The following is a 240,232-nucleotide window of genomic DNA, read 5'->3' as shown; positions in this document are numbered from 1 at the left end:
AATATATATATATATATATATATATATGACATGTTTGTGATGGTAAAATTTCTCGAGCAACTTTATTAAATGCATTGCCGCTTTCAAGTAATCAAACGATTATTAATCTCAATTACTAGTCATAGTTATCTTTTTATTATGCACTACGCCGTTCAAGTTTCCAGTCACTATTTATTTTATTTATATATTATCACTTGGCATGAGCACATCATCTTCGGTGCCCGTTGCGCGGATTAAGTAACATCAAGATAAAGCAATAACTCAACCCTCGCCGTCCGACTTGTCGACTAGTTTAATACAAATATTGAAGTGTTTACTACAAACTTCATAAATCATTTTTCGATCCATAAAAAGCCCATGTATTGTTTTTTTTGTTAACGAATATTATATTAACGCGTTGCGAAGTCGGCATAAACAATTCTGAGGGTTAACAAAAAAACATGGCCAGGGATCGGTTCGCGCTAATGGGCGACGTTTCAATATCAATATAGCGGTGATAATTACCATAATTAGTGCTTTAATATTACATTATCCAGTCGATGCTGCCGCGGTGTATGATATGTGTACATTATAATAACATATTATATGATTGCGCTCAGGGTTTTAGTCCGGACTCTGTGATCGACGGCGACCGGCTAATGCATTATTTACGATGGCGATTAATGATGTCACACTATACACATAATAATAACACCCTATACAATATGCAAGTGCCAGCTCGTTTGATCGTGTCGCATACTTCGAATAATCCACAACTCCTCCTCTGTACCCCTTCCCCCCAAAAATTTGAAATGACACGGGAATAACAATCGGGTACTACACGTTGGATCTCGTATAAATTATGTTTTATCAAATACACACTGACCGGAATGTAACACACGGTTAAGTTTAAAAAATACGGTATTGTATTGTAATACGAAATCGCGTTTCTCCCGGGAAACTTAACATAATAATTGCAGTTGCATTCCAAAACAAATGCAAATTCAGTGAGTAATACTGATCATTATTATGTACACCAGATCTACTTTAGTCTAATTTTAAAACTTTAAATCAAACTTTATATCTAAACATTTTTTTTTTTCATATTTGTAGTAGGTATAAGGTGTAAGATGCCCAACTCTGTTTTTTCCGTTACTATTTCTAGTTCTTAAAAGCTTAAAATGTACCAGAATAATTCTAAAAAAAAAAATGTTTTAATTTGATAATTTTTTTTTTTTAGGTAATTTTGAGATGTTCATATATCACGACGAAGTAGAAATAGAAGATTTGATCCGTGTCCGTGTGGAGATCGGTTTGAAATAACTAAGGTATTTTTTACATAATTATTTCGGAACAAAATTACAACAACCTAAATTTTATAATAAGGGAAAGTGATCAAGTAGTTAGCGATGAGCCATAATTACCTACCCGATGATGACCCATCCCGAGACACAAACCTAACCTTCCGAGTCACTTGTCTTTTGGAGTATTGATAAGACGCCACACACGTATTTATTTAGCAAAAATAATGTGTTTATGTTCCAAATGCTACAAAGTCTTCAATAAATATAGACACAAAAGTAACATACTGTTAGAAAGGTGTTAAGTTCAATTGCGTTTCTGTTCTCTCAAAACTTCATAGTGTTTGATCTACAATAAATGGTTTGATGAAAAAAAATTAAATTTTTGTTATAGAATAACCATTAAAGAATCTTTATTACTGTATTAACAAGTATATACTATAGTTGAAGCTCTAAATTAATATTTTGCAAAACATCTCTAATCATATCGTGGCCTTAATAAAACTATCCATCCTTCTAAACTATACTTCTTAAATTGCATAAAAAAAAATGTAAAACCACATTCCTAAATCCTAATAATTATAGAAATAATATACATATGATTTAAGATTAAAAACATAATTTATTTTTGTTCACTAATTAAGGCGTTGCACCAGTGTAATGTCAAAAAAAGTAACAATGATATATCATATTATTTAAAAATATTTCCAAAACATTTTCATTAATATGTAATTAATTTAGTTTTACATCTTTCATTTGATCAAGTTTATTTTGATCAAGATTATTTTTATAATAAATGACTGTTTGAATAAAAAGCATGTGCATACTGGACTAGCTACTATATACACCGTTCTATCAACCACAATAATTACTCTGTCAATTAATTCAATCTATGCTATTAGTAATGTAAAGCAAATTTTGTGTTCAAAGAGATCCTTTATTATGTATAATATAGGATCTCCTTGAACACACAATTTGCACACCTTTGCTGACTCTATGTGAGTTTTTAACTGCTGAAAACAATTCGTTTCTATGTTATTTTCTGCTTGTTGTTTGAATAACAAGACGTAGCAATTGTATATTTATAGTATATTAAAAGTCAATACTTAGATTTTAATATTTTCAGCGATCAATATGCATTGTGTCGAAACGTTCTGCAGATATATTTTACGTTAAAACAATTACTTTTTCGAGCGACTTACTGTCATGTTCTACCATACGTTTGGACGTTACTTCAAGCTATTTCAAAAAAAAAATTCGAAGGTGACCAAAAACTTAAAAGGGATTTGGCCTGGAGACTTGATGGTAGGTTTTTCGAACACATACAGTTATTATATTATGTAACATAATACAGCAATATTGTTCTTCTCTCTCATTGTTATTTATAATAACTGTTTAAAAAAAAAAAGAAAACTTTTATAAGAACACTTGGAATTTTAAAAGTTGGTGAATTAATTTAAGCATTTGAGAGTTTAACAGGGCGATTTTACATTTGGGCTTCAGAGTAGGTAATACAAAAACCCAGCACGCTGTGTAGAAATCTCTTGATATATAATAATTTAGATACCAAATCTAAAGTCCAAATCCAATTATTACTAAGTAATATTTACTAATATTATGTTAAATTTTTTTTTTAGATTCAAGTGCAATTATTTACACGTGGCGGTCGATCATAAATTTCTTAATAAGTATAAATAATACGAAGTAACCCGTAAGAAAAACATGTAGTAATTTATTTTAAATATTAATAATAATTTAATTGTATTCAGCTGTAAGGGTCCGGAATTAACTACAGACGAAATAATTGTACTTAAGTTTCCCTGCTCAGTAAAATTCTTACACATTAAATCCAAAATAAAATAATTGAAAAACATTTTTTTTTATATGACTGGTTTTGTTAATTCTAGACCTTTTTCTAGTGCTTGATTTAGTATAAGTAATGTATTCCTTAGACGAATTTATAAAAAGGGAGTGTAATTATTGGAAATATTTTTTTCAACTAAATCAATATATTTCTGAGTAATATATTCTGGTCTCACTTGGAAGTAAAATAAAGATACCTAGTAGGTACCTACGCTAAAATATCTAAACAATAGAGTTACCTCCCCTCCCCTCTACTAAGTCTAGTACTGTGTGGATTAGGTCTGTGTACGATGATGCCATTTTACTCTCAATTCTCCTTTTATAAATTATTTTGGACAACCGCACAATTATAATTGATTTATTTAAGTAAATTTAATACACATTTTAGCACTATTGTCATTTCAGATAATTGAACTCAACTACTTTAACAATTTTTTCGTTTGTAACTTCTCACTTTCGCGTTGTGGTCGTTCTTGTTATAGTTCATAAACCTATCACATTTTCTGCTCAGTAAAAATAAATTACTTACTTTAAAATTTGCGTCCAGTTAATCAAGTCACAAAATTTCGTACACCAACAAGATTTTTTTGTAAATCAAATTACTAATATCTATCCCGTGATCCTACTGGATAACCTCCTTCGTACTCTCTTATACGCAAAGTCTGTCGATACCGGGATATTTTAGTCATTAAGTTAGTCTTAAGTTATGCCCGGATCGGCTTCGATGCGTAAGTCCACCATTGTCTGTTGCGTGGCCGCCCAGTCTGTCGATACCGGGATAATTTAGTCATTAAGTTAGTCTTAAGTTATGCCCGGATCGACATCTATGCGTAAGTTCACAATTGCTTGAAACGCCCCTACCACACATTTCTGGTGGTTGTATAATAAATACAATTTGAGCATCATCGTAGATGGAGATACCACATTAAAAAAAACGAGCCAAATACTCTACCTCATAGGTGGTTTGGAAACGAGTATACAATCTCTAATACGAAGTAACCGGTAAGCAAAACATGTAATAATTTATTTTAAATTAACTACAGACGAAATAATTGTATTAAGTTTCACTGCTCAGTAAAATTCTTACTATTTAAATTCAAAATAAAATTATTGAAAAAACATTTTCAATAATTAGCATAAGCCTAAGCAGGCGATAACGATAATATCACGAATTTATCATTATTTAATTCTATTTTAGGCTTTAAAGTTAAAAGAAAACTTACATGAAAATATTTTTCTTTTTTTTACATCATTTTCAGGAATACTTAAAAAAAATGGAACAAAAAAATTAAAGGAAAGATAATACAAATATTTGTCGATGAAATTTCGGGGAGGGGGGGGGTTGAACCCGGACCCCCCCCCCTGAATATGGCCATGCTGATCGGTACAGTGATTTTGAAAAATATGTTTCTACATATTCACTCACATCAGTGATTTTAAATGTAAAAACTAGCCGCAACTTACAAACCGTTTTATTTTTGCAAGATTCATATTCAAGTCAAACATTAAGATTGATGTTTTAACATGTTGAAAAGTTTAGGCAACAGTATTGTTGACTACTGATTGGTTAACAATGACCCAGTTAATGTCTTAAAAGATATTAGACTTTTTTAAATTATACCTTTTACAGTTTTAGTTAGCCCAAATTTGATTTACCTATTCTTAAACAATATAACCTTATGTATGTATTTATCTATGTATGTATCTATCAAATTTCAGATTCTTAAATGGTAACGTATGCATTATTTTAGATGCCACTGTTCTTAATATTAAATTGGTTAACTATTCAATCAGGTTGTCAAAAAAATGGTTGTATAATATTGTTGTCTGGGTGTCATTAAAAATTGGAAATTCTACATAATATTTGACCGTTGCATACAAGATGGGTTATTAAGAATTGTTGCAATGTTGATCAAGTATAGTTAGTATGTATCGTATAAATATTATATGTTTTTTTTTTTTAATTAAACTCAAATCTACGACTTGTTTGAGTATGCGTTATTGGATTTAAAATTAAACTATGTAAAAACAAATCAATAATTCACCTAGCCTTGATTTCTAATGTCCATTAATATTATACTAGTAAAGCAGTTGTCATCCTATTAACTTGAAAGTAAACATGCAGAAGATAACATGGTGTTTCTGTCAACTATAGTGTACGGTGATGACGATGAGCCGACAATATAATATATAATAATATATAGTCGTTTCTAGAAGCTGCACGACATAATTTAATAAATCATTAATTTTGTACACGGTTGTCAAATTATCAAATCAAATAAATAGTACAAATTGTTTAAATAGCTCGAAATCAAATTACTATGATAATTTGACAGAGATAATACATTACGCGTTGCTATATTGGACTCGCAGAGATAACAATATATGGAATTGAGTTATGTACAATATTTGTTTGTACCTTGCAACTGATTTATATAGTAAACGGGACACATAATGTTTTGTGTAACAGCTATGTATATAATATTTTATATTAATTTAATGAACACTATTTAACGCATATTATTACCACGCTCGTGTTAGAACCGTAAATTCCACAGCTGTCTGTGTTGTTTACAAAAATGTTAAAGCGCGATATTATTATTAATATGAATAAATTAAAAAAATATACATTTCCTGGCTAATGGGAGATTGGAATCGCATAAATCACATTGAAAACCGTACAACAAAAACGCAGTCTCCGGGTTTCGTAACTTTTTTTTTTTTATATAATAATAAATTATGTTGTCAAGCGTGCAAGAAAAAACGGACAGAACAATATAATATATTATAATATTTTATTATAAAAGTAATTAGCACGTTTGGGTTATGGTAATGCTGCCTTCGAACGTGACGAAATCGAGTGGTCGAGCAAAAAGCAGTATTCTCTGTAAGTTGTTTTTTGAACGGTGATATTTTCAAAACGATAATAGTCAATAAGAGTAAAAGACACACAATATTATTACGAGTATATTATGTTTTATGTCATGCAATTTGTTTTTTAGTACAAATTTATAATAATAATATTTATTATACCGCAAAGGTTATACCACGACTTGCATTTGTCATGATAATCATCTATTCCTTTCTCGTTAACGCACACACAATATGTATGTATATTTATCATAGTATATATATAGGTACATATAATATCTTCTATATCAAACCTAGTCACGATCGGCGATTAACATTTTGTGGGCAAATGAAGATATGTGAGCGAGCATTGTCGTTTTCGCTTTACGATTTGCCCCGAAGGCCCAAGTATAATATAAATTTTGATTACTTCATCGTAACTTCCGACGGTATAGCGTTTATAAGGTGTACGAGAACATTTTTTTTTATACAAACATCAATTACACAGTGTTGCATTTGTCTGTCATTGTACACATTAGCCGACAGGATGCGTGTTAAGGTGGCTTTACGTGACAGTTTTATTTTTCTACAACTAAATAGGTGCAACGCGCTACTTTGTTGTGCATTGGCCGAACACAACGTTATGATCGAGAAACGATTTGTATTTTTAAATGGAATTTTGTCGCTCTACAAATTGATTTGGGTCGATTTTTGAAAACATTAAAACTATATTGTGAATTTTTTTTACAATTTATGTTATCCGTGTGAGCCAAAAAACAACAAATGTTTGTATATTATACATTATTATCATTCTACTCTATATCTGTAGGCGGTAAACATATATAATCATGATATTTGAATTTGACTAATATGCAGTCTAGTACAATTATCCGAATTACAAAAAATAAAAATATATACCTCGTTAACAGTTTTTTTTTTAATTATCTGAATTAAAAATACACACCAGCGAACCTAGATGATTTCATTATTATTGTTACCATGACGTTCTGTTTTACGGGGCTTCTGCGTATTAAGTACATTTTTTGTTCGCCAATTAATGGGACACGTTTACTGATGTTGTACTTATGTTTTTTTTTTCTTTCTCTTTCCATTACTGTCGACTAACACACGATAATATGCTCATTTGTTTTACTTTGTACTTAACACCTCAAACAGTTAACACAACGTGTATTATTCCGCTAAAGCTCTACACGGATTCGATTGGTCACTATTTCCCAGGGAAAATATCGCGAAAAATAATTATAATAATACAGCTAACTTCCAAGTCTTTTGCCAATTAATCACAGCCTTATTATAATTACTGTGACCGACTGATTCATATTTTCTTTCACAGTCTTTGAAGATTTTAGTAACGTGATTTGACTTCCGAAATGCCAAACGTACGCCGAGAGGCCATTAATCCTTGATCGTCCCACGTTCCAAACGGTGGAAACATAGTTATATATTTTTCAACACAAAAAAAAACCATATCCTATATTGAACTTAATAATAATTTATACCACTGGCGTGGAGTCGCCAGTGGCTAATAATAAATTAAAATACTCGAGGATAGTATTATGTTCAAAATTAATAACGTTCCAAGAGAAAATACCGTTTTTCTTTTCATCTACATAAAAATGGAAACGGACAATATATTAAAATTGCATCGCTGTAGCTTTTTTTTACTGTTTGAACGATGACAATGAAGAATAAACAACGTCGAGCAGCCACTCATAATAGTACATTTTAAATTAACATTTTTGTCACTCTCTTTCAATGGGTCGCGTTTTATAAGACGGTAGCGGTCTGTTACAATATGTATTAAACGTATCACATTGTCCAAAATAATCGATAATTTCTTTAACTGAAAAACAAAACGGCCGTTTGTCGCTTGGCCTGTCGGCGGCAACAGGTTTGTTGTAAACAACATAAACTATGTTGACTTTTGGTGTTTTTTAATTTTTATCTTTTTAAAGACAGTTTCAAATAACAAACAATATATGCACACCTCTTCCGCGCTGTATGTTCACCACACCGTTTGCTGTACGCCTACCGCGAACATTGTAATTACTATACAGTACATACATGAGCATTATCAAACATAAGTCATACCATATGATAAGATCCCGGTGTGGTGTGTGTTGGCTCAGCATCTATTTTTTTTTTTTTTTTTAATAACAGACACTTCACGGCGATCCGGTGAATCACGTCTTATGATCCCGGATCTAACTAAGGAACCGTGACTCACTTGCAGCAAGCCACTGCTGGTGCACCAGCACGAGAATACATTGATATTGCGAATGTGCAGACCGAGGTGGGAAATTTTGCAGAAACATCCAGTGGAATCATCAGAGATGTACGGTTTAACGACACATTACATGTTATGATAATGACCATTGTGTATGATATTGGTCGGTTGTGGCCAGTCTATGAGTATGTGTGTTTTTTTTTTAAATCGTGTTTGGCCGAAGCCCAAGATTAATATACATAATTTTTGTTTTTTTTGTTTTTGGTGAATCATTTTTGCAGACTCGACGGCGACAACGTGTGCCGGCATATCAGCATAATAATATGATATTGTACTATATTTTATTAATAGAGTCTTCTGTTAAAATTTTCTCTCCTTTTATCTCTCTCTCTCGATTCCTTAGCTTTGGTTCAAAAACATCTCTGCCATAGTTTTTTTTTTTTTAATTTTTCGCATTTTTCATTACAACAATCGTATACGGTATATGATAATATTATAATATATTATGGTCTTTCCGGCGGTAAATCAACACAAACGTCCCCGTCAGCAGCAGCAGTAGCAAAAGCAACAATAAAACAAAAAGGGCAACAGTTAGAATTTCAAAAATGTTTCACAAAATAATATTATAGTAAATACTCGAAAAACAATACCGTCGTACGCGTCGTTTGCCATCAGCTATACTTATGCCAGCACGAATACGATTTATATTATTCTAGTCAGTATTATAATAATAATAATGTAGTCCGATTCGTGACTTATAGCGCTGTTGTTTCCACCGAACATTCGTCAAAGCACAAAGACACGAGACGTGAGTTTAAGAGTTCCACAAACAAACGGGGGGAAAAAAATAGTTTGTAATTAATTTTATTCACTTGTCTCTATCTAACACACGATGTATGTTTTATTGCATAATATATATATAAATATAATAATAATATCTATATGTGTAACGACTCGACTAGTCTGAAAAGTACAGGTTGGAGATGTCTAACGGTGACCAATATAATATTGACGTTTGTGCGTTGAATTTGTGCTTGTTTTTCAACAGTTCGTGTTAACAATATTCTCATACGGTCCAGACAGTGGCTAACATGTACCTGCGTACAACGATATGCAACTGCATACTATAAATCAGCTATAATTATATGATCGAATAAATATTATAATATTCCAATCGTCTTATGGCCGTCGCATTACAGCTAATGCAATAACCGTGTTCGTCTTTTTCCCCTCCTTTAAACGGATCCGACCGACCGACTTTGACGAACGCGCGTTGTGCCGTCACTCTTTAATTTGTACCACATTTGCCGGTATACCATTTATATGTGGATAGGTAATTGATTAGAGCGAGAACCGATGAAACGGGCAAACGACCGGACACATAAATCTAAAGCTGAGCACGCACGATAATATAGTCCAGCGAAGACTTTATGAATTCTTAAGTGGCGATGGAGCCCGTCCAAGAGTCCCGACCATAGCGCAACAGAGCGCAGTTAAACATGTCATACTGTACGGTTGGATGATACACTAGACACTAACTATTTAAAAACCATATAATTATATTCAAACTGTCGACAAGTGAGACCATTATGGCGACGATGATTATTACTCATTAGATACCATATAGTATTATTATTATTATTTTTACTATTATAACGCCTAACGATATTTCTGAGATAAATTATCATGATTGGTCAGTCGTCGAAGAATAAATACTGTAATTTTTGTAACTCCGGTATGCCGTGTCTCAGCCTTGTCGGCTTCTTAATGCAGGCGTTTTACATTTTTTTTTTTTTGGTAATTTTCTATAACAACCATTTCAAATTGTATGTGTTGTTAATTTCATTTGAACCGTCAAAAACGTTTATGAGTTCCTGCTGGTATCCTAGTACCTGTTAATATTTCATTAACGGCTCCAAATCGGTTTGTCCGTATTGTCTAAACCGGACGGCGCATCTTGATCCGGATGAGCAGAACGCCATACTATTATTATTATTATGTTGTCCGACGACCTCGAAGTGACGTTAATTTAATCTTGGTTTAGCAGGTAAATTTATTAGTTTGTGTGTGTGAGTGTGTAATTATACGTGAAATGTTTAGATTATCTATTCCGTTTGACGGTTTATTTTATTATTTTTTTTTTTTTGCGTATAAACACAATGTATATACACGGGATTGTTCGTCCTCGAGCATACACACAGAAACGAGAAATATCGGAGACGCCATGTAAATCGAACCGCATAATATATTCACCTACTTGTATTATGATAACTGCGCCATAAATATATTTATATATAAATATATAAATATAAATTGTAATTATACAATATGAAAAAATGCAATCTTTATGTTACCCAGTAAATGGATGTTTAATGGGTACTGTACACCTTTAGAATCAGATACAATACAAATGTATGGTTAATGTTGATTGATCTATTAATATATGTGAAACCGATCGACGGAGAGAGAGTATTTATAGGGAAAAACTAGTGTTATTATAAAGGACAATGTTTTAAGTAAATACACGAAATTTTATTTTATAAAAATCCCCAGTACGTTAAGGTATGAGTGCACAAGTACACTTTGTTGAGAATTTGTTTGGCAATATATGCGTAAGAGCTTTTTGTACACACGTGTACAAATATTGCAAAGTAAAATGTTCAAATGTTTACTGCAAGACGGTATGTCAAGTGCATTGTAATTATCATATGCAATAAAAAGATACACAATATTGTACGTTTTCAAAAGTCGTTTCTGTAATTTTGTTTTTTAAAGCTCTTCTCCTCTCTTGCGCTGTACCAATTACCATCTGAGTAGTGATTTGTCGGATTTTTTCTTGTACTCTTATACACTCTTCGCGGATAATCGTTTTTGGATCGTCGACAGAGTTACGACCGTTGATTGTAAACAATGTTGTTCGATAAATTCTAGTAAGATAACACAATTAGCCGGCATTGGAAGCAAGACAAACGGTCATGGAACACAATCTCTGATGCCTATCCTACTCGCTGGTGTTTAATATCTGTCACGCGCGCACATTTCTGGCGTGCCAGCTCCTTTATATAAGTCCTTAGCGTTAGACACATGTCACAGCTCTTCCTTGCCATTCGTATCCAAATCGTTTATAGTCGTTCGGCGTGAATAATTTATAAATTTTCACCGATAAAATATTATGTCGACCTGATTCCTACAATTAAAAAAGGCGTATAATGATTGTTTTAGCGCTTTTTAACAATGCTATTATTTTCTCAAAGGTACTTTACAGGATAGACCCGATACGATATTGTCCGGTATCCACACATACTACACAGCTTTCCACTATTAATGTAATACAATTTCAGAATACATATGACCCAAAACGATTATCTTTGTACGATTCGACAAATTACAACCGAAAAGGTATACTCGAAAAGTGGCTATCGCACGGTTGTCCTTTTTTTATTTTTTATTATTTAACAAACGTCGGGCGTTCACCCACGTCCCTTGCAAACCGGTCGACCCCGTTCGCTTTACGATAGTAAAATTAATAAAAAAAAATTAACGATTTATTTTTTACAGACACGATCAGTTTATTTTTTGTTATATGTATCCGTTTTAAAAATGATTAATATTTGTGTAAAGAAAAAGTAAAAACTTCACGTTAACCGCTGATCTCTTGTACGTTATCAAGTTTTATGGACTTGTTTTAATATAATTGCCGTGTATGACCAGAGACATAAGTGTTTTGTTGGTAAATACTAGATTCGGCATTTCGCCATTGTCAGGTTACGTCAAATTTACATTTACAACATTATTAAAAATTAACATACACAAAATAAATGTTTAATAAATTTAAATAATTTAAATTAATTCCAGTTTTGTTTATGTTCTTATTTGTTTACTGGTAAATTGCTTTTGCTTTTTTAAATGATTCAATATGCAACTCTCGCCCGGGTACATTAATTCAGTAAAAAGTATTTCGGACTTCAATTAATCATATTTTAAGTGTTAAGTTCAATACAAACGGTTTGTTGAACGATTTTAAAATAAACAGGATATTATTAAAATATCAATGTTTTTTGGTATTTTTAAACATTTTTCTTCAGACAAATCTGATTGATATACCAACATAATATAAAGCTTTGTATTTCATCAATTGGCTAATAGTTTATGGATTTATTATAGTAGAGATCTGTTACAATATATTTTCAATAATTCTGAAGAAGAAAAATAGAAATTAACCGTATTGGGGCTGCTAGTAGTAGATACAAATATATTATATAGTAATAGCTTTATGGGGATATGATTGGAAAATGGGCGCTCGCGGTACTAAGTGCTTAAAGCTCTTGAAAACAAACCAGCCATATAAAAGTACATACTTGGGGACTACAAGGTCGTGGGAATCGTTAACATGTTTTGTTATTGTTAGACATTTTCTGATTTGTATTGTATAATATTATCGATTATACCATCTTGTGTGTGAATTTGTTATTGTTTACCATAAAAACGGTAGGTACTATATATTATATTATAAGCGGTGGCGTTTTTAGGTATTGTACTTGGATGGTTCTTTAATTTGTCGAAGAGGTCACGGGGGCTGTCAAATGTGAAAAAAAAATGTATAATCATGATAATTATAACGCAGCTATTTAACATATATTTTTATCGAATGCGACCGATAAAAAAAAAAAACATTATTATTATAATATATTATTATTATGGTCGGTTCTAATCGTAGTCGCCGACCTAAACGGCATATTATTACCGGCGGTAATACAGTAGTCGTGCGGTAACAATAATAATAATTATAATGATGTTTCGATTATAATACTTAATAGTAATTCGAGTTTACGGTCTACACGAGGCTGGGTGGGCATCGCTGTTGGAAATGTCACGTTGTTGGAACGTTTCCATAATATTATGAATAAAACCAGGCGATGCTTTTTTAATGGCTCTGTTAGCGAAACGTCACGGATTGTGTTCTATTTAAACAAATAAAAAAAAAGGATTTTTTTTGTTTTCCTTAAACCTATGTTGCTTACGGGTTTTTGTTTTTTTCGGAGATGACATATTTCATCCCTAATGCGTCGCGGCCGTTATCGAATTTATAAATACAACGTCGTCTGCTCGTATTTCGTTTTTTTTTTGTTTATATTTTTATTCTAAAATCTACCGAGTCGATAGCTCTAGTTTGAATTTTTTTATTTTCATCAACAAAAAAAATAAAACTATGTACTTACTAATGTTTTTTGTTTCTACTTGCCTTTCTAAAGGATGTACAATTATTTTGTTTGTTTTTTTTTTGTTTACTAACTGTGTAGACTTATTTTTGCATAATAGGTGTATCATACAAAACATATCACCCTAATTTATACGTCTCGCTGTACAGATAAAAAAAAAATTGGCAACTATAACGCGATTAAATAGTTATTTATTTTTGGCGAACGCCGAAGGAAAAGTTGTATGTCCTTATGTTTTTTCAATCCAATACGAAATAAAATGAATCCATGCGGTTTGCCAACGGCCATATAGGTTAAATATAGGTATAATATATTTAAAAAAAAAATTCACGAGCACGATATTAAAATATTAATTAATAATGGATCCGATTTAACGACTTGCCGGAAGTAATAAGTTATATAGTTTTCATTAAATGTGTATAAAATATCAATTTTTTTTTATATATTATATATTTTAATGACCCAGCAAAGTTTAAGGACTTGTGTTGTATTTACAAATTGTCACTTGCCATACCAGATCAAACGTCGGGTAAGATAAGATAACGGCAGCGGCGTCCGGTGAAAAATTACCTAAAAACACTATCAGAGTAGACTATTAGTTGTTAAATATTTGGAAAAAATATGTCTAAAACTTCCTAAGTTGTATTACTTTTTCAGATGCGCCTAACGTGAGTTGTTTGATTTTCACAGAAATACATATTTGAAAAGTTGAAACACTCGAAACGCACATAAATTGGTTTTTGTTCATTAGCGATGATTGCTCGGCATAAAAAACATCTAATAAAATCACAACCCACCTTTCATTTCTTATATGGAAGCAGTTAAATTATTGCAACATGATTTTAGAAGAAATGAGGACTGTAATTTAATTTGGTATGCATGTACAATTACAACCTGAAAAAAAACAGCACAGAATAAGCCATATTGAAGCCATTAAATCTGCATTATGTAAACATAATCAACACCTTCCACTTGGCCTATCTCAGCCGTAAGTTATCATTATGGTTTTGATTTTCTAATTTGGTAATACTGGTTAGACGTCGAGAGATGTATTAGGTCCCCTGCTTTTATACTTAAGACGGGATTTGCAAAATCTTTAATAGAAATTTAGTAACAAAAATAATTAGTTTTTTTCGACGGTCTGAAATATAAAAATAAATGTATGACATTAAAATAGGGGGACTGTTTTGGGTGGAGATTAATATGTCCACCAATGCTTATTTATGGATACACATTAATGCAGAGCCTATTTAAGCACAGATAATATAATATATGTATTACTCGGTGGTTTTTGTTTTGTCGAAAAAATGTCATAATAAATACTATTATTTTTTTTTATCTACGCGTAGATTGAACAGCAGACCACGTCCATTGTATAAAGCTCATGAAATAATAATTTACTCCAAGCACAATATTTGATGAGGATTTTTTTTTAAAGTTGAATGATAGATTAGTTTGACACGAATGTCGTCGAAAATCAATTAAACTGTTATCAAAATCTGTGTAAGCAAAACAATAAACCGGTTTTTATCGTTGGCGGTTCTGCTGATATCAATATGGTGTGTCTATGGTAAAAATATATTTTAAAAGCTCATACCTAAAGCGTAGGTATGTGATTTTTATTTTATGTCTGGGGTACTGCTGGTGTATAATATTACTATGTTTGCCGAGGAAAATTCTAAATTTGATTTACTCTTTGGCGGACGAGACGGCCGTTCGAGTGGCAACGGGCGACCTCAAACGGTGTGAAATATAGCCGTTATTAATGACCGGTTATTATTATTATTATTATTATTATTCTTTCTAAATACTGTACGCCGATCATAATAATGAGCTAAACTCGCTGAGATATGTAGGACTTAAGTACGAGTGCTATGGGATACAATATAAATACATAGGTACCGTATTAATATTATACATCTATAACGTTTGTATATATTATCTATAATATACCTGCGTATGTGTATGTGTGTGTACAATTTATTTTAGAAACCGCAATCTTGAACGGAATATTAATCGTGACCCCGGGAGGTCATGGGAGGTGTGTTGTGTGTAGTATACCAGCTATAGGTGTATAATAATAATAATAATATGATGTACCTGTCTGGGGTGTGGTGTCGTTTTCTTACTATATCGGATTGGAACGGCGTGGAAAAACATAATAGTATTTTGTTTGACTGCCCGTGGGCGTGAGGAGGGGGGGGGGCAGAGGTGTCGATCAAGGGAGGATACCCAAGGCATAGGAGAGCCACTGATTTTCGATTTAGGCAATTCCATAAATCATCGGATCACGCCTTGTTTTCCTTGTTTTTTTTTTTTTAATAACACATTATATTATTATCTTATGTATGTTTACACAGAATTTTCCACCACATAAAATATCCGATCCGAACGGCTGTTGATATTTATTAATTTCCGTACCGAGTTTATATCAGTGTTAACACTTTCACAGAGCGCATAGTATTATTATTACGGCGAAGGACTTGGCGGATGTGTTTGGTTTTTTTTCTCGGCTAAATGAATAATCGACGTTCTACAGGTGCCGCCGATTCATTATACCTGTTGACGGGCGACCACCAGCTGTAGGTCACAACGAACACAACCGTCGATCAAAGACGGTCCTTCCCGAGCGATCCTACGTTGACCGAGGACGGCACGGCCCATGTCTATTATAAGGAGTAAAGATAGGCAAACAACAGCTTTTGATAAAACTTCATACCGAGTATACTAAAGTGGTTAAAAATGGTTTTGCTTGAAAACGGGGTTAGAGGTACATTGAATTTTACAATTTTTCAAATGTGCTTACATTGGCAACTTTGCTCGAAAATTGTTCATCGCCCGTATCTAAGTCGAATAGATTTGTTGTTTCACTAAAACTACTCGAATCCTCAGAAAATTGCATCTATTGGCAACAGCTTCAAGTACATTGTTGATACTTTGTCGATTTTATTTTAATGAAAAACTGCATAATATTTTACTCTTAACGCGCACGCTTATCTGTTTATTATTACTAAAAATATTTAATAACTCTTTGTATCCACTGGTACGATAGCGCTAGTTCATGGTCTAAAGCGGAAAAATAATAATTATTGCTCAATGATAGCAGCCAAGTCCCACGAGTTGATCATTATTGATTACACTGATATTTTAATCACCCCCTCCACTGTTTTTAGCAAGCCAGGATCGAACCAATAGGCGTTATTATTCTCATATTTTTTTCACTTTCTCAGCCAATCATTTAGCCAATGGGAAGCGAAAGATGCCATGGACAATATATATAATAACAATATATACATATGGGTAAGTCTGTATCATTGAACATATCCTATACATACGCGTTGTGTAGCGCAATAAATTATACAGAACTGAGAGGTAACTTAAAACCAATTTAATGGTAGCTAATAAAACGTTTTACATAATCCACTAAATTTAAAATGCATAAATGTTGTAAAAATTCAATAGAATATTATTCTATCCCATAAATAATATTAAATGTGTCAAACGATGTTAAGTGATGTTACGGTATTACAAAATTACCGGCAAGCATATTTTTTTCAAACGTCTGGTGTTTTACAAATCTAAAAAACTCTTCTCATTTCTTGCCTATGATGACACTTAACCACTTACCGAAAACAGTAATTTCCCATAAATAATGTGTAGGTATGCAATCAACCTCTGGTTCAATCGTGATTCTCCTCTAACGCGGTGTGTCCAATATGAATCGATTTGACACTGAAACCAACGCAGCCCACTCATGACTTGCCTATACCTATTACCCTGATCTAAAATTTATGAATCAAAACGTTTTAATATTGCCTATTGACCGTAGAAAAACAACAATTATTTACTGCAAACGACAGAGATAACGCAAGGACGGCAAAAAGCATTTGCCGTTAAAATATTAAACAATTGTTCAAAGTTGTAACAAATAGTAATGTTTTGTCATAATATAATAATAATCCAGCCAAGCGTCAAGCAATATGCAATAGAGCTAAGGGTGAACTTATTTGACTATAAAGGAATAATTCATTTAAACTTATAATTTATGTAAAATTTAAATTCAACTTTAACGGTGTTCATAAATTTGTCTTGAGCTCGTTCGTAAACCTATTTCATTGTAAGTGTTTATTCCAAGAAAATATAAACTTCTATATAAACTTGGTGAACCATAAACTAGTCTATAACATGTAGTTTATTCCAGAGGAAACTCAAAACTCGGTAGACGGGAAATACTATGTTTAAGTAACTGTACTCAAATGCAATTATACTATTTACTATTTTTTATTTAAATTTTATATTTAGCTATGTATTATATTAACTAGTTTACTATGAAAATCGTAACGTTATCCACAATAATAACGAAGGCGCGGTTTCGTTTAAATAAATAAGGTTTCATAAATTAACTTGGGACTGTCACTTGTATGGTAAAAGGGCTAAGGCGGAGAAGAAGTAGACGATATTTTTGGATTTTTATTATCAACCGAATTCTAAACATTTCATTAGACGTAATTGTTTTCTCCCCATTAAATAATATAGTCCAAGATGCGACTTATAGTAGAAAAAAAACAACAAATTTTATCGGTCATTTTTCACGTTCATTTAACGACAGTCGGGTCACCGCTTCTGGGGGATCGTTAATGGACATTAAAATAGCAGTGGGTCCGCTGCCCGTTTGTCCGATTTGGATTAATAATAATTATATTATTACCGTTTTGTCATACTCACGGTGTGAACAATGTATTTTTGATGGTCTTGGTCAAGTAATTATGTTTGTCTAGACTATATTATAGCAATATATTTTAGCAGTGATCGCACACGATGTTCTTTTTTTTTTTTTAATACAAAGTAAATAAGTGTAATATAAAATTTTTAAACACCGTTTTAATGGTTTGTGACGGTTACGTATGATAATACATTATAATATTATTATAGAGTTCCAAATTTAGATAACTGCGTATAATAATAATAATAATAATAAAAAAAAACGTCACATAGTAAAGCCGACCGAGCAAATATATGTATACCCTGCGTCGGCTACTGCGGTAAGTACCTACCTAAGCCCGAGCATAATTTATGTCGGATAGAGCTTTAGTCGATGTCTGAGCAGATGAATTTGCCTGAAGGTAACCGGAAGACGGGTCCTTCTCAGATTCCATATATTATTTTAATAAGCTTGCGGTTCGGGGAAAAAAAAAGTTATAACATGCTCCCAAGCAAACAAACTATGGTAAAACCATTTCAATATGCGCACAACCGCTAACCGATACTGTGTATTTTATATAATATTAAAATAATTACTTAAAAGTAGTTAAGTCGCGTTATCCGCCCATCGACCCAGGTTCGCAACAGTACCACTCCCCCACCGGATGGTCTTGAAGGAATTATCAACAGTTTCGTGCCATTATATAAACATCATTACACACACAACTGCATGTTATCAAGATGACCGCGACCACCGGCAAGGGTTAAAAAATATTATACGTTGATAGCTGTTTTGATAATAATATTATGATGAATTATTATTATTATTTCGCGAACGGGCGATAAAAACTATATATTTAAAAAAATCATAGTACACAACGGACCACCCCGGTGTATATAATAATATTATAGAGATTCTGTATGGCAGCCAAATTACTGTAAGGATCGCCCTTGTACCTATATTATATTTTTGTGCGTTTTTAATGACCCCCCTTTATCCGGTAATTCACAGTTTTGGCTCACGGTCAAAGCGTTGTACTCTCTCCGGATAATTCCTAACGGCCGAGACATCTGAAACGCGTGAAATTAAAATTATTTTCTGGCTATTTTTTTTTCTAATACTGATTTCCTTCCGCTGGCAAGCTGGGGGGAATTGGCCAACGATGTGGCTTCAACAACAAATTAAATTTTAAAAAAACCACCGCACCACAATGCGTAAACGACTGACAATGTTAACAATATTAAAGTAGGTATTATGTGTCGATCATATAAAGTTTCCATATTATTTAAAACAGTCATAATATTAAAAGACAAAAATGTGAAGCCCATAGGGTTTATTTAACCGTCGTAAGACTTTATAATTAGATACCGAAACAACTTGTGTTTATATTGTCTTGATCAATAAAATTTACACTTGTGCTGTTTTCATTTCAAGAGCTTTGTAAAATTACATAAATTGTCTTTGTTCATTAGATAGATCATTCTGTGTGTTGAATGTTGATCGTGAGAATGTCTAATATAGAAGAGTCTAGATAGTATAATAATTCGTCTTAAAGACATTATATTCGCGGTTTTCTATGATATTCATTACACTTTGCTGAGTATTTATATTATTACCTTTGGTGCAAAATACAAACAATACACAAATAGTGTAATTCATTAATTAAATTCGTTTTTTTTTAAATATAAATTTTAATGTAGTTATTATTTTTTCTTAAGCCAAGATAAAATGAGTAAATAATTATTAACAGCTGTACTTATAGATTTACATTAAACGTTTGGCTGGCTCACTTAGCAATAGCCTCAGGGACGTGCGAAACATTATTAGATGTAACAGTAAATGTAATTATTTGTTATAAAACTAGTTCAGTGTAGCAATTATGTATTTTAAAGGAATTTTCATTTGATCGGAAAATACCTTTAGGAACAAGTACGCAATTGAAATAGAATACTATTAATTCAATTCTTCTATGTTGAAGAAACACCGTTTATTGTTAATAACGATTTGTTGATTCCATATGAACATGCATGCAATGTACGCATGAACAATTCAATTATGGACGAACGGACCTCATTTAGATATAAATGTAAATAATTATTGCTTTTGTATTTGAAGGAAACAAAAAAATGTAATAATTGTTGGTTAAATACTAGCAATTAAGTATAATATGTTGATTTGAAAATAAATTCGAATTTTTTATACTAAAAATTGTAGGAATTTGTCTTAGGAAATAGCCGACATAAGCAAATTTTTGAGTTGCGTTTTCATTTATTTTTTTTAATTTTTTATAATAATAATTAAAAACAAGGTCGTTGAAAGTGAATTCAAGCTCGATTTTACAAATTATTCGTCCTTGGCGGCATTAGATAGATTATAGGTGTCTGCGCTATTGGAACAAAGATTGATGGTTCGTGACATACTAATTTTGTATTAATTAAGCGAAACCGTACAGAGGCGAACAACTCCAATGTAAAAAAATAAAAAATAAAAATAGTGTGTTCTTTGCAAGCGGGTCCGTTCATGACTTTTTTTTTCAAACAACTGTAATTATTATTAATAAGTCTGGACGACTGGAAATTGTGTGCATGTGGGGCGGGGGGACTTAAACCCTGCCGAGTACACTGTAAAGCCTATTAAGTATAATATACTTAATAGTTGTAGTGAGCGATTGTACATATTATTATTATGTACCATAATACATAGTTTTCGGAAGCTTGCATTGTGACCGCCTCCGGAACGGTTAAGTCGTTTTTGACAGTTCGAGTCAAATAAAATGACCTCAGACGGTCTTTTAAGTATTTTCTTTTTTGTCTCTACGACTCGGATACATATTATCAATTTATAAAATATGATAACGTTACAACGAGGGAGCCTGTGACAATCGGTCGGGGAGTATAGCAATATCGTTGACCGGCCGGTGGTTGACACGGATACACTATATAATGAAGGTATTTACGATTCTAGTAATAATATTATAATAATTGACCGTTCTGGGCTGTCGATTATTCAGCCTGGCTCAGATACCTCGTCCTTAATACCGTAGGATTCCGCACCAAGGCCTAATAGCGCTTCGCACGACAATTTATTTATAAAAAAACTCAACGTTATTATCATGGCGTGTTCGGCATAGCTGTTATCGTTCGAAAAGAAATCAATTAATCGTTTCTCAAGCCTCGAACTAACCGACACCAGTGTTATCGCGACCAACACAAACGGTCAGTGATCATCCCTGCAATTATTTTGTTTAAAATTGTATAGTTCTTATAAACGGCGATGCTGATTTTTTTCAAGTTTGCTTGTTTCAATTTTTATTAAGTCACGCAAAAAAATACATTCATTTCATGTTTTCATGAAAACTCGAATTTTAAAAATTAACCGGATTAGTTCCAATATGCCTCTACTTATTTTGATCCACTTCGACCTCTGAATGACACCTGCATTAGGTATAAAAATAAAAAGGCCTCGTCTCGGAAGACCACACCGGTTGCTTAGGTTGTTTATTGGCGGCTCTGTTGTTTTTAAGTTTCACATTAATTACTGGCACGTGACCGACCGGGCAAAAGGCGTTTCGGTTTTCGGCAGACGTTTAGGAGGACCCCGAGGTCACGATACGTGGGTCCATTGATCATCTATTATCGTTGTTGTCGCTATGGAAATATTACTGTACAACACAAGGCTACTACACATGTAGTACGGTGGGAGAGTTAACAGTGCGGCACCGTCGATTTCCAAAACACAAAATCATACTCAAGTCCTATTACAAGCCGTATATATTTTAATGAGATACTTATCGGCACTGTTATGTACACACATGTTCAAAATTTGAAAAATTGACGAATAAATAAAACCAATCTTATCGTGATTATGATTAAGCTTACTTGGGATTAGACTCTAATGTCTAATCATTAGACAAATACAAATTTGGCAAATATAAATACACATTTTTTTCGTCCATATAATTAAAAAAAAATTTTCAACTTTGTAACGCATTAACATCGAAAAAACGATCAATTAAAATAATTAACCTACGCACGTGGGTTTTGTTTTTTGACTACCATTCAGACAATATAAAATGTAATTATTTTAATAGCCTTATATATTTTGAGCTTTGTTTGTATGAGTTTATTGGACACTTATTTGTATTATATGTATAATGAATTTCGAACATAACCTATTGTGTATCGGCCAGCGGTCATTTATTTTATTAGAAATAGATACCTAACTAATTGCATTATACCGTGTCGGCGAGTTAAGTTATAAAAGTAACAACAATTTGATTAATTAATATTTAAAAAAAGTAATTTATACCTAATTTAATTCTTGAGCTTTCATATAGGTGCATAGTTTTTAGTATAATACCTACAATTTTTGCTATCATATTTTTAAAAACAAAACATACATACACCCATTAATTTTTCAGCTACCTAATTGTTCCTAATCTAATGAGGAATATATTAACAAATTGTTGATTCTGAAAACATAATAACAAAAGAATTATGTAAATGGTTTTGTACATTGAATTACACTATTATTAAAAAACTTTGCTCTTTTTTAACTTCTTTATAGACATTTGAAATTTTCTTATTTTGAGTTATTAAGTGTAATTTTGTTTTTGTTAATAATTGAGCACGTGCAGTGTAAGGACACGTGCTGTACTATAATTTAATAGTAATTATTTTTTTTTTTTCTTTTCGTTTTTGTATGTTATAATTAAATCAATTAGTTGCTTTTGTGAATGCAGTGTATGATTGTACATGTATGTTATGTATGCAGTAGCTACAATAAAATATGTGATAGGAAATAAGGAATTACACTAGATATACGATTTCGAGGAAGCGAAGAAACCACTGCTGTGCTATGACAGCTCCCACCCGCTGGGCATAGTGTTGATCCAGTAATCAGCGTCACTTAAAAGCCCATCCAACACTCTCAGGCATATTATCGTTCATTATAGATTTTTTATTGAGATTGTTTATTAAAAATAACTCAACAACATAACCATTATGGAATATTAAATAAAACCATTAAAAAAGCGAGGCTTCCTTTCAGATTTACACAGTTGATGGTCTACTAAATCATTGGAACAGCCGTTTTGGTATTAAGCTTACTGCTTAGACCAAAGCTACAAGAATCAACGAGTTAATAAAAAATAAATTATCAATAACAAATAAAAAACTACAAAACATTTGTACAGTTAATAATTATTAGTAATTACTAGGTGGCGGTGTTTATGGTCATCCTTCAATATGGTGTAATCATACTGGAAAAAGTTATCTAGTTAAATAATTGTTATTTTTCTTATGAAATTATTTTTTTTCTATTAGCTGTTATAACTTGTTGAAGGCCTCGGTGATAGTTAAAATTAAGGACCTAGAATTAAATAAATGTATAATATGTCTATCTATTTTACACGCTCAAACTTAATTGGATCCTTTTTAAGTTTTGATACTCTAATGCATAATACTATTAACATGACTGTCTTCTCTCCATAAACGCATTACCACTGATGACCTTTAAATTACACTCAAGACAGTTTTCCTTATATTTCACTTTTGCATCTGCTGTCTTCATATTTTCATGGTCGAGTGTATTAAACCATCCTTTTTTTTGGCCTTTTCTACAACATCATTTTTTCAGTATACACTACTAGAATATTGCCCATTACTCTTACTTACTACTGCTTATTTTCTCTCATCATAACACCCGAAATTACCATTTCAGTATATCCTATCTCTTTTATATTTTATGATTATTGCCAAGCCACTTTCAAGCTATCCTTTTTGTGTTTATCTCGCATTGTTCCATCTTTCTTCTTAACCGTCTCACATCGTTCTTATTTCCGCTTCACTTATTTTGTAGTCTGTGCACTCTCTAATCCCGGCGTTCTGATCTATACGACAGCTGTTCTTATCTATCGACCGACTTTAAGGACTTCTGCTTTAATCCGGCCTGTCTTCCTTTAGTTTTATTTAAAAAAAAAATACGATTCTTTTCATTAAGGTATTCATTTAAATTTTACTCGACTCTTCTTCTGAGACTTGTTTTCTTATTTCCTTGTGTTTTTATGTGTTTATAACAGTAGCTATTAAATGCTTAATTTAAATTGATAATTCTAATTCTTTGTTTACCACACTTAATTCGAGCGTTATTCTTATCTCGTTTTGATAATTCCATTTACGGTGTCCGCCAAAATCGCTTTAAGTTTAAAACACATTTCAAATTGACGACTTACGGAATGAACTTGAAAACTGTTCGAGTAACTACAAATGGTTTTATGTCGATTGGGCGAAATGAAAACTAACAATAGGTAGTTATTTACACCAATTAGTTTTCAATTAGAACAAAATATGATTTCGGTGTCCTTCTGTAAGTAATAATTATGTGACTCAGGTCTTGCTCAGGACAACCGAAGGTTTTGGACGAACCGTTGTCGGCCACTCTATGTCCAGCTTTGGAGTTTAATGCGTCACCTCAACATAAGCGTTATCCTTAATATGACGTTTGGCAGCACCGCACAATTATAATATTAATATATCTTATAAAGAAGTTTCTTGGCAACGAAGCACTTTTCGTTTTCGAGTCGACTCGTTATCGAGTCCACTAACTTAATGGTTTCGAAAAATTCACCAATAACCTCACAACGGCCATTAATGTCGTTATAGAATGATATTATGAGCTTGAGAAACGGTATTTTCCGAGAATGCTAACCTGACGCTTGTTAGTAATATTCAAAGCAAAGCAACTGACGCTTATCACAAGAAAATGTGTCATGTTTCACTATTTTGCAAGTAGTTAGTAGTCTAATGTCGTATTAGATCTTTGAGTTAGTAGATGGTATACAGCTATCATTTTTGTGAAAATGAAGATGCCACCACGTTTTTTTGTTATATTTCATAAGGATTATTAAAAACGAACCGTGTAAATAGCGAAATCAACCAAAGTGATCTTCGAGAGTGAAAAAATTACACTGTTTAGGCCAGGTTCGACTTTGAGTCACTTTATCCAAAATAATCGCATCCATATTGAACAGTGTAAACCCGGCTTTACATTAGAAGTGTTCCTTTGCCATTATTTAATAGCAAAAAAAAAAAATAAAGTTTCCTCATATTAACAATTTGAATCGGAATATTATTGTAATGAAGACATACATACATTAACATATTATTGTTCTTAGTGTTTGATATGTTATAAATGATAGCTGTCAAACAACAGTGGGCGGTAAAACACTTCCAGTACGGTTGGCTCCTGTTTTTTATCTGATCACAACGAACGAATTTTTCCTTCTACGATAGCAAAATAATATTATTATCGTCGAATACATTAAAGAAAATATTATTTATTACAGTTGACATTTGTTCCGTCTTCAAGTAACAGTAGTAATAATTTCGATTATGACTAAACAATATATACTGCGCACAATTCAATCAAAATAACACCTTCACCTTTTTGACTTTTAAACACAATGTTTATAGTTCATACCTCTAGTGTATGCGTTTTTTAACAATATAATAAATTTTTATTTATAGGCATTCAACAATTTTTTAAGATTAAAAGTTAACTATTATAAAGGCCAGCCAATAACTCAATACAAAATATGTAACATCAGATAAAATATATATAAATACTGTTAGGTATAATTAATACTTGGCTAGACCAAATTAAAAAGGGGGGGAGGAGGGAGGTAAGAACTTAGTTTAAATTTAATTGTAAAAGGAAATTTGACACAGAACTAAATGTCTTCATGTCTCAAGACGAATTCTTCTTGAATCTACAGACATATAATTTAAATTATATGATATACCTTAAATAGTTAATAAAGTGCTATTAAAGTGTTGTAAAACCCACATGACTGGACGATACCGTGTCAATATAGTTTTTTTTTAATTTGAAATAACAATCAAATTATCTCTACAGTTCTTAGACGGATCGTTAGTGTAATATTTTTCTATCTTCACAAAGTCCATTTTTGATTTTATAAAAAGGAAAGTGTTGTAAGTTTATTGGACAGTGTTCAGCGTTGAAAATGTACATACATATATAATCTGGCCGTTAAAATGGTTGCCGCCTGTAACTATCTGTCGGATCACTCTTATATACTACGGGCTTTTGTTCAAAGTTCAATCACTGACTGTTCATATGTGATGTATAGCTGTTGCTTGGAGATTATTTCGGAGGTTTGTCGAATCATACCAACTCCCATGGGCTGTTTTTCAGATTGATTTCGATTCGACCAAAAGATTACTGTTTATTTATTCAGTTATACTCTTTTCTTTTCTATTTTTTTACTACATTTCTCGAGGCGTTTTCTTTTGTTCGCTTTTCTGCACATACGTGGTCCGTTTTTGCAATCTCATCCAGGCGTTCGCGTGGCTCCTCTAAAAATATACCCATAAACAATGAATAATGGCTGGACGTTCATTAAGGCCGCGAAAAACAAAAGTCGAATCACGCCCATCCCATTAGAACGGTATCACTAGAGAATATACAAGGAATTATAAATTTAAAAAATGGCTTTTTTTATTTTATCGAGATTTGCCTATTTTTTATATATAGTATGAGTATTCAAACAAGTCCATAGTGGATTACACAATATGCGCATTACTTTTCCTGTCTGAACACATTGAACGACTTTAGTTCAAAATTGTGTTCAAAATTCATAATCAACTACTCGCATATCGATTTTTATCAACCGGATCACCCAATTCTTTACACGGAAATTATACATATAAAGTTGGGGTTTTCACATAGTTGCCAAATACCACTCTTAAATAATTGTTCTAGTTCAGAGTATAGTGAAATACCTTTCGTGGTTTCAATCAAAACATTGTTAATAATAAAATTGTTTATGCAATTAGTTGTCAGTATTTAATTTTCATTAACTATTTAATTTGATGAATTGTCGTTATGTCTAATGGTTATTGTTGATAGTGCTGACTTATAGAAATTTAAAAAAAATCATAAAAATACACATCTTTTGTAAAACTTCTTCAAGATCATTACGGTACTAAAGCTCGAAAGCCATTAATTAATTAATTCTAAGTAATACACTTTACATTCATTGTATATAAAGTGGCTATATATAAACTGTATTCGCTCTAACTTTTATTTGCACTCTAATAGGGTTGATGATGATTTATGAGTGCAGAAACTTTTGGTATTCGGATGCTCTAACTGACGTTTATTTTTGACATTTGCTTTTATGTAGTTAACACAACTCTAGCAGGATTCGCCGTGGGTGACTTTTATCTTGTTAGCATTTTCAAGATATTACAGGTGTCTTCTAGGGTGACCGCTATTAGTCGTCTATATACTTTAGTTTTGTCCGTCCATTAATAATATTGCTTTTTCGCCAACTCAACACACGTCCCGAAAAAGTTTTTAACATTCTTCCGTGTAAAATATTGTATACAGGTGCAGTGTATCATCTCAAGATGGCAGCGTTGGGCCTTAAAACAGTGTACAACAGATAGTGCACCGTACTGCGTTGATCAAACAGAAACATGCAAGACAACACATTAGGTATACTTACCGCGGTAACAACTTTTAAAACATACACACAAAAGTATAGTCATTGTTTTCATTAAACCTAATTGGGATTAGGTAAACCGTATATTTTTGGCATTTTTATTACTTAAATGATATACCGGTATTCCCTGGGCCGTATTGATGTACCGTTGGCTAGGAAGCCGCAAGTAGTAAATTAAGCGGAATGTTTTTGAACCCTTTACACGATACGTTTAAAGCTGTTTTTCTCTTGTGCACAACTGCACCTGACTAAAGAAATATTGCGCTATAGCTGTAATAAAGCACAACCCGGAAATGCCGTTAATATTAAATATTCAGTAACAATAAACTGACTGTGGGTAGCTTAACACTTTGCTGACACGATACCATATTTTATAAAATATTATTATGTTGTTTGTACGTTATTAAATGGATTTTCATACTGCGATTGTTCCGTTCTCTGTGACAGGTTATTATTTTTCGAATTCGAATAAGTCATTTATACAGGTAAAACATATTACTCTATTATTATAGACCACATAAAAATATCGAATGTACAGCGTGATCCGAAGGCTAATGGCGTGTTTCGTTGGCGTCATTCCGTCCTGGTGATTCGTACACTATGTATAGGTCCTGGTTAAGTTATTAGAGTTAAAAAAAAAAAAAATACTTGAATCGGACGAAACACTCACCTAGAACAGTAGCTATCGGTATTGCCTTTATATTATTATTATGCTCGTGCATAGGTGCATTATTATTACTAGGTAACGCGCGCACATACAATAAATAATATATGTACAAATATTTATTATAATATATGTACATGACGCTTGTATCGAACACACGATAAGGTGTTTTACGCGCACACATTTCTTTGGCCATTACTTTACAACAATAATAATAATAATAATAATAATATGTGTGCCTACTGTATGTAATCGAACGCACGTAATCGGTCGGCTGCAAAAAATACATTTTTATCCCATTCGGGATTCGGGATTTTCATGTTTTATCCCGACTTGATCATCAGCTCTTGTTCGTGTATTGGAAACATTATGTCCCTATATATTACATTGTTATATACTATGATAATAATATGCACACGGCTAAAACATATAATCGTTTATAAACGCCCACGACGATTGGCATTGATATGCCGTTTCCTCTTTTTCTTTTTTTTTCTACAAAGATAATAATAAAGCGTACACATACACTGTACCTGTGCCCGTGCCTTACGTTATGGGTACACCGCACGTCATCCGTGCGGGAGTTGCTGTAGATTGTAATCGTACCGTGTGAGTATATAATAATAATATTATGTGTGTTAGGTATATGAAACAAATGCTCGGGCACGTGTAGACCTTGTACGGGCGACTGGCGATCGCATAGGTCGGAAGACAAAACGGCATCCGATCTTGGTTAGTATATATGTATATTGTATAATATGGTATAACTTATGATATAGTAACACAGTCGCGGTACCCGTGTGATATTTTATGAATGGTCGGTAAAAAAAAAACCATTATCGACTTATAACGCGCGACGGGAGATAGTAATGAGCAATAGCAATTAAAAAAAATTAATAATCATTATTGCATTTGAGGAAATACTTTACAGCCTTCGTCCCGTACATATGTATACGATCATGGGCCAAGCAAACTTCCCTGGAGGGCGCACCGAGCTCTCCTCGATCCTTGGGGTTAATTTATGGCGTTTAATATAGACATCCGATGGAAATTTAAATAAATTACTCGAGAAAGTCGTTAAAACAGTTGTGGCTGTTAAAAAAATACTAAAAATTCATATTAATACTATTATTGCTATACAAGGTGATTCACCGACTATGAACTGAATTATTATTTTGCATAAATTCACAGTGGTTAATCAGCACAAATTTTAATCTATTTTTCAACTATAGAACCCCATCCCGCATGTGTTAAAACCCTATATATACACTTAAATGTATTAAACGCTATAATTTAGAACTGGAAGAAGAGTGCGGTTGAGTAACGCGTGCAGATAAAAAATAATACTACAACCCACTATTCCTCATTTTAAACTTTAAAAGTAAATATCCAAAACTAAAAATGTTCAGCAAATTATTCATAATTTAAACATTTCATAAAACATGTACGTTACTATTAAAAAGTTTAAGTTTATAAGGTTTTAACACATAAGGGATGGGGTAATATTTTTGAAAATTAAATTAAAACCGTGCGAGCTACTATAAAAGTATACAAAGGAATAATTTTAATAAATCAGATATCTTTCGATTACCTTGTATGTAGGTACACCTCGAAGATGCACCGTCGATAATGTTATTACAATATAATATAATAATGCAAAATATTATATTGTGAATAATTTGTATACGTTAATATCGATTCAAATATTATAGCTCGTTCCGGGTAATGGCGATGCTTATATATTGGTACAATTTTTAATTTTTTTTATCGTTTCTCCGTAATACTCTGTGCGTTTGTATTACGTTCAATGTTAAATAACAGTCATAATAATAATAATAATTGCTGAATGACAATGAAAAACTGTCATAATACTTACAGACGTTTCATTTATCAGTTGCAAATCATGCGAACTTTTCTATGAATGAATACAAACCATAAGGCCGACTGTATTAATGGCAGGGCATACCATAGCCGGTCATTGCCGGATGAGCCAAACGGCATTTTAGGGGCTGCGTTAATTTCATTTTTCAGCTCAGTCGTCTTAGGCTATGCTGGGGTCCAGAAAACCAAAAAAACATATGTAAATTGAAATATTCGGGGCCCTGGGCTCGTGGCCCACGTACCCCCTTGGGGTAAAGAGGGAACTGCTCAAAAAGGTAGTTTCAGTAACAATTAGTAAATGTCATCTAACAAAAGAGGTCATTCATATAATACATATTTAATGACTTAAACAAATCCTATCCGACCACAATATAATACATACATGGTTTACCGTAACTGCTTTTTTTTCTCAATTTCAATATTTGTTATAGATAACGTAATTCCGGTTGTCTAAATATATAATTCCAAAAAACCTATACCTACAAACGCACTAATACGGTCAATTATTGTTATGTTAAACAACAAATTGCGTTTGTCATACTTTATTATAACGCATGAACACATGATATAATATGTTTACCGTGTGTGTGTTTGTAAAAAAAAAAAAAAAATATGGAACTTCGAGTTATATTATTTTTTTTTTCACGGTTTACTATAATAAATAAATTGTATTAAGACACGTTGACGACTGTGATGATCAATGTGTTTGGTGTGTAAAAAATGAGGCCACGCGCAAACCGACCTATAAAGACAAAAAATAAATAAATAAAAGTTAATCAAATGTTTTTCATGAATCAGTTTGTAACGTCTTTTAATAGAACTATCTACGATTTCGATAGAACATCCCAGCATTGTATAAGACCAAGGAATAGATTTTTTTTTGTCTCATTAATCAAACACACTATATAGCAAATAGACAAATTTCAACGTTCAACAGATAGATGTTTATGAAAATTTAAAATAATACTCGCGTCATTATTGTGTACTTAAGTATATATTCCAAGAAGTTATTTAATTTATCATGAAACAAAATTAATATTATAATTTCTCGATATGCACACTGCAGTTCATAACCCAAACGCTCAACGAAGTGTCGACAAGATAGTAGGTATTAGGTATTAGGTAAAGTTTAAATATATAGAACTTGGACTTTTAGAACATGATGTTATAATTAATAACTGTAGTCACGGCTCACGGGTCATATATTGATAACTCCAACAATATTAGACATTTTTTTTATAATAATTGGTTAACAATACTGACATTTTTGGAGTTATTTCATTACAATGTCTATGACCTGAGGCCATAGGTTTCAATTACAATTAAATAGGTTTCATGATTTGCAAATTAACTCAATAAATTCATGTTGCTCATCTTGGCAAGATTTTTATGCAAAAATGATAAACAAAAAATATTATCAAATCCTACAGTATCGATGAAAGAATAATTTACACATTGAAAGCGCCTAAATTAGTATAACGTACAACGTACCTACTGACAATGTTTATACCTCTGACACAGCCGTGATTAATGATATATACACATGTATGTGTTCGAGTGAACGCACATCACATCTTCTATAGAAACTTCAAGTCACCGTTCCAAAATATGATTTAATAACGTATTATACCGTAATTAATTCATTCTCGATACTTCAAATTGTCAACAAGGACTGATCAAAATTAATTGTAAAATGTTTATTATTTATTTTATGAGAGTACAAGCGAGTACCTGTACATGAAAACTGTATAATATAAATTATCAGTAAAGTCGATAGTATTTCTATACATGAAAAGCTATAACGCGATAAAATCAATATTGAGATCGGTTTTAAACCTAGGGTTAAATGGGGTAATTGTAAACAGGGAAGATATAAGGGAGAGCTATGGGGATTAAAACCCACACCCCTTATGTACCTCAATAATATCATGTATTATATGATAACAGTAGAAAAAATTATTTGAATTATATGAAATTATTCTCAGGAACTTAACCGCATAATGAATATTCTCCGTAAAGTGCCTTTGGCACATTTAGCTTTTACCTGCTTCAATCTATAAAATGGAATTTCGATGATATAAACAATATTTTGTTATTCGCTTTCTATTGTATCTCTAAAATCTCGATGTATTATTGTATGTATACAGGAATTTCTGATTGATGTTGTTTGAAAGCCATTACATAGAAATTCCTGTGCCCCGTTTACTGTAAGTAGACGGTCTGTTTTAATCAAAAGACCCCTCTCTCTCCTCCCGGGATCTCTCTAGTGAATCTTTCGGTTATCAAAAAGCTACACTTCAAAGTACATTGTAACAAATATGTGAGTGCTTATTTTCAGACATTAGACCGCAGATCAGCTAATGAAATATTCGGTAATACATTTTTTCTAAAGTTAATTTAGAATCGCCGAAAAATACCAACAAACTACCGACTAAACTTAAAAAAAAAATACAATAACGAAATATGTTGCACATAGTTTTTGCGGATTCATCTTTGTTGGTAGGTATTGCTTTCAGTTTTTGTGTTTTTTTTTTTAGCAAATGATTACTTACGAATTAATACTTGGACATATTTTTTGTCGAAAAAACTAACACATATAGTCTATTTTTTATCGAGAATCAATAAGTATAAAATAAAAACATGGTCTTTGTAAAAATAAATTGAAATGTAGTTCAGATTAAACGCCAAATTATTTATAACTATGATATTGACGCGTAAGAAAAATTAAAAAAATTAAAAAAACCAATAATAACAACAACAATTTATAAAATGATTGATTTTCTGCCAATTTTGGAAATGTAAATATCGAATAAAAATTTGTAAAAAAATCACTAGGCTATTTTGATATATATTTTTTTTAAACCACTTTATTAGTGCGTTTATTGTGAATAGACAGTATATTATATTAAATTGTATCCATTCTCGTTGCTGTTATCGACATTCCAACATTCAGCATATAAATATCATTTAAAAGAAAATGTGTTTTTTTTTAATTCTGGATATAACTGGTCATTATTTGTTTTCCGGACAATCAATAATAGTTGTCTGTTTGTATATTTCATAATATGTAATTGGCCTTAGCATAGCGAACCGGACTCGGTGAAGTCAAGTTGGGTGTATGTAGCTGATATTCTATATTGGCTAATGAATTTAATCATTTATATAATATACATATATATATATATATATATATATATATTATGTGTGTGTATAAGGCGTTGTTTGTGCGGATAACATACTTGCTAAATCATCATGCCACCCGTAGAAAGCAATATTAATAGTAATCATGCATAATATTTATATATTATATATATATGTGTGATGTGTGTGTTAACTTTCATGAACAGTCGCCGTCCGTCCGGTTTACAGTAAAACAGTGCGGGTTTGTGTTAAACGGCAATTTTTTTTCTTAATACTAGTTCATCCCAGACATATCAAAATTCTCGAATGTCACAACCGATAGAATAAGTTTAAGATTCAAATTCCAAAATGGGATAAATATCAAAATAGACGGCGGCGGGTCAACCGCAGTGTTGGTTTTACACAACATTATTAACTAAAATGTGTACCTCGAGCAACTCAAGTACTACATATATATATATATATATTTTCGGAAGCACTATTATGGCTGTATACAAATAATACAAAAACGTTTTGCCTTCAGGGATAGTGTGGGGAACAAATGGCCGTTGTACCGGCAAACAATTAGTGCAGTACTTAAAAATGTGCTCTCTAAACGAATTTATTATAAATTAGAGCTGTTTCACTCAATACCGTTTGAACAACAACAAAAAAAAACGGGTTTTACAACAACCTGAGACGTGCTCCGAACTACGTCATCAAGCAGCTCAACGGTGTGGAACCGTCTTGTGCATTGTAAAACCTTCATTAACAACATGGAGGTAATAACTGATTTTTTAAGAAAACAACAAAAAGGTCATTGATCATTATTATATATACATAAGTACACTGAGTGCACTGTTTGGGCACGTTGACTATATCAGTTTGCAGAATTAGAATTAAACTAAAATGCAGAATTTGCCAAATTATTCTACTCTCGGTTAAATATATTCTAATATCAGTTGGTTCTACAAGAAAACATCTATGAAATAATTTTATTTGATAAATACAATTATGTACACATTTTATATCATATTATTATAATAATATCATGTGATAAAGCTGTGTAATTCGACTTTTCCCTATAGTTCGTCCGCCAAGTAATAATAATAATAATAATATTTACATTTTTTAACGAGGTATGCATTTATTTTATGATAATTCGTTTATAATGATGCCCAAACACGCTTGTCTCGTTTGACGCTCTGGGTCACATTACAACAAGTAAACAAATTGTCATCTTGGTATGTAGTTTTGATAGTATTAATAATAATGTCGATTTTGTTATTAGCTGGTATGGTAATTATTTAATACAATATTTTTCGGCACTATCGACATAATTGTGAGCAATTATTATTAGGTATTATTTGTATTAATTATACAAGAAATTCGCGAATTTTCTTGAGAATAACAACGCCTTCGATTTAATTTTTAAACGGCGACTTGAAATATTGGAAAATAAAATATTATAAAACTAAGTAAGTATAGAGAATTTTTTTTATTGGCATTTAGTATAACCGAATCGCTTGGAATACCAGTATTGTAATAATTAAAAATAGTTTAATATTATTGTTTATCTTTTTTTTTTAAATTTCAGCTAACAAAAATATAAATATACTGTTTTTAATATGTTATAAATAAAATCAACACAAAATTGTTAGTCGGATAAAAAACAAATAATAAAAAGCTGCAGAATTACTCAATTTGGTCGAACGATAACGTGTCTATAACAATGGGGCTAACGAACAGTGAACTGACGAACGGCGATTATTCATGTTGTTCATATTACAGATACAAACTGATAATAATTAAGCAATTCGTACAAGAGTTCATTTCGAAATGGATAAAGAAATAACGAAATGCGAAATATTAATATAATAATTAAACGTTATTGTTTGCACATCATGTTTTATGAAAAGTAATAATTTGTACAACACTAATTATATTACATAATTACTCGTTTTTTTTACGTTTTCGAGCAAATTACATCTTTATAATTTACTGGACAGTCGCATAATTGAAGGAATTGTAAAAGCCAATCAAGAACTTACTATACATATTATCATGTTGGCTAATGCGTTCTGTCATTTAATGTACTTGTCATTAAATATTGTACCGTTTGAAAAACTCAAAACTCATATATTGTGTTATTTCCAAAAACTTGTTTTTCGCAAAAAAAAAAAATGTATAAAATATTCACATCATTTGTTGTTGTTTTTTTTGTATTAAAAAAAATATCGTACACCGCATCTAACGGATTTCCAGTACTGCAAGGCAAGCTAATCGCAATAAGCGTTTTGCTGGATAAGTAATCATAATCGCAGTAATAATAATAATAAAAGTATCGACAAAAAAAAACTGTCAATCGGATGGGCTATGATCGATTTGTCTAAAAAAAAATATAATACCGCGAACGAACGCCAACAAAAATAAATAAAAAATAATAAATAAAAAAACTAATAGAAAATTCTAAGAAAACCAAAAATCGCAGGCGCTCGAGCTGGAGACCTAACAGCTACAGTAAACAAAAAATAATATCATGCTCGCGCCTACTTAACTTGCATCGTCAGATTCGTTGGTCTGTATACAGACGTCGGTTACTAACGATGACATCAATCAATCAATTTTCAAACATAAATCATAACATTAAACAGAAAATTTCACCGTTACGGTGATTTCCAAAAAGGATTTACATAATGCATGTATTTACCTACATACTATGCGCATATTCGAATCTAGTTTCGTAGTGAGGGAGAATTATTTGACTTTTCAACGTAGTTGGTCTACCGAACAACATATACGTATACCGCCTATTGTGTATTTTCACACCTATCATGTCATTTTCTAATATTGAGATAAATACATAATCGCATAACCGCATGACCATGTCCCGACCAATTTCTTTTAGAATTTTACGAATTTTAACATTTTCCCCCATATCTCTCTCTATATTATCTCTTAGTATTTGTCTAGAGCTTATCAACTTTTGAAACTTAAACAGTAACTTGGGTAAAAGGCGGGGCAACGGAAAGAGCGATATTTCAATGTATTTAAATGGGGAAATCGCTCGTTTAATTGCCCCACAGATTTTGTATAAATAGTTTAGAATAGTTCACTGAACATTTTGAACCAATTTTGGACAATCACTTTTAAAGTTATTGAAGTTTAAAACTTTGAACGGAAGGGAGGGGGTATGTATAGTATTATTTTTATCTGCTACTCAACCGTGCTCTCCGCATACTTAACTAAATTTTAAACTTGACCAACCTTTTTTAAACATAGACCGGTGACTTACTCACCGACCCCCCAACAGATCCGGGAAAGCCTTAGCCTGTACTTGAACAGCTACAATTTTCTTTACCCATCTTATAATGTTTTTTTTGTTTTCACGTCTGGTCCAGCTACACGATTTTAGTAAAAATAGTCAAAATCGAGATAAACGCTTTAAGGATTTAAACTTTCCGAAAAAAAAGTCCGAGTTAACCCATAAACTTAAACAGCATCAACCCTTTCTCTAGCAGAAAAGCTGGGCACTTTTTTTTTAGTCGGATAATTATTAAACAATTAGGGTCTGAAAGTCAGATACACGTACACCTCTATACCTGTTATTATTAGTATTATAATATATATATTTTTTATAGCAATTGTATTTAACAGGTTTGCGCTGTTGTGACGACGATAATTGCCAGGCTATTAATCTAATCAAACATTTTATAATATATACTCAGGTATAGCATGGACGTGTATATATTATATTTATATATGTATAATATTATATATTTTTTGATTATGTTTGCGTCGACGGCCGCCGGGCTTGGAGGCATACGCACGTGACAAGCGGCGGTGGCCAAAATCGAATTTGCCCGCCAAACCCCGACGACGGGCGCCGACCAATGACGGCGCCGGAGCGGACGGTCCGTCGGCCAATGGGAACGCGCACATTTGACGTCACTACTAAATTTAGACGCCGTCGGGATTGCGCGCGTGTCGGCCGGCGTCTGGCGGCCAGTGCAGTTCCGCAATGGTCCGCAGACGGCGTGCGTTGTGTGTGTGTCCCGCCGACTGATCCATGCGTGTGTTGCCCGACCCACCGTCGCGATTCCCGCCACAGTTTTCACAGAAGGTGAGTGTTTCCGCGTAGGCATGTACACAATATAATATTAATTATTTAAAAAAAATGATATTTAAATAATTTACCTACCCTTGACATTGATTTTGTACACGCGAAACGTGCCCCCCCCGGCTCCCTCCTATCAATGGCGCGTAACTGTCTTCTAGGGGATGATATGCAAAAATAAATATTGCACCCTATTCCCCTTGTATGAGTGTTGCCCTTATGGTCTGACCCCCCATAAGAGTTAATTGTTATATTGTACACGGTTTGTTTGTTTCAATTCTCAACGAGACAAAATGCATTTCAAGTAGGTACATTTTTGAAATGTTATCAAAACATGTTTAGTTAGATATAATTACAATAGATTGATAATTTAATAAAATGTTAGGTTTTTTGTGACATTTCGTTTGTACATCTATATGATTATAATATTTTTGTATTAAATAAATACATTTTTAATAGGTAATTATTTATTTAGAAAAAAACTGGGGGGATTGATAAGCACAGCTTGACCACCCCTTGTAAATACGCCACTGCCAAATAGTGTATATATAGATTATGTTTCGTTTGGGTTATTTCCTTCATAGAGGGCAGTGGCATATTTACTGGGGGTGATCAGGGTGTGTATAAATATATACATAAATGTCTAAATGGTACCGAGCAAAAGGCATAAAGGAAGATTGGTATTTTGATAAAAAAAAACAAACAAAATGAATCATCAAATTGTCCGTTTATTCGTACACTGAAATGTGTACACGTCTTGACCTATGATGGGAATCGTATCAATCCAAAGTCCAATAACGAATGCAATATTATCTTAAAAACTATTTTATATACTACGGCAACTTTTTGGATTTACTTTTTTTTTTTAATACATCTTTGTAATTAAAAAACCCAAAAAATAAGAAAATGAGTTGCCAACAATACCATGTAGGATTTTTGACGCTGGTTCCGAATGTGTTATTAGTTTGTTTCAAAACCGGTCTAGATTAAGCCTTGAAAGTTGTGATTAGTACGAAAACAAATATACATTTTAATTGGTTTTTGCGTTTTCTAAAAAATGTGGTTTTTGGATCATGTGATTTTTGATTCTAATCTACTGCCTACTCGCTTAGTTTCACCATCGATTCTAAAACAATGGATTGACAACAATGAATTAAAGAAAATAAGATAGATCACCCATGGGAACGCATTGAATGATCGGTATCAATTAAATATTTTGCTGTTCAGCAATATTAAAAAATACTTAGCCTTATTATTTAATTCGTGACAGTTCATTCAAAGCTAAAGTTGTCGGGGGAAAAAACTCATTATGTTGATAAATCACAAATAACTAAGTATTTGTATTTTAAAACTGACATCACAAAACATCAGTTTTTCAAATAATGGTCACAATTAGGCTCTCTTACATTGATACAATATGCGTATTCAAGTTGTAACTGGATAAAATAAATAGCTTCTGCTTGAAAAAAAAAAACAATAGCAAACCTTTTCAACATCGCTGAACTGGATATCAATTTTAGTCGACTTTCTGATTTTAATTTTAAGTTATTATTTATAATTTTTTTTTTTTAATTCATAAAAATTAAAACTACTCGGTATGTCCGTAGGTCACGCGGAAAACCATTATCTAAACGCGTGAGTTATAATCGATTTTAGTTTTTTATACATATATTATATAGAATTGTACAATAATTAGTCACCGCAGCATCATTATCTAATATTTTCGGACCAAAAAAAAAAAAAAATTATCAATAATAATAATAACAGTCGTATCGTCGAGAAAAAAAAATACCATAATCACTTCAGGTCCTCAAAGGTGACACCTTTCGTTAGAACTCGACAGGGCAATGAGACGATATGATATGTCTTATCTTACATACACTTATTATATATGCCCGTACCCGAAAAGAGTATAAACAATAACAAACGTTATGCAATGCAAGGCGAGTAGTATTTCTTATTCGTACCTAGTGTTTTAATTTTTTTTCCTAAACATTAAAAGTTTGTGATGTTTGGCGGGGGGGGGGGACAAAGCCCACAGACGCACATAGAGCGCCCCCCACATTTAAATTTGATCTGTTAAACACCGTCTTTTATTGGTCGCACATAAAATTGCACCTTGTGTTTACAATATAACGCCCACGCACGGTGTAAACGAGACTTGGCGCTGTTATCGCTCCACCACAATAATAATGTTATCCTGTTGTTGTTTGGTCAACACTACAAACTCCGGCCCCATCTTCTTGCACGAGTCACTTATATCTACATATAATATAAGAGCCGAGGAGATAACCGTGTTTGTATTTCGATTGGAACCTATAATAATATAATATAGTTCCGGAGTGTATTGGAGAAATTTTGAGGTTTTACATAGAAAATTAAACAAACCACAACGATAGATTTTTAGAAACGGTATTTACAACACGCTCTATAATATTGTGTCGCATCCAAGTACACTTAACGAGTAAAACAACCTTAAATGTTTTTATTGGATAAAATTTCATAAGCGCCACGTCCCGAGCACCTACATAGTAGTAATACATAACTGTATATAGCTTCATTTTATCAGGTATGTATGTAACGTTATCATTTTTTTCTTTCTGATCTAATTGCATGAGCGTTTGAATATCAATAATTGTAATTTGTAACCGATAACGGCTGTAAAAGTGACTACACCGGAAATTTACCCACAAACAAATCGGTATCAAACAGATAACCCGCAGTTTAAAGATTACAAATTGTAAGAGTTTGAAAGGCATCAACCCTTTGACTGTCGCGTCTATCGGGCTTCTTCTTGTCTGTATTTTTTAGCTATTGGCCCGCGCCATTGATTGCTGTACGATTGTGACTTAAATTTACTTAGGTCAGCGAATAAAATTAATTAATTTTTTAAAGGTATTAAGTATATATATTTTATCAAAAAAGAACAATGATGAACCTACCCTTACGCTGTCATTTTGTGAATTGACAATATAATAAAGTGGGCATGTGCAATATTTAAGCCATGAGTACCATTTAAAAAAAAAACTTGATTAATAATAGTTCTACGGTGGACCGTCCACTATCGTGACTTATCATACAAAATGAACCGCTTAAAATGGATAATTGCCACACTCGAAAACGTACTTAAGTAGAAAAACCAAAATTCCGTTTGTGTTTTGTGCACAGCAATTATTATTTTATAGGCGTATACGCAATAATTATTGACTACTAGGACCTTAACTGATCCTTGACGTGTCAGATTTCTATAATACCTATCTGGAGAAAAGAGCTTTTAACCGTTCGGTTTAATTGTTGGTTTCATAAATTGAGCTGCACAATACTGTAGATCATCCACCTGCATTATGCAGCTCAATTTAGAAGGTTATTCTTTGTTTTTATTATGCTGTAGACTATTTCTGATTTTCTTACAGTCGGTCATTGAAAAACCATGTTACACATTACTGCTTACCTCCTAATTATCAGCCTCACCGTTCAAATCTCATTACCCACAGCTATATTATTGTCTTACTACGTTAGACTGTAGACATTACACTGACATGAATCCGATTAGATAATAATAATAAGGTATTCGTTGACTATAATATAATATCATAAATTCGTGTAAATTCAATAACCGCTTTTTCTGCTGATACATTGCTATGAAATCGCCTATTGCGCGTGTTGAGGCGTTATCTCTATAATTTTCAAAAATAATACTTACCTATGTGAGTACAAAATACACAAAAACCGTTCCCAAGGATGTTTCCCGACCCGTTTTGAACAATAAACTCTGTTTAGACTAGATAAGATAAAAGTAATTAATTGTACTTTAAACAAATATATTATGTACGATTAAACTGTATTCAAAATGATATAAAATATATATTATGCTTAACTGTTTGTTTGTTCGTTTAATGAAAAGTAAATTACTTTTGAAAAACATGATACTAATATACAAATTTTATCAGTTTTTTTAGTAGGTATCTTGATAAGTAAGTTCTATACTTATACTTCGCTTGTAACGTTATCACGAAAACGCTTAGATCAATGTACATATGATTTTTACATAATAATATGAACTATTTATTATTATATAAATAATATATTTATACCTTCATGCCATTTTTTTAACCTAATGCATAACTGAAATATTATAAGTAGGCATTAATTATGAAATATATTATTTATGAATAATTAGCTGAGAAGGTGTATTGGTTTTACAATGGTATGTGTACGTCAGTAATTAGGTAATAACCATTCACCTCCTCCCTCGCTGATTTCACAACTGATGTAGGTATGTAGTTGTTTAATCGTTAAACATTTAGTGACTGCGGAGATGCTTACAGAGTTATTGATATTTAGAGGGACTTTGGCAAATAAGTTACCACCACTAATTATTGCAAATTAATATAAAACAAAACCAAATTGAAGTAGTATAAGTCTAGGAATGTTTTTTCCGTACATTATTTAATCTTTACGTTTATCGGTGGGTATGTTTAATATAAATGTGCATACACCTTAATTCGCTCTAAACTAACTATTGACTCCTCGTGAATATAATAATATTATAATTTTTTCCAAAGCGTCATAAAAATATACATCATCAATCGATTGCCAACAGTTTTTACGACCTTATGAATTCGGGTGCAGTTTGATTTTTTATTGTCCAACAAAATATATTAATGGTTTTATATTTTTCACCAAACACAGCATACACACACACACACAAAGATCCTAAACGCAAACAAGGTTTAAATAATCACCGGATCGGTTTACTCCGGGTATCGATTGCGACCCGTTGGTCGTAAATTCCTATTGGAATTATTTTTTATTAATTTTTTATCACCCATAAAAACGCGTATGTAAATCTAGCGCTTTCGGGATTAACGTCCATCGAGGGTGCGGGACCACACATGAGTATAATATTATTATCTAGGTACACATGTCGTACCTATAACGTTTGTTGCTACTAAAATACCGTATTTTATGATCGCCCGGAGTGAGTAAAACCAACGTTATCAGAGGAGCAACAGCTATGTTTAAGGACAATAATTATTGTCCTTTTCAAGGCGGTAGCCTGCTCTCCTATATCCTATAATCGTTATTATTATTGCTTTTTTTTTGTAAATGTTGTCTATTGGATTATTTACCGGGGAAATTTGTATTTTTGTTGTGATGAATCTAAGAAAAAAATACACAGGTACTCGAGGTTTTTCTCTCTCTCTCTCTCTCTCTCTCTCTCTCTCTGTGGCGATGAGTGAAACTGAATAATAATATTACTACCGTGTGGCATCTTCGAAACAAAGCTATATCCCAAGAGTTAAACAGCCTACAGTGCCGTAGTCCCTCCCTCCCCACACCCCACACACTGTTTGTATAATCATTTACTTTGTAACAACGTCTAACGATAATAATAATTATTAATGTAACGACGGCGGTCGTAAATAAACGAGGCCATTAAGTAGAATATTCACAAACGCTGTTCCAAACACAAACGGATTCAGCCGGTAGCAGCTTCGCGTGATTAGACTTGAAATAATAATATAACCTAAAGTGTCATAAACGTACATCATACCTACACATTATTTGTATTATGAATTATATTATTATCATATTTGTACAGCACCGCCGTATCATAATAGCAATCGACTTACATAATTTTAAGTTCTGACTGTAAGTTGTACACAAAGATATTATATATCTACTAATCAGCCTTTCTGTACAAAAAAAATATAAATTAATTGATAACAAAAAAAAAGATATATATTAATATTGCATAATAAACACAAACGGTCGGGTGGGGTACCCGGCCTTGGGTAAACATATGAGATAAGTACAATTATTGCTTGATTTGTTTTTTTATGAATAACGAAAATTTGTGTTTTTTTATTGAACGTCTCCTGTAACACCTTGACATCACGCGATCCAAATGGTGGGAAGTGTTCAATTGAAGTTGACAATTATTGTGTTCTATAAAATAATTAGGTTAGGTAGTTTTCCACCCGAGCCGAAAATTGAAATTAAAACTCGAAACATGATGTCAATATGAATGGTGTCCAAATAAAAATTAGGCGTTACAATCATTAAGTATATGTTACACAAAATGTTTTTCAATATTCCGTATCATGTAATTTACTAATTACTCAATTTTCTGTTAGGCTTTATCTAAAAAAAATCATTGGCTCAACAAACATTGACTGCACGATGCGGTGCTAAAAATGTATGGAAAAAACAACTAAATTATACTCATAGATTGCAGCGAGCCATCTCTTTTCAGTAGCTGTTATGTTTTGTCAAAACTGAAAAAAACACTGGATTTTTGGCACAAAGCGTTTTGCTTTAATTCATTTGTTGCGTAGTGATTATAAAAATAAAACTTAATCTAATAACGACCAACACCTGTTTTTATAAAGTTTAAATATAAAGAAAAACACAAATATTATTATATTTTCAAATTTTTTATACTTTTGCTTTTTTTATTAAATTATATATTTAAACTAATAATGCTTGACGTGACAATAAAAATATCCTTTCATATATGTCTAGGCAAGTACAGCATTTTTGAATGCTTAAGTGGTTATTTCATTCAACTATTACATTATAGTTTCTTACTGGTGTTTTAAAAATAAAATATATTTTCTTCTGTATCTGTTTGGTAAGTTAATATGCACTTGTGTTCGTAATCATTTATTTTGTTTATGTTTTCGTAAGAAACTGGCATTTTCAAAACTTTGAAGGAAATTCCATAAAAAGTGGAATTGTATACTATGATGTTTAGCTCGTTTCGTTGGACATAATAAATTTGTCATTGATTAAATAAAAAGTCGTACGGGTCGATAAAAACATGTTTAGTTTTATAAAAAGAAAATAATAATATCATTAACGCGACTTGATGTGACGTCTTTGAATGTTAAGATGTTTTCCTTATTTCCTGTTACACAACGGGTTATTAAAGGATAAAATGTCATTTCGTGTATATTATCAGTCAACGTCATAGGAAGTAATATCACTGGATTGTACGGGATCTTGTTTAATATGTAGAACTAGATTTTTGTTTTTGCCATAACGGTTTGTATATTGTAGTCGCTGGCTACAAGCAAAGGCGTTGACCGTCTTCGCATACTTTAGTTTCTATTCTTTATCTCTCTCTCTTAGTCCCGTTGATTGTCATATTATTTCACTATTATTATGTGTCAACTGTCTACTTGATCAAAAACGTCAACGATTTTAGTTTTTACTTAGTAGAAACATATATATATATTTTTTTAATTTGTGTTGTATAATGTAAACCACACGGAGAGTGATATTTTTAATAAACCACGTTTGGCTTGGATTCAAATGGCGAATGATAACGTTTCTAAATCGAGTATTGACAGACCTTTCACATGTTATTATGTAGACTCGAATTGCGCGTTTGTCTATTAAACAATAACGGCAGGTTAATGTAAAGATACCTGTGCTACACAACTGGAGCGTGCACAAGATAAACTACATAATATTCTATGCGTATTGCTATATCGAAGTTCTGACTATTTGACTACAATAATATATCATTACGTTGTGTTTCTTGTGTACATAATATTATATAATTAATTACAAAGCGAGTGCGCATAGTGTACACCGCGTATTACTGCACACGGACCAGCTGTACACCCAACGCCAAGCAGTCTGGCTCTGAACATTTTTTTTCGGGTCTCCTTAAAGACAACGCTCTATATTGTATCTTCATTCCACAACATTTTGGCTGCACTCACACATTTTTCTGTTGGTTTTAGGACGCGTGGGAAATAGTGTGTTACACGCAAACAAGTTTTATTATGTGTTGTTTTACAGCGCTTGTTCGATTATACAGGATGCGCGGTCCATACCCATAACGTGTCCGCTTTTTAGCCATTTTATACGTCCAAATAACATAGTATTATAATGTCTTAAAAAAATAACTTGTCCAAACCAAGAGGTTGCTCAAAATCCAATCGCCCTGTGCCGCCTATAGTACACTCAAACCTAAGTGTATACATTGTGTAGTAATGGTAATAGGACAAAAAAAGTACTCCTCATTAAAAAAGGTGCTTTTTTTTAAAAATATTTATCACAGTACTAATGGTTTCTTCGACGTTACATTATATTCAGTTCTTCACCTTTTGACGCTTGTCTCGAATAGACTGACAAAACTAAACATGTATTTTTCTTAGGTTCGTTGAAGTCAATACCACAATAACAGCTAATCGTATGGTACGATACATTGTTAAAAACAACTATACGAATTAATTAACAGTAAAAATTAACTACAAATAAACATTTTCAATCACTCAAATTACAAAGTTTTTCCAGTAAGTTGGTAAGTGGACTTTTCAGTGTGATTATTCAGAGGTTTAAATATTTTTAAAAAAATACTCGATAAGTATTTTTGTCTTGTTGCTAAAAATGTCTTCCTTGTACACTTCTTCGGGTCCCTTGTGGAATAGATGTGTTTTGAAAACCTTAAGGAATTGACGATAACTTTTGACCGTGTCCACCGTTTAAGAATAAATTAATATTAAATTTCTACGCTATTCGTTTACCTGTAACGCTATTTTCATAACAATATTATACACAACGAGTATGAACAACGTTGTCTTTTAGTACCTATGTATAACTGTAAAGTGTAGGTGGCTTTTTCAATATGCAACGGTCCTAATTGCCGGTGTTATAAGTATGGCCGAAAACTAATATAGAAAACTTCAAGGCCGCAATGTTATTTCAAATTTCATGTTTTACCTACTCGTTAAGAAAAAAATCGTATCGTGTGTGTGTGTGTGTGTTCAAATCGGCCGCCGCCATCGTCTAGATAATATCATTTGAGTATATGTTACAATACCTATATATTGTTATGTATACTCAACGATAATATTCTGTTATCATCGGCGGCCGACGACATCCACAGCAGTGTTGTTTCCGGCTAATGGTCGGTCGTCCTGTTAAGCTCAGGAATTTCAGCCAAGTCGCCCCCAAAATGTGTCTCGAAGCATCCGGTGTGAATTTTTTTTTTTTCAACCGTCGTTTGGCCAATGCGTTTAGCGCACATGCCCACTAAAACACCTAAATGCCTATATTAACAATATTATATAGCACAACATAGCTGTTGTCGCCTGTATAGTGAGTATACCTACGCGGTGTACAATAGTACTGTGTTATGAACTGTAGAGATATTGTTTTATAGTGAAATACGTGTCGTATCGATTCGATAACCGCGATTGTTTTAGAGTAAAAAAAAAAAAACCGACGACTTCCCGGTAACGCGTTGGAGGATAACAGAAAAAGAAACCGAGAAAAAATATCAAGATAATTATTATTGTATTTGAAAAACGCACACAAGGAACCGGACGCCTTTGTAATAATGACCGTGTGTACGCGGGCAATTAGCACGAACTGCACGCGACAACGATGTGCATACAAAATACATTGTGGGGCACCCACGTTTTTTGTAAACAAAAAATCTTTTTAAAAAATAAAACGGATTACTATAGTAAACGGTACTCTGTTTTCAAAGTGTTCCAGAAATATATATTTTCATAGCTGCACAATTTTTAGTAATAAAAAAAAAACCACAATTGTCCTTCTCGATTTCAAAATAATAAATTATATCGGCCCGAGATTTGACACACAAGATTTACATTAAGATAGATTATATTTTAGACAAGACCAGTGCAGTAGAGTCGAGTTTCCTCCTTTTTTTAAGGGGGGGGGGGTCTATAATAATAATAAAGTTTGACTACTGATTTTAGGGAAAATAGTTATGTTATGGTTCCATTGGTTTAATTTTCAGACCTAAATCCGTGAAATTTTGCATGAAAAATTGAAATAAAGAAAAACATTTCTATTCTAATGGCTTATGATATTTTTTTGGTTTGGCTAAAAACACAATGAATTCGTCGGGCGCGTTAGAAAAGTTTAGAATTTGAGTAATTTTTTTTTATTATTATTTGTTAAATACTATTAAAATCGGTTTAACAATTATTTCGGTACACACAAGCGACTGTTGCCTATAATTTTCGATAAACTGGCATGCAATTAGCATCATCTTTAAAACGTCTTGACGCGTGGCGCTCAAAATGGGTTGTTGTAAGTGTGTAAATACACCTCCTGCCTACAATTACATCACTTGTAATGGATTTTTGGCGCCGCCATTTTCACCGAATACATATTATACATAATGACTTATCCATGTTTTGCATACAACAAAACAGCTGTGTCCACGACAGACATCCCGTATACCGGTTACAGTGCATTATATTGGTGGTACTTTGGCAATAATGATTGTTGTTGGTGTTATGTATGTTTTCTCTTTAGTTTTTTTTTATTGTCGTTTGGTCGCAGCCCGTGATTAGGAACGATGACACCGTTTGAGGATTTTATTGTCTGTGTCGTTATTACAGGTTAAAGGCGAGGTCTTAATGGGTCGTCGTCGTCGTCGATGTAAGCGTTTGACGTACATAGCTCTGCCTCGACGATTGGCGAATCGTGCCGACCATTAGCGGCTAATCGTTTTAAAGCTTCTACAAAACAGAATCGAATAAAAACTGTTCCAGTTGAAGCACATATTATTTCTGAGACTTTTTAACAATTCTATTACAACCGCTGTGGTGTGTTTAAATAAAAGTCCCACGACTAATATTATTCTCTCCCTTCTCATATGTTTTAACACAATATTTAAGCATTAGTTTTTGTGTAATTTTTAAAACCGTTCTCAAAAGAACACTTGTTCGTGTAACTTTTTCAAAAAAATGTCCACAACTATTGTCGAACCCTGGATTTATCAATATCGCACTACTGGTGTATATTAAGTTGCATATTAAGGAAAACCGTTTGTGCTTTTTTTTCTTATTTATCTTTACTGTCGGATCGTGACGCGATAGTAACAGTGCCTACGAGGACATTTGCAACGGATAACGCAGTGCACCTGTTGTACATACCTAATAGTTTGTACTAGGACGTTTGGTTGTCCGGTAAAAAATACCCAAAAACATTTTCTAGAATAATAGTTGTTGTTGTTGTTCAATACGGTTTCCCATAGGATTTTTTTGGGTTTAAAACCCAACTTCTCAGAGACAGGCAAAGGCGGTCCTCTGACAAGATGTTCAGCTGTGACCGTATTACCGAGTCGACGTTGCTTTGGTGTTTTTTTGGACGGATTCCAAGTGCTGCACCGTCGGTATAACATAATTATTATTATTCAGTCGGTCTATACGTTTATTATTATTTAATATATATATTTATATGAAAAATTTGTATCATCATTGGACTTTAAATCGGAGCATGTGTGAACCATACATTTCGGCTTTCGGAACGATTGCTATCTGGTGAAATTTCAATACTATTACACTGCACAAACGACCGTGAGAATCCGACAGCGTTGATCCCGAAATATTGTCTTAGTATTTTTTATTTTTTTTAAATTTTTTTTTTACTATAACGTTGACTTATCGAGTGGGTTACCAACCCGACGCGTCGTTCTGCGAATGCAAATCGACCGATTATAATACAATATATTATGATATAATACGTTTCAATATTATGTGCAATACATATAAACAATAGCAGCTGCTGTTGGTCGTTACAACGGCTACGGATGTATGGTGGTCTCTCTATCGTTGCACCAGCCCATATATAGATCCGTATTGTTCGACGTGTAGGTAACACTTGGCACCGTAGTGCCAAAAAAGGTCCGCAAATTTCGACTGTACTTCTTGTAATAAAAATAATAGTGAAAACTATAAACGTGTGATTGTGTCAGTTGTGGTGTAATTGGGGCGTAGAACAAAACGTGCGCTTAGGTTTATAATAATATAATAACTCCTCTAACATAGGCCACAAAAAATAATACAATTAATTAGGTTCAAAATTGCACGTCTCATCTTGTAATTTGTACAAAAACAGTTAAAATCAGTAACCTCATATTAGTCAAATCTATTGATATCCTATGTAGACCAAACGGATACATTTATGGGCTAGCTAATTTTAGCAAAACGGCAACCAGTTCGGTAAAATTATATGTGTTACGTTACAAAGTATTTGATACGTGAAGGCGGTTTAGAGGTGAAGAGAGTATAGAGTTATTTTTACACGATGGGCGCTCTAAATCCACATGTTGCACGACCATTAAAACATATATTCGCATCAAACTACAACAACAGTAATTATTTTCAAACTGGTTGTCTACCAAAGTCACCGGAGGAGGTTCCAAAGTCGTCTTATAGACCATATTCTCGTTTCAAACAGCGGGTTCTCGTTTAACTTACACAAGAAGTCTCCCTTCCAGTGACGAGACGTCCTTTACTTCTTTCATAACCAACATTTTCTTAAAACATTTGTATTCAAAACATTTTTAACACAAAATCATTATGACTCGAGACGAGCACGCCATGCAGGTGAATCATCTTGCTGTATTTACACAGACAACGTGCCAGCTTAAATTTTATAACTAAATTTATTAGAAATTATAAGGAAAAATCAGGCGCTAGGCGAACGACCATTAACATGTATCGGATAATCGCAAATTATTATAATAATATATTATATTTATTTTTTTTTTGTTGCCATAACGTAATGCATACTATTAAAATATCGTTAATGCAATTATTTTGGTAATCAATAAACTTCCTACGCGGAGATAAGGTGCCTAATGGAAAACTAACAAAGAGAATGCAAATTTATCTTTAATTGCAGATAACGTTGTACCTATACTATTTTAATAATTAATTATTATGCGTTTATAGAGTAGGTACAACAACCTTTGTCTAGAATATTCAATTAGGTTAGTATCAATCATAGCTGTTGTGTATAAACAATAATAATTTCCATTTAGACAGTTTTGACTTGAATATAAAACGCGCGCTATTCCGCTAAGTCGACTTTTTCGCACATTATCTTTTGAAGAAGAAAAAAATTGTTTTAAATTTGGCACAACACAGAGCACACATTGACCCAGATTATCCCGCGGTGGTAATGTTATTATAATCATTCTAATTAATATTATAAATGTGCTTTTGTATTCTTCTTTTATGCCGCAGTTCAGAAAAAATAAAACCATAAAATCATAAAAAATTCCAGTTTTTATCGCCGACCTCCAAGGTTTTCCATTTACTATAAAGACAGGTATATTAAAAAAAAACTTGTTTTTTATTTTATTTTATCAATGGCTAATAAAATATGTACCTACTATGCGTTCTTATGTGTAAGATGTTTATCGATTTGGTCTCAAAAAAAAAAAACTACAGTATAGCAATGATACTTAAACTTGAAGAAAAAAAACAATCAACAAATATCACAAAATCCTTAAGGAATTGAGCAACATTTTCCAATACAGTGTATGATATGCGATAAAGACGATTTCTGGACAATTTTTCTAACATATTGTGCAGCTTGTTTTGACGGATTTATAATAGTAATATTTTTACGAATTCGTTAATTTTATTTTATCACTAGCCTGGCGAGAATATCCAACCTTCGCCCGCCGTAATAACATTAACGTTGTGTTTGGGCAAACAGTAAAAAAAACCACTTGGGAAATAATCACAAAATTACACAGTGTAACGGTCGGCGGTTTTGCGAACCGTTTCCTTGTGCGTAAGTATACTAAAGTTTGCCAAAATCGTCATTGCCGTGAACGTTGTTTTTTTTTCTTCAAATCTTTAAACTCAAACTCCTCCTCAGAGAGAGAGAGGGAGATCCATTAGGACAATACAATGGTCTTCGTTCTTTTTGTGCCACTATCGGTCAACCTAAAAAAAAAAAACCTGTCTCGTTGTTATCGCACAGTCGTTAAGTGCGCACGGTAGTGTTTCCCTTAAAAACCCCCAAAAAAATATCTTGTCGTCTAATCGCTGGTCGGGGTGAGTTTATTTATTTTTTTTTAAGACTAATGGAACCGAAATTATCCAACGCCTCTCCGTCCCGACTACGCGGCGGCACCACAAAAAACACATACATATTGTTATTATTACACGGTGGTGGTCTCTTGTATGTGGCTTGTCCTTAGAGCTTTTTCAGACTCCTGTTGTTCGTGAGCACCGATTTGGCCGCTTGGAAATTAATAGGCAATACGGTCGGTAATGAACATTTTTTTCGCAATAAACCGTCGTCTCTGGCGTGTTGCGGTTGGTCGCTTTATTATGAAGGTCCAAGGACAACACGGCATCTCGTGACTATTCACACACACACGACTTGTGTTCAGAAGAAGAAGGAATAATATGAACACAAACGATATTTATGTATGTTAGTAGTACCTAAGTGTTTTTTATTTATTTTTTTGTGCGATATTCGGGTCACACGGCTGCAGTTGTATTGTCCGTGCGAGATGCGTGGGAGCATCACGGTACGGCTTTGACACGTTTAAAATAATAATAATAATAAAAAAATACAAATAAAAAACAGTTTATTACTATTGTGATTACAATATTGTTTCTCCAGTCGCGCGATAAGATCAAAAGACTCGTGTAGGTAATAAGAATTATTATTATTAATATTCGATGGTCTAAATAATATTATTGTTATAATAACATAGTTGACGTTAAGGTCGGCGGTAAAACGCGAAAAACGCATCCATCTTGTGTTTTTTATGATACCTACTCGAGTCTCGACACTCGAAGCACATAAACACAACCGTATGAGTTGAGCACTACGAATCCCTCGTGTCGACCTTTGTATCCGTTTTGGAGTACATTTATATTTACATATTTTACAAAACAGTATTGACTATTCGGTTTGTACATAAAATTGATACGATCGTTACGATCTGGTTTTATATTATTGTGTAGGTTAAAGATGTGATGTTATATTGTCGTCGGAATTAGAAAGGGCACTTCGTGTGATGTACTTAAACCGTTGTTTGAGAATACATTCAAATACATTTCGAGCAAGCTTTTGTTTGTGTGCCGCTTGTAGTTTATTTCTTTGTCGAGTGTCGAGTGTTGATAAGAATTTTGGTTACCTAACATATTTTAGTTGGACAGCTGATAAGGCGGATGGGAACTCATAGCGACGAGTACCATATATAATATTAGACGTATATACATGTATTATATAAGTGTACCTAAATACTACAAATAATAGGTTTCAACATCAAAGTTATTAGCCTGTATAATAACGGGTTATAAATGATTGCGTTATTTTGTAGTTGATATATTTTGTTCATTGAAAATTGGATGTATTTTTCATTTTTCACATACTCGGCGGTGTTGATCAAACTTAACAAGTCGTTCACCAAACGATAGGTTCAAGTTGGTTCCGCAGATTATCCAGTGCTTATGGTCCACAAAGGTCGTATTAATTTAAACAAATAATAAAACAATAGTTTATGTCTTAGGAACATGGTTTGTAATAAAGTACACTAAACGACAGCTGTTTTTGCCAATATTTTAGTATTTTTATTATGGTGTCGATACATTAACACACTTGAGTTTTTATTTTTTTTTTAATTTGAATAGGTACATTATTGAGAAACAATGTTTTTTATTTTCCTCCATGGATTTTCGATTCAATGAAACTTTATTAATACCTACTTATGTTGGTATTTCGCAATTTATGAAACGAGTCCAGGTATTTTTATTACATGTTCATGAAGACAATTTTTTTTTAAAGTTTGTAGAAGCTGTTGTTATTCGAAAAACTGATAACTGTGATAGAACTAAAGTGTATTTACAATAATTGACAATATTACTAACCATAGACACGCAAAGGTTCACATCTGTACGGTTTTCTCTTTAATGAACCCTTCGGCTTTCGTTGCATAGTTCTATCAATAACTTTTAACAATATTAATCATAGCCCGCATTAGCCCGACTATACATTAAGTATGTTCTTCTTACCCTACTGTATTATGTACAAAATTCGAATTATTTGTCGTTTAAAGTGATTTGCGTTAAATTTGTAATTTGTTTTTAAATTTTTATCATCCGTTTTAGTAGTACTACTTAAGGTAAATATTTTTTAAGACAAAAATGATAAATTACAACTGAATGTTAATGAGAAAAAAATCACCACACCGGTTAAAAGTATGTATTTCCAGCAGACATGTAATTGTGTTGGATCAATTATTAATTTATTTTGTTATCTGTAATTTACCGGTAAAGTGCATGTTGTAACCTGTACGTCCTACTCTCCACAATCGGCCTTCGAAATACTAAATCATTATACCATAGTGATAATTATAATTAACAGTGCATGCATGTTATATACATATGAGCTACAATGGGCATTGTTGCAAGTTTAAAGTTCAACGCTATAATTCAAACATACATTACGTCTCGTTTGTCATACTATAGTTAACTTGCACGATTACCTGGTAAGTGGTATCTACCTACCATGTTATTATGAAAACATAAAATGACATCGAAAAATGTATTCACACGACATTAAGGCGCAGTAGCCAGTCGAGGTCCTGCATTGGGAAATATAGGTATAATATATGCCGTTTTCGATAAAATAAATTAGTTAATAATGACCGGCATAAAGCTTATGTATGCACATTTGTAATTTTTCTTATGGAAATTAGAGAATTGTTTCTCAAGACCACCTATACGTTATAGACATCATTACAGACAATTTGTGTACATTTCTTTTTTAAAACTGTTATTTTTGGTCAATGCCAGTGTTTTAAATGTTTTTAGTTTAGACCACAGAGCTTGTATCTGTATCAGCGTTTACTCCAAGACAAGTAGACTGTTTTTTTTCGATTATTAAACACTCGTTGATTATTGACATTACAAGTGTACGGCCGTGTATTAGTAGCGCTAGGTTTTGAAAGGCGCCATAACTATTCGTGGGAGATAACATAGCTGATAGACACTAATTAGCCATAACGTCTACTACATGCGGCTTCCTTCATAAAAAAAAATAATACAATATCAGAGTCTGGGTGTGGGTGTGGTATTTCTTATATGGGTTTCACGCTATATCTAAGACTATAATAATAATAATAGGTGAACATATAAGTCGTAACCAATTTGAATAGAGGTATTGATCCGAACGGGTTTGCGTTGCGAAATACATATTTAAAACCAAATCCAAAACGTCTCAAGGCAAAAATAATATATCCCTCGCCGAAATTAATACAAACGGTCGTTCGCGGTTTCGGATGAGCGAGGAGGTATAATATGTTTCTTATAAAGTGCACGTGTGCAATTGTCGCCGTCGTAAAACCGGCGGCACTTTGTCACATAATAAGTGTCAAGAGATAAATAAATAATAGTTAAAAAAAAAACACACAAACACACTCATACGGTCACACGGCCTCCTATATGTGGTTTTTTATCCCATTCGTTCCAGGAATAAAAAAGCGAATTAAACAGGCGCCCGGGCGCTTGTCGAGCAAACCGCAGCATATGGTGGTGATGGTATATATCCCTTCGTCTACTTTAGCTGCGTTGTAGGACATACGGACAGCTGCCTACAGCTCTGTATAATATACATGCATATCAAACTGCGTGTAATTATTAACGGTTTAATGGCGTCTACTGTACATGCATAGTAATAATAATAATATGATGTAGCTGACCGGAAACCGAGAGGCTGCCGGGGAATAGGAAAAAAAACACACACACATTGGCACATAATATACATATACATATATTAATTTTTAAACTTAAACGCGCGAGTTAATTTGCTAGTTACTTTTTTCTCTCAGAATCAGAAATCTGACGTTTATCACCGATATTGAACACTTGATATTCGTCGAGTTAATGGCAAGCCTTCATAATGTGTGCGATTTTGTGCACTCCTGGAAGAAGTCCATTTGGAGATTGGACACTGCCAAACGCGCCGCAATATAAGACCCTGCCGGTGTATAATATCCGGCAAGATTACCCGTTGCAGGTTATATATACACCTATGTCAAAGACAAAACGTCATCGGGGTTCGAAGACACTAGACGAAGGATTATAATATAATATACTATTAAAATAATAATAATAATAATTGTTCGTCTACTCCACGGAACGCTTACTATACTAGGTATAATTTATTATGATTATAGTACAGTGATATGTGATATTTAACAAACATAATATGCACTTTTCTATTATCTGATAAACGCATATTGTGCCAGAGCAATAATTCAAACGAATTGCATTGTCGGGAAATCATTGTAAACACCTCGTCGAGAGCAGATGCCTCTCTAATCTCTGTTTACACCGTCTTGCGCGTTATCAATTCGAGTGGTCTTCAAAATAAACAAACTCGCTGCTATTTTATAATAACACACGGTCGGTCGGCCGTCAGAAGTATAATACTATGTTTGTATCGTGTACACCGTGGCCGCAACGCATTTTCCCATACCAGTTACCGGACTTCCGGCCTTCGGTCGCACGCAGTCTAATGCGCCGCAGGTATACATTCATTTTTATTTTAAGATTTTCAAAAAAAAAAAATAATAGTAATAAAACCGCTTGTGGACAAGCCAGACAAACCGTCTGGACCGTAGTATATTATGTATGACATAACATTATGCTTTAGTCGTTTCCTGATATTATCGTTTTAATTTTATTTTCAACATCACAGTTAATGAAACGTGTAATTAATAATTATATATTCATATCAAATATTAACACAAGTGATATTCACAATACCGGTTATATTAGTGCGTTATATATACCGTGGCGGTAATTAATGAATGAAACCGCGGTGTTGATTTATTTAAATATATATTAATCAGACATGATTACTGGTAACGAGGCCGTGACTTACATTCTTCCTGGACGTCTTATCGCCATCGCGTATAGACAACCGAACCCTTCGAGAGAGAGAGAGTGAGAGACCTAACCGAGTGATTAATTATCGCTATTAAACAATCGGACGTCTTTCAAATAAATTAACGGTTATCCCGAAAATGAAAAATGATTAACCTCTACAAAGCTCCACGTTATTCTCCTATGTACTACAATTTGTTTTACATGTTTAATCATTATCATTACAACGTTTACCATTGGATATATTTATTTTTTTTCCATTTTACTCTCACCCCTCCACACATTAAGCATATAATATTAACTGAAAACTTATTACCCTACACTTGGGCGTCACATGTTCACTTGTTCGATGAAAATTATAATCATTATATTTATAATCGCTCCGTTCGCGTTTACAACACAACATCACCCCACTTTATCCTATGATGATTTATTAGCACTACTGGTGATCGATACGCAGCTATCTCAGTGAAATATCATAATATCATTGTTAATATGCGCATAACACCTTATAGGATAACAATAAATCTAAAACTACAAACTACGCAACAACATTTTTTACAACATTATGTGCCTATCCTTTTTGGATAGCGAACCCTTTTTTAAATAATACTTTCCTTGAAATTCGATATCCCCCAGGCCGACCATATTATATACCAATGGCGAGTGATTTATACGTTTCAATTGCACGCCGTTTTTGGCTTTCCTCCCGAAACACAATAAATTCACATTTGTGTCGTTACAGCGCGTATAGATGATATTATGCACGTATATTACTACACACATTCGACCGGCGATGGCCTTAGACACTGGCCTAATGGAAGTAGAATAATATAATACCTACGACCGACGACGTTACAGTATTATTATACCTATTTCAATGATATCACGAATATTGTTTTGTGTTTGGTAAACACAAACCAGGTGACAAAAGTTAAGTACACACACACACATAAACGGTTTGATTGATGAGCACCGTCGTTGGTTAAGTTTGTCATGCGAATAGTCGTAGGCGTGGCCATTAGGGAGCGGTAGGTAAGTCTGTTTTATATTTTTATTTCGTATTTTCATAATATATAATATAATATTACAATACAATGTGTCGCTCACTCTGTTCACAACTGTTATGCGCATATTGTTCGCACTCGCTCTCGAAACGCATTAGATTTATTATTATTATTTTTTTTTTAAACCACTCATATTTCCCGGACAATCTCAGGTGAGGTATTATGGGGTTCTGGTAATGATCAATGGTTTTAACGGTTCAACTTTATATACCGTATATAGTGTCGTTTCAGATTTATGAACGCGCACAGTATATTATAATTGTTTGTAATTCACATGTCATAGACTTGTAAATTATATATACTAAGTATAAGTATAGTGTATAAGTGTACAGCGATAATCTTAACCTCGACGTAAACTCCAAACGAGCAGTATTCTTCGAAATACTTGTGTATTCACAATTTTAAATGATTGAATGGGTGTTTTTTTGTAGAAGAGCCGATGCCCAAATGTAATGAATAATAAGTGACGGTACAAAAATACATTCACCGTACTGTAGGTACCTACCGAGAAACACACAAACTCAAGGCGCGCAAAGATTGCTAATAATATTGCCGTCTTGTTTTTGATGACATTTAAAACGCATTATGTATTCAGAATATCCCTTGTGTGGTTTATAAAATGGGAGGGGAAAACCAGCATAACACAGCGAGCTGACTGATAGGAGTGTTCGAGTACGGCGTATTACCCGAGGAGAAAAAAAAATTCAATAAATAACTAACAATTTTCTTGAAAAAACATAATCTCTTATTTTGTATGATGCGACATGGCCACCGCCCGTTTCCGCATCGTTCTATAATAGTGTACTAATCACATATTGTACCTAAACTAATGGTGGCGTTCGTTTCTCCTCTAAACACCAAACTGCGGTGGTGTACTTTAAATCCAATACAACAATAATTAACAGTTATCGTATAATATGTTCTTTTTTTTTATGTCAGACTAATGGTTTTTAATGGATTTGGTTTTTCTCGTTGTGGTTTCAGGACCGTTGTGTGTGTGTGTGATAACACGTATACTTACATTTTACCTCGACCACATTTCTACCGACGACGCATTTACCAGATCTCAGTTTTGAATACCGTTGTGCCGACATGATGTATTCGACTACCAGCAGTCAGCAGCAGTCGGCGGTCAGCACCGTGGCCGGTTGTACTACTCAGGTGCCCAACACCCCGGACGTGATCAACTCCATCATATCCATGATGAACCCCTTCGACAGGTACGCCGGTTCGCCGGCCTCCGAGGACTCTTCCGGTTCGTGTTCGCCGGCGTCTCCGCCCCGGATGCAAAGCATTTGTTCGAGTCTTCTCATCAAGGAAGAACTCAAGTTGGCCATCCGGTCGAAGCAGAGGAACGCCATCGACCAGACCGCGGCCACGTCGCCGGCCAGCACCGTGTCGGCCGGCAGTTCGACCAAGAAGCGCCGGCAATGCGAGGAATCTCACGGGGACGACGACGACGACGAGGGCGTATCCTCGCACGGCGAAGGGGTGAGTTACCCCCGCAGTACATCCCCTAATACCCTTGTTTCAACTATTACAAGCCAATCCTATACGAAATCGAAATCAATCCCATTCAATCAACCTTTTTTTACGGGATGGGGGGGGGGGGGTAGGCCATGCAAGAGAATAGTGTCATAACCTAACCTAATAGGAAAAATGTCATATTCAGATTGAAAGGGAAATCGTACAAAACGGCCAAACGGTGATGTATGAAAGTGATTGTTGGCATTGAGAAAGAGACATAATTTGCAAGAAAAACGAAAATACCTAAACGACAATGTCGAAATTGATGTGTGTGGGGGTTAAAAAGGTCTTGTATCCAAAATGGATAGCTCGATAAATGATTTGACCAAACCTTTATTTTGTACAGAACAAAAATCATTATAATATCATGTATAAGATTATATTATATTTGTTATAATATCTTTTACCCGAGTACTACGATTTTGTTTTTGTTTTGACGGGCTTATTTAAAATAAATAATTTTAACTTTGATCATCCAGATCTAACCCTATTCGTGCACCGCAAGCTCTATCTCCAGCCATTCAACAGCTCAGCTTTTTTGCAATAAAAGAATATATAAAACTCTTCCATTAGAAAATTGGAGTTTTTTTAAATTAAATTAAATTTTTTTATGAACCGATCTTGCCTAATAAAATGTGTATAAATGAAAAATTATAGGATGAGCTTTTTTCCAGAAATCAAAGTCAAGTCACCCTAACAGGGAGTTTATCCAAATTGAAGTTTGAAGATTACATTTTCTCGCTTCGGGTTTTTTTGCTTCGTCAAAAACGGTTTCATTTAAACCACAAAATGAATACAAATTTATTAAATACCCTTTTTTTCTTCTATATTGCCTATATAAATCCCGTCAGCTTTCAATCCCCTTGATAACCCAGTTAAAACTCCTTATTGCATTAATATTATAATAACTGTTGCCAATGCAATCGTTCACAGTATTGTCAAATACCAACGCGATAAGTATTAGGTGCATAGTGTATAGTGTAACCGGATTCCGTGGTAGTGTGTTATTAATGTGAACTTGTGTGTTTTTATTGTAGCTCACTGCGGAAGACGAGGAACGGAGAAGGCGGCGGAGAGAAAGGAACAAGATAGCCGCCACAAAGTGTCGGCTGAAGAAACGAGAAAAAACCGTCAACCTGGTACAAGTGAGTTCGCGCGGCCATTGTCTTATTATTATTATTATTATTATTATTACACTATAAACCGTGTATTTATTACACTATTCTTATGAAAACCCTTGGCCGGTTGCCAACCCTATACTACTGCCACGTGCTCGTGCACATTATCCATGTGACATTCTGGATTTATGCAAACCGAACGACCGACTCCTACGCGGCGGACCCACAAAATAGAAATAGAATGCGTGATAGGCGTTTGTACGTCGGCCGTTTATCACGGGGCAGATCGAAAGCCGCGATCCAATGGGTATAATAATGTGCAGTCATATATTCTTGTCTTCCTATAATATATATATGTATATACATATGCGATACAATCGACAACGTTAGCGCAATCTGAGTAGGGAACAAAAGAAAATCTATTCTCCAGAGGCATATTATGATAAAGCTCGTGTTGGTCCAAACGTCCACCGGATAAATTTTTAAGAAAATAAAATTGCATATTTTTTTTAACGTATGATACACTATTGTTACAATCGCGTGCACTAGAAAGAATAGAACAACTATTTTTCAAACTTTGGGTACACAATGAAAATGCATTTAATGTCATCACTTTACTTAACATTCAATTTGAAAATAAAAATAAATGGAATCATTAAACAGTGACTAAATGAGTGTATAAGTGTGAACAGTTATAAATGTGATAAATGCACCGTTTTATTTAAACCTTCGATGCCGAATGTTATTCATTTTTTTTTATATAAATTAAATTATCAGGCATTTGGGAAAAGTAAGTAAAACCTGTGCCCAAAAAGCAATGTCTCGAGTAACTAAGAGGCGCCGCCTAAATTAAACACATTTTTTTGTAACCCCATCAAATTATGTAATAACCTAACTAGACCTAACCTAACCTAACCACATAAACATAAAAAAAAACGGGAGAATTCAAGACATGCCAGGACGGAAATCTTGAAACTCCAGCGTTAATCGGTAGTAGGTTAATAGTAAACGTTTATTTCTATTGGTAAGGCGAAGAAGAAGAATCAATTGAACATAAACGGCCAAACTCTCTTCGTCGGTTGAGCATTTTTTTATTCGACCAGCGTACCGTTCAAAATGTCTACCGTAGTCCGCGAAGGTGCTAGTGTAATGCAAAGTGAATTTTTTTCGAAAATTGGCACTGAACATATTAATCGCCAATGTGTACTTGAGCAGTGAAACGTGTGTGGAGTTTAGTTAGCAACTATATAGATACTGACGTTGTCGGCAAACAAGATAGAATAATAATACAACTATATGTATATTCGTACAGTATTATTCGCTAATGCCGCTTCCTAGTAATTACTAATTACAACGTTGTTGTTAAAACGGAAAATAAAAAAAAAACCTATACAATAATTATTTAATGATAAGATGCGAATATATTTTCACGACAACCGCCTATTGTCGTTTGTACAATTTTATAATATATGCCAACTTCCCGTTGTATCCGCGTCGGACACCGTCATTAATGAACGGGTGTTTTTTTTTTTATAGTTTGACATTAAAAGTCATAAACGCCGCAAGTAGACGGCGTGTAAAAAATTACACAGACTCACATTCATCACACACTCGGCGGGCAGTAAAAAATTGTGTTGTGTGACAAAAAAAATAACGTTAAAGCCCGGCATTCCACGGACGGATACGCGTTCTTAACATAATAATATTATTTGAGAAGTACATTAGACAGAACTTTGACCAACTACGACGTATCAATGATAATAATATATTATATTGTGTGTGTGTGTTCAGTGCACACTTGTAAGTTGTCAGTTAAGACCTTGCGATGTTCTTTAACGTTTAGAACGTTTTGCATTGATCTTGCATATAATTAAATCGGTAATTAAACGATGCAGCATATGAGTGTCTTTTAAAAAAAAAAAGGCTTTGTGTTTTTTTTATTTAATATTACTGGCGTGTGTAAATAGCAATTTCCCGTTGTAAAACTTAATGCGCGCCGATAAGTCCAAGGACTCGATGTGAAGAAGAAGATAGCGTTTTTCTCGGAACCACATAGGCGGCAAAGCGGTTGGAATAATAATAGTTGGAGTTTGTTCAACTATAGTCGAAACTCGATTGTTTTTTTAAGTATAGAAAGTACACAAGCACGCGATAGTGTTTTTGCGACAAACGATTGCCGGTTTTTTTTTAGTTTTGGGCCCACTTCAGAAAAACTAAACACTACCAAACTATTGTGTCATTTCGCCAAATAATTATTTTGTTAACGTACAAAACGTGATAAAACCCTTAAGATGGTCTGACTCTAAAAAACTCTTTATAGACTTTATAGAAAAATTTACACTAAAAAAAACAATCTAAATAAATTATTAGATATGTAATTATGATTTAACTTAAGAAAAACGTGACTTTAATTGAATGCCCACCATAATATGCAAGGACAGTATTAATAATAATATTGTATACTACTTTGAATTGATCGACAACGGCACGCTTAGTTTCTTTTTGTTATACCAACAATAATATTATTATTAAATACATATTATTAGCTCTTATCTGACCAGCGCCAGATCGTCTTCCTCCCTCTTTGCGCTTAACACCGAGCACCCTTTATGTGCATAAGTCAGTCAAACCCGCCTGTATACTATTATGACTGCGCAAGTTTACAACGCTAGTTTTTATTTTATTTGTCTAAAAAATAATCTCGAGTGCAATTTGTTAATCGCCTTAATGTCTTAGTGTCTTCCACGAGCCTTCAACATGACTTTTCTCGGTTTTAAATAATTAACAGTTATGAGTAAAAATAGTTTTACACATATTAGTATAGCTATATAATGGTTTCAAAAATCAGTATAATATGTCCATTTCCATTTAGTCATGTGGGTACTGCTGGAAACAAGCGAACCGACCACCTTGTATTTCCCGCTAAATTCTACTATTATTTTTGTCCTTTAAAAAAATCCTTCCTTCTGATCTCCTCCCTCCGACCAAACTCGTGGCATAGGCATATAACTCCCATTATCTCTTTCCAACCATGGTTCAGAGGTCTTGACATTGCCAGACGTCTCGTTGTTGCTTTTTCCCGTCTTCAATTGGTATCCTTCCTGATTTTTCCTTATTCATCTGACATCTATATTTACAAGTGATAACTATAACACCTATAAACTATTGTAATTGTTGAACCATTATTTTTTTCAATAAAAGTCAATAAAAAAAAAAATAAGTACTTCCTAACCTATGTCACCGATATAAAAAAAAAACTTTTCTAGCACTTATTGTTTAATAAACACTTCACTGTGGCTAAAAAGTGGTTTTTTAATATATTATAAGTCGAAAATGGAACTATAATTTTCACTACTATATAGAAAGAACACTTCAGAGCAACAGCTTTTGTTTTTAAGGGAACGTTCAAAGTTCGACCCTTTATTAAGCTAGCTATATATTGGGTGATTCTTATAACGCCCTACACCAGTTTTCTCTTAAAATAAATGATATTTCGTAGTTTTTCTACAAGAGGAATGGTGGAGAGTAGAGTTATTTTTATCTGCGCGCATTTCTCAACTGCACTCCACAGCCCGTCCTAAATTTTAAACTTAAATAACTTTAAAAATAAAATTATTCAAAACTGATTATCGAGCAGTCAATTTTTTCAGTAAATTGTTCTTAATTTAAAAATTCAATTAAATCTATATGTTACCATTTAAGTTTCAAACGTTTATAAAGCTCTAGCTAATGCTAAATAAGATAACATTTTTGTATACCGTCTAATATTGTACTATAACATAAATAAAAATATTTTCAACAACAAAAAAATTGTAATCATTTTAAGACTAAACTTGTGTAGGGCGTTAAAAGAATCACTCGGTATTATGTTGTCCTGTGCCCACCTATGAGCCAATATATATATACATATAACACTGGTTCTTTTTGTCGTGCCCGCAGGAGTCCGAAGTGCTGGAGACCAAGAACTACGACCTGAAGACCCAGATCCAAGAGCTGGAGACGCAGCGCAACCAGCTGATGAAAATGCTGACGGTGCATCCGTGCGCCAAGAGACATCAACAACAACGACAACAACAACAACAACAACAACAGGAGTACGCCAACCCGGCAACGGTGTCGTCTCCGGACTTGGGACACCAAGTAGTGGGGGCATACGGAGCCACCGACCCTTACGGCCATCAACCCCAACCCCAACACCAACCACAACAACCACAACTCCAAGTCCCACCCCAACCACAACTACAACAACAACAACCGCAACTACCACCGCAACCGCAACTCCAAGCCCAACCCCAACAACAGCCGCACATCCCCCATCTCCAACATCAGTCCGTCACGGTGACCGAGTCGCTGATCCTCAAGGACGCCATGTTCAACGGCGCCGAAGGCGATCAACACGACATTTATTCGCCGGGCCAACCGCCTTACCGGACAGACTTGTCGCAGTACACCGGGGCGACCGGATACGGTTGTGTGGACGACGTGTACTCGACGTTCAAAGACGGTCTCCACGACATGGCTCAGTACTACGACCAGGGTATATGTTAACCAAAGACTAAGATTTAATAAAGAAGAAAATTTGTGTTTTTCCATTATATATATATATATATATATATATGTAGGTATATATATACTTTTGTATACTATTGTTAGGATTTATAATTTTATTATGTTTTTCTTTTAAAATTAAATTTTTAAAAAACGCCTGTGACGGAGCAGCTCTGAATTCGGTCGGTGTAAACGTTAAATATACTAAAGTTTGTTTTAATATAATATTAATAATGTTTTTTTACTATAATTATTACTATATAGTTACCTAGACAAATGTGATTACGGTTGAAACGCGCAAAAAATAATTATTACATTCTTAATATTAAAATTTGTCATAGAGTGTATTTGTTTACATTATATACGGACCAGTAATATGTGTAATAATTTGTATATGTTTTACTCCGTATTTGTTTTTCATATTATTAAAGATTGAAATAATTTAATGTTTCACAGCAATATGTAATGTTCTACGACACCAATAATTATAACAATATTATATTCATTTAAAATATAATATAATTTTTTTTTACATATTATTACCCAGTAACAATAGTTATTATTTGTTTATTACCGGATTGTTTTGTATTATTAATTATTTATTTACTATTATTACGTTTATATTTTATTTATTTGTTATTCAAGTTAAATAATTACAAAAAGTAATTTTTATGGACAAACCACTTGTATGTTTTCTCACGCTGTCGTCGACCACCACTCTCACACATTCAATTCTTCAAGCACTTTGTAATAGCATAATAAATGTTATACTAATTTGACAAACATACATACAACGCACATAATGACAACAATTCACTCTACAAGATATTATAAACCGAAAATGTTTGAGTGCTGTAAATGAATGAAATATTTTCATCATAATAAAACAACACACGCCAATGGCAAATCAATGAGTTTGATGATTTTTATTATAAAAACTACAAAGTAATCAGATAAACCTAAGAATTGAAAACCGTTTGTTTGAAAGTCTATTTAAATTAACAATTTTTCTTTTTATATTAAGTTCTCAGCTAATAGATTCGTTGACCATGAAATTACTGGCTGTAAATAAACATTTTGTTGTTTTTAAAACATTAGTGTTTAAAATTGCACATCACTTAAAACTCTTCACGTTGTTGCTCTTTTCGACAATATTGAACATCGACTAGCAGTGAAATTAATTAACATAATCAATCACATACTTGACCTAGCTTCGGTCAACAAAATTAAATTGATTGATAGGGCAGTGTTTTTTCTACCAGACGGGTTTCTAGTGCGGCGTTATCTATGTATATGTGCGCACACACATATAGGTATATACCTTACAAGTGTCCCGTAAGTAGTCACGTTTGCCGTTACTGCGGTTTATATGATACAGCAAAATTGCTTACTAACGATGACTCTACCGGTGAACGTTAAGAGGATCGTTTTCAAGTGTGTTTGTGTTCGAAAAAAAATTTAAGTCGTTAAAAAAAATGTACAGCGGATCTCAAACAACGTCAATCTAAAGTAAACCTTGTACACACTATTATTATCGAAGGGCTTGTGTGACTTGTATACAGTTTACCCCGTTTTCTAGGTGTCAATTAAAATATTATGGAGTTTTGTCTGATAATAATCAGACTTCAATTACTCCATAATACTATTATGTTGTACAACTATTTATCAACAAAGAACGGTTTGGATACTGGCAACGGGACCAGCACACTGGCGTGGTGTTAAATTGCATAAGTGCGCGCCGTCTAAAGCTTATGGCTACAAAATACTATACTAGTTTATTACACTAAAGTATAATATTTTAATCGTTTTGTACACCTCGGTGCCACTTACTCGACGAGAGCATATTATTATTATTACTATTACAAGTAACCAACACCGAGCCATAGTGACAGTCGAAATAATTAACAACTCAAAATAATACATAGTTGTCATGCCAATTGTCAATTATAATATTGTCAATTTTCATGTTTGCATAATGTTTTTTTTTATGGCATATCAGATGCAAGTCCATCAAGTTTTGTTCATTCGCTATAAAAATACATCATAAATTTAAATTGGTATGTAATTAAGAATTAAAAATAGTGTATAAATAAGTTTTACATTGAAGTGTATTATTACACTATGAGAAAATATAAAACGAAAATTGTCTTGAATATTATAAAACACTTTTTTCGACCTCATATTATTACATATTATACAATGATAACTGCAGTAGCTAAACTAACTTCTTCCATTAAACGTCTGCATCAAAGTGAATATATTTAACTAGTATTTAAAAAATCGGGTTTCGTTATGATGGCCCGTTCAACAATGTAACCATAACCACCTTCTTAAACCCTAAGTGCGGCATTGTGAGCAATTTCCATACCTAATTGAGATTAATGTTGTTATTAAAAACTTAATGCCAAACAAGGTGGAAATATACAGTTTTGAGCAGAACATAACATATAACAATATGGCTAGTAAAATGACAAAAAATTTAAAATATTTAAATGATAAAAGACACATTTACAACTTTAGCTTCGATGCAAATCGGTAGTTAGTATTTTCAAGCCAGTACAGTCCAAACCAAGCACAGTATAAACCAGCAAAGTTAGAAAGTCTTAAATGAAGGTTCTATATTTACAAATGAGCATCAAAGCGTTTATTTGAAAGCGATTTTATTCAATTTTATCACTTTTGTTTATAATAATTCTTGTAGACCTGTGACCTCTCCGTTTCCTCATTGCCTTGATTACATTATGCCAATACTCTACTGTACTAGTCCTCTCGGATAAAATCGCTTTCAAATAAACGCTTTGATGCTCATTTGTAAATACAGAACCTTTATTTAAGACTTTCTAACTTTGCTGGTTTATACTGTGCTTGGTTTGGACTGTACTGGCTTGAAAATACTAACTACCGATTTGCATCGAAGCGTTTTTAGCTTCGATGCAAAGCGAGAAGGTATTGGTTTTACTCTGATGTGTGTTTTTTTTTTATCTGTATACACTGTAACTTTTTTAATACTGGACCAATTCCTTCGAGTAGCAACTCTATAAATCGCAAATTTCATCTAGTTGGTACTTTGGGGGGGTAAAAGTTGAAAAAGTTTAATTCTTCACAGACGAAAGTAGAAAAAACAAAAAAAAAACCGTACGAGTTTTTAAGTTAGAACTTTTACTGGCTATAATTTCGAGAAAAATAGTCGGATCGAGTTGAAATGTATAAGAAATAATTATTTGGTATGCCCGCATACGTCAGTTGTGTCAAACTTAAACTATACCCATTTCCCACCCCCCTAGGGGGGGTACAATTTTTTTTGTTTTTCGGGGTTTTTAGCGGTAATTTTGAAACTTTTGGGTTGAAAATTTGCCAGTAGTTGGAACTCATATGTACCCATAACATATTAAACGGGAAAAAAATTCGGCACTACAGTTTTTTTTTAATTGCCCGGAAACTGTGTTTTCGCAGATTTCGTATATTTTAACAAAAACACCTAAAATCTTTAAAAAAAATTGATCAAATCATTAAAACAATTTTATTTATATCTATGCAGAATGATACTATTAGGTTTTGTGCTCAAGTACCACTTTTGACTTAAAGTTTACACAAATTCAATTTTTTTTTTTTTTTTACTAAAAACCCGGTGTACCAGATGTGAGAAACGAACAGACACTAAAAACTTTCAGTTGGTAACGTCTATCCGTGTTAGATTAGGTTAGGGCCCAATGATCGGTATCATAATATTGTGTTTATTACATGATATCATAGGCGACTAAATCGTGTAACTGATTATAGTAGAAACTCGATTTTTTGGGAAAAAAACCTATCCGTGTACTTATTAAGACACTTAATGATTGTGATACGACAAAACCACTGTCGTTATCTCGTTATTTTATAGCCTGCGTTATATAACCTTTCCGAAGTGTAACTATGAGTATATAATGTCCAACTACCTGCAAATAATGAAGAGGACTGTTGTTTTTTGGATTCAGATTAAGTGTTGGTTTTTATGCAGTATACCGCCTCAAAATGTTTTTTTTATTATACAATTTTTTTAAAGGAAAACTAATGTTTTGTTTATTGTTATACTGTTATTCATTTAAAGATATTCACGCTTGATTGTTTAAATTGTCTAATATTAGATAATCTGCTTCGTGCTAATTTTAATTTTTTAGTTTATCAACTAAAAAATGTACTATGTACTATTACTATTAAGATAAATTTTAATAATAATTAAGTCATAAATGATAATACCTCAAATCTTGTGAACATTTAACATCATGATACTGCTCCTATGCTATTATTAAAAAAACACAATTTTTAAAATCTCCATAAAAGGTTATTGTTAAATAACAGGCAACAGCCGATTGCTAGTGGTTATACACGTTAGTAATATTTAACTAATAAGTAATAAATGTAGGTAAAATTTATTGTTTTCTCCATCACAGTACCAGTATACGATTTATTTTAATTTAAATGTAAGAAAATCGATTTTTCTTTAGAAAATAACAAGAAATTAATATACAGAATGAGGCAGTAAAACGGCGATTTTCTAATGTATTTAAATGGTAAAACCCGTTTCACTATCCCACCATTTACATTTTAAGGATCTATGAAAAGGTTTTTTTAGTTGCATTTCATTTTGTACATTGTCAATCTAGTAAAATAGAAGTATAATAAGGCTTTGAAATAATATAATCTGTGAAGTATAAATAGTTTGTGTGAGATTGCTTTAATGGAAGTATATAATACATAAATATTAATTTTATTGAGAATAAGCGATTATAATTTAAACTATGGAGTACAAACGATTGAAACATGAATTGTCGACCATTCCAACAAAATATAACAAGACATTGTATATGTGTTATTTGGTCCACTAAGTTTTTGCAAAAAAAAAAAAACCAGTACAGTGGGGTCGGTGCATAGTGGGGACGGAGCATAGTTGGGTCGGGGCATAAACGTGACGGGGAGGTCACAGGTTTACAGGAATTTTTAAATCTGAAAGTGATAAAATCACTTTCGAAAAAACGCTTCGATGCAAATCGGTAGTAAGTATTTTCAAGCCAGTACAGTCCAAACCAAGCACAGTATAAACCAGCAAAGTTAGAAAGTTTTAAATGAAGATTCTGTATTTACAAATGAGCATCAAAGCATTTATTTGAAAGCGATTTTATTCAATTTTATCACTTTTGTTTATAATAATTCTTGTAGACCTGTGACCTCTCCGTTTCCTCATTGCCTTGATTACATTATGCCAATACTCTACTGTACTAGTCCTCTCGGATAAAATCACTTTCAAATAAACGCTTTGATGCTCATTTGTAAATACAGAATCTTCATTTAAAACTTTCTAACTTTGCTGGTTTATACTGTGCTTGGTTTGGACTGTACTGGCTTGAAAATACTAACTACCAATTTGCATCGAAGCGTTTTTTCGAAAGTGATTTTATCACTTTCAGATTTAAAAATTCCTGTAAACCTGTGACCTCCCCGTCACCACAATGCCCCGACCCAACTATGCTCCGTCCCCACTATGCACCGACCCCACTGTACTGGTTTTTTTCGAAAGTGATTTTATCACTTTCAGATTGAAAAATTCCTGTAAACCTGTGACCTCCCCGTCCCCAATATGCCCCGTCCCAACTATTTTCCGTCCCCACTATGCACCGACCCCACTGTACTGGTTTTTTTAATTCGCTTATGAATTTGTTTACAACAACATGCAAGTTGTTTTTATTTTTGTTTATATTTTACAAACTATTTACTTTTTTCTTTCTTTCATTTGTTGGCTGAAATTAGGTTTTGACCAAAAACTACCATTCGACCGAGTTGTCCAATCACCGAAACGACCTTTTGGTTAATGCGCAGAAACTTCGGATCGACATTAATGGATTTAGCCTAATCGCAAATTTTATATTGGAAAATCCCATTTCAATAACAATATTATCATTAGGCGACATCCTGTACCATAGTAATCTCCTAGTAGGTACCTATATCCTGTAATTCGATATCAATTTGTTCTCACTGGGTGAAATATAATAACCTTGATACATGGGTGTATAGTATAAAATTGTAAACCGTTTTCGATTTTCGAGCACATTCGACGGTTCAATTTTAATCCGACCAGTGTGACGAACGGTTTGCATTTGTGCATGATTTAACTGTTGATAAAAGTTTGTCAAGTCGCTCGTAGGTTTTTCAGGGAAAAATACACAACAGCATCAAAAACAATAGGTGAGTACACTTATTTTTAACCGTTTTTTAATTTACATTTAAGATGTTTCAATTGCATACGCTTGTGCCGTCCAATGCGATTCGGTGCAAAACATTTGGTTACTAAAATATAATTGTATGCATAACCGTTTTGTACGGTAAGCACTGCGGCCGTCCGACAAGTACATATATTAGTGTGTATTATATGTGACCAGCAAACCTTGTAGGACTACTGGAATAATTTAACGGATAGGTACACACGTTACTTGTAATTTTCGCGTTAGATGAATTTAACACATTAGTCGAAACTATGATGATAAATTTAGATGACACGTTTTATGCCTACAGCGTAGAAAAATCACTATGCTCATCAGATATATCATTTATTAATAATTTCGTGACGAACACCTTGAACGATATTTTTTTTCATTACACAACTCTATCAAATCGTTGAGAGTTTGGATGTTTACAGAGTTTCACACGTTTTGTTTCATAAGCAATTTAACGAACTATGAAGTCACAAATTTATTAAAATTAAAAAAAATCCACGTTTTAACAAATATTAACTCATATACATTACAACTTTACAAAAAAATACTTTATTAAATAAAATACAAATATATAATTGAAGTTTTAACAAAAATACAATATTGTAAGTAATACATTAAAAAAAAAATACCTACACCAAACATTGACATTAGGAATGGCAAAAAAAAAATGTAGAAATAAATTAACACATAGCTTTTTAAAACGTAATTAAGTTCTTAGTTAATAGACTAAAATACAAAGTTTTATACCTAAATTTGCCTTTAAAATCAATTAATTTTTTACTTTTAGTAGATTTTACCAATTCTAAGGGAAGTTCAGCAAGTTATAGAGACATACAAATGTCACTGAATTATATTTCTAAATAAATTTAATAAATTTTTTTTTTCCTCGTTTATGAGAGAGAAAAAGTAAGCTTTTTAATTTTAAAATTCCTAATAAATTTTCCAGTTAAAGTTACTTATCAACTGATAAAATCAGCCAAGCTATGAAAAAAAATTAACACATCATTACGAGTTTAAAATATTCCCAGCTTCGAACAGAAGCTAAAACTTTAGAATACAACTTAATGTAACACAATACAAATTTATAGATGTCGACTATAGGTAAAATAAGCAATAATAAAGTTTTGAAAAATACAATTTATAATAAGTATGAAAAACTAGTTTAGTAAAGACCCCAAGATTGTTAAAAGTGTCAGATACAAATATATAAACTTTTGGCAAATGTGCATTTAACTTTTCATCGGTAAATAAAATCGCTCTTGGGCTTACCTTTATTTGCTATCAGTAAGTACAAGTTTAAAAATACTGAACGCAGAGATGTGGTTATTTGTAGTTTGTAAAGTGAACGATAGTGGCAATAATAAACCATCAAGTTCATTTTGGTATTTGAGTATTTAGACTGACACTTATATTTTAACACTTTGTATTAAGCTACTTTTCTAATATAGTTTATAACTTCGTTACACATTTTTATTTTACAGTCAACTCAGAAGCAGTAGTTTTTTTTTGGAATTCCACAGTTTTATATTTTAATTCCACCACCATGAATCTTATGGGCGTCAAACAATATATTTCAATTGCTCTGCTTTATTTCACCATGACGGCAGATATGGTAAGACGGTTATCGTTCAATATTTTTTTTTTTTTTGTTATTTGCTGTTGAAAATAACTAAATTGATTTTGCCCGCAGTACGAGATAATCGTGGAACAGTTCAAAATATGTGACAAAAACTCCACCCGTAAGTTGATCGACGCTAAATACAACTATTCGGCCGCTACCGGCGTAGGTCGTGGGTATTATGAAATAGTTATGCCTTTCCAAGACGAAGACAACATGATGGTATGCAGTAATTGTGTATACATACACAACATGAAAAATATACACCCGTCAGTCTTGTGTTTATCTTCTTCTAGCTAACCATGGACGTCTTTAAGGACACAAACGGCACGTGGGTAAGAGACCCCGACTTAAGTTCACAGAGAATGAACTTTTGTTTGTTGTTGGCCTCGGACATGTTGCTTTGTCCGCTTTTTCGAAAAATGTTTATGCGGATCGACGAACAATGTCCAATATCTAAAGTAAACGCCAGTATTTTATACATATAAACCATTAGTAAACCATTATTATATTGCGGTATACCGTCGTTTAACCAATAAGTAATATTATATATTGTTTTTTTTTTTTTTATTCAGACCAGATTTGCTATTAGTGGCAGTAAGTTTGCTACCAAATACAGACCTCTGTTGCCGTTCGGTTGTTGGAAAATTGTGTCTACTCAACAGCATGACGATCACATAGAAAACCTCTGTATGATTTTTCATTCTGGCACTTCATTTTCTCTGAATCATCCAACGTGCAGTTTGCCTTTAGATAACTCGCACTAATTATACTCAACGTCGTTGAAAAAGCTATTAAGCACTCATCATAATAAGAATAGGGTTTCTTTTAACAATTTATGCGGTGTGATGAATTTATTATATATTTATTTTTATCTTGTATAAATTTCATAATAATAATATATTCACATGAATTTAATTTACTAGTTTCAATTTGATTAAACTAAAACAAAATGTTGATGTCATAAATAAAATTCAACTGTTATTATGGTTATTATAATGTTAATAATTCTATCACTTTAAAAATGTTCTTTAAGTTCTTTGATCTAATTATTTATTATTTCTTCTTATCTTATTGTTCGTTTTTTAGCAAATTAAAATAAACAGAGTTATTTACTCACATAATTTGGCTTTTAACATAGCTAAGTCAATACTTAAAAAAAATCGTTAACTAGCCCAATGTTGTTATAAATTAAATATCGTAATTCATTATCTATAATAATATATTGTTATAGTTAATGTTAAAATACTTTTGATTTGTATAAATGTATACACAATTTAAGTTGCTGCAGTTAAGTACAAAATAACACAGTAACAGTGGATTTAGTTAATGACAAAAATATCTACAAATGAATTAAATACTACTGTTTTGAAAATTGCAGTTCAGTTCAAAAAAAAAACCCCCACAAAAATGTATTAAAACAAAACAATCAACTATAATTGTATAATGTGATTTCATACATACATTATGTATTTGATGATCGTAATATCGTAATAATCTGCTTTCACGTGTCAAATATAGCTGAGCTGTTTCCAAAATATATCCAATCCGTTTATTATAAAATGTAGATAAAGTTTTGTAGGTATAGTAAACTATTCAATTTTTTGTTAGACTACTAAAATAGCATAGAAGCTTCGCATCGCATCTAAAATAAGATGACCATGATAGATGACAAGTTAAATGACTCAAAATAAAATATGTATATTATAGTTAATATATTAGTTAATACACTTCACAAATAACGGTTTTTAAACTTTCAAAGAATTCAAATATCGATAAAAAAAAAAACGTTCAAACACTACAATCGTTTTTATTAGTTTGATCAGAGATAACTGGATAGTAATGACTCAAATAGCTAAATACAAAAAAAAATTGTGAAGGTCGGGTAGATAAATAAATGGAGTGTGTACAACATAATATAACCATTATTTTCTAAGCATCACAAATATTATAAAATGTCATTTGGTCATCCATTAGGATTTTTCGTTGGAAGTCGTTATGGCACACAAATTGACCAGGTATTACCAAGTATTATTTCTGGGTCAGAATTTGAATTCAATTTTGCTACTTTACCAAAATACCAAATTATGTATCATCGACTTGGATTATTAGCAAATAAATAAATTAATGTGTTAACTTATAATTATGGTCCGGAAGTTCGTGTATCTTTTTTATTAAATGGCCTGAAAAACAGCTATAAAAGCTACGAATTTGAATTACATTTTAAAGAAACCAAATTCAAAAGTTTGTTTTGCATAGTTCAAGGTTTTTCATATATATTTTTGAAATATTTTGTACATATCTACAGCATACTGTGTTCATCTAAAAGTACCAATATAAATAAATAATGACAATATATTATGTGAATATTATTATTTTTTTTTTTTTTAGGAAAATAGAGAGTTATAATATTATATGAAAAAAATAAGTATTATCAGATGAAAAATAAAAAAGTATCCAGTTGTTTTGTTTGTTTATTTGTTTTTTTTGACATATGTTAATTGTGTTTTTTATAATTTATTAACGAATAAGTATTGTACGATTTTAAGCGAAAGTGTACAATTATATATTAGTAGGTATACACAAAAAAGTGCAATTATTATATGAAATATTTTTCAGTGCATAAAAAATTCTACTGAACTATAAACGATTTTTTTTTTTTTTACAATCGCGTGTCGCATGATATACTATTGTTGTACATCAAATGGCAAAAAAAAAAAAATAATAATAATTGGCTGTCCATTGAAGCATTAAGATGCACTGCCGCGATGGTACTAAAAATGTTATAGCATAGAAATAAATTTCCGGCAACACATTCAAAAGCGTTCATTTAATATTTTTATGCTGAAACAATCGGTTTAACAAAATTCTCAAAAGCAATTTACCGACATGACATTATTAAAAGCCACTATTATATTTCTTAAGACGTTGCTGTGTTGTGTTATCACAGCCAAAACGGTAAGACTATACAATAAATTACTTTTATGTAACGCTTGTTAGTTCAATGTTATGTCTAGAGTTGGATTTAATTAATATTAAGTTAACGCGAATTAACCACAGCTAGATCAAGTATAAAAATTGCAATTTAGAGTCGCTTTAATTCACTGAAAAACATTTCAACACTATGTATTATGTTTTTAGCTTCGACGCGGAGCTGAGAAGGTATTGTTCTCGCATCGAGGCATTTATTTGAAAGTTGTTTCGCATTACATTCAGTTGTAATAATTTCTGTAGACCTGTGACTATCCCCTCCCCAATATTCTCCACCCCAACTATGTGCCGACATCGCAGTACTGGCTTTTTCTTATAATATACTAGTCGATAAATAATTACATGGATAATAAGTAATAGGTATATGTGTATTTTTCAGAATTGGACATTCATTTTATACATAAAAAAGTCGAATACAATTTTTGTAAATCAATTGTCCAATTGTCGGAAAACAGTTGTTTTATTAATTAAAAGTTATTTCCATTTCAGTACATTATAACAGTTGAGGAGATTCGGAACTGCGACAATGTTTCGAACCGCAATATCATTAACACCAATTACAATTACACAGCCGCTACGACCAGCGGGCATGGCTATGTAGACATGTTGACGACTATAGAATGGGAAAAAAATTTCCAGGTTTGATTTAAGTAGTAAAATATTAATACATATATAATATATAAAAATATCACACATTGATTAACCGTTTTTTACAAACATTTTAAAGGTATCCATTGAAGTGTACCAGAAATCAAAAGGTGCGTGGTCGAGAGCGCCAAGTTTCTGTATACAAAAAACCAGCCTTTGCATTGTAATGGCCACAGACTTGGTATTCCATCCGATGTTCCGTGCGGTTTTGAACGCGGATTTCAAATGCCCCAAAAAAAAAGTAATAGCATATACTGACTGTATATAAGCACACGCGCCTTATTACCTTATATAGGTAACAGGGAAGCAAGTAACCGTGGGGAGACACAGGGGACCGTCTATAAAAAATTATGCACTATTGTTACTATAAAATCAACGCCAACGCTATATTTTCCATACACCGTAATATTGTATTTTATTCAGGAAAGACACACAGTTCAAATCAGCAGATTATCGTTTAAACACAATCTGTTTTTTTCGTTCGGCTGTCTCAGTCTGAACGTAACGCTTGAAAACCCCAATGCGAAACATTCCGAAAGCGTTTGCATCGTTCTTCACGTGGCCGAATCGTTCAAACCGAATCATCCGACATGCAACAATATTAACTAACATATATCACACAGAGAGCTTTGTGTCGCGTAGCATGTATACAAGTTGGAACAACTATTAAAATACACTTTTTATGTGTGCACTATTACAGTTTTGTTTTTTTTCTACATCATCCTAAACTAAATCGACAGGTGGTCAGTTATGCGCACTAAGAATTCTTAGTAATTTTTGATATTGTCATCGTATTACTGTTCTTCAATAAAAAATTTAAAAAAAAACGTCAGAAAAATGTTTCATAAAACCAATGAAACCAAATAATACTCGCAATAGTTGTGAACCCTAATGAAATTCCAAAATCCACACTCGGTCTAAATAGTGGAGGGTAAACTAAAAAGTTTATTATAAATAGGTAAATTACGTTTTTAGAAAAAACTCGAGCAACACATATATACGTATAGTAAAGAATAAAATATTTTTTTTAAAAAAACCATCACAAAATAAAAATACACTAGCGTATTAGGTAGCAATGCTATGATCGTTAGCGCTCACAACAGACCACGGTTTAAGATAATACGAGTAATTAAAGATAATCTTAAACCGTGCAATATAGACTGAGCCGGATTACGCGCAGACGATCTCCTTTTATTTTTATATCTATACAGCAGAGTCATACCGGAAGTCACGACTCGTCGTCAACAAGTGTTTTTACAAATGTTAGTAAAACGTTTTGTAATGGACTCAAGTCCTAGTTTATCATAATGCCGTTTAACATCACATCATTACACCTAATATTAAATTCTTTAGAACTGTTTATATTGCTAAGTAATTTGATTTGTTTATACTCTTTTGATGTTAGATACGATTTTCAGGTAGTTAATAAACAGAAACGGAAGTTAAGAAAGTTGATTTGCTATATCTTTGCAAAAAAACGGTCGGATCAATTTGTAAAAAACATTGATTAGGTATGAAATTATGATTCTATCCACACATGCTCTCAAGTCTAAATTTCTACTAACAATAAAAGAGAGAGAGAGAGAATGAGCATACGCTTAGATCATACTGACGTCCGATTCGTTGGGCCACAACATGTTTTACATTATGGATTAATCCGTTGGCGAAACAAACAAAAAAATAAATTTTATTTTATACGTTCAGTTCCGGGTAAATCAAAAACGCAACTTGATGAAAACCAAGGTTTTGCCACTTGTTCATATTTATTTATCGTGACTTTTGTTGTTATTTAATATTTTTTTTCTGTGTAACAAGTGTCCCACATTTTCAAATTTAACAGGTTAAACTAAAATTTGTATAAACTTTAATTATACCGTAAGTATTTTAAGTTCTTTTTAGTACTTAAAATAACATATAAACAGTTAACACGTAGTACAATAATTGAAAACAAAACATACCTAATTTTCAGACCTAACCTCCTAAAACTTCACCTCGAAGCGAAATAAGGAAACGTTTCCACCCCTTCTAGGGGAAAGGGTTTGTGATATTTGTTTAGGTTGTCAACGTTTAATGGCAGTACCATGTCTCAAGAATATTCTATACAAATTTGTAACAAGTTGTGAAGCGCTGTAATTTTAAGTTGAAAAATATGTAAATTTTTTAGGTGTTTTTCTTGTTTTTGAAGGAGAAGGGATGAACTTTTTAAAATGTTGGTCCAATAAGGTACGATTTCTGATCTACATATATAGAGTTGTTACAAAAATAAATCGGTTCTGTAGCTTACAACATATTAATGTACAGACACAAAATTAAAAACTCAGCTCCGCATCGAAGCTAATTAAAATATCATACCTATAAATCCTACTAACATCAGGTATATGGTATATTTTACTTCATACAATATAGGTACAATGTACATACAGTTTACTATACGGCGTTCTGTATGTATTCAGCTTTAAACACCTACAAAAGTATATTATTCAACGTAGGCAACGAAGCCAAGTGTGCTATCCACATTGCCATTTGATCGTTAAATAACACGGTATTGTGGAAATAATTTGTTAGTTTATCTTTGGGAAGTTTTTATACAGTAAACTAATTTGCTGAGCGCTTCGATTGTCGGTGACGTACACATCGGTTTAAATAGTATACGTGTCTTGAAGTGTATGTTAATCGTTCATAACTTGATCAGTCGAAGGGTTCAAAAATCAGACTTGTGCAGTGAAAGCCATTCGGAGTAAGGGAATTTCGGGAAATTACCTTCACAGATCGAAATTTAGTATGCATTTTAATTTCGACACAACAATGTTGGCTCGTTGTCTTTTTTACACTTTGGCTTTTCGTGCGAGCACCTCTTCGTCGATCAAGAACGGGCAAGACCACGTGCAACAGATAAGCGAGTTGCTGAGTCGTCCAGGATGGGCCGAGCTGGATCCTTTGCAAATCGTGGAGAACGGTGTCACTTACAATGTAAACCGCTTGCTAGCACGGTTAGTAACCGAAACAAATGTAGATTCCAAAATTCATCAAGCCTACGGATTTCTGAGCTGCAAATGCGCCTTAATGTTCATGACGTATAGCCTGTACGTTAAGAGCATAGGTCTCAAGTGCCGACAGATGGAGACGGACCGTGAAAAGTTAACGTGCGTGGTCTGTTTCAGGGACTTGGCCAGCAAGGAATATTTGGTAACGTACGTGGAGGGTGCGCTTTCCTATTTCAGCCTTTTAGCGCCTCACATCACAACGACAAACGACCTTCTTGATTCTTTCAAAGACTACGAAATCAAATTAAGCAAAATTCCCCACTCCGTGAGCCAAGTCATAGAACCCGACCACGCGACAGAAATTGAAAAAACTATCCATTTCCTGAACGACTACGACAATGTAATGGCGGTGTATTTTAATAAGTCTTGTGGTTCAAAGTCATATCAGAATCAAAAGAGTGTCGGCAGTTCCACATATAGCTGGGCCAAATCGGTAGTATGGTGGATTAACGAAAGGCAAACCAATTTCGCTGACAAAATGGACGACCTCTACGATAGGTTAAACAGCATTGTAAGCGAGTTCCTAATATCGGATTACAGCCGCCTAGGGTTTACTTATGAACCGGCTACGGGCACTACGGTTTTGAATAAAACTCCTGACACGAAAACGCAGGTCGTGCAACTGAACGCGCTTCTAAGACACCGCGGTTGGCAAGATTTGGACTTCTTGGATATTTTATTCTACGACCAGCGCTATGGTCTGGATGACTTGCTGATGGTCGACGCCAACCGGAGGATTGTATCTGAAGAGAACGTAAAACGCAAAGTTCAACGAGCATACCAATTCATGAGTTGCCATTTCGCTGATCTATTGATGACGTGGTGCAATCATAAAAATTCTATCGTAAAACAATGCTCAGAGGTGAGGCGTTCTCTTAAAAAAGTCGAATGTCTTGAAGAGTTCATGTCAGAAATCAGAAAGAGCAATCCGGTGATAGAGCGCATGCAAGGTGCGGTTTTATATTTTCGTCGGTTGTTCCCACACACTGCGTTCAATAGCGTTATCAGAAACATTTTAGAATACCTAAAGAATTATATCGAGGTGGCTTATTTTAGAAGAGAAACTAGTAATAGTATAGAAATCGATTACGACGCATTAGAATACCTCATTACGAAGAGCATCGTTTCTATGACAACAATTGAACGCGAAACTAACACATATTTTCAGACGTCATGCTTCAAAAATATAGCCAAACAATCCAACCTCGATCCTGACACATTCGTGCAAACAAGTTTTCCAAGTCTTGGGTTTACGGTAAATGCTGGCACAACTGTAACCGTAAATGAAGACAATTCACTTTAAAACAGTTATAATACTATGTACCAGCTGTGTTTACAATTATTTCAAGGAATGTAATTGGAACATTAAAATTCAAATAAACCTGTGCACATGACACGTTTTCATCAAACCTGTTTACAAACAATTATTAAATCTTGAGTGGGGTTTAAGTAGTAAAATAGTTTACTACTTTCTTCTTAATCCATTGTAGTTTTTATGAGTGAATTTAATTCAAATGTAGCAAGAACTCTACAAGCTTTTCTACTCCATGCTGCCAAATGACAAATGCGTCACCCACCTAACTTCACTATTTCTTTGGTTTGTGTTGAGATAGCTTTTTGTTCAAACCATTCCATGGAAATGTCTACAAAGACGGGTACCAATCCCAACAACAGAACACAAACCAAAGAAATGGTTAAGACACGTGGATGACACGTGTGTCATTTGACAGTCGAAACCAAGCACCGTGTAAACCAGTACAGTAAGAAATTACCAAAGTGGGGTCCACAAATTCGCATCGAAGCGTTTTCTTGAATGTGATTTCCTCCATGCAACTTGATTACGAGTCCAAGAATTTAGTGTTGTAAATTCGAACAAAACATGCTATGCCAAAATCCTGGCTCAAATCTTGTGTCACTGACCACTCGTGAACCAGTAAAATAAGATATAACAACTCGTTCCCCTAGAAAATCTTGAGAGGCAGTAAGTAAGGCATATAGTAGGTCATAGTAGGTATATATCTTACATTGAAAGGAGCTAACATATTATAATAAATATAATCAATAGTTGCAAAATTTCCTATAAAATCACATTCAAGAAAACGCTTCAACGCCAACCTGTTGATACTGGACTCAACTTAGGTGATTTCTTACAATGCTGGTTTATACTGTGCTTGGTTTAGACTGTACTAGTTTAGACAGAACTTGATTTTTACCCCATTGGTTTAAACTATGCTAATTTATAATTGAGCTTAGTTTATAATGTACTGGTTTAGGCTGTGCTGGTTTACACTGTCCTTGTTTTTTTAGATGTATCTTGAGTGAATAAATGACAGAATGGTTAAAATACCCAACACTGGTATAAAAAAAAAAATAGCTAGATATATATTTTCAGCTGGTCGTTGTGAATACTGATGTCATATAATGTCTTATAAAAAAAGTAACAACGCTCTTTCGTTAAATAATACATATTATATAATAATATAACGATATTATTGAGGACTAATCGCCACTATAGAATTTTATTTAGGAAAAATATGTTATTCCATTTAGCAAACTATCTCTCGAATATCATCTTATACTTGGTTGATATAAATAGCGTTAAGGGTTCTATTGAAAACTCTAACACGAGCTATGCCGAAAGTATTTGTTCTTCTTATCGTAATGCAGAATCGTTCAAAGCAAACCATCTACGTGCAATCATAAGTCTACATAATAATATGTAGTTCTGGGCTCGAAAACAGAATAGTGTAGTTAAACAAGTTTCCGCCGGAACAATACGTATATACAGGAAAGGAAGCAATTTTATTTGTTCCGTAACTTTGGTATAAACGTTTCTTCGGTAACGTTATTGTTGAAATTGAAGCGGAACAATATAATTTAAAACGTTATCACCAGATCTAGATAGGAACGATAACGAGATATAAATTTATCAGTTCCGTTTCATCAGTTAAATTTTTCCGGAACACGACATTGAGAATATGCATTGCTCAAACTAAATAGGAAATAAATAATAACACTAAGCCCAGTGCACTACTCAGTCTAAATTTCAGAACTCGGAGAAATGGAGGAACTAGTTTTGATTTTTGACCTCATAAAGTACCTATTTTGTGTGTACAATGTCTGACCTATAGACTTTCTACTCGAAGATTTAATTAACCTAGTGATTAAAAGTTATCTTGAGTAATGACATCCAAAATAAAAACACATGGTTGTAAAACCCAATGTCCAATGCACAATGTATTACAAGGGGTTATAGTACTAATTAACTTACTATGAGCGATCCGTACCTACGCTGGTCTAAAACATTATATTCCAATTCCAATAGATTCCAACAACTTCATACTCCCACTATACATCATACTTTATAATTATTGTATCACTATATATCTATTCATCTTTTACCATATTATAAAAATTGTCATTAAATATATTACACACATTGTAAAATATAGTATTATTTGTTTGAAGCCGTGTTTTATTTTTGCACAAGTATAATCGCTTCAATATATTTTTGCCCTTATCTCCAACCTCTATATTCTTAATCTTAATTGGTATTTAACTGTATCATAAGTATTAAGTTTTGCACGTGATACTACTTAAATGTTACCATTAATAACAATGTATTTTATTTTTAATCGTTGGTATCATTAATTATAAAAATTAATTGTTTTTACAGAATTTTAAACGACATAATAACTATTATATTTTAAATTATCATATTTTTTTCAAATTTTTTATGATTTGTGGAAGACACGCGGATCTATTAAAATACTGTACCCCACCAAAGACTTCCAAGGTTCGAACTTTGCCTAAGAATTGGATGAAAATATTCAGGTAAGTTATTTAAAAAAATTTAAGTATCTGTATCTTTATAGTTTTTACGAGCCATTAAAACAGTTTGTTTTAAGTATAACAACCCTGCTTGTGATTTGAGAATTCCGTGCGAGGTCAAATACTCGAGGATTTGACCTCGCACCTGCTCATCCTCGATACATTAAAGTATAACATCGAGTTACGGCATATTTAATTGGAAATTTTGATTATTATGATTGTAATTATTACAATTATAATAATTTCATATGATATAGATACTATTGTACACAAACAGAATTGCCGCAGAATGGCAATGAGCCAAACATTAAATCAACTCGTTGTGAGTATATGGTAAAAATCGGTGCACACACGTTTCCGGTCACCAGTGCAATATTTTTTCATTTAAAATTCGTCTTCAAAACGATTAGGTCGAAAATCAAAATGTCACTGGAAGCTAAATATGTTATGTTTTTAATGATTTATTGTACTATCATTACGGCAGAAACGGTAAGAGTGCAATTATATTCGTTAAGTTGGGACAGAAAGGGCAACATTTCATAAATATGAAGACTTGAAGACAAAGTTCTTTTTAGAATTTATTGTAAATCCTTTTAAATCTTCTCTGTCTCTTGTATACATATTTATATGACTTTGCGAAGCTTTTTAAAATATAATTTATGTTTAATATATTGATGTCTTTGCCTATTAAATTGACATATTCATAATTTATCTATTATTTAGTAAAAAATATTGACACTTTTTTGTCCGTTTCCCTTAATAATTTGTTAAAATTAAAAAAATCAAAATTTGTGTTTGAAGTACAGGAATACCTCAATTTTTACTATCGTGATAAAATATGATCGATTGCCATTTTTAAAATGTCTTATTTAATGAAATTCTGTTTCAGTGCACGACTTTATCCTGGGTCTTGTGTATGATAGGTTACAGAAAAATTAGTTGATTTCAGTTCTCAAGTAATCGATATAATGGATTTTACGGCCAACCCTATTTTTTCTCCCAAACACTATATAACTATATGGTATAAGGGTTAAAAGTGGGATTTTGAATGATTTTTGTAGTGAACTTCCAATACACGCTAATATGTATATATTTTGTTATTGAACATGGAAAAAATATACATATTATAACGATTTGATTATGATAAAAAAATTCAACAATTATTAATGTTTCAGTACATTCTAACAGTCGAAGAACTCTGGACCTGTGACAATGTTGTGAACCGCAAGTTAATGGATACAAGCTACAATTATTCAGCTGCCACGACAATCGGACGTGGGTATTTTGAATTTCTCACGCCTGTAAATTGGGAAGACGATTTTCAGGTAGACGTTTTGGCAAGCAACGCTGTATAATTATCGCAATAAGAACAGACGCCCATATTTTGCGATTTCTTGTTTTCCAGGTGTCCATCGACGTCTACCAGAAAACCAACGACGTATGGACAAAGAATCCCGTTTATAGTACACAAAAGGCCAGCTTTTGTGTCGTCACCTTCACGGATTTGATTTTTTACCCGGTTGTCCGAAAATTCTTAAACAGTGATTACAAATGCCCAATTAAATCGGTAAAATTTACATCTCTTAATCGGTGCGAGTGTACGAAACTTTAATATTCATTTTAAAACTTTCATTCGGCGGTTTTCAGGAGAAGTTTGTCATACAAATAGGCAAGTTAGCGTCCAAACACCATGCCTTACTACCGTACGGTTGCCGTAAAATGAATATTACATTTGAAAAGCCTAATACGAAACTTTCCGAAAACATCTGTGCCGTTGTTCATACAGGAGATTCGTTCAAATTGAATCATTCCACGTGCAACTAAGCGGTTGTACATCAAGTCCAGGACGAGACCTGTTGATGCATTTTTTGATCATTTGAGCAAAGAGCGCCTATTCACATAAATAAATTTAATTTGTTTTAGTTGTATTTATGTCTCATTTCGGCAAGATTATACCTACTTCAAACATTAGATAAGACAGACGCGTTTATAGTATTTAAATCCAGATATATTCCTATTACTATGTTTGATAGTTTCGCCAATGAACAAAATAATATGAAGGGCACAGGGGAAGAAGGATAGTAGTCCATTTAAGAACATTTTTTTTTCAATACATGCCATTAATTTGTTTTTTTTGTGTCAATAGATTGTTTAAATAAATACATTATTTAGTAGAATAGCACTTAATGTGATTTTTTTTTGTTCTTATGTAAGAGGGAGAGGAATTCACGAACTTTGTTTTTGCTATACTCTAAAACTTTCATACATGGACTACTACCCTTCTTCCCCTGTGCCCTTCATATTATATCTGTAGGTACTATTTGACAACCTTAGCAAGAGAATAATTTTTAGAATTCTACCTAATAGATAAACAGTCAATGTGTTGACTGAATTGATTAAAACGAATACAATTCAATAATTGTATGTTATTGTTACACAATACACAGACATGGGTCTTTGAACCGTAGTCAATTATAATGTCGACACAAACCACAACGTTCAACGATAATAGTAAAATTTAAATATTGAGTGAAATTATAATAATTTGCTAAGCATCAGTCCTTGAAGATGCCCGTATGATGTAACCAGTACTTAAAGTACTGTTAAATGACAGTGGTAACTTTTTGACATCTCCGGACATATTTTCTAACGATTAAGCGAAAATCATTTTTGAAGTTCTCTTTTCAACTACAATATCAGATTTAAGTTTTTAAACAGTAAAAGTGAACACGATATTTAAATAAAATAAAAATATAATATATTCATTCATTATGACATTTAGTTTTATGGAAATTAAAGCACAGGTTGCCAAAAATACCAGGTCGCAAAACTGGTAAAATTTGCCAAATTAATTGTAACATAATAAACTGTGGTAATAGAACTAACATAATTTTTTTATTTGATTTTTCCCCATTAAATAGTGTTTTTTTTTTATTTTTGGCGTTTTAAGTTTTTTTTTACAAATTTCTGGCAAAACCCGTTGTGTACCGCTGCGGTCAGTTTGAGCGCCACTCATCACCTTGGATTAAATTTTGAGTAAAATAATTTATTTATATAATTACAAAATGAAACTATAAACTTATAAACAAACAAAGCAATGACGATAATAATAATTGTGTATGTTTATGTATATTAATTATTATTAAACGTGACTTTAGAGGAGGAGAACTCTGGCAGATAAGACGGACGAGCCGACCAGAGGCAATATAATATTGAAAACACCATTAATTAAAAAACCCAGAGATTGTTTCTTTCTGGGCCTTGTGTTCCCTCCCTCGGTCGCACTACAATACAATTACACAGCTGTAATTACATAGTATTATTATACATGTTGGTGTTATCACAGGCTGTAAACAACAACCGAGTGGTCCCGGCAGTGCAGTGCGGTCTATGAATAGTTGCAGTCGTTACTTCAATGTCAGCTGGCAACAGACCCAAGTCGGCTAACCGAAGCGAGTCACATTGATCAGCACGAGCACAGTGTCCGAGGTAATTATTCATAATAAATATTATTAAAAATATAAAAACGTTTACTTTGAATTTTTAATCATTTTTTATTTTATTTTAAAATACAGACTTGTCAGTGATAATTATTCCCTCCTACCGTCGTGTCGCTAAAACGATTAACACGGTCCACATAAAATATGTAATAACCGAGAACGCAACAACAACAACATATTAATAATAATAATAATATTATAGTGGTACTTCAATTCATCATTTCAGACGGAAATGTTTTTTTATATCTACATAACTTAACCTTGATCTACTCGTTGACAAACACACAATCAATTAAATGATGCCCAATAAACCCATAACGGCTATACCTATGTAAAATAGTATTAAACAAACGCGTTATACATGTTATAAAACCAAATCAATAGTAACATTTGTTATGTTTTTCAATATTTTTGTTTTAAACTATTCATCTTTATCTACCATCAGAATTATAGGAATAGGTAATTTTTGTGTATTGGTACATATAAAGGCTACAGGGAAAAAACCAGAAAAGTCACTTTTTTCTAATCTAAGAAAAACATGTTTAAGTAATGCTAAAATATATTTTAAAATGTTAAAGAAATACTTAAAACTTTTAAAAATATTGTATATTTTTGTTTATAATCGTGCTTAAAAGTAAAGAACAGATTCGTTTTGTACCAAAACGAATTTTATAACAAAAAATTGCCATTTTTAAAAAGTGACTTTGCTGGTTTTTTCCCTGAACCCTTCATATATAAAGTCAAACCTGTCGGCTGACCATTATTGCGGTTATTATGGAGTACCTAGTTATACTTTTAAAGTTATAAATATTTAAATTTTAAGTAATGTGTTGAAATTCCTGGGTAAACGCCCGATCCCATGAAACTAAGCGTGGAGTTATTTTTGACATTGCTAAGCTACAAAAAAACCAATTATAGTTTAAATTTAGAACCGTTTAAAAATATTTCAATAAGAAATTAACCAACCAGATTAACAATTATGATTGTCGAATTAATCGTATTTCAGTGGAACAATACATTTTATTATGCTTCTTAAGGAAGATAACGGTTAAAACAAATGTATAAACGTATTCTTTAAAAACAAAATAACTTTTCTTTGTAATAACCTACTTAAAGAATAATATGAATAGATACAAAAATTATATAAATTCTTAGCAATTATTATTGATAGATATAATAGTTATAATTAGGTACCTTCCTATCTAGTATCTAGTATTTGTTTACAAAACATGTGTAATCAGAATTCATAATACACTGTTGAAAAAATATCTATTTAGTTATTACAATAGACAATTTTAATCATTAATCATTGCCCGAGTACATTGATTTTAGAATATATTCTAAAACAAATGGTTTGCATAACATTTAAATCATATTTTATCGATGAGTGTTTACAAAACTGTACTATTGATCAAGTACGGTACTTAAAAAAAAAACAATAATATACATTAAATTTTTTTACATTATTGAAGTAGGTAATAACAATAATAGTAACACCTATATTATTTTGAACATCACACGGTCGTGTCAAGTGTACTTTGATCTAGATAATATGCTTTTTAAACCGTTCCAATAGGGTACAGTAATATAAATATTACTGAATAATGATCTCAATTTACATACAACAAATTGTACTCGTTCTTTACCTATACATCACATTAAATAATATATTATTAATAGTTAATAGTAACATAATGGGGCAGCAAAGTATGAAATTAATATTTCAAAAATATCGTGGAACAGTTTTAAGTATATTTTTCAGTCATAAGCACTTAACGTTATATTTTGAAAATGTATATATATAAACTACTTGGTTTTTTATGTGTCGAATGTGCATAACTCTCAAATGCGGGTCACATAATATTATATACTATTAATAAAAAACGGAATGTTAATGGCGTGTTAGAAACTCATTATCAATAATTAACCAACATTAAAAAACGTTCATAATAAACGCAGGTGGGTATATAAATATTTTTTTACCCACTGCTATGTCCTACAAAAGATTAAGAAACACTCTCTGTAAACAAAATTAACGTGCAACTTGTAAACCATAAATCTAAACTTTTTTGTTCTTTTCCTACTGGAATATTCTTGGCGGGACTTGGCAATACCTAAACTTACACACCATAAACTAAAACTCAATTAGCTCGTTTGAAAAAAAAAATGGCACCATCAATTTTTTTTTAATGTCTCGTTAAATTACTTTGGCCATTTTCAATACAAACAATAAACGGCTTGAAAAGTTTTAGGGCGAAAACAAGGTTTGAGCTGGTAAAAACAACAATACTATTGTCAACAAAATTCGATATGGCCGTGCTAGCAATACATTAGCAATAATTGAACATCAGAACTAATGACTAGGTATATTATAATATTATGTTGAGGTAGATATATGCAATAATTTATATTATTATTGCAATAGCTTCCGTGTGCAACGTCAGAAACGATCGTCCCAATTGATTTTATTCAATGTTATTTTTTTGCATTTCCGCGTTTGAGTTTAAACGGTTAATTTGCAAAAAATCGAACGAGGTCGTTATTCGAACACATAATAATAATATTATTACACTAGCCTAGGGTGACGGAAATATCAAAGTGAACCCAAGTTTGTGGGGAGGGGGAGAGGGTGGCCAACATAATATTCGATCCTGTCGGGATAGGTCGAGCACAGCCGTAGATTGTTTTTGTACAAAAATCAGCCGACGCTTTATAGATATTATTTTTCACTGTCGTTATTGAAAAAATAATTTATTGTTTTACTTAAGGACAATCAAAATCACACCATATACTTAGTACCTTCGTCTATTACCATACCAGCACCATGTCGCAACGACAAGTGTTCGACTCCAATTGCATGACGCTCACCAGGTTCGTGTTGGACGAACAGAAAAAGGTGCCTACGGCCACTGGAGACCTAACGCAATTGTTGACCAGCATACAGACAGCCGTGAAAGCCGTTAGCTCGGCCGTGCGCCGGGCGGGTCTGGATCATTTGTAAGTATGCGCAATGGGGTAGATACCTATTGTTTGGTTTTCTTTTTTATGGCCAATCAAAATCCCGTCTTGCGTCGCAGGTACGGCATGGCTGGTTCCACGAACGTGCAAGGGGAAGACGTGAAAAAATTGGACGTTCTCAGCAACGAATTGTTTATCAACATGTTGGCTTCGTCCTACAAGGTGAACATGTTGGTGAGCGAAGAAAACGAAACTACCATAGAGGTAACTATACCGGTGATAGGGGGACGACACGTCCCACGATAATTGTACCTTATGATATCTGCAAGCAGAATAACGTCTGTTATGATATTGTATTCACAACGACTGGCTTGTGACGTACTTAACGATTGGATGTTTTCTAGATCGAGACTGAAAAACGGGGAAAGTACATCGTGTGCTTCGACCCATTGGACGGATCGTCTAACATAGACTGTCTGGTATCCATCGGATCCATCTTCGGAATTTATAAGTATGAATTAATTATTATTTCAAGTCCGCAATACTCACAACAACACCCTGTTGACAGAACAAAAAAAAAATGATCGGATAAGTCTTGGCCAGCTCACATCATTTTTTTGTATTTTATGTGTTAAATCTTTTCTCGCAGGACGATTGACGAGAGCAACGAAATCAACGTCAAGAACGTTTTGCAACCTGGTAGAGCTATGGTGGCTGCAGGTTACGCACTCTACGGTAGCGCTACCATGATGGTGTTGTCGTTGGGCAAAGGCAGCGGTGTCAACGGGTTCATGTTGGATCCGGTAATTACAATGACTGTTAAATCGATAGTAATTAAAATATATATATTAGTAATTATCGAACGGTTTTGTTTGACACCTCTCCGTTAGGCACTTGGCGAATTTCTGTTGACCGACCGCAACATCAAAATACCCAACAAAGGCAACATCTACAGCATTAACGAAGGATACACTCATCAGTGGGACGAAACCATAACGGAATACGTATTGAAAAAAAAAGACCCCAAGGTATAATATTAACCAATCAATTAGTAAGTACTTTCCATAGTACAGCTTGAAATTAGACACAAGCTCTAGTCTAGGCAATATAATATATATATATATATATATATATATTTTTTAGTATGGAAAACCTTATGGAGCGAGATATGTAGGTTCGATGGTGGCCGACGTACATCGTACACTCAAGTACGGAGGTATATTCATGTACCCAGCCTCAAAACAATCTCCAAACGGCAAAGTATTTAAATTTCCTCCGTTACGGACATTAACTATTTGGTTTACATGACTAATTATTATGTTTCTTTATTTTATCTTCAAGTTGCGTTTATTGTACGAGGGCAACCCGATGGCATACATAATCGAAGAAGCTGGTGGCGTAGCGTCCAACGGTAAAATACCTATTTTGGACATACAACCTACAGCTTTGCATGGGAGGTGTCCAATATTTTTAGGTTCCAAAGATGATGTTAACGAACTTTTGGAAATGTACAACAAACACGCATGATTTGTAGGAATTTTTTTTTTTTTTAAACGATATATTTTATAAAACATTAATAATTTTATATAATTGCCATCATATAAATGTTAAAATTCGTTATTGTGATTTTAATAGTTTACAGAATAAAATAATTTTTTTTTTTTTCAAAAAAAAAGCATAATAATTATGAGGGAACATAAACGAGGAATGGACATAAATATCAAAACCTTAATCTATCTATGTAGTAAAAACTAAGTAAATTAATAATTAAGTCACATGTTGAAATGCACAACCAGTAGCAATATTTATGAACGGAGAGCTAAGAATTGATGGAATACTTCAAGAATGTGTATATCCAAGTCCTGCGTGAAGAGTAATCCTTCTAGTGTACTACTGTATTTTTGCACTTGTTCGTGATGCTATAAAAACAGAAAAAATCAAAATTACTGAACAAGCTCAAGTTATTTGTTAAAGTCACAGTAGGACTCACGGCTAAAAACACTTGTTGAAGTCGTCCGATTGTGTACTTATACCAGTATGTATCAAATGGTCTGTCGTCGGTATCACATTTTACTAAATGTTCTGATAATATCATGATGAACCTCTGAAATGATAAATCATAATTTAGATAAGACTCTAAAAAACTTAACATTCTTTAACGTTTACCTGAAAAACAATCAGAAACAGATTTTTTTGATCGGCTTGAGCCATTTCTAATTTTTCTTCCATTCGTTCGACCATTTCCTCTGTAACATTATCGTCTACTTCCATCGGTACCTGACCTCCAAATGTAGTAGTCGACTGTCGAGTCGGTGGTTTGGTTTCGACTTTCTCTGTTTCTGTATCACTGTCGTCTGAACTATTTGACGTGGCGGCCGCAGTGGTTCTTAATTTTTCTCTGGCTTCGTTTAATTCTCTCGTTAACCGATCTACGTGTCTGGACATCTTGTTGATTGTCAGCGATAATATTTCCCATATATAAAGTCTAAAATTACAATTATAATTCTTCTTAGATTAATGCATTTATTTTTATTACTGCAAATTGTAAGTTGTTTATTTATTAAAAGCATTTACTTTGTAAACTCTGGCACCATTTCCCTTGAAAAAATCCAATTAGCGACCGATGAACATTCGACAATTTGTGTTTTTAACATTTTATCGATTAGTACAGTTAACATTTGCTGGTTGGCACTCCATAGATCAAAAGTGCTACGTAAAATTTGTAATTGCCCATCATCAGTTTCTCCTAAAGCCTGTAAGTGTTCGTAATACATAATTTTATTTTTTTTAATTTAATCAATCAATTAAATTAAGACTATTAAAATATATTAACCCCATTATTACCTTAAACACAATTATGAATTTTGTTATAGCCGCAAATGCATGTGAAAATGACTTGCTCGCTATGTACAACAATGTTTGAACAAAAGCATCAATTTTAATGGGATTGTTTAGTCCAGTATCGACCGGTTGCATTATTTCTCCATTTTCTAACAATAGAGGTTCTTTTAATATCTCAATAATATCTTCGGGAGTTGCTTTGGCTCGTATTTTCGCTAACAACGTATTGGCTAAAATCTGACCTGGAAGTTCTGTGCAAAAAATTTATGGAATAATTTTAATAAATGCATTTTACAAAGTGTTTGTTATTAACAAAAGCAAACAACTTACTGGACTTTTCCATTAAATATTTGTAATTTGGATCTGGTTTTTCAGGTAACAGCGGTTCAAATTCAACAGGAACTATATCACGCATGCGTTCATAAAACGATAACCTATTAAGCAAAAAAAAAAACATACATTACAATAGTATTTTTTTTGTCGTAATTGTAATAAATGTACCTCATGGCTTTTTGAAGTACTTCTCGCACAAATTTAGGTTTTGGATGTTCAGGATCTAAAGCTAAACAATCGGCCCACTCTTGCCAAGACCAACTGAACTTAAAGTTACTTAAATGATATGCAAACCAAGAGACGAATCTATAAAAAAAAAAAACACTATTATAATCGAACAGTTTGTCATATAGCCACAGTTGATAACTCGACAAACCTATCAAAAGCACAAACGTGCATAGATTCAATACGTGAATACAATATTTCTGTCGTCTGAGCTAACACAAGCGGCATTGTATTGGTAGAAAGTTTTGACAGTTCGATAAATACAGAACCGAACATGACTTCTAAATATTTTGGTTTCGGCTGATGGAACATCAAACTGAAGATCACTTCTACAATAGAATATTCCAAAGGAACTTTATTTTTGTGTACAAAGTTCATCAAATTTGTTGCGCTAGTAAAAAAAAACGTAAAAAAGAAATTACACAATATCCTTACACTACTCAACTAAAAATACATAACATTAAAATTATTACCACTCTTTTCTATTTTTACTAGACATATCAATAATCTGTTGCAAATGTTCTTCTATGAGAAATCGTTCAATCGAATGGGCCCCTGGCATGATATGACCCTAAACATACGTGAGAAAACATTATTGTAAACAAAAAATAGTAATAAAGTAAGGATTTTATTTTTTTAAAAACTCACATCGGTAACATCAGTGTAATCAAACATTCTGTATACAACCCAAGGCATTGGATACACGCAAGCATTATGATGAGGCGGTGGTACAATGACAGGCAAATTGTGTTGAAGAGCTTCGCACAGCACATTGTCGAAGGAAAGATAAGGTCTTGGTATGATGGTCTCTGTCCAGTTATCGTGTTTGAGTTTTTTTATCTGGTTCCAAAGACATTCCAAGTATTCTTCTTGTGGATGTGGCACGTCCGTTGACCATATTCTCAACATGTTAACATGTTTTTTTGGACGTTTGTTCAAGTACACTTCAATCGTGGTCAATAACATTTCTAAATTTGATTCTTTTTTTTCATACAACTCCCGCCCTACCCACGGCAAACATGACATAACTGCATAACAATACCTTTATAAAAAAAATAATAATAAATTGTAATAACCTGCTACATAATGATTAATGACATATTTTAATTTTCCTTACCAGTCTTTTCGTACATTAGGAACTCCGTCTTCTTTTGTTACGTCCAACAAGCTGGACATCAGCTGTACAAAAGAGCTTGCAGATACAACATGACAGTTCACCAAATCACCGATAAACCGCAAAACACCTCTAGCTTCATTCCAAGAATTATTTTTCAAGGAATCTTTGAAGGAACGCACAATGTTTTCGACGAACTGTATAAAGAAGTAAAATTACATTAAAACAATTTAAAAACAAAATTAATCCATTGAGCTAACTTGCCTCTCCACCAAAATTATAACTTTTAGCGTTCAACAGACCCACTAACGTTGAATATATAGTACACTTTTCTGGCATGTTAACAGCGCAGTCGACTAATAACTTCAGTACTTTTTTCTTAAAGTTTTGTAAGTCACCATCTAGAACACTCACTAAACCTTCTAAATTACTTTCCAATGTACTGGACGTCTAAAAAAAAAAGAATAGAATATTAGTTATAGATTACAAGTTCATAGATTAAAAGTTTAACAAAAATTGTTACCTTTTCTCCAATTTTTAGTATGAGACTCTGTAATCTGTCTTCTAAATCATCGCATTCAGAACCGCCACGACGGCGTTTTTTGTAAGCTCGGTCTGCGCCTAAACATAATAAAGCGAATCATTAACAGTTACAAATAAGTAATAATACTATTAATCTAAATACGTTTATAATAATATTCTATGAGGCCACTTAATCTGCCAATGACAGCGTAAATGAACATAAAAAAGAATAGTAAATTTAACAAAAATATAAAATTTACTATTATTCTAAATATAAATAAAAATTGAGACTAATAATAGCTAAATAATTTGTAATACCAATTAACATAAAATGAAAATAATGATTTAAAAAATAAAAATAAAAATTGTTATCATAAAAGTTATTTAAAACAAAAATCGTAACATTTATTTTGAAAATATCTAGGTACTAATCAAACCATAAATTTCCATTTATATTTTAGTGCATGATAATTGAAAAAACCTTTTCTAATTTATCTTGCTATAAAATTTAAGAAAAAATTGATTACAAAATTGTTAAGAATACAATATGAACAACTGATTGTGTATGCAACTATTACAACAATAACAAGATACATTTTTCTCCCGTTTTGTTTTTTACGTCCAATAATTAAAGCATGAGAACAATAATTATGCTTTCGCTGCACAAAACTGCAAAAGTTTGTTTTAAATTAAAAAATAACAAGTATACAAATATACTAACTGTATAGGTCTTCGTAGCTGTCCTGAAAACGGCGGCGACTCATGATGCCTGAGAACACTTCACTCCCAAAAATTACTTTCAGCTAAAATAAGAAATGTCTTGAATCTTTAAATTAAAATACTTTGTAAATTAACTAAAACATTAAACCATCAACGATTAGACTTTATACTGTATAATGTATAGTTTATACTTAGACCTTAGTTTATAGATAAAATCGCTACTACGAATTACAATTTACTCACTGCCAAGCTGCGGCCTACCGCTGCCCGCTGCCGCTTGATATTTTGATTACATATGCTGCAATACAGTATGACCAACCTAATGATAATAAAGATATTTAATAACAATACCGAATTTTAATGTTAAAATATTGTATTAACTCAATATTTTATTTTATTGTATTTTTGTGATTCTTGTATTTTAACTCACAAGGTAAGCTCATTAAAATAGTATAATAATGATATAATTATAAAAATACAAATATAAGGTATGCAATGGGCATCAGTAAAATAAATCCAACAATTAATTGTTAATTATTGTAAATACCAACCATACAACTAAAATATTTTTCTGTAACTTTAGTTGCGTTCAAAATATATTTGAGGCGTTTCTATTAAAACAATATATTACACTCGTTCTGTGTAACCAAGTGTTAAAGAACATTTTAACTAACTATATTTTAATAATGTCAAAGATTAATATAATTGTATATTAAGCCCAATTCTATTCATTATCAATTTTTCCACATTTGTGTCAATCGTAAGAATAGTAGTGGTGAAAAGTAAAAAACGACATCCAGTTAGTGTTATTATTTTAGAAACGAACATTTTTTAAATGTATGAGACATAAATATATCTTTAGTAAAATGAATGCACTTGCAGAGAAATAACTAAACAAAACTTTCATCATTTGGAATCTCAAATATAAATAATATGAGAAGACTTAATCTTAATGAAATAATTTGGATCAGGTTGGAAAGTACAGTGTAGCTGAATACTGTAAGCGTATTGCGCGTATAAATGGTGTCAAACGACACATTTAATTTTTACTCGGTAAAACCAATAAATATTATTGTAAAATTTAATTAAAACCAAAATATATGCATGTATAACAACTTTTTCACAACTCGTATACCCGATTTTGCATAAAAAAAAAGTACTAACACCCGTTGTTATAATTTATTTAAATGGGTCGTATTTTGAGTTACAAAATCGTTTTTAAAACTTATAAAACTAGTAATCAGTTAATTCGCTAAGAACGTCGTAAGAGACATTCGTTCGACCTTATGAATTAGTACAGCTTTTTTAATTTGTCAAGGATAATCAATATAAATTATTATCAAGTGTGTGTTTCTGATAATGCACTTTCATTACTTATTTACTATACGACGGAATATAATATTAACTATTTAAATGTTTTCGATAACTTAAGTGATATTTCAGATTGTAAATTTAAATTGATACGGTAAAAATTATATCAGTTATTATTATTATTTTGTATTGACATAAAAATTAAAAGTTTATCTTTAAATAGTTTTAATAACTCAACTTTTAAGATTTGATTTTTAACAAACATAGCCAAACGTTAACAAAAAAAATAAGCTATGACAATTGAAATACCTTTTTTTTCTAGTGAATAGAAAAGAGTGGACCTACTCTACCGCACTCCACCTCCCGTCTAAACTTTAAACTCAAATAACATTAAAAGTAATTATCCAAAAATGGTTGTCGACCCGTCAAAATGCTCAGTAAATTATTAATAATAAAATGGTTATCTAAAATTTTAAAAATTAAATGTAACAGTTTAAAAAAGTAAAACAGTTAAGAGCAATAAAACCGTGTTTGTATTTAAAATCTTAAAAATATTCACTAGAACAAAAGTTATTTCATTTGTTATATCTTTGTGAAACACCCTGTATATCGGTATTAATTACGATTTTCTGGACCGATATTTTCTAAAACTATAATATTCTTATTGTGCGTTTCTCGAGTCTCTTTACTCAACGATTCTTTAGGCAATACAATTTATCTCATAATTGCCATATAATTCTGCAGTTTCCCAAACATATTTGTTTTTACACAAAAATAATCAACTCTTCAACTAAAAAACTCGAATCTGTCTTCAAAGTTTTAGTTTTTATTCGTTATCTATGTCTTTTTGCGAGGTTGAAGTTTGGAAGATGTGAGTTTTGACACAAAACGATAAACAATAAGATACCACTAAAATAGCCTCCAGTATCAAATGTTCACATAATACAATGGAACTTGTTAGTTTTGATACTAATCACAACTTTCAAGGCTAAATCTAGCGTGTTCTGATATGTTTTGAGGCTATCAACATTTTCGAATTTGCCGCCAAAAATCCCATAAGACCGTGTTGATAACTCATTTCTTCATTTTTTTAATCATACACATTTTTATTACAGCCATATTACTTTTAAAGTACCTGTATTAATACCAAATATGATTAACAGGAAAGTCTATGAAAAAATATAACCAAATTGTAATTTTATCAACTTACCGGTTATGGTTTAATTAATACAGGCGTATACGACAACAATTGATTTCAGTTTTATTTCTAGACTAAAGACCTAACAAAAAAATGTATATTGGACGAACTGTTAGGTTTGTTGATATCTTATTGTGAACATACTAAATAATTAATAAGTAAATCTTATGATCGTTTACTTCGTCTATGGCCACAGAACATATTTATTAAAAAAAAGTAATTTTCAACAAAATCGTGACATATCGCGTTTCATAAATAAACGATTAATAATTGTACAATATGCACGCAACGAAAGAAAATTCATATTATATTACTAATGCTTCATGCTCGTGGCAATATATTGTAAAAATTAAATTAAATATTTGGGCTGGGTAAACGTTTTGACATTGAAAATGAAAAATGTGAGAACGGTATTTGTAATAACAACGCTTAGGTTCTTTGCTATGGAAAGCAACGTCGAACCAATTTATTTTACCATACGTTTTTATGATTAGACTATTCACAGCCGTTTAAAAGCCCGAAAACGAATTCCACTTGAAAACGATATGTTTTGCCACGTATTAATCGGTGTACTGATTTACGCGGTATTGATTTGTAAAGAATCGTTCGGTGCACAAGAGACAAAACCGTCACTAGCTGACCAGTTAGATGCAATTTTGAGCTTTCCAGGATGGGACCGGATCGGCAACGTGGGAGCCAAATATCGATTCGAAGACAACGGATTCGCATCGTTCACCGGAAAAGATTTATTCGTGTCGGGCAATTTGTTTGTCGACAACGAAAACTCAGCGAACACATTCGTCGGCGACCACAACGAAAGCGTAAGACAATATATGGTCACTCATTTGGTAGCATGTGTCTACGTGAACGCGGTGATGAAATTTATTGATTTGTTCAACAGCATTTTAGAGGTGTGCAACAGAGCGAAAAGCAACGTTAGAAGGCAAGCCAAGTATCGACAAAATGTGCGAATATCAAGAGACGCGGAAGCGGAAGAAGAGGACCAATTAGAAGAAGAAAACCATGTTGACGAATCGCTCGAAGGACGTGAAGAAAACGGCGACCGTCCGCACGACAGGCAGACTGACGAGGGAGTGTGTGTGGACTTGAGCGTGTCTTGGACAATCATGAACTTCGCTTTGCTTCAGTTGACCAACAGTGGTTCAATGTTTGACCGTATGTACAGCGCATTGAAGTATTTAACCGACACGATGCCGTCGGACGAAACGTTCGACCGGTTTACCCGGTTGCTGGTAATGGCGATCCTGCCTTGCTTGAAACGGTTTAAAGATGTATCCAAAAATGTAAACCTGGTCGTAGAAACGTACATCGGAGACACGGACCCCGACTACAACGCAAAAGTGCGTGTGTTTTCTCGTAGATTGTTATTGTTTCTCAACGACCAAGCCAAAACCAACGTGCTGCCGTTCTTAGACAATTTTTGCACAGTATCGGAAACGGCTTGCCCGAGCGTTAGCGCGCAAATCCGTTCGTTTAAAGCTGATTATCGAAAAAGACCGACACCGCTCGACATCGCATATCAATATGCAGTAAAAATCAGTCGACTAGTGTACGATGAGGTGTGCAGAAAGTATTATACGGAATTGGGTTTCGTGTACGACGCAGGCGAGGAAACCACTTCTTTTCCAAGTCCACCAACTCCGCAGACGGACGGCGACATTTAAAAAACTTACTCGGCTTCGCGTTATTACATAAAACCTGTCTGATGTGCATTATTTTTATTTGATAAATAAAACACGAGCCGCTTATGTTGTAAACCAATTGTGTGCGTAATTGTTTCGCTGTTTGCCTAAAATCATAAATAATTCCTATCAAACTATACGGTCTTCCGCTGTATTCCATTGGAACGTTGTTGTACCGAGTGGTATACCTAAGTTTTTAACATGTATAGGAGACCCCAAATAATGAAAAAAAAAAAATCGGCCAGACAAAAAAGTTACCAGACACAAACAAAAAACACACACACACACAATTTAAGAATAAATACCTTCTAAGCTTCGAATCTAAGCTAAAATAGCTTTAAAAAAACTGTGCATGACTTTTATGTAATCTTGTCTGTTTCTGTACGGTTTAGCATATGAAATATTATATTATAATCCTATCGAACAACATCTAAAATGAAAACTTAAAATCGTATTAGCCGAAAACATGAATATTCCTTGAGTCAAGGTCGGGTTGTGGATGGGACAATGAATCCCCTACTCGGGCCTCACTTGTTACTTGTTAGGACTATGATCATATCTTTAAAAAATAACACGAAATGAATAATAGGAAAATGGTTGCTAGATTAGTAATTTAAAAATAAAAGTATTTCGTTATAAATAATTAATAATTCAATTTATATTATTTATTAGTATGACATTGGTTTTATTGTAAAATATGTCTATCAAAATCAACTTGCTATACATAGCATATTGTTAATGATTCAACTTATGTTAAAAATATTTTTATAATATTAATTATTTTGTAATAAAATTATAAAAAAAAACATAATTATTTACGTCTCGTAAAGAATTATAACAAAATGAATACTTTTTTTTTTAATAAAGAAAATTTTAGTTAATGTTGTTTTTGTTAAATACACATATAAGCTATGTCTATTAGGTATTAATTAAATTAATTTTTGTAAACATCACTATGCTATAACATAATGTTATAGCATAATGAGTAAATTAACCCTAAGGCCTTAACCAAATTATCTACGACAACAACGTAAACACATTGCAATGAGTCTTTGTTTTAGACAATCAGTTAAGAAAATTTATTGGTCAGGAGTTGTAATTTTTTTAAATCCCTGTGCTATAAACTGACTGTCAAACTTCAAAGGGAAGTATTATAATTTATAGTGCTTTAAAATAACGTTGGCGGTTGGCACACCACTCACATTTCATAAAATAATATTAAATGTTAAAAATAAGTACAATATTACTGGGGAATATGGTCGACTTACTTGAAAATCCGGTAATCTTAAAACCTTATAATATACTAAATAACTTGTGTTAATACTAAAACATGAGTCACATACGTAACATATAACAATAATAATTATGATAAATCTAAACTTTGTTTAAATACAAATGATAATAAAATAATATTTCAGGCGATTCAACAGTTTTATGTTATAGTCCTAAAACCTTCATACAATAAGTATGATTTATTTAATTATATTTCTATATTGTATCCAACCCAAGAACATTTAACTCAAAAGTCTTAATCTCAATAATTATAAGAATATATATTAGGGTACCTACATAATAAAATGTCGGTCCCGACTTACAAAACTATTTTAAGATTAACAACGTAGAATGCATAATACCATTTGAATTTAAATACTATTGTATATTATTATTATTTTATTACCCTAGTATGTATTTATAATCAATGTTAGGTAATACGTTAATCTATCTTGATATATTTTTTTTCGTGTCATTACAGTATTTTGAGTTGTAAACATTTTAAATACATAACATAATTATTATTGTTTAACATACTCTAGGGCATTTGTATTATTTATTATTTACAACAGTCATTACAATAGCACATTAGAGAATACTCCTAGTTTATTCTTTAAAACTGAATATTACTGCATTATGTTATGCATAGAATTGTAATTTTATTGAGAAAAATATTATTTTTTGCATCTGTGTAAATTTTACTTTTTTTTCACATTAAACAAGAACATGTTTGAAATGTCGTTTTTTAAATATGCACATAAAATATGCACATAAAATATATGCAAGTAATCGACAAAGGCAATGAAATTTCTCCAATGCAAACCTGTTATCGGCTAATTTATTATTTATATTATACATATAAATTATATTGCCTCTTCTTCTTTTTTCCCTTATATTTTCTATACTATTTGTGTAGATAGTACTATTTGGGTATATATATATAACTGATCAATAAAACTGAACAAGTGCCAGTCCTTCAAACCATCATATTTCCCAATAAAGGCTACTGAAAAAAAAAAAGAGCCAGTCCTGTTTTGTACGTCAATGGGTACCACCGTCATAAATTGCAATGCATATATTTTAATTTATACTTAGAACTTGCTGTTGGTGATTTTATGGCGTGACAGAAGACGGAGCACAGCTGCACTCCCATAAAACATAAGTACTTTTGGATGGGATCGTTTACTATATATGTGCTATATGCGATGATGTAAAATAAAATAAAATCAACCGCAAGTGCAATTCACATGAGCACAAATGACCTAAATACCGATTTAACGTCCATCTGGGAATTATTTACTAGTTGTAACTACACTATAAATTAATGTAAGTATAATAGCATAACACGAGAGCGGATAAACGTTTTCTTGCGTTGCACAGTTAGCCAGCCATACCCACTCGACGGTGCCTTTTCCAGCGCACATTGTGCCATCCGTCACTCCTGCACTGACAATCGGCGCAGTGCTTTGATAACATGACCGCACATTCTTATTTCTGTGTTATTATTTCTAAGGACAACGTATAATAAGCAATAACAAACGTGACGTTACAGGAACAACGGTAAAAGTAGTAAAATGGAATTAAATCACACACTGGTTAGATATTTCCGCGGTAATTTTATTGACCTCACAATAATAACAAATAGTCTCTTGTCAGTTTTTTTTATCGATAATTTAATAATGTTTTTTTTTTTTTAGGTAGGTAGTTAAGTATAGATATTTACTCCGTGCAAGTGGATTTAAAAAAAAAAAGTTGCACACACAATGGCGCACACCGTTGAAATTCTTGTAAGGAAAATTACCTTTTTTTACACGACATCACGCACGAGGACGGATCAAGATACTATTATTTAGTCAAACACATAGATTATTTAATTTTGAACCTTTCACTATGTCAAAATCACTAAGGTAGAACACCCAAACGGCTCCGTTGAAACACATTACAAATAAATAACACTGGAATAAATACCCAACCAGAGCACTGGCCGTAAGTTCCTGATTTATAACGCTATTCTGAAATTTATATCAAATAACAAATAGAGTTACTTCGAAATGAACTTATAGTTTTGTTATAAACGGATTAAATAATTAGATACCCATTTTTATTAAGAGACTACGGATTTAAAAATATGCGCCCTTCGACTTAGAGCTACTAAAATTTGTACTGGTCCATATAATAGTCCTGGGACAGAGGGTATGTATAATGGTGTACCTATTTACCTACTATAGTTTAATATTGTTGAGTCATAATAGCTAATGGCTGGTAGCTATAGCGTGTTATGTTAATTTTTCTTAAATTATTTTTATTTTATTTCTTTCATGAAAATGCCTGGTTTTTAAAGAAAATAACAATTTTTAAGTTACTATGTCTTAATATCATGTATATATTGTTACGTGTTTCTATTTATCTAGATTTCAAAAAAAAGTCAAGAACGTTAATATTTTGCTACGTCATTCATACCACTTATCGTTACAAGTAAGCTATAATCAAATATTTAACCATACGCATGTACGGTTCGACGTTATTGTAAAGTGGTTGTGTTTATAAAGCAGCTTAAAAAACAATTTCTGTTGTGACTAAGTAGTAATAACAATAAATTATTAGCAAGTTCAAGCTGTACGAAAACATCATATCATTTCCCAGCCACTTCGAGAACATAACTAAATATATAATATTTATACATCTGTGTTTTTTTTTCCAAATGAAACCAGGACAAAATAATATATATAGATATATACGAAAAAACCAAAATCACACATTCGATTTGGTCACACGGCACGTCGTCGTTTTTTTTAACTCGATTTAATTGTAGGTACTTATCAAAACCAAAACCCTATTCAAAAATTAAGTTATCAAAATAAAAAAATTAAAATTGAACCTAATTACACGAACAATGCACACTATTTAGGTAATAGACAATTGCCTTAAGCCTACTAAAATGAATAATAATCCACCGTTATAACTGCTATGCACTCGGCGAATGCGTACCATTAAAATATTAATACAGTTAAGAACATGTGTGTAAACAGTTACTGACAAAGGTACTTTGTAAAATTGTAAGAACAATGTTAAACGGTCCGAGACGACTACTTTTTTACTTCTAAGCAGTAGGAGCCATTAAGACTCTTAGTTTCCGAAACTAATTCACCAAACATCAATGTTTGTAGCTAAACATTGATAATCACAAAAAATGAAATCGGTTGTTTTTTTTTTTACCAAATTATTTTAACTACGATTTTGACTGGATTTGTTGTTCAATTATCTTTTTTCCATTGGAATCTGTAACAAAGCCGATTTGCTCCGACATTCGCGTTGAACGTGCGTTGCCGATCTGCCCACGTAAGATGGAAATACTTTGTAAAAAGAATTTCAATTTTTTTCCTATCGATTTCTATTGAATTCACATCGACAATCGCTTTTGGAGAGAGGTCTGCGCACTGTTTTCATGATGAAAACGTGCACAATGACTCGAGTATAATCCATTTTATCCGCTGTTGTTGAACGTTTAATCACCCGATAGGCGATACCTATAGATAAACACAATGTAATACTGTATGTTAAGAACTGGTCGTAAGTGTGCTTTAGATATCATTATTATTTCATTTCATTTTCAATTAAGAAATACAGGAATAAATAATATTCTCTCGGTAGTGTTTGTCAGTAAAGATCATCAGGCACAATCAACTGAGAAAATCCTAAGTCAAAACCGAAATATTCCAACCTCTATCACAGATAATATTTACATACAAATGCACATATAAAATGCAGAAGAGACGTTTTGGTTTGAAAAACGATGTTTTTATTTTATAAAAAACGTAGAATTTATTGTATTAGTCTTTTAAAGTAACAGTCTATTTAATACAATATTAATAACTGTGAATAATATTATGTAGGCGGGTGATAGATTTTTGCTCAACATTAATAATAGTAATAGAACCACTAAATGTCTAATGTTGCATTAAACGTTTAAAGAACCGCGTGCGTGCAACCCAACATATGTAAGTGTTTTATCAAATAAAAAATCTAAAATTAGGAAAATTACTTACACTATGTCCTACGGGAGATTTTAATCCCTCAATATTATTTAGGCTAATGGTGATAGAAGCTTTTGTGTATACATTAGCGTTGTCTATTTATAAAATATTTAATCCATCGAAGGTTTATTAAGAGCTTGCCTGGGTACTGCGGTAATTTAGTGATAGAATGGCCAAAACTTATAGTTAAAAACGTTTTATATAACCATAGTCTTAAAAATGTCATAGTTATTGCTCTATAGGAGCTTAACAATGTAAATTACATAGGGACATTTTTAAGTACATGAATTTTATTTTCTCATGATCGTGTTTTTTATCCTTTAAAACTTACTCATTCGGATTAGTTTGACGACGATGATATAAATTAATTTGAAATGAATGGGCCAATCGTTAACATGCCATGATTTCAAATCGTTGGATTTGAAAAATCAAAATCCCTATATTGAATTTTAAGTTAATTTTTCCAGTATTTGGAAATATTTTTTTGGGAAGGAGGGAATTGAATTTTTAAAATGTCTTTCTTGGATGATTTTACTAAATATAGCTATAAATATTATTAGTATAGTCCAAATACTAGTAATATAGTCCAATATTAGTAATATAGTCTGTATTGTTCTATAAATCTACATTAAATTAGGATAGGCAATTCGATACCGCAGTGGTATTATCATGTGCACGCACATAATAACTAGTATACAATACACGAACGTTCCGTTCTAGTAATCTAAGAAAAATGTACCTACGTCCTCACTTATATATTAATATATTATTATATTGTACTCGGCAATTATTTTGATTTCAAAACCCAATCATACGCCACACCTGGCATTGCCATATTGTATGATACCTACATATTGTTTTTATTTTTTAATTCACTCTCTCTTCCTTCTGCCCGACCGTCGATCGTCGGCGACACCTTTACGAAGCCTTTTATTATCTCAAGTGCGTGTTTAGATGACAAGAATATTATAATTGTAATAATAATTACGGTTAACCGATAAATATTGTTCATCCTCAAACGGCCATCAATGTAGTAGGTAGTAGGTACTAAGTACACAATGTATGAAGTGTTTTTTATATTCTACGCTCGTAAATGGGTCACGGGTACAAGGCGATTTTGCGGATTGCCCGTCGGACGTTAATTTTTCGGTTTTTGTTTTGTTTTTTTGTTTTTCCATAATAGGTACCAAAATTTGTTTTGAACGTGTGCGCGCTGTCATTTCATGTACCTACCTATAGATGTTTTTTTGCGACGTTTAATTAACATTTTTAAAGAATCGAAAGAAGCAAAAAAAAGTATAATAATAATAGAAACAATTTTCTAGTCCGCTTTCTATGTCAGATCGTGGAATACTACAATATATGTATTACTATTATATACAATTATAGTACGTGAGACGACTGTGATGGACCGATCGGACACGTACCTACTATAGGAAATCTGCTCGGACAGCTGGCCCTAAGACCAGGGCGGCCTGTGATGACAATCGGTAAGAAAAAAATCTTTCCAACCGACCAAGACGTACTATTACTATGGGCGAACCGGCCTGGCAGAACAGCCGCGTCTCTCTCTATGATAACCCTATGTATGTATGTATATATTGTACATAATATTATTATACACCTAATAATAAACACGATACAGAGCCGGTACCGCCTTCCGCCGTGTACCGCGTATAGTGTGCGTCGCGTTCCCACCGAGTGCGGTCGTCATGTGCCGTTGAACCGTTCGCTTTCGGACAACCGAAATACACGTTATTCGTCTAGGTTTTTTTTTGTGTGTGTGTAATTGTTTAGTTGTGTTTGTTTGTGTTTGTTTTGGAACAAATTTATTTTATCGTTACGGATTATAATGCAAGTCTAAAGGGCACCCGCTCTCGTCGGATGCAATAAGCGCGGGACAAACGAAATGGACGAGGAAACGGCCGTGGTTTTGGGCGTGCAGCTCTTGGCCCTTTGCTGCATCGTGTGCTCACTGGTCAGTGTCGTTTATTAATATTAATATTCTAATAAAACATCGGCAATCCGGTACGCGAGTATGTTGTGTTAAAACTTGGAAAAATACTGCGCATGCAAGTTGTGTGGCAAATAAAAATCACTAGTTCGTGTGTCTAATTTTGGGTATTAGGCTCGGTTTGATGTGTATTGTAATAATATAAACCAATGAAATGAGATCGGAACTAATTAGAATATATAATCAATTTTTGGTAGAGATTACAATATAGCAAATATTACTACTGTGGTGGTTTTAAAAAAAAATTATTATCGTGAAAACATGATTCGACATGATTCATGAAGTAGTGTTGCAGCAAGTACTACCATTATTCCAAATACATAAGTAATGTAAGACGTTATACATTTTACGACGTTGTTGCCTAAGATAAATTGTAAAATATGCGCAATAATCAATATTGCTTTCGGCCAGTTCAATGTTTTAAGTCCTCCTTACAACATAAGTGCAGGGCAGGATAATGCTATTTGTAAGCCCAATTTTCAGAGGATTCCTGTATCTATGACTATTCATTTAAGAAATTAAGACAATTGTATTTCATTTTTCTTTGGTCGAGGCAATTGTGTATACTTTTGTAAGTCCTGTGTTTTCTCCTAGGTCCAATAGGCACTGCGCCTACTGGTCAACCGGTCGTAAATTATTATGGAATTTTCCAACTTTAACTACGCATTTTTGTATTATCATATTTTATTCTAGTTTAATGGCCAACGTGGTCTTTTTATTAACTATTCGGTGTTATAGTATACCGTACATGTTTTGTAGTGACACAATTTCTGTGTCGAAGTAATAAGAGAATAAATGGTTTTACTCTAGTGACAATTACTTAATATGAGTCGATTAGTACGATATACATTTACTGGAACGAGCATTACAATTTTTAACATTCCATTATTGCGGTTGTTACTATTTATAATGGAATATATCCACATTCAATAACTGGATATTGTTCAATAATCGATATCGGTGGCCGGCGTACACGATAACTAGACTGAGTGTATTGAAAATCCGCTCGCATTCAACTTAATTTTAATATAATACTATTAAATCGATTGATCCATCGATGAATGACTGCCAAAGACTGGCTAATAACAGTTCACATTTCAGTAAGTCGCGCTGACACTTATGGCCATACGAGGAGTCATTCAACTGTTATAGCATTTTGCCACAAAAGACATACTAGGTAATAATTTAAGAAACACAATTTATTAGTTATTGATGCGCAATTAAATTTCGTTATTCAATTTGTAAAGTTAGTGATGATTTACAATGCACCGTCATATGTCACGGGCCCACATGTAATATAGGAAATTGTTTTTTTTTCTATTAACAATGATAATGTACTAACGCCTCTAGCTAAATACATCTTACTTTCCTCTTACGTGCGTACGGTCGACGATTATTGAGAGGTACTATTTACTTTCATCCCACTCTCCACTCTCATCTCTAACAGCTAAAATCAACAACAAACTTTAGTGTTCACTCTTTACTGGCATTAGGTATGCCAGTGAATTTCTATTATCTTATTGCACCCAGGAAGTGAACGGTTTCGAACTTGACAAGAATGGTTTCAAAACATTAAACACCAACAGTGGCAGTTTATACGATTGACTATGTCAGTTTATTATTTTAAATGTTTTAGTTGAGCGCGTTTTGTTAAAATAAACATATAATAATGCATTCAAGACACCTTTCAAAGTAGTTTAATCAAAGGTTTCCTAGACCCCAAAATTCGACAAGAAAAATAGGGAAAATAGGCCTTAAAAATGATTTTGAATTTCTAATGAAAAAGTCTATATTTTTTCAATATAACGCAAAGTAGTTTTAGTTTTGTTTGTATTGTTTGTATATTTGTGTAATTATTATAGGAAATTATCATCTCAGTTTTCAGCATTATAATAAAATCGAACGAGTCACCCGACAAAATTTCAGCAAAATCAGATAACAATTCATAGACAAGCTGAAACAATCGAGACATTGTGTAGCGCCGATCAATTATCAATCTGCGATAACAGATAAGATTTTAGAACAAAGATGTGTTAAAATTTTAAAAAATGTTAATACAAGTTTTATTTATCCGATAATAGGTATAGAAGTCGCCATACATTTTGGTGTTCACGACGAAAATACAATGATTGATTAAGTTGATGTATTATCCAAACACAAATATATACATATATATATTAATATATTATAAGGTCCATGTCTATTTATACTCTGACAGATGGTCGTCGTGTCTATGACCGCGTAGGCGCATCAAGTCCAAATCTTACCGACATATGCTGTCACAGGGCTATTAGAAATATTATACATTTTTGTCAAGATTTCCGCCTTGTCGCCAAGAAACCCATTTGAAGACATATTTTAATGAATTTGTTATGTAATGTGTAATACGAGTCAAGACTGTTGAACCTTGTTGTCGCTCGAGGCGAACAGACATTATTTCTAAACACAAAATAATTTAAAAACATTAACGGAAAGCATTAGGTTTAATTTTTACCATAGGCTATTCTGTTTTCTATAGATTGTGTAGAATATTATTATTATTATTATTCAAATAGCATTTTAATCGTCACCGCTATATTGGCGTCTCAGCTTAAACAAATTATACCTAAATCATTTTCGAATTGCCGTTGTACCTAGTAACAGTCATGAAACGTGCATCGCTGTTCAAACTTTAATAAACTGTTGGAACTCGTGAGACGGTTGGTCTGTGCTGATGTTTTTCGATTCATCTTCGAAATAATCAAATTGTCTTTCAGACGTAATACTTTCTAACCGCGTCTCTACGATATCGCATTGTATTATTCGATGTACTTATTTCCTGTATCAACGAAAGCGCTGTTTCAACCTGTTTACGATTAAGTACACTCGTACATTCGAATTTGAACGAGATTTCCACAAAAATGCTTTTCGAACTGGCTCTACTGCTCTTCTTTTTTATCTGATACTACTGTATTATATTTTGCACCCTGTAGGTTATAGTTCGGCCTATTCACTAGTTGGTACTCAAATGATTAATTAATGGGAAGACATCGTTTTTTATTTTATTTTTTTAAACGTGCTTCGGTTAAAACGATGTTGTCGGTCACAGTGATTACTTATTTTTTCTTATTTATTATCATCTGATCGACGGACGCGTAATCGTCGGTCTGCGTGTACAATGTATATACTTATAGATATGGCTGTGGATTTACGTGAGACCCTAATACGAACGAGCGTCCATCGATTTCACCGGCTTTCGAATGTCCGGCGTTTTTGATCAAGCCTAATGTCATCAAATATGAAATATTCATAACGCAACGCTTCCAAACGGATTGGCAAAGACACGCTTTCGCATTAAACGAAACAAACAATATACTAAATCTGTAGATGAGTATTTACAATTTTACAACCCTCTCCCCAAATTAAGAGTAAATTCTAACAGTAAATAATATGAAATCTGATCAAACGTACTTATTGTGCATAGCGATTGAACAAATTTTGTATAAATTGTAAAAATTGCCTATACTTTACTCCTTAGAAATGGGCGGAGTGGCGTCCTCTTAATATAAAAAAAAATTAAAGTAGCTGAAAATTCAAAAACTTTTGTGACATAATATCTATATAGGGGTAATTGAGCTTCAAAAATCGTATGGTGGGGTTTAATTTACGATTAAGTAAAAATTGAACAAGATGGTGTCTGGTATTCCCTTTAAAAAGCAAATTATCAAAAAAGATTTTCATTTACACTTGGCAATAGGAGTCCATAGCCGTTGTTTGGCAGAAACGTTCGGAGACACCCTGTAGACAGGTTTTTTAAAAATAATTCCTTTTGTTATACCTACTCAATTTGTTATTAACTTGTGTCTAAAGTTTTAAATATAAAGAACCTGACAATTGTTCTCCTCGTACGGTTCAATAAACATATTCATTGTCCTTAGTGAATGTTTTATATACAAATTGTATTTTGTTGAAATTCTAAACGACCATATTGATATAGCCAAATATATATAGCTAAATTTGTATGGCTTTGTTATTCGATATTATCTATTCTTTATTTTCCGAAGCGTTCACTTAAAAATTGCATGTTCGTATAACATATGCAATTATTATAATAAAACTTGTTTTTTTTTATAAGTAATAATATTTGAAATCTACATAACATTGCTAATTGTAATGATTGCATAATAATGTTATTGGTTGGACAATTATAATATTATAATAATATGTTGTATCGGCATTGGACCTGTAAGCGCCTGTAGAAAGCTAAGAATTTTGAAGCCTGTCAATTAACTCATTTAGCTTTTACTTTTTTTGCGTTTATCATATCGATTAATAATTCAATGTTACGCATAAATAAATCTGAAATCGATTGTATTATAATTGTACGTATTACCGTGCTAACTACTAGTCATCAGAGCTTTAAACAGAAATAACATATAATATACTTGTAGACGGTTCTGTGGTTATTGGTTTTGCGCTTCGATTATTTTTGTATTATAGCCTATATACCTATTATAGGTAAGTGTGTCGCCACGAGACAATACTCGCTGTCAGACGTGTGGAATAAAATAAAAAATTCCAAGACAGTCCTAATGGTAAAAAATCTTAAGAATTTGTACAATTAGACGTATTACACAGTCCAACACACTATTAAGTCTGATTACTAATAATGTAGACGAGCACGGATACCATAAAAATGGGCACAATATAGTATAATGTTTTTATTCTTCTAAAAATGAGTTTCTCGTTGATCAACAATCGATAGCCCCTACTGGACCCTTATCTCAGACGAGGGTATAAGTGGTTTTTTTAATAAGAAGATGTATAATATATATTATAGAGCTATGTAAATACAACTTTATTATTTATAATGCAATTGTATATACTCATAAGTAACTATATGATAATATTTTATTGGAAACCCGGTTAAACGAACGTATTATTTCGGAAAAAATTAAAAACAATTAGATTTCTATGTTAAAAAAATATTAAAAAACACACGTATATACTATCTACTAAACAATAATTGTTCGTTATTCACACAACAATTTAGTAAATAAGCCTCGATACAAGTTGTTATTGCTCAACACAAAAATGTACTTATTTGCAAACAAGCGAATTAATGAACGTGCGTGTGCAAATTAGTAAAATTCAAACACCTTTAGTAAAATGATAATATGAATATAGAGTACTATATATTTGTATAGACGATTGTTTTGTGATGAAAGAGCTCATGTTACATTATATTTTCTCGTATAACGTACATATGTTAAAAAATAATTGACTTATTAAGTTTCATTTACTAGGGTAATACGCACGAAACACGCTCAATATTAATGACACAAAAATATATAAATAATTTTTAAAAAAAGAGTATAATACTATTGTATAATATAACAACTACTACAGTGTATTTATTTATCAGAACAGTGTTTGTACTTTTAAATGATAAGTTATTATTTGTGAGTTCAGTACAGCAAACATACACATTAAATAGTACTACTTGGGTTATTTGTGTGATAATAACTTAGGAAATTAATATTACTATTACTACCACTACTATACAGTAAATAATTATAATCATAATAAAATAATTTGTTTAAAAATACATTTAGTGTAGCCTATGAAGCGAGTTATTGTTTTTATAATATTGACTGAGTTCAATTAAAATATCACGAGTATGTGTGAGTGTGTAAGTACAATGAAAAATTATACCAATGAACATTAATTTAATGACACCACTTAATGATATATTATTTTAAATGATGATCGAAATTTGAATGCAATAGTTAAATATTGTAACGCATTGGAAATAAAACAAAATATTTTAAATTTTTTGTATAGCATTTTTTTTTAAACTAAATTATATTTTAATTATAATTATATATTAATATAATGGTTTTTTTAAGATTATATTATAATGTATTATGAATTAATAGTAATTAAGTTAATGCGGCTAACGACTGAATGTAAACGCGGTATATACTGTAATTATTTTTATGGATGTTATAAAAATGTATAAATCAAATTAAGATAATTCTATATTATGTTGTGTACTAACTTAGTCCTAACAGTATTATCCGTTTACATGCATTTTAATTTCTCGGACTTTGTCCTGATCCGAATTAACTAATTCAAATCAAGATCGAAAAACTGAACTACTGTACTTCGGATTACTAACATGCTTATTATATTTAAATGCCACTTTTACATAGTACTGTAAATACGCATGTGAACTAGGCTAATCCAAGAATTAGGTGCAATTATTATTTTTTAATATGCATTATCTTAATGTCATCTCATCTAATGTCATCATCTCATGGTGGCGGCGTTGGGTCTTTAAGCTGATGATGATGATTAGCTTAATGTCAATTGATAATTTTTTTCAGTTCCAATTTAATTGAATCTAAATCCGGGATTAAACATTTCAAATAAACCTAAATGCTAATGCGCGTTAACGACACATGCATATAAATGTAGTAATTAAAATGTACAGGCGTATACAAACAAATTCTAAAATACAATACAGAGACGAATATTTTAATATTGTTCATCCTTAATGTTGCCTACGTCACCTGTCCATATGTATCCGTTTCTGAATGTTAATACAATACAATAGCTTGAAGATAAATAACTAACAACACAATCGCACGAATACAGTCGGTATTATGATCGTATACTAGTCAAGGACGAATAGGCTCAAGCCCAGTGGGTAATGGGCTTATTATTTGGGGACCTGCAAAATTAAAAAAACCGCTACTCATTTCATTTGTCATAGAGTTGGTCTATGAGTATAATATATTCCGGTCCCAAGAACGTGACATAAATGTATATTTGGTCTAAAGGTGCATATATAGCTGCTATGCGAATATTAATGATATTATGATTTTATTAACGTCAAACTATTATATTATTTTCTACTTACCACATCTTCACGTCTTCAGTCGCTAGGTTGGTACTCATAGTTTTCAAAAGATGCTCTATCGGCTATCATTTTGTCTCTTCTGACTTTTATACTATACCAAAGTTATCGTTTTTCATTTGTTCTGTTCGATACTTCTTCGTTGACTTACCATGTACAAAATGTACATTTATGAGTGTAAAATAACCACTAGACTTTTGCTGGCCATACAATAACGTTTTACTGCTAGTTTGGGTGCCGAGGATGATTTGATTGCATGAACTTAGGTACTGACACTTTTCATAAATACTACATAATATTATAAATGTTGACGAATCTTTGAATTCAATCTATAGTTTTCTATTTGCGGGTTTAGCCATTTCAAACGCAACAACTACATATTTTATAAGATTTCAGTTTTAATTTTTTTTTCTTTCATGTTTTTAGGTTTTATACTTGTTGCGGAAAATGAGCAGGAAAACGGTTTATGCCACACCGGCGCTCCGGTCCGTATTGCTCACGTCGTGCGAGACTTCCGTTGGCTTGCAGCTGTGCGACAAGCTGGCGGCCGCTGGCTTTCGAGTGTTCGCCGGTTACAAGCCAGCAGGGGAAGCCGACGACGGGGCATCGTCCGGGGCGTGTACGGTGCTGCGCATGCGGATCAAACAGCGCGAATCGGCCGACCTGGAACGGGCGCCCGGTGGCATAGTGTTCATGCAGTTGGACGTGACACGTGAAGATTCCCTGCACGAAGCCGTGGACACAATCAAGAGGCATTTGCCCGCCGGCGAAGACGGTAATTATTATTTATTAAACCCAAAACGGTGTGGTCGAAATTGGCCCAAAGGTTTTGCGTGGGTTATACCCGGGAAACAGGTGGAAAAAATCTAGAGAATAAAAAAAAAATCGATTCGAGTCCGAATACTAGTTCCTCTACTAAATTTGTGCCTTAAGAGGACGCTACCCACCCGTAATTTATCTGCGAAAAATGGGTTTTGCAAGGGACAAGAATATGAGGTCGGTATGTAAAGTAGCCGTACACAATTTTACTTAAGCACAATAAAAATTATTTGTTTGTAAAGATAATTAATTTTCCCTTTTTTCATTTTTTTATAAAAAAAAATATTGAGTATAGATATCAACAAAATTAGAACGCTACCCCATAGATAAAGTTGTTCTCTATACATTGTCGAAACTTGGTAAATATACTGTTAATCCGGAATCACATACTTGTCTCGCGCAAAGCAGTTTTGATGGGAAAAAAATTGTAATTTATCTTACAGAAATGACTGTGATAGTCTGACAAAAAAAAAATGGCAACCAATAAAGTATTTATCCTCATTACTGTTTTAATAAGTATACGCTATAGTTTAAACTTTAAATTATGATTTTCAGAAAAATCTCCTATACTTTACTCCTTAGAAATGGTCTGGGTAGCGTCCTCTTAATATATTACACTCGCATGGTCGGTTTTGGCGTCTAACCATAAAAAACGTAAACAAAGTAATTGTAATTAATTATCAATTATCGTCGCTTTGTCCAAATGCGACGGTATTTTTACAACAAGGCGCAGTTGTAAGTGCATTATGGCCTCCAATTTTAAAAATAACACTAGGAACCCCGGGCTAGGATAAGTTAGACTTTAATTTGATGTTAAAAATATCTGAAATAGCTTCTCTGCTATAACCGGTAGTATATGTACAAGTTACACACGCATAGGCCACAATGTACAATGTAGCTTAACTTTGGGTACGTGTATTGTCAGTTCGTAGATGAATTACGACCATCACAGACATCCTTTCTCTCTCTCTCTTGTTGGAACGCCTGGACAAAATAAAAAAATATGTACATAACTATAAGATCCAAACAACGCAGTACAAATAATTAATAGTCGTAGTACTGGCTATATCAACACTCGGGGTTAGGCATCCGGTCAGGGTCGTAAGTATAACACGTCATACTAATAATAACAATAATTTATTTTTTCTGAACTGGAAGTGAGAAAACCAGTTTACCGGTTGTAAAATTATTATGCAGTTATTTGCTAAAAACTATCGTGGAAACGCTCAACTCGGCATTAAAACCACCTTAGCTATTGGGCCAAATGGTTTATCGAATTATTAATATTCGAATAGTAGCTCAATGTTACACGAATGCTGGAATATGAACAATGTGTATTTTCATAAACACAAATGAGTCATCACCGACTGGGATAACTGCAGCATTGTATAGCCTTCAAAAATAACAACGTTTTTATTTTAATTTTATTTCGACAAACAAAAAATGATTTTATCATTCAACGCCGCGGTGTTAGTGATAAGTAATATATTATCTTTTTCTTTTTAAACATTGATAAATGACAACAACTCGGGCTAAATCTATAACTCGGCCTTAATATTGTTATTATAATAATTAATAATCGTTTGTCAATGAAAAATATATCTTTTCAACTCCGCTATAAGATGTTAAAGATATTCGACTGAAAGAGAAAGAATTATAATTTCCATCGAACCAACATATTATTATATAGGCTAGTAGTAGCAAAATAATATGTAGCAAGGAAAAATCGATTTGTCGAAGTTTCGAAAGAAAAGAAGAAAAAAAATCCAATACCTAATTATATGCACGAGTGCATACAGAGTGCAAGTATGGCTATTTTCATAACATTGTGTGTGTGTATGTCTGTGTACTATACCAATATATACAATGTTTACATAACAATCAAAATAATACTATAATATATACTATTCGGACTGGACTTTTGTTTATTTTGAAAATATGACGCTTCCTGTATTTGTACAAGTTGTCTTGTAAAGAATTCCAAGCATTTGGTAATACACCTATAACAGTAATAGGCACGTCGTGCCTAATAACATAGTTGTCCGGTTTACATGTGATTATACTAACAGTAAGTATCATGGAAACGTACCTACAAGCCGTACAAGTTAAAGTTTAATAACTTTAACGTGCTAATATAAAAAGTTTTACAGCTTGTACAGCGTTGTTTGACCAGTAAAAAAGTTGTACATTGTATTACTAAAGAATTTTAGGATTTTGAACATTTTTTGTTATTATGTAAAGATTTATTAACGCAATAGGTTTTTATAAATGTTTAAGATGTACGAATAAAAGGTGCAAATAATAATAATAAAACTACTGCGCATTTGCATTTATAATAATATTACCTAATGTATACTCAAATCAACACATTCAATCCGACAACGTGGCTTACTTATGAATTATAAACAACTCATATAATATTGTAATTTGCGCTTATTTTATATTTTATTCTCGAGTGAGCATTATTATAATAATGTTAACCGTGTTTAAATGCTCGTCGTGTAGCCTTGAAATTAAAATCATCAAATACTGTAAGTTGCACCTTTTCGGGTGAGACTTTGTGTACACAATCGAATAGAATAGTATGTCCATGGGACCTTCCCACAGCAATTATGAATTGTAAAAACGGCAAAAGTAGTAAAGAATAAAGGTAAAAAAAAAGTGTCAAACACAGTTCAAGGTTATGCAACGTAAACATACAGCAGCTATATGACTTTTTATTCATTCCATAATAAACGAGTTTTGAATCTTTGATGCACATAGGTTTATTATTCAATGTGAAACGTTTCGGTGTCACATTTTCCGTCTTGTGCTAATCCTTTTATTTTATACGGTGTCGCAATACTAATACTATTATACATAGCATGACTTGGTACCTAACCATAAAGCTAACAGTTTTATAATTACATATTCCAAGCTTATCATCAGCTGTTGATCGATTCATCTGTAGTTATTGCTTTAATATCGCACTCGGCAAATATTAAATATTATTTGAATTCACAATAATGCCATATTGTGCCATATTAAATATACCTATTGTGTCTAGATTTTTTGGTGAAAAGTAAAAACTATTCAGTATTCTACAAGTGTATATATCTAGCTGTGTGCCTGTGTTAAGCAAAAGTAAACCGCGTGTTCAGATCTCATCAATTACGGTATTAAAACGGCTGTATTAAAAACGACAAACGATAAAAATTATGATTAAAAAATAATAGCAAGGAAAAAAGAAAGTTTTATAAATTCACCGAAGTAAATCACTATCTAGCGATTGTGTTTTGTACGTTATTATGGACTTTATGAGTTATTATATAGGCTTATGTGTTTCATAATAACTTAATATGAAGATGAACGATTTTAACGGCTATATGTCCGTTTGGTTAACCGTTATCGTTTTTTTTTCTTCAAATCTGATCTGAGCAGTTAGCTTCCTGATAACTGTGCGTTTCCGTAGTAGTTCTCGGTCGAGAAACTCGCCTCAGATGGAATTCCACTTTCGTGTGTGTGCCATTATACTTAATAGGAACGCACTAGATTATACCGACACGATGCGTGTGTTAGGTATTCACCTGGCTTTGCTGCTGATGTCGAACACAAGGAAATTCAACGCAACAAGCCGGTAGCCAGGTGCACGTCGCAAACCGATTGTTGTTGTATACAGTTTAGTTTCCCTATAAAGTATATTATAATTTCTGCCGCAGATCACGACCGATATCGGTCACGACTCAGGCCGAGTATCGTTACACGATCCATTGAAATAAATTTGTATATTTCTGGACATTATCTAATTCGGTAAACCGGCCGCGTGCCCTATTGCCGCTTCACGGTAACGCCTAACGTTTTTTTTTATATCAGCGGCGTTTTGACAGAAAAAAACCCCCAAAAAAGTCATCTGTTTCCCGCGTTCTTAGAGTAAATCTGTCGCCATCGTTTGGCAATAAAACATTGTACTTATAAATTATGTCTAGAAATAATTTCAGCAAAGTCGGGAAAAATACGGATTTTTCAAAATTCAGATAAACTTGATGGCCATTTTTTTTTATTCATAGCATATTAAAACCTAAATGTGTATCGGATCGAATCATTATTCGGGTTTATAAGGGTTTAGGTTTGATATTTTCAATACTCTTTAACATCTGGATACTGCTCGACTCTGAGCCCAAGGGTATATGGGTAGAATTGTGCAACCGAGCAGTGGCGTACACAGGATTTGTTCCTGAGAGGATTTTAGTAAAATTTTTAAAATCTATATACCTAAAAAATATTGTAAATCGGTGCGGTTTTGGAAAAGAAATTTAATGCCGTTTCGGAAAACTTTATTCGGGTTCTGACCTTTTAAGCACCTCCTCCCCTGTGTGCACCACTGTTATGACGATATGGCCACTGCGTTTCACTGTGATAATTTTTTTTTTATCCGTGACCGGTCTTGCCGGTTGTTGTTTTTCTTTGGACGTTGCGAATGCAATCAAATGTTTTATTAATAGGTTTTATTGTTGTTATACTTTTTAGTTTTTATTACCGTATCATCTCGCGGTGGCGATTTCGGGAAAACGGGCACGGTCAGTTCTCGCGCAAAAGATGCTGTGTATTATTTGGTGCGCGCACACAGCACAGGCTGTTGTTAATAATGACTGCTCGCTTTAATAACCTAGATAATCTTCTAGCCCGATTTCGCATCCGATGCGGTGTAAAGTGAGAGTACATAATAACGATAATAATAATATTATTATTATTATACGGCGTGGAACGAGCAAATTAATTAATGTTATCGAACTGCGCGTGATGCTTCTGTTAATCTGCCACAACTTACAATACCCGTGTGCACTGTACAGAATAGCATTCTGCTGTCGACAGTGTGTGTGTGTGTGTGTGTGGACAGTGATCCGCGCAAAACCGTTATAGTGTGCCACAACAACTACCGTACGGACACATCAACAAGACGGACTTGGATATATAACTTGTGAGGCAATATTTATTGCCAGAATCGGTCACGCGATATTTCGCATTTTTCGGTAAAAAAGTTGCGCCAAACGGGTTTAAGGTGCTATGTTTAGGCAATATTGCAGGTGCATGCGGATACACGTTTAAGGATACATATTATCATTGATTATACATACTTTAACGTTGTATAGTATGGTACGGTTGTGTTAAAAACGTCAAGACTTAAGTACGTTAAATTGTACTTTTTTTTTAATAGTCATTCATTAGAATATATTTCCAGTGTGTTCAGTTTCAAAGTATTTTAATGGTAAAGACACTAATAAGTTTACCAAAGTACTTTGGTAACCTAACCTAACCAGGTTACTTAAAATTACAGAGTAATCTAGTCATAAAAAAAGATTCTGTGATGACCGATGAGCAACACGTGGTATTTAACTATAGAGGAAGTGTTAAATTTTACAAAGTACTTTATTTTAGATTATTTTACCTGGTCACCGTCCTACATAATATTTTTTGGACGTCAGGCTGAAAATAGGTCTTTTTGAAATCTCTCCGAGACTTCAAAGTGTTTGCGCTGGATCTCAAAAATCGCTTGTCACACATTGTCATCTGGGTTGTCTATGACCATGGAAACTTATGACCGAATGCTCAACATTTGATGTGTGTGTTTCCTTTTACTTTGCGTCTATATGGTGTCGCCTTATCGACAGCGTGGAAATGACAGCGTCAATAAAATGTATATCATCTTTAAGTGGCCGTATAACTAGCGAAATGGCATATAATTAATGTGGTGCATTATTTTATGGCGTGCGAACATTCTCATAAGTCATTCGATCCTATTGGCGTCCTCGGTTTACCGAGATAATGATCGATAACAGCACTGCGATAATTTACGGTGCATAGATCTATATTATACGTTCTATGTAGAGACGGCCTGAAAGCGTTTCTAGATCAAACCGCGGCCATTGTTTTTGTGTGCGTTAGCGCTTTGATACGAATACCTACATTCCGTGTGAATATTTTTCACTTGGCACTTAATCGAATCGACATTCTATAAACTCCCGGTGCCTCGTTGTTGTTATTATTATTACATTAATTCCCTCGCGGCAACAGGTAGCGGCATTATCCGCCGGAGATAGGTATATTATTATTATGCATTGTAGTCGTGCCAAAGAAAATATTTTTTGTTTTGTTTTCTAAGTAGGTAACAATGAACACGTCTAATTATTATTGCAATCGTCGTCAAAACAACATTAGCCAGCCAATCGAATGTGTACATTTCCTGATACACACCATCGATAGCTGCCGTCGCTGTTGACGAACGATTATTTAATACTTGTTGACACCACACCGTTATTATTTCAATTTCTACGACATACAATACTACTATGTTCCACCTATAGAGAATTTCCGGCATTTTTCCATCTTCAACCCGCCGTGGACGTCGCAGCACAAGCTGTCACTATTGACTTTCACGAATTTTTATTTTTTTTTGTATCCTAGCCTGTGACAACAATAATAATACACTAATTCTTGTTGCCATTAAATCGAGCAGGCTTCCTACGCGGCGAAGAAAAGAAATCTAATCACCCGTCTTAACAGCCCAATACCATTTTAGACACCGCCAAGAAGTGATTTCGGGTGCGGTCGCGACGAGAACCGTTCGAGTGACCGCATTGTTGTTGGCTTACAAATACAAATCAAATATTATTGCGCCTTTAGGGGGGTTGAAAATATGTAAGAATATTATATTATAAGAAATGCATTGTACGAATATACATAGTTGTAATATTCAAACGATTTCGGTTGAGTACGTCCGTCGAACGTAACAGTAAAAAAAACCACATACTTCCAACTGTTTCGAAACTTTGGTCCGGAGACTTTCGAGAAGGACACCGGTTTATTGTTGTTTGATAAGGTCGGAATTTGTAGAATCGCACGTCTTATCCTTTCAACGTGGCCCGGCGATTAGGGTTTGAGCATATTATCTTAATGCGGTTTTCGCGATACTATTGGCCTATTAAAGTTTCTGTTGTTGATCTTACTAAATCTACCAAATCCCGTAATAATTAGCGTAAATGTGTTTTAAATATACAATCTTCACCGGCAAGTTAAAAAAGATACACGTTATTATATTATTATACATAGTACTTTCCACGGGATTCCGGCTAATCGATTAGGTATATTATTGCTACTGACATAACTGTAGTCATTACATAACAGCTGTTTGAAACACAATTTTTATCCGTGCACGTTCATGGCGTCCATAACACACATTACACGGGTCTATGATCTGTAATGAGTATGTAATATGTAACGTATAAATCGGCCTTTCAATCTTAATTGATGCAACCGCGATAATTGCTTCACACATATTATTATAAGTTATAAATATATTATCGAACATGGATAACGTTTTTGCGTGTACTTTTTATATCAGCGTGAGTCATCTAATTTGGTTTAATTCGATCGTAATGAGGTTTTAAAATAATCACATAATAATTATCTTTACAGATAAAATATGTAATTTTTTGTTACAAAAAAAATTAAATAAATAAACACTATAGCTCGGTCCAGCACGATCCGTTACTGAACGCTTTGTACTACTTGCGGTCTTAATAAGCGCATTTAGGTGGTCGGATTAGTAGTGCATTTTTTTTCTCATTACAACAGCAGCTATTAATCGCTGCTCTCGATACAGGCGCGTTTTCCCACGAAATGGCAATAATCAAATCAACTAGTAGACTGTGCGCGGTGTACCTACATTATATAAAATATATCTGACCGACTCGCCCCGACTATAAAACAATACTATTGTGCCTATTCGTTTCCCATTTACAACCGCAAGATCCGAATAATAATCACTTATATATTGGCGCAACTATGCGTACAGATAGCTGCTGGGTAGCGCCTGAATGTATGAAAGTAGTACTTTGTGCAAAAACGCATATTTTCGTCGCAACTGGTTTTTTATATAGTAGTTTTTCAGTACAGCGTTAATGGATTTGGTAATTTTTTTTTAATTTTTTTTTTGTAGGACAACCTGTACCCTCGGGGTACGAGTTGTGAAACTGCCGGAGGTATGAATATAATAAATATAATGATAAAATACCTAAAAACTAATATATGTGTTACGATGGTGTACGGCAGACACAATATCAGAACCGTTTATCTCGTATACGGTTAGGTAGATTTATATACATATATTTTATAAATGTTTCTCCACCGTCCAAATTTCGTTTCGGACCACATCATTTGTCACAGTATATAACGTCCACGCGTACTTCCTCCTTTCTGCACGTTATACGCACACATATATTATTAATATTATATATTATTTTGTACGCTAGGTAAATACTATTATATTTATGTCTGTATGGCACAAATAGTAGCGTAAGTAAAAAATTATATTTATATATATATCGAAAAAATTGTAAAATGACTAGTTTAAAAAAAACACAACAATAATAAAATATAATAATATACACCATAACACTAATACTTTCTCTTTGACAACATGCCGTCCTCGTAGTCGTGGGTTGGGCTAGTATATATCAATGTGTGTGTGTGTAGAATATAGTACTGTTAGACCAGGCTAGTCGGTCATTCACATCGACGGTGACCGGCGGTTCTGGTTTACAAGAAGTAATACACAACAATTGGATATTCGTGTCAATACAATTAATAATCGATGTAAAGGATGTCTCGAGCTTCGTCGAATGAAACAAGAAGAAAACTTGGCGATTCATTAAAAAAAAAATGTGTTTAATCAATCACAGCGATCACAACTTTAGCTTTACCACTTCTTCCAACAGAACAAGTTGTTAAATTATTAAACACTAATAACTAATAATTTATGACTATCTTCCATTAGTTATGACATAAAACAAATACGCGTGTTATAATCTCAATTTAATTACCATCATAATTATTATGATAATATATATTTATGTGTAATATTCAGACTACATTAATTGCTGTTTACGGATGAGTATAAAAACGACTCAGGCATTGTTTTTTTTTTTTACAACCGTATGTTAGATGAGTCATTCTAGTTTATAAAGTCTAGATTTGCACAAGGTTTGAACGCAAGAGATTCCGTTGACCACTATGTATAGGAATGTATATTATGTTCTTTACATTCTTTTATAGGCGCAATTACAATGAGGAGGCACCTAGCTTCCTCAGAACGGACATTTTATAAACCGTTATTATCGTATTAAAAATATTAATATTCGATACAAAATGATTGATACTACCCTGAAATTTTTGACTAACTTGTTGTGTTTATTTGGAAGCAATAACATTATGAATGCTATTCCTGCCTCCTGTTGTGGTACGATTTAGACGAGATTGGAACACCGCCATACCTATCCGGACCAGAGTATAATTTCTTATGCCACACTATAGAGACCACACAAGTGATTTACTAATACAATAAGTAAAATTAATGTTTCCCGCTTGAAAAAAAACTAAGAAAGATTGTACGTCGCTCCAGGACTTAACAACATATTATATTGTACCCTTATCGGGTGAGATTTAAATAAAAGTTAATTAATTTCTAATTGCGCGTACACGTTTGTTGGACAATTACCTGCGGCCAAACGAGACGAATAACTATAATAATTGTTTACGGCTTATGTATTTTGCATTGTGTTCTTTAACATATTATCCAGAGACCGACGCGACGGTGGCATGTCTAAGTACCCACCCGCGTACCTACCTGTGCCATGTTAATTGACGTGTATTTTGTGTGTAAATATAATATACGGCATATATGTGTATACTGTATACTGTACAAATACTGTGTCCCGTCTAAAAAACACTTACAATTAAGCACTCATTGATAAAAATAAAAACCTGGACGTGCTTACAAATGCATTATACAAATTACACGAGAAAGAGAGAAAAAAAACATTACCAATGCTTTTGTAAGTAGGTACAATCCAGAGTTTTTTTTTATCAATGAGCTTAATTGTAAGTGGTTTTTTATGGAACACAGCAATTATGTGTGGAAAGTATATATATAATTGTATGTAATAATTTTAAATAATAATATTTAGTCGAGTTAGGATGTTTGGTCTAACCCATCCGACTCAAACGGCCAAAGAATCTGTGACGAATCGATTGCCGGTAATCACGTTTTGGTCGGATTACATTTCCCTACTCAAACCGTTTGGGCACATCGTTAATGGTCGTTTCCGGATGAGTTGTATTTATACAAGTCGAATAACGAATAGGTAAACCGTTTATGAAACAGAAAAAAAAAACAAAAATCTATGTAAAGTTTGGCGATACAGTTACGACTGTCTGGAACCAACCGACCTTGGTCGAGAGAGGAAAAATATCTGGGCGAAAAAAAATATTCTATAACTGTCTAGGAGTTGTAATATATATTCGTTGTATCAGTTATATACCAGTATTGAATAACGTTTATGATTGTATAGAAACATTCAGCGAAAATGCAAAATGCCTATGGACAACACAGTTCATCACAACACCGCAACATCACAAAAAGAACCATTTGGAAATTTTGTGTTAAAATTATGTTCTGCTGTCTGCATTATTATTTTATTTCTAAGTTTTTATTTAGCAATATGGAAATTTACTTACAATATTTATTACAACTTGCAAATTTGCACTGCATCATCTATGACTATGAATAAAATCCTAGTATTGATAGACAAAAAACAATAACAAAAGATGTACAAAATAACTACAACAACACTACAGTGTTGTAGTATATTTAATTCGGTGAAATAATAATTAACTGGATTATGTCATACATAACTCGGACGAACCAATAAATAGAGCACGAACCTAACATGCCTAGCATATTATAAGCTCCTCACGGGTGCCCTACACAATGAATGTAAGATTAAGATTTATATATTATAACAACCCGAATGAAGGACAGACAATTAATTATATCCCAGAAGACTGACCGGGTATTGGTAAAAGAAAATCAGCCTTGACCAAAGATCGGCAGTGGTTGGCCGTAAAATGTTATAATTTGTTTTTATTAGCTTATTAATAACACTTAATAGTAAAATTAAAGCCAGAGTCACTTTTGGAAGTATATATATATTTAATGATATTAAATATTATATAATAGCAGGACAGTTATATTATTAATCAGTTTAAATACTATTACTGTTAATATATTATGTTATTTAATGTCTTGTCCAATACTGAAAAAAGATGGCGCGATTAAAATATTATCCACAGGTGTATTATGAATAGTGTATTTATAAAAACAAACGCGCTCCTTTTCCGATCATCCTATCTAAGCACAGGAGATACGGTACTTAAAACTGACAACAGTGATCGGAGGTACGTGTGCAGATCCATTGTCTATAATAATATGTACACTCCCATGGCGTCGATTCCATTGTCGTGACGATAATAATAATAACAATAATAATAATACATAAATTAAGTAATAAAATATTACTCTGGTCCGGGGGCGAAGAAGGTTCCGCAAACGGCAAAACATTTTTAACTGAAGCTATATTTTTTATTTCGGTTACGCTTCATTATAATATTTTTTCATACCTAGTTTCTTTATTCGACATATGAAAACAAGTCATAATAGTATTTTTTTTTCTTCAGAACGACGATCCCTCCAGCGTTTTCGCGTCGCATTGACGTTTTAATGAAATATATAATAATTGTCATAGGAATTTCAGCAGTGTTGTGTACTTACGCATAGCTGTTGCTCGTATTGTACAAGTTTCAGTGGAGTACAATAATTTTACGGTCGATTTGGGTGACAACAACGAAAATCGTCCGTCCGCGTCAAACTCGAGCCGTTGATGTACCGTTGAACGACCCGCGAGCAACGCTAGGCTGAAGAAATAATTTTAGAAGAGACATATTTTTTCTCCCAGTTTTGTATAGGTATAATACGGTAAATTCTGAAACGATGTTCCTAAAACGACGGTACATCGTAAAACGTGTGCATGTTATAACCGTTAACTATACCTAAATAAAAAGAAACGATTTGTGATAAAGTCTTTTTGGGTAAATATCTACTGAAACCTCATTTTACAACACAACACGAGGTCGAAAAAGCCTGTAAAGCACAATCAAAAACTTCTAACGCCTTAACGGATAATTAATAATTTCTGTTTTTTCTTGCAAAACACAAAACGTTTCACTAATATAATATGTAAAACCAGGAAAGTCACTTTTTTTCATTTTAATAAAAACATATTTAAATAAAGTTTTAAAAATATGTTTGTTCATTTCATTAAGTTGTACACATACAACTACATAAATAAAGTATTGTCCACATATTCACTATAGTGCCTATTGGTTTATCCGGCCCTACTTGATTTTCTATCAACGTCCCAGTTCAAGACATAAAATGATTTATTATTCATGTATATTTAAATTCAAGTAGTTATTTTAGTACGTTACAGACGATGAATATAAAAAATGCATTCAAAAAGCATTCAGTCGGTCATTAATGTCTAAGGAGTCCCCCTAGTCGGCAATACTTTGGAATTATAATTTGTTTTTGGATTTAGTTTCAACTCGCTGTCTCGTATACTTTTTTTCTTAACTAAACGTTAATCGTATGAGTAACCGCTAACAGCTATTTGTTTGTAAACTTTGTAGTTATTCAACAATTTCAAAATACCACAATTAACGCGATTGTGTAAAGTTTCCAAGTTGTTTGATTTTTTGAACTGGAAAGTATATTGTATTTTATAAAACGTAAAATGCTTGTATTGGCCCATAGCTACATTAGCACACAACAGCTCTGGTACTGTGGTGATATAGAATGTATCCCCGAGTGTCTACAGGAGAACGGGCGTATCTGGCAGTCCTTGTGTAAACCCATAGGTACCTAGTACGTTAATTATTATATTCTACTATACACGGCAACCTTGTCGGTCGGGCTATCGTTGTAGTGTTTTCAAATAAGACTCTCTCGGTGTGGTACATAGTCGGCTATTAACATTCCACTCGACCCTCTGTATGTGCGTACAAGGATTATAGTATTCCGTGATTAATATTTTATATAATATTTATTACTTATACCGACTAAAGATATAATACATTTGAGAGCTGTTCTTATATTGTACATAAAGTACAAGCGGGGCTCGGCCGTAGAACGATTTGAATGTTGCATCGATATGTGTTCTATTTTTTCAATACGGAGATGAACGATCACTTCTTAGACGGCTGAGATTTGTTTCGCAAACTAATATATATCGTGATAAATATATGACTTTTCTTTGATAGTCGGAACAATAGTCGGTAAATTGTTTTTTATTGCACCAGTGTTGCTTTCGCAGACTTATATTGGTCTTTGTGTAAAACTTGTCCGCTAAACGCATATTATTATGTTCAAACGTGTCAATGATTTTGTTTAATATTGTTTCAGGTCTATGGGCGGTGATCAATACTGCCGATCTATGCCTCAGGGGAAGAATTGAAATGCAAGAGAGCGCTCAATGGGAAACGTTGTTTAAGACAAACGTCTTTGGGACGTTTAAAGCTGCCAGGACGTTTTATCCTTTGTTGATAAGTCAAAGAGGTAAACAAAACAGTATAGAGAAAAAAAGTTACACTGTTTAACAGAGATAAAACCAGTTAAATATTTATTATTTTAAATAATATATTAGTTTATTTACTGTATGCGGTAAATAAATGTATTTTAATATAATAATATCATTAAAATAATGACCAAGTCTTCCCATGAAAATTAAATCATTCTATACATATTTCATTATATTATTTAATTAACTGTTATTCCTCTTTTAAGATTAAACTTTTTTTTATCAATAAAATGCAAAAGTTGCCTATATAAAACTCGGTAAATATTCCCGGCTTTCAATCCCCTTACGAGGCCCCGTAAATAGATCTTTGACATTTCCACCAATCCAAGTTCCCATTTCATCCGAATTTAGCTCTGAAACAATTTTTGTATATCTCATTATCTCTTGGATGAACTTGAATTGACAGAGGAGCATTTACGCGTTACAATAGTGGAGGAATAAAAAATAAAAAGTATAAAAATAGATTTCTCTTTCCTGTGCCAATATATTTACAAACTATAAAGCCTAATGTTGATCTTTAGTGAAACATTGCTCTAATAAATATGCACTTTTGTCTATCATAGTAGAGAGATGCCCCACTACGATGCACATTGCACACGTTTGATAACATATTGACTGTAATTTTTCCATAGGTCGTCTGATCAATTTTGGTACATCCAAGGGACATCCTCGTCGGCAAGGGATGACCGCGTTCGACGCTGCCCGTCACGCCGTGGTCGGTGCCAGCACTTCCTTGCAACAGGATCTTAAGGATTTGGGCGTACACGTGATTGTGGTGAACACAAACGACATTTTGCCGGAAAACCTCTTCGAACCCGTGCGATCAGCCAACGAACGAACGCTCAACGACACGACGGTGTACCTGAAACAATGCCTGCCCGATTATGCGGTGCACACCATGTTCGACGCCTTGCTCGAACCCAATCCCAAGACCGTGTATAATTTTGAAAAACCGTCGAGTTTCATGTGCGGCGGCTTCTCCAGGAGAATAACGAAACCAGAAAGCCCAGCCGGATATCAAAATATTTAAATAATAAAAATATCATGTACAACATTATTATTAAAACGACATTATACATTATTTTTTTTCCCCAACCTACCACAGAAACTACCAATAGTTTTGTATGTACATAATATTATTATAACTGTGTTCAAAAGTTGTTTTTATATTTATATATATATTATTTTAAACGGAGCCCATCCATATGTAATATTATTTATACAAGATAAAGTATATAATGACAAGTGCGTTTCGACAATATCATAATTTTCATTGTTATTTATTATTTTTGAGTTGGAAAACTTCATAATTTCGAAAACCGTTTTACTTTTAAACGCTTGTTAATCACTTATTATAACGTACCTAATATTTTATTATAACTAATATTAAAAAATAAATATACTTTTACTCGTGTTAAAACAAAACAATCCTACTTAGTAATATTTTAGAAATTGTACCACTTTTGTAATAACTGGTCTTCATGTTGCAAGTTTCCCAACTTCGAAAACTACCAAAAAAGAATGATGAAAATGATGTTTCAATTTTAATTATAACAAAATAATAATATAACAACGATAGGTCAAATCAGCATCTTAAAACTACTTCCAGAAAAACAAAAAATGTGAGACTTTCTATGAAATTAAACAGTATTTCTCTAAAATGTAAATTGTAGTTTAGAAAGGAAATAACATACCAAACGAGATGTCTGTTAAATGTTAACCACGTGTAAAAGTGTGCTGATACTTAAATTTATATTAAAATTAATTTATTTTGTTTTTCAAATATTTTGCATGTACAACACTGCAAATTTTACATGACATATTATTATGTTTGTGTTGCCTTTACTTATGGATAATATATCTTCTTTTTAATTATAAATTAGGTAAATAATAATTTACTAAATTTAACTTTTAAAATAGTCAAAATACCACCTTATCTAGATGTAATATTCTGGATAATCTGAGTGTAGTAAAAGAAAAAAGTACTAAAATGTTAATTTAGAAAAAAAGAGTCCGAACTTCATAGTTGAATAATTTATTAGTATTATAATTTTTGACACGTTATCATTTTTGAAATAAAAACCAAAACACATTTGTTCGAAGAACACAAATCTGAAACATATTTTTATTATTAACACATTTTTAAACATAATTTATCTAAAACATTACACAAATATTTTGTAAAAAATTTAACAATTTAAAATATGTTTAAAATATAATAATAAAATTAAATATTATTCATGAGTAAAACATTTTAAAAATATCAATTAGGTTAGTTTCCAGATTAGGTATAGTAATTTTACTTAACGTACTTACAAAATTTTCATCGACCCAATATTATTTTATCATTATTATTTGAGTAGAAATATGTTACACGAAAATATCCCATAACTTTAGAGACCAGATTAGGATTTAGTGAAAATAAAATTTATTTTGGTGCTTGTTATTATCATAAATAGTAGATGTATGGGAGGAATAAATGTATTTTAAATATCAACTATTAACCGCCGATATAGTGTTTAAAACAAAAATTAACACGTTTAAAAAAGTATAATAAAATAAAGCAAATTGTTATATTTTCCTTATTTGAAATACGCTTGTTTTTTAATAAGAAGAAACATAATTTTATTTTATTGGCTATAAGATAGTGGATTTTTAATAGGTAATATATTTTTTCAAGTAACGAACTAATATATAAAATAATTGTATAAAATCATGAGTTGAAATTTAATGTTACCATATTCGATGTGAGGAAAACGTTGGAGATTTAAAATTGTAAAACATCATAATTAAAGGAAATTGGCTTAGGGTAGGCAACACATTATGCATTTACGTTGATACTGATGCAGGCTTATGTATTATAGGCTTAGTGACAAACAGAATAATTTAATGAAATAATGACTTGTAGTTTCAATAATATTTTATGCTATTCAGTTCATGTTCCTCATACAGCTGTAAATTATTTTTTAGATTTAAGTATAGATAATCTTTTACTAGTATACTTTCTGATCATACACAAACGGCTTTGTAAATAACCCTATTTGTATACAAACTAAGAACCTTACATTATACATAATATTTTTTTTTTCTGAAAATTGCCAAAACGTTATTCCTTAAAAAGTAATATGTGATTTCTGTTGTATAATTATTATTTACAAAATAATTGACAATTTTTTTTAATGTTTGTAAAAATAAAAAAAGTAAATTTCACTCAATCCCCATGCGACTGTCTGCCCCGTGGGAGGTCCTGCTAAGTTTGGGTCCTTAAGTCATTTTAAAGGGATTTGGATAGGAAATAATTAGAGTGGAAGTGAGAAGATTAATTAGTGAAAAAACACTTTATTGAATTGTTTAAAAAAATGAAAAAATACTGAGTACAAATACTGACATGTTTTTAGAACATTTTAGTTCGTTCGATACACTCATGTCAAAATAAAATTCAAGAATTATCAGATTTTTATCAACTATATCCACAGCATAAAAACAAATTCATTTTTAACACTATGATTAAAAGTCTGACAGCTGAAATCCAAACAAGGTCAATTGATTATTTCGACCGACTACCATAAAAAAGATTAATAAGTTAAACAAGCATTTTGGGTTTAAAAATATATTTTATTAAAACAAAATAACGCTAAAAAAAATATTTATTTGAAAGCCACTTTTTTTATAAATGTGAATGTATTATAAGTTTTATTATCTATTTTCAATATCTACGTGTGATTGCAGTTCAATTATTTATAAATTGTAAATTAAAAGTACACTTACGAGCCTGACTGGTCCCTTGTATAGAAGACGATGGCTTGTCAAGTAATAACTTAAACTTGATAAAATCGTTTGTTTCGATATGGATGCGCTGTAAATGTTTGAAATGCCTTAGTTTTATACTATGGGTGATATAATTGCTTAAACACTCAGTTATTTACAGTGATTTATGATCAGCTTTACAGATTCAGTGCATTTAAAATTGTTACTTAAAAATGCAGCTACATCATATAAATATTATGCACTTCTAAATAACTGCAATTTACAAAATTATAAACCGAAAAACCATTTGCCTTTGTAATTACAAATTTGTATTAAAAAAATGTATAACTATAGAAAATATAATTTTACCCCAGTGGCTTTTCAAAAGGGTGAATTTAATCTACTCCCCCTTTTTTCGTTAACAGATAATAATTATAATCCATTCTGAATTTTAATACTACATTAATTCTGGAAGGCATCACTTAAACATATTTAATTTTGCTATTGATTTCCTAAAGTTAAACCAGGCTAAATAAATAAAATAATTATATATAATAAATAATAAGTAAATTATTATATCAATGATAAACTTAAAATAATATTATGAAGTTTTTTGTTTGAGTACATAGTTTTTGTACGCAGGCATATTAAATACAGTAAAGAGAGAATGATTTTTCTACGTTAAACATGCTCGTATTTGGCATAATGTAACAAGGAATTTAATTAAATTAGTCTTTAGTCATTATTTTTATGAGGTTTATTCAAAACGTTTTACTAAGATGAAAATAATACTCAAGTATAAATTTACATTCTTACACAAGTGACTTTTCATAATAAGGAAATCATTTTACATTTGAAACAACAATTTGTGGCAATTTACAATACAATGCAGTATAGTTAAACTAATTTGAAACATTATCGTGATTGGTCGTTCGACGAGATTATTTAAAGTGGTTCGGAGAAAACAGTTATTTTGGAAATGGATACTGAAATTTAAAAGTTTAATATCAATTATAAAATAGTGGGGATGGAGCATATTGGGTTGGGAATGATCACATGTCTTCAACATTTTTTATAATTTAACCACTTTCAAGTAATTGCTTTATTACGAATCTGTTGATGGTAAAAATACAACAGTCTATAATAGCATTGTAAAAGCTATAATAGTGCTTAAAATATGTCTTTTTAGTATTACTTATCAACACAACACGTTAAAGTTATAGCACAGTATAATTCTATGTTGAAAAATATGTACATTTTCTTAGTATTTTCTTCCATGTTGGTCGTTGGCCACTTGCTATCAGGCATTATTTCTGATCTATAGACTTGCCACATGAATAAATCGGTTCCGAGGTTTAGAAGATATAGTTTTTCACATTATTTAAATCGTAATCTCTAATCGGAATGTCTCGACAGCCGGGGCAGTGGTGTAATTAACTGCGCAGAATAGAACTCTTAAATCCTGATGCAAAGTATACTTAACTGCTTAGGAAAATATCAGTAAGAAATATCAATGTAGTGAAGTTCTGCGAAACGACAGCTTAGTTGTTATTAATACAAGGATTTATTTATACGTTTATCTGTGTGATTTAGTGTATAAGTAGGTATATAATGTGTGTGTGTGTGTGTATTGCTACAAGTAAATAACGTCCGTGTCTTCAGATATTTGCTGACTGTGTTGGTGGGGGATTTACTAGCGTCAGATACACTAGGTGACCCGCGAACTCGGGCTTGGTTCGAATTCGATTTTAATTCCATTTTCGTTCCGGATCTGTTGTCAGCTGAACACATTTCAGAGGACAAACGATATGAATTATTGGAGCTGAGTAAAGTATACAATAAAAACAGGTAATATCAAATTATGTTTCTATATTGTTATCGTTAAGAGGACGCTACCCACTTGTAATTTATTCGCAAAAAACGGTTTTGAGGGGTACAAGAATATGAGGGCGGTATTGACAGTAACCAGAATATAACATGTTTACAATGGACAGAGAAGAACTTTATCTACGGTGTAGCGTTTTATGTTTTTTCTCGAAATATTCGATTTTTTTATTTGCATATATAAAAAAAAATTAAGTATAGATATCAAAAAATAAAATTAAAACGCTACCCCATAGATTAAGTTCTTCTATATATAATATTGTGAAAATTTTTTGGCAGTTAATTCAGTAGCTAGAACTAATTACCAACACTGTTTGGCTCCTTTTTACAAGTCTGTAGTCACTAATACATATATATATATATATATATATATTATTTGTTTTTCTCTTCTTCCTGTGTAATTACATTAACTTATTGTAAAACTGTTTTTTTACAGATTGTTCATTTACTAATAATAAAAATTTTAAAAATTCAGTAGTACTTTGTATGCAAATACTAGGCTAACGTACCTTGTGAACTTGGGTGGTAACATTGTAATTGGTCGTTAATAGGTGTTTAAAAACATATCATTGTTTTTAGTAAGGATTTAATATTGAAGTCCTTTCTAAATAACCAAATGGTTTTTGTTAAACGCGTACACACGACGGAGGAATAGAACATATTTTTTGTTTTAAATATTAGCTAAAATGTTTTTTACTAAAAACATTATTGCGATGACGGTGCTTGCCGGCATATTTTTGCACACATAACCTTTTAAAAAAAAACTGGTTATTATGGAATTTTCGTGAACGCTACTCGCGTAGGCCTGCAGTTCTGTGTTGACGGTGAAAGGTCATTAAACCGACAAAGTTTGATCTAAGTTGTAGGTGCCAGCTCGGTTTCCGGAGACTTTGATGAGAGTCCTTGATCGATGAACGCGTTACAGGCACGTGTCTTTTACATACGTTATTATACCTAAAAATAATGTCTTAGGAATGCTTTGCCACGATCAATGGGTGCCATCCGCTGCAATCCAAACGAATTAACAATTATTACAACGTCCTTCGAATGGACACTGACATTGACACGGGAAACATTTATCATATCGTATATTATGCTTCTGTTATTTTTTTTTTTTTTTGTAAGTTTTCACCGTGCACAACTCCTCTTGTAGTTTTACACAACCTGACTAGACAGATCGTCCGTACGCGTACCGTGTGGCGGTTATTATGTAAGACACTGGCAGTAACAAAGTCACATACAAATTTTTGCAATACTTAATTCGTTTACGGTAATGAAACACGAGTCAAAGACCTCGTGTTTCACGAGGACTTTTTTAGCATAATTATAAAAACTTGCATTGACCCGGCAGAAGACGTTTATCTCTACTTGGATATGTGAGGCGGCCACAATCGATACATAATTAGATACGTTCATACAGGTGTCAGTTATACCTAATATTGACCGTGTGCAAACATTTTAGCCAATGTTGTATTGGCGGTAGGTACTCCTTATTTAACATGTCCGGTCACACCGGGTAAGATATTATCAGATCTATTAGTGTAAAACGCCGGCGGGGAACGAGCACAATCCGATTGCTGGGATTTGACGATACAAAACAGTTTTACAGTTTACTATCATAATAAAACACATTTACATTTAAAGGTTTTACTACGTTGAAACGCGCATTCCGACGAGTTGCGGTTTGTCCGTCGTGTGTTGTTTTTGCCAGGCGAGCACATAATATTGCTTACGGTATACAATATTATAATATTAAAAAAAAAATCCATATAAATATCTATACACATCGCTTCGCAAAAAAAACCACTATTGAGATCGCGACTATACTTGATTTTACACATTAAATAAGTTATAAATAATATCGATTCGCGTTAAAATTGGTTAAAATTGTATTTATACATTTGGCAATGGCCCGACCGACTTGAAATATTATCATGCTAATCCAAAAGATATTTGTCAAAGCCGATTAATCATAAGACTAATAGTAAAATAATTTTAATGGAATTATCATAATACTAATATAAATAGGAATTAAAATCCTGTAACTCGAAACGATTTATAACTAGTTAACCGACAAATGCTTCAAAATATAAAGCCAACTCATCTATCAAATGATTTCTTAAGAGAACACTGTACATTGTGTTATATAATAGGTAATTATAAATATTTAATTTTTTAGTTCAGTAAAAGTTGCTTAAAAAATTGTTTGTATGAAAATTACCAGCATATAAAATTAATTAATAACGCTACTCACTTAAATAATAAAAATCGTGTAAAGCTAATGCTATAGACCTTAATAGATTAAAATGTTGGATATTTTAATAAAAAAAAATTATAAATAGTTTTTCAATGATAGAAAAAATCCTAGCATTTTCTCCATTTTTTATAAAATATCTTTAAACATCAAGCAGAATCAGAACTGGATTCCTGGAAGCTAAAGAGGGCGGCTTTCAATTAATGTGTACTCACGTGATAGCTGTTGGATAATGAACGCACTTAAGCAAATACTATAAATGATAATACCGTAATACCGTGAAGTCAATGTTATTTGTATTGACTCTGAATTTCCCCCCCCCCCCTATAACAGTGTTTCCCAAATCAAAATAGCATTATTCTGAAACAATGTATACAATGCAAATTGAAACTTTACATAGGCTTATCAAGTATAAATTATTATCATACGTATTATGCATACGGTAAATTGTATCACAATATATGGCTACACTAATGTTGGGGGGGGGGGGGCGAAAGTGAGCTCCTAAAAAGACCTTGCCTTCCGGTATTATCGTTTATAGTATTTGACATAAGTCATATTTCATTTCATCTCTCTGTGTTTTTTTTTAATACATCAATTGTCAGTTGATAAAAAAATAATAACTACGTGTGTGGATAAGTATATAGGTACAATATTATTTGATATTAGAAAAAAAAATACATATATTGAACAGTAACTCATCAACAGATCAAAAAAAAAAAAAAGGCACTAGATGTTCATAATAATAATAATAATTGTAAACGGTTTCGTCATGCATTTCATACATGCATCTGTGTTTTGTTGTCGAGTAATAGCTGAAGACGGATACGTGCGCGTTATGATTTGTTTTTTTTTTTTTACTAACATACAGAAAACCCATTCTTTGGTTTGCTACGTGAATAGCTGCAAGGTCGACGAAAGCGCGAACATTACTCAACCGGCGTCTCATTTTTTAGGTGCACCTCTTTTGTAGGCTTTTATTATTTTTAGGGAAAACTTTTACTTTTGCACTCATTACGCATACCGATCACGTGTGCTCTTTTTCTTTTTTTGACTAGCGTTACGCGATTATTAAGCTTTATTGAAACCATCGTGTTTATTAGGTGGTCGCTGGCCAGAACCAGTGCATTCGGTGTGCAGACTCAGAAGAGGAAAAACGTGGACGCGCCAATTGTAGCGGCAACATGACAGCACTTCATCTAAACGTAAGTGTGCTTTTTGTTAGTGGACCTAACCGCCTTAATGGCTGTACGTCGAGAGACGACCGACGTAGGTACAACCGCGACTTAAGTGTTTTAGAATTCCTCACTTTTAGGCTTGCATTGACCAAAATTCTGTGCGTGCAACTTTATACCGTGTGGACTGTGTAAATAAATAACAAATAATCTAAAGATAATTTGATAAATTAAGATTGATTTTCAATAACCGTCCCGATTCCGCCCAAGTGATGTACCTACTTACTCGTTATTGAAATGATATATTATTTTTTATTTTGCAATGCACAGAGAACGTTGTTCCGGGCCGTGGGAATACTGATCATCTCCACGGCGGCGTGCTGGGGATCCGATCCCCCGAAAACGTACGGTCCTCCGCCCAGTGACTATTCGTATCACGGATACGAACCGGAAATGCAGCAGAGGCCATTAGCCGTGTTCACCGAGCGGCCGGTCAACGTGGCCGGTTTCATTTTGGTTCCCGTGGTACAAGTGCCGTCTGCAGACCTGAGAATGGTGTACCGGCCGCAAATCGACAGCGTGTCCAAAACGGAACCGGTGGTTATGTGCAAATCGTCGACAAAATCGTTTGTAAGTAATAATTGTAAAAAAAACAAAACCGCAGAAAATTGTTGCTATCTATACTTAAAGTATAGATCTATCCACCAACTTAGTACGTGTTATACCGTTGTCCTGCTGGCTCGTTTCTGAAATTTATGAACGTTTGTTCGAGTATCGGACAAAATAATATATTATTATTCCCTGTACTCTCGACAACTCCAACTAGAACGATTCAGTCTTATCTTGCTCGGTGCTGTCAATTTTAATAGTTTCCAGCGGGCGCTGCTCACCTCATTTATTAAAAAGTAAAATATAGAGAATTTTTTCGCATAATCTTAAATAAGACCTTAAACAATAGTGTATACTTATTAACACACCAATTACGAATATTAATCGGTTGACATATATATATATATATATATATTTTTTTTTTGTCAAACTATCATAACCATTTATATAGGAAAAATTATAATTTTCGTCTGTCAAAATAGATTTGTGCCAATCAAAACCTTGGCGTTTTTCAATTGTCGATAACTCGATTCACAATTACTAATCATTTTCGTGAAAAATACTAAAAAAATGTATAGAAACCGAATTACTCGATCTATCAGAAAATTGCCATGCTTAAGCACAGATAATATTCTCCTCTATTTTGCTATACAAATTTGGTGAATTTAGTTAGTACTATCACAGCCTCAAATTTCATTTACCCAACCCCTAATTTATACATATAAATTAGAACAGGTAATTAACATTGTATCGTCCAATCCAAAAGTTAAACGACTCCCTTAAAAGTCATCAAAAGCAGAGATTTTGCTTTTCAAATTAAAATAAACTTCGAGGCTGAAAAAATATTTATAATGTACAAAAAAGCTTTAACTCTTCGTTAATCGGGTGGTAGTCACACTGTGCTCAGGTAAGAAATGTACTACGCCAACCACACTTTATTTAAGTGTGGCCGAAAATCAGGTAACTAACGGAGGGTTAATAAAAATTTAATTTTTTAGTAGATATTCGATTACTAATGCATTTTTTTCTTATAATAAATTTAATATTTTACCCTAAAAAATAAACTCCATAATATAAATCTTTTAAATGTTAGGGTTTAGAGAAGCCTAAGAAAGCGTGAGTAGATATTTTACACCAAGACGAAATCAAATTAGTTTGCAGAACTATATACTGTAATTGAAAGTACGTAGAATATGAATTGTAGTCAAAGAAAGTTATCCATCAGGAAATGCATATTTTAATGTTTTCATTTCCATCGCCTGAAAAAAATACTTACTTTTTTAGCAGCATTGTTTTGTGAACAAATAAACTCACGTGCAATTAGCCAGGTCTGTAACACATTAACAATAACTGTTGACTTCTAAGCGAGTTCACGAAATAATTATTCTTTTATGTTCAACATTTAAATATCCATTGAAAAAAATTGCTTTCGATACCTAATTTATTTGCTCTAGAAATTTTAAAACGAAAGTTAACAACAATAATTACGATACTTCACATGTAAACGAATGGGATTGATAGTATTTTAAAACACTGTCTGAGGCCTAGGTTTAAACTTAGACTTCATTGTATTGGAATTTCTTAAGAGTCCCTGTGCCGGTTGTATAATATATTTAACATGTACGGACAATATTTTACAAAGAATTGGTTTTAAACAATTTTGACCGTGTCCACTTTACTTTCATGTTCATTTGTATTGGTTTAAGAATAAATTGTTAATGCTAAACATTTTTTCATAGCAATTTTGGGAGTGAATTAGGAGTAATAACATAATGAATTGTAAATATATTGGATTTGGTAAAATACAATGGGCCAATTTTTATTTTTATTTTTTTTTAAATGTATAGAATTCAACGTTGTTTATAACTGCGTATAGGAATTGAATTTTCAGCAAAACTAGGCCATTTTGTTTTATTTTACTAAAACGTATGTATGTACTAGTTGTTTTTATTTTTCTTATTATTATTTTGTTTTTAGGAAGCGACACCAGCAATTCAAGTGCCACTTCAAGAACCGTTTTATCTGTACGACGAAAGAACAATGATACCGTTCCCGAAGACAGTAACCATCCTTCACGGTGGTTATCGAATGTCAATACCCGTTGGCGTGGTCGTAGCACCGGTACCCGTGGGAGCTCTCAGAGCTGGCCCGGTGTTTGTCACTACATTGTATGCAATTCCTACAGAGCCTCTGCCATTGCCGCCGTTGCAACCTGTTAGGTAGGTTGATGCTGAGAACACCCGCGGACTTTGCTCCAGTAAATTACAAATTAATTAACAGCGACCGCCCAGTAATAACATAATATTACTCACTAAGCGCATGTCGATTAGCGTGTAAGCACACACAGAGTTAATGATCTCTATATGCACCTGCATGCGTTTATTTACCACCGGAGTAGTTTAGTACAGACTAAACATGATAATAGTATGTATTTAACTAGCAAAGCAATTCTGGCGTTTACGAGAACCGGATTTAAACTTCTATGATGTCTACCTAGGTTAGACAAAAATCAAAAGGCTCCCACGCTATAATTACACTCATACGTTAAAAACAAACTTTTTTAATTATTTCACAATATTCCATAATTATTGGAGAAAAAACACTTAAAACAGCTGTTAATACTAAATATGCAAGAATGAATATTAACATAAATATAATATTACAAAATAAACGTTTATGATAATATATACCTAAATTTATAATCAAACATATCAGTCTTGCATTATAACAGTGATGGTTCTTAGTACGTTTTTTGTTTCGAAAGATCTTACCAGTACATTATTATATACTTAATTTCCTGGAGTTTAAAAAAATTCAAAACCACACATCTTTATAATTCGTTATTATTTTTTTTTTACTCTAAAACAATTGCGGATTGTATAAAAAGTAGCTTTGTTTTGATTAAGAAAAAATATTTGATAATGTATAAATATTATAATAATAATGTTTGATAATAAAATTAACTTCCCAATTATTCTTTATAAAGAAACTGTCATAATCAATGATAAAAAAAAAGTGATAACCAAATTTTTTTAATTCAAATGATTGTATAAAAACTATTGTTGAAATTGGTTTCCGTCACTTTAAATTTAGTTAAATTAATGTTAGATCGGGCCTACACTATTAAATGTACCTACACAATAGTTTGGTAATAGTTACCGAATATTAAGCAGCACAGTTTGTAAAATAAAATTCAAATCCCTGGGGTAATGTTGTCAGCATTTTTTTTTTTATTCTCGGGGTCGGTTAACGGTTTCTTAATTATAAAAAAAATCTTGTTTTTTTTAAAAGTATTATCAATATGTTCTAAGTACTGTTCTTTATCTCCTAGATACACACCTTGGAATTACTACCCGGCACCGACTCCGTTACTGTCGACGTCAGCGCCATCACCACCTCCGCCGGCACCCCCTCAATACTTGGCCAACCCCCCAGCACCAGCACAGTACATGTCACCACCTCCACCCCAGTACTTGTCCGTGCCCCCTTCGCCGTTATACTATCAGCACGCGGCACAGCCTGAGGGCGACAGCCCCGATGACCTCCGAAACAGAGAACCGCCGAACAAAGCATATGCGCAACCGCAGTCGTCGGCCAACACTTTCCACAATTCAAAAGAGTCACCGATATTGAACCAGTTAAGAGAAGAATCGGAAAAAAATAGAAAAAAGTACCCAGCGCCTTTGTATTCTAATTATCATGCGATTGATTCGCAGTGAAAAAGAATGTGAAATTTGTACTTTTTTTTATTTTACCAAAAATTTTAATTTTATACTTTGTGATGAGAAAAAAAATGTATACATATTTATTATAATGTAATACACGATAATTTTACAAACACATGTATGTATTATGATATTTATTACACTTTGCCTTCGTGAATGGCTTACCTATGTATTTTATACCAAACCAATTATCACAATAAATTTCAATATTTGGTTATTAAATTGTAACATTTTGGTCAAAATAACAACTAAACTAATTTTTGATTAAATAGTAATTCCATGAATAATACGCCAAGTGTTATAGTTATTATCATTTAGAAATTATTATAATTTACGAACACTTGAATTATTATTCTATTTAAAATTATAAAGACAAGAAATCAATAACATTGTTTGAAACAGTTAACAAAACAATGTAATTTCATTACCGAGTAACGAGGTAAATTGTAAATAATCGAAAGTCTTTTAGTATTCAGCACGCGCAAATTGGTGTATAACTAATAATAAAAGATACGTCACAAACTTCAAATAAGCCTTTAACAATATTGTGTATATTATACTTGTATACTTAAAAAACGGACAGTTTATTATATTTGTATCCGACTTTGTTTGTTTGCTACCACTTTCTTCTTCAAACCTAATATGGATGTGTATGAAATAAAATGACCTAATACCGAATTAAAATGTCATGTCTCGTTCAGTAATGTTTCTTTTACAATTTCACTTATTGTAAATATATAAAATGTAAAAGCCCCACCGCAATAAATCAGATTTATAATATTTCTTAAGCACAATAAAATGGAACATCAATATAACTGACAGTATAGTAGTCGGGTCGGGTGTCCAGGAATGTGTTTATCATTCTAAACTTCTGTAAATGGTTAAATAAGTATTGTTTAATTCTCTTAAATCTAGAGTACTCTACTTGTCAGTAGAGTGTATCTGTAATTTAGATTACAAAGACCCTATACCGATCGATACACACTGTATTCTTCGCTAACAAGATGTAAATTAATTTATTCTTTTTCATTATTTAAGTTGTATACAAATAATTATTTTATATGACTTTTGTTTATTAGAATACAAAGTTAAATTGTGCGAAATTCACATTTAAAAAAACGTAAAAATGCAACTTGCAAACCTAATAGTTAAATTACATTGTATGACACTATGACTCACCACAATTATTATAATATAATACTAATTGATATTCTACATTTAGTTAATTTACGATTGCTGTTTACTTGAATTAAATGTATTGATATTTTATAATTTGTTTTTAAAAATTGTATTAAATGCATATAATCCCATAACTGTCAAAATACTGTAACAATTAATAAATTGATAACAATAGATAAACTTTTTATACCTTATTATTGTTAAAAAGTTCTTTAGGTCGACTTTGAAGAATAGTAATAGTTACATATGAGTTATAAATCAATATTATTTATTTTTTGGTTTTATTAAAAATAATATGTATCAAGTAAATTAAATATTGGACACACTTAAAATACATAATTATAATTATAACACGTTGTTTACATACAAAATCAACAACAAATAATAATAATAATAATAATATATAAACAATAGAAGTCTGACTGTGCAGCCTAGGAAATTAGGCTAAAATTGATCGGTCACAAGTTTACCTGAAACAAAAAAAAAAATTAGTAAAAATATTAAATAGAGAAATAATTCAACGTGTCTTTACGATTTTAGTAAGCAAATAAATAATTTAGGTAATATTTTAATAAAAATGCATCATACAAGTAGTAAATTTCATCATTTACCATAATAATGCGTAAGTGATGATTTAAAACTTTATTTAAAAGAACGTTGTTTAGAATCCTTATAAATTTATTATATATATATATTTAAAATTTACCAAAATTTAAAATTTTTTGTAACCGTTGCTGGACGACGATGGTGGTCCATAGGAGGAACCAAGTCCGGAGCTGTAACTTCCTGAAGGAGAGCTGGAGTAGTCAGATGACGATGACGAGTACGATGAAGACGGTGAAGAGTAAGAAGAGTAGGATGAAGACGGCGAAGAGTAAGACGAGGAGCTGGGTGCAGAGTAAGACGAGGAACTGGGTGCAGAGTATGAAGACGAGCCAGAGTATGATGAGGATGGGGATGAGTATGACGAGGATGGTGCAGAGTAAGATGATGAAGAGTACGACGAGGATGGTGCAGAGTAAGATGAAGATGGTGCAGAGTATGATGATGAAGAGTATGACGAGGAAGGTGCCGAGTATGATGAAGAGTCATAAGACGACGAAGAGTAGGATGGAGAGCCTAAAGAAATGCTGGATTCGGGGGCGGCAATAGATTCAGAAGAGATAGCTGGGGAACTGTAAGATTCAGAGGCGATAGCGGGAGCAGCGTAGGATTCAGATCCGTAAGATGATGCGTAGGCTGGTGCGGCGGAAGCGTAGCCAACAGCTGGTGCAGCGGCGGCGTAGCCAACAGCCGGTGCAGCGGCGGCGTAGCCAACAGCCGGTGCAGCGGCGGCGTAGCTAACAGCCGGTGCAGCGGCGGCGTAGCCAACAGCCGGTGCAGCGGCGGCGTAGCCAATGGCTGGTGCGGCCGCGGCGTACGTGGGAGCAGGGACGGCAACCGGAGCTGGGACCGGAGCGATGACTGGGGTCGGCACGGCGTATGGTACAGCTTGTTGGATTTCGACGGGGTATGGTTGTGGCACTGCGTATGGCACGGCTCGGTTAACGTTGTATGGCACTGGATGAGGAACGCTGACTGGTACGCGACGCGGTACGTCCACTGGGTACGGTCTGTTGACGGTGACCGGCACCGGGTGAGGTACGCTTACTGGAACAGCCCTAGGTACGGACACCGGCACTGGGTGAGGAACGGAAACTGGGATATGACGAGTTACTGGTACGGCGTACGGTTGTGGCACGGAAACGGAGTAAATGCTGTTGGATGTGCTCACTCTGGTAGGCACGGCCGAGGAGTAACCGATAGACGGGGCAGCGTAGCCGATAGCTGGGGCGGCCGCGGCATAGCCGTATCCGGCTGAAGCTCCAATTCCGTAACCGAGAGAAGAGCCGATACCGTAACCAGCCGACGAGCCGATACCGTAACCGGCCGAAGAGCCAATTCCATATCCGAGCGAGGAGCCATATCCAAGTGAAGATCCGTAACCGAGAGAGGAGCTGTATCCGGAAATACCACCGATGCCTGGTGAGTACGAGGGAAGACCTGAACCGTATCCGGACAGACCGTAAGATGATCCAGAAAGTCCTAACCCGGAATAAGACGAGGAAGCACTTCTTTTGTTGTTTGGTTTGTTTTCAGTTTTGGCATCGTCGGCGGCTATGCAGTGGGCGACTAACGCCAATCCAACTAAACTAGCCTAAAACATTGTACAATAATTAATATAAAAATATTACTCTAAATAACTAAGATATATTTTTTTAATCTTATAGTTGTTTTGCTGATGATATTTATTGTAAAATTGTTTTTTTTAATGTCTCAAAATAAAATATTTTTAGAGTCGAAAAAATTACTAAAATTGATATTCAATGGGTAATGATAACGTTTGAATGTATTTACCTTAAAGAACTTCATGTTGATGTAGTCGATTTGGTTGTCACAGACAAGACTGGATGCCAAACAGCGGTTCTCCTGGGTTTTTATAATTCTGCTTAGATTCCGGTATTGTTTTTTTTTTCACTCGACAATCCCCCCTGATTTTGTTAATCGACAATGATCATCCACATAGCACTTTCTCCGCGACAGAATATGCGTTTGCTGTGATTGCATCATGGCAGGGTGGTCAGTTTTGAACAGGACCAGTTTTTGCGATTAGCCGTATTTTATTTCGAAGATGTCACCCGTTGGTATCTGAAATTGTGTAATCGTAGACATCAAAATACCAACACCCGTCTTTAGCTCCTTATTTGTGCAACGAGTCAATTGAAATATATTATACATAATACATTTTCTATTAATTGGCTCATCGAAAACAAATATAGGAAGTGCATGCTATAAAAAAAAAATGGTCAGAACGCATTAAATTACGGAAGTTGTAAAATTATTTTCTGTATCTGGTTACCTATATAAAAATGTTTGTATAACTGAGAGGCGAATGCCACTTCAATGTTTTCACTAATATAATTTATATTAAACTGTTTGAATGATTTTAATGCTATAGAAGCGAGAATGTGTTTTTTTAACACGGCAATCTTGCCAATGGATGTTGTCAAGTTAATAGATGCTAATGTAATAAACCAGTCGTGATAAACATTTAAACTAAAGCTGGAAGCGCTTGAAAGATACTGAAAAACAATTCACAGTGACGAGGCGCTGAATTTTATACTTTTATGTGAAGCAAAGTCTAAATTATAATAAACGACCCCTACCGTTAAACTTTTTTTTCACCTTTTAACCTACAAAAGCGTGGTTTTCCTTATAAAATTCCCACCCATATTATTATATGAAGCGGTCGCTTCAGTTCAGATACATAATGTGTGCTTTGGCGCCACTAATGTCAGTAAATTGATACTTTAAACGGACAAGAATGTTGAGTCCAATCATTACTGTTCCTTAAGTGTATCACAAAATTCTTTAACGCTGCTGCGTTTTAATACAGTAATTCCAGTTATCCAATTAGCGGTCTGGTTAAGAAAGGTATGTCGTATAATTTTTTTTTTTCTAATTGCTTCATGACCATTGCAAGTGTGTGGTTCTTATTTTTTTGGGGACGTAAAATAATAGTGAAACATGGTAGATCACCGACCGGTTTTATGTCGGCTTAAGAAATTGAATAATATTTATAGCGAAATAAATTTAAAAAACATAGATGTGAAAGTTCAAGTATATTATTACTATAGTGGTAATAATATATAAATCCGTATATGATGTCTAGAAAGTAATTCATTTCTGTATTATGCGGATTCGGCCGTCGCCATAAAAATAAAAACGCATTCCGTAAAACCAACACTTACTATATATCGCGTCCGAAGTGACATTGGTATAAAAACATCATTTGAATAATATTGACTAGGTATAATAGTCAATATAAGTATTTAGCGTTTACATTGGTGTGGATGCCGACCGATCGTTTCTATACATATATGGTGTAATATCGCTTCGATTGATGGCTTGTTATTGTAGATTAACAAACATTTAAGTAAAAAATAGATTATTTACTGTTGTATTTATTCGGATTTCGTTAAAACCCACATTTATCCAATAGTCGTCGGGTAAACTATATTTTAGTTTAATAGTAGTTGATTAAATAACGAAGAAACCGTTTAAACATTTCAAACGTCACTATCGAGTGTGCGGGTAATTAAAAAATATTGCGTTTCGTCTGAACCAAATCGGATATAGTGACATGTAATACACACACGTGGTCGTATTATGCTTACATATTATTTATATTATTATTTAGGCTCGACGCGAAAGGGAGAAACGGTAAAAAACTAACCATTTACACTTAAGTTATGACAATTTTGGCGGAACCGGTGACATTACAGGCTACTGTCATACTATATCATACTTAAATATTATACCGGTCTTCGGCACCGGCGTCCATCATGCACTCCGGCCGGTCGATACGGATGTCGGTGAACTTGTTTCCTTTTTACATAACCACATAACGATTCCCATGAATATAATATATATGCGTTACATTAATACGGTGTGTTATGTGTTATGTTTGTGGGTTTTTTTTTCTTATGAAATTGTGCAATTATGTCATTTTGTTCGGTGTCCATTGAAAAACGGTTCCGGCGCGCCCATTCGGTAGTATGGTTTTATTTTGTAAAGAAACATCTTCATCTCAAAATTACTTACAGTCTATTCGTAGTGTTTGATATTTAGCTTTTGTTCTCGACAAGAACCTAAAGATGGAACCTACACGTTAATAATAGTTAAGTAACGCACGTTAGTTATGCGTTTACCATATGACTTAAATTACAAGCCAAAAAAGGATAATATTTAAAAAGGGACACCAAAATGTCTCTCTCTCTCTCTGTACTCTACTTGCAATTAATTATCAACTTATGTAGATGTTATATAGATCATCAGTATTGGCCTGACTCTGTCCAACTTGGATTAAGACAGAGATGGATTAATTAAATTAATCATCCGGGTCAGGGCTTCTAAGATAAAACAACAAGTTCTACAAGAAAAGACCATTCCCGGAATGACTGGAACTTTATATGAAACGACAAATAGCCGAGCCAAACTGGACTAGAATCGTTTGCCACAGCATTAGAGGTCAATTGCTGCTATCAAGTTAAATACTATGACTTCATCTTTATAATTCAGTCATTTTTCCAGTTACTTAACAATATTTGAAAAAAATGCATTTTTCCAATTCGTCAATTGTTATAATATCATATTATATTACTGCTAAATAGTATTTAAGCAATATCAGCAAGTAAATGAAGTGGATTTTGGCAATAAATACAAAATTAAATACTTAGAATTTAAATTTCTATCTACAATGAATACTGGTTCAGTTATAAACAAAATAAAATGTTGCACATTCAAGTATTTAATATTCATATTATACATTTATAATTAATCATGTATTATTAATTATAATATACTATGGAATCTATTGTAGTCAGTAGAGGCATTATTAATTATTTTATTTTTGTCAACATTACACAATTAATTTTTTTTACACGCATAATTCATAATAAAATATATATGTACTTTATATATGCGTGTCGTTACTGTGATCTTTAAAATATTTGTTTACACATTTTAGTTAATTTGGTAATCATTTCATATAAAAACGATGTGAAAATATTAAGTAAGCGTATAAAGCAAATGATAATATTTTTATTCATAACATTTTTTTTCAATAAGAAATAGGTACAACAACAAAAATAAGACATCGAAAGTAAATACAAAAAAAACTATAAGGCCATAGAAGAAACACAAAATGAGGGCTCTCAGAAAAAATATATAATTAGCAGTTGCCTAATAAGTACAGCACAATAAGATTTCCAGACATATGTTTGTGTAGATCTTGTTTAGAGATTGGAAAAAATCGAATGTTAATGGAAATACTGGTTTAAAATCACAAATTTCATAAACATTGATATTTAAAAAGTATAAGCGATTAAGCAATTACTTATTATTGCATAGATATTAGTCCAAGATGTGCAGTTTAATTTTTTCTTTAATAAAAGATGGCTATCATTTCTCTATAGCGTAAACAATAATAAACTGTTGATTTTTGAAATGTTAAAAACATAATTCTTATATTAGGCAAGTTTATTTAAATAGCTTACAGTAAATTATAGAAGTGTGTCAACTAGTGGTATCATAATAATATTAACATTTTAACGATGGGTTAGGAGCCATTAGAAGCCGTACGATCGACCTCCATTCTTACCGTTTGATTTTAAATGATTAAAAATGAATTATCGCTGACAACGCAATTTATTTAAGTGTTATTAAATAACAGAGTTAGGTATTGTGTTTATGCTGCGCTGGTCTACTTGCGTGTAAACATTGCAGACATACATCGGTTTAGTTTTCCGTTGGGTTTGGTCCGAGCCTGACGTATATGTCAATAATAATTATTATTATTATAATAATTGTGTGTGCGCGCGCGCGCGCGTTAATTATATTATTATTTATTCAAGTAAATGGCGGTAAAACGAAAACCCGCCTATCTTACGTTGGCGGAAAAAGTGAGTTTGATCAAACAGGTCGAGAGGAATCCTAAGAAAAAACACAGTATCGCCATCAAATTCGGCTTGACCAAAAGTGCTTTGACCGGGTTGTTGAAAGCCAAGTGTACGGTTCTGAACAATTTCCAGTTGTTCGGTGCCGGAGCTAAGTCGGTCGAACCCAAAACGACGCCGAAAGCTGCTGCTGCTCGTCTTTGCGGTAAAGATGAATCGCGGACCAAAACTGTTCCGTCGGATGAAACCTGTGGGAAACTTTCCAAGCGGTTTGTGCAGAAAAATTTAACTTTCAGCTTAGACGGACAAACAGAATCGTCTCTCGTGCCCATTCGTAAGAATTCTGAAGTGGGGTCCACTCCGGTACAAATCGCATCCGTCCTGGACGACTATTGTCCCAGCGATATTTTTGCCGCCTTTGAATTCGGACTGTTCTACAAGTGTCTTCCCGACGAAGCTGCCGCGTTGAGAGGTCAACAGTGCGAAGACGGCAGCCGGAGCCGAGAACGTGTAACCATATTGATTTGCGCCAACTTCAAAGGCGACGAGAAGCTCAAGCCTTTGGTCGTGGGCTTCGAAGACACGGCGCCCGGGTGTTACGAACGGCTGCCCGTCACGTACGGTGTCGACGAAAGAGCGTGGATGACCGATTCGCTGTTCGAACGTTGGCTGACGGACTTGGACCGGAAAATGCAAGCGGAAAAACGAAAAATCCTTTTGCTAATCAACGGCCCTGGTCAGGCTTGTCCTGTTCCGGAATTGCGAGCGGTAAACGTCCGGTTTTCCCATGGACGGTCTCGCGGCCGGAATATCGTCGTTAGGCATTTCAAAACGGCGTACAGAAAAGAGGTAGTGCGACAAATCGTTCGTCAACGAGGTCGGTCGCCGGCCATCGACCTAGACCAAGCCTTGCGGTATATCGCCAAATCGTGGAGAGCAGTTGCGCCCAAAACGATCAGGGAATGCCTACGGAGCACCTGGTCCGACAACCCGGCCGGAGACGGAAACGAACGACACTCGTTGTGGTCGGCCATTGTTAAAAAATACCACTTGAACATAAGAGAAACTTTCGGTGCGTACGTTCAAGTCGACGACGACCTGGCCGTTAGGCTCACCAACGTTACACGTGTAAGAGAATGCAGCCCAAGAGATGTGGGTGTGGACACTCTGGAGTCCGGAAAAAACACCACTACCAGCGTTCTTGGTGCTCTAGATACACTTAAACGTTTTATCCAACTCAACAAAGGTGAGTTGAATTTGTATTTTCTTCGAAAAAACTATTAGTAATACGAAGACTTTTTTTATATAATATTATATTACTATGTATAAGATTAAGGTGATCGTTTTTAAGAAGAACACCCTAATAACAGCTTTTTTGTAACTTTTTTTGTAACTGACAGCATGTATGTTTCTTGTTATCAGGCATATCGTCAAGCTACTTTGAAGCCCTAGCAGCCTTAGAGAACGTTATAAACGATAATGTGAAGAGAAAAAGAAGTAAAGAAAACCTTCAAACAACAATAACAGATTTCTTTGTATTAAATAAAACACTATAATTAACACGTTAATTTTATGTTGATAATAATCATCACGTCCGAAATGGTGAGAACTGTTATTAATTATAATTATATTTTTGTTTTCTTTAAGAGACATGTAGCCTGTAGGTGTAATAATTATTCATTATACTTTATTGAGCAATCTTTTCAATGTTAAGTCTACTATACAACCTAATAATGCTATACCTACTACATTGTAAATTATAGTAAACATTGTATCTAAGTGTACACACCGTATTATAGCCTAAAGGTACACTCGATTGATTTATAATCGAAGTGATTTATAATAATTGAATTATGGCTATTTTTTAAGTATACCACACTGATATTGTCAACATGCTATATATATGCCGTTATTGTAATTATTGAAAACCTTAGTGTATTTTATTATGTAGACACATCACACAATAATACAACCGTTATGAATACTTTTCCCGAATAAAATAAACGTGACCAAAACTCCTAACAATATAACAGATAATTACTTCTTTAAGTATTTCTAAATGAACATTAACTCATAATAATTATTCTCACCTAATTTTAGAAACGATTGTAAATTAAGAAAATTGTAACTAGCTAATAGTCGATTTATTTGCCTTAAGTTTTATACAATGTATTATGTATTAAGCCAGTATTTTACTAATAACTGCTCTGAATAAAAACAAAACATACTTTTCCGCACTAATCAGCACTAAAAAAATAATTGTATACAGTATATTCTATAAGACTAATAAGTCATAACAAACTAAATATCTCTGCGGCAAATCAATATTTTTATAGTTGGTGTTTTCATTGTTTATAAATAAGTCATAACCAACGCCTAGTTAAACAACTATTTTTAAATTCCATACCTATACTGACTAAAGTGTTTTTTTTAGATTAAAATATCTAAGACATTATACTTTTTACAATTTATATGGTAATTCTATAAACAAAAATTTTAATCTAACAAAATTTGTAGAACACAAGTAGATTCAAGTTGTGAATGTGTTAAGCAATTTGTTAAGAAATCTGAAAACAAACATGAGTGTGTCATAAAATTTACTACTTGAAATCAGTAAAGGCCATCTGTCATCTATAATCATAGAAAAAATTATGATTTCCTGCAAATACGTACGGTGTGTATCTTTGTGATACACTGTATTTACTTTTAATATGTCGTTAGCACTATATTGGCGTATTACAACATAAAAATATACAAGTTTAACGTTTATAGATAATCTATTTAATTATTCTATTCATACTAAATAAACATATTTACTTTTATCATAAAATTATGAGTTTACATGTAATATAACATTAAATATTTAATTTACTTCCTACGGAAGTCAATAGAATTGCCAGTTTATTATGTATCGCGCAACATTAACTAGAATAACGGCCAATAAAAAAAAATCCAGTTTTTCTATTTTCTCTTGTAGATACTCTATAGTTTGCATATGGATAATTTGTCTTGCATAAATTAACTATAACATACAAACAAAATAAAATATTAATTATACATTTTTCCCAAACAATTAAGAAGGTCATACTTTTTGTAGAAGCGATTTTTTGGTTTATATTGAAAGAGAAATAACAGAAAATAACATTACGTAAATAGTTGTTTATTTAAACGGCTTTAGTGAAACTGAAACTGCCTACAGATTTATATTTACAACATTTCTAATGCTTCTGTTTGGCGAATATGACAAGTTTCACGGTAGTCGTTATAAAACATGATCATTGGCAATCCTACACCTACCTAATACAGTAATACTAAATAATCCATCTTTTTTTTTTATCTATCAGATACTATAACAATATTAACCAATAGTTTTCCTTGATTATAGTTGATCATAATATACACTATACAAATACAGTCATGCATGAGCTGAAGAAAACAGACCTCACTGAAAAAAAAAATTGAAACTATAGATTTTAAGTTAAAATGTTTAACAGTAGTTAATATGCGGGTCTTATTTATTACACAAAACAGTAATTATATTTATGTTAATGATTTATTCTTTATAAGAATTGTTTTATAATATTTAATTATTTGTACTAAACGAATAAAATTTAGTCAATTTAAAAATGTAGTATTAATATTAAAATTAATGGCCAAAAATCGTATATTTTATAAGTAATACACAGTATTCAATCTCAAGTAATAATAACTATAATTATATCCTTTTGGTAACTGATATATTATCATCATTATATCATACAATGATATTATCATTTATGGTATCTTATATTTATATGATATCATATTGTGTTGTATCATCATTCTTTTATTGTGAAAGTATGAAATTTACACTGCAAAAACACAATTGTAATTATTACCTGTTGCACGCAATTAAAATAAAGGCTTAAAATTGACTTAACTCAATAACATGGCATATTATTGAGTTTACAATTGATTTTAAAAAGCCAGCGTAGTGGAGCCGGGGCATAGCAGGAACGAAGTATAGTGAGGTCAAAATAGTCACTGTAGGAGTTGCTAACCACTTTCAAAAAGACGCTTCGATGTAAACCTGTAGACGGTTGAAATATCAAATAATGTTATATTGACCAAATCGTTTCATGACTAAATCAACATCGCTAGGGCGATAAACAAGCTATAATCATTACTTTTAATTTAACGTCTACTCAATTATTCCATTTTGTCTGATAAAATTACCTACAGAGTAGTGTAAAGGTTAGAGTTATTTTTTGTATAATGTAAAATATATTTTTAAAAGCGTAAAACAAATGTAAATAACAAAATAATTTCAAAAAATATAAGTGCGTGTTTTTTCTTATGGTCTAAAGACTATCTTAGCTAAAATATCAGAAACACGGCATCATTGTTTCAATTAACTTTGATACAGAATATAGTTAATTTACAATTGCACGTGTTACAGATATGTTTAACAAAACCAACCAGATACGAGTAAATTGTAATAGTCCCTGTGCAAATGTAGTTAATTATAGTTTTGTTTTATCTTATCCGAACTTTGATTAACTTAATGTGTATGTTAATTTGCATTTTTTATTTATAAAAAAACGATAAACGGGCGTAAGCAAATTAACAAATGGAGTAATAAAAAATTCTACCCTTTTAATAGATTAAACCATAAAATATATTTGTTATGTGTTATATTTAATCAGATAAATAATCAATACTCAGACAAATATCAATTGCGTGAAGCCGAGAAAGTTTTTGACGATACTGCACATCTATAGAGTTGGTGGTACACTAGGATAAGAAGTCGTTTGCTTTCTGTTGTCATTAACGAAACCCAATTGTGAATAATAATTGTTGAAAACATTGTTCACGAGTTCTCCGATTTTATCTCCTAACAGGCCTGCGATCTTGGGCGATATCGGTTTTTTCCTAAACTTTTTTTTCAATAAACTGATTTGCTCATGAAGACTAGGAGTAACTATTTCCGATACTGTGCAAAATGTTTGCAAGAATGGCAGCATGGTCGTATTGGTGTGGCTATAAAGAAACATTGTAAAACTATAAGAAAGCATACTCAATTTTTTATTATAGTCAGGATCGTTTTTTCCAAAGTATCCAGGAAGCATTTTTATTATATTTTTGGAAACATCTTTAAATGATTCTAAGCAAGATACGACCGTGATGTCTATTATCTCCCGAGTGTACGCGTCGAACGATCCGCCCGACGGTCTAGTATCGATTAAATACCGCATTGTGCTGAACATTAGATCAAACATTGCACTACTGTTGGTCAACTGAAGCACAGCGAAATTAAAAATTTTCCAAGGCACTTTGAAATCGATACCTTCCTCGTCAGACGTTCGATCTTCCGAATTCTCGCCTTTTTCTTTACATCCTTGAAGTGACTGTTGAACAGGGGTTGCTTCTTTTGCTGCCTTTCTTGCATCGTCTAATTTCCTTTTTTTTTCACGCTTAGCTTCAGCTTTAAGGTTTCTTCTCACTCTCTTGCTCTCTTCTAAAATGTTCCTCAATAAATCCGTAAATTTCAACATCTCGTTCGCGTAAATACATCCTACCAAATGTGTGACCATATAATGTTTTACGCTTTCGTTGTCGTTGTCGTCACCGACTAATGTGTTATCGGAGTTTTCGTTATCACAAAACAAATTATTTGACACAAATAAATCATTACCTGTAAACGATTGTTTTCCGTTGAAGGGCAAGCGATATTTGGCTGCCACACTGGTGACCCGCGTCCATCCTGGATAGCTCAAAATTGCATTTAGTTGGTCAGCTAATGATGGTTTTGTTTCATCAGCATCGGTCGGTTCTTCACAACCTAATACCACGCAAAACAACAGTACGACAATCGACACATGGCAAAACATTTTAAGTCGGAAAAATAGTATTCGGCGTCGGGCTTTTAATCGGTGCTGTATAAAATATGGTGAAAAGAAATTCATTCGAAAAGTTTGTCACGCTGTGCTTTCCATTATATGCATAACGTGCAAAGAACCTATGCGTTGTTATTGTAAAAACCATTTTTTACTTTTTATTTAAATTGTTTACCCACTGCAAATATTTAATGAAATTCATACATATACGAGTATAGCTCTAGTTATTGTGGTATAGGAGCAATAGAAATGATACACAACTATGAAACTAAGCAATAAATCCGGGTCAAATGGCAAACGATAAAATCGTTGATACAGTGATAATTATAATTATTTGTATTATTATAATTATTATTATTTGTATTATTATAATTATTATTATTCTGTTTCACTTTTTTTTAAATTTATTTGCAGTGTTTTCGTACTTATATGCGTTCCGTCTTGCTATGTTTAAGTTGATTATGTAAAACGTACTAAATTACACAAACACAAGTCCGCGTGAACACTCAAAATCTTGTAGAAACAGATATTCTTTAATTATTATGTATAATAGAGAGGAAAATAAATATTAAATAAGTATTTTAAGGCTTTGGTGTAAAATATTAGATGTAAAAATAATTTAAGAAAACTGTTAGTATGATATACAGGTATTTCCCAAAGATAAGACAAATGATATAACTTTTGTTCTAGTGAGTATTTTTATGATTTTGTTTTTAAATTAATTTGTACTCATAAGCACCACGTTTTTATTGCACTTAACTATTTTACTTTTTTAAATTATTTTTTTAATTCTTTTTAAAACAGTAATTTTTTTTAAATTTAAGTTAGCCATTTAATTAATAATAATTTGCTAAACATTTCGACTGGTCGGCAACCAGTTTTGGATAATTACTTTTAAAGTTGTTTAAGAGTTAAAATTTAGGATAGAGGTGGAATGCAGTAGAGTATTTTTTTATATGTTCGTAAAACTCGATGTTTTGATTTATTGTTTTTTGAAATTTCAAAATTGATGTATTTTGTTTATAATGTGTTTTATTATTGTTAAATAATATAGTTGTAATGCCTTATTACTTGAATTGGCTAAACATAATTCGAATGATAATGAACTATAAATAACTTATATACAAAGTTTCAAATAAATAAAAAAATAATCATAATAACAATATTATACACGAATAACAATTTGCTCAGCAACGAAAAAATTAACATAGCTAGGGCGATAAAAAAAACTATAATCTTTACTTTTACTTTAACGTCAACTCAAACAATTTTTTTTTATTAAAATTCAGTGATTTCTTCAGAAATTTCTTTTGACTTCGACTTTCTTTTGTTTAGTGTGACTTTCCAAATGGATGACAGTGATCGAAACGATTATGATATTGAGACGAGGGAATTAAAAAAATAACTAGTAGTCAGTTTCTGTATAATAATGCTTTATTTTTTTTTTGATAGAGCTTTATAATTGTTTTTTTATACTAAACGTACCTCGGTCAAATTCGAGAGGAAGTGTATGTTGATTTGAATTTTTTATTGTTTTTTAAATCGGTAAACCGGTTAAAGCAAATTAAAAAATTACCTCTCTATCCTTTAAATAGATTAAACCATAAAATATAATTAGTATGTGTTATATTTAATCAGATAAATAATATTAAAACTATTTTCGGACAAATTGTATTATTTGTGAAGCCAAGAAAGTTTTTGACTATACTGCACATCTATAGAGTTGGTGGTTTAGGATAAGAAGTCGTTTGCTTGAGGTTGTCGTACACAAAACCCAATTGTGAATAATAATTATTCATCATATTGTTCACGAGTTCAACGATTTCTGCTCCTAAAAGATCTGCGATGTCGGCCGGGGTCAGTTTTCTTCCACACATTTTTTTAAATACACGCTTTTGTGCCTTAAGACTAGGAGTAACTATTGTTTTAGTGAATATGTTTACGATTTTTTTTAAATTAATTTGTACTCATTTGCGCTATAAGCACCAAGTCTTTTATTGCTCTTAACTATTTTAAATTATTATTAAATCATACAATTCATGTAACTTACTATTAGTTCTAAAATAGGGTTTTAAATATTTTAATTGTTATGATAATGATTTTGGTTATCACGAGAAAATGACATAATGTAATAGCAACCCATATAAATTATATTACACTATAATTTTACATTATATTGAATGTTTTTAAAATTGCTTAAATTTATAATATATTTTGGCAATATGACAAAAAGAGAGGAAATATGACTTATCACCTAGTCCCAATCTCTCATATTGAATTGAAGAACAGAAAATTGCTCATTTTTTTCACCTCACAACAATAATAAAACAACTGATATAATATATTATAGAACAAAAGAAAGAATGATCATCTAGTTTATTTTGGATTCACTTGGCATTTTAAATGAAGACTTTGTTAATTATTCTTTCAATATGTCTGATAAACTTGCCTACAGAGTAGTGTAAAGATAAGGTTAGAGTTTTTTTTATGATGTAAAATATATTTTTAAAAGTGTAAAACATATATTCATACCAAATCAATTTCAAAAGAATCATTCAGAGAATGAGCATACACCTATAGTGTTTATTGAAATGTAAGTGTGTGCTTTTTCTTTTGGCCTTACTGCAAAGACTATCTTAGCTGTGGTAGATAATAAGTTGCATATGTGAAGTAAAATATCAGTTTTAATTAACTTTGATACAGAATGTATTTAATTTACAATTGCATGTGTTATATTTAATCAAATAAATAATATTAAAACTATTTTCCAACAAATTTTATTATTTGTGAAGCCGAGACAGTTTTTGACTATACTGTACATCTATAGAGTTGGTGGACTAGGATAAGAAGTCGTTTTCTTGAGGTTGTCGTACACGAAACCCAATTGTGAATAATAATTATTCATCATATTGTTCACGAGTTCAACGATTTCTGCTCCTAAAAGATTTGCGATTTCGGCCGGGGTCAGTTTTCTTCCACACATTTTTTTAAATACACGCTTTTGTGCCTTAAGACTAGGAGTAACTATTTCCGATACTGTGCAAAAATTTTGCAAGAATGGCCGCATGGTCGTATTGGTTTGGCTATAGAGAATCCGTGAAAATTTATTAGTAAGCTCACCCACTTTTTTATTATAGTCAGGATCATTTTTTCCATTGTACGCGGGTAGCATATCCTTTATATTTTTGGATACATTTTTAAAAAATTGTAAGCAAGGTACGACCTGGATGTCTATCATCTCCCGAGTGTACGCGTCGAACGATCCGCTCGACGGTCTAGTATCGATTAAATACCTCATTGTGCTGAACATAAGATCAAACATTGTACTACTGTTGGTCAACTGAAGCAAAGCGAAATTCAAAATTGCCCAAGGCACTTTAAAGTCGATACCTTCCTCGTCAGACGGTCCACCTTCCGAGTTGTCGTCTTTTTCTTCAGATCCATCAAGTGACTGTTGAACAGGGGTTGCTTCTTCTGCTGCCTCACTTGCATCTTCTAATTTCCTTTTTTTTTTACGACTAGCATCGGCTTTAAGGTTTTTTCTCACTCTGTTACACTCGTCTATAATTTTCCTCAATAAATCCATAAATTTCAACATCTCGTTCGCGTAAATACATCCTACCAAATGTGTGACCATATAATGTTTTACGCTTTCGTTGTCGTCACCGACTAATGTGTTATCGGGGTTTTCGTTATCACACAACAAATTATTTGACAAAAATAAATCATTACCTGTAAACGATTGTTTTCCGTTGAAGGGGAAGCGATATTTGGCTTCCACGCTGGTGACGCGCGTCCATCCCGGATAGCTCAAAATTGCTTTTAGTTGGTCAGCTAGTGATGGTTTTGTTTCATCAGCATTGGTCGATTCTTTACAAATTAATACCATGCAAAACAGTACGCCAATCAACACGTGGCAAAACATTTTAAGTCAAAAAAAAATTATTCAGCGTCGGACTTTTGAACGGCGATGTAGAAAATATGGTAAAAAGGAATTAATTCGACAACTTTTTCACGCTATGCTTTTCTTTATGTGCATAATGTGCAAAGAACCTATATTACTTTTAAATTGAAATTGTTTACCCATCCCAATAGGTATTTAATGAATATCGTGCATATCCTAGTATATTATAGTATAGGAGTGATAGAAATTATACAATTATGAAAGTAAGCAATAAATATTAAATACAGACCAAATGTCAAACGGTAAAATTGTTAATACAGTGAATAATTAAATAAGTATTTGAAAGCCATGATGTAAAATAGTGGATGAAAAAATAATTTAGGCGGCGGAGAACTGTGTGTATGATATACAGGGTGTCCCTCAAAAATAATACAAATTAAATAACTTTTGTTCTAGTGAATATTTATATTATTATTCTGGTTCACTTTTTTTTTTGAAATTTTTTCTGTAGTTTTTTCGTACTCATACGCATTTCGTTTTACTTTTTTTTAAGTTTGTTAAGTAAAACGTACAAAGTTGCACAAGCACAAGTCCGCGTGGACACCTATAGAAACAGATATTCTTTATGTGTAATAGAATGGAGTATAAAAATTAAATAAGTATTTGATGTCTTTGGTGTAAAATAGTAGATACAAAAATAATTTAGTCGGCGGAGAGCTGTGTGTATGGTATATTTATTATTATAGTGCCTTTTTAAATGGGAATTTATCATTAGACTTTTTACAATGTATTTTGTTATGATAGACGGTTAAGTTAACGTGTACACTCCGATTATTATATTAATATGCTCTAGTGAATGAGTAGGTAGATAGACGGCGGTGTACTGGTAAGACTGTTAAGGTCAAGTTCAAAATATCAACTAGAAAGGATGTCAGTATATTCGCAGCTATCCGAACTGTGTATACTATTTACTTATTTATTTTGTGTTTAATCTTTTTTTTGTCATTCCGTGCAATTACTAAGATATTGGAATGTTATATATTTTTTACATCATAGTTACTCAATACATAATCATAACCATCATCAAAATGCATACAGTACTATGAAATCTAATTTGTTGACGTAGTAATTCGTGTATGTAAAACTATTATAACCTATATTATGATATGTTAAAAAAGATTATGCCACAATGAGGTCAAGAAAATACATAGTTTATAAACAACAATCAACCCAATTCAGTAGTTTCAAAAATTAACATTCTATCTTCTGTTTTGCTTTTGTAGTAACAAAAAAAATTAATCATTAATAAAAATGTAATCACTTAATATATTTTTTCTTTCTCAAAAACAATAATTTTGAAAACATTATGGTACTTTTTGAAATTTTGAGAACTTTAAAAATGTATGCTTACAGTTGGGTTTTATCTGTAATAATTATTGTGTCGTTTAATGAGATAGAATGAAAATATAACCCATTTATTGTTAATAGAGTTAAATAAGACATAATTATATCTCTATTTTAGATATTATTTTATGTATTTATCATGTTCCATAGAAAATTAAATATCTAACCGGTCGATTTTATAAAACTCTACTACACATGTTTGCTTGTTTGCAGTCATTAGGGGAAAACGGGTTTCAAAAGCCTAGAGTTTAATTTAAGATGAATACTACATACTTATAATTAATTCAAAAATTTATTTTCGAGTGTTCAGTTAAAGTTACAATGATGCAGTTTGGTAGTTGGAATAATTTTAACATTATTATAGTAAAGATACAGAACATTACCTGATAAGTATAACTAGCTTTACATGACGTATGCTTCGTTATATGCAGTTGTGTAAATAAAACATTACCTATGTATGGTGTACCTCAACAATCTAATGATTAATAAATTTTTGGTAGTCAAGTTTTCATCTTGGGTAAGAGTGCAAGAGTATAAATAAAAATTACATGTCAAATTCATTGTGGCAAAAATGTAAAAACTAACCAAAGTACGGAATTATTAGTGTGCGATAGGAAGTGTGGATGGATCTATTTAAAAATACTTCAAAAAGAGAGTAAAATACTTGTTTGATAAAAGTTTTAAAAATGCTAGTAATGGATGTGTACAGTTCTGTTTTTATTCAAGAACAAAATAGTAATTTCTTGACCGACGTTTTATTTAAAATGTACACAAATACGCCGTGGCCACCCGTACACACTATTGTAATACAGTCGCTCAGTATCATAAAATATTACAAAAAATTGTTTCAAAGCAGTATAAAATCATTATAGTTACAAATACTGTCTTATGTTACTAAAACAGTAGGTCATACGGTGTTCGAGCGTTCAGCTGTTAATGATGGAACGAGTAACTGCTGCTGTAGCCGAATCCGTTATCGTGTCCGAAATCGTATGTACTGTGGCCGTAACTGTGGTCGTGGTGATCCTTGACGTAGACCGGGATGTGCTTGTGGACGTACACGGGGTACGGCACTGGGTGGGCGACCGGCACCTTGACCGGCACTTTGACCGGGTAAGGGACGGGCCTGTCGACGGGCACGGGCACGTGCTTCTCGATGTGCACGGGGTATGGCACCGGCTTCTCCACGGTCACCGGGTACGGTACGTGTTTCTCGACCGGCACTACGATGGGCCTGTCCACCAAAACGGGCACTTCCTTGGTTATGTGCACAGACTTGACGTGTCCGTAGCTGTGTTCCGGTCCGAGCAGACCGTAACTGGACAGACCGTCCCAATCGCTGTCACCGCCATATCCGTAGCCTAAGCCCCATAAGCCTCGCTTGCCCTGCTTCTTTTCCGCCGGCTTGTCTGCCGGCTTGTCTGCCGCCTTGTCTGCTTCGGCACTCGCCAAAGCCAAGCTAGCGCACACCGCCAACACTAATGAGATCTGAAATCAAATATAAGGTTAAAATTATTAAACAATGTTTTATTAGAATCTGCGGCTAGACTGGCACCAGGCACACTATTTGAGAATATGCAAATTTAAAAATATTAATGATTAACAAAATGTGTACTGTTTATCCTTTTTTTAATTTCAAAGTGATTTAGTTAAATACAACAATTTTTGGTTATTATTCACGAGATTGTCAGTATGATGTTACTAATTGTCGATAAGTATAAAAAGTTTTTTGTTGGGGTTTTAATCGTTTTATATAATAAATCTAAGTTTCTCAAATAATATTATTCAAACTGCATTATAAACCCTTATAATATTGTGATCACGAGGACTCATTAGTAATATTATATTTTATAACACTGTACTGCTAAAGAAATATAAAAAATAGATCAATAAGTTTGGTCAAAATCTATTTAAGTGCAATGTTAAGCTCAAACTAATCCATTAGTATAATTTTCCATTCTTGCCGAGTTTAAGTGTCCTTTGCACGTCTACGTGCAAACGTTATTTCTTTAAAGCTGTGAAACTGAAATTCCAATTAATAGAACCAATCTGGGACATGTTAGTATAATTTTTTTCATCCGGATCTGTATGTGAGTTAATTGATAAATAAAAATGGGTTTAAGCAACAAAAAGAAAACGTATAAGTATCGACGGCGGTCAATGAGAACCCTAAGTAGTTAACGTTCGAATCTTGCGAGCACTTAAGTAAGTACCTATGTAAATATCAACGGTTTACTTACCCAGACTTGCATGGTTGTACTTGCGAATGCACGTCTTGAGCAGCTGCGTACGAATGCGAGTTCCCGGCACGAGCCCGTCAGACTTGTGTGATCCAGATTGGCCGGGGCATTTCCATTATATAGGCGCGTTTACCCCAAGGCCTCGGACCACATCGCATCGGACAGAGGGAGGAGGAGGAGGCTCGCACAATGATATCCAAGGGATATTTCCCAATAGCCGTTCACTGAGCCCGGTTGACCTCTAGCCACGGCTCTTCGGTCTTCCAGCGCGTGGCCGCCATTGTTTCTTCACGGTTCGTTCTCTCGCCAAATTGCATCATATCGTTATTACCATCATTATCATTACAGCTAATAACTTTTCTTCGGAGGAGTAACCCGCACAATACATATGTACCTACGCTCCCAGGACCGACCTTCAGCCACACATACAATTTTTTTTTTTTTAATTATATTATTTTGTTTGTCACCATTTTTTTATAAGCCCAATGTGTTCGTAGATCAGCACCACTGGTAAAACCGAGAGCCGTTATCCTTTCTACATAGGTTCGGAGCGAATAATTGTCACGCCATCCGACCTCAGACAATCGATAATCGTGACTACTGATTATAATATGCGATATTAACCCCGGCGACACACTGCCAGTCGAGCCTTTGTGTATTTCGCTGTGTTTGGAAACTTGGAATATAACGTTAACGCTAGATCAGAAAAATTAGATACCGAATACGCATATGCATACATCTTGTAGTAGCCTCACATATGCGCTTGTGCTCTAAATCCCTGTGTTTTTCTTTAGCCAAGTTCACACACGAGGTTTACGACGAAAAACCTTAAAGTTTGAGTGAAACTTTATTTGAGGAATGTTCCTGATGTTTGGTCGGAGCTTTAAACTATCTGTTCGAACGAGTAAACCGCAATATCTACAGTTTATTCATTAATATACAAAGAAGCTAAATAAACAATCTATTGACTTGGTGGTGGTATAGCTTTCTGCATTATCTTGTAGGCATGCACGCCAGAGTGCTGTAATTTGCATGGTTGCGTGATACCAACGGATATCCCTGTGGCTGTTAAATCATTATTTATAAATACAAAAAGGTGTAACCGCATACTCACAGACACTCTTATGGTATATGTAGTGAAAAATAACCATGTGATTTGTTTTATTATTACACATTATAGATAGTATTCAATTAAATAACAACGGTCTCTTTAAGGAGTCGATATGCCCGCAGTTCATAAAGTATTTAGTATAACATTGTACTTTTACACCTTTTCTTAATAATGCTTTTTGTTTTAATAATTAATATTTAATTGCGTTTTTTCCACAGTACGCTTATTAATTACTAATTAGTTTTCTTAATAAGTATTATTGTTAAATTCTAAGAGCTTTATACAGTTTAAAATAATTATAGTGTTACAAAATCCATATACGTATGTGAATTTCGTGGACCAATTTCACACAGTCATGCGATGGGAACAATATACTGTGACTGTAATAGTTCATATCAAAAAAAAAATAGCCAATGACGACCATTAGGTCGTGTGGTTAAGCAACAATACTTCATGTGTGTGTGTGTGTATTATAATTCGATTCGGAACAGCTGCGCACAAGTCGTACGAAGGTAATGCATCATGATTTTTGATTTAATAATGATAGACTAGGGACTTCGACAGAAGTGTTAAGAAATAATAATATTGTTAACGGCCGGCGTGTGCTGGAGAAAAAAAGTACCATTTCATTGTAGGTTTGCTGGTCGAGCGGTTCAATAATTATATGGTGTTGTTTGAGTCGGCACGACATGCATGACTATTTCAATAAGAGCCGTCGATGACCACGGCCGGCTACAGAATGGTAGAACTGATGATTTTCACGACCAAAGCGCATACACACACACACTTAAGACTGCCTACAGACGTCTCAATGGATCGCACCGTCAAACCGTCATCCGGCCCCATTGACACGTTGGGGTTTGACGGGTTGATTGAATACAATCAACAGTTTGAAGGGTACATTATCGCGTATCGAATACAGCTGATCTATACTGTGGTGTACAGTTTATTAGTATGCGGTCATCTATTTGGCTGTCGTTGTACCACGAAAGCGATACTGTTAAAGCCGCCAAAAAAAAATAATGACCTCGCATAGCAATCATGACGTGTGCAAGTTGAACCCTGTTGTACAGAAAACAGCAGAGTTATGCAGGTGTTATGCAACGAATGATCGTGACCCGTGAGGTCGACGGATGAATGACACAGACTGTACTTAAATCGACGTACTCTGAATTATCTGACCACGTCGATATGTGCAGCGAGGAAAAACAAGAGTGAAGGACGTAGTAATAATTGTATTACATATATTATTATTATATTTTAGTGGGTTTTATCGTTATTAATGTGTAGAATAACAGGATGATACTATACATGTATGCATAAGTTTAGTCAAACTCACGGTATATATTTATAGATACGTACAATGTAATATGTTTATGTGAAAACCGAATAAAATTATCTAACTCTGAGGAATGTACATTTTTTATTTTGCAAACGATATACCGCACTACATACTATATACATAATAACACGAGTATTATCTATAATATTATGTCGATTAGCAAACGTAGGTATACTTTATCTTACAACAAATGCAGTTTTTTTTTTTGTAAAAACAAATCTACCAAAACAAATGTGTGCAATGTAAGAAATAGTCATTCCGCTTAATGAAATGTTGTGTTTTTTCACGTTGTTTCTTATTTATTGATGTTGGCCGTGAATCCTGTAGCCGTAGGTCCCAGGTAGTTGTTGTGTCCTGAAGCGTAACTGGTAATGCTGCCGCCCTGACCCATCAACCCTTGCATTAGGTTAAACGCGCTTCCAAACAGACCGCCATTTGCGGTGTTCAAACTCAGCTGAGCCACACCACTTTGGCCACTTCTGCCCACACCGAGTGCGTTGAGCGCGTGGTTAACGCCTATGCCGTAACCAGACGGCGCACCGTACCCGTTGTTGAAGACCGGCGTTCCTATGAAATTTGGCCTTGAACCCCACATGATATTCTGCTGTACCGGCATCGGCGTGCTCATGTATACTGGGTAAGGCGACGGTCTTTCCCACAGCACGGGTTGCGGCACTGGCACCGGTTGCGGCACCATCACGGGTTTGCTGATCACTACCGGGTAGGGCCTGGACACCTCGTAGGGCACGCGCTGCACAACAGGTACGTGCACGGGCACCTGCACCGCGTACGGTACCGGTCGATCCACGGGATACGGCTTCGGAATAGGCACGTGCACCGGGTATGGCCGATCCACCGGCACGGACACTTTGTACGGTACGTGCACCGGGTACGGCATGGGCCTGTCCACTTGCACCGGATACGGTCTATCCACATGCACCGGGTACGGCATGGGCTTCTCCACCTGTACCGGGTACGGCACCGGCCGGTCTACGTGAACCGGGTAGGGCAGTGGTTTTTCTACCTGAACGGGATACGGCAGCGGTCGATCGACCGTGACTGGATAGGGCAACGGCCGATCTACATGCACCGGATAAGGCAAGGGCCGGTCGTATGCCACCGGATATGGTACCGGTCGATCATAGGCCACCGGATACGGAACGGTTCGATCATAGGGCACCGGATACGGAACGGGTCGGTCGTACCCGATGGAACCACCGACGGGCACGGTGGGTACGCCATACGCACCGACGCCGGAAGCACCCCATGTGCCAACCCCAACGTGCCCGAAGCTACGTTTATCGGTTTTTGATTCTCTAGAATGATTGTCATCCTTCTTTAAATGGCTGTCTTCACACGAACCATAAGAGATGCACAACCATAAAACTAAAACCAATATCTGTAAACAATACATATTATTAGTTGTAATTAAAAATGGTTAAGTGACATAAACATGAACTATGCTTGATGAAATATCTAGCTATATTAAAACGCTCTAATTCCATATAAAATGGCTGATTAAACTAATATTCAATTATAGTTAAATATTAATATATTTTGTTAAAGAATTGATATTAGTGAGTAATAGAGGGTAGGGGATTAATACTGTAATTACAATGTAAGAAGGATAGTTTACTTGTTATTATTTTGTTAATAACAATTGTTATCTTTCTTCATAATTCAATAAAATAAATATAATTATCGATTAGCCCGTTGTGGATTTTTAGTGTGAAATAAAGTTTACACCGATGAATAATAGGGGCTGTGATAGTAATAAATTCATCAAATTTCCATAGAAAATAAAGGAGAATGTTTAATAAGCGTGGCAATTTTTTGACAGATCGAAAAAATGTTCTACACATTTTTAAAATTTAATTTAATTTAGTATTTTAAAAATTACTAGATTGAGTTATCGAAAGTTAAAAAACTTACAAGCACAGATAAAGTTCTCCTCGATTTACAGTGAAAATTTGGTGATTTTACAAAAATTCCAAGATAGATTATACTGATCGTACAATTAGTTTCAACGTATGTATGAATTATTATAATATACTGTCATGTATTACATAGCCAATAAAAACTTGATTTTTCGTACATGTTTGTGTGTATGCTATGTATTTTAAGACAGTCAGCCTAATTTGATTTAATATATTTGTTTTGTGTGCGTTCAAGTTTATTTTTTTCTGATTGGTCGCCTCCATTAAGTGAAATTAGTTTAGTACCTATACTATTTTAAAAATAGTTTCCCGTTAACCGACATTGAAGGGAAAACGAACCGCGTCGAAGGTCAATCACTAATTTTCAGTGACTAATGGCTTAACGGGCTTTTTTTACGGATAGCAAAGTAGATTGTGTCTTAAAAATTATACTCTGAATCTACTCCGAATGATTTCACCAACTAGTTAAGGAATGTGTTATGTACGTATAAAAATACAATAGATTGATAATGGAAAATTGGTAATTAATTATTTTATTAGATCATCACAACGCTCTTGACAACAATTTTAAAAACATTTCTAGCAGAAAGGGTTTTACTCAGTCTATGATAGTTTAGAACAAAAATACTTTTTATTTAATCATAAAATTTAATATATAGTAGTTCATTTATAACGTTAATCGAAGAGGACACTCATTTTTAAGTGTAAAACTAGATATTTCTTCAACTGTCTTATGTTTGTATTTGAAATAGAGTTTTTAAATTCTGGTAACGACATTATTGAATTAATAAAATTAATATACATCGTATGTATCCGTTTTTGTTGATACCTGTTGTAATAGCGTAAGTTAGTTTTATTATTTGTTCATACTTCATTTTTTTTTTTTTAATTTAGTACCAATAATAAACGTCATAATTGGCTCAAGCCTCAAGTACAGCAATAAAATGTTTAAAATAATAGGTACAGCAGTAATTATTAAAGTATTATTTTTTAAGATAATTATCACATATATATGTATATACCTAATTTAATGCTTGTTTTATAAGTATCATCAGGCAAAGTTGTACATTTAATAGTTGACCAATAATAATGAAAAAAAATAGTAAAAAACAGACGCTATAATAGTCTAATAAAACAACAAAATATAAGGTACTTTCAAAGTCTCCTCATTACTGTATTTATAAAATTACATTAAAGTTTTAGTTTTAAATCAAGTTTTTGGTAACATTTGCCTAAATAGAACACTTAATAATTTGATAAATGTGACAGATATAGCGTCAACTTAAAGTTAATATCGCAACTGCAAAATTTGGTAAAATGGACTAAATGCTTCAATATGTTTGGATATAGCGAACGCATAAGATAGAAAAACGATGTAACTGTAGTTGTAATAATTAATTGAGCATTCATGAATTATTAACATTTTAGTGAAAAATAATTTGGTGTTTTGGTTCTCTTGTAAAATTTAAATTATTACAGTTCTGTCATTGTTCTGTTAAAATTAGAAAAAGCAAAAACAATTGATATACTTTTAAAAACCAAAAAAATAAAATAATTTGGGTTACATTACTATGTTTATTAATCAATGATCCAACGTTCCAAAAACCTCAAACCCTAGTAGATTAAATATTTGAATACTTTTTTATAAATTATTCCTTATTTATTAAAAACTGAAGATAATTAATTTAAAAAAAAATGTTTGTTTTAAAATATATTATTTTTTACTTACTTGCAATTTCATGATTTGTATCTCCTTGTTGGCGATCATCATAGAAACTGTACCCGTTTAGGAAAAGCGTATCTATTATAAACGGCCGCCAGATAAAGCTTCTTGATACCGTGGAAATTCTAATTTCCTTGATGTTGCATCACCGAGGTCCTTTTTGTTCTTATTTATTTAAAGAATTAGTCAGTAAGTGATTTTTACATTAAGTGGGGGTAATTAAAATGTTAACAGTCAAACCGATATGATCGGTCGGGTTGGTGAACCGTGCTTGAACTATTAATACTTAGTAATAATAGGTATCTACATTTACAGGGAAGTACCTATATACTATTATCGAACATCATTATTATAGTGGATTAATAAACTAAGTAAAGGGATAAAGTTCAAATGAAATTATACACCTATGAAATTTTATTTTTAAAATTTGAAATTTAATTTGCTTTTGAAATAAAACACATCATATGAACCTCCTCAGCTCGAAGCTTAAGATATCTAATAATTAAGTTCTAGTATGTGTTCTTAATAATTATTGTCAAATTGCGTTTAAAAGACTTTTTACCAGAATTAATTTGTATGACTTAGCATAATTTATTGTTTACAATTTCTTGATTTGTTTTAGTAGTACAATATATTAATATTGTATTTTATATTGAATAAAAAATAACAACCGACAGTAACGTTATATAACTTAATAGGCAATGAGACACCTACTTTATGTTTTACATTTTTATTTGGTTATACTACCTGAAAACCATAAAACGATTTCAAAAATTCTTAACTAATAATAATTGTTATATCATTTAGATTAATGTGGCATTACTTAAGACTTCAGCTGTTAAAACTTTAAGAAATACGATCTCAGTTTTTTATTATGCAAAATACACTTAAATAGTATACTGTTATTCGTAAAACCAGTTTTCACTTTTATTTTATTTTTTGTATATGTCAGACGAATTTCTAGGTAATTACTAAATGTACTTCCAAGATATTTATCCGGCCTACTGGATATTTTTTCTAATCAAAAAGTTTATAAGCTATATATTATGTTTTTGAAGTTTGTTAATAAATAATAACTAATTAAATTAATCAGTTGTAATATATTCTTAGCAGCGACAATAATAAGCCTCAACCTAATTTTTCGTTTTCGATTTTGTCCTTCGTTCGTTAGCATTAAATCCAAATTAGACTTTGATCAAATTACCTGTAACTAATTAACGGAAGAATTTCCAAATTAGTGCGGAAAAAAAATGATAAGATTTCTTTAAATTTACTTTTATAGATTTTACCATAGTTATGTTATAATAATATTAATTGATTATGAGCCGATTATGATGAAGACTATTTCACTTACAATAAATTACATAATAAAAAAAAATTATAGTTTCATAAATATAAAAATGATACTCGCTGATTCCACTTTCACTGCTTTTTTCTTAGATCATTATTTTAATATATGTCATACCATTTATATTTATATTTTATCGGTTATCCATCCGGTATTTGCGACAGATAATATTTCCTTATAACATCTGTTAATAGAATCTGAAATAATATATCTGCTTCAGATAAATAACTCTAAGACAGGTTTGGAATTACATTATATTCTGGACATGGTAGTTGCGTTCACTATAATAGCGAAGTCCAAACAAAGCTGCCGCGTTCAATACCGTTTGTTTTAATTATTTATTTATTATATCAAAAATTCTATGAAGTTTTAAAATTCATACTATGAAGTAATAAAGCATAAATTATATATTTTCCACTCACACTTTTTAATTGTACATTTATTACACAAATAACCTATTATGTTTCAATATTTTTTGCTCAATACAAATGTTATAAAAATAATAATTTTGGCTTTAAAATTTTAACCATTGTTTCGATTGAATAAGTATAAATAGTCTATTTTTTATTTTTTATATTAGTAAAAATATAATATTTTATTAATTATATCAATTACAGTAAGTGTGAGAGAATAGTGATTTTCTATTTCGTCGCTTAAGATGTAACACCCATCAAACAACAACCATTAAAACCAGTTTCAATTACCATTCAATAACATAATAACTGTTTTCGATTATTCGATTATAGCGTTATCTATTGACTTTATTATAAATCTGAGCCCATCTGTCGATTCCCTGCGAAAATTTAAATTATACAGTGTTGCCAACTCAATTTGATCAAAAAGTGAGTTATGGGGTGTTGCATCTTAAGCGACGATTTACATCACGTTTAAAATCTGGTTGCACAATTTAAAAAAACAACGTACTAAACGAGGGTTAATAGACGTGTAGGGCTCTATCCTTGTTAAAATAACCATATAATATTATATTGACAGGGTTGCCAATAAAGTTTTACAATAGACAAGACTTCGTGACTATTGCGATCACGACTATACCATGTTTGTAGCACGATAGTTTGTGCAATAAAACCTATTTTTTTTTTTTTTCAATAACCACACACAAATTATTCTGACCGCAGTAGCATAGTGTCTACTCAATATGAAAATCTTTTAAGATAATCCCATAATATACATTACAGTAGATAAATGCTAGTTGAAAAATGCAATTTAACGCTATTTTTGAACATTGTAGTGATGCACGGCCGTAGCGGAGTTCACCTAGTAGTTTTAATTTTAACAATACGCCAAGGCTGTCGTGGTGTCGGATTTCTATGTTTAATCGAAAATCTGTTACTCGCCGTTATTAGGTGTTGTAACGGATAAGCCTACTGGCCCCAATATTGTTCCTTGTTTTCTGGCCACCCGAGTTAATTAATTCGCAAGACTGCGAAGTTTCATTATTCAACGTTATCCGAGCATAAACACTCGGCGAAACGAGCGGATGTCCAAGGTCACCGAACTGCTTTCATTCATTGTTGGACGTACACACTATTTATACAAAAATTGTTTTATTTGTTTCATTAATTATATAATGTACAAAATAATTTTAAGTATAAAAAAACATTATAATCTAAGTAAAAAAAAAATTATTTATAATAACAACACGAGAGTGACCAGTTATAACTTGACTGATGGTAATAACTGGTTTTATGTCATAACAGTACAATTATTTGGTGTTACGCTTGTATTTCGAGCTGCTGTCGTATGAAGACGAACCGTACGACGAGGAACCGTGTGAAGAAGAACCGTAAGATGATGGACTGAACGACGATGATGATCCGTAAGATGACGGGCTGTATGAGGATGATCCGTAAGACGCCGAGGACAACGATGGGCTGTACGACCCAGATCCATAGCTAGAGCCGTAACTGGAGGCTCCGGAACCGTAGCTAGAGCCGTAGCTAGAGGCTCCCAAACCGTAGCTGGAGGATCCCAGGCCGTAGCTGGAGGATCCCAAACCGTAACTGGATGCTCCTAGACCGTAGCTGGAAGCACCAAGACCATAGCTGGAAGCACCAAGACCATAGCTGGAAGCACCAAGACCGTAGCTAGAGGCTCCTAAGCCATAGCCGGAGGCTCCCAGGCCATATCCGCTGTAAGCGGGTGCGGCATAAGCCGGAGCTGCGACAGCGACGGGTTGAGGTGCGGGGATGACGACTGGTGTGGCGACTGGTACTGGGATACGCCTAACGACGGGCACGGGGAATGGTCTGGACACTGGCACTGGAACGTTTTGGACGACTGGTACGGGGAAGGGGGCAGGCACTGGATGTGGCACAGGCCTGTCGACGGCGTAGGGTACTGGTCTTTCGACCGGTACTGGGTACGGGGCGGCTACACGAACGGCGTACGGGCGGTCGACTGGGTAAGGTACTGGAGATGGCACCGGGACGGCAACATTTCTTTGCACCGGGACCGGGTACGGAGCGGACACTGGCTGAGCGTGACGGTTGATAATGTATACTTCCCTGGAAACTGGGACGATGGGTCCGGCGGTCGGGATGGGAGCGGGTGCGGCAATGGCTACTGGTGCTGGTGCAGCAACAGAGTAGGCGGCAGGAACGGCAGCTACTCCAATAGCTGGGGCGGTAGCTACTCCAATGGCTGGTGCGGCAGCTACTCCGATGGCAGGGGCTGCAGCTACTCCGATGGCGGAGGCACCGCTGTACGCAGAAGCGTATGATGATCCCAAACCAGAAGCGAGACCGTAACCGGAAGAAAGTCCAATGCTAGAACCCAATCCTGAACCATAACCCAAGCCTGAGCCATATCCTAAGCCCGGTGATCCGTATTCTTCACCCAAACTGCGTTTTTCTGGTTTTACTGATTCTTTGCTGTTGGAGTCGGCCCCAACGAGGGCTACGACAGCCAAAGCGACAATAGCTGTGATCTGCAAATAATACAAAAGAATTTATAAATGAAAAAATATTAACAGAGTTTTAAACCGTCGGAGACTATGTGAGTGTAAGGAAAGATTGTTATAGTCTTACAATAGGCGTTTTGGTTAGAAAAGTAAAATAAAGTATTACACGTGTGTATGTGAATATAGCTTATATTATCATTAGTATAATCGTCTTTTACTTACAAATTTCATGTTTGCTGTTTGATGTGACTCGATTGAATGGTGATGTTATAAAAATCCAATTGGCTATATATACCCCCGCGGTCGGCTATTGCCGGCATATACAGCATGGTCGCGAAAATAATAACTTAACAAAAAAAAAACCAGTTTAAGTGTCAACCGGTACTGATGTTGTGTCATCGTTTGTGTGCCGACTTAAAGCAGACAAAATGTGGAACTGGAATATTGCACTCTCGCTGTGAATCATCTCGAGACAGCCTGTCTGCTCACGTAACGCGCACGGGTTATCTAACGGCGGCGCACAAACACACATACGAAGTTAATTGTTTATGTCACCCTCGTCGCCGTGGCCGCCATACGATCTGGTTTTGGACTTAAGCGTTTGCCCGTAAAAGAAATCGATTATTGCGTGTGGTAGGCCGTGCAACGCAAACGCCGGCATCTCATCTTGTGTTGCAAAAGTCATAACTGATAATTATTGGCTGTTAATGTGAGCCGCCCAACAAAATATCTAGTCATGTAGCGATTTAAATAACATATTAACGTTGGCGATTTGTACTTTTACCGTTTTGGTATATTATAAAATATGTAATAGCATGTTCGGAACTATTTATTGTTTGTCAGCATCCGGAAATCGTATCTCAATCGTCATGTATGGATATTCATGTTAACGTTTAGCACGCACGAACCAAAGTTTTTGTAATGTGTTCGGCCGACTCTTAAACGGCGCTTATGATTAATGGCAATATCCTTAGCCGACACAAACAAAACGAACCTACTGTAAATAAGTGAAGTAGACAAAAAAAAAAATATTATAACTGGTTCATAAAATTGATAAATGTTTATGTGGTAGGTACTTTCGCGCAGTACAACTATAAAGAAAAAATATATAAAAACTAATATGATTAAGAAGAATAAATAAGTTATTATACGGGACAACTCATTTTCCATTTAATATCAATAATTTCTCGAACAAGATTGATTTGCTTTATAAATAATTAAAAAAATTACAGTGGAGTATACGTGTAACCTGTTAATTCCGGTAATAAAAACCGTACACGTTTAAATTAAAAACTTATTCTAATTACTAACCTTCTCGATAAAACGTTGATATTACCGTTGAATGTCGTTTATGTAAGACAATAGGATAATACAACATGCGTTACATATGCCACTTAGTCGCTATACAATATATTATTGGTCATTGATATGTTATTGTTTATAATTGAATAACAGCAATAAAACATATTGCTGAGAGAGTTGACCAGATCATATAAAGATAATTAAATTCAGTATTGTATACTGTTAATGGTGGTCTAGTAATAAATTAGATAAATTGTAAAATAGGTGTCAAACGCGCAGTCGATTTATTAAAACCGGAGATTTAAAACTCCGTCAAGAGAGACGATAGTTACTGCATATTATTTTTAACAAATAAATGGTTAACATACCTAAGTAAATACATTTTCATACCGCCATAAATTCTTTAGAGTTAAATTTAATTAATTACAATTTTAGATTCATAGTAAAGCTGAAAAGTTAGTCATTTTAAAATAGTATGTACGTTTTATTATTGTTTCTGTTAAGATTATCTCTAGAACCACTGGACCATTTTACTTCAGTAGTACATGTACCATCGATGTAGTACCAATCATTTTTTGTTTTGTTTCATCAATAGCATATTTATTAAACCAAGCAAATTAGTTTGAATATATGGTAAACTATGAAATTTGAACGAAAAAAAGTATATTTTATTAAAAAAAAAAAGATTATTTTACAGTTCTATTCAAAACATTATAAAATACATGTTGCAAACAACAAAAAATAAACTCTTAATGGCAAGGGTTACCTTATAGACAAACACGTTGTGTCTATATTTTAATGGTAACCTTTGAAATATAGACACAATTATAGCTATTGGCTGTAAAGGCTGATTGCACAAAATATTGCTTCATTGGCATTTTTTTAAACCGAATCTATAATCACATTTAACAAAAATTATAAAACAAAAAAAACAAAAAAGTATAACTCTTTAATATTATTTATTATCGCTGTGAATGATTAATCACTTTAGTGTTTATCTTCTAATTTATTTGTATACTTTTACATTTAAAGCAATAGTTGTAATAGTAAATATTATTAAATACAAAATATTTAATACGCCATAACTGACATAATGACATTATTTACTCGAGTATTAAATGTAGACGTGAGGTAACTACGTATATAATATAATGCAACAAATGTTAAATGTACAAAACAGAACTGCAAGCTTTCCCCGGCCACTTAAGAACTAATTATACACGGGCCCATCAATCAGGCTTTTTTTAAATTACAATAAGTACGTCTAGAAACTCTTTAAATCGAAATGACGCTAATACTACCCGAGATAGGTATTATAACGAGATTATAAAAACGTACGTCAGTCGATAATCTTACCATCTATAATCTTACTCATCTAAGACTGTACAGGAAATAACGTTAGGTTAATATTTCGATGTTGATTACTACGCTATTAGAATATTGTTAACTTTCATTGGTGGGTACAAATTCGGCAGTTTTTAGCATTAGCAAAACTACAGCAATTAAAATAAAAATACGATTATGCTTGACGTGCTGTCTCTGATGCGTGCGGTTAAAAAGCTACAATCGACTAAGTATACCTATTCGTTGTTATTATGCAACAGATTAAAAAAAAAAACTCTTGTCTACCGATGAATTACATATGTGGTAAACTAGCAGTGGCTCTCGTTTCTTGTGTGAAACCCGAGTATGTTCGTCAAAGTAATATAGGTAATGCAGTTGACAAGGTTTGTCCGAATGAAAACGGAAGTACCGGATTTTGCGTATTATGCTACAAACAAGTTACAGAACCCAAGTCGTAACACAAAAGAGAATATATATATATATATATATATACGTAGTGGTCAGACACAAGACGGGTTTTATGGAATTTTGGCATACGTCGGCCGATCAATAACGCAAATTTGCTAATACTTTCGTCCACAAGCCATTATATTAAACGTTATACGACTAAACCTCTCCTCCCACCCAAAAAAAAAATTTGCTACCCCAAAAACTAGCTCTACGGTGGACTTAAAGGTAAAATTGAAAATACTCATTATGGAGTGGAACGAGGGCGGATTTTTAGAGTAAATGCCATAACAGTTTTTAAAAATATATCCTAGGGAAAAAAGTTTGAAAATGTATTTTTCGTCATAAGTTATTAATCAAATAATTATTGCATATTACAATATCTTTCTACTACATAACCTCTACACATCTCTATAGGCTATATACTTACATTATTAAGTACCTAAACACCCTAATAACATTACAGATTTACTGTTTAAACATTACATTCGAATTAATACTAATCTACCAGCCAACAATGACGTACCTATACAAACGTGTTTTCACTTCGGACAAGTCATGTAATTAAAGTATATTTAGGGTCATTTTTCATGGTACTCCTTTTTTTGTACGACCTTTAAAAAGAAAATAATTTCACAGTGGGTCATGGCCCAGTTGCTTCCCCCTACCATCATTTATACAGTAACAAAAATGTTATATATAATAAAAAACAAATCATTTCTTGTGAATGAAATTAACTGGCGAATCTTTTGGTTAAACATTTTATATAAATTTGTCAAAACAGAGCCACGTCGTTAATTTACCAACAAAAAATGTGTTCTAAGTAAATGTACTGTGGTAATATATATATAAATGAAGATAATGAAAAGTGTAAGTATTAAGTAGTTTAGACATGTAAATTTCGCCATACTACAACAACGAATAAACGTCAAATTAATACTCTAAATTGGTGTCGTGACATTTTAATATTATACATTTTTTTTTAGCTCCGTCGAGGTGATAAAAAACTGCAGGTGTTAACTATAATGTTACTAATACTGTAGCATGCCTTAACGCATAACCATCATAGTAATTATATAATATGTATGGATTAATTCGGCGAATCTGCCGTGTAAACTGTTAAGGGCAACCAATTATTGTATTTAATTTACACTCAAATCACATTATCTTTTACGAAATCTAAATCATATCTCATGAAGAGAACAATACCCATGTATTGTTGTTTTGTCATTATCTGCACTCGACTAATCGAACAATGAGCCGTTTAAAAATCAGAATGCATTGAATTCACCTTTTATAAGCATTGAGTAAGTATATACTCGACGGTATTAGATCACAGAACTCGTAAGGTACTACCTTATATATACTATAATATATAGGTAGGTATACCTATTTTTTTTATAAGTTGAAAGTTGGAAATCTTCTGTGGCCACGCTTTTAATTATTATTACATTATTGCACAAAACACGTGTTTTAAACGCTCAATTACATACCAACTATATTTTCATCTTCAGTACAAAAATAAATTATGTGGGAATGAAAATAATAATTTAAAGTGAACTATTGAATAATAGTAGACTGCAACACAATCCCGCGTGTATTTTGCCTACGATATCACCTATAGTAAACCTACGCACCTACTACGATTAACTGTATGTAAAACGATAATCAGGTATAATATGTATAAGGTAATAATAATCAAAACTCGATGAATACTATAATAGCCATACATGTGTAAATTCTCCAGACTTTATTATATAACGATAAATAATTTATGTGACTGCCAAAAAAAAAAAGACACTTCTTAATAGTAGTACATTATAAAACTGTCTCTACATGTAAATTATCATATATTTATATTACATCTAATAGTTGACCGGTCGTCGGACGCTTTAACTTTAAATTAAACCTAGGCATTATTTAAACAAATTTTTATTGATATAAAATATCAATGCATTTTTTTAAATTAAAAAATTATTTAACTAAAACTAAATTAAAAAATACAATTGTGATTATTCGACGAATTCAAAGAACAAATAAATATGTGTAAAAACAAAGTTTTAATTGTTAACTCCAATACTTTATAAAAATATACTTAAAATAATAACTAGAAATGTATTCCATTAAACAATTATTTGATGTGTTAAAAAAAATCTATTTTAAATAATTAAATAATTATTTAAATACAAATTTTCCAAGTCTGGCTGAAAGCAGCTCATACTTATGGAGCTAACTATCAAAATAATTAAATGGGTATCTATAACGTAACGGTTAACCGTTAACAGTATGAATCTATGTTTATATGCTAATACACATATTGGATTTCAATAGGTAGGTATGGGTAGTAGATACTTCATTAACAAAACAAGTAACAACCGACTTAAATGGTTTACATACAAATCTGTAACAGCAACACAGTTAAATTCCTGCCACAGGAAGATGTAATTTCTCAAAATGTCATCATTAACCGTGAAAGACGATGTTTCTATTATGTCGACGTTGGTTTTAGTTAGTTTATTTTTTATGAACATTTTTAAGAAGGATAGTTTAACTTTCACATATTAACAAGACAGAAAATAAAATACATGGTCTCGGGAGACCCCGTGCCTTAATTTTTATGTAATATTTCTTCAGTTTCATTTAACATACATTTTAACTATACTTATAGACATACCTAATTGAAATTCCGTTAAACTGTCACTCTCACTCAACTCGGTATTTTACCTCGCAGCTACAAATAAAATTGTTTAGAGCAGTTTAAAGTTAAAAACTGCAATAGATAGACTAATGCGTTAACTAGTAGAGATAATAAATCAAATATAATATACCTTATCGCTTCATTTATAGATACCTATAAACTGATTTGTTTACACGACAACATAGAACGGTATACTAAAAAATAAGCAGAAATTTGGAAATTTGGTTGGGGGGGGGTGTATGTTAGGGCCCTAAATGAAAGCCAAGCCCCCTGAAATAATTAAATAGTCTTCCTATAAAAAAAATAAATCTATGTACAGATTTTAGTTTACGAAAATCTGCTTTTTTTAACCTCACCTATTTCAAATTTGTATGGATTTTTCTATGCAGCCAGTTCAACAAGATAAATATTTTAAAACTAAAATACTATGTATGTAATTATATATATTTATTGCCGCTTTGACAACTTTGGTCATTAGCAGATTGATTTGATGTTTTGGGCTAAAATTAGTTAAGTTTTTTAACAATAGATTTGAAACACGTGATGTAGATTAGGAGTATCAAGTATGGCATCTTTGTCGCTAAATTCTCAGGAGCCATCCATTATACAACTGCGGCTGACTACTGTGTCACAACATGCCTTTTATTGTATATACTATGTCCCCTCATTTTTTAGAAGAAAATAAGATGATAGTTGAAATGGACAAGAATATCATGAATGTCGAGTTCAAAAATAAACTCCTCTTTCTCAATAGAATAAACATAATAATTTTAATAAAACAATTTTACAAATAAATACCAGGCACTGAACTGGCCTATAACCATTCAAAACAATATTTTTTTTTAATTTATCTTAGCATATTCTACTTAAAAATAAAAAAATTGTACAATAGGAGTAAATTTATATATGCAACAATATACAACAAGCGTTTTTTCCACTTTATATACCATAATATATATAAATTATATAATTTATTACTTATATCATAAAACTCAAGGAGAGAGTAATGGTATGTTGACAAACAATTATATAAAATACATAATAACTAAAAAATTTCATTTAAAATATATATAATTATAATTATTGGTTAAAAAAATCAATTGGTTGATAATCTGGTTTCAAAACCTATTTTTTCCCTTATTAACGTCTCTTATCTTATTTGCTGACTTATTCTCTGTAAGAACTCATAGTATGATATGGTCGACTCAAATTTATCTTCAATTAAGTGACTAAAGAACCGTAATTTATGTGGCCCATTTTCCCTAAAAATTATACAAAATTACATATAATTATCATATGAATCTAATACTTAATAATTTGTGTTAACATGATTAGATAAATACTTACTTAATGATTTCTATTGGTAATGGATATGGCTTGAAGTGTTGTAAGTAAGAAACAAAGGTACGCAGTAAATAAGACGATTTAGAATCTACCTCTGGTACTTGTGCCTAAAAAAGTACGATTGAAATAAAATAATACACAATTTCAGTGGTGTTATTAAATTACTTATAAAGAATATAAAAACTCAAATACTTACAATCATCTCCGGCATTGCATTGAAATTGACATATCCAAACAATTTTTGTATAAGAAGGTCTGAGCTTCTGCGACCAATAAATATTGTTAATGTTTCACTGTCGTCCATTAAATAGATTCCATTCGAATCGATTCGTTCAGCAGACAACTGGAGTAGAGGAGGAATGGGAACTTCTACTAACTTCTCATAATTAATTTTTGGCTAAAATTTTTTTTTATACATTAACAACAGTTTAAGTTTTTATAAAACAATTGTGAAGAATGTAGTTTTACTTGTTCTTCTAATGTGTGAATTGGGTATAAGTCGGGATAAATAAATTGCATAAGACTGTAGAGAGGCAAACTTTTCATCTGGCACATACTGAAAATTCTATCATCCAGTTTGGTCGGTTGACTAGTTCGGAAAGCACTCTGTCGGAATAAAAACAATTATTATTTCATTTCTGCATACAATTTTACATCGTATATTTACATGTTTCAATGTTGCTAAAATATACAGTGGGAACACTTTCAAGGATACTGGAGCTAACATCGACCCAGAACCACCAACTGAATTACAACCCAGTTTGTATGCTGAAAGTGAATCTGAAATGGCATTGACAAAAGCTTCTCGAGCATCTAATAATGACTTTTCTGTACTACGATCGACAGCTAGACAAATGTAAATAATAACACATTTTTAGAAATATGTTTATTAGCAAGTTAATTATCAACGTTTTTTTTTGCAAATATCTCACCCATTTTAGCTATCAAACATGTAATGGCCTGTTGATCGGCATTTTGAAAAATGTCATTCAAATTTTCTGTAACTGGCACGCACATGGTATGTACCCGAATTCGTCGTTCGGCTGTATAACATTCAGTAAATTTAGATTATTTTAATATGTTTACAACAGAATATATTACCTTGGCTAGATGTATAAAGCAAAGCTGCTTGGAAACATACAACTGGCACACCGTCTAAACTATCTTCAATAGACAATTGCATACCATACGCACTATCAGGATTGACATTCGGTAACATAAGTAAGTCAGAAGAACGAACAAAGAAATTCCCATGGAACGAATGTATCGCTACTCCACGAGTGCAGCGCAACCTCAAGAGAGCTTCAAATCCAATTTTGCGGGATAGGTAACGGTCGAAGCAGTTGATAAATCTTGTTACAACAGTAGGCGATTTGTTATCAAACTGTGGGAAACTGTGAATACAGCCCGCAGAGAACTTTGATATTCCAGCTAAGAATACATAAATATTATTATAAAATATATTGAACCAAACAAAAATATGTAAATTTATATTAATAAACTGTGCTTACAAATGCTAGCAATATCCAAGTATTGTGATGAAATGAAAAACATATCAACAGCAATTTGTTCAGCACTACACTCCAAAGCCAACTTTTTGTAAAAATCTGTAGACGGCGCCATGTGCTGTACACGATCGCTAGTGTTAGCAGCACCACTATCTCTAGGTTCTAAGCTGCCAGGGCCACAATTTGGTAGGCTTGCTTGGAATACTGTGACACGACCGCCTCTAGGCGCCAGTATTTTAAAAGCTGCTTGTAAGGCAGCTCCCAAAGCACAACCAGTATTGTACGTTTCATTGTATTGTTCTGGCAAACTAGTCAGCAAGTCTTTAATTGCAGATTTGTTTTCTTGTAAGGTAACCATTAATCCATCAGGTAGAGGTAAAAATATATCTAAAATATTAAGATTTATTTATTGTACTTAATATTTACATTATTTAAATAACTTGAGAATACTCTCATATATACATATTGACTAGATAGCAAAGATATGAAATCACTGGATACATTGAATCAAAATTGCACCCTCGAAGGTTCAAGAACTAAGACTTCCAAAACATTGGAAAGACAAGTCTAAATGTATATAATATGAGAGTACTCTCAAGTCGAATATAAAATCCAGTTATCATTGAAAACACAAAAAATGAAATAAACGATAAATTAAAACAGATAATTATCTCACCCGAAATGTCACTAACTACGAGTTGCTTTGGTTTTGCCCCATCATTGCTTGCAGCAATTTGATAGAAATGCACAGCCGAGTCATAAGTGATAAATCCAATTTGTGTACGTGTATCACCCGGTATATCATTCGACATAATTTTATTTAAAATTCGATCACAAACAATTTCTAAATAGCCAGTTAAAGTAGCTGTTCTCGATACATCCAAGAGGAATAAATACAAAGCAGGTTGAGGAGGTCTTACCTATAATTTCAATACGTAAATAGTACAACTATGTAAGACAGATATAGTGGAGTAAAAACAAAATGTACTCACCATGTAATCTTGTGAAGCTATATACTCAATAGTGGCATTTTGAATTTCTGGTCTTCTAGATGGATCACCGAGGGTTTTAGTGTAAGGATCAATTTGAAATTCTCCAGGTACTAAAATGTAAAAATAATTTTATAACAATTTTATACTAAAATATCTATAAAGTAAATAACAGTTCATTATAAATTCAATAATGTGCTTACAGTCATTAACTCTGTAACATAGATTACATTTCCAATGTGCATTGTCGATAAATTGAACAAATGGATTGATGTATGATCGACAATTACGGCATCTTGTAATAGTATCACATTGTATCACAGTTAAACGCTAAATCAAATTAATATGAATTATAAACTATTAGAATGTAAAATCAAATATATGTTTTAACTAAAACAAAAATAATTTACTCACTGAAAGGTCTTTGTAAGGATGAATCAATATACCCAAAGGTAATCTACTCTTATCCAATAATGTTTTAGACACAGGAAACTTGTTTAATGTACAGCGGAATATACTAAACCCAAACAGACATAATTTAAAATTTATAAATAATGATTATATTATTATTTTATTTATCATAATCTTAATAACTTATAAAATCATACTCGGGTGAACAATTATCACAATTTGCATATCCTTGAGGCAATTTGATATCTGGTGGTTGAACACCATCTCCCGGTAATATATCTCTTGTTTTTAATAGATCAACAGTGTCATAACCCTAAAACCCCAAATGATTCATTATAATTATACAATTTATTTTTAATGTTAGAAAAATATTACACACCCATGATGAAGCAAACCCTTGTTGTACAACTGAAGGATTTCTGTCTTGGTTATAATATCCTTGCTGTGCCTGTCCAACAGCAGATTGCTGGTAAGCTGTTTGCCCTGAATAACCCATATTATTTGGTTGGGAAAATCCTTTTGATGTTAATTGGACATTTTGTGTAGGATATGCCGACTGTAGCTGACTATTTCCTTGCAATTGATTATTATAACTCGGAGGTAACATTTGCTGTTGTGTTTGTTGGTTATATCCAGAGGGCAAAGTAGGAGGCATGGCCGTAATGTTAGTTGGGTTATATTGTGAATTTTGTAATGGTGGTTGAGAGAGCATTGGATTTATTTGACTTGGATATTTTGCAGTCAAAGGAGGCTGTCCAACAGGTGGTTGAGCTATTTGATTTGTGCTAGCTTGTGTTGGCCATTGATTATTCAATGGTTGGGGTGGATTTGTTTGACCATATAGTAAATTATTATTTGGTAGAATAGACTTTGTTTCAGTCATAGGCTGTGAAGTATATTGACTAAAAGTAGGCTGAGCAGTCATATTGGCAGATTGTAGCATTCCATTAGGTTTAGCTTCATTACTAAATGGCTGTGAAGGGTACTGATTAACCACAGGCTGAGTAGTTGAAATTGAGTTTGTCTGTTGATTAGGGGTAGGTCGTGGTGGATATACACTTCCTGATGATGGTGGAATCGGTGGCATTCCAGTAGTCCTCTCTTGATTATTAAAAGTCGAAGGATATTGATTGGCTGTAGGTGACACATACTTGGGTTGACTACTGAATGATTGAGAAAACAAAGTTGATCCTGGTTGAATAGGTGGAACAATTGAAGGGGGTTGACTATTCAGAGGTTGAGGAGGATAGTGGTTAGCAGCAGGTCGTAATGGAGGCATTTCTGTCAACTTGGATTGATTGTTTAACTGCTGAGGAGGAAATTGTAGAGCTGCTGGTTGAGTAGGCAAAACAGTGTTTGGTATAGTTTGACTGTTTGTCGACTGTGGTGGATAGCGATTATTAGTGGTTTGAACAGGTGGCATTCCAATAGGTTTAAATTGATTATTAAACACTTGAGAAGAATCCTGATGAGCCGGAGGTGGAATAGGTGCCATTTTAGTAGGCACTGGTTGATTACTCAATTGTTGTGGAGGAATTTGAGGAATTCCTGGCTGTAGAGGCTGAATAAAACTTGGTGTTGACTGACTCTGAAAAGGTTGTGGTTGATACTGATTTGCTGTAGGAGGAACAGATGTAACATTCTGTATTGGTTTACTGTTTAGTGGCTGTGGAGCAAAGCGGTTATTCGTTGATTGAACAGGTGTTGGTCCAATAGGTTTGAATTGATTATCGAATAATTGGGAAGGAAATTGATTAGCTGTTTGATAAGGTACAGAGCTTCTTATTTGTTGGTTATCTGATGTGAACTGATTACCTGGTGGTTGTACTAAATTTGAATGTATTGGTAACTGATTAGTCTGAGGATTAAAAACACCCGGTGATTGAATGCTCATAGCATTCATCTGAGTAGACATATTTTGAAATGCAGAAACATGTGCTTGATTACTAACTGGTTGAACTTTTGATGAAACTAACTGGTTCAACGGTTCACTGTCAATTTCTTTTGGTTGAATACTAGTTGTCTGATTCAAAAGCTCTTTACTAGGTGCTTCTGAACTAAAATTAGTTGATGATGAAGAATCAACAGGAAGCTTAACAAACTCATTACATGAAGCATTTGGCTGACTGAAAAATGACTGTATTGATTTTGAACCTGATGATGATGATGCAGCTATGATAGTACTAGCACTCATTGGTGCACTCTGATTATCTGAAACTGTAACATTTGACTTTTCTACTAAATTGTTATCAGTTGTTTGATGTTGATTAAACACTAATGAGCTATTAGCTTCAGACGCAAAATTTGAAAAATTACGTTCAGGATTTGTTTTGAGCTCATCAGAAATTGAAGGTTTTCTAACATCACTAGTTGTTACCGAGTTATCATACTTATAAAGATCACTTGTTTGAGTTCCGTCTTTTATATTTGCAAAGGTTTCGTCAGATAATGGAAAACTATTGTCTGTTGAGTACTGTTGACTTGAGAAGTCTTCAGTTTTTACACTTGATGATCGACTTGAAGGATCCACACTAGAATGTTGTTGATAAAATGACTGATTATTTACACTGCTCGAGTTAAAATAGCCACTAGTGTTTGATGAACGTTGTTGCATTACTGTAGTTTCTGAATTTGCTTGCTGAAGTTCTTCGTTAACAGGGCTATTTAAAGACTGCTTATCGAAGATTGTAGAATTAGCCACATTAGGTTTGTTAGTATCACCTAAAGATTGTTGAGTATTTGTTGCTATTTGAGAAGTAATGTTTGAAGTATGGAAACTATTTGATTGGTAATCCGGTAAAGAAACTAGTTTTGAAGTATCTCCAAACACTGCATTGTTATCAACAGGACATTTATTAACTAAATCAATGTTTTCTAATTTCGTTTTTTGATTCACTAAATCATCTCCTGGAGCTGGTGAAATTGTAGAACTTGACACAAAAGTTTCTATATCACTACTTGGTTTCTGAATAGTAGTCGTGTAATCAATCTGTGTGTGTTGATATGATACATTCTGATTTAATTGAGTTGTTTTATTTAAAGGTGAACTACTTGGTATAATTCCTGGTATTCCACTAGAAGTTGTAGAATTGTTAGAATGTACACTTGTTGGACGAGAAACTTCAGTTGTTGTTTGATGACTAGTTTTTAACTGAACATTATTAAGTAATTCAGACGCAACTGGTTTAAAAGAATTACTAGATGAAAACCGACTTAAAGATTCATTGCTATGTAAATTCTGTTCATTTTGCACAAATGTGTTATCTGCACTGGTGGGATTATTATTTGCTTGACTGATAGATGCTTGTAAAGCAGAAGTGTTCAAACCACTTTTATCATTTGGAATAGTGCTATCAGTAAATTGTTGTTTAGTATCTATTGGAGGTGCACTTTCTGGAACAGCAGATTGAGTAATTACCTCTGGCTGATTCAACTTAATTGATTGTGAACTTTCTTCAGATTGTTTTGTAACAGGAGATTCATGACTACTAAATGGCTGTGAAAATATTGATGTATTTTGTGATGTTTCTGTACGGGAATCAAACATATTAGGCTGTGTTGTATTATTATATGACTGGTTAAAATATGATGTATTGTTAAAATGAGAAACTGGCTGATTGGTATTTTGCCTAGAACTAAATAAATAGTCCTTTGGTGGTGAACTGTATTCATTGTTAGACTCTGCTTGCTCAATTTGATTTTTATTAGAATAATAATTTATTTGCTGCTTTTGACGTACATTATAATCATTAAGGCGAGATTCGAGATTTTCTTTAGTTTGTTTTATTTCATTCTGATCACTGAAACCAGGTGGTAAAGGAATGTCTTCGATATCATCATCGTCTTGGTTGTATGCATTATGTAATATAGAATGATGATCATCAGTATAATCTTCCTTATTTAAATTTAAATCAGCAAATTCACTAGGTACGGGAAATTGTTTGTTTGAAGATTTTAATTCTTCAGTAACATGGCAATTAATATTTGGAGGATTTATAGGAGGTGGGTACGCATGTTTTATCGGTTGTATACTTTCAGAATCTTGGTCAGTACTTTCAGAATATAACGAAGACGTATGTTGAGGTGAACTTTCTGTAGAAGTTTCCTCCGTATCATATTCAATAATTTTTGGTTCAGGATAAGGTGGTTTAACAGAAAAATAGTTAGTATTCATATTTGCAGCTATAGTTCCTCTAGAAAAATTTTTTTCTACGGAGTACGGTTCTGGAATTTTCTTAGGTTGTTGAGGTAATAATCCAGTAAGATGGGGTTGAAGTTGGAAATCTGGGTTAATAGGATAATTTTCAGCATTTGATTGAGCAAGACTGTAAACATCCTGAAAATTAAAAATATAATTTTTAATTCAATAGATTATTTTAAAGCAAAAAACAAAAATCTATAATTTTTGAAAACATCGAAGTGAATTTTGTTTTGATAACCTACATACAAATTTGTATACAAAACATTACAAATTAAATATTTCTCCTCCCCTTTAATATAAATATAAATTTTAATATAAATTAATTTGGTCAGCCAAACAATATTCTCTATTCACATTTCTATACATAATAACTATTATAACCCGCCCAATTCATCTTGAGTCCAACCGCTCATTACTTTTAAATAAAAACATAATGAAAGAATGGGCTTAAGATGTACTGAATGGGTTAGAATAGAAATTAAATTAAGTTTAAATAAATTATTAACATTTTAATTTAAAAAACTTATAAAACAAACAAGTAAAACAAAACTATTTATCTAACCCCGGTTGACTTTTAATCCGATTGGTATTATTGATGATCTGAGATTAATGCACTGTATAATAAATAATTTGGACAACAACTAACATTGAATAATTAAAAAACTATACAAAAAAAAAACATGTTTTGCTTAAGTTTAATACTGATGAACTAGTATTTTAAATTTGTACTTGAAATGCACAATACAACGGTACATTAAATAAAAAAAGCAGACGCAGAAATATAAAAACCAAGTTCAAAAAACTTAAGAACAAAACACAGGAAACAATAAACATACAAATTGTAAACATTATGCTAATGACCTCAAAATTATGTGTAATTAACAATAACAATAACAGCCGAAATTTCAAAAGGTTTTGTTAATATATAATTACTGCTTAACTTTGTTTAAAATACTTTTACTTACTGGAATTGAAGATTGAGAGTTCTCGTATATTCCTTTGGCATTAGTCCTAGGTGGTCCTGAAGAACGAGGTTGATTATTATCCATTTGATAAAAATTATGGTTTACCATTGGCACAGCATTAGGATTGTTATATTTTCTATCGAGAGATATTGAACCTAAGAAAAACACAAATTTTAAAATTGGAGTATAATAAAATAATGGCTTTCTGAATATTTCCTATAAAATAATTTTCTATATTTCAGCAAAACGGAAAAAAAATTAAATTTTAGTTAAAAAAACCGTAATTTTAGATAATTTTTGTAAATATTAATATATATATATATATATATATTTTTTTTTTTTTAAAGCTGTTATTTCCAATTATTGATATGCAATTATTAATTGACTATTATTATAAAACAGTAGAAGACAAAATGGTCAAGTACCCATACTATTTTATTTTATATTTTATATTACATAAGCGTATCTATTTATTAAAGGAAATTTTAATAGAAAAATAATTAATGAATTATTTTTAATTTTAATAAGACCTTCAAGCACGGTCCACTTATTTGTGATTATGGTTTTGTATCATTATTATCAAACAAAATTACAATTTTTTACTTTATCTGCTATACCTAGTACTGATAAATTATTAACACAGGAAGTTATCAAGTGCTAAAGACAATGAATGTATCAAAAAAAGAATAAAGACTAAATAGTAGATTAGGCATGGTTTCTACAGGCTAGATGAAAATATTAGAAATTTTTTAAATGACATTCAAATATTACAACACTACTTCTAATTAATAGTTTTACACGATAATTTTAATTGATAACATTTTAGTCGAGTATTTGTAGATATTTAATTACTGATAAAATAATTATGCTACACAGATATGCAAAGCATATAATTTGTACCTACTTCAAGAACCATTTGAAATATTTTTATAGTGGATTTTGATCTATAGTATAATATAATGATAACAATTATTGAGAGCAGGCTATAGATTACCTAATAAAATCTGTGAATTTTCAAGTAGTAAATTACTCTAACAAAAAATAAATACGTATATTAAATATAAATTTGTTTTACCAAAATCATTTTCTGTCTGCATGATGTTAGCAGGTTGATTGTACAACGTTTGGCCATTGACGAGAGGATTCGCTGTTACATTAACACAAACGTTTAATGAATCCGAAAATAAAAATATTGTTAAACAAAAAAACAAAGACTAGTACTTACGGTTTTGATGAAAATAATTGTATCTAGAATTTGGGTCCATGATTTCCCGTGGCACAAACCGACCTAAAAACCTGAAAAAAGTAAAAAAAATGGTCGAACTTGACACGATTTGAAAAACTGGCCCAAGGTTTTCCAGCGGCTTATATACGTATATAATTTAATAAAAAAATATCTTATCAATCCAAACTGAGTAATGCAAGAATCACCAACCTGTCAAATTATCGGTTTCAAAAACGATAGTACTCTGCGATGTACGTTAAAAGCATAGCCGGACGGATTTAATACAAACAACACGGATAAAAACAAAACAGTAAAATTCACAAAAATATTAGCTGCACTTTGTGACAATTCGGAGAAAATTCGGCGACGTATTTGGTGATTATTAAGACGAAACTTGCTTCCTTTCCATTATCTATAGAACACCACGTCACACTCACACACGCACATGACCTAGTCTTGTGATTACAGCGAAAATGGGCGGGCGGGAGGACAGACGGACGGTGGCAATAGTGTCCGAACGCACCCACAAACGGTTACGTGGAACACCTTACCAGTACATACGGATTTTCAAACAAACATTTTTGCTTCGACTGCATACTATGCGAATAAGTATTTTCTTTAATTACTCAATAAGTAGGAAACATATTCCGCGAATTTGATTTGCATTTTTTAATCCCATTCACACCGAAAATAATACTTTACCATTCCGACTGCCGACACTTGTACCACTAATCGAATAATCGCAAACGCAGCCATTGCCGTCATTGGGTAAATACCTAATAATCGTTTTTTAAATCACAATGCATTATACATTATGGGCAATGCTGAATGCAGTCAGTTGGCTATTATACAAATTACAAACTATATTTTAATTTTTATCTCCAATTTTTTTATAACAACTATATCGATAGGTACATAACGTCAGAATATATCATATTGTTATAAATTATTCTAGTTAATGTTTTCGTTTATAATTGCAAATGGAGGGGAACACTGTTTCTTTTATTACTTATTATATCTTCTCGCTTATATAAATAATTATAATAGTAAAAAATTCTAATAATTAATTTTTTGCTTGAAATTGGTCTTATCGTAAAAAACATGGTCAGCTAAAACACAAGAGAACCGAAGAAGGGAGAGGCTGAGGAAAAAACTCGCTTTTTAAATTTCCATTAGGTAATTAAGTGCTGTGTTCCCTCTTAACCACACTTTAATTATTGTCTATTAAACCTTGGTTTTAAATAGTAATAACTCAACAATATGGTTCTATGGACTATGGTACATAGTTTGTACATGATATATTATGTACATATTAGTATTCGAATATACACAAACACATTAAGTACCCCTATAATTACTCAGTTTGGTTATTTAAAGCTTTAAAAACTGTTATGATAAAGCAAATAATATCGTTAGTTTTAGATTTTTTTAGTGTACCAGAATACATTTTAATTCAAATTTAATTTTGAGTATCAGCACTAAAAGCAAATATATATTTAATTTGTTCTACTTGGCTATAGACACATACATCATAACGTCGCATCATTAAACAATACAATTTTGAACGATTCTTGCTAACTTTCAGTATAATGACAGTTCTTTATTGATTATTTTATTAGATATTTGAAAATATAATAAACTATATTATAAATACATTTGAGACGAAATTAGTTGCTGATATTTAATTATATTTTACGCATATAAGTTATTACAAGTGCATACATTCAATAATTCAAACATTTATTTATTTAAATAAAAGGCAATAAAATTGTAATATTAAATTAGGATAATTTAAAAATATTGACTTCAGTTCTTGATGCACAATTTTTTAAACAACTAACTTAGGACTTTAGTAAAATCTATGGCTATACTGTCAAAGGATTTGATTTAAAATTATGAATGTATGTTATACGCTAATGTACTTAGTACTTACCTAACTAATTACTAAACTTAGGAAATGTTGATGTAGTTATGATAAATGTGGAATTATAATATGAATTATTAATTTATTAGATCGTATATTTGTAAAGAGTATACATTTATATTAAAAGGTATACAGTCCTACAAAGTTTAAAACCTTAGTACTTAATGTGTAAATAAACGTTTTACAATAAATGGGTATTCAATAATTCGGCTGCACCTGAATAAATAAAACGATAAAAACAATGTTGTTAACATTTTTTGGGTCACCTAAATTAAATACTAATTTTTTATATCTAAAAAGTATACTAGATAAAATTATATGTCAATGTAATATTTGGTTAAATTACGTTTTTGATTTTGTGGTTTTTGTTAAAATATTTGGTTTTATCCTATCTCTTTATAATCTTACAATTAGCACAACAAATTACGAATTTATAACTTACTTATAACCTCATTAAAAGTTGTTGTTTCTTCTCTCGGTTACCTAACTAATTAGTAATGTATAACATATTATTATAGTTATATTAATAAATTGTCTAACAGACAATAGTTTAAATTTTCTTTAAAAAAAATATAATATGATATAAAATAAAATAATCTAACTTGTGACATATCATACATGTGAGCTACGTTATTGTCTATACTAGACTCCTTAAGAAAAAATTGCTTAACCATACGTTTTGTAAAAGTAAAAGTGTTGCTACTGAAGTTTATTCATGCATTAAGTATAATAATTTAAGGAGTAAAATATGATTAACTTACTTAAAAAAATATATATAGGCACAAACAAAATTAGTTATTTAACTGATCTTATATTAATGATTAATTACATGCAACAATAACTATTAATGTCATTTTTTTATGCTTAATTAGCGATGACTGACATATGATGTTGAAATGGTAATCAATTTTGGTTCTAGATGATAAATGGAAACATAAGAATACTATTCTCAGTAGCTATAATTAATTAATATCAATATTAATTACGTACCTATACTTACAACATATTTTGCTTATGAATTAATTGTTTTATATTTTTTAATTATTTGCCGTTGATTTGACGATAAAGCTATCGAACGACTGATGATTAAATTTTAAACATTCATAATTAATGATTGCACGTCCACTTAATATAAATTATATTTAAATTAAATAATATTACCCGGCCAATTCTGATAGTTGGTAGCATAAATTAATTAACTAAATGAAGAATATACGGGTATATACACTAGCATTTATTAAGGCGCATTGTATAGGCAATTTTTCTCTAAAACTTAAATTAAGCTAACATTTTTGAACCATAGAAAAGAAGGATCTATTTTGATATTTAATTTTTTTTTTAACTTTTATAAAGCATATAGATCTATTTTTGTACGAAAAATATGTTTCTTTTTTGAACAGAACTTCCCTAAAAATACTTCGATACAAGTTTTTAAAAAACATTTAAATTCTTCATAACATTTTCAAAGCATCGATCGTGGCACAATTTTAAAATTTTACCACGATCGATGCTTTGAAAACGTTGTGAAGAATTTAAATATTTTTTTCAAAACTTAAACCGGAATATTCTTAGGTACGTTTGAAGTAGAATGAGTTGTTGTCGACCAACAATACACAGGTGTAGAAGGTGTCCCTTAATTTTAATGTGCTTGAGATATTTTCATGGAAAGATTGAATGGATATTTTGTTTTCATGTTCAAATGTTCGATTTTCACAATATGCCGTCAAAATATACCAACGAAAATCCCGTTAAATTATCTGGCACAGTAGTTAAAATCGTTTTGACGGTCCGTATAAGTTGTGGCCAAACTGCAGGCAACCGTTCCAGCTGTTGTGTGATATCGATTTGCGCACGCCCCTCCGTGCACTGTATTAACCCAGTGGACTCGTTGGCGCCCCGTATCATTTCCCTACCAAATACGATGAGTTTGTTTACCCCGTTTGCCTTAGTTTTATTATACGGTTGACTTTCGTGTACTAAAAACCCCGGAGAAATGGTGAGTAGCGGCAACATGCACGACGGGTGTTCGGCCGAATCGTTGGACGTGCACAGCTCAGAAGACCAAACGTACAAGCCTTTGCTGGAGGCGATCAAATGCGGCGACTTCGGCGAATTCGAGTGTGCTGTTGACAAATGCGGAAGCGAAGCCTTGATCTTCCGTGACGAATGGGGCTATACCCCGGCGCATTGGGCGGCGCTATACGGAAACGCCGAAGTGCTCAGGTACCTCATAGCCAGGGGTATCACCGTGGACATGTCATGTTACGGTATCCAGGGTTCCAAACCCATTCACTGGGCGTGCAGAAAAGGGCACACTGCTGCCGTACAAGTGTTACTCCAAGTATGTCTTAAAAAGAAATATCTAGAATAAAACATAAATTTGGATAGGTAACATAGCACAATAGTTGGACATTTGAGTTTTAGGTATTTTATTGAGACCTTTATAAAAAGCCATGCACTACAAATGTAGCCCTTGCAATTGTATTAGTTTCTCTATGTACACGCGATTAAAGTTTAAGCACTTAGTTATTATAATAAAACAGCCGAATGGAAATGCTTTGCTTCATGGTTCAAAAGTTCCTAGTATTTTAGAAAACCCCTTTAATTAAGTTTTAAATCACGAGGTTACTGTAATTGTTCTAATACAAAAATATGTTTACATAACTTGCAAGTTGTAATTGCCAAAAAAAGTACACTTGTCTCCGAATTTAAAATTATGAAATTTGTATTACATAAATCGTCGTTGACAGTATGGTAAAAAAACAGCTGATCTATTTGATAATGTTATCATTTAGAATATATATTTTTACAAACAATGTAGTCGCTATGAAATTGTATTAAAAATAGTTTATTATGTTTATTGATTATATTAAGCATGTTTAGAAACGCTAGATTGCACTAAAAATATAGGAAAAAATATACCATATTGTTTTGTACATTGTTTTGCATATTTAAATCGAATTTTAAATTGTATACACCCTCGGCCCTCCCTTCACACTAAAAATTAAAACCCAATATCAACATTTTAATTCTAAATGATAACCCTTATATTTTAATATTTGTTTATGGACGATTAAAATAAATGTTTAAACAATTTTTATATCTGATGGTTTTTAGGCAAATGTGCTTATGAAATAATTTTAGTGCATATTTTTATCAAATTTTCGCTAAAAATAATTTTCAAAGCATTTTTATTATTTATCATAAAAATGTCATAAAGTTTAAAAACTTTTATACTTCAATAAAATTATATTAAAAAAATGTAATTTTCGTTTTTAAACAAGCAAGTATTAACATTACAACTATATAGCCGGTTTTATTAATAATACTGAAATAATTTTGAATTTGTACGTTGTTAATAAAACAACTTTTTTTCTTTAAAATTTTAGTTCTACACATGTGTAGTATTATAACGTTATATTAGAAAGAAATACAACCCTAATTAAATGTTATCTAAATAATGCGTTTTAATTGTTTTTTAAGGCTGGAGTGAATCCTAACGTGTCGGACTTTAAAGGTTTGACACCTTTGATGACGGCTAGTATGTTCGGTAAAACGTCTACAGCAAGTTTTTTGTTGGGCATGGGCGCTATGCATCATCTTACAGATATTAATGGAGACACAGCGTTACATTGGGCCTCATATAAAGGATATTCAGAGTTAATTAGATTACTATTGTACTCTGGAGCCGATCTAACAAAGGCCGACAATTTCGGATCCACGCCTCTTCACTTGGCCGCTCTTTCGGGAAACGCTAAATGCGTTAAGATACTCTGTCAAAATGTAAGCAGCCTTGTAATTGAGCACAGTACAATGATATAACTAATTTTATTGTAACACATTTTAGAGCCAAATTTCGTTACAACCAAGAGACAAAAACGGTAAAACGCCATTAGGACTTGCCGTGAACCATAAGTATGAAGACATTGCCGGATTACTAAAAAATGAGATTAACAAGAGGAAAAAATGGATGATGCCCGTTCGAAAAGCATTGTAATAAAATATTAATTCAAACTAAGTTTAAATAATAGTTCTTTAGAATATGCGCATAAATTATTTTCAGTGACACGATTTTTGCGAGTTCAGCTTACTCGAAATGTCCTCAACTATTTTTCTTGTGTTCATTCCTAATATGGTGGTACCCTCTTTATCTGTATAGAGTAAGTATAGTCTGTTCAACAAACTAAGCGATAAAATATCCATTTGTTCGTTTGTTTACTGTTATACCGTTATACAGGTGATCCCTGCTACGTGGAACATAACCAGAGGTTGTCATTATACTTACTTGGCATGGAATGTATTCATGTGGATTAGTTGGCTAATGACAAAATATGCTGATCCCGGATACCTTCCAACCAACTCTGGGAGTTATATTCAAACAATAAGACAGGTACAAATAAGAAATAGCTATCAACAAATATTATATATATTGAATTTAGATAACTTTTTATCAAAAATACTAGCCTTAACAGTAAAATATAAATCAATTGAGTAGGTACGTAAGTACGAGAATTAAAAAATGTCACGACCCATGTTGCAAATAAAAATATTTAAACTAGTAATAATTTGACAAGTAAAATTGTAATGCTATCCAATTTATTTAGTGACTAAAGTAATAACACTAGAGATTTATACAAAAAAAAAATAATACAATTAATGAAAATATAAATAACAGTAATCTATTAAGACATGTTTTTCATTATTATCACAATAAAATAACGAAAAACAAAGAATACCTTGTTTAAAAACGATAAGAATACATGTTATGGCAGAATTAAGTAGAGGCCATAACGTATTTTTTAATTCACGAGTTCAAAAATGTGTTAATTATTGCAGTATTACGCTTTACGCAAGAAATATGTTTAAGGTTATTACTTGTAAAAATAGTTAAAAATGTATTTGTATTCATTAAAACTAGCCATTTTGACATGGGAAACATATTCTTAGTTAATAGACGGCACGTATCTATTCTTTACATACATTGTAGAGATTGTTGTTATTACGTTTATAATTTGAAATCTTAATTTATATTTTCTAAGTTGTTAAATTCACATGATTAAACCAAGGTTTGAGAACCGCGTAACGTCCTACTGCGTGAACAAGGCCTTATGTTATTAATTTAGAAGAGTAACAGTATTAATTGGTTGGCATTTATACGGGTTTCTTGAAATAAGTTGAATAATATTTTCAGGGTTAACCCCGTTTTACTTGCAAGTGAAATGAGAAATAAAAATACATTTTTGTTTTTTTCGCAGTTGCCGTTCTATCCCTGCGACATGGGCACCAAACAGGATATATTGTCTAAGCTTTGTCACACGTGCCGTTGCGTGAGGCCACTAAGAGCAAAACACTGTCGACTGTGTAACAGATGCGTCCAACACTTCGATCACCACTGTCAATACGTTACTAATTGCGTGGGTTTGGGAAATAGGTAAATTTGTCGAAAATTGTTTGTAAAACAATAATATTGTAAGCGACCACGCAATAAGGACATCGCGACTATATTCCCGCAGGTGTTGGTTTTTTTGGTTCGTCATCAGTCTGGTGATGAACTGCTCGTTTGTCATTTACATGACTTGCTGCACGATAAGCGTCGACGGGTTCGACGTTCTTTACGTATTGGCACTCCTGACAGCCGTACCCTTTACCATGCTCAGTCTGGCCATGACTGCCTCGATAGTACGTTACGCCGCCGCTAACTTACGCGGCGTTACACTTTATTAATTATTAATATATTTTGCCAATCCAAGCACGTTACTAATTATTGCGCGTGTGTTTGGTTTGCAGTGCGCGAATGCGTTAATGAATTTGACCAGAAACGAGATGATCAACTACAAAAAGTACTCTTACTTGAAAAACAACAAAGGCAAGTATTACAACCCGTTTTCCAGAGGTGTCGTCATCAACGTTCTGGAATTTTTCGGATGCACCCGGAACCGACTGGAATACGATGGGACCAGATACTGTTACGATTGAATTTATTATTACTTTTTTTTTTTAAGAAAAACTTTCATAATTTTTTTTTTTCAAAAGATATCCATGCATTTTGATAATATTTTTAAAAAAGGCTCGACGACGACAAACTACAATTTTCACTCAATTCTGCTTGAAACTCACGTGCCGTCCGGACCGTTAATATTATATAATTATCGTTATAATACTGCCATTTATTTAAAAACGTTTCTCTCTTTTACACAATGCCGACGAGACGGCGTTACACGCGTGTACAAAAATACACGTTATATATTATGTTTAACAGCGCGTCTGCTTGGGTTGTTCGATGAGGGTAGGTAATAAAAGAGCTTTTTATAGTGATAAACCGGATTTAGATCCATCCATAAACGACGACGACGATGAAGATGATAGCACTGCTGCGGTTATGAAACCAGTTTTAGTATTCAACGCCAAAAACCGAAGCATATTATGATATATTTTAATCATTCGAACATCGTAATTGCGATGTTATACTTACACTTTCTACAAGTTGTGTATACCGATTACCAGCAATACACAATACGTTGTTTTATCGACCATTTGCATACAATAAAATGGCGTTTTATTATATTAAGTACGCGTACAGCGTGTACACAGGCTCTTCGTTGTTTTTTTCCCAGCACAAATGATGGAGTGCGCGTAGTAAAACTATAAAAAGAAAGGTGGGTATTTGTGAAAAATAAAAACTCGCTTTCGTTCGTTTATTGTATTTTTATTTTTATACTATATATATAATATATGTTTTCGGAAAAAAAAACACACTGATTTGTACGTTCGTTAGTATTATTATATTAGTATTTATAAATTATTATTAATCTTTTTATTAAACATAAAAATATAATGTATAAAATAAATTAATGTTTGCTCAATATTATAATATAACTAACATATTATATATATATATATATGAGTACACCTTAGTACGTGGCACATTTTTTTCAAGAATTTCTAAATTACATTACAAGTGCGATTCATTATGGCAAACATTTTTGCCGGGTGAAGACAATGGAGCTATAGATTTATTGACCGCGGTATACAATGGCTAAAATAATCACCAGTTGCGCAACTCGCTATACTTATACTATTAAATTCGCTCATGATTTCACCATAATACTATCATTACGGGCGACCCTATTGTTTTTGATTCCGCACTGACCGGACGATTATCATTTCGGGTAATGTGTATAGATCACACGCACTAAAATCGAATACTAAATCAAGTATAAACCCAAAAGGTGTTATTGTCATTAATATTTGTTCGGGTTAGGTAAGACCGTATAAGGGCATAACTACAAACGTTCCTTAGATCCCCAGTTGGGGGGCTATAGAATAATTCATCACTCGTCGAATGATAATAAATACAATTAAAATAGGTAATACTCAATGTTGACTAGCTGTACACATTAACGAGACTGAGGCGTCGTTATAAAAAGAGACTTGAGACCATTTGCACTGTAGTAATATAATATAACTTACCGTTAACGACGAAATTTAAATAAATATAATTATAATTGAAATTTTTCAATATTAAAAGTGAAAATTAACCGTTATGTTCAAAATAAAGGCCACTCGGGGTTTCAAAACAAAAACTATAGGTTATTTATTTGTAATACAAGTCTCCAGTCATAACAAACTCCTATGCGTCTCCGATTATCTTGACCTTCAAATTTCTAACGAGACCCACCGAGCTATATTATTACGATTTACATCTAGTTTTAGGCGAAAACAGCTACATCGTTATCATTTTATGTAGACACAGAAAATACACGGCGTAGGTTGTACGCAAAACATCTTTTCTTACTCGAATGTAAAGATAATTTACCTACAACGACTTGTCAATCTGTATAGGCTGTTTTGAGTATTATTAAAGTATATACATAATGCTGTCGCGGATTGATCTAACATATTATGATTATTGCGTATACTGTTAGGAACGTGGGGCAGGGGGGAGGAATTATCGGGTTAGTTGGGTCTGGGATCGTAAGGCTCGGCGTCGAGACCCACGTACCGGTTGTTCTTCCTGTGCACGAACCCGGTACCCGGTGCAGTGTTGTAGTAAACCACCCTGCGAATGCCGAACGGGTCGATGTAACCGAAACTGCCGGCGCGCGTGTCGCCCGCGTCGTTGGACTGTTCTTCGTGGTAATGTCTGGGCAGATAGTACTTGAACCCGTTGCGAACGAACGACACGCCGTCGTACTGGGCCTCCGCCTGGGATCCTTGCGCCGACAAGTCCACCACTTTGCGGTATGCCGGCCGGAACGTTTGCGGTCGCAGCGGCTGTTCGTACAGCGGCGACGCAGTGGTCGAGGGCGTGGACACCCTACGTTCGAAACCGGAGGCGTCGGCGTCGCCGTCCACGGCTATCGAGTTGACGTCCACGGGCCGCACGGTGTAATAGTCGGGCGACACGCTGCTGCTGGGTCGCCGCCTGAAAAACGGCGAGGACGTAGTCGACGGGAACCGCAACGATTGGTCCTTGTCGGACGGGTAGATGAACGGCGAACCGCGCCACGACGACTGCCTAGGGTGTTCGGCGACCACCACCGGCTTAGAACGGTACGGCGACACCGTCACGGCGGTACCAGACACTGGCGGAACGTACTTGGCCTGCGACACGGCCTGTCCGACTGGCGCTTGCGTGCCAACGAACAGTTTTTTGTTCCTGACTATTCTGTAGCCTAAAAAATACATTAAAAAATAATTAATAAATAAACATAAAAAACTTCAATACACGTTGGAAGTTTGACTATCAACACAATTTAGTGCGTTCTACACACCAAAAGTGTTATAAATGGAAATTTAGGATGGAATAGTCTAGACTCAGTTAGCTGATAAGTCTTATTTATTTCGATTCGATTTTTAATTTTTATTTCTAACGTCCGTCAATTATTAGTATTTTAATATCTATATTTATTCATATTACTTTGTATGATCACAATTCAGCGCCTAAGCAAATGGATAAGTAAACATATTTTTTGGATAAGTACTTTAAGGTAATACGAAATAACTTCAATCCTTTAACAAAATAGTTGTAAATTAGTGTCGTTAACATAACACAGGTCGCTTATAGTGATTTGTGATCATTGGTTTATGTCAGTCATAGTAATAAATAGTAATGTATGTTCGCTTATTATAAGTGGGTAAAATGAAACTAAGGTTAATCGACTTGACCACAATAAACGGCTTCTACTGGAATGAAAACTGATTATTTATACTATCATCATAGCTGTTATTCAAATGCATATAATAGCATATGTACTGACATTAACAAAGCAAAACAACTTTTTTATGAAGTTGTAACTTCTGTAAACAATAGTAGTAATTTATTATTTATGGAGATTATTACAGACTACAAGAAGTAAATGAGATTTGTGGGTACATTTTGTATTTCTGACTTAATCTTAATGTTACCTAAACTATTGTACAATAATATGAATACATTTTTTTTTTTTACTTCGATTTTAGCTTGATTAAAAACCCAATTAATATTGTCATTAACCGATTAAATAATGATTAAAGTTTTCATTTATTTCAATTAACTATTAAAACAGACTTCCTCGTCATCTTTTAAGTTTGTTTAAGACTAACTAATAATTAGTAATAATTACAAACTTCAACTTATACTAACACACAGGGTGATCAGTTAAATTTCTTTTAAAATAATTGCAATTCTGTCATTTTTCTTTTGGAAAGTGGAGACACTTTAGTTTATGTTATTTCACAATATTGAATATTAGATAATATTCAAATGTTTACTCTTTTATTTTTGCAAAGCTCTACAAACTTTTAAAACTTCTTACTTCAATAGTAATGTAAAATATATTTATTTAACTTTTTAGATTAAGAATAATTTGCAGATAAAAATATTACTACACTTCCACCCTTTCTCCCGTCTTAAATTTTTAAATTTAATAACTTTAAAAGTAATTATCCAGAACCGGTTATCGACTAGTCAAAATTTTCAGCAAATTATTCTTAATTAAATAAAGGCATACGTTGTAATTTATGTTTTAAAAGTCGATATAGCTCTGGAAACTAATAAAAAAGGTAGGAAATATATTTACTAATTTTCTAATATTTAAAAAATTTATTCAAAAAGAGAAACTACAAAACAACAATTTATTTTCCGAGAAAACGATTGTCTTGAGTTAAATTGATTACCCAGTAAAAGTAACGTTAACGGTTGTGAATTATATCAGCCTATATGTCTTCGTATATTTCTAGATCCTTATATAATACAGTTTAAAAGATGCATAAAACAAAAGACGAATTAATGTTTATGCTAATAATTAATGTGATATTATGACGGATCGCGGTACATTCTTTACATAAATCACGAGTTGTACGACTTACCCTTCGAGTCAGCTACATAGTCGTTTAGTCTTAGGTAACCGTCTGCGTCCACCCACCCGTAAGAGCCGACCACGGTGCCGTCTTGTAGCCGTCTCTCTTTCCGGTACTGTCCGCTGATCGTTTGGTATTTAAAGTATCTTTCGGGCCCCTCGTCGGTTTGTATGTGATACTGAGTGTTGGGCTCCGTGTCCCATCCTCCGTCAATTTTGGACGCTGCCAATCCCAAAACTGCCAGCTGTAACACACAAAAACGTATACATCAGCTATTGGTTTTATGTAAAAAAAAAAAAAAATTCATAACATTATATTTTAGGGTAACAGTAATAAAATATTATCTTGACCTAGAACTGTGTGAAAATCCTTAGTAATAAAACTAAGCGTCCCAGTAGTGAGTGTACTTTTAAGTTATATCACTTGTTCTCGGTTACCACGCGCAAACGAAAGGGTCTGACGGAAATCGTCCGTAGCTTAAATATTTCCCAAGCCGGTTCGGGTCAAACCTGTGTACAATGTTTTTTTTATAACTGAGCACTTACATAATTCACGGAACACGCGCATAAATATGATATTTTTTAGATTATAACTTCCTGTAAAACCGCACGTGGACGTTTATGGGCCGAACCGACGACGGTACCCCCAGCGGGAATTCTCCTGCAAGGGACCCAAAACCACGGCGCATGGTACCTACACCGTACCTGATAATAATTCGTGGTAATCTTCCAAGACGGTCATAATACGATATTATGATTTTACTTACAAATTATACGGACACGGTAATAATAATTATTCGACGGGTGGATGACCGACCGGCCGGACAAGACAAAGCAAACGAGCACCGGTACCTTTGACGGGTACACAAGGATATTTTTACATAGCCGGTCCGTACCTTTTATAGTATTCTGCCGTTCAGTTCCCAGCTCATGCCGGCGTACCTATCCGTTTCCTTGGTGTTCCCAACGATCGTCATTCCTTTGGAGTCAACCCGCGGTGTTCACATTTTTATTTTTTATTTTGTAGAATGCCGCGTTACAAGTATATAGGAGGTACACCTCCCTGCCCGTCCAAGTCCCAACCAACAATATAATGTATAAGCCATCGCGTGCACTGCAACGCAAATAAAATGCACCAAGCTTTCTGAGCAATATCCTTTTTTAAATTTTTTTTGCATAACGTTATCGGCCGCAGACAAGTTGTATTTGCATGCATGCATAATAACGCGAAAAGACTATTAATATTTTACCGTTTAAGTATAACCGTACCGAAAAGCTGTTTATTCGACCCGATAGGTTTACAATATTATGGTCCAAATGTAAGCTTAAGAACATTGTAAAGAATTTCACCTAATAAAATAATATATCCAATTATACAGGTTTATATTGTCTCGTACAGTGGCAGACCTATATTAATGGGAAATTAGAAGGTCGGCTAATCCATAGTTTATGGTCTATCTGATTGACCTACACGTCAAAACATAGTAATTTAATAATGACTTAAGCAAACACTAAATTTAGCTACCACTTATGATACACTTTATCATTACCCTGGAATGAAACTTATCCGGTAATAAACGACCCATTAACTGCATACGGAATTTATATTACAAGCGTGCTGACTCGTAAATTTATAACCCTTGGTTACCACTTACTTAAAGTGCATTGATACTAACAATAATGTAATCATTTTGTCAATTTGGAAATCGTACTTGGTTATAATTTGATATTTCACTTTTCTAAGCGGGCACAATACTTACAGCAGAGTTGAAGTTTTAATAGAAATGTTTTAAAATCGCGCACCAAATACGGCCATTATTAAGAATATTATATTGCTCTTTTTGCCTTTAATGGACATGATAGCAGTTCAACTTTGTAACCGAGTTAACTGCATAATAATAATTTAATATTATATTTTTTTCGATATCGCTTTACATAATTGTGTGGGTATGACAACTATGTGCTTGAACTAAACGGATTAACAATGACTACAATGTACCACAGCGAATATAATATTATATTCAATAAATAGTATATTACAGTAGGTACCTTATGGCCTAAAAATAATTTTCTCAATAAGTTTGCGACTAAACTTACTATACAAATATATTTATTTATAATGCTTTTATATGCTGTCACTAATATACATTTGTGTTTGTATACAATTTCTAATTCTGGGGTTAGGTTGAATTCAAATGAAGGAATTGAACTACATATTTAATTTGAATTAAGTTAATGCGCATTGAACATGCGTTTATATGCACCTAATTCATAAATTAACATAATTCAAAAAATGAATGCGCATTAATGACTACATAATAACGTATAAAAAAAATTAACAGAGATCACGGTAAAGGTGTTAAATACCACAGTTACACGTAGCCAATAATTCGAAAACTTGCAAATAAAGTGTGATTAAGATCCGGATGAACTCATTTTTAATTCGAATTAGCTTAATGCGAATTAATTACTTAATTCTATTACGTTTACATACAATCGTGAATTAACGTTATGTCCACCCTGTCAATACGAATTAAGTTAATTAATGCACATTAAAACAGGTTTATATGCACGTTAATCCTGGTAATCATTCGTATCAACGGTTGCGTGTAAACAACCAAACCCGATTTTAATGCTCGTTAGCATGATGCGAATTAACTAATTCTAATTGTCAAATCAATAAATATATTACTTTGAATTAAACATTGAAGTGCGCGTAATTATTGCCAATGTGCATTAACTCAACTCGCATTACGTTAATGCAAAATAACAACTGCGTGTGAACGTGGTAATTTCGTATAAACATAATTGGCATTAACAAAGTTCAAATATGGTCTGTTAAAAATGTTTCCGCCATACACTGAGAAGTATTAAAAAAACAATTGCACACTCCTTTATTTATTTTTTCACTCTTTACTACGGATAATGATTTTTATTTTTTATAATATCTTCCTAATAATAGGTACTCCAATTTTTATTAAATTAACTGTCGACATTTTTTTACTCCCGAGTACCCTAATTAGCTATAATTATAGTTCAAAATTGTGTTTAACGTATTACAGCATTGTTTGAAATGTCGCAATAGTTTAACTGGTATTTAATGACAGGATTTCGACCGTTCCATTTGCCTTATCATTAACCCAATTTCTTGCGCGGGCCATTATAACAATCACGAGTGACGGTCGATGGATTAGTGATGGGATACAAAAAACTATCGTACCGTCTTATAAGGACGGGGATCGGTTTGACGATAGTTTCCGGGGTATGTTTCCCGAAAGAAGTTGAAACCCTGTCGCTGAGGCGGTTATGACTTGTGATTTTATGAAATTTACAACAGTAGGTGAGCGAAACGCCAATTTGTAAAACTTTATCCTACAGCTATGTTATTCCACTGAGCACAACGTGTCCGCTGTGGACTTCTTGTATTGTGCGTACATGTATGGCGCAATTTTGACGTTAAGTCAATACACGTTAAACCCACGCTTTCGCATCACTGAAACGTAGACGGTTGTTTCTTTTTCTGACACTTACAACAACAGCAGTATAATAACATAAATAATATTATAAATGTGGCCCTAGAAAAACGGATTGGCGGTGTTGTAATTCCTTTGGTGGTGCTTCAAGAGACTTCAATTCTTCCGAATTGTACAGTTTAATAGGTTTCCCGCAGATTGTACTTAAAACCTCCACTAACAACTTGTGTCTATTTAAGTTTACCGCCTACACTCTATGCCTGTGTTATTTAAAATACACATGTGTTTAACTGGACAATAATATCGACATAACGCCGAATAAATTAGGTAACATCATTCAGATTATGTAACTGTCATCAAAAACCAAACAAACTGAGTATAGCACTTACGCAATCCGTACAATGCTTGTCGAAAATCCGTTTTTAGACCATTGTTTTATGCTTAAAGACTGCACGTGGACGATTTAAAAACAATAATTTAAAAGCCAGCACCGTTGGCTGTACAGCGTCAACGTTGCTGCTCTTCTCTGCAGTGGAAGACTGAAGATTCATTTCGATCTTAACCTGGACAACTCGATATCGGTGCACCGGCCGGAGTGCATAATCGACAGTATCGTTTACCGTAGTTTAAATAAAAAATAAAAATAAAAAAACCGTGTTCTATGGTGTGAAACGCTTTGGGAAATTAAAAAGAGCCGTAAAATACTTTTCATCATAGGCGATCGACGGGATTTAATAAAAAGCCGTTTCTCAAAAAATATACTAATATTATAATTTATAATAGTACCTTCACTCGAGAGCTGTTAAACTACATATTATGCGGATTGCACATTTGAATGGCCATAATTAAACCTAAGAGAATAATTATTTATGTACACGCACATATTATGTACGTAACGTAACACTTGATAACAACAAAAACCACAACAGCAACGGGAATATAATACAAATGTCTACCAGATCCGTTCATAAATTATATATGGGCGCTCGTCTAGTGCTGTGTGAACAATTATATATGGTTCGCGGGTGTCAAAACGCAACAATATTACAAATGTACATATGCACATATAAATATACTTACAAATTATATATATATATACAACAAAAACACTATATATATATAACGATGACTTCCGTGAGAGGACCGGCAGTAGAAAGTTTTGTAGCGCTCAGTCACGATTGTCGTCGCTACCGATTCGGCGGTCGAGGAAGTACCATAGCACTGTATTATTCTCATTTCATAAACATACATACACACACACACACACACACTCTAAATAGGTTTATATGTAAATATTATTACTGTGTATTATAAAACGTTTTGAAACGTAGATCCGCAGCGATGCGGTTGACACTGGCGCCGACCGTATCGGACATGAAGCGCATTATACCGATCTGTAGAGCACACTGAGCGAATTCTCTGCTGTAATCATAATCTTAATTTATCCGTTGCAATTTGCAAACCTAGGAATTGTCCTTATGGACTATGGTCCTTTTTTTATTATATTATGGTGTAAACTAGTTAAAGTTCAAGCTCAGCAGCATGCACTTGCAGTCGTTGTCACATGATCACTATGAACGGCCTTTTATTGCTCACACATATCTACCTAAAATCGCGATGCACACATATTATATTATGTTATGGTCGCTAATTTGGCTTGCTCGAGCACTGCCTGTGACGCGAAAACGTTATCGTTTTATTGATATAGTATTTAGGTGAGTGGAGCCCGCACCCGCGGTTGAATAATTCATGAGCAGGTCTTTCGAGAGAGTGGCAGCGGCAGGCGCCTATTGTTTACAGTCGTCTTGTCGCTGTCCAAATATACCGAAAATGCGTACGACGCGCCTAATTCGCACGTGTTAGCTCAATAAATATATTATAATAATTGGGGTCATCAGCTGTGCACGAGGCGGCTGGATGCCGTTCGATCGAAGAAAACTATCAATCCGGAGCTTCCTTCCAAATTGCATTAGCCCCTGGAGGATTTTTTTTTTCAATCGATTGTCAAACTCTCCCCTTGGTCTATTTATTTGATCCCCGTGTCGGCTATTGCTTTTGACCACAAGTGTGCATTGTCTGATCTTAATAAAATACATAATTTCAGGGGCTTGGTCGGATTTCGATTGGCTAAGTTTTAGCAAAAAGTCTTTATGAATACATTTCAATCGTGAATTATCCAAATTATATACGTTCTACACACAAATGTTGTTATTATAATAATATATATCCTGTAATAATATGTATGGTATTATTTGTTGTCAAATTGCCCGTCGCCATTTCAATCGTGGGAAACAAATCGTAGGTAAACAAATAGTGGGCAGGTAGGCGTTTGCAAAAAGACATTACAAATTCCGTTCTCGCTGTTGAATAAAAGATTATCCGTTTGGTATTTAGGTGTAATAATCGTCGGTCAGATCTAGCGTGACGTACCATTCTATAAAGTGTCCCGTGGACAGAATAATTGAGAACTTTAATCGAGAAAGTAACGAGTGTAGACATATTTTGAAATCGCGCGGACGAAAAATATATGTCAACCATTGTTTCTTAATAAAAAGAAAACGATTATACTTTCATGGGTACTTAGAAGAACGTGTGTTTTACGAGTCGAGTCCGGTTTTCTTACCTAAAAAGTCTGTTATGGCTATGGCCCAACATAATACCTATGTGTTTAGTATGCTAAGTTGCGATAGGTACGTGTGCTTTGTAATGCTCATTAAAATCGTACAGCGTTTGCGGTCGCTGCGTGTGTTGGCGGTAGTGATCTCTTTGTTACTTATCAGCATCCCAGAATCTTTTTAGTAAAGCCTCATTTTCTACACATGATCTAAAGTACTAGTTGTTTATAAACCCTATTGTTTTTTATAAAAACGACTATTTTGACGACGACGCTTTACCTTTATGCGTTGAATCCAAAAGGCGTTGGGTTACCTACAGAATTAGCTGGTTTATGTGACTATATTATATCCGAATGCTTATATACATTAGTAGGCGACCGATTTCATACCGTTTGTCAAAGCGCCAAGGTCGGCGTGACGATGAAAAATAATAGAGTCAAGAGATCAAAGCGACTATAATATTATAATATCGTGTATACTATATGGTAAATATAGTATTCACGATGTATCAATACAAATACCATTAGCGCGTCATGAGTTCATTTAAGGCATACTTGTAATAGGTAGGTGCTCGTTCTCTTAGTGCGTGTACCGACCCTGTCAACTGCCGGAACAATATAATTCAATGATCAGCGCACAACACCTTTGACTCCGACACACGCTCGCGCGGGATACGTTATAATAGTATATCGTCGGATTAAAACGCTTTCGAGGTCCTATAGTTGGAAATTCCTGGCCCACGATCATGTTATTATGGTAAATCCTTCTCGAGTTTCGTAACGGACCGATGCGTCTCAAAGCCAAACAGCACACAGCGAGGGGGCGTGGTCGCGTGTCGTATGAAAAACCGAACATACACTGTTAGCTTGCTAACTCGTATATATAGAGCCTCATTAATTGAAAATCGTTTTTACCTACATAAAACAATGTAAATGATTCGAAGTCCTCCATTTTTAATCGAGTCGAAAACGTTAAATTTCCTAATGAATCGATTTTGAAAATTTAGCTTAACTTTAATGCTTTATCTTGCATTTGTGCTATATAAAGCTATATAAAGAACCGGACATAGTAGCAGTATTACAATATAGAAGAATCGCATGGGCTGGCCACGTATGGAGGTCAAATAGCCTAATGAAAGCGGTATTAAAATGGAAACCCCTTGGGAAAAGACCACTAGGCAGACCAAAGCAAAGATGGATAGACAAAGTAAAAAAGACTTTAAAAGAAATTGGAATACAAGATATGGAAGCAGTAGCACAGGATAGAGACAGGTGGAAGCTAATTTATGTTGCGGTAATGGGCCTCAATGGCCTCTGAAAAATCGAAGAAGAAGAAGAATCTTGCATTTGACTCAAGTCTCGGCTGATGGATACATTTTAAACGAGCAGCACCTACACTATATTGCGAACACTTTTCTTGAATACTATCTCACAACAGCAATGATTCTCTTGTTTCAATTCGGATAACGCGGCGTATAATCGTTTCCTTTGTTTCTGCTTTCTATATATAATATGCTCTTACTCGACACGCGTGCCCGCCGTGTTTTAACAATAATAATATTAAAATTTATTTTTTTCTACTGTCGTTTTGAAGCGACAAAACGTTCACTCTCCGAAAAGACCATCTAAATAAAAAAAACGACCCGGAATTATACCGGACAACCGAACATATTGCGTCCATTAATTTTACTGAAAATAAATTATATCGGCTCTAACCGAACAGAGCAACTTTTTCTCGTGTGGCGTTACACGTAAGTATATAATAATGTTTACAACGCACAATAACACATAATATTAAGTAGGTACACGACGAGTACGCGGCCAACACGACGACGGTACAAAATAAAAAAAAATAATAATATTAACAGCGAAAGAAGTGAAACTTATGTCGTAAATCCGATCACCCGAGGTGCAACCATAGTTCACACACAGCCGGTGGTTACTATTATACAGGGTTAAGGCGCCAAACTCCCGACGACGACCTCTCGTGCAAACGCGCGGGTCCGGCCGTTTAGCTCCGGTCACGAATCACGCCGTGTATTATTATTCAATACGATTGCTATTATTACAATTATCATATGTATATACATATATAATATTATTACCCGAGGCCCAAACGTTTTTTTTCTGTCGTTTCTTTGCGGTTTTTCGTCTCGACACAACATCACGTTCGCTCGGGCAGGACACACACACACACACCGAGACTGTTATGTATTTGTGTCCGGCACGCGAGACACCGGAAACCGCAAAAATATTGCGCCAGTTTTCCTTTAACCGGTTAATATTGTAATCACTTTCCCGTTGTACGTTTAACCCGCTCGGAAGCACACACACACACACAATTGTGTGCGCCTCTTACGGGATAATCGCATATTGTTTCGGAGACCGCAGGATAAACTTGAATGACCAAAACGCGAACATACCTAACGGTTAGTTGTCGAATACAAGTTTAAATTATCAACCCGCCGAGGTTATTGAATCGTTACCGACGACCGGTCGATGGTCGAAAACGGATCGCACATAACTTCCACGAACAAATACAATAGCTTCGCGGTGTTCGGCTTACTTTACCCATCAATCTTTCCGGTGGTCCGTCACCGTTCTTATCCCTTTTACGTCGAGGCAACTCATGCCGCCAACACCGTAGGGAACAATATCATAATGTATATTATATAGTGCGACTTACCGTATCCTTTCACGAGGATGCGTTGTATAATATATGCATAGTATAGAAACGATCGTCGTTGCCGCTATTCAGTATAATATTATAAGATAGTCTATAGGATATGTTAAATAATCCACTGCTCTCCTGCCGATTCTTTACCTCGCAAGAATGTCTTCAAACCTATTTTTTCCGTCTCGCGAGTAAACAGTATTTGCTCGGATGATACAATTCGTCATAGGTTGACTCCTCAAAAGACTGAGATATCTGGAATCGCTTGAGTGTTATTTATTTCCACGCCAAAAGTGTGTGCCCATTTTATGTGTGGTACTCGTTTCGATTAAGTCACCCGTACTCATTTTAGTTTAGCGTGAACGGCGGCACGTACATGTACACAATGGAAATGCAAATGGATCTGAGAGTTTAGAAGTTTTCGAGAGAGTGTTTTTACTGACCTTCGCCTAAACTATAAATCCTATCCGGCACGATAAATTACGAATGAGGACCTCTTTATGTAAGCCGGTGAATACAAATTAATTTCGCTTGTGCGCGCCACAATGTGTAGAAGAAATTTTTACTTTTATTGTTATTGATTTAATTGAAATTGAAACTTGGTATCTTCTTGACCCGCAATAGATTCAATAACTGACACCGGGACGGCTTTATACATCAATCCAGTACTCTAGTGGTGAAAAAAAATCATATTATTTCCACATTGTTCCGGAACAACAAAGAGATTCACTCGAATCATTATTTCAACAATATTTTTTTTGTTTTCTTCAAACAACCGCCGACCAAATTAACACGACCTGGACCGTTCGCGGTCCCTAGCACCATTATTATTATACACGCATCGAAAATTCCAAACGAACAATCCGTTTGGGTGCGAATAAGGAATCGAAATGACAACGGTGTTGCATCGTCACTGGAATAAAATATACTATGTGCGCTCTCCGTCTGATATCTGTCTGAAACCCGACTAGCTTTTGGCTCATCTCATGACAGCTTTCGTTTGACATAACATCATCATCATCATCGTCGTCGTCATTAAATATTAATATTATTATGCGACCTTGTCCTCGATCCGAGTCAAATTTTAAACGCCGGTCGCGCGCCTTCTTACTAATTTCTTGTTAATTTAGTGCGCCGGCTAGAAACAGCAGCAGACGCCTACAGAGTTCCGCGCCGACGACTACCGACGATGGCTACCGACCGAAACAACAGCAGCAGTTGTATTTTACAATAGAGATCCACAGACCACCGTGCAGCAGTACGAAGGTCGCCGCCACCCATAAAAGCTGCCATGCCGCCAAATTGGATATCGCCGGTCTGGGACTATCAACGTTGGCGTATTCGAAACGACAGTCTCTGTACTTAGGTCTGACTTCACGGGTCCATCACACGGACGAGTGAGGTCCTTGGCGCACCGTGGGAGTGTATACCACATTATTTGTTTTCTTATATTAGGTTGTACGACGACGGGATTGTTTTCTTAAACGCTTTTGTCACTCATTACAGGCGTACACCGAATTCTTTATAACGGGATCATCTCACGGTTTTCCACCAAACTGGAAGCATATGGAGCGTGACACTTTTCCATCGCCTTGTTTTAAATCCGTTCGTACGTCTTGGGTACGAAGAGCGCACGAAAAAAATATATAATTATTATTACTTTATTTTTTTTATCCATTTCGATTAGATACCTCGGTGCCTATCCGGCTGAATAAAAGGATATCACACCGAAGATAATGTGATACCCACACACCGGTAAACCTATCCAATTCGTATTACACACATATATATTATATATTATTATAAAGTAACAAATGTTATATTGTACGGCGTAAGTGAACACAATGAAAAAGGTTTATCACATTAATTTAACGGCTATAAACTGTGACGCCTCAACGCAGACTTCCCATCGACAAGTCTGGGATAAAACCATATACCGATCGCGTTCATTATATTATCGCCGGTTAAAAAAATACCGTTGGTTATTTTTTAAATGCACAAAACCGTCAGTCACTCGAAAAACTCCGTAGCTACATTATTATTAGTATTAAAATGATATTGTCATAATATTACTATTATCGGTTTGTCAATACTATGTAGGCGAATCATGATCAAATTATCTGGTAATATATAAATTTGAAAGGATAATACACCGTACTTAACAGTCTTATTATTATTAGATATAATCATTACGCACGATTATGAATGCATGTTATTCGAACATAATATAATATGTTGACGGATATGCCAATATGCCGTATATCGATTATTATAGCCTGGAGCCAGTGCGCGTATGACGGACTCCATTTCGACAATCTTGGAGGCTATTCACATAAGGTAAGTGGTTGTTTGTAAATATATTTATATGTATTATATTTTTAATTCATAAATAATATTGTGATCAGCAGATGTCCGGTCGGCATTTCGTTTTCGTTGACCTGTTTAAATTTGCTGCTAATGCTGATGATGCGGACGTCGTTATGGAGTGTGCCTCGAGGCTTGAAGAAATTGATTGCCGATGTATAAAACGAAGTTTACTCAGCTATTACGAGCGTCCGAGGTGAAAGATATTATGCTGTAATGTTGGCATTAATCATAGCGCTATTTTTTGGGCCACTGCCGCCGCCGAGGAGTCATTATCCGCACGGTTATGTCACACGGTCATCGCAAACAAACTTGGACGCCTAATAATAATGTTAAAAGCGCCTAATATATTTTATATTATTATAAATGTGTATATACCTGCATCATACCGCACACGAATGAAAACAATTATTTACCCGGTGACCGGGAAGTGGTTTTTTTTTCTTAACGGCCAAAGCCAAAGCCCATAATAAATTATACACTCTTTATAATAATAATAGTATTATAAGGAGAACGTCACACATACGTTGTACGGTTTTGAGCGTGGGCAGTTACATAAACAGTTTTTTGTGACTTGCGACCGTTTCTTTGGATACCATTTAATGTATGCGTTATGCGTTATGACCTTAATCTTCGCGCTCCGAAACTGTTTAAGGCAACTTGCATCGAGCTTATTTGTGTTTACATTTATGGGACAACACGTGGTCGTATTAACAGTTAACGCGGAACGAACATAATGTTTTCAAAGATAACAGAATCTAAAAAAACAAACATTAATTTTGTCGCAACAGATCTGTTCGGTTTGTACGTACGCCAATCCGACATCAGACCGTGTCGAAACCCTTGGAGCTTCTTTCTCACCGGTGGGAATGAAACCCTGGAAGCCGGGATTACTTAATAACTAACGCGCAATTTCATTGTTGCATCCGGATAAACATAATAACACTATTATGCGATAGCCGTTGACTTGGGAAATAATGGTCCTGTTCGTGTGAAAAATAACGTTCAAACGTAATACAATATCATCATAATATTATATTTGTGTTTATTTTTTTCAATATTTGAACGTTTTCAAGTATACGATCTGAACACCCGAATTGTTTGCAATAATAATGTGTTCAACAAACAATTACCGCCAAGTTTAAGCAAGAGGTGACGTCTGATGAGTCCACACGGTTGAGTATTCACACCGCATCAGTATGTATTTCATATTATACACGGCCGCCGTGTAAATACGTCATACGAGTCAATTATCAAGTGCTACATGACTTTGTAAATACTTTTTTTTCGTCTCAAAGATGCGTGTGGAATTTTCCTATTAACGCGAGTTTACGGGATGATGTGTAATATTGGTAATACATATGTGAAGTGCATTCGATTTGGTTTGTATACACACAATGTGGACAAAATAAAACTGATGCATTCACTTGTTGTCTGAGGTCATTGGCATTCGGTACACGAGTTTAGCATGAAGACATGGGAAATCCGATAGCTTATAAAATATATAATAAGGAACTATATATTAATTCCCCAAACTGAACAAATACAACAAAGTTCGAAATTTTTAAAACTATTCCTACAGTAATATTTTTGGTTTTAGAAAAAATAGTTGTATTACAGATATTTTAAATAGTCATCTGTGCTGAATTATATCATACATTTTGTATCATCTACGTGCTCATTGGAACGACTTTAAGTATTTTGAAACCAGATTTCAATGCCTCGCTATATTTGATAACGTCTTAAGACAATTTTTATTTGTGTAACATTTTAAAATATTTAAATTTTATAAAAAAAAATGTACATACATATTATATTAGATAAATTGGTAATAAAAAAAATAAATTCTAATATTACACTATAATATATTGACACTAACATTATTATACGATAGTGTTAGTTTTTTTATATTTTAGTATCTTTGGTTAAAATTCGGGATAACGTCAACGTAACCTAGCTTAATTTGTTTTTTTTATATACTTATCATATTTTTATAATTTACATAATTTAATCAAAAGTATATATTGTATTGTATCAAATATAAGAAGTACATTTTGATCCACAATATTTTAATAAAAACGACTAATTAAAAAAAAATGTATAAAAGCACACGCAGTAAGACTACGCAATCATGTGATACTACAATTTATTCAACATTACGTTTTTCCTTAATTTAAAATTAGTTATTATTATTACGTTAGTCGGATAATTTTTGTTTGAGGTAATTTTGTCCGTTTACCACGTCAGATACAAACAAAAATGTGTACTTAGCCCAAAACTGTAAACTTGTAAAAAAATATATTATTATTATATTTTTGGCGCTACTGTGACTATAACATTACAACTGTACCATAAGTTGAAAGCTACAAGATTTGATCTGTTGAGCGTATACAATAACAACTGTTAAGACTCACATGAAGTGCGTATATCACCACGGCCCAGCGCGCAAGGGTCAAGCGGTCGGGTCGAGCGGCTCGCTCGATCCATGTATTGGACGACAATGGCATGGTCCCTGCAGTGGATGGACGTGTCAGCGACAATGCGGTCCCATCGAGGGGACGCGGCACGACACTCGCGTCCTCGTTGGTTACAAAATATTATGTCAACAAAGCGACGCGGCGCTAGTCCGGTGGACTACGGTAAGGAAACGCGCGCGCCGACAAGATAGAACCGGACGGACGGACGATCGGCGTGCTGCTGCGCGGGAAACGTCGCGCGTACACACCGGTTGTCGCGTGACGAATGAAAGCAGCCGCCGCGCCGGCCGCCGCGGGAAACCGGTCCACGCGGCGCACGACAATAACGCATGGTGTTGGCGGGACGCCGTCGCTTGTTCCCTCTACCCGAAATGGAAATCGAGAGCGGAACACCGTCCCGGGATGACGGGTTCGTTTGGGCTCTATGATCTGACCGGCTGTCCCGTGTAACGCATTATAGTAATGTACAGGGTGTTACTAAAATCACACTATTTATGTGTAATGAACTGCCACTGCGAGTACAATATAAATAATTTGTTAAGTCTTTACTTGTCTCTTAATAACGCGATTAAAACCAATACATAATCGTTCTACGATGTAAATTGAATTGACCAATGATGTTCAAGGAATCACTAAATGGCAATCGATTAATTTCAAACATTTAACCTGGGTAATAGGAAACAAAACAAAATATGTATTTCGAACGACTCTGGCACTTGGAAATTACCAACAGAATAATATTGTATTTTCATGTTCATTGCAGAGAATATGACATCATGGCGCATCGCTGAGCGTTATTTAATACATAATATACATCCTGTACAACACTGTTTCATCACCGGTAGTAAAAGGTTTTTAATTACTCAACATTAGTTTTTGACTTTATTACCCGCGGATACCGCATTCCTGGACGTGCCGACCACCTGTGACCGCCTGTGACTGGACACATTGCACGGTTTACCTGCAGTACTCGCTGACCATAAACGAAAATTACGGAGTCGTCAAAATAGGTATTCCCTTAAGAACAAACGGAAGTGTTGCGGATTTCCGGAATCCACGACATTGCGGTCAATATACAATAATATTATACACGTCATACGTTGTTATATTATATGTGTATTAGTCGATCGACCGGATCAACACGGTTACGCGCGTTCAAGTCTCGACCAGGCAGGCGATCGATAACGTTACGCTGTGGTATTGGTAGGTATACCAGTCTATAGCACAGGACATTCAACTGTCAAAGCCCAAAAAACATAATATACGATTTTACTTATTATTTCGCTGGGATACAGCTGACGAATAAACCTAGGTGAAGAAGACTAAATCGGCCAATACACCAAGCGCAACAAGCGAAAAAAATTACCAGCTAAAGTTTAAACAGTGTTGTTCAAATTTTCTTTCTACTTATCGATAGAAACGCTACTTTCTCAATACCATAGTTGATTGTTAATAATAAAATACATTTATAGGTATATGTATATGTATAAATATGTATACATTGAACCTCGGTGCGATATGTGTTTTGCATTGCGCGCTTTCTGTAGACACCTAAAATAGATATTATAAATTACAAATACCTATAAATTCAATCAGTCTTCACAACAGTCATTACTCTTATATTTTTTTTTTTTTAGGGGAGGACAGAGGCCTAACCTAGGATTAGATACGATCGAGTAGTCCAAAACTTGTTGTTTTAATTGTACGATAGAACTACATAACTATTGCACGTCGAGCTTCCTGAAACTTCCTCGAGCATAGATGTCAATCTTTCGAATACAGCTAACCTACGTTATTTTCTATCGGCAATCGACTAAACGGAGACGGATGAGGATATAGAATACTATAATTTGATAATCCAATGGCAGTGCTATGAAAACTAATTGGATAATTACTGGTCGAGCCAGCGCCCGGGTGTCTGTTGCTCTTGTTTCGCTGGGGTTATAAATGTGTTTTTTTGGGGAACGAGGAAATCATTAAGCGTTTTATGTAGAGCGATTTCGATTCGACCGTTGGGTAATGCACCCATAATATAGTGTTTTTCTATTAAACTATTAGCTACACTTTGCCGCTCAATGGCGGATAATAATACACCTAAATCGATGATTATAATGTTTACGTACACGCTTATCACGTCGGTCTTTAATGCCGGAGCAATCACTATAATAACTCGGGTGTATTATATATATGTACACGGTTTTGGTATCATAACAATCTACTTGTAAATAAATATACAAGCGGTTTCCACCGTATGTGGGTAGTGCCGGCCCCGGTTGGAACGCTGCACGTTCTAGGACTTGCGAAACCTGGGACTTGGTTGGCGATCCCGATGCATTTATTATAAAAAAATATATCAACTGACATACCTACATATTACTATTATTATACCGTAATGATGTATTGGTAAATACATTTCAGAAAGTCATTATGCCTACATGTTTTTTCCGCGTGCGCCGTTGGAGTTGAATCGTTAATTGCGCCGCAAACATATTTCATAACAGAAACAAGTATTTAAAAACACACTCGGACTAATTTAAATATATTTATATATATATATGTAAGTAGATAGTTAGTCTATACTTATGGATCGGTTGAATGTAGAACGACAATTGTACGGTCGACAGCTGGTACAAACAACAAACTGAATTACTGGCTAATCACTTATAAATTGGCTATAATAAATACGGTATACAACATTCGATAGCAGACACAGGGAAGAGTAACTTTTTTAATGGCGTTGCATTAAAAGCGAACAATATTGGATTGTGTGCGTTGATTGAACATATGAATTGTATGCATTGCCGAAATTATTATTATGAGATGATCAACGTTTACTAACTACTCTTGAGCTATTGTACAGCTTGACCTCGGTTCGTTCCGTTTAAGAATCTAGTTTAGAAGTAATGGAACCCCAAAACAATTAGGTCGTATAGACAATACTCAGAGAAGGCGTAGAGTTAACCTTAATAGGTTTACTCTAATGACACTGTTAGTATATCGAAAAACGCTTTAGTTTATCGTCCCTCGCGTTTCAATAGGTGATATTGAAATTTAAAATGACCCTGAATTATTTTGACACGAATAATGTTGAATGATATTTAATTTGAAAATTGCAGTGTTTTAGAATAATAACTGTTATTACGTATTTATCACAACTATATTTTTATGTCATGTGCTTAGCAGAAAATTAAATAATAATGTGTAATAAGTTATAACACAAATACTAGTTCAATACTAGTAACTTCTAAAAAATTTTAATTAAATTAAATATTTATTTAAAAAAATTGGAAAATTACATTATTTAAACAATTTGTTTGCCCAAAACTCTTACCTTAGATTCATTTTTTTAATTCTACCATTTCACGCTCTACCAAAGTTCGAACCATAGTTCTAATCGTCTTCAGTGGGAGTTTTTTATGAAATAAACAAAAAACAACATTTTCCGAGATGATTCATTATGCACTGTTACTCGGCATGACCATATAAGACCTAAACGGAAATCGACTTACGCTGAAAAGATAATATTATGGTCGACCAATAAAATTTCATAAAATGTGATAATTGCAAACAACTCGAACGCTAATGAATATTATAACGCATGTGTAAGATACGGGAAAATGCATAATATCCTACACGATTACAAAGAAAAAAGGCTTTTTAAATTGAAAAACATAATATTTATATCATTATTTATAACTGGTTTTCACGTTGTGTGGGGTATTCGCCTCGAGCGCAATGCGGAGTATACATTTTTTTAGGAAGTCTGAGCAAAATTCGTTCTTAAGTGTGTGCGAATAATTTGTTATCCTTCTATTATACGAATGTAACCTGTGCGGGTAACACACAATCACATTGATCTATCCAGTGTATATAGTTAAATTTATTTTTACAAAAAAAATGTGCACTAACGAGATTGACTTACGTTAAACGGCGCACATTCTCTGCTAATGTAGTACACAATAAAGTGCATCACTCTTACTATACACCGTACAACGTCCTTGCGCGGACCTAGAGAATTGCACAATAGTAATTATTATATTTTATTACTATTGGGACCCACTGTATGGTAGAAATATCATTGCAAATGACGTTTTGCCGGCGTGGTTGTGCTGATAAAAAAAAATATACTGCAATGTCAATGTTAGTAGCGCGACCGAGTGGGATTCGCCAAGCGATTAGAATGTGGGCCGGTCGACCGGAGGCGTTTTTATTATATATTTTGGCGGATGGTTGTAGGATGCGATTTTAAAAAATATGCTCTCGATACGGGCACGTTGACCTTGTACGTTGAAAACACGAGATCACAACGGTGATGTCTATATAATGATAATAATTGTTTAAAAAATTCTAAAGGCGAGCATCGAGTTTTTTTTTTTTTGGTTACGGCAAAAGGCCTTTGCGGTTATGTGCATTGAATTTTAATCACACGCGCCATGCTGCCGTCCTCGGTGGTGAACCCAACGTGTAAACGACAACGGGTAAGTAGTATAATGATTTTGTATACGGCAATCACAAAAACAAACAAAACCGAGCCCAGAAACGGTGTGGTACCCGTCCGTGGGATCCTATGTATGTATATATATATCTATGCACGCACCTATTAATGAGAAAATCCTTGAAGTTTTCTCGTGAGAGAGACCTTATAAATAATGTGCTTCGAAAACAACGAAAGAAATAAAAACTATACATCTGAAAATTACATTCTTCGACCGCATAAGTTCTCTACGATATAAAATATACACTATACGTATTACTGTCTTCGAATAAGTACGTATTATGTATGTGTGTGTGTGTTCCATAATTATGTCTGTAGGTACGTCTCTTCATCTAGATCTATAAAAATTCTGGTTTTTTTTATATTATAGGCTAAAATATATATAGCTAATATATATAGCTATATAGATATAGGATGAAAATAAGTGTAACTGTACGCGCATGAACACCAGAGCCAGATGATATCGTTCAAGATGTTGATAGAAGATTAAAAAATTACACTCATGTTAGACAACAAAGGAAAATATGTGGCTAAATGATATAACATACAAATTGTATCGTTGGACATCGCCGGATTAATCAATAGGCATTAGGCACAGTTGACAGCGCCTAACGCCTAGGGCCTGGGGGGAAACTGGCGACAGTATAATATAATGCTGAAAACACGGCCCTGAGCAAAGAAAAAAATTAAATACATCTGTCACGTTTTAATGTATTACTACAATAATATGTTTATCGTTCTGGTATCTATGACATTTCATGGAAAAGCCCTACATTAATGTCAAGTGCTTCATAAAGAGGTTTAACTTCCAACCTCTTAATCTAACCCGGTATTTAACGTTTTTAACGTTTCACATAAATCTTTATGGGAGTAATTTGAAAACTAGGGCCTGCGGTGTCCAAGTGCCTAGAGGGCCTACGAACGACTTAATCCGGCCTTGATGAACGCCAAAATCACGGCTTTATTGTTTCGAAAAAAAACGAACACAGCCTTTATAAAGCTAATTAAAATGGGCCCAATGATGAATTGTAACACATTATTTCACATTCGGCCTACTACTACAAAAAAAAACCGTGGCCGAGTTGAAATAAATTTACAATATTTTTATATCAAACAAAATTAGACCCTCGTTAATCTTGTTTTGGCCTATGTCAGAATTTTGTATGGTCCGTTAATGAAGCAACATCAGCTAATTGAAACGTTACAGCCAATAATATAATAATATTATGTAAATATGTATTGATACTATAATGAAAAATAATAATTGGTCGATAACCGAATTCTCGGGTGAAATTTGTATAAGCTTTCTAAAGAAAACCAAAATAATTATAGTGAAAACGCGCTTAGAAAAGCGTTTGCGGGTTGATTTTCTATTTTTAAGTTGTACCAATAATTATCGTGGCAATATTATATATACGACAATATTATAAACGAAATATTCCAAATTTCGCGACCAAAACGATTGTAGTATCAAAAACAATAGCGCGAGAAACGCTTTCATAAAAATATATATTATTCGAAAAAAAAAAAATATATACATATAATATTATTAATAGATAATTAACACGCGGTTACGACGAATGTGCGAGTTTTACTATCATTGTTAAAACCGTTCACATATTTGTTTTTCAAGTTTACAACAGCTGTGTTGCAATATCGCATAAATTTAACTTATCTACCCGAAGCCGGTTTTCATTCGATTTCAGCTATAAAGATATTTTTTTAATTAAAACAACCCTTTCTACAGTAAACCGAATTTTCAAAGAAATCACGCAAGACCTCTGCGTGAACTTTGGCAACAGGTCACGATATCAAAAAACATATTATACCAGGTCCAAGATACACACAAGATATAATATATAACGTTTTGGTGAAAGCGGACCTTCAGCTTCGGGGCTGCGGTGTCGTTATAATAGCGATTTTGTCCGACACGATATTTTATTATTATGTATGTGTACTTGCCGTTAACTAGATCGTATAGATCGGCCGGTGGACGATAAGAGTATCAAGGACTTGTTTGTATTTATTTTTTTTTCCACTCGACTTACGCCCTAAAGCTACATTAACCGTACATTGTTTTCAGTATATACCTATCCCCTTTGAACACCGTACATAACGAGGCTAGGGCCGATGACAAAAACATTTTGGGTGAGTTAAGAAACATAATAATATCAAGTACGCGTTATACGTTTTAGCCTTGCGATCCGGACGAATATGATATTATTATTATTATATTATTATTAAATACAATCGGTAAAAATCAATTAACATTAGCGGACCTCAAAACGCCACGGGTATCCTCTCTCGTATCCCTGATAGTATTATTATATGTACATACACTTATAAAAGTATAATAATATCAGCTGTATTGATTCACCTCCAGCAATACGCTGTGATGTCGTAGGCTAATAACAATGAGTGCAGTGTCATAATAGATTTTCGCAACGCGTTCAACGATAATTAAATAATAATTATTAAAAATTTACTTTTATCTGTAACGTAGGTACATACGTCGTACCTAGTATTACGTTGCTCCGTTTGTTTTGGTCTTTTTTATCGGACACGTGACACCGTCTCGATACTAGTGTTTTTTAATAGTATTTCATTGAACAATATTTTAATTAACCTTTGAAATAATAATCAGTGTGAAATGCGAATGCTGAATATAGTTAATTACTCGAGTCGCTCGCGTTCAACTCTGTCGGCTTATAAGACGCGGTCTAGATGCTGGCAAACTATAATTATTATTAAAATCATTTAATTAGACTGAGCTCGCATGTATTTTTTAGAAGGAGCCAAAGGTAAATGTACATAGTTGGTCCAACTAAAATTATAGTTAAAGCAACTATACATTTAGTTCGGCTAACTCTGTATTTTTTCCGTGGAGTAGTTTTAATTTTAGCATACAAATCATAATAATTTAACACCGATTTGGTATTTTACAATTATTGATGTAGATGTACTAATGTGGTATTCTAAAGTGACGTCAAGAAGAGTAGTCGATAGATAAAGTTGTTTGAAAATACATTTACTATTAAAAATGCGCTCCATTTAATTATCATTACGTTTATCACATATTAAAATATGTTATTATTTATGATCGACTAATTCATTAACAAATTAGCATAATATAAAAAAACTACCATGTACATAACAATGTTGTTTTGTGTTGAAAAAAAAACAACTAATCCGAGTTTAAAGTAATAGTAGTAGTAGTTTATAGTGTAATAATATCCACTTTTATAAATGTAACATTCATCTATGTGAACACAATGAAAGTGTAAACAACAATTGTCAAGATGTAAGACAATCGTAATTGAATAACATTACACGACTAGTTTCGATTTTTGCATAGCGTGTATCAAGGCGTTAAATTAAGATTTTTAAAAAAAATCACACACTTCAATACAGTTAAGTTATAGTACTATTTTGTAAGGTAATTAAAGTCAAAAAAATCCGATACAGTTTTAAACACAACATAATATATAATATGCCAAAAACTGTAAACAAACAGTATTCGGGATATTTTGAATTTACTTAACTATTTAACTATTAAAATTGGATTATTATGTTTAGAAGATACTATAATATACCAATGTATTAGCTATAAAGATACCACTCAACCCTAATAAAGAAATTAATAAGTCAATACATTTTCCGTTCAACTGTATAAAGAATAGTTTTATTAACGGAAATTCAAAAATGATTTTGTGTAAAAGAAGTACAATAAACTTTGCCACCTATATAATATCATCTTATTTAGAATACCGTTATAAACTGTTCAAACGCGCACATGCCATGTACGCCCCCGGTATATTTTACTAAATGCAAATGACATTCGGTCGTCGACACTATTAATTTATTTTGAACTTCATAATTTTTTATAACTAGAGAAAAAATATCACAAGGTTAAACAATTAAAGCTTTTCGCTATACAAGTAATATGTTTCGAGCCTCTATGCGATGAACATAAATTAAACGTTGAGAACCAATAGAGTAAAGACTTCTATAAGATATCACATAAGTACAACAAAATAATTATTGTTACATATAACATTTCTAAATTATACTTATAGTGTTATACTTTAAGTACTTAATAAGATAACACATATAATATAAAATAAAATCAGTAGATATGATAATGGGGTTGATTCGTGGCTATTCTGGAAGAAATCTATGTGGATAAAGTCTCTGAGACAGTTTCGATACCAAATAAGTGAGCGGGAATCAGTCTAGTCGTGGCGAGGGATGAACAAAAAAAGTCGAAGCGATGAGAACCAAAAGGATAGAAGTGACCATTTTTTCAAAAACGACTTGGTGATATATATATATATATATATATATATATATATATATATACGTTAAATTTTGGCAACGTTACATTTTTCTACATGTAAAAGTTTTAGAATTTTAACTTTTATTTTGCTTTCTTTGGACGAAACAGCCACTGTTGGTATATCCCTTTGGTTCTGACCACTTCAGTCATTGCACAATCACGTTTTCTGACTCGGGTGGGTGGGTGGGCGGTTAGGGGTTGGGGGTTGTTAAAACTTTAAAATTTTATCGATAACAACAGCTCTATAAACTCACGATTAAGACGACGTAAGGTGTCGGATCCATATTGTCGGACGGGCTATTCGGTGCAACGGTCACAGCGGTCGTCGGTAGCGGCCTACGATAACGATTGGCATATTATTATTATTGTAATCCGCACTGTGGACTAAGCGACCGGCTCGGACTTCGCTACCCGGGCGTGTGTACCGTGTCTCCTAGTCTCCTCCACCGCCGTCGATGTACACACGCACACATATTATATTGGCCAGCCCACACCGCGTATATAGCGGCGAGCGTCTCGTCTACCCACGCCGGGGCACGCCCGGTTCGCGAACGTCCGACTTTGCGCGGTCAAAATATAGGTATGTATTTTAAAAAAAAAATTGTTTTTTTTGTGTCCCCCCACCACTCCCCCGTCTAACCTGACCTTACCTAGGCTGCCTATAGTATAGCTATTGTTCACCCTACGTTGCGTACAGACGCGGTACAAGGCACGAGCCGAGCAGCTCTCAATACACGCGTCTTGTGTTTCACCTGGTCAGGAAGCGACCGAATCCGTGACGCAACGCCAGAACCCGCTGCGACCGGCCGGTCGGTGGATATTATCAACCGGCGAGGGATTACACAACGCCCGGCCACTATAATATGTTGTACCTATACTACTACGGGCGATCTCCAAACTTAATACAAAGTAGTTAATAAAAATCGTGCAAAAAAGCGAAAAAACCTTCCTTTCTCGTGCTGTCGATAACGCAAAAAAAAAAAAAAATAAGCATGCGCAGACCAGAGTTGAGCAACAAAATTCACCATTATCCGACTAATAAAGTTTGCAGCATTATCGACATATATAATAGTACTGTACGTACCTCAATGCTACAAAAACATGTCACGGGATATCTTCTTTTCTGAGGATTTAAAGATCGAGATTATGCCATTAGATTTTTAATAAATAAACAACTTTACCCAGAGTTATATTTGACATTTTCTAAAACTCCCAAATGTCCTACGACCCAATTTTTTAGGATTTTTATTATTACAAATTCAGTTTAGATTAAATTATTATTCTTTGAGCGCCTGACCGCTTTAAGTAACATTTTTCAATGCAATACAAACAACTGATTTATTCTAATAGTACATTCACTATCAGCTATCACACTGTGCACGGTACACGCTCTAGCTCGACAATTAACGACATCTTATACATACTCGATTGCGAGCTGTGTTTTTGTCTTAATACCACTTTTTTGTCGTTTTTTTATAGTATCTCCTGCCATAAAAAAAATCAGTTTCTTTTGTAAAATAACTTTAGCTTTCTAAAAAAACAATTTTTTTTTTGTGTAACATAAACCAAATTGAATTTATAATCTAAAAAGTTGTTTTTTTCGTGTTGCCCAAAATTTGGGAATTTTTCTAATATTTGTTTTCAAAAATCTGATTTCAAATTGGGATCTCCATAAAAACGGTCAGAAAAACAAAAAAAAATGGTAAAAATGCATAGAAATTAGAAAAACGACCACAGTATTCAAAATTGTTGATATAACTATGTGTAAGAGGTGTTACCAATGGGTAGCTTCCTTTTCAAGATATACATGCCCTGTGATAATTTAAATTAAAAAAAACTTATCGTACATACATATTTGTATAGATTGTTTTTGTAATAAAAAAAAAAAAAAACTATGTGTAAAAATAAGATATTTTTCCGTTTTTTTGGAATTGACTAAGTCACTTCAAATTTAAATACTATTTAAAGTAATCAAATTCATCAATATTACTATTTAGTACATTTGATTTCTCATCAATAGTGACATTGCTTGGAGGTTTCAGAAATATCGTGTGTAAATATTAAACCATTAGGGAACGCAATACAATAAAACTATCAAACACTTGATTAGGGTAAATTTATGACAAAAATTATATATGTCAGATAAGTAGACAAGTAATTTTGCACTTGCGGAGCGATAGTACATTTAAGACAAAAATATGTTTTTGTTGAGAATTCCATATAATGGCATTTGAAATGTGTGGGTAATATATGGGCTTACGTGAAAAAATCATACTCGTAAAAAACAATTAAGCTCGACCACTTTTAGACTAATCCATGGTAAAATTCTAATTAGGAAATTAACGATTCCGCGCTTCTAGCCCCTGTCCTACGCATTTGTTTGCATCTTACGGATACCTTGGACGGCGGAAACGAACCTAACCTCGCCCAAGCTTCCTGCAAGTCACGTTTACGATGTTAAGCTAATCGCCGAGCACGGTGGATTATGTGTGTACGACCTAAACGTGATTTCTTGTAAATACACTTCGACGTCCGACAGACGAAACGATCAATGAGTAAACTATCTATCTAACCTAAACGACAATGACGTCTTTAGGCGTGTCGCTTGTTAAGTATTTTATTGGAGCAGAATCGTGATTGAACTTATAGAGGTAATACATTGCTGACATATATCTGGGCTGCGAGCATAATGCGGTTTTCGCGTTTAAAAGTTATCGACACATATTTCATTCGTTTTGTTTCCAGCCGTTGCATATTATAATATTATTACAACACGGTGGTTTACTTGCAAGTGCTCGTTTGCTGTAACGTTTATCGTTCATCATTGTCGCCTGGATTGCCCCGCACAACACCCGGCCAACCCAATGGCGGTATTGCGATAATATTATATTTTATTATTTTATCATACGAGGTCCAATACTTGACTCTCAACACGGTAAGAGTACCGTTTGTGCGAATGAATTGTTTACCGCAATCGCATTAATCACGGCAGCCGTAAAGTTGTGATATTTTACACGCTAATGTATACCTATTTATTATAATATATACAACGTGTATATTTTGTAGACAGACAATATTTCGTATGAAATGTCAATTGAAATTACTGTTATTGTTATTATTATTGTTTCCGCCAACGCGACCAACGACAACGGTTCTTTTAGCAGAGAGACCCACACATCAATAATTAAGAAATATAATATATACATTGGGTCTATATATGCAAAAGCCAAAAGGGTCAATGTTACTTTTTGTACATTTTGACAAATAAACCAACGACAAAAAGTATTTTCTTAAGACTCCTAAGGTTAAAGTAATATTGCAATAGCCGTTTCGTGGCGTACGCTATTTGGCCACACTAAAGTAGTGACTTTAACGCCGACTTCTACTTGGTGTCTGGGTTTAACATACCGGCTATTTTATTCCTAATATTGTACAGTTTGTATTACAACATTTTTTTTAAACAAACACACGTTACTTTTATGCAATCAAATACGGAGAAGTATCCAAAAATTGTATTCGTGTGTACTTGCGCGAAACAAATTGACGACAAGACCAAAACAAACGGCGTAATAGACGAACAGCAATATCGTTGGAGTACACCCGAAACGGTTATTATGCGTTTTGTTTCACTGAGTGCACATAATATTATTTTGATGGTAGTATAACAAAATATGAATAACAACCGAATTATAAAATGCAAAAAAAAAACTGTATTATATCATAATACTATGATATTTTCTGCTATTATATTATTATATCGGTTTTGAAATGTTGTTGGTACATCAGTACCGTAATACCTATACCGTACACTACATTATTGCATTATAATATTCTAATTGCGGAATACTTAATCTTCATATAATATAATACAGAATATGCACATCATTCTCTTGTAATTCACATCAGTTTATAGGAATAAGTTTATGCGTTAAGGGTATCATACTGGATTGATTTTTTATTAGTAATAATGTCTTCTAGGGGAAAATAAAGATTTACATATTTGGATAATTTCTATACGTGTCCACTATTATTAGCAAGAGTCTTTCGGCATTTTAAACATAGTCTCTAATACTTTTGAAATAAAGGATAATACTTTCATTTGTTTATTTTGAAAGATGTATTGTTTAAAGTTTAAACAACTAAACAAAAAATATGGCGACTTTAATATGGTGACTTATAATTATCTTTAACGTCATAATTATATTTGACTTAAAACCGCAGTGATAAGCTTATTGATCCTTATGATCACTACCAAATGACGTCACTAGCTATTATAGGCAGGTATGTCACGTTTTGTTTGTGTATATTTTATTGTAGTTAATTTAACGTATATTACATATCAATTTTAATCACTGCTTGCGAAAAAACAAAGGACATTTATGCGTTATAGCACACAAATTAATAAAATATATTTTGTTACATTGACAACTATTATTTTTCTCAACGCCACCGAGCTGTGTCGTCCACTTTACAATACACCAAGTTATAATATCCTGTGTCTGTCAACTGGCTTAAAAAATATATATACCGCCGTAGCCCGTATAGGTATTGGATAATTATCAAATTAATACTAAATCTTATTTAAATAATAAGTGAGCAGTACGAATTACTTGTATTACATTATAGTTATTGTTAGACATCACTTATAATTTATGCAAACAGCTTGTGCAAAAAAATTGTTGTCTAACAAAATTGGCGTGTTAACAGGTCGATATGATTACAACTACGAATTATTTACCTACAGCATTGAGTTGTTGCTAGTTATACTGGAAATTAAAGTTACGAGGAAGTATTATGCTGAGTATTGGTCAAAATAACGAATTTTAATTAAACACTCGAAGTAGTTGTACTTGTTTATATTTCTCGTTACAGACTGCAATACCATAGCCTAATTATTATTGATATTATACTAAAGTTGGGTAATCTAATGTCATATGTCAATTGTTAATTTAGCGTTCTATTTTTTTATTTCATAGTAGTTATATTTATTACTCTGAAATCAAGATTTACTGGTATATTCCCTACATATAATAGGGTATAGCCAATTTACAATTTTGTCTATGTATTTTTGTTTTATAGTATAATGACGTTAATAAATTTTTATTAAACGTGTATTCTATATTTGGCGGAGTTGATCAGTTTTTATTCGAATAATCTCTTTGCTCAAGATGATTTATACTTTAAGATGATTTATTCGAATAAGTTTTTTATTCGACAAAATTTATGATGATTTCTTCGAATAAAAAAAATTATTGTATGGTCATTCGAATAAATTATTAGAATAAAAAAAATATAGAAACTAGAAAATTGTTTCAATATTTAGATAACTGTATACTTAAACTTACTATTGTTTTACAACAAAACCACAACCAGTTAGGTTGAAAAGAATAATCGCAGAGTTTTGCTTATAAATAAAAGAAATTCGATTACAGTATTCGTCACAACCACACTAGGCGGGTTCAGCGTACTTTAACAGTATATACAGACCATCAATCGATTTCTCCGTTAAAAGCCGTAAATCTTATGCCACCGTTACTGCCCGTACTCGAAAACAAGTCAGCATAATAAGAAGTTAACATATTTTACCTTGGCGAGGCGGCCATTGGTTTAGATAGGGTACTTATCCAATTTGAGCACATTTACTTTTACAAGACCTATATTTTTTCGTGTGTATTACCAAACACCGGTCTAATCTTAAACTCTGACCTTTATTCACAATAAATAATATATTAAAATACCACAAACAATATTGCCGAGAACGCGAGCTGGAGCGCTTTAGAGAAGATATTCAATTTCAAAGTGTAGTTTAATAAAGACATGCCAGAAAATGGTCAATGAACTTTTCGACCGGGTCCAATCGTGTTGACTTCTATTGTGGCTTTCAGACTTTTGACCGTCCGAGTACTATAGTTTGTATGTGATTCAATAGAAACACAGGACGAAAAAAATAAAACTATCTAGCCATTAAACAATCATAAAGCGAGACCCTTCTCGACGATGCGTCTAAGCTAAAATAATATCGCCAAACCCATTGAAAAAACGAAATTTTAATTACGTTTACAAACAAAACTCTATTGAATATCCAAACACACTTTTATGTTTGAACACCATAAAATTCGTACAAACCAAGCCCGGGGCGCCGTCACTGCATAGCTCTGCGAAATGCCCGGGCACGCACCACGTGGGCGCCACGTCCATATGAGGTAATATTAAACAGTAAGTGGGCTTACACGACGAATACAATAAACACACACACATACACACATAGTATATATACATATATAAGACATGTGGTTCTTCTGCAAGTGGGTGGCTGACCTCAACACGTTCTTGAAATCAATGTTATGTCATACACACACACACACACAATATGTGTATATACTGTGTACTGACCGCCGCGGTGCCGCCGTCGATCTGTCAATATAAGGTTCGACGAACTTCTCCTGTGGCATGGTATAAACACCGCACAGAGTACTTGGGCTTATTACTTGTGACCGAAGACCGAAGGCAAGATATTCCACGAAAAGCGATAGGCAACATGGGTACAGGCATAGGAAAATTGGCTAAGCAAACATGGCGTAACCTTTTGTTTGAAAAAAAACACCGATTTACTGTTTAGTTTTTAATTTTTTAATTCGTTTAACATAAGGGTGAATTCTGAAAAAAATCACTGTACATTTTGAACATTTTAATTTTTCCTTGTTTCTCTAAGAAGGCGAATAGATAGATTGAATAAATAAATACAAATTTCAAGAGATTTTTAAGCCCATATGGTTTTGCAGTTTGAGGCACTGTAAAAGTGAAGCTTACCCGGTAAATTGGCTGTATGTAAACTGCGCCAAAAATGACCCTTTTTCTATAAGCTGATATGTAAACTGCGGCAAAAAAAATTTAAACATTATACAAACTGCGACAAAGATGATAAGGTACATTCTACAAACTGCGACAATTTATTTTATATACCTACTATATAGTATATAATATACTATAATACATACTGAATACCGATAAGAATGCTATTTTGTACCATATATTATTATAGATCTATGGTGTGCACATAGTCAATAGGAGTAAAGGTGTACAAATTAAAATAAAAAAACAATTTTAAAATACATATTAAATTGAAAAATATTATTATTTAACTAACATTAAATTGTACATCTAATAATAGTAATAAGTTTTATAGACTACTGTAATATAATACTGTCTAAGAAAATAAAAAAATTTAAATAATAATACATTTTTTTTTTTTTGTTGTTCGTTTATAAATTTGTATTTTTGAGTAGTAATTTTGTTTCGTTGTTGTATTATACCTTCTTCTGCACTCCTAACTTTTATGTATGTATCAACTTGAATATATTGTAGAACATGTATAAATGTATATAGCAACGGATGATAATGATGATAAAAATATGCATTAAATTTTGAAGGGAAAGATTCACTTACATTATTTGTTAAAACTTCTGATGATGATGCCCACAAAGAAGAAGGGAATATACCTTACATATAAGTTTCTGTTAAATAATCGCAAAATTGTACTACACGAGTATATGCTACCGTATCAGTATGTATTATTGTATATAGCTAATATAAGTATATTATATCCTATATAGTAGGCATATAAAATAAATTGTCGCAGTTTGTAGAATGCGCCTTATCATTTTTGTCGCAGTTTGTATAATGTTTAAATTTTTTTTGCCGCAGTTTACATATCAGCTTATAGAAAAAGTGTCATTTTTGGCGCAGTTTACCATTTCCCGGTAAATTATATAGGTATATTCCATAAAAAATGTGTTTCCAAAACATATAATTCTATTATTTACAGGTAAAATAAATATTTTACCACGTTTTTACCGTGTATTTTATGTTCGTCAATATCAAGGTGGCAATCAAATATGTAAGTATAAATCAGTGTATCAGCTGTTAGAGTGACGACCCCCGATACCTATTGCTACGGTACGGCGCCTACTATTGACTTAGTAGGTAGAAAGAAGTTACATTGTTTCTGTAATGCAAATGATTGTCTGCGCAGTGCGCGGTACTTAAGTGGGCGTATTGATGAGTTTTGTTCTGATTAATTAACCTTCTACATAACGAAATCTTCTTAGCATTTATGCTTGAAACGTTTTCGTGGTCATCATAGATGTTTATGTCGGTCATACATTTGTTTACATCATCTTTCATCTATCGTTTGGGTGTAGGTTTTGAATAAATTAATGAATTTAATTTTGAGTGATGACTTAGCGACTAAGTTATATTTCATTATGGAAGATAATTAGCTCAAATTTAAACTATCAACTTGATTTTTATTATACAAATATATAGGCAAAGGAACAAACATAAGTGAGCGTTAAAGTATTATTTATAACACATTTGTATAGTTTAACTGTGTCAATGGTAATTTTGCTCGTCTATAAGCAACTCTTAATCGCTATAAAATATTATATACTTAACCCTTTCGTTCCTGGGAATGTTTTCGTATGTTTTCTTTGGCTTATATGTACTTTTTGTTTGGATTTTTGGCTTAATTTTAACTTGGTTAAACATGTAAGTTATATTGCCTGCGATTAAACGAAACGGCGCTTTGTTATAAGCTGTTTATTTAATTCTAATTCTATTTAATAAAATATATTTCTGTTTTAGAGCTATATTATAAGTATAAAGTTAAGTGCATAATTTCATGTCAATTTTGGATTCTAATTTCGTTTGTACGTCGGCCTCCGGTCCCTCGGTCGAATTGTAACTGGATAACCGTTAACACTTCTTATCATCAGATCCAACCTTAGTTTGATGTCAGACATTTTCCATGTCGTGTGCACGCTGAAGTTTCGTAAAAAAGTGGCAATGAAAACATGCATGGAAAACAAAGCGTACTTAGTTCCTGAAATGGAGTACATATATTCTGTTTACATTTATATTACATCCAAGTAAATAAACAAGTAATATCGTACCAATGCAACGTCTCGGTCCGCCGCCAAATGCTAAATAACTGAATTTGTGCCGTTTAGCAACGTTCTCGGGGTCGAAATTATCCGGATTGAAGGACCACGAGTCCGGGTACAGTTCTGGTAAATGATGTGTGGCTAATGGAGATATTATCATAGTGCTTCCTTTTGGTAGGGTGCAATTGGCTGTAAATAGCATTGGAAAATTCTACAATTCTGCAAACCTTTTGGCTTTTACAAAAATTATTTGTCATTACTTATTTCAATGTCGTCTGTTAAATGTCTGAACAACAGAGGCGCCACGGGATACAACCGAAGTGTTTCGTTGATGCATTGCTCCAAGTACACTAATTTGCTGGTATCTTCAATAGCAATTGGTTGATCGCCGTCGCCCAGCACTTCGTAAATCTCGTCGTATACTTTATCCTATAGTTATTGAATATGAAATTCTAAATTATGTGCTCTTATATTACCATTACAACAACTATATTCACTTGGATATCCTGATGAATGGCTAACATTAAAAGACAAAAACAGTTTGTGATCGTGGTGGTTTCACTCCCCTACAATTGTAAACAACTTTTAATTATAAGACTTATGTATCGTTATTATTACTATTATTTATTAATAATTCACTATAAACCATACCCCGACCAACATAGTAACGACTTCGTCCCTAATTTCTTCATCGGTTAAGTTAGCACCTTCTTCGTTGAGTTCTATCAACTTGTCTAAAAACAATTGTAATCGTTTTTCTGAAAAACAAATATTGGAAGTAAATGTTTAAAATGTCTTTAGCCCTTTATTAAAAAAAATGATCCAATAAGCTAACTAATAATAATCAATTAATTATGCAAATTCCAAAATTGAAGCTAGTAACTTACTTTCATTGTCGGTTATGTCAACGACACTAGACTTGTTTTTCTTTTTTTCAGCAAATTCAATTTTTTTCTGTTTGATCAACTGTAGAAAAAACAATTTTATTTAAAACAGTATTTTTACTGTAGTGCTCTATTACATAGAAATTCTCTATTAGACAAATGTACGGTCAACATTGATAAAACATTTACACGATCGGTAAAGAAACATTTAAATTATCAATAAGCAGTAATAACGAACTTTATTCGGTAGTTTGTTCAATGTTTCATAAACTTTATCTATTCCTGTTAGTTTCCCGTAAATATTGAATATGAAATTCGGATACAGCCATGGCTTATAAATCCTCATTGAATTCAATTCAAAAGATCTAAAAGAAAACGTTACACAAATATTAAAAATAATTCTACGTTACTTCCATAAGTAAATAGGTCATATAACGTTTTTAAAGCAGCCACAAAGTCAACGCCACTTTTATCTTGGTTGTCGCCATCATATCCCATTGCGGTATCTGTAAAATACATTTATTATGAATACAATACAATTTAAATATTTAATATGTAAAATGGCAATAAGTAAGTGTAAATTGAGCTTACGACAAATTGTAGCAATGGTTGTAGATGCCACGTACTCCCACAAGTCAAACGGCTCGTCTTTGTCGAGTTCTCTCTGAAGATTTCTGATCAAAATCATATCTTTTTCGTTGAACACTGAGAAGAACTGACTAAGTAAAGTTATGTTGAATACAGGCCTGATTATCCGATGATTTTTCTTCCATTTTTCAACTACATAACAATGTATTTTTTTTAATTTATGCAATCTGTTACAATTAAGAACAATAAGCACAACAAATATTGTAATATTTATAAATAGTTATGAGTTAGTTAGTTAAAAAAAAATACATTATGGAACAACACCTAAGTAAATTAAAAATGTACTACTTGATTTAGTTTATACCTGGTGCACTGAACAAGCCTTCTCCAATAACTTGGCTGAATAGCTGATATAACGAATCTTTTGCTAAAGCTTTAGAGCCATTCAATACAATCTAGAAAAAGAAGTGTTTGTTATAAATTACGATGTTCGGTTTGAGCTGTTCGATGTTTCGGTTAAAAATTGTTTTTATCGTGGTTTCAAAAGTTAGTTTAAAAACGTAATTTATCGTAATTAAATTACTACCATCGCTTAGGTTACAGTTCAGAAGGCCGCTATATTTCTAGAGGCGCAGAACTGAGTAAATATTTTAGCCACTGAACATTGAGAAATGTTGCGTGCTTAAAAAACTAATAACTTCGGCCTTTCAAATAAAAATCACATCATTGAACCGTGACCTGATTTCCAAAATTATAATTGTACATCTTATTTACACATCCCGGCTTGTAACTAATAAATTAATTCGATATATCAAAATAAAAATACATTATTATTAATAATATTTAAATTTAAAAAAGGATACGATTCAGCCACTGGGCGTCCTGAAATGTTATTTTTATAATTATAAAACTGTATGGAATAAAAAAAAATAGTAAGAAAACTCATCGAAACTCTATTGTTAACTTAATAACTTAGTTTAACGAAGTAATTAATAAAAACTAATACACTATTGTATCGTCACAGGTGTAATAATCCCAGTACTATTGTTTGTTATTATTATTATTATCATGTAGATGTTGTAATAATTTTGTTATTGCTAAGTGTCTATAGTCTCGCGTATTGGCCAGTAGCCCAGTCATGCGTTATTAAAATTTGGTAATAATAAGATTAATCATTGTTTAGTTTAATATAAAAGGGCATTAGTTATTAAGGTATACGCCTCAGTACTTAATTAGCATACGCAGCTATCTAATTGATACTCTGTTTCAATGTAATTAGTCCTGTGTTTGAGTTATTAATTGTGTTTTAAAGTATTAATTAAACATTATTATCAACTTGGTTTTGTCTCTGTATAAAATACCTTTCAATTCTTCTAAGTCTACAAGTGTGCTGCTTAAATCTCTTGGTGCAGTACACAGGTTCCCTGATGATCTTAGTTTCTAAGTTACCACTAGGTATGAAGTGAAACTGTATAATATACAGGGTGATCCATCAGACACTAATTTTCTCAGAAATGTTGAATATTTTTAGAAAATGTTTTTAATTGTCCGTACATATTTAACTATATATTTCAATACGTTGTACATTTTTACCTCCATCCCTTATACGTCAAACAAGTATGGATCTCGTTTTTTTAAATGGAAACATATGTTTTTAATTCCATTTATCTGTAGTCAAGAAATTTTAAAAAATCGTTTCGATTTTAAGTTAAACATTGGGCCTACGCTAGTTTTTTTACCTCTAAGTCTTCAGGCTTCACTACGGTTACGGCAAATTTCATACCCAGCCATATCTTAAAGGGTTCCGGTCCGTACGTTTCGTACATTTTTATCAGCTTTTCCATGACCTCTACAAATAAGATCAATCAATACACACACACACACACACACACACACACACCACACACACACACACACACACACACACACACACACACACACACACACACACACACACACACACAAATTGATACTATTATTATTATGATAATATACTGGTGTACTTACGCTGCGGTGACCCTACAAACTCCAATCCCGAACCAATAAGCGGGTACGATGGAGGTCCTGACAATTTGGATGTCAGTTTGTCGAAGTGTCTTCGATGCCATAGCATACGATACCACAGAGCCACCAAGAAAACGATGATGGAGTAACAGATGACTTCATCTTTTGACATGCGAATCCCGGTAAGCGAGCCCAAAGCAGTCGCCGAAATATCTTGAAAAATCTCCATTCCGAAACAGTCAAACAACTACCCTACATTTAATTAGACGTTAAGCGTAAGATGTATAGGTTTTTTTAAATTTAGTAACAAATAATATGTTTTTTTTTTGTTTGAAAGCAAGAAATTCATAATTTTGGTGTTTTTTTCTTTATAAGTAATCTAAACTTACTATGCGAGAATCTACAAAACAGCGCCTCGATAATAGTTCTTGTCCTATACAGATGTGGTACTAATACTGCGGTATTTAATATGATGGTCCGTCACAAGTATACAAACCATCACTATTCAAAGTTCAATCGATATATCAGCTGTTTATTTTCTCATTGGTTCGTATATTTATATGATGTTCACTTAAACATTTTTATGTTTACTTTCACTATCAGTGGTAGTCCATAGATATTCACTCATGGGAGGTCACCTTCATTTCAGCACAATTTTGTACTGTTTACATTACCTTTTATAACTTGGTTGAACATGTAAGTTATATTGCCTGTGAGTAAACAAAACGGCGCTTTGTCAAGCTGTATATCTAATTTTAACACCATACAATAATTTATATTTTTATTTGTGTGTACAGCTCATATACTATTACTTAGATATTTTAGTTTCTATTACAGGCAAGGAGTATCATGGTGAAATCATTTTGAATACATATCCAGTTGTAATATTTTAATATTCAGATATTTGAAAATTAGATAAAAAATATTGTTAGTTACTAACAATAAGTTTAGCTTATAATGTTAAATTCCAAATTCTTTAGAGCTCTATTATAAAGTTAGGTGCATAATTCCATGTCGATTTTGGATTCTAATTTCGTTTGTACGTCGGCCTCCTGCCCCTCGGTCAAATTGTAACTGGAAAACCGTTTACACTTCTTAACACTATATCCAATCTCAGTTTGATGTCAGACATTTTCCATTCCGTGTACACGCTGAAGTTTCGTAGAAAAGTGGCAATGAAAACATGCATGGAAAACAAAGCGTACTTAGTTACTGAAATAGAATAGATAAGTTTAGTCTTACATTTATATTACTTCCTTGTACAGAAACAAGTAATATAGTACTAATGCAACTTCTCGGTCTAATTATCCCGGGTTGAAGGACCGCGAGTCCGGGTACAGTACTGGTAAATTATGTGGGGCTAATGGAGATATTATCATAGTACTTTCTTTTAGTAGGGTGCAATTGGCTGTAAGTATCATTGGAAAAATCTACAATGCTGCATACCTTTGGCTTTTACTAAAATTATTTGTCATTAATTCTTCACAAAAAATGTCAGCGACCCCTCTAAAATCATAGCCTTAAAGTAACGGATTATAATTTTTACCGAAAGTCTGAGGGACCTTTCGAGTATTTTAAGAAATCTGAACCTAAGTTTCACTCCAACTGCGCCAATGCCATCATATTATTATGGTCGTCATATCTGGCGTTGTGGTCACAGTCCACAACAAATGAACTCCAGAACTCTTTCAAGAAGTATCGTAATAGTTCCAATTGAATAATCCCGAACAACAACACTTAACCAGCATAAAATATTCTTAAAAATCTAGTTACAATAGAGTGCTTGAATATATTTTGGTCAGTTTTGACACGGTGCTATGGCTCGTGGTTTAAGCGAGTTGTAGTATTCGCGAGACGACCATGGACTTGACGTGGGTCAATCTAAACTTTTTGTACTACACTTCCAAACTGTTCGGACTGTTTCCGTTTCCGTTTTCCGAAATGCTTGTCGTTCGCTTATTCGACAGTCGTATGATCACTAACGATGTTGTCCATTTTCCAAAACACTTTATTAATATACAATTATAGCAACAATGTGTTAGGGTATCAAATATGGCTAAATGTTGATGGCATGAGGGTAGAAAATAAAATGTACTTACACTTTTGTCGTTTCTACTAACCATTTTTTTTTTTGTTACAGATATTGCTCATCACAGCGTTCGTTATGGATATTGCGGCCATGTTAACCGTTGTAATATCGGCGCAAAAAAGCTTCAGTTTTTTCGCACTGCTGGACAAGTTCAATAGATTCGACCAGTTCTTCTTGCAAATGCATTGGAAGCAAAACGGACGCGTACAAATGTATTACTTGTTGTACATTGGTTTTACTATCTTTTACCACCATCTATCCGTGTTCGGCACCAAGCAAGAACAAATCAAACATGTTTTTTGGCTTATAACGAGCTGTCTAAGTATGTTGGCGTCCGTGCAATACATAATATTCTTGAGGATGTTAAGAGAAAGATACGAAATTACCAACGTCTTATTTAAAAATTGTAAGTCAATCTTTTGGCACGCAGTGTTAACATGAAGCGATAACAATCAGAAGGATACGAGTGATTTTTATTAATTTTTTTTTTAATATCTCCATAATAAATTGAAGAGAAGATTTATAACAAGTCCAGGTAAAAAAATGTAACATTGGCAAATAATGGTTGACAAAAACATTACTCTTCTGTTTGAAGAAACCCAAGCGTTATGTAGTTTGCACAGAGCCTCGCCAATCATAGAGCTGGCACTAGATAAAGTGAAAGAGAATATTTGTTCTTAATTTCATTTGAAAATAGTAGGTATTTTTTGCGTATATTTATCATCTCAATATATCTCAATAAGTAGTGTAACATCATTTTAGCTATTACCTATATTCCTTCGAAACAATTTTGTCTCCTTTAGAACTTGGCGAGCGTTTAACACACTAATGTGTTGAGCTGATTTACCTAAATACTAATAAAACTCAATTTTTGTGTATAGGTATGGATGAAACCAACACTAATACCAAATGCATGATTCCAAGAGTAATAAACCGGTTATTTAGAGAACTCTAGTGCTTGACCAATGAAGTTAAGACGTATTTCGCAGCCAATGTCTTAGTGTTTGTGGTCGAAACTGCTGCAATACTCGTAGCTAGTGTAACGTTTGTATCATTTAATCTCATCTACACATCGAGCCGGCTAACCGATTCACAGGGGTTCCTTGTAAGCGCTTCTCGCGTAATAATGTTTTTCCTTTTTGTTCAAGAGGCGAACAGTACAATAAAACCGGCAAGTGAATCGTAAAAAAAGGCCGGTTGGTATGTAGCATATTGGGGCATGGCAGGTCACAGTAATTTATCGGCATTTTTTTAAGAACATTATCAAGAGGCATTAAATAACAATTTATCGATTATTAAGTATATTTACATGGCTAAGATGTTACATAAAAAATACAACACCGATTAAAATAACATAATACTTCACCTGACATTTTTACAGACCAAACAAACAGTACTCATTGCACACGAAGCGCTCTTAAGAACTAACAATGCGATTATTTCTAGAGAAGTATAATATACAAAAATGTCGCATATTCAAAGTGGAATTTTTAGAATATTTGTATTTGTTTAGTTGGATACGTTAATAATAAAATGTTCGAATTATCCTATTGTATTTTATGTGCATAATTAGTTTGACTTGGACTATCAACTTGTTCATTCAGTAAGAGTAGTTTTAAATTCCTAACTATGTTGTTGTATTTAACGAAGCATTATTCGTTAAGGAATGTAATATTAACTCAATAATTTTCATTTGTATTTCGTTTTATTATAAAACTTAAAAACAATAAATATATTTGGGCATTACCCAAAAAAACTGTATTAGTGTTTTTTATTCGAAATTTGGATGGAAAAAGGTGATTTATAGGTTAAAAAAAGAAATCATCCATCTAGACGTGGTAAAGCTAACTTTGATTAACAAATTATTTCAAATGTTACATTTTAGTATTTAAACTTTTCAAAAAAAAAAAAATTGTTAAAATTGTTTTT

General features: G+C 33.1%; 15 protein-coding genes and 1 long non-coding RNA gene across 18 annotated transcripts; 8 read left to right on the top strand and 8 right to left on the bottom strand.

The window, feature by feature from the left end:
• Positions 1–37,353: 37,353 nt before the first annotated feature.
• Positions 37,354–65,260, top strand: LOC126834919 (activating transcription factor 3). 2 transcript variants are annotated; one of them, XM_050567145.1, is made up of 4 exons: positions 37,354–37,476; positions 58,226–58,732; positions 59,806–59,913; positions 63,826–65,260. In XM_050567145.1, exons 2-4 carry the CDS (start codon positions 58,334–58,336, stop codon positions 64,432–64,434), a joined length of 1,116 nt encoding a protein of 371 aa, XP_050423102.1. In that variant the 5' UTR covers positions 37,354–37,476; positions 58,226–58,333; the 3' UTR covers positions 64,435–65,260. The 2 variants fall into 2 exon arrangements, with proteins under 2 accessions (XP_050423102.1, XP_050423101.1); XM_050567144.1 differs by lacking the exon at positions 37,354–37,476 and adding an exon at positions 55,585–55,814.
• A 5,295-nt stretch (positions 65,261–70,555) lies between these two features.
• On the top strand, positions 70,556–73,140 carry LOC126834925 (uncharacterized). Its single transcript, XM_050567151.1, has 5 exons — positions 70,556–70,656; positions 72,167–72,297; positions 72,376–72,525; positions 72,600–72,764; positions 72,879–73,140. Exons 2-5 carry the CDS (start codon positions 72,229–72,231, stop codon positions 73,068–73,070), a joined length of 576 nt encoding a protein of 191 aa, XP_050423108.1. The 5' UTR covers positions 70,556–70,656; positions 72,167–72,228; the 3' UTR covers positions 73,071–73,140.
• A 10,031-nt stretch (positions 73,141–83,171) lies between these two features.
• On the top strand, positions 83,172–84,702 carry LOC126834926 (uncharacterized). The gene is made up of 4 exons (XM_050567152.1): positions 83,172–83,306; positions 83,993–84,142; positions 84,223–84,384; positions 84,465–84,702. Exons 1-4 carry the CDS (start codon positions 83,241–83,243, stop codon positions 84,639–84,641), a joined length of 555 nt encoding a protein of 184 aa, XP_050423109.1. The 5' UTR covers positions 83,172–83,240; the 3' UTR covers positions 84,642–84,702.
• Positions 84,703–86,165: 1,463 nt separating this feature from the next.
• On the top strand, positions 86,166–91,385 carry LOC126834920 (fructose-1,6-bisphosphatase 1). The gene is made up of 8 exons (XM_050567146.1): positions 86,166–86,306; positions 89,086–89,314; positions 89,395–89,539; positions 89,680–89,786; positions 89,925–90,078; positions 90,166–90,303; positions 90,419–90,535; positions 90,617–91,385. The coding sequence occupies exons 2-8, from the start codon at positions 89,142–89,144 to the stop codon at positions 90,800–90,802; spliced, it is 1,020 nt and encodes a 339-aa protein (XP_050423103.1). The 5' UTR covers positions 86,166–86,306; positions 89,086–89,141; the 3' UTR covers positions 90,803–91,385.
• LOC126834928 (uncharacterized) lies at positions 89,398–90,049 on the bottom strand. Its single transcript, XR_007685115.1, has 2 exons — positions 89,658–90,049; positions 89,398–89,597 (listed from the first exon to the last, which is right to left on the bottom strand). It is a non-coding gene; the product is annotated as an uncharacterized LOC126834928 (long non-coding RNA).
• On the bottom strand, positions 90,803–95,287 carry LOC126834911 (nuclear cap-binding protein subunit 1). The gene is made up of 14 exons (XM_050567135.1): positions 95,032–95,287; positions 94,312–94,409; positions 94,053–94,238; positions 93,792–93,985; positions 93,323–93,716; positions 93,148–93,245; positions 92,826–93,065; positions 92,618–92,755; positions 92,447–92,550; positions 92,120–92,367; positions 91,850–92,028; positions 91,442–91,760; positions 91,266–91,379; positions 90,803–91,194 (listed from the first exon to the last, which is right to left on the bottom strand). The coding sequence occupies exons 1-14, from the start codon at positions 95,072–95,074 to the stop codon at positions 91,081–91,083; spliced, it is 2,469 nt and encodes an 822-aa protein (XP_050423092.1). The 5' UTR covers positions 95,075–95,287; the 3' UTR covers positions 90,803–91,080.
• Positions 95,288–106,147: 10,860 nt separating this feature from the next.
• On the top strand, positions 106,148–129,057 carry LOC126834921 (D-beta-hydroxybutyrate dehydrogenase, mitochondrial-like). Its single transcript, XM_050567147.1, has 4 exons — positions 106,148–106,526; positions 113,890–114,238; positions 127,616–127,768; positions 128,423–129,057. The coding sequence occupies exons 1-4, from the start codon at positions 106,458–106,460 to the stop codon at positions 128,818–128,820; spliced, it is 969 nt and encodes a 322-aa protein (XP_050423104.1). The 5' UTR covers positions 106,148–106,457; the 3' UTR covers positions 128,821–129,057.
• A 4,210-nt stretch (positions 129,058–133,267) lies between these two features.
• Positions 133,268–141,301, top strand: LOC126834924 (nematocyst expressed protein 4-like). Its single transcript, XM_050567150.1, has 5 exons — positions 133,268–133,385; positions 136,779–136,880; positions 137,181–137,480; positions 139,437–139,678; positions 140,791–141,301. Exons 2-5 carry the CDS (start codon positions 136,860–136,862, stop codon positions 141,176–141,178), a joined length of 951 nt encoding a protein of 316 aa, XP_050423107.1. The 5' UTR covers positions 133,268–133,385; positions 136,779–136,859; the 3' UTR covers positions 141,179–141,301.
• Positions 141,302–142,610: 1,309 nt separating this feature from the next.
• Positions 142,611–144,897, bottom strand: LOC126834915 (nematocyst expressed protein 3-like). Its single transcript, XM_050567139.1, has 3 exons — positions 144,761–144,897; positions 143,070–144,560; positions 142,611–142,833 (listed from the first exon to the last, which is right to left on the bottom strand). Exons 1-2 carry the CDS (start codon positions 144,773–144,775, stop codon positions 143,076–143,078), a joined length of 1,500 nt encoding a protein of 499 aa, XP_050423096.1. The 5' UTR covers positions 144,776–144,897; the 3' UTR covers positions 142,611–142,833; positions 143,070–143,075.
• Positions 144,898–148,724: 3,827 nt separating this feature from the next.
• Positions 148,725–151,101, top strand: LOC126834916 (tigger transposable element-derived protein 6-like). Its single transcript, XM_050567140.1, has 2 exons — positions 148,725–150,106; positions 150,283–151,101. Exons 1-2 carry the CDS (start codon positions 148,822–148,824, stop codon positions 150,414–150,416), a joined length of 1,419 nt encoding a protein of 472 aa, XP_050423097.1. The 5' UTR covers positions 148,725–148,821; the 3' UTR covers positions 150,417–151,101.
• A 9,639-nt stretch (positions 151,102–160,740) lies between these two features.
• On the bottom strand, positions 160,741–168,457 carry LOC126834951 (uncharacterized). The gene is made up of 4 exons (XM_050567205.1): positions 168,404–168,457; positions 165,051–166,136; positions 162,285–162,401; positions 160,741–161,532 (listed from the first exon to the last, which is right to left on the bottom strand). Exons 1-4 carry the CDS (start codon positions 168,443–168,445, stop codon positions 160,978–160,980), a joined length of 1,800 nt encoding a protein of 599 aa, XP_050423162.1. The 5' UTR covers positions 168,446–168,457; the 3' UTR covers positions 160,741–160,977.
• A 2,916-nt stretch (positions 168,458–171,373) lies between these two features.
• Positions 171,374–173,015, bottom strand: LOC126834918 (skin secretory protein xP2-like). The gene is made up of 2 exons (XM_050567143.1): positions 172,888–173,015; positions 171,374–172,692 (listed from the first exon to the last, which is right to left on the bottom strand). Exons 1-2 carry the CDS (start codon positions 172,894–172,896, stop codon positions 171,469–171,471), a joined length of 1,233 nt encoding a protein of 410 aa, XP_050423100.1. The 5' UTR covers positions 172,897–173,015; the 3' UTR covers positions 171,374–171,468.
• A 6,494-nt stretch (positions 173,016–179,509) lies between these two features.
• Positions 179,510–189,545, bottom strand: LOC126834909 (protein transport protein Sec24B). Its single transcript, XM_050567131.1, has 18 exons — positions 189,310–189,545; positions 189,100–189,170; positions 188,950–189,021; positions 187,875–188,029; positions 183,088–187,044; positions 182,906–183,021; positions 182,712–182,814; positions 182,501–182,627; positions 182,301–182,410; positions 181,985–182,228; positions 181,312–181,695; positions 180,902–181,231; positions 180,733–180,843; positions 180,468–180,646; positions 180,269–180,406; positions 179,997–180,197; positions 179,804–179,907; positions 179,510–179,718 (listed from the first exon to the last, which is right to left on the bottom strand). The coding sequence occupies exons 2-18, from the start codon at positions 189,137–189,139 to the stop codon at positions 179,607–179,609; spliced, it is 6,483 nt and encodes a 2,160-aa protein (XP_050423088.1). The 5' UTR covers positions 189,140–189,170; positions 189,310–189,545; the 3' UTR covers positions 179,510–179,606.
• A 3,350-nt stretch (positions 189,546–192,895) lies between these two features.
• Positions 192,896–197,813, top strand: LOC126834378 (uncharacterized). The gene is made up of 8 exons (XM_050566247.1): positions 192,896–193,364; positions 194,507–194,806; positions 194,871–195,016; positions 195,087–195,183; positions 195,261–195,413; positions 196,279–196,454; positions 196,537–196,702; positions 196,811–197,813. Exons 1-8 carry the CDS (start codon positions 193,017–193,019, stop codon positions 196,997–196,999), a joined length of 1,575 nt encoding a protein of 524 aa, XP_050422204.1. The 5' UTR covers positions 192,896–193,016; the 3' UTR covers positions 197,000–197,813.
• On the bottom strand, positions 197,772–224,252 carry LOC126834379 (uncharacterized). 2 transcript variants are annotated; one of them, XM_050566249.1, is made up of 3 exons: positions 224,051–224,252; positions 201,374–201,608; positions 197,772–199,698 (listed from the first exon to the last, which is right to left on the bottom strand). In XM_050566249.1, the coding sequence occupies exons 1-3, from the start codon at positions 224,078–224,080 to the stop codon at positions 198,980–198,982; spliced, it is 984 nt and encodes a 327-aa protein (XP_050422206.1). In that variant the 5' UTR covers positions 224,081–224,252; the 3' UTR covers positions 197,772–198,979. The 2 variants fall into 2 exon arrangements, with proteins under 2 accessions (XP_050422206.1, XP_050422205.1); XM_050566248.1 differs by lacking the exon at positions 224,051–224,252 and adding an exon at positions 214,903–215,218.
• Positions 224,253–232,101: 7,849 nt separating this feature from the next.
• Positions 232,102–236,744, bottom strand: LOC126834937 (cytochrome P450 4C1-like). The gene is made up of 13 exons (XM_050567174.1): positions 236,604–236,744; positions 236,218–236,466; positions 235,950–236,059; positions 234,575–234,665; positions 234,214–234,402; positions 234,059–234,128; positions 233,861–233,987; positions 233,626–233,704; positions 233,390–233,496; positions 233,236–233,304; positions 232,999–233,167; positions 232,748–232,927; positions 232,102–232,677 (listed from the first exon to the last, which is right to left on the bottom strand). The coding sequence occupies exons 2-13, from the start codon at positions 236,441–236,443 to the stop codon at positions 232,493–232,495; spliced, it is 1,602 nt and encodes a 533-aa protein (XP_050423131.1). The 5' UTR covers positions 236,444–236,466; positions 236,604–236,744; the 3' UTR covers positions 232,102–232,492.
• Positions 236,745–240,232: the final 3,488 nt, after the last annotated feature.

This window comes from Adelges cooleyi, unplaced genomic scaffold (assembly GCF_023614345.1).
Source record: "Adelges cooleyi isolate 19-005CV unplaced genomic scaffold, UGA_ACOO_1.1 ACOO_flye_CR_arks_rails_tigmint_CR_PRNA_21, whole genome shotgun sequence".
Classification (NCBI taxonomy): domain Eukaryota; kingdom Metazoa; phylum Arthropoda; class Insecta; order Hemiptera; family Adelgidae; genus Adelges; species Adelges cooleyi.
The sequence above is the reverse complement of the archived record's forward strand: the minus strand, read 5'-3'. Positions and strand labels throughout refer to the sequence as shown.

What these genes read in the sequence shown, in the direction of transcription:
- LOC126834921 (XM_050567147.1), top strand. Translation starts at nt 106,458, where the DNA reads ATGGACGAGGAAACGGCCGTGGTTTTGGGCGTGCAGCTCTTGGCCCTT. An exon ending in GCTGCATCGTGTGCTCACTG is followed by an intron (nt 106,527 to 113,889) that starts GTCAGTGTCGTT and finishes TCATGTTTTTAG; the next exon opens with GTTTTATACTTGTTGCGGAA. An exon ending in TTTGCCCGCCGGCGAAGACG is followed by an intron (nt 114,239 to 127,615) that starts GTAATTATTATT and finishes ATATTGTTTCAG; the next exon opens with GTCTATGGGCGGTGATCAAT.
- LOC126834951 (XM_050567205.1), bottom strand. Translation starts at nt 168,445, where the DNA reads ATGATGATCGCCAACAAGGAGATACAAATCATGAAATTGCAA. An exon ending in TACAAATCATGAAATTGCAA is followed by an intron (nt 166,137 to 168,403) that starts GTAAGTAAAAAA and finishes TATTGTTTACAG; the next exon opens with ATATTGGTTTTAGTTTTATG. An exon ending in GTACAACCATGCAAGTCTGG is followed by an intron (nt 161,533 to 162,284) that starts GTAAGTAAACCG and finishes ATTTGATTTCAG; the next exon opens with ATCTCATTAGTGTTGGCGGT.
- LOC126834378 (XM_050566247.1), top strand. Translation starts at nt 193,017, where the DNA reads ATGGTGAGTAGCGGCAACATGCACGACGGGTGTTCGGCCGAATCGTTG. An exon ending in ATATTCAAACAATAAGACAG is followed by an intron (nt 195,414 to 196,278) that starts GTACAAATAAGA and finishes TTTTTTTCGCAG; the next exon opens with TTGCCGTTCTATCCCTGCGA. An exon ending in TGCGTGGGTTTGGGAAATAG is followed by an intron (nt 196,455 to 196,536) that starts GTAAATTTGTCG and finishes ATATTCCCGCAG; the next exon opens with GTGTTGGTTTTTTTGGTTCG.
- LOC126834926 (XM_050567152.1), top strand. Translation starts at nt 83,241, where the DNA reads ATGTCACTGGAAGCTAAATATGTTATGTTTTTAATGATTTATTGTACT. An exon ending in ATTGGGAAGACGATTTTCAG is followed by an intron (nt 84,143 to 84,222) that starts GTAGACGTTTTG and finishes CTTGTTTTCCAG; the next exon opens with GTGTCCATCGACGTCTACCA. An exon ending in ACAAATGCCCAATTAAATCG is followed by an intron (nt 84,385 to 84,464) that starts GTAAAATTTACA and finishes GGCGGTTTTCAG; the next exon opens with GAGAAGTTTGTCATACAAAT.
- LOC126834919 (XM_050567145.1), top strand. Translation starts at nt 58,334, where the DNA reads ATGATGTATTCGACTACCAGCAGTCAGCAGCAGTCGGCGGTCAGCACC. An exon ending in TATCCTCGCACGGCGAAGGG is followed by an intron (nt 58,733 to 59,805) that starts GTGAGTTACCCC and finishes TTTTTATTGTAG; the next exon opens with CTCACTGCGGAAGACGAGGA. An exon ending in AAACCGTCAACCTGGTACAA is followed by an intron (nt 59,914 to 63,825) that starts GTGAGTTCGCGC and finishes TCGTGCCCGCAG; the next exon opens with GAGTCCGAAGTGCTGGAGAC.
- LOC126834916 (XM_050567140.1), top strand. Translation starts at nt 148,822, where the DNA reads ATGGCGGTAAAACGAAAACCCGCCTATCTTACGTTGGCGGAAAAAGTG. An exon ending in TTTTATCCAACTCAACAAAG is followed by an intron (nt 150,107 to 150,282) that starts GTGAGTTGAATT and finishes TCTTGTTATCAG; the next exon opens with GCATATCGTCAAGCTACTTT.
- LOC126834925 (XM_050567151.1), top strand. Translation starts at nt 72,229, where the DNA reads ATGAATCTTATGGGCGTCAAACAATATATTTCAATTGCTCTGCTTTAT. An exon ending in TCACCATGACGGCAGATATG is followed by an intron (nt 72,298 to 72,375) that starts GTAAGACGGTTA and finishes TTTTGCCCGCAG; the next exon opens with TACGAGATAATCGTGGAACA. An exon ending in AAGACGAAGACAACATGATG is followed by an intron (nt 72,526 to 72,599) that starts GTATGCAGTAAT and finishes ATCTTCTTCTAG; the next exon opens with CTAACCATGGACGTCTTTAA.
- LOC126834924 (XM_050567150.1), top strand. Translation starts at nt 136,860, where the DNA reads ATGACAGCACTTCATCTAAAC. An exon ending in TGACAGCACTTCATCTAAAC is followed by an intron (nt 136,881 to 137,180) that starts GTAAGTGTGCTT and finishes TGCAATGCACAG; the next exon opens with AGAACGTTGTTCCGGGCCGT. An exon ending in AATCGTCGACAAAATCGTTT is followed by an intron (nt 137,481 to 139,436) that starts GTAAGTAATAAT and finishes TTTTGTTTTTAG; the next exon opens with GAAGCGACACCAGCAATTCA.
- LOC126834937 (XM_050567174.1), bottom strand. Translation starts at nt 236,443, where the DNA reads ATGGAGATTTTTCAAGATATTTCGGCGACTGCTTTGGGCTCGCTTACC. An exon ending in AGGCTTGTTCAGTGCACCAG is followed by an intron (nt 234,403 to 234,574) that starts GTATAAACTAAA and finishes ATTGTTATGTAG; the next exon opens with TTGAAAAATGGAAGAAAAAT. An exon ending in CCATTCATCAGGATATCCAA is followed by an intron (nt 233,168 to 233,235) that starts GTGAATATAGTT and finishes CAATAACTATAG; the next exon opens with GATAAAGTATACGACGAGAT.
- LOC126834911 (XM_050567135.1), bottom strand. Translation starts at nt 95,074, where the DNA reads ATGAGTCGCCGCCGTTTTCAGGACAGCTACGAAGACCTATACA. An exon ending in TACTAAAAATTGGAGAAAAG is followed by an intron (nt 94,239 to 94,311) that starts GTAACAATTTTT and finishes TTTTTTTTTTAG; the next exon opens with ACGTCCAGTACATTGGAAAG. An exon ending in ATATTTAATGGAAAAGTCCA is followed by an intron (nt 92,368 to 92,446) that starts GTAAGTTGTTTG and finishes TTTTTTGCACAG; the next exon opens with AACTTCCAGGTCAGATTTTA.
- LOC126834920 (XM_050567146.1), top strand. Translation starts at nt 89,142, where the DNA reads ATGTCGCAACGACAAGTGTTCGACTCCAATTGCATGACGCTCACCAGG. An exon ending in CGGGCGGGTCTGGATCATTT is followed by an intron (nt 89,315 to 89,394) that starts GTAAGTATGCGC and finishes CTTGCGTCGCAG; the next exon opens with GTACGGCATGGCTGGTTCCA. An exon ending in TCCATCTTCGGAATTTATAA is followed by an intron (nt 89,787 to 89,924) that starts GTATGAATTAAT and finishes CTTTTCTCGCAG; the next exon opens with GACGATTGACGAGAGCAACG.
- LOC126834909 (XM_050567131.1), bottom strand. Translation starts at nt 189,139, where the DNA reads ATGGACCCAAATTCTAGATACAATTATTTTCATCAAAACC. An exon ending in GCAGACAGAAAATGATTTTG is followed by an intron (nt 188,030 to 188,949) that starts GTAAAACAAATT and finishes TGTTTTTCTTAG; the next exon opens with GTTCAATATCTCTCGATAGA. An exon ending in CTTGGATATTGCTAGCATTT is followed by an intron (nt 181,232 to 181,311) that starts GTAAGCACAGTT and finishes ATGTATTCTTAG; the next exon opens with CTGGAATATCAAAGTTCTCT.
- LOC126834379 (XM_050566248.1), bottom strand. Translation starts at nt 214,995, where the DNA reads ATGCCATTGTCGTCCAATACATGGATCGAGCGAGCCGCTCGACCCGAC. An exon ending in TGGTGATATACGCACTTCAT is followed by an intron (nt 201,609 to 214,902) that starts GTGAGTCTTAAC and finishes TGTGTGTTACAG; the next exon opens with CTGGCAGTTTTGGGATTGGC. An exon ending in CTATGTAGCTGACTCGAAGG is followed by an intron (nt 199,699 to 201,373) that starts GTAAGTCGTACA and finishes TGTATTTTTTAG; the next exon opens with GCTACAGAATAGTCAGGAAC.